The sequence below is a fragment of the Piliocolobus tephrosceles genome, chromosome 15, assembly GCF_002776525.5.
Source record: "Piliocolobus tephrosceles isolate RC106 chromosome 15, ASM277652v3, whole genome shotgun sequence".
NCBI classification, from domain to species: domain Eukaryota; kingdom Metazoa; phylum Chordata; class Mammalia; order Primates; family Cercopithecidae; genus Piliocolobus; species Piliocolobus tephrosceles.
The window spans coordinates 45606671-45895028 of NC_045448.1; the positions used below are offsets into that span (position 1 = coordinate 45606671).

General features: G+C 38.4%; 2 protein-coding genes across 5 annotated transcripts in view; one reads left to right on the forward strand and one right to left on the reverse strand.

Moving 5' to 3' along the window:
• Nucleotides 1–774: 774 nt before the first annotated feature.
• Nucleotides 775–227840, reverse strand: SRBD1 (S1 RNA binding domain 1). Of its 3 annotated transcripts, none has more exons than XM_023223849.2 (21): nucleotides 227770–227840; nucleotides 220729–220805; nucleotides 217281–217458; nucleotides 214626–215012; nucleotides 200946–201112; nucleotides 196386–196503; nucleotides 194598–194736; nucleotides 188709–188805; nucleotides 187252–187387; nucleotides 175964–176067; nucleotides 166933–167040; nucleotides 164372–164529; nucleotides 160791–160881; nucleotides 159994–160101; nucleotides 102679–102770; nucleotides 91995–92077; nucleotides 34220–34326; nucleotides 32800–32976; nucleotides 27679–27858; nucleotides 7092–7276; nucleotides 775–3760 (listed from the first exon to the last, which is right to left on the reverse strand). In XM_023223849.2, exons 2-21 carry the CDS (start codon nucleotides 220803–220805, stop codon nucleotides 3471–3473), a joined length of 2982 nt encoding a protein of 993 aa, XP_023079617.1. In that variant the 5' UTR covers nucleotides 227770–227840; the 3' UTR covers nucleotides 775–3470. The 3 variants fall into 3 exon arrangements, with proteins under 3 accessions (XP_023079617.1, XP_023079618.1, XP_023079619.1); XM_023223850.1 differs by lacking the exon at nucleotides 227770–227840 and adding an exon at nucleotides 227175–227329 and having other exon boundaries at nucleotides 2856–3760; XM_023223851.1 differs by lacking the exon at nucleotides 7092–7276 and having other exon boundaries at nucleotides 3635–3760.
• Nucleotides 227841–270751: 42911 nt separating this feature from the next.
• PRKCE (protein kinase C epsilon) overlaps nucleotides 270752–288358 on the forward strand; it is a 526340-nt gene continuing 508733 nt past the window's right edge. The window contains exons 1-2 of one of the 2 annotated variants that reach the window (XM_026456102.2): nucleotides 270752–271107; nucleotides 271308–271852. In XM_026456102.2, the coding sequence (XP_026311887.1) occupies nucleotides 271505–271852 (348 nt within the window). In that variant the 5' untranslated portion in view covers nucleotides 270752–271107; nucleotides 271308–271504. Of the gene's footprint in view, nucleotides 271853–288358 lie in introns of both variants that reach the window. The other variant, XM_023223844.2, reaches the window with a different exon arrangement.

Consider the following 288358-nt stretch of genomic DNA (forward strand, 5'->3'; position numbering starts at 1 on the left):
CCCAGGCTGGAGTGCAGCTCACTGCAGTCTTAACATCCTGCATAGTTGGGACACAGGTGTGTCACACCATGCCTGGATAATCTAATTTTTATAGAGATGGGGTCTCCCTATATTGCCTAGGCTGGTCTTGAACCTCTGGGTTCAAAAGTTCCTCCTACCTTGGCCTCCCAAAGTCCTAGGATTATAGGCATGACCCAGCACACCTGCTCAAATTCTGTTCTTGACAGACCAGAATTTCTTTTCTTTAATTGATCTTACCTTATCCTTTACTTCTGCTACTTACCCCACTTTCATTCCCTATGCTGTCAGTGCCAAAAACTGCAACTCCTCTGTAATCTCAAGGTTATGCACTCCACTTTTAACAAGCATTCTTACCTAAACCCATTATTTCCTCTATTATTCCCACTCCAACTTCATCAGGGCCTACAATCCTTTAATCCCATACTTTCCCACTGCTCCTCACTGTCCCCTTATACTCTCATTTTTCTACTTAAGCTTAAATTCCATGGTCAATAGTTTGTCTACATGCCCTCAACTTCTTTGTCCTCTTCATCGTACTTGTTTGGCAAACCCCCAAATCTGATTAAATCACCTCTCCACCTAATCTGGGCCCGCACCCACACAGCTGATGGGCTAGAGAAAAAAACAAGCTGATCTTAGATTCAATTAATGATCAATAACCTTAAGTGAAACATTTAACACTGCCTAGAAGTCATGCTGTTTCCCTAGGCTTTTCACTCTCATTCTCATCCGTTCCTCACACTTTCGTTTCTCTTCAAACCTCCAATTCCCTTTCTCTTCAATGTTTGGTCTCAGATGATGGTATTCCTTCATAATTCAATGAGAAAACTAGAAGAAATTCAGAAACTTTCCATGAGCTCCTATATTTACCTACCTACATTTGTGTTCATATACTTAGTCCCTTCTCCCGCTAATATGAATAAACTCTTTGTATTCCTATCTTAGACCAACCCCTTGTGCACTAGATTCCATCTGATCTCATTTAGTCAAGGATATCTTTCCAGTAATTCTCCCCTCTGTTTCCTGTGTAATATTTTCCTGTTTTTACTGGATCATTTCCATTTGTATACATTTCTTTTGTCTTAAATTTTGACTCCATTTCCCCCTTCCAACCACTGTGCTATTTCTCTTCCTCCTTTACAGCTAAACTCCCTAAAAGAACTATCTATATTCATTGTCTGCAATCTAATTCCTCCTACTCTCTTAAGTCCACTCCAATACAGCTCATTCTCACTATTTATTGGGAAGAGTTACTATTAAAGGTCAGTAAAATTTGTCCTAGTTCTGGTCATCTTTCACATCTCAAATCCCACTGAACTACTTTGACTTTTCTAAGTCAACCAATTTATTACACATTGTCACCATTATATCACTTATCTGATTGTAGTTTTACATTTTTATATGATTAATTATGCTTTCTCAATAGACTCTAAGCTCCACAAGGACAAGGATAATGACTATTTTTTTCTTTTTATTTTCTTTTCGTGCTCCCTATCCCTACCTATTTTTCTATCACAATTTCTGGTCAGTGACTAGCACAATGCCTGGCACCCCAGGAGGCCACCAGTAAATGTATATGGGAATAAACGCTTTCTCATATGCCATTTTAAATTTGGGAAAAGGAGGTCTGTAGAAGTAAAGATACCAGCTCAAAGGCACACTGGATTACTAGTAGAACAGAGACTAGGAATAGAATATAATGGATCACCATGCACACTTTGCAGTTATAAATGAGATGTGGCCCCTCATTTTATAGCTTAGGCCTTACACCAGCTTCTACCATGTCTGGGCTGGATGGGACAAACTACACAATCCAGTGCAATGTCAAGTCCTTGTTGTGTCCATGAAAGCTTAGCTGCCAGGTCAACAGAGCAGCTTTACACTGTCACTGTTCTTGTTCCTATATCTGAAGTGCCCAGGGAGAAGGCCTCTTCCTCTAAAACACTCGTGTGAACTTATATCTCAGGCTTCAGAGTAAGACTCCTCAGGTACACATCATTCATCACTGAGCTATAGATTATGAACCTGGAAGAATATTAGGAGGAGTGAGTAGGAAGATCGACTTAAAGTTATATAACATTAAGATAGATCCATTATCAGTTAAAGACCAGTAAGAAACAGAGGAAAAGCATTTCAGAAATGAAATTGCTAGGCAAATAAGTTTTATATATCAAAAAAGTTGATATATGCAACTTTTAAGGAACCAACTGCATTGTAGAACTATCATGAAACATAGTCACAGTCACTACTTAGTGACTACTATAGTTGATCATATGATTTATCATTCAAAATGGGGCACTCTGAGAACAAAGAGAGGCAATATTAAAAATTATGCCAGGACAATGGGTGTTTCCTAGGCAAATAAACAAGACTGGTCATCTTTAGTAACCATCCCCTACTTATGCATGGAGAAAACCAAACACTCATTCAGTCATACAAATATCTTCATCAGGCAAATCAACAGCAGCAGCAGTAGTCAGAATGAACAGGATACCAGTCCACTGTGGGCTTTATTTTGACCCTGAATGGTCATGCTAATCCTTACAATCTCCACTGAATAAAAACAGAGTAAGAGTCACTTCCTTTATATACTTGTTTTTCTTGTCCCTTCACACCTGATCTATATTTGATCTTTAAAATTTGTGGCCATTTCTATCCCCATTTGAAGTTTAATTCTGATTTAAGAAAGGACACACTCTTCTATGGTAAGTCAAACAAAACCATTCTTCAAATTTCCAAAGGCTTCCCTCTTCTCCAAAGGTTACATAAACCATATCTTCTTTCATCAAGACTGACTTCTGAGTCATTCACTGAATCAACATAGCAAAAACAAGTCACTAGCCACAAACCTTTATTGTTGGGGTCAATATATATATCCTTTTGAGAAATGTTTCGAACCATTCATTTGATGGTTACAAACACATCAAAATCTGTTTTGGTTTGCATGACAAAGGAAAAGAGATTATTGCAAAATGATGAAGTCCAAAAGGCCTGATTAAAAAAAGAATCTATAAAATGGAAGGATTAAACACTGCCCAGCCCTACTGTGTCAACAAAGACTGTACAAGTCAAATCAAGAAGACAATCCCATACAAGTCCAGCAAGGCAGATGTTGGCAAGTAGAAGTTAAGCAATCTGTTATACAAAATGCAAAAGGAGTTAAAGATAAATTACAAAAAAATAAAAACCAAAATTTTAGCCAGAAAACTATTACTACATAAAGCCATATAAGAATGCGTATTAGTTGTTTCCTTTAAGGGGAAAGGAAACCAAACTGTTGATTTTCTATTAATTCAGAAGAAAAAATACAGGAAAGTGTTTGGAAAATATTTCTGATGTTAAGTGAATTATTTCTCATCTGCTACCTAAATTTTACAAGCAACTGACTTATTCTTGTCAATGTGTAGAAATGAGAAAATAATATCAGTGTTTGGCCTTCAGTGGGACACTCATAACACCCGAATGAGGTCCAGAGTAATCCTAGATCGGGGGATGTCAATGTTGAGCACTTGGACTTCCACTCTTTCTCCGGGGCCCAGTCCAAGGCTCCTTCTCTTCTTTGTTTTTGAAAGTTTTGCTTCTGTTACATTTCGTATGGGAATCAGCCCAGATTTCCCTACTCCTATATCCACGAAAATTCCAAAGAGAGTGGCATTCTCCACTTTGCCTGTAAGAACTGTCCCAACCTGCAGATCTTCCAGGCATACTATGCTTCTCTTGAAATCAGGTTTATCAAAATCTGTAAGGAAAGAGAAAAAAAGTAAGTGTAAAAGGCATTGTATTTCCTAGATACAATATAACTTTGTGAATAAGCACTTAATACATACTGATTATGTGCCCAGACCAATATTACAGATTAAGGGGGCACATACAAGGAGCTGAAGACCGAGGTTTGCCTTCAGAGAACATGCATATCGGTTGGAGATAGCATTCATGCAGTAGAAACAATTCAAGAAAATTTATTTTCTTCTACAATGCTACACACTAGCATTATACATGAGGATTGAGAAGAGAGTTGTATTTTCCTCTCTGTGAAGAGGTGATGAGAATATATATATTTGCTTAATAAATATACAAAGCTAAACCACAAACACTGAGAAAGTAAGATGTTTGGAAACAAGAGACTGGAAGCTTTTTTTGTTTTTCCCCCAGTGCCTGGATTATTAAATTGTTTAAAGGTGGTAGAAAGTACATCAACTTTTGGTCAAATGTAGATGAAATTCAAATGTTCTTTCTTCCTCACTTCTTCCCACAAATTTGGAACTCAGAAAATCCATTCCCACCCATTTCAAATATAGTTACCCAATCAACATTTATGGATTCGTGATTATCTATGACTCAGAATCCCAGACCAGGTAGTACCTAATATTCTTTCTCTTTCAATTAAATTCATCAAACATTTATTAACTCTATTATCTCCTGGCCAGGCACTCTGCTGGGTGCTAGAGAAACAATGATGAAGATACAGATTTCTGTTTCCAAGTTCTTTATAACCCTTTTTTCTTGCTTACCCCAGCATACATTTCTTTGTTCATTATTGTCCAAAAGATAGGCATAAAGTATGCCAAGGAATCATTACGGTTCTAGTTAAAAACAATGGTTTTTATGAGGAAGACAGTTAGAACTAACAGTTTAAACGGGGCTGTGGATTATCTGTGGATTCCATTTATCCATGCTCCTCTTGAAGGCCCCCTTTCCTAGGATTACTGAGTGTTGACTCTAATAACAAAGAACACATTCTATGCTTGGATCTCCTTTTACTAAGGCCTCATTTTCCCCTCCACCCATTCCATTTCCTTTTCCTCCACAGCTGTTGGCTTTATCCTGATGACTTGTTAAAGCTATCCTTTACAGTTGTATTAACAACTGGCCACCCCTTTCTTCCCTTCCCCCAGTCCAACCATACTGATACCAAGATGTTTTAAAAATTAAGCTTTTTCCTATAAAACAAGATAAAAATCTTCTTTAAACTCCAAATCTCACCGTTGCCATGAAAAAGAGTAGGCTAAAATTGGGATTGATTCTGTGGAATTTGACCTGATGCTAAAGCAGTGAATTCCAAAAGCAAGAAACCTCCTGTAATGTAATATTACACTAGGCTAAAGGCTGTGTCACAGCAAAGTGGAACTAAGTCACTGATCGGGGGGCACAGAGGTAGGATGGTCTCCGAGACCCCATAGGCATTGTTTTTATGCTTGGAAATCCTTTCTCTCTCTTTTCTTGCAGGGGTCCAGCTGCTGCGGATTCCCTAAGGGTTCCTGATCAGCTGCTTAGTTTAATCTTGCATGGAAAATCAGAGTCAGGAACTACTTAACATATTCCTGAAGACAGTCTGGGACACTGAGAAATCAGAAAATCCTCCGTGTACCATGCAAACTTTTAACACTTTCATAGCCAAGCATTTTCAGCCCCTGTGACTGGACAGCTTCTGATGAACCCAATTAGGGAAATTAACTAGTCACCATAGTGTTAATACACATGAAATTAATTACACCATTGATAAAACAAAAGACAGAATTATTATGAGGAAAGAATGAGGCATTAAGAAATACTTTTGAGAAAATGGAGGAAAGAGATGTAACAAAATATCATCCATGGAAATGACCAAAATGCCCCCTCAAAAGTATGGTTTCTATGCCTTCCTCACCTTGGGGACGTGTTTAGTAGTAAGATGAAAGTTCTCAGACATTTTGAAAATTACATTAGACAAAATTACATTTGACTTACATTAGAGCAAATGTCAATTCCAAAGTTTGCTTAAAGAGACCTATTTAAAACTTCACTTGCCACACTGATAAACACTGCAGTAACTGGAAAGCTCAGCCCAGAGCCCAGATGCATCTGTCTTTCTGTTCAACAACTTGGTAGTTTAATTGGACCATATAATCTGAGCGCTGATCTTTGCTCTGAGTCTACAGTGCAACTGGGATAATGGAACAATCGACACTAAGACAGAAAAATGAAGATGGATGTGAAAAATCCAATACAGGATACCTGCAGTTACAGCATTTTTTGCCAACCCACTAATGCAAAGGATGTAGCCATACCACCTCCAAATCCAGTATTTTTGAGAACCATTGCTCTACCCAGCACTCCAGCTAAAAACCAGCCAAGAAATTCCCATAAAAGGATACCGGGCCTCCAAATGGAGATGGATTTGTCTGCTGAAACATCCACATTGTGTGGAGGACCACTAGGAGGCTTCTACTCCCACATTTTTGGCATAGTTCTTACTGGGTGTTATTTTATTTTTCTTTAACTTAAAAAAAAACCTACAGAAGAAGGAGGAATAGTACAATGAACTTGCTGGATATATTTCAAAATTCCTTTAAACCCTTTCAAAGAAGTATGTCTAACCATCTCAACACAGCCTAAACCAGAATAAAAAGACAATAGTCTAAGCATGGTATCATCAAAACTGGTTATAAGATCAATGAGCAGATTCATTTAAATCTCAGGGGTTCCTATTCAAACTTCCTCGGGAAGTAGGTCATTTGATATTGTAATTCCTTTTTACTGGGTCACTGCTCTCAACAACTACGGTTGTTATACGTCCCTCACCATCTACCTGTGCTGAAAGCTGAGAGCACTTTTAATTAGAAGGAAAATCAACAGATAGATATTATCTTATTTGTTCAATGTGTTCACTGACACAGAATCCAAGAACTTGGAAAGCTATAATTAAGGAAGAAGATTCACCTTTTAGTTTGTGAAGGGACTGCTTTATCTTGCACTTCTGGCTCCCAGGAGATAAAAACAGCTTACAAAAGGAACATAAAAATATGTGTGCCTCCATGCATACAGCGGTACACACATGATGCATTTACTTTAGTAAATGGGAAATACACAGTGAACAAAGAGTCCAGGGAGACCACCTGGCTTCTAGCTTTGGCTCTGGATATTAACTATAATGACTCTCAAGGAAGATCCCTATGCTTTAATTTTCTCATGTATAAAATGGGAGAATAATATCCATTCTGCTTATGGCATAGGATTGCTGTGAGGATCAAAGGAGATAACGGGAGCTATGCATATGCAAGGTGCTATATAATTCAAGTTCAATTGTTTACCTGTTCGAAAATCAAAGCTTTCAGGCTGGCTGAGACCATCTATGATGACCTGTAAGGTGTGTACTGTTGTTTGCAATCTTTCTGCAATTTTCTCCATTCCTTCCCTTTCAAGGAATGAATTTATTTTTTGTTGCATTTCAGGCTTTCCAATCTCATACAGTGTCCCTCCAATGGATGACAAAAACCTGCAGTGGAAAAAATAAAAAGCCCAAAACTTAACAATATTACTTCTTTTGCAGTCTCCTTATACAGATCACCCTAAAATTAATTCATCTTAGACCCATAGGTCAATCAATCAGTCTTTATTGAGAATCTATTATGTGTCCTATGCTGTAAACTGTCTTGAAAAGGAAAAGACCAAGGGAGAAACTGGATTAAAGGTTTTTGTGCTATTTATCAAATGAAGCACCTGCTCAGAGTCAGCACCAAAAACCTTTTTTTTTTTTTGAGATGGAGTCTTGCACTGTCACCTAAACTGGAGTGCAGGGGCGCGACCTCAGCTCACTGCAAGCTCCGCCTCCCGGGTTCACGCCATTCTCCTGCCTCAGCCTCCTGAGTAGCTGGGACTACAGGTGCCCACCACCACGCCCAACTAATTTTTTGTATTTTTAGTAGAGATGGGGTTTCATCGTGTTAGCCAGGGTGGTCTCAATCTCCTGACCTCATGATCTGCCTGCCTTGGACTCCCAAAGTGCTGGGATTACAGGTGTAAGCCACTGCGTCCAGCCAAAAATATTTTACAGTATAATTAGTTCATTATAAGTTTAGTGTCACGTATGTTTTTAAAATGAGGCTATCTATATTTATCTCTTCCCTATAATTTCAGTTAGGAAAACATTTTAATTTAAATTAGCTAATAGGCAAACAATGAAATGATACCAAACTCTAACAAAATATGCATCAAATATTGCCAATTTTGAAAAATGAATTACTCTTATTCATGTGTCATATCACTGCTTTTTACTTCTGTATACCCTTAATGGCAGCATTACCTGTGCAGCATACCATCAGCTGCCTTTTATAATTTTCTTTTGCTATGTTTACCATTACCTTTGATTGCAAAGCTACCTCTCAATTACTTTCCTTTATAATTCAGTAAGAAGAAAAAAATAATTAAAGGGCTAAGATGCATTTCCCTTTAATTTCATGTGAATACTGGGCTGTAGCTTACTTTCTTGACATTCCCTGGCTGGGTATTTTTCTACACCATTAAGTTCCATTTCCTATGATTAATGGCACTTTAAAAATGTCAACACAGTAATCAGGCAGATAGTGATACTAATGCCCACAAATCCTTTCCTCTAGAGATACTTCTGGAATACAAAAAGAGAAAAAGGGAATTGTTGGAGGTTTGTCTATAATCAGAATTGGGATATATCCCATTTGGCAGGTTGCTGCACTATCAAAAAAAGAATGCTTGTGATTTTAAGTCTTTTTTGCATTGTTGTGTTCAACCAGAAAGGTCTCTTCACAGTGATACTCTGACAGTAATGATCTGGCATCTAGTGGAGAAAGTTCTCCCATCTCTCATTTAAGTAGGGTATCTCTTTGGATTCAAATGTGCAACACTCCTACGTTATTACAGCCATACATATAGCCAAAAATAGACACACTTTATGGCATCCGACTAATTCTCTTGAGAATATATTTTGGTTAATGGTCTAATAAAAGATCAAAATGTTGGTGTTTGGTCTCCCTCTTTGAAAATGAGCTTTCATCCAAACTGGTGGCCAGTGAGATAACACCGTAAGTCTGTGTGTCCGTGGCTTCCCCAGCACGGTGGAAAGGCAGCCGGTATCTCTTAGTGCTGATGGATGGACAGTAGCATACAATGGTCCTGGTGACTGGGAACAGCTGCTGGAACTCTGACTGATGGGACAGATGACAGATGACAACCTCTGCTCAAAGCAAACTTCCTTACACAACTTTCTAAATGATGCGTGCCCTGCTGAGCAGGCTTCCCTGGTATTCACCTTCTTGGCTTTATTGGTCTGCAACTGGCTACTTAGTGGAGAATCTTTCAAACCATCAAGATTTTGGCTTCTAACCATCTGTTAAACATGACAAAAAGTATATTCACGTACCGTTAAGTCTAGAACCTTGAATAGCATTTTATAATAAAAGTAACTAAATGGCAGAAACGTCCCAAAGCACTGTATGAGTCTATCTTACGGTTGCCTGCACGTGTGTGTGTGTGTGTGTGTGTGTGTGTGTGTGTGTGTGTGACAGAGAGAGGGAGACAGGAACTAACTGCTACCAAAGTCACTTCCAAATAAAGAATTCTGCCAAAGCGGTTGCAGATGTAACAAGAACATTGGTCTGTTGAATCTGGGTGCATATTTCATATATCATTTTCATTCTCACACACATAAGTCTGAGGGCATTGGTAACTGAAATCAATAAAAAAGCACCAACTTGTGCTTGTAGCTAATGCTTCATATTGATCAACCCTATTTTTAAATGACTACAAAGTCAAGTGCTCCTTTATTTTGAAAACTTTCTTAAAGTTAACAAGGTCATGCACACACACACAAAGAGCCAACGAGAGAGAGAGAGAACTATAAAACGAACTGGGAATAGCATTTAGACTGGCCTCTACCTTAATTAATTGTAAATATAGTCAACGGTATATGATAGGAAGCAATGTTTTATGCTTAGTAGCCACTCAATAAACATGCTCCTTAAATATCCTAAGAAAAATTTATTCTACGTATTCTAAATTTCACTTCAGAATTAAGTGTGATAAGTAATATCCAATACAAAGTTTCACTTTAGAATTGAGTGTGGTAAGTAATACTCAATACAAAGTACTTTCTAGCTCAGAAGTACCAAATAAAAACACTGCTTTATGAAGCCTGGCATATACAAGTGAACATGCAGTGATAAATATCTGTCAGACATTATTCTAAATAGATTTTTCTCATTTAATCATGACAATGATTCTAAAAAGTAGGTATTATATCATACAGAAAAAAAAATGAGGTTCAAGGAGTTTAAATAACTTGCTCAAGGCCATGAAGTTATTCTAACTGGAGTTTTATGCCACATACAATATATATGTCTGTGTATAACAAGATACATAAAATTTAAAGTGCTACATTTGGTTAAGATAGAAAATAATCCTTTTGGTAATATTTTACAATTTACTGGCAGATTACTTTTAACATTAAAAACACTGAGTAAACCTGCAAAGAAATTATATACATGCTTTTAAACAGAATTCTCTCAAAAGTCAATGAATTATTAAAGTTATATTCTCATTTTCTCCACTAGTTTTTGGAAGGCTTTTTCAGGTTGGTAAGGACTGCTGTTTTTATTTAATACGTAATTTTCATCCATCTTACTTAAAGTAAGAAAGTAGCATAAATGCAACAAATAAGCACATCATGTTCTTTAAGCACACATCTGCACAAAGTTAAAATACAGAACTTGCAGCAGAGTAAATGCTTATTTTTCAAACAGAATGCTATATAACCTAAAATGGCTAATATTTTCAACAGAAACTTGTTATAAGTACAGGGCTTTTCCCCTCAAAGAATAAGAAAAGTCTTGTAAGGCTTTTCCAAAGAATAAGAAATTCTCAAGATTCATGACTTCAGACATGGCCATTCAGTTTTATGTAATCATTTCCAGCACGGAGATTTAGGAGCTGAGGACTTGGTTCATTACATTAAAGCAATATGATACCCCACAGAGCATAGAAGAACCATGGTGATGCAACACAATCACTTTAAAAACAACTTAATATTAGCATGTGCTTTGTGGGCAAAACACATATGATTTACAACTCCACCAAGAACCATGCTATAATGGCAAAGCACATCTAGTAGTCCACGCACTCTCAACACTTTCAAGAGACTTTCCTACTTGCTTATTTTTACCCATTAGCTTTACTCAGTTTTAATGTAGTAACGCAACAAGCAAAAAATTAAATGCAAGAACACATTTTAGAAATGAAAAGGTACAGGTAGACAGAACAGGTCCTAATTTGTAATACAGGTTAAACATTCAATAATTTAAAAAGAAAGCTTATACTTTAAGAAAATCTGGCCTTCTAAAAAACTATGTAAACTGTGGGGCATAAAGTTTAGTAGTAATTTGTTACTCTAAAAATCTGTTACTGTTTCCATATTTTCTCTCTATATAACATATATGTGTTACTCTATGTATACATTTCTTTAAAATTTATTACTCTCTATATTCAAATTTACTGCTCTTAATATTAAAAATGGAATATAAATTGAAGTGTGGCAAATGAGGAAAACCTGCTGCTCCTTTATGCTCTCTACAGAGGAGCCGAATTGACACAGCTGAGTGTATCACACTACCTATTTAGCTTAGCTTACAGAAGGAGCGCTGGCTCCACCACAGCTGCTGTTCTAGCAGTCAAATCAAAGGGACAGCAATGTGAATTACATTTTAATCATCATCGAGGAATCTTTTCAAACTTTTTTTAAAGACAGGGTGTTGCTCTTTCACCCAGGGGCTGTAGCAGTGGTGCAATCACAGCTCACTGCAGCCTTGGCCTTCCAGGCTCAAGCGATCCTCCTCCCTTGGCCTCCCAAGTAGCTGGAACCACAAGCCCAGCTAATTTTTAGTTTTTAAAAATGTTTTGTAGAGGTGAGGTCTCAATATGTTGCCCAGGCTGGTTTCAAACTTCTGGGCTCAAGAGATCCACCCACCTGGGGCTCCCAAAGTGCTAGGATAACAGGTGTAAGCCACTGTACCTGGCATTTTCAAATGTCTAACCTCCTTGTTAAACCAAGATACTGAAATAGGCCAGAATCCTTAAAAATCTATGCTGGTGCAAAATATACATTATAAATTCAAGTATCATTCATTTATAGAGAGGCCCACAGAACTACCTATTATACTACAGAAGCTAACAGATATCTAGTGAAAATAATATTTAAATGGCATTTCTTAGCATAATAATCAACCACAGAAAGGGCAAATAATTATCCAGTAGAACTTAAGCTGAGACCAGTCTTTTTTTTTTTTTAAACAGTAAATTAACATACTAAGATAAACATTTTAAAAATGTAACCCCTTCAGAAAGAGTCATCAAGTTGTCCTGAAAGCTCTTCCAGACTCTGATAAGAGAATATAGTTTTAAAATGCATGCAGCTATCTGGGCAGGGGTGGGGGCGTTTTAAATGTTATTGCTTGGTACCATTTGGGGCACCTCCTGCATATATGAGTAGCAGGAAAAAAAAAAAAGGAAATGAAAAGAGAAAGATTTCCTGTCACAGATGAAGGAATGCAGTTTGTCTTCCAAAGGACTCCGTTTATAAGCATCAGACTGTTACCTGCTTCTAACTTCTGAAGAATTTACTAAATGTTTCCTGCTTTTTCAAAGATCTGTTATACATGTACAGAAATTGGATACTCATTGCATGTTGCATTCATTGTATGTAGGAGAACATATTCTTAGAAAGCTGTTTTATTTTAAAATTTCTATTACTTAGCAATTTAGCATTACTGAACTAGAGTAAAAATTTTTTTAAAGTGCCATTTAAAAAGTCCTGAGATAGAAATCTTCTAAAAGATTTAGGATGATCATCTTTTTAGAAATAGTTGAACAGTGCTCATATAGTTACCTCAAAAGTATCTAAGATCAGTGAAATAATAACCAACGCCATACATAACCACAGTGATTATGTAGCTTTTCCTGTCTCAGAACCACTCACTTTATACTGTGTAATTATATAATTTAAACAAATGTACATATACATCTAAATAAGTATGAGTTGATAAAAATAGGAAAGGTGTCATGTACTGAAATATTGCTATTACTGCTTCAAAGACATCTAAACTGTTGATTTGTCCTAGAAATAAATGTACAAGTGACACTAAAAACATCAGTCTTCTCACATTTTGAAAAATAACAAACCATTACCCTCCCAAAAGAGAACCAGGAAAAAAAAAAAAAAAAAAATCAACAACCCCGTACTATGCAGCCTGATCACCCTCTTTCCTGTGAGTCTGGTTGTTTTCACACGCCCTGCCATTCCCCTGCCCAAATGACAAAGATATGCTAAAATCAAGGCTCTTCAAAGGAATGTGACAAAATGCTGAAACCAACTAAAAATAATTTAGAAAATCATACTCAGCTTTATTCAATAAACATTTATTTACTGTGGAGGAAGGCTCTATGAAAGATAACAGAGCCTTTGCTTTGAATGAGCTTACAATCTAATTTCAAGTAATGACAGTATAAAATAGTCTTCTGCTTCTATCTGCTCTTTTAGAGGCAGGACTTTCTGTGCAGATAAACAGATACTTTGAAAGTGTCCAGTACAGATTATTTCATTTATTTCTCTCAAATATTTATTGTGAATGTAGATTTGCTGACAAGAAAACAAAATCTCAGAGAGATGAAGAGACTTGCCACATATGATACCATAAGGTAGTAGCAGTGAAGGTAAAAGTTATAACAGATTACATCTCCACTAGCATGCCTACCCTTTTACTTTGGAAGATTTTCACGCAGGCAGAAGATTTAGATCTCTGATAAACCCTGGCACCCAGGACCACTGCCTGGGAGCAATTTCTTACTATTTTTTAAACCAAATTCAAAAGGAAAAAGCTTTGGCTCTTTTTGAATTTCTGAATAAGAGTTGGACAAAATTAAGTTAGTGGTTTCAAAGGCTACAGACTCTCTACAGCTCAAAAACACTGTGTTTAGAATTAATATAATTTAATTTACTGCCTGTAAAGCCATAATGTGGATTAGTGCCTGTGAATGTTTGAAAGAAGAGGGCAAATTAAAAAAGCAGTATTTAAAAACATACAGGCTCATGGTGGAAAAGCTGAAATTAAACAGACCTTGTACCACTAGGGAATAAAGCCTATGTATCAGAGGTAGAGGACTCTTCCTTAGGAAATAGTTTTTTTTTTACTATAAATGCCATCCTGCCAAGGAATCCTCCTATCAAAAAATTTGAAAACACTTAACATCTGCCATTTCAATAAATCCCTAGTTGTCCTCTGAACGGGCAAAAACATTGTTATTCCATTTAAAGAGTACAAACTAAGGTCAAAGAAACTCGCTTATGGTGACACTGAGAATCAGAAGACAGGCTAAGATTAAAATCCCTAGCTAGGCTGGGGGCAGGAAGGGCAGGAGGGAGACAATGAGAAACTAAATCAATAACCTACTGAGTTTCAGGCTCCAGACTGAGTGGTCTAAACTTGATGAAAAGAAAAAAAGGAGGACAGACAAATACTTTGAAGATGGAAGAGGCTGAAGCAAGCACAACTTTATGACTGGCCGGCAACTCCCTCACACTCCTTCACTGGGTACTAATAGGTTGCTCCATAAACATAGGAGAGAAACCAGCATGTTCTCCAGTCTCAAAACCCAATATTAATATTATTAACAATGTTAAATGCCTCAAATTACATCCAGATAACACGATAAAACAACTTTTTTCCTTGGGGACCAACCATTGTAACTCTCCTCCACTCCCCCCACCTACTGCCATTTCTTTTACTGCTTAGCTTAGCCCCTTCTCAATCACAACAAAAATAACAGCAATAATCATCATATCAACACTAGCTTACTCTGTCCAGGTGCTAAGTATTCTACGTATATTAATTAATATAACCCCATGAGATATGGTACTATTATTATGCACATTTAACAAACAAGAAAACTGAGGTATAGAGAGGTTAAGTAACATTCCCAGTTCAAACAGCCATGATTTGAATCCAGGCAGTCTGACATTTCACTGCCTCCAGACTGAGCTAGCGGAAAATGTAAAGTCTCAGGTTCTTGATCTTCCTAGTTTCCTCTACCACCTTTGCCAGAAACCTCATGTGTGCTGTGTTTTGGAACAGTGTGTAAGACATTGGATATGACAATCAATCCATAGCCTGATCATCTAATTCTCAAGTGGGTGAAGTTTTTTCATCATTTCTCTCATTTGGAAGGGCACTTTTGAAAATATGATTGTTAGTTCCTGGGAACTACAATAAGATGTTTAGGTTTTAACTACTAACAACAACAACAACACACAAAGCCGGGCTCAGTGGCATACACATGTAGTCCCAGCCACTAGGGAGGATGAGGAGTAGGATCATTAAGCCCAGGAGTTTGAGTACAGCCTGGGCAACATAGAGAGACCGTTGTATCTTTAAAAACAAAATTCACTTTTAGTAATCTGTCCACTTAGCATTTTTATATTTTAGGTTTGGCCTCTCTTTTATGATGCTATGTCTTTTTTATAAGGCAATCTAATATTGTCTAGGCATAGCTCTATTAGAAATTAATGTAGGATAACTAATTGATACACATCTTATGTTATCATTTATCAAAAGCCAGGAATGAGTCTTTCTGCCTTGCTGCCAATTCTTATAAGGCAAGTCCAAGTCCAGAAAAATTTGGGCTCTTTCAAATTTGCAAATAATCTCTTAGGTCTGTTTACCTAATCATCATTTATTGTACAGCATTGGCAGTTGGATTTCTTTTCAGGCAAGTTTCCCACAAAGGAACATGTTTTTATCATTGCAGGAGTTAGCTGGCATGCCAATGCAGAACGAAGCTGTGGTGAATTTTAGATGTGGGGAGGTGTGTTAGACATATTCAGTAGGCTAATGACTCACCCGTCAGAAAAATTGCAAATTACAAGTCATGGGTCTTCTGGTTGCTCATAGTCAAAACTCTGAATATCAAATCTGTGAAGAGTCAACTGTTGCTGTTTTTTAAATAAAAACAATGTAAACTTTTTGCATTACAATCACTTATTAGTTAGAAGACTTCTTTGCTGGGCAGTAAGCTCAGGTTGGAGAGAAGATAATGAAGTCTCTGAAGGCAATTCTCACGGAACAGTTCAGAGATGCTAAATTCTTAAACAGGAATGGGAAAGAGACAGAGACTGCAAATATGCCCACTCATTAAGGGTCTTCAGTAGTGGAAAATCTTCACTATCTGGCTTGACTTATTTTAGCTCCATGGCAGGGAGCTAGGCAGAACATTTAAAGGACCTCCCTCAATCTCAACTACTTTTTAGCTCAGGGTACCAGTTAGGATCCTTTATATTCATTTATCTCATGACAGAATCCTTGTGTATCTATTGGGTTAATCTACTTTTGGTTCTAAAAACCTGACACGAGTTTTTAGTAAATTAAAGAAAAACACTGCTTGGCTTTTGTATAGAAGTTTCTTCCCTCCCCAAATAAATATTTCGCTAGGTTATATGATTATTCCTGTCCCGGACCTGAATTTTACATTCACGTCTGTCTACTCTCTGATATTTTTCAACATTGATTTTAAGGGTCACAAATAAGCACATCAGCAGAAACAAAGGAAATCCTATAGTACAAATATTACGTACAGGTACTGATACAAATCATTCCTTGATATACATTTACCTGGTCCATTCCAATGCGACTGCATGTGATATTCCTGCTACACAGGCTGTTAACTACTTATAGAAACTAGTATTAGAATCCCTCCCTAATGGGAAAAATTGAAATAACAAATACTAGCTAATGCTTTATCAAAATGACTGCCAAGTGACAGTCTTGACATTAAATTTCCTGATATTTTTCAAGCTAAACCAAGAGCACAACCACTTTCAAGCTTAACTATCTGGAGTGAATCAAATTCTTAATGCAGCAGATTCTCTGGGAGAGTGCCAGGTCTCACTGTGACACATACAAATCAGCATCATCTGCAGCACCAAGCACTACTCCTGGCACCTTATTCAAGAAAAAGAGGAAATCAGTTACCTGCCTTGGCTCTCTGGATCAACCCAAATGGTATGACAAAAACAGAGGGGGTAGTAGTGGGGGAAGTAACCCCTAAATAGGCTGTTTCTGGGTCTCATTCTACTAATATAACAGCAATTTTACTTATCGTTTATGGTACACAACACAATGAACTCACACACACAGACATGAGAGTTTCTGGATGACGATAGAAAATGGTAAGAAATCCTCTTTCATGGTCTCTAGTCTTGTAGTCTGCAAATCTAGGAGGGCCTTGGCCCTTCACAATGCTCTGTGAAGGCAAACGGGATTCAGTTTGGGGAGGTCATGAAATTTTTTCAATCCACAAGAGATTCTAGAAGAAGTACTTACACAACATGTAGGACAGGCAATGTTAGGAAAGGATGGTCTATTTGTTCTACAACAGTTTTGTTTATACAACTGCATTGACCACAGCCAGTTTAGATTATAGGGAAAAAAAATACATGAATTAAAGTAAAGCTAAACATTTCATTTTGTTCTACTGAAGTTATCAGTTCCTGAGTCGTTCCCTTCCTCAGTGTTCTTTTATGTAGTCATCTTTCATTATTAATTCCTATCATTTATTTTCTCATTAAACAAACATTGCCATATCAGCATTTGTCAGGTGCTAGGGATAGAGAGGTAAAACAGGCTCTTATGATCCATGCCCTATTGGAGCTTATAGCCTATAATTATAAACTAACCTGAAATTTAATTGTCACTAGCCTAGCAAATCTGGTGCCACATTTTCAGATGCATTATTTATTTTGCAGAGACAAGGACAATTGAAGGAGCTCATGGCTTTACTATGATATTCTACTATGTTATACTCCTTTTTGACCATCTGAGCATATTATGAGTAAGTGGGGTATGGTGGAGTAACCAAGGGGTACATCAAAAGCAGCTTTTTAATTAAAAAAATTAACATTATTTTTCTTGCTTTTATGCAAGATATGTCTCAAGATTCCTGATCTCTAAGATCAGTTCAGTGTTCCCCATATTCTTTATATTCTTATTTTAATATTTACTCTGAATTTTGTTGATGATTTTATGCATCATTTAGAACATGCGGAGCACTGTGGTAGGGGCTGAAGGATATAAAAATGAATAGAGGTGATTTATGCCCTCAAGGAGCCTCCCAAAGTAGGAAGGATATAACTTATACTCACAGATACCATAATAGGGGTAAGAAATTAGTAAATGCCCTTAGTGAAGCATAAAGGTTGTTAAGAAGAAGGATCTCATTTTCAGCTAAGGATATCTTGTCAGACCAAAGACGATTTCAAGGCTCTGAACTGAGAAACTGAAAGGATGAACTGAAATAATCTGAGATGAAAAAGATCGTAGTTGAAGATTCTGGGGAGAGATGGGTTCAGATTTAGGTATATTAGGTTTGAGATCTTAAGTAGGCAGATACACTTTGGAAGAGTGGTTTGGGCTAAGAATATAAATTTTGGAGTCATGTGCTTACGATAGTCCTTAGAGCCATGAGACCAGATGAGATCACTATGGGAATGATCACTGTTTAGTTCTTTAACTTTTCCCTTTTCCACTTCCCTCCAATACAGTGAGTTTCCACTTCATCCTCCACAGTGTCTCTAGCATTCATATTATTTTTGCCATTTGTAACCAGTTACTAATTTTCATATCCTTCATCCAATGTTTCAGTAAATCCTATTGACTCTGCTTTTAAAGTATATCCAGAATCTGAACACTTCTCACCATGTCTTTTGCTGTATCATCTGGGTCTCAGTCATCAATCTTTCTCTTGGATTACAGCAATTAGTTTAACTGGTCTCCCTGCTTCTACCACTGCCCCTTACAGTGGACTTAAAACAGCAGACAGGCCGGGCGCGGTGGCTCAAGCTTGTAATCCCAGCACTTTGGGAGGCCGAGACGGGCGGATCACGAGGTCAGGAGATCGAGACCATCCTGGCTAACCCGGTGAAACCCCGTCTCTACTAAAAAATACAAAAAACTAGCCGGGCGAGGTGGCGGGCGCCTGTAGTCCCAACTTGGGAGGCTGAGGCAGGAGAATGGCGTAAACCCGGGAGGCGGAGCTTGCAGTGAGCTGAGATGGTGCCACTGCACTCCAGCCTGGGCGACAGAGCGAGACTCCGTCTCAAAAAAAAAAAAACAGCAGACAAGGAGATCCTTTTAACATGTAAATCAGATCATATCACTCTTTCAGAACTATAGCCAAGCCCCTATAATAGCTTCCCAATGCCCTTTTGACTCAAATCTCCTATTTTTCTCTCCCTTGCTCACTCTGCTCTGGCCACACTGGCTGCCTTGTTATTCCTTGAACATGTCATGCCTGCTCCCACATTTGAACCTTCAAATGTGGCTCCTCTTCCTGGAACTCTTTCTAGATATCTGCACAGCTCTTTCCTCCATCAAGACTCTTCTCAAATGTCACCAAGTCAATGAGGCCTATGATGACTACCCTACTTAAATTTTCAAACCCTTACCCACAATCCTGGCAATCCCTATCCCATTACTCTGCTCTTTCCCTGTTTCCCACAACATTTTATCACACTGTATAATTTATTTATTATGCTGGTTGTATACTGTGTCTCTTTGAGAGCAGGGACCTTTGAATGTATTCCAAGATTGCATAACAGTACTTGGAATATAGCAATCACTCAAAAGACTTTTTTAAATGAATGATTCTGTCAGTTCTAGCCTAAGTTAATGGAAAGAGATTCATGCCATTAACCACTCACTACTGAGCCTTTTTGTTTGTCTTGTCTTTGTGTGGGGCTAGTGAGGAATGATGATAAGAGAAGATGGAGTTGTAAAAGGAGGGACAAAGGGGGGTGGTACAAATTTCAATTTTAGATATATAGAGTTTCCATTGCTAAGATACTCATGAGAAAATCTCTCACAGACAAATGGAAAGGCTGGGCTACAGCTTAGAAAGGCCTAGACTAGGGATGTTAAGACATAGGATTTGAATTATATAGTCAGGTAAGAGATACAGATGGTCATGTGTGTGGGTAGAATCATCCAAGGGAGCAAGTAGAACAAGTAGAAAAGAAGATGAAGATCAAAAGCTTGAAGAATATATACATCTAAAGGGCCACAGGAGAAAGAAAAACCACAGACAGTATAAAAGTCATGGTAGAAGGTCGGTAAGTTGATAGTGTCAAATGTGGCAGAATGGGTAAAAGAGTTAAGAATGGAAAGGAGATGACTGATGATTAGTTGAGAGAATAATTTCGGAAGAGGGGTAAGGATAGAAGTCAATCTGTAAGGGACTGGGAGAAAGCAGGCAGAAAGAATTAGAGGCAGATAGTTCTGAGAGGGTCAGCAATGACAAAAAGGAGCAATGGGTTAGAAGGTCTAAGGGAAAGTAAGATAAAAGGTGGCCACAGCTTCTAGGTTTTCGTGAGTGAGGAATAGGCAGACCCCAGCAATAATACATCTCTGGCCAAAAATGATGAGAAGAAGTGAAGATATTAAAGATACAAGAGACAGTCATAAAGCTTTATAAAGCTATTATAAAAAACTTTATATATTTGGCTGCCACCCCCCACCACCCCTCAAATTTAGAGGTGAGGCAGTTAAGACACAGAGATCAATACAATGGGCAAGGTCAGGAGTCCTCAGCAACAACCTGGAAGAAGTCAGGGTGGGGAAGGAAAGAAAATCAAGACATGGAGGAGCAGTGTAGGGAAGGATGGGGCAGAATGAGTAAAAATACAGGGACAATCTGAAGACAGGATTGTAAGGTAGTTTTGAGTTTTTTCAGTGAGGTAAGAAGTGAAGTCACCAGGTGAACGTTACAAGACCTTGAAACAAGTAAAAGGAATTTAGAATAGAATGGCTTCAAAGAACTATTGAGGGAAAATCTATCTGTAGCAACAGTGTAGAGCAATACTCTAAATCCCATGTTTCCCTTATATCTTCTATAATATGGGTTCTCTTGCCATATTTAATTGACATTCTACCTCCATTCTCTTGCTGAAAACCCTGCTCTGGCACTAGGATGAACATGCTACTCCTGCTCTGTACCATACTCCTCTCCTAAAATAAGAATATAGCAAACACATGCCTCATATAAAAAACATGATGGAAGGGAATTATTTTTAATGGAATATTCTTCAGGAAATAGCATATCTGCAGCAGAACAGCATAAAATTCTACATATTCTAGAGAAGAATCCATTTCTTACATATCCCTTAATAAAATAAATCAGCAAAGTTTCATTTATTCGAGGGGGTAATGTTTTCTTGAGAGAAAAGGCAGTGTCCAATTTCAGCCATGTGATGATAGAGAATAACACTCAAAGACAGCATATTCCAGATACTTTTTTTTTCCTTAAGAAGCACATGTAACACAAGCCCTGTTACTTTTCTGTGCAGAATAACACATAGAGTCTTTAGGGTACAATACCTTTAACTGGAAAGACCATTATGATTTCATTAAAATCTGGCTGCAAGCTAGCTTTTTCATTGTAGCCTAGTTAAGAGCTCAAGCTTTAAACTGACATAGACCTAGTTCCAATCTTGGTTCTACTAGCTAAGTTAGCTTAGACAATTTACTTACCCTATCTGAGACTCTGTATACTTGAAGAAGTGGGAATAATAATAGTACCATAGTACCAACCTCATAGGGTTGCTGTGTGAGGTTTAAACATGATGATGCTTCTAACATGCTTGGTAATGAGGAAGTAGTCAATGAAAGTTGTTTGTACTGGACCATTAACTATTCCAAAGCTGGCCTGAGCTATATTTTTCCGTCTCCAATCTTTTAAGTGCCTCTTCCTACAGAATGAAATCCCTAAAAACCTAGCCTAAATGTAACCTTCTGCATAAAACTTTACAAGATTCCCCTATCTGGAAATGAGTTCTTTTTCCTGGGAACAACCTTTATGCTTCACAAAGGGTACTTTCTAATTGTTCAGCACTACTGTGATACCTGTGAATGTAAGTTTTATCGCTCCCCAAGGAGTTATTAGGCTCCTTGAGAGCATAGTCACCTCTATTCATTTTTATATACTTCAGCCCCTACCACAGTGCTCTGTACATTCTAAGTGATGAATAAAGTCATCACCAACAAAAATCAGAGTAATTATTAAAATAAAGAATACAAAGAATATGGGGAACACTGAACTGATCTTAGAGATGAGGGATCTTAAGACACAACTTGCATAAAAACCAAAAAAAGGTTTTACTTCATAACAATTAAACATTCATATTTCAAAAACGTAACATTATAAGCAGATACAAAAGGTGAACAAGTAGAAAAACAATGCCAGTCCATAAAACAAAGGGCTTTAATATACAAAGAACTCATACATAAATAGGGCTTTTTAAAAATTATATAAATAATAAACACAAACAAAAAAGTTGACTTTCTTTAAACCACTAAATAACTCAGGCTATATACCATAATCTCAATTTTCCTAAAAACATATGAGACAGACTACCATAAACACGAAAGGAAAGACGTAATCATGTTACATTTTGATGTATTTGTGTGGGTGATATTATGGAAGGGTGAAATTAAAGGCATTTAATTTCCAATAGTTTTCTGATACAACTAAAACACGAAATGTACTGCAACAAAAATTCTTTTAATAGAACTGAAATCAAACCAATGATGACCTAACCACATCTTAAATGGGCTTTTTTTCTTCCCTGGGAAGACACTTGTATGAGAATATATAGAGTATGAACGACCTATGATGGGTGATGTTTAAACTAAGCGTACTTGATAGCCAGAAATTGCTATCACAGTTCCAAACTGGATGATGGGGACGGCAAGATAAATTGCTAATTTCATCTCTAGGTTTCACACTTGATCTTAGCCAAAAGGCTGAGAAGCGATAATCTCTAGATTTTAAAGGTCAGGGGTTAGACTGCAACAGAAGAAACTTCCCATTAACTAGTTCACAAATACCTTCCTTCTGAGAGACAAGCACAGTCCCAAAGGAAACAGACAGAAGGGTGAAGTCACTAGCAGGGCATTTATATTTCACATGCAGAAACTGGACCACATAAAAGTTGGCAAAAAAAAGTCCTGTTTAACAGGAGAAATTCAAGATTTTTCAGGTTTGAACACTGCTGATGGCATTATAAATCAGTGTGTTACTTGGTGACGTATTTCAAGAGCCACAGAAACTTTTAAGCCCTTTAATAGAGTAATTCTACTTCTAGGAATGCATCATAATGAACCACTATTAGCACTACTATAGCTAAAATAAGTTACAGTTCAATCACTTGATGAAACATTAAGCTTTTAATGAGAGGGATATGTAGAAACAAAAAAAAGTGCTTACAATAGAAAGCAAATTGACAAAAATTGAAAAACTTCTAAACCATATTATAATTAGATTATGGAAACAAACAAAAACATACGTTATAAAAGATACTGGCTGGATGCGGTGGCTCATGCCTGTAATCCCAGCACTTTGGGAGGCCGAGTAGGAGGACTGCCTAAGCGCAGGAGTTCAACACTAGCCTGGGCAACATGGTGAAGCCCCGTTTCTACTAAAAATACAAAAATTAGCTGGGCATGGTGGCACAGCGCATGCCTGTAGTCCCAGCTACTTGGGGCTGAGGTGGGAGGATTGCTTGAGCTCAGGAGGTTGAGGCTGCAATGAGCCAAGATCACACCACTGCACTCCTGCCTGTGTGACAAAGTGAGACCCTGTCCACATTCCCTCCCATCCCCACCCGCCACCAAAAAAGACAGTGATTTGCACGGAACAAAATAATGTAGTCCCCATGTACACCTCAGAATTACTGCAAGAAGTCTATGAAACCCTGTGCACATATGCACCTTCTCATCAAACACTAAAAAGACAATTACTATGGAACCACATTTTTTTTTACATTAAAAAAAATCAGAACCATGTCCCAAAGTTGAGAACAAGACAAGGATATCTACTCTCACCATTCCTATTCAACACTGTACTGAAGGTCCCGGCCATTGCAATAGGCAAAAAGAAAAAAAGAAAAAAGAATAAAGTAAAGAAAAATAAGAAGCATGAAGATTAAAATGGAGGAAGTAAGGTTTAATATATTAACTGATGAAGTAACTGCTTATATAGGAGAACTTAAGGAATCTACAAATACCTAGTAGAACTAGTAAGTGAATTTAATAAGTCTGCGGGATATAAGGTTATTACACAAAACTCATATTTTTATATATTAGCAACAAACAAGTAGCAGCAAAAATTTTAAAAACTCCATTTACAATAGTGTTGAAAAACATATAATACATTTAATAAAACACATGCAAAACCTGTACACTGAAAACTAAAAGACACTGCTTAGAGAAATAAGACCCAAATAAATGCTAAGATATCATAAGCTCATGGACCAAAAGAATTGATAAATATTATTAAGACAGCAATAAGACATTTTTTTGGTCTCTAAAAAAAAGAGGTAAACCACAAACTGGGAAAAAATATTCATGAATCATATATTTGACAAAGTACATTTTTATATATGCAAGATATATTAAAAACCCCCAAAACTCAATAAATAAAAGGGCAAACAATTCAATTAGAAAATGGCCAAAGAGGCCGGGCACGGTGGCTCAAGCCTGTAATCCCAGCACTTTGGGAGGCCAAGACGGGCAGATCACAAGGTCATGAGATCGAGACCATCCTGGCTAACACGTTGAAACCCCATCTCTACTAAAAGAAAATACAAAAAACTAGCTGGGCAACGTGGCAGGCGCCTGTAGTCCCAGCTACTCGGGAGACTGAGGCAGGAGAATGGCATAAACCCAGGAGGCGGAGCTTGCAGTGAGCTGAGATGCAGCCACTGCACTCTAGCCTGGGTGACAGAGACAGACTCCATCTCAAAAAAAAAAAAGAAAAGAAAATGGCCAAATAATACAAACAAATATTTCACAAAGAAGATATACAAATGACTAGTAAGCACATTAGAAAGTGTTCAATGTTGCCAGGGAAATGCAAATTAAAACCACGTAGATCTTTCTACACACATTAGAATGGCTAACAACAACTACCTAACATCATATGACAAAAATGCGAGGCAACCAGAATTCTCATGGTGAAAGTGTAAATACGTGAAATGGTACAACCAGAGGGGTTCTAAGAAAATTAAACTTTCATCAGACTTCATGACTTATCAATTCCTCTCCTAGGTATTTTTCTAAGATAAATGAAAACAAAGGTCAAAGGCAACAAAAAAACTGTGCAAGAATATTCACAGCAGTTTTACTCAGAATGGCCAAAGACTGGAAATAAGCAAGGTTCATGTGATATTGGGAAATACATATCTGGCTTTCCTCCCGTTTCCCTGCAAAAAGCTCCTAAAAACTTTGGAATCTCCAGAGTGATAGAGTGTATTTTGTATGACATGACTGGTAGCTGGGGTCCCCTAGATAGCTTCACAATAGGGGACGGTCACCAGAAAAACCAAACAAGTGAGCAGAGGGGTTGTCACTTTCAGCTCCAGACCCCCAACCTCCAGGGAGAGGAGAAGGGATGAAAGTTGAGTTGATCACTAACAGCCAATGATCCAATCATGCCTATGTAATGAAAACCTACTAAAAACCCAAAAGCCTGGGTTCCAATGAGCTTCTAGATAGCTCAACACCTGGAGGTTCCTAGAGGGTAATATGCCTACGCAGAAGTTCCACATCCTTCCTCCCATATACCTTCCCCCTCTACCTTTCCCTACACATCTTCTCCATCTGGCTGTTCATCTGTATCCTTTGTAATATCCTTTAGAATAAATGGATGAACATTAAGTAGATGTTTCCCTGAGTTCTGTAAACTGGCAAATCAATTGAACTCCAGGGTCGTAGGAATCCTGAAGTTATACGTCACAACCAGGCCCCTGAAGTCGGGAGTAATCTTATAGTACTGAACCCTCAACCTGTGGGATCTGACACTATCTCCAGGTAGACAGTGTCAGAAATTAACTGAATTAGAGGACACCCAGGTGATGTCTGCTGGATAATCTGCCGCAGAATTCACTGGTTGGAGGGGAGAAATCCCTACATATTTTGGTGACCAGAGGCCACAGAAGTGTTCTACGTTGTACTGAATGTAGAGAGTATAAAAAAAAGTTTGGTATTTCCTGTACCTCTTAGATTTCATTAACAGGGAAATAGATAAGCTGTGGTATAGTCACACAATGGAATATTACTAAGCAATAAAAAATAAGCTACTGGTACTTGTTACAACACGGATAAATCGCTAAATATGATGCTGAAAGAAGCCTTACACAGATGAGTACAATTGTATGGTAGAGGGAGAAAACTAATATTTGGTAGAAAAAAATCAAAACAAGTAGTTACCTCTGGGAGGCTGCGGCAGTAACTGATTGGAAGAGGTATAATGGAATGTTTTCAGATAATAGAAATGTTCCTGATCTCAACAGCAGTTTGGTTACACAGATGTAGGTATTTGTCAAAATTCAGCTAATACAAACTTAAAATTTAATTGTATGTAAATGTGACCTCAAAAGAAAAAAATTGTAAAGAATTATCAAATTGTAGTTAATTATTTGAATGCTGACGTATTTAGTGCAAAGTGTACCAAGGTCTGCAACCTTCTTCGGAATGCATCAAAAACATAAGATGGGCCAGGTGCAGTGGCGCATGCCTGTAATCCCAGCTCTTTGGGAGGCAAAGGTGGGCGGATCACTCCAGTCCAGGAGTTCGAAACCAGCCAGGACAACATAGCGAAACTCCGTCTCTACTAAAAATACAAAAAATTAGCCAGACCGTGGTGCTATACACCTGTAACTCCAGCTACTTAGGAGGCTGAGGCACGAGAATCACTTGAACCCAGGAGGCAGAGGTTGCTGTGAGCCAAGATCACACCACTGCACTGGGTGACAGAGAGACCTTGTCTCAAAAACAAAACAAAACAAAAAAGATGGATGGACAAATAGATGGATATGTGGAAAAACAAATACAGTAAAATGTTCATGATAAAATCTAGGTGTGGCTATATAGGAATTCACTGTAAAATTTTTGTTTCCAATTTTTCTGTATGGTTAAATTTTTTCATCATAAAACTTTTGGGGGAAACCACAAACTAGCTGGATGTTGACAGAATATTATTTTTTACTTCTTTTTTCTAAGTTTTCTATAATATACTATAGTCTTTTAAAATATTTTTAAAAGAAAGCAAATTAATGACATAATGACATTTACTAAAATAATCAAATATAAGTGATTTTAAAACAAAAATCTCATTTTAGATTCAATAAAAGTTAAAATATTCACTATATTTCTTATACTGTCATATAATTCAGTAAGACTCTTTTAAAAATGTCATTATGTAGCAAGTCACTGTTTTTGAACTAATTTAAAAAATTTAAAACTAATTAAATATGCTATTAAAAAGTTTTTTCTTTTTATGCCTTAAACTTCCCTTATACTCAAAAGCTTCCCCCATGTCATTCTGTTAATGTATACTCACTAAAAGTATATCATTTCTTAGATTTTAATAACCAATAACCAATAAAAATATTACTTAAGAAAGCTGAGTTGGCTGTATACTTTTAAAAGGGTTTTATCTTTAGAAAAGCCCAACTTTTATGCCAGGTTCTAGTCAATTGTGTCTTGTTAATTTTCAAAACAAACAGAGGGGAGTGCCATGCAATTTCCATTACACACACTTCACCATTAGTATCAGGGTTTATTAGCTTGACAATGCTCCAGGAGTAATGGCTTCATTCCTCACTGAAATAAAATAATGTGCCACATAATTCAGCAATGCAGAACTTCTGAAAAATGTTGTCACATTAAACATGGTCATATTTTTCAGTTTCCATTATGCCAAAACAAAGGCCATTTGCTGTAAAGAACTCACTCTGGATATGGAGAATTTCCACATGGGCCTCAGACTTACCTCATTGCTATGTCATATGATTCTGGATGAATACAAGTTTGGTCCAAAGGATTTGGCTTCAGTAAAACATTCACTGCAGTTTTGCTCTTCTTTTTGCCCTGCTTCTCATTTGTGACCTCAATGTCTGCTGAAGATGTAACAGCAACTCCTCGAATTTGGCCTGAAGATTCAGTTTGCTGACTATGTAAAACCAGAAAAAAACACATTTATAAAAAGGGGAAGGTTGGGCAGAAAAGTCTTCAAATTAAAATGTGCTTATTTCTCTGTCATACAAATATGCAAAAACAGCAACCAGATTCTGACCTTTCACTTCATAGAAACTACCACTTATTTGTTTAAATCACTGGGAAAAGGGCTTTCTGTTACTTAAAGCCAAAAACATTCTTAACTGATTGTCTGTATAATTGGCATTCTAGGAGAGAAAAGAGGAAAATGTAGGGAAACAAAATAATATTTCTCAAAGCTAAGAAAAACAAGCTCTCAAAAGAATCTATTGAGTGTAGAACAGGATGAACAAAAAAAGACTCATACTTGGCTAAGCACAGTGGCTCACGCTTGTAATCCCAACACTTTGGGAGGCCAAGGCGGGCAGATCACCTAAGGTCAGGAGTTCAAGACCAGCCTGGCCAACATGATGAAACCCTGTCTCTACTAAAAATTAAAAGATGAGCTGGTTGTGGTGGTGCACGCCTGTAGTCCCAGCTACTTGGGAGGCTGAGGCAGGAGAATCGCTTAAACCTGGGAGGCAGAGGTTGCAGTGAGCTGAGATCCTGCCACCGCACTCCAGTTTGGGCCACAGAGGGACAGACTGTCTCAAAAAAAAGAAAAGAAAAAGACTCATACTTGACGTATCATGGGTAAACTTTACAATATAAATAATTTTTTAAAAATTCTAAAAGGCTTTCTTTCTTTCTTTTTTTTTTTTTTTTAGATGGAGTCTTGCTCTGCCACCCAGGCTGGAGTGCAATGGCCGGATCTCAGCTCACTACAAGCTCCGCCTCCCGGGTTTACGCCATTCTCCTGCCTCAGCCTCCCGAGTAGCTGGGACTACAGGTGCCCGCCTCGTCGCCCGGCTAGTTTTTTGTATTTTTAAGTAGAGACAGGGTTTCACCGTATTAGCCAGGATGGTCTTGATCTCCTGACCTTGTGATCCGCCCGTCTCGGCCTCCCAAAGTGCTGGGATTACAGGCTTGAGCCACCGCGCCCGGCCAAATTCTAAAAGGCTTTCAAGAAAGAAAATTAAAACATTACTTAAAAAGGATCTGGAATCAGACTAGCATCAGATTTCTCACTGGCAAACATCAGATGTCAGAACATAGTGGAACAATATCTTAAAAGTTCTGAGAGAAAATGATTTTGAATTTAGAATCACATACCTAGTCAAATTAGCACTTGAGTAAGAGGGCAAATTGAAATCGTTTGCAGGTATGTAAGGACTTAAGTATAACCCATACGACCTCTCTAAAAAGAATTTCTTAAGGATTAATTCTAGCAAAAACCAATAAATCGAAGAAAAATGATCATATGAATTACAAGAAACAGTGTAGAAACAACAAAAACTGATTAAATTAAGTAAATGCTCACGAATGATGTAAATATATATACATTATGTGTATATACACACATAGTATGTGTATATATGTTAAAATATACATCTATAAAAACATATTTTTATAGAGTGTATATATATATAGTGTATGTGTATATTATATACACATATACACATGCATATGGTGTATATATGTATATGTACACACGCATAGTGTGTATATGTACAGACACATATAGTGTGTGTATATGTAAAGACGCATATAGTGTGTGTATGTGTACAGACACATGCATATAGTGTGTGTATATGTACAGATGCACAGTGTGTGTATATGTAAAGACGCATAGTGTGTATATGTACAAACGCATATTGTGTCTGTATATGTAAAGATGCATATAGTGTGTGTACAGTGTGTATATGTACAGACGCATATAGTGTGTGTATATGTACAGACAGATGCATATAGTGTATGTATTTACAGATAAACGCATATAACGTATATGTATAGACACATGCATAGCGTGTATATGTATAGACACACGCATATAGTGTGTATATGCATATATACAGGTTAAAAAATAAAAATATACATTAAAAAAAATTTTTTTTAATACGGAGTCTTGCACTGTTGCCCAGGCTGGAGTGCAGTGGCACGGTCTCGGCTCACTGCAAGCTCTGCCTCCCAGGTTCATGCCATTCTCCTGCCTCAGCCTCCAGAGTAGTTGGGACTACAGGCGCCCACCACCACGCCCGGCTAATTTTTTTGTATTTTTAGTAGAGACAGGGTTTTGCCATGTTCGCCAGGATGGTCTCCATCTCCTGACCTCGTGATCTGCCCACCTCAGCCTCCCAAAGTGCTGGAATTACAGGCGTGAGCCACTGCGCCTGGCAAAAATATTTTTATATATGTATAAAATATATATAGAGAGAGAGAAGGGGGAGGGGAGGGTGATGAGAGACGGGGGAGGAGGGGAGGGGAGGGGAGGGGAGGGGAAGGGTGGGGCGGGGCGAGGCGAGGACTGGATTGAAACTAAAATCCCAGGTCGTCTTATCATGGGAGGTAGACAGATTTGAAGAAAGAAAGATTGGGAAGGATACTGTTTCTAGTTGTCTCTAAGAGGACAGAGACACCTATTAACTCCAGAGGTCAGTAACAAATTTAAGGATGATCATCAGAAGAACAGAAGATGTGCAACTTTGAAATCACTAAGGAGAGATAAAGATGAGATGAGATAACAAGGAAACAGAAACCGTATTAACTGATAAATCTAATAAACAGCCTAAAAGGAAAAGAAGAATCAGAAAGCATGATGGAGGCAAAATACATAGAAGAATAAGCCCAAACATATAAATAAATACAACAAATATGAATGTATTAATATCAGATTGAGTAAAACCATGAAATCTAGCTATATGTTTCTAAGAGCCACATCAAAAATGTCATAGAAAGTATAAAAATTAGGAAAAAAAAAAAAACCAGGCATATTTTGAAAAGGCAAATATAGTAACATTGCTAGCAAATAAATTTCAAAGCAAAATACATTAAATGTGGTAGCAATATTCCATTCTGAATAAACCTATGAACTATTCAGGAGATGTAACAGTCACAAATCTTCAAGCACCTAATTATCAGCCGGAAAAATACAAGGCTTTAAAACAAGTTCAATATTCATCAATAAGACACTGATTAGACTAAATTATAGCCCATCCATACAATTAAATATTATGCAGACAATATAAAGAATAAAAAGTTAGAAATCTATATGTAATAATTTAGAAAGAGATCCAGAAGACTGAAACAAATAAAGTTTCAAATAGTTGCAGAGCCTGATCCTTTGTGTATACATTTTTAAAATAATAAACATATACAAACAAGGTGACATAACTGTAAATTTACTTTCTGGAAGCAACATATAAGAAACTTTTTCAAATGAGACTTGAGAGGCATCTTTTACTTTTTGTTCTTTTTTTATACTGTGAGTTTTTTTGGTGTTTTTTGGGTTTGTCTGTTTTTGAGATAGATAGGATCTTGCTCTGTCGCCCAGGCTGGAGTGCAGTGGCATGATCTCGGCTCACTGCAACCTCCACCTCCTGGGTTCAAGCAGTTCTCCTGTCTCAGCCTCCTGAGTAGCTGGGATTACAGGTGAGCACCACTACATGCAGCTAATTTTTGTATTTTTAGTAGAGACAGGGTTTCGCCACGTTGGCCAGGCTGGTCACAAACTCCTGACCTCAGGTGATCAACCGCTCCTGGCCTATGCTGTGTTTTCTAACCAAGTGTTCAAAGAACATATAAACTAACAAAAACAGAATCATTTTATCTTCAATTTTTTTCAGTGCTGGCTTCTAGGTCTCATGATCTATTTAGAAAGAATTTCCATCACTCTAATGCTCTGCAAGATTTCCCCATGTTTTCTTCCGGTGCTTTTAACAGTTTTACTTTTTTTTACATTTAAGTCTATGATAAATCTGTAATGTATTTGGGCATAGGAGTGAGAAGTGGGACTATAGCTTCCTTCACACATAATGAATTACCGGCACTTGTCATAATATCACTTGTTAGATAAGTAATCAATTTTACCCTACCATTTGAAATGTCACCTTTACTATAAACTAAATTCTAACTATGTTTTGGTGGATTTCAGACCTTATTCTGTGCTATTCCTACATCAAAAGCAAACTGTTTAATTACCACAGCTTTATAATATATTCTAGTGAGGCTTAATCAGTCTTTTCCAGAATAAAGGTTATCTTCCATATGACCTCTATTATAATTCTGTCAAAAGAAAAAAGTACACTTGAATTAACCAGGTAGTCCCAAAGTAGTAGACACGTAAATGTTCTTTCATGATTATACCATGCTAAGAAGTTTATCTAACAAGCTTTCATGCTTTCAGGATTAGAAAGTAAAGAAGTTTAGCTCTTGATACACACAACTGATAATCAATGCTTTGGTCTATTTTCAGTGAGGAGGGAGTGGGGAAACATATTTATGCTTAGGGAACAGCTATGTCAATATAAAGTGGTCACTTTGAAGTCACCATTGTCACCTCATCTTGTACCACTCCTTCCCATTTGCTATGCTCTAACTGTGTGGGCCTTTCCCTCATTTCCTGAATACATCAAAGTTGGTCCTGCCTTAGGACTATGCACACTTAGTGTTCACTTTGCCTGGAATGCTTTCTTTCTGATACCTGGGTGGCATTTCATTCAAAACTCTGCTCAAATAAGTTTTCAAAAAATAAGGAATCTAAAGTAGTTGTATTACTCCCCTAAGACAGTGTCACATATCCCTGCTTCAATTTTTATAGCACTTCTTGCCTTCTGAAACTACTAATTTTACTGGTTTGCTTATTGTCTGTATTACACGTTAAAATATAACTCCATGAGAATGCAGAATTTGCTGACTTGCTCATTGCTGTATTCCCAATGCCTACCAAAGGACGCTCAACACATATTGAATGAAGGCATGAACAATGGACACTTAGAATTTACACTAATCAGGAGTAGGATAGGTAACAATAACAAGAGAGGAGGTTGACAATAGAATTAAAGTGTATACTTATAATCACCTGCAAAATGTTCGGATATAATCCTGGTTGATTCTGATGAAGCCAGCACACTGTTGGAAGGATTTTGGACCCAGTCCTCTCACTTTCTTCAGCTGTTCTCGGTTGATAAAGGGTCCATTTTTCTCGCGCCATTCAATAATATTTTTGGCTCTGTTGGCATTGAGTCCTGCAATATGCCTAAGGGGGAAAAAAAAAGGCAAACTGAAAAGAAGATATCATCTGAAAAGACAATGATATAAAACATTTGGATCATAAAACAACTGCAATGACATATCCTCATATGTCTAAGTTAAGTTAATCCAAAGGGGAGTCAAAAAAAAAAAAAAAAAAAAAAAAACAGAGGGGAAAAAAAGAGTTGTGCAAGAGGAAAGAAAAAAAAAAGACAAAACCAATAGCTGTCATAAAGATGCTGATAAGCTGGCTAACACTGATGCAAGAAAAAAATGTTCCTCACAGTTTTTCTATATATTCATATTCCTTATGTTTCTGGATAAAGTAATAATTTTGCCTATTTTTTTCAGCATACATACAAAGTGAGTTAGAAGAAGTTATAATAGCTACAACTGTGTTGTACTAGCTTTTTTGTGTGTTAGCCTGTTCTCAGTAATACAGAGCTGAACTATAGAAAGGTCCTTATCTGTAATTGTCATGGTTAGTATATATTATATATAAAGACTATATTAGGTAGTTTCCTTGGTGTTAAAAGATTATTTCAGAGAATTTCAACTCTATTATGAAATTCCATATATGAAATTATGAAATGTTTGTAGCTGTGTTAGAAAATCAACAACTTAAAATGTAAGGGATAGTTTCTGCTATACCTGTTTCAGCGAAAAAGGTCCAGATCAGAGAATTTCATGCTGCATTAGCAGATTTGTGTAATAAATGCAAAACTGTGAACAAAAAAGCAGCTCTTCTAAAACCACGGGGGGAAAAAAGATGATATAACATGTGATTATAGCATGATAAAAATTTTGACAGGTTTCTTGTAGAATCAGGGTAAAAATACAGTAACCACACTTTGAACCCTCAGAATTTATCTTTTGGTTACTGCCAGGTTTGACAGATGCATGCAAGAGACTTAATTATTAGTGAAAAATCTCTACTCTCATGTGGTGGGAAACAACCCTTTTCCATGTTAACCTTACTTAAATTCTATTAGCAACACTAATGCACTCAATGGTTACCATATGCTCTATGCTCTTCACTTTAGACCTGCAATATTAAAAATGATAATGTGAATTGTTATAATTCTTTTCTTACATGATATCTTCCCCTCTGATTACTTAAAGCAATGTATAAACCCATAGATGTTCTATACCTGACAACTTTATGCACGTGTTCCCTTCCTCTAGCCGAGTTTGGACTGGATAGCCAGTTAAACTCAATTCTGTGATCTTCAGCCACAGATTTGTCTCACCTTAACAAAACTTCTGAACAGATGTTAATGTCCACCCCCACAAAGCTGACACATTCTTCTACAACACTGTCCAGTGTTGCCTTGAGTAAAGTCTGGGATACGTCATGCTGAAAAGACAAAGATCAAATATCAAAAGTGAAGGAGACGTAGTTCTTGGACTATTCCATTACTCTGCCTATATTACTGGTAGTTAGCTAACACACACCACGGTAAATTTCTTCATTCCTCTTAAACACACTGTTTGCAGATGTAATTAAGCTGAAGTCAAGCCATCTATGGTTTCTTACTCTTTAAGCTATGCATATATACCTAATTTGAATATAATAGTACCAGTATTTTTCCCTTGCCTAAAATTCTGCCCAGAGCAGTGGTTCTCAAACTTTAGCTTGCATTAAAATCACCTGTATGGCTTGGTAACACACCTACATCCAGATTTCTGATTCAGTAGGTCTAGGGTGGGGTCTAAGAATTTGCATTCTAACAAGTTCCCGGATAATACTGTGGCTGCTAGATCAAAATGAGACATAGTCTCTATGATTCATGCATGGCCTTATAGTGTTATGGAGAAGAAAACATAAGTTACAATAGGAAGCAGTACAATAATAGTAAGATAGTAAATCAAACTTTTGTTTCATCAAATTCAAGATAGTACTGTTTATATGAAGCACCATTATTTTATACACCACTAAGGAAGAAAATAGTCAAACTATGACACATGGTTTCTTATTGCTTAAATTATTTATTTATTTTTTAAATACTGAAAGAGCTCTTTAGACTTATTTAGAAACTGTAAGAACCATATATTATGTACAAATAAGAAAAACATAAGCAATCTAAACTGGCTAAACTATTCCTAAAATTTCTTCACATTCAGTGTTCAATTCTTCTGATCACTTTTATACTCAAAATCATAGGTGTCAAGGTTTTCCATGCAGTATTGTTTTTATGCTATCAAAATCCTTGATAATGTAGCATTTCTTAAAACAGCGATCCTCTGTTGTCTCTGGGACTTTCTTTCAAGCTTCAGATGCTCATTCTTACAAGCTTTGATGATAGTAGCACTATCTTAATCTTAACAGAGGGTATTAACAGAAGAGATTTTGGACAGTAACAAAACTCCTATTCTTTTCTCTAAGATCCTTAAATGGTTTATTATTCAATGGTTTGTTAATTAAAACAACGAAAGGTGTGCAGTTCAGTCATGTCTCTAGGATTAGCAACCAAATTCATGTGGAAACTACACCATGATTTACCACAGGGACAACAGCAACTATAAGACACTATTAAATGTAAGCTGCATTAAAATGTCAGAAAATGCGCATCTTACAATTGGTGAAATGCAATATTTTAAAGTATTTGTTGACTAATTGAAGCTAGGTTACAACAATTAATACACTTGATGTTACTCATAATTCTAAAATTAATGATCTGTGGGACAGCAGACTTCTTTTTACCAACGTCAAGGAAAACAAGGAATATAATCTACTAGAGTCCCCAAGTATTGTGATTACATTATTACCATTTAATAACAGCAGAAGCTTTTGTTCTGGAAGACTGAAGGGTACAGGAATACTTCCGTATTTCAGAGATAACTTATTGGTAACTAGCCAGGCCGCAGCTAAAAATTTTGGAGGTCATTAAAAAAATCTAATAAGCAAGTATCACCATGAAAAAGATCATGAGGTAAAACCTAAGATCTTACCGAGAACTTGGTTACTCGGTTACTCTTGAGTTACAGCTTTTAAGAAGCTAGTCTTTTGTCTAAGCAGATGAAAAGCAGCAAAATGAAAAGGGAACTTTTTAAAATGAGAGGGTAGGAGATAGGATGACAACATAAAGGCAAGCACAAGGATAGCAACAGGAAAAAATATCTGAGGAACACAAAACTACAAACAAACCGGAAAAAGGAAGACTAATTGCTGAGAGCCATTGTAACAAGGGAAACAAGTTGATACAGTACTTCCAAGCACACCAGATGCTTAGGACAGTTAAATGAGTAAGCTACGGTCTCTGCAGCAGATTATTTTGGTTGCCTATCCTAACCTCTAGTTGTCAAACTCCTTCTCTTCCTTTCAAACAGAAGCCTAACCGTGTGTCTAGCATTTATCCCATTTCTGTAAGGCCATATGCTTTGGAAAAGCTGGTCCCACCTCCGATAGACAATGGTGACTGGTTAAAATCCATGTTTTTCAAACTGAGGGTTATGATCAATTAGTAGATCATAAAATTAAATCAGTGACTTGCCACTGGCATAAAAAATGAATAGAATAAACCACATAGAGCATATTGCATACACGCTTAACATCGAATGAATAGGATGAACAATGCAGCCAATTGAGACTACCATGTGTGAGGAATACAACATAAATTGGTCAGGAATAGGTATTTGGTTCACTGATACCTCATTTGATCTTCTGACATAGATTTAATGAAGAGGTTAAAGAGTAACTCTGCAGAGTTATAAGCAAAGTATGTGAGAAGTTTATCTATTGGCAAAGTGCTGATTCCTTCACCAAGTTTAGTTACAAACTTTCAGTGCATTTTTCAGAAAGAATGTTATTGAGTATGAAATTTTTCAGTTCTCAGCAACTGTAGTATTTTAACTGATTTAGTACAAGTGGTCCTTAAAATGAATCACTACATTTAGAAGAAAAAAAGATAGTGAAGTAAAACCTACAGAGGCAAGCTTAACTACCAGATTTGGAAGTGTTGATAGTGACAAAATTGAGAGAAAATGTTGACTTCAATCAGTAACCTTTGACTTGACTTGAGCCACGTTTTATATAGAAAATAATAAACATAAGACTTTAAAATAAGCTTGATTGAAAACATGGTTTTATAAATGTGCAAAACAATAAAAATGACTGACCCCAGATGTATTGTTGGTAATGATATTCTTGTAGATGACAGTGTTAAAATAAAATTTAAAACTTAAAAAACAAAATCACGTGGAACACCCCTACCACAGGGCTAAAATGAAAACAATGGAAAATACCAAATATTGATGTGAATGTGGAGCAACTGGAATGCTCAAACGATAAGTGCATTTTAGGTTATATATGCAAGGCAACGCAGTTTAATGGAGGATTTATTTTATACGGTTTAAATGTAACTTCACATAAAATTAAATCAGATATGTTTACACAATGCAAAAATGCATACTTGTTCCATATACATTTAAACCAGATACATGGTAAGAGAAAAAATGGACAAATTACTAAGAACACCAAAATTGCCAAAACTGACTCAAGAAGAAATAAAAAATCTGAACAAACCTATTAAGTACAGTCAATAAATAATCAAAAATCTCCCAACAAAAAAAAGTTCAGAACCATATAGTTTCATTGGTGAATTCTACCAAACATTTCAAGAACACCAACCCTTCTCAAACTCTTTCAAAAAACAGAAGAGGAGCCAATAGTTCTTACCTATTCTATGAGGCCAGCATCACCCTGATACCAAAGCCAAAGATACCTCAAGAAGAAAGAAACCTACAAACTATTATTTCCTATGAATATCAGTTCAAAAATCCTCAACAAAATACTAATAAACTAAATCCAACAGCCTATTAAAAGGATTGACATACATGACATACATATAATGTATTCAGTATGTATGAACTTAAGAGCCAGACTCACATTGTTTTGATATTAAAACAATCTCTCTTGACATTTTTAAATTTTAACTGTGAAATAATTTCAAATTTAGAAAAGGCATGCAAGAATAGTACAAAAACTTTATTAACCTTCCGTCACATAAATACTTCAGTGTACAGTTCCAAATAACAAAAACATTGACATACCCATAATACAATTATTAAAATCAGAAAACATACTGATGTAATAATATTACCTAACATTCAACCCATGCTCAAATCATCAATTTGCTGAATTCTTCTTTACAGCATTTTCTTCCCAATCCATAATTCAACCCAGGATGACATACTGCATTTAGTTGCCTCATACTTTGTGCTAGGCAGCTTCCAAGATGGTTCCCAATGATCTTCAAATCCTGGTATTGATACACTTGTGGAATTTCCTCCCACTAAGTATAGACTAAGTACAGAATTCACTGATGAATCTCATCTGAATAAATTGTTAAAATTATTTTACTACTCACAATGCCCTGTTTGTGTAAAAAGGTATTTTTAATCTTGACTCAAAATTTGAAAAACACAGCTCAACCATGTACTATATGTGCTCACAGCATTATACTCATGTATTCTAGACTGAAAAAAATTCATGAACAGCCCATATCTATATATTAACTTACATCTGCTCTAAATTTTTGTATTTAGGTATTAAAAACCTATTTAAATATAAGTAAAATATCATTTAACTTACAATGAGTAGTAAAGGTAAGCATTATTTTGAGAAACTTATTTTGAATTACATTTAATTGTATAAGAGAGACATACATATGCCCAAACAGAAGTGATGTGTGGTAAGTGTCCTTGTCATGACGAAGTAAAATGTATTTCCTAGTGTGTCAAAATCAAAAGGTAGGAAAAACAATGGTCTAAGCTAATCATGGTGGTCCCATTCTATTTATTCAATAATGGCAAATGAAATGTGAGGGTAAATCTGCCAGGTACTTCAGAAAAAGACTTCACTGCCCTAAAATAGAGTGAAAAAGAATTAGCCTTTTCTTCTTTTGATTCAAGTATGACTCCCAGTAATCACTGTATCATGTGATAGGACAAGCTTGAAGAAAAGCTAACTTAGCGAGAATGGCAGGTAACATACGTTGAAAGACTGGTTCTTCATTGATATTCTTGAGGTTCTGAATTAACTAGTTCTGTACTCAGCCCCCTGAGCATCTTGTAATAAAATTTTTTTATCATTTAATCAAGAATCAGAAATTTCCTTATTGTTCAGGCCACTTTGAGTAAGGATCTCTGATGTTTTTCTAATTGAAGCAGTCACTTTATTTAGGAGCTCAAAGTCAAGCGGCAAGACTGTGACAATGAAAACAATGACCATACTATCAAAACCCCTTGAGATTTTACTGTCAGGCATTGTTGTAAGGCTTTATAATAGCATGTAACTGAATCCTCACAATTCTAGAAAATGTACATATGACTTTATGCAGCATCTTCATATATAAGATTTTTTTCTAAGGAAATAGCAAGACACTTGCACAAAGGGGTGTGTATGCATGTACAATCTAAATATCCATAGAGATGACTCATACAAATAAAGTGTGCAACAGCCCCATAATGAACTATTCTGATGCCATAAAAAAACACACAGTAGGGGGTGGCTGGCAAGATGGCCGAATAGGAATAACTCCAGTCTGCAGCTCCCAGCGAGATCAATGCAGAAGGCAGGTGATTCTGCATTTCCAACTGAGGTACCTGGCTCATCTCACTGGGACTGGTTAGGTAGTGGGTACAGCCCATGGAGGGCAAGCAGAAGCAGGGTGGAAAGTGCGAGGAGTCAGGGAATTCAACTGGAAAGTGCAAGGAGTCAGGGAACTCCCTCCCCCCCAGCCAAGGGAAGCTGTGAGGAACTGTGCTGTGAGGGACTGTGCCGTGAGGAACGGTACACTCTGGCCCAGATACTAAGCTTTTCCCATGGTCTTTGCAACCTGCAGACCAGATTACCTTGGGTGCCTACACCACCAGGGCCCTGCGTTTCAAGCACAAAACTGGGCAGCCATTTGGGCAACACTGAGCTAGTGGCAGGAGTTTTTTTTTCATACCTCAGTGGTGTCTGGAATGCCAGCGAGCAGAAACAATCACTCCCCTGGAAAGGGGGCTGAAGTCAGGGAGCCAAGTGGTCTAGCTCAGTGGATCCCACCCCCATGGAGCTCAGCAAGCTAAGATCCACTGGATTGAAATTCTCGCTGCCAGCACAGCAGTCTGAAGTCAACCTGGGAGGTTTCCATGTAGTTGTGTGGTTTTGAGTGAGTTTCTTAATCCTGAGTTCTATATTTGATTGCACTGTAGTCTGAGAGACTGTTTGTTATGATTTCTGTTCTTTAGTATTTGCTGAGGAGTGTTGTACTTTCAATTATGTGGTCAATTTTAGAATAAGTGCAATGTGGTGCTGAAAAGAATGCATATTCTGTTGATTTGGGGTGGAGAGTTCTGTTGATGTTTATTAGGCAAACAGGGTCTGGAGTGGACCTCCAGCAAACTCTAGAAGACCTGCAGCAGAGGGGCCTGTTAGAAGGAAAACTAACAAACAGAAAGGAATAGCATCAACATCAACAAAAAGGACGTCCACACAAAATCCCCATCCAAAGGTCACCAACATCAAAGACCAAAGGTAGATAAATCCACAAAGATGAGGAAAAAAAAGGCTGAAAATTCCAAAAACCAGAATGCCCCTTCTCCTCTAAAGGATCACAACCCCTCGCCAGCAAGGGAACAAAACTGGATGGAGAATTAATTTGATGAACTGAAAGAAGTAGGCTTCAGAAGGTGAGTAATAACAAACTACTCTGAGCTAAAGGAGCATGTTCTAACCCAATACAAGGGAACAAAGAACCCTGAAAAAAGGTTAGAGGAATTGCTAACTAAAGGAAAAATAAGCAGAGGTTGCAATCCTAGTCTCTAACCAGTTTAGAGAAGAACATAAATGACCTGATGAAGTTGAAAAACATAGCACGAGAACTTCATGAAGTGTACACAGTATCAATAGCTGAATCGATCAAGTGGAAGAAAGGATATTAACCTTAAATGTAAATGTGCTAAATGCCCCAATTAAAAGACATAGACTGGCAAACTGGATAAAAAGTCAAGACCCATCGGTGGGTGTGCTGTATTCAGGAGACCCATATCATGTGCAAAGACACACAAAGGCTCAAAATAAAGGGATGGAGGAATAGTTATCAAGGAAATGGAAAGGAAAAATAAGCAGGGGATGCAATTCTAGTCTCTAATAAAACAGATTTTAAACCAACAAAGATCAAAAAAGACAAAGAAGGGAATTACATAATGGTAAAGGGATCAATGCAACAAGAGCTAACTATCCTAAATACATATGTGCCCAATACTGGAGCACCCAGATTCACAAAGCAAGTTCCTAGAGACGTACAAAGAAATTTAGTCTCCCACACAATAATAGTGGAAGACTTTAAAACCCCACTGTCAATATCAGACAGATTAATGAGCCAGAAAATTAAAAAGGATATTCAGGACTTGAACTCAGCTCTGGACCAAGCAGACCTAATAGACATCTACAGAACTCTCCACCCCAAATCAACAGAATATACATTCTTTTCAGCACCACATTGCACTTATTCTAAAATTGACCACATAATTGAAAGTACAACACTCCTCAGCAAATACTAAAGAACAGAAATCATAACAAACAGTCTCTCAGACTACAGTGCAATCAAATATAGAACTCAGGATTAAGAAACTCACTCAAAACCACACAACTACATGGAAACCAAACAACCTGCTCCTGAATGACTACTGGATAAATAACGAAATTAAGGCAGAAATAAATAAGTTCTTTGAAACCAATGAGAACAAAGACACAACACACCAGAATCTCTGGGGCACAGCGAAAGCAGTGTTTAAAGGGAAATTTATAGCACTAAATGACCACAGAAGAAAGCACGAAAGATCTAAAATTGACACCCTAACATCACAATTAAAAGAACTAGAGAAGCAACAGCAAACAAATTCAAAAGCTAGCAGAAGACAAGAAATAACTTAAGATCAGATCAGAACTGAAGGAGATACAGACATAAAAAAAACTCTATTTAAAAAAAAAAAAAAAAGAATCCAGGAGCTGGATTTTTGAAGATTAACAAAACAGACCACTAGCCAGACTAATAAAGACGAACAAAGAATCAAATAGACATAATAAAAAAAAATGATAAAGGGCATATCACCACTGATCCCACAGAAGCACAAACTACCATCAGCGAATACTATAAACACCTGTACGCAAATAAACTAGAAAATCCAGAAGAAATGGATAAATTCCTAGACACATACACCCACCCAAGACTGTACCAGGAAAAAGTCGAATCCCTAAATAGACCAATAACAAGTTCTGAAATTGAGGCAGTAATTAATAGCCTGCCAAACAAAAAAAGCCCAGGACCAGATGGATTCACAGCTGAATTCTACTAGAGGTACAAGGAGGAGCTGGTACCATTCCTTCTGAAACCATTCCAAACAACAGAAAAAGAGTGACTCCTCCCTAACTCATTTAATGAGGCCAGCATCATCCTGATACCAAAATCTGGCAGAAACACAACAAAAAAAGAAAATTTCAGGCCAATATCCCTGATGAACATCAATGTGAAAATCCTGAATAAAATACTGGCAAACCGATTCCAGCAGCACATCAAAAAGCTTATCCACTAAGATCAAGTTGGCTTCATCTCTGGGATGTAAGGCTGGTTCAACAAATACAAATCAATAAACGTAATCCATCACATAAACAGAACCAATAACAAAAACTACATGGTTATCTCAGTAGATGCAGAAAAGGCCTTTGATAAAATTCAACACCCCTTCATGCTAAAAATTCTCAATAAACTAGGTATTGATGGGACGTATCTCAAAATAATAAGAGCTATTTATGACAAACACACAGCCAATATCATACTGAATGGGCAAAAGCCGAAAACACTCCCTTTGAAAGCCAGTACAAGACAAGTATGCCCTCTCTCACTACTCCTATTCAACATAGTATTGGAAGTTTTGGCAGGGCAATCAGGCAAGAGAAAGAAATAAAGGGTATTCAAATAGGAAGAGAGGAAGTCAAATTGTCTGTCTGCAGATGACATGATTGTATATTTAGAATATCCCATCATCTCAGCCCAAAATCTCCTTGAGCTGATAAGCAACTTCAGCAAAGTCTCATGATACAAAATCAATGTGCAAAAATCACAAGCATCCCTATACACCAATAATAGACAAACAGAGAGCCAAATCAAATGAACTCCCACTTACAATTGCTACAAAGAGATTAAAATACCTAGGAATACAACTTACAAGGGATGTGAAGGACCTCTTCAAGGAGAACTACAAACCACTGCTCAAGGAAGTAAGAGAGGGCACAAACAAATGGAAAAAACATTCCATGCTCATGGACAGGAGGAATCAATATTGTGAAAATGGCCATACTGTCCAAAGTAATTTATAGATTCTATGCTATCCCCATCAAGCTACCACTGACTTTCTTCAAAAAATTAGGAAAAAACTAGTTTAAATTTCATATGGAACCAAAAAAGAACCCGTATAGCAAAGACAATCCTAAGCAAAAAGAACAAAGCTGGAGGCATCATGCTACCTGACTTCAAACTATACTACAAGACTACAGTAACCAAAACAGCATGGTACTGGTAGCAAAACAAATATATAGACCAATGGAACAGAAAAGAGGTCTCAGCTATAACATCACACATCTACAACCATCTGATCTTTGACAAACTGGACAAAAACAAGCAATGGGGAAAGGATTCCCTATTTAATAAATGGTGTTGGGAAAACTGGCTAGCCATATGCAGAAAACTGAAATGGGACCCCTTCCTTACATCTTATACAAAAATTAACTCAAGATGAATTAAAGACTTAAATGTAAGACCTAAAACCATAAGAACCCTAGAAGAAAACCTAGGCAATACCATACAGGACATAGGCATGAGCAAAGACTTCATGACTAAAACACCAAAAGCAATGACAACAAAAGCAAAAATTGGCAAATGGGATCTAACTAAACCAAAGAGCTCCTGCACAGGAAAAGAAGCTATCATCAGAGTGAACAGGCAACCTACAGAATGGGAGAAAAATTCTGCAATCTATCCATCTGACAAAGGGCTAATATCCAGAATCTACAGGGAACTTAAACAAATTTATAAGAAAAAAACCACCCCATCAAAAAGTAGGTGAAGGATATGAACAGACACTTCTCAAAAGAAGACATTTATGCGGCCAACAAACATGAAAAAAAGCTCATCATCACTGGTCATTAGAGAAACACATATCAAAACCACAATGAGATACAATCTCACGCCAGTTAGAATGGCGATCATTAAGTTAGGAAACAACAGATGCTGGAGAGGATGTGGAGAAATTGGAACACTTTAACACTGTTGGTGGGAGTGTAAATTAGTTCAACCATTGTGGAAGACAGTGTGGTGATTCCTCAAGGATATAGAACCAGAAATACCATTTGACCCAGCAATCCCATACTGGGTATATACTCAAAGACCACTATAAAGACACATGCACATGTATGTTTATTGCAGCACTATTCACAATAGCAAAGACTTGGAACCAACCCAAATGCCCATCAATGATAGACTGGATAAAGAAAATGTGGCACATATACACCATGGAATACTATGCTGCCATAAAAAAGAACGAATTCATGTCCTTTGCAGGGACATGAAGCTGGAAGCCATCATTCTCAGCAAACTAACACAGGAACAGAAAACCACACACTGCATGTTCTCACTCATAAATGGGACTTGAACAATGAGAACACATGGACACAGGGAGGGGAATGTCACACACTGGGGCCTGTCAGGGGGTGGAAGGTTAGGGAAGGGATAGCATTAGGAGAAATACCTAATGTAGATGATGGGCTGATGGGTGCAGCAAACCACTATGGCACATGTATACCTATGTATCAAACCTGCATGTTCTGTACATGTATTCCAGAACTTAAAGTATAACACAAAACAAAAACAAAACAGTAGACCAGTTACTTCACCAAAACATCCCACAAGAAAAAAGGTCCAAGTTAACACACTAAATTTAGAAGTTTTAAAAACTCCTGTAGCAGCTATGTATGTAATAGAAACTTCTGGAAACACTGCCATCAGGTCAGCTGTAAATATAAATTTTGCCTATAAAGTTAACCGTATTTCTTTTCTTTTCTTTTCTTTTTGAGATGAAGTCTCACCCTGTCGCCCAAGCTGGAGTGCAAAGGCGCAATCTTGGCTCACCACAACCTCCGCCTCCCGGGTTCAAGCGATTCTCCTGCCTCAGCCTCCTGGTAGCTGGGATTACATGCATATGCCACCATGCTCAGATAATGTTGTCTTTTTAGTAGTGACAGGGTTTTTCCATGTTGGTCAGGCTGGTCTTGAACTCCCGACCTCAGGTGATCTGCCCACCTCAGGCTCCCAAAGTACTGGGATTACAGGTGTGAGCCACCGCGCCCGGCCAACACTATTTTCTAAAACTAAAATCGTATCTATTTGGTGGAAGGAATACTGAACAAAATTCCATATTGTTTCCATAATAATGTCTTTGACATTAAAGCAGAGGCAGTCATTTGCCATTCTAAAAACATTTCTAAGCAACTATTTTGTATCAGACACTGTGCAAGTTGGGCTATGTGTTCAAAGTATAGAAAAAATCATATGTATTCCATGGTCTTCAAAAAGCTCCATTTAGATCTGCTGAAAGCTGAGTTGTAACACATCACTCTACTGGCAGTAACTGGTACAAGAAGCAAGAGGGTCCCAGGACTAACAGTGCCAATAATCCCTAAGGACTTCATGCCAGGAAAAATGGACTGTTCCATTTTTAAATAGAAGTTACCCAACTCTGAATTTTTGGGCAAGTTATTTGAATTGTATAAACAGTCTCTCTTTCGAATTCAAGGAAATCTGGGACATTATATTTTTATTAAAATTTATGAGATTTTTACAAAGGAATATAAGTGATCACTTATGCTAGTCAGCTTTTGTTCTAAGGTCAGAATTCTCAAAAAATAAAACTTTATTATTCTACCACAAACTTCTGAAAAACCTGCTCAAACTGCTGTGTTTTATTTTGTCCTGAAGGACTAAAACTATCTAACAACTATTATTTTTTTAAAGTCCTTCCAGATGAAACACTGTGGACTACAGTTTCTAGAGCAACAAAATTTCATTTTACATTCCCCATACTAAACTTGAAGTTTTTCCCATAGTGGTTTTCTAGTGCAATATTCTTGAGTCTTTATTTTACTCAGCAATCATCATCTACTCATGTCTCTTCCTGCCCCTTAGTACTGCCAAATTACAAAATGCAGCTAGAAAACCAAAGATGCAAAAAAACTTTACAGGTGCAGGGTCACTAGGGTAAATGAAAATATACTGAATTCTTAAAAAATACAAAGAGAGTGGATGCTGAGTGCGCCCATCACAAAAATAACTGTGAGGTAATGCATGTTAATTAGCAAGAGTTAACTATTTTGCAATGTATATGCACCTCAAAACGTCATGCTGTATGTGACAAATATATACAATGTTATTTTGTCAAATAAAAAAAATAAATTTAAGCTTAAACCATGAAAAAAGAGCTTTACAGGCACAGTCTATTCAATTTCAAATAAAGCAAGTTTACGTCTTCATTTTGAATCTCTTTTTCTTTGATTGACATGTGGCAGTTTTTAAGAGTCATCCAGACAAGTGTGTGCTGAATGACCCATGATAGACAGAACTGACAGGAGGCTGGGAAACATCTGAGAAAACAGTGTGTGCTTAAGAAAGCTCCTCCTCCAATTAATCAAATCCAGTAAACAGGAAGTCTTTATATAGTCCCTTTAAAGACAATGTTCAGCACCAAAGAAATGCTTTAGTTAACTATGTAAAAACCCATGTGTTCTAGCTCTACTGATCACAGACAAGCACACAGAACAAATAATATTGGAAGAAGACCTTGAAAAAGGTATCTTCATAAGCACATTCTTTTAAAAATACATACTTCAAACACCAGAAGATTTTTATTTTATAAATGCATAAACATGTAAAATAAACAATTCATTGTGCCTATAAGGCTCTGGTATTAAGATGGCAAAGGGCATCAGCACTGAAAGGATGTTTTCCAGATCCTGAAACATAGATCGAAGCATGGCCAGTGGTCATAAGAGGGAAAAAAATAAACAGAAAGACATTCTCTTTGCAAATCCTCCTCCTCTGATAAAACATATGGAAGGTATGCTGAAGACTCCTTTACTGCTAACTCAGTATCAGGTTTGCATGAACCTATTATCAATTACTCATGCCAACTTGACAGAAGGATCCTTGGAACAATGATCGTCTTACTTGTTCTGCACAAGACAAATGGAAACTAATTTTTCTCAAGGCATGGACCTTCTCACGTATCAAATGAGTGCCCGTGTTGTTCAGTGAGATCTCCCCATTCTGGATGGCTTCAATTCTTATGTTCCCAGGACAGTGTGTAACCCCTGGAATCTCCATTCAGCTCACAAATCTTTAGCAGCTTTTCTATCCCAGCCCTCACTGCATCTTGGCTTACATATGTGTACCTTAATATTTGGCAACCAATTTTATTTTTCAGAGAAATAAAGTCAGTTTATTCTGTCAAGGATCTCCTACCTCTAAAAACAGATAATAATTTCATAAATTTTTAAAGGGTCAATGTTCTCAGATTCCCTATACAATCGATTATGTGTTAGAATCAATTTAATCACCTCCTTTGCAGGGCTCTCAATTAGAATGTCAAGGGTCTCCAGTTGACTTAAACTTTTGGCCCAGAGTTGTTTGTGTCAGCAATATCTGAAATCTGATATGTTCCAGAATCAAGCCTTTCTTGCCTATTTGCATTTTTTTTATTTATTATTATACTTTAAGTTCTTGGGCACATGTGCACAACATGCAGGTTTGTTACATATGTATACATGGGCCATGTTGGTTTGCTGCATCCATTCACTCGTCATTTACATTAGGTATTTCTCCTAATGCTATCCCTCCCCACTCCCCTCACCCCACAACAGGCCCTGGTATGTGATGTTCCCCACCCTGTGTCCAAGCCTTCTCACTGTTCAATTCCCACCTTTGAGTGAGAACATGCAGTGTTTGATTTTCTGTCCTTGCAACAGTTTGCTCAGAATGATGGTTTCCAGCTTCATCCATGTCCCTACAAAGGACATGAACCCATCCTTTTTTATGGCTGCATAGTATTCCATATATGTGCCACATTTTCTTTATCCAGTCTATCACTGATGGACATTTGGGTTAGTTCCAAGTCTTTGCTTTATTGAATAGTGAGTATTTGGCAACCAATTTCAGACAGTTGTAGGACTATGATCCCAGGGAGAGGGAAACTACATAGAATGAGCCTCACAACTGCCCTAGCTTTCTGTCTGAGAACACTTTCTAGACTGTGGCACCAGGAGGTAACCCAAGCAGGACATAGTAATCTTACTGAGCTGGAGAAACAGACTGGAGGTCAGGATTCCTGAAGATTTTAAGAGTATGACATAGAGAGAATGAAGCTCCGAAGAGCAGTACTCCAGTTACTCATATAAGTGACATCTTAAGTATTTAGCTAAATACTAAGCTGCACATACCCAGAACACCAAGACAAGATAACACAAGGCCAGGGGGGGAAAAAAAACAAAACACAGCTGCTTGGGAGATGGCAGCTACCCCGAGATTCCAGAGATTACACAGAGCTGGGAGACATAGGATGTCCTACCAATCACAGTGAAGAGATTTCACTGAACACCCCAGATATTCTGCTGATACCCAGAAATGGGTAGAAGTGGGCTATTCTGGTCCTAGAGAAAGGATTACTCTACACCCACCCTAACAAAATTTTAAAAAATAATCCTTACCTAGATGGGTTCACTGATGAATTCTATCAAACATTTAAGGAAGAAATTATTCCAATTCTCTATAATCTCTTCCAGAAAACAGAAGCAGAGGGAGTACTTCCTAAATCATTTTATGAAACCAGCATAATCTTCATACCAAAACCAGATGAAGATATTACAAGAAAATGACAGACCAATATTTCTCATAAACACAGATGCAAAAATTCTCAAAAAAACTAGGAAATTAAGTCTAACAACCAGTAAGAAGAATTATACACCATAGCCAAATATAATGTTTCTCAGGTATGCAAGTCTGGTTCAACATTCAAAAAATCAATTAATGCAATCTATCACATCAACAAGCTAAAAAAGAAAAAAAAAATCATATAGTCCAGCTGCAGAAAAAGCACTTGACAAAATCTAACACCCATTCATGATGACAATTCTCAATAAACTAAGAATAGATGGGAAACATCCTCAAGTTGATTAAGAACATCTACAAAAACCCTAGAGCTAACAAAAAATTTAATGGTAAGAAGCCAGAATACTTTCCACTAAGATCAGAAACAAGACAAGGATGTCCCTTCTTACCACCACTCAATATCATACTGGAAGTATCACCTAATGCAGTAAGAAAAGAAAAGAAAAGTTATATAGGATTGTGAGGTGTATTAGTCCATTTTCACGCTGCTATGAAGAACTTCCTGTGACTGGGTAATTTACAAAGGAAAGAGGTTTAATTGACTCACAGTTCCACATGGCTGGGGAGGCCTCAGGAAACTTACAATCATGGTAGAAAGGGAAGCAGGCATGACTTACATGGCAGCAGGTGAGAGAGAGTGTGTGTGTGAGTGCAGTAAAAACTACCATTTATAAACCATCAGATATTGTTAGAATTCACTCACTATCATGAGAACAGCATAGGGAAACCACCCCCATGATCCAATCACCTCCCACCAGGTCTTTCCCTCAACACCTGATTACAATTCATGATGAGATTTGGGTGGGGACACAAGCCCTAACCTTACCATGAGGAAAGAAAGAAAATTGTCTTTGTTCACAGATAATATGATCATCTATGTAGAAAATTCAAAAGAATTGATTAAAAAACTCCTAGAACTAAAACACTATTACAGCAAGGTTGTAAGATACAAGGTTAATATACAAAAGTAAACTGTTTTCCTAGATGCCAGCAATAAATAAGTGGTATTTAAAATTAAAAACACAGTACATTTGCATTAGCACTCTCCAAAAGCTTAAAATATAGATCTAATGAAATATGTGTAAGAGCTATATGAAAAAAGCTACAATACTCTATTGATAGAAATCAAAGAACTAAGGGGAGAGATATTTCATGTATGTGGATAGGATGACTCAATATTGTCAAGATGTCAGTTCTTCCCATCTATAGATTCAACATAATTCCAATCAAAAATTTAAAGTTTATATAGAGAGCTAATAGACCCTGAACAGCCAACACAGTATTATATAAAGGAGAATGAAGTTGAAGAACTGACACTATCTAACTTTTAAGACATAATACACAAAGCACAGTAATGAAGACAGTGCAGTACTGGTAAAGAAAAAAAAACAAAAAAAAAAAAGACAAATAGATCAATGGAATAGAAAGCCCCAAAAGACTCATATACATATAGTCAACTGATCTTTGACAAAAGAGTAAAGGCAATACCATGGAGAAAAGACATCTTTGCAACAGATGGTGCTGGAACAACTGGACATCAACATGCAAAATAATGAATCTAGACACAGATCTTATACCCGTCACAAAAGTAAATCAAAATGAATCATAAGCCAGACATGGTGGTGCATGTCAATAGTCCCAGCTACTCAGGAGGTTGAGATGGGAAGATCACCAGAGCCCAGGAGGGGGAGGTTGCAGTGAGCCAAGATGGTGCCACTGCACTACAATCTGGGCGATAGAGTAAGACCCTGTCTCAAAAACAAAAAAACAAAACAAAGTCACATCAAAATGAATCATAGATCTAAATGTAAAACATTAAACCATAAAACTAGGCAATAACATAGAAAATCTAACTAAACTTGGATATGGCAATGACTTTTTTAGATACAACAATAAAGGCACAATTCATAATAGAAATAATTGATATGGACTTTGTTAAAATTATAGTGTCTTTATGACACTATAAATAGTGAATATAGGTTATTATCTGTTTGTCCAAACCCATAATGGATAACATTACACCATAATGTAAACTATGAACTTTCGCTGATAATGATATGCATTCATCAACTATAACAAATGTGCCATTCTGGTGCAGCATGTTGAGAGTGGAGGGGGCTGTGCATATGTGGCGGGAAGATTTATATGGTAACTCTCTGTAGTTTTTGCTCTATTGTGAACCTAAAACTGCTTTAAAAATAAGTCTTGAAAAAAATTCCTGTATGATTCATTCTGATCTGATAGTCTGATCTGAGAGTTAATTATCTGATTACCAGAAGAAAATTCAATACTCTTTAAAGGAAGACAACAAAATTTGTATTCTCAATAACACATAGCATCCACAATATCTACCATGTAATAAAACTAGCTAGACATACAAAAATGCAGGCACATGTGACCAATAACAGAATAATGGGAGTCAACACCACTTATCCAGTAGAAACCAAACTAGGATGACTCAGATGTTGGAAATAGCAGACAAGAACCTTAAAGTAGCTTCAGGACTTAAAGGAAAATATGGTACCAAATCAATGAATAGATGGTAAATAGCAGTAAAGGAATTAAAGCTTTAATAAACAAAGAATCCAGAAATACAGCATCTGAAATAAAAGTATTAAATAGGCTTAACAGCAGACTGGAGTAGAAAAATAAATAAATCCGTGAACGCAGAGAGATATGCAGAAATTATCCTATTTGAAGACTAGAAATAAAAAAGAGAAGGAGAGGTGAGGATGAGGGGTATAAAAGAACCTTAGTGAACTGTGGGACAAGATCACAATGCACAAATATATGTTACTGGAGTCCTGAGAGGGAAAGAGAGAATAGGGCAGACAAATAATTGAAGTAGTAACAAAACTTCCCCCATTTTTTTCAAAAACATAACGTATAGATCCAAGAAGCTCAGTGAACCCTAAGATGGATAAAAACAAAGAAAACTATACCCAGAAACTTTATAGTCAATGGTTAACTTTTTATCAGAAACAACAGAGGCCAGGAGACAACGAAATGGTATCTTTAAAGTGCTGAACACACACACACACACACACAAACACACTTGTCAACCTCAAATTCTGTATCTTTAAAGATAATGGAAAAGGGATTTTTAGATAAACGAGATCTCATTGCCAGCAGACCTATACTACAAAAAAATTTTAAAGGGAATTTTACAGACTAAAGGAAATTGACACCAGCTGGAAAATACATGGGTAAATACAAAATTGTGTGTGTTTATTCTAATTTTACTTAAAAGACATATAACCAGAAAGCAAAAAGTAAAACATGGTATTACAGGATATATATAGCACAAAGAAGGAGGTGAGGTGGTAAAATATTAACCACTGTTGACTGTGAGAAGATATGAATGTGTATTATAATCCCTAGAGTAACCACTTTAAAAAAATGCAAAGAAGTATAGCTGAAAAGTCAATGAATTAAAATGGGAAACTAAAAATGATTTGATTTTCAGCCAAAATAAGGCAGAAAAGGAACAAGGATCAAAAAGCAGATGGGACAAACAGAAAGCAAACAGCAAAACTGCAGACCTTAATTCAATTATATTAATACTTATATTAAATGTTAGTTAAAAATTTTGCCAATTACAAGGCAAAAATTGTCAATAAAGACTGTATCACTTAAAATCTTTGCATTTTTTTCTGTAGGTAGATCATACCCCCCCCCCACCCCACCAAAAAAAAAAAAGAACCCTAAGTAAAAATACAAGCTAAGTTTCTAAGTTTCTAACCTGGTAGGCCAGATAATCAGTTTAGAAGACAACAGTGGTGCCCTTAACATCTGTCTCTAGGGTTTCATAGCTCTAGAGAAGGTGGCCGGGGTGCAAAATACAGAACACTTCTTCTGGTTTTTGTCCACTGGAATCTGACAGCAGATGTCCTCTCCAGATGTCTCACCTCCTGACTCTAAAAGGTAATTCTTTTCTACATAAAGTATTTTGTAAAGCCACAATCATTCTCAGTATAGCTTCTGTAGATCACATGGGCACTCAGTTAATGACACAAGCTTGCTAGTTAGCTGCTTGTTTGGTTCTCATTCCATAAATAGATGTTAAGACACTGTTTCTGCCTTTAAAAGTTTCTGGTGATGATTAAAATTTAAACAAAATGTATAACTTCTTTATGAATCATGAAACTAAAAAAAATGAGTCTTTTTGTATGTTATCTAAGAGTCCTGCGTTTAAATTTTAATGTAGACAGACTTTCATTCTTTCCTCCAATAGGTGCTCTTATGTCCCCTAGTGGATATAGGTCGATATGGTGGAGGAATGATAGGGCAATACCGGCTAAGTAAAGGTTCATAAATCCTAAATGTCTGCCTTGCCCACATATTTTTCCAAACCAGTACCTTGTACTATTCTAATTTACCATAAACAAAGAAAACATGAGCATATCTGAACTGGACCACACCTATCTGCCCCATGTGTGGTCACTGGGCTAAAACACAGTTCTGGCTCATGACATATGCATGAACAAATGCACACCAATTAGCTACACATTTTGACCTGACATAACACAAAAGAGTTGACATTTCCACTGTAAATCTCTATTTTTAGAGATTTATAGCTTAGTCATAAAAGTGGACTTTAGAAAAATCAAGAGTGCAAACATTTAGCCATAAGAAAGAATTTTCCCTTCTAATAAATTAAAACAGTGTGTAGAAAATCTGATCTGAAACTATGGTTGTGTGTGAGAGAGACAGAAAGAGAGAGACAGAAATAGAGGGAAGGAGGGAGGGAAGGCAGGGAGACATCCTCTTGGTGCTCAGAAATTTTGACAGCCGTGTTTAAATTATTTGTCTGTTTGAGGAGGCACAGGTTGGAGAAAAAAAGAGTATTAATGCATAATAATAAAAAAGGCTTGTTTCTCCAAATGTAGAAAAAAGTCTCCTTACTAATGTTTCCAGTAGTAAGTTATAAAGATACATTTTCTCTTCCCAAATACACATACATGTATGTGGCCACACATGTAGTCAGATATTAATTGGCTTCGACAGTAAACTTTTCCCAATTAGATCTGAGGCTGACACTGCCAGGACAGGATCCACATTAATGAAGAGTCAGAAAATTAATATGGAAAGGAAAGGTTTCCTTTTGCTTGCATGTCCCATCTCTACATAACCATGGCAACAGAGCCCAGGCACTCCATGTGATCTGCAATGATCCTGTACACCTAGCCTCCGGCACTGGTGGCAGTGAAGACCAGGCTGCAAAACTCTGCCTCCCATACTATTCCTATCCCCATTTCCTATTTTATCCATAGTATTTATTATCACCTGATGCACACAGGTGTGTATGTGTGCAAGTAAATAAATATGATTTGTTTGTTGTTGTATCCTGGTACATAGTAGGTACTCACTCTTACTCCTGCTTTAATTTGTATTTCCTTAAGTACTGGTTTAGTTGAAGACCTCTTTGTGCATTTGCTGGCCATTTAGACTCTTCTTTGTATTCCCACTTCTTAACACCATGCTTCTTAGTACATAGTAGCTACTCAATAAATTGGGCAAAGGAAGGAAAAACCAGGGACAAATTTCTAACAGTTCAGCTTTTGGATTCTTCTTGCTGAAGCTGGGAATTTGGTTTAAGAAAAAGAATTGCCCTAAAATAGAAGGAGATACTGGTGACATGGCATTGCTTGAGGGCATTACAGCAGCACAATCTAAATTCCTATTATAGAAAAGCTTTCTTAGCAGGCATCAATCAACAGCAAACTCCGAAATTTTAAAGTGAAATTTAAGATGTCCTAACACAACATGTTAAGACTGACCATAGCCACAGGCCCTCCCACTGCAAGCTGCCAAATTCTCATGCAAATAGTTTCTGGGTAGGTTTTTAGGTCAATAAAGAGTTCCTGTTAACTTACACCCTAGTCAGACTAATCTCTGATGCTTTAATTAGAAATGCTTAAGTCTTTCTTTTCCTGGGAACTCAAAACTTAAGCTTCTGTCGCGTCAAACATGAACTAAAGTATGGCATCTTGTCATACAATAAAAAGATACCAAAGAAGCTGGGAGATTTGGAACCGGTATGCAAAGACACACTAGGAAGTCCTGACATGCCAGCGCCCAGGTCAAGCCTATGAAACTCATTTATGGGATGCCATTTACCACAGACAGATTCTCTACCTTATAATTGACATGGTCAGAAACCAGTTAAGCACCTCTAACAGAAAGGTCCAACAGCATACATTGGTACAGACACATACCTTAATGCAACTAATAGATTTGGGAAAAAAATTATATGAAAATGTTGCCTTTAGACATAATATTTTCTTTAATATTCAATGAAGTAGGACTCATTTTCCTACAATATCTCAGGTTCTGGGATAATTAGGTGAAACCACACCCATTTGACCCATAGACTAACTGGGCCATGGACAAGGGCTAGGTCACAGAGTTAAAGAAAATACAAATTGAAGAATTTTAGAATTTAGAAAAGAGATATGGATACTACTAACTCCTCTTTACCAGGGAGAGAATCCTATGTATAGGAGCCAAATGTTGGTCCTTACAGAAAGAAACAGCTTATTTCCATTTTAGTTTGAAAGTTTTCTGACACTGAGAAGAAATGGAAATAAGGCAGTTTAGCTACCTTTACATGCCACCCTTTTATACCATTCTAACAAAATTTCTTTTCTTCTCTTGAGGCAGTAGTGTCTAGTTCCTAAAAGTAAGTTTGTAATAAATATCTACTGTTTTGAATGGCCAGAGGTAGGAACAAGCTACAGTGCTGAAACTGAAAGGAGGGCAATGTGGCTGAGACATAACCAAAAACAGGAGAAAGTACTAAAAAAATAAGGCTGGAGAGTAGACAAGCTCTCATAAGTCTCCATGACAAGGAGTTTGAATTCTATTCCAATGACAAGGGGAACAGAGATGGGATCTGATATATTTTTTTTAAATTATGCTGTAGAAAATGGATTTTAAAAAGACAAAAGTGAAAACAGGAAGTCCTGGTAAGAGACTTTCTCAGTATATCAAGAGGGAGATGATGGCTGCCTAGAGTCAGGTGGCTGGAGGAAAAAGAGGGAAAGAAGCAGATGGAGTTAATAGAAGAGAATGAGAAGCAAAAGGAAGAATGAAGAATTTTAATAACAAGAAGTTTTTAATGACAATAGGTTTGTAGTTTTACTAATTGGGCAGATGATGATGCCATTAATAGAAATGGGAAAGGATAAGACTGTGTGGTGGTTTTAATTTTAAATTTTCGATGGGGGTGATTAGTGGAGGGAGGTCAACATTTTTTTTTAGACATGTTAAGTTTGAGAAGCCTGTTAGATTTCCAAATTGAAAGGTCAAGATGGCAGGTGGATACATGGAGTTTAGAGTTCAGGGAAAAGATCTATGGTGAAGTATTTAAGGTAGAAACTGTCTAGCACGCAGATGTGAAGAACACTGCAAACATCTAAAACTCTGGCAGAGAGGCAGGGTGTGGTAGGGAGAAGAACCAGTAACATCAAGGAATAAAGTAGAAACGTGTATATTGTAAGCAGCTAAGTAAACAAAGAAAAACAAAACAACTCTTTTGCAGTTGTTATATGCAAATAATTCTGAAATTCTTTAGGGAAAAAAAAAAAAAAAAGAGGAGGTGATAACTACCTACTAGTTTTACAAAGAGTGTTGCTTCCAGAATCTTTCTTACACATATCTAGTAATTTTCTTTTTTTTTTTTTTTTTTTTTTGATACGGAGTCTCGCTCTGTCACCCAGGCTGGAGTGCAGTGGCCGGATCTCAGCTCACTGCAAGCTCCGCCTCCCGGGTTCACGCCATTCTCCTGCCTCAGCCTCCCGTGTAGCTGGGACCACAGGCGCCCGCCACCTCGCCCGGCTAGTTTTTTGTATTTTTTAGTAGAGACGGGGTTTCACCGTGTTAGCCAGGATGGTCTTGATCTCCTGACCTTGTGATCCGCCTGTTTCGGCCTCCCAAAGTGCTGGGATTACAGGCTTGAGCCACCGCGCCCGGCCATATCTAGTAATTTTCATCAGACCAGGTGCTTAATCTTTAATGACAAGTACTCCATAAATGTCTATTACAGGGCTGAATTTCCAGGGAAATATTCATAATCTGGTGCAGCTGTTTTTTATTCTAAGGGGCAAAATACAAAATGTCACAGAGAATCTATAGGAAGTTTTAAAGTTCTTCAATAGCTCTATATAAGAAAATCCATTTTACAGTACTAACATCAGAACATATTAATATTTACACTGGCCAGAAGCAGTGGCTCACACCTATAAAACCAGCATTTTGGAAGGCCAAGGTATGAGGATCTCTTGAGGTCAGGAGCTTGAGACCAGCCTGGGCAACATAGTGAGACCTTAACTTTACCCAAAAAATTTAAAAATTAGCTGCGTGTGGTGGTACACCTGTAGTCCCAGCTACTCAGGAGGCTGAGGTGGGAGAGTCACTTGAGCCTAGAAGTTAGAGATAACAATTACAAGCTTATCATTTCTTTACCAAGATATCCATATAACTTCAGTAAAGAAATAAGCTTAATATCTAAAATCATGGAAACCTCTGGTATACACTTGGGTGAAGATGGGACAGTGGTAATTTTTTAAAAATCTTTTTTCCTTCTTTTCCCAAAGAACCACTTTAAACTTTTCAGGGAAAGTTTAAAATAGCTTTGTTTTGAATGAATCCTTTTTGTTAATTATTTAAAAATTAAAATATGCAAATAAATAGACAAAGGACCACATATAGTGGTTCAAAGTTCTTTATCCTTTTTCTTTAGTTAAAAATAATCACATACATATGTTAGTTGTCATCATAATTGGGATAATTTCAATAACCTTTTTCTCTAAATTTCCTCTGAATGTACTTTTCAATTGCCCAAATACTAATGCTCTTCTGCACTGGCATCAGAAGCCACTCAAGTTGGGGAACTCCCTTGGTATCAGTAAGAGACAAAGCCTCTGGCCCTGTGACCGCTCACTGTTCAGCAACGGCAACCTTCTGGCATGAAAGTAAGGCTTCAGAAGTCAGAAAGAATGATGCAAAATTTCTTGAAAACATTGCCAGATGATGAACATAAAAAGTAGAGGGCAAAATAACATTGTCAAATGTGCTCTCCATTTTAGGAACTCAAGGCAAGACAAAAGTCATCCTGAGAACAGCAAACAATGTTTCCATTGCTTTTCACTAATCCAGTAGAAAAAGCATCTAAAGTTTCAGACATTTAAGAGTGACAATTGTCTTTCAGACAGTTGGAAAGGATGTGAAGAAACACTTGTTGGAATAAACGGAATGCGCCTTGGCTTCTGTGGTCAAAATTTCTGGGACTCAGCTGAAACAAGATTCTGGCTTAAGACTTACATGGTTTTCATCACCCCATAAACATTAACATTATTGATGCAGATCTGTCACTTGAAATATTTTACCCATATCCTCCACTGCAAGGAATTTTCTTTTTACCCATTCATCTCTAGTGACAAATTTGTGGCATTTACAAATTTAAAAGGCTGTCAAAATCTAATAATGAAATCTTGGGGGGAGTCACATGGGGCACAGATCAGAAGGAACCAAAATTAATTCTAGAGGATTTACTACACAGGTTAGGGGTCACAGTGAGGCAAGTTTCTCTCTACAGTGTGAAATGCACAGAAGCAATATCTTCTCAGAGGTAAAGAAAAAGTAGAAAAGGAATTAGTGTTAGTCAAGCCACGGAAAAAAGTTAGAAACATATTAAAGAAACCAATGTTTGGACAGCATAGAAAAACCACGTTGTCAGTGACTTAAACCATGCCAGTGTCCATCACTGTTTTAATAATAGCTATTACTAAGAGTCATACACACTTTTCAGCTACTGATAACTCACCTATGAAACTTTTTCATCTCAACAGAGATTAAATTTAAAGGCTCGAGTTCTACAATTTTTCCCCGGTAAAGTTCAACAAAAATGGAAACATGGTTTAAAAAGTAAAGACCAGGGTGTTTTCCCTTGCTAAATCCCCTATGATGTACCTGCTACTAGAGAAAGTTCAATGGCTAGGAACAGACATTTGCCTCAAAACCTCAGTATTATGTGTCATGAGTAAGAAAAGTCAGAAGGAAGAAGTTGTAGGCTGACACATACATGATGGGGACACAGTTAAGAAGTGGTTCCTTTCAGGCAGACCCTCTAGAGAGGTCTGGCTTGGGATATGTCAGATACAATATTGGATAGGATGTAGGGCATTAATTCAAAGTCAGAATATAAAACAGTTGTCTCCTAAGAACAAGCTGACATGCCAAAGACTGATTCCCAGCAGGTTGGCTTCACACAGACGTTGGCCTTCTGCACAGTATGCCATGGGAACGACAGCATAAGCTAATCAATCCTGATAGAAAGCTGAGGTGCTGAATCAGATCCCTGCTTCATAATGTCTTTAATGCTGGAACTGCAAGTCTTGAGATCCTAAGTCCCCATTATCATGCCTGGGGAAGAGCAGGGAGTCCCCTAACCACGTATACTGAGGTATGAGAATAGGAGAAGAGGCAAAAATTCTGCCATACCCTACCACAACTGAATCCTCCCAAATCATTAATTCTCACATTTTAAGGACTGGGGATCCTTTTCCCAAGTCTGAGTTTTCAAGTGTGAAGTCTGGTCCTTTGAACTTCTCGTGTACAGGCCCGAATGCAAAGAACTACAAGAGCAAGAGGTGATATTCAAAAGGTCTGGTAAGTATGCTAGTCAGGCCATTAAGTCTTATTTGCTGCACACCCCTCTCAGTTTCCTAGGGCTGCTATAACAAATTACCACTAACTGGGAGCCTTCAAACAACAGAAATTTATTATCTCATAGTTGTGGAGCCTAGAAGTCCAGAATCATGACATGGGCAGTGGATTCCTTCTGGAGGCTCCAAGATAATCTGTTCCACACCTCTCTTCTAGCTTCTGGTGTTGCTGGTAATCCCTGGCTTGAAACTGTATCACTCCAATCTCTCTTTCCATCTTCACTCAGTGTTCTCTGTGTGTTGGTGTTCTCTCTTCTTACAAGGATTCCAGTCACTGGATTAGGGCCTACCCCAATCCATTATGGCCTTATCTTAACTATATCGGCAGAAACTCTGTTTCCAAATCAGGTCACATTCTGAGATTCTGGGCAGATATGAATTTGGTGGTGGTAGGAGGTGTGTCATTATTTAACCAGTATGTCCCCCAAATTCATCACAAGCAGCATCCAAAATATTTATTCCACCTATAGAGCCAAATATTTCTTCTACTTCCCTTACCAAAGAAGAAAAAAAATTATAGGGTTCTTCCCTAAGGAGACTGAAAAGAACCCAGGGAAAAAGTATTCTGAAATCTGCCATGTAGACATTTCCCTTTTTTTTTTTTTTTTTGAGACGGAGTCTCGCTCTGTCACCCAGGCTGGAGTGCAGTGGCCGGATCTCAGCTCACTGCAAGCTCCGCCTTCCGGGTTTAGGCCATTCTCCTGCCTCAGCCTCCCGTGTAGCTGGGACTACAAGCGCCCGCCACCTCGCCCGGCTAGTTTTTTGTATTTTTTAGTAGAGACGGGGTTTCACCGTGTTAGCCAGAATGGTCTCGATCTCCTGACCTCGTGATCCACCTGTCTCGGCCTCCCAAAGTGCTGGGATTACAGGCTTGAGCCACCGCGCCCGGCCGGACATTTCCCATTTTAAGAATAGCCACCTCCCTTCAAGAGATCCTGACAAAGTAAAGCCTGCTAATGAAACAAACCCTACCTTACATGTAGCAAAGCTCCATTCGACTTTGCATGACCATATTCTTAAAAGGAAGAGACCATCAAAGGCCTTTCAAGAAGCTGAAAAGTCCCGATCCTAAGAGATAGCAAGACAACAAATAGAAAAATGAAAACAAACAAACAAACAAACAAAAAAACAGAAAAGAAAGAGAAGAGAAATCCAGCTGATTTGTTTCTTAGAAAAATTAAAGAAAATATTGTAGCTAAGAAAATGAACAATAAAAAGAATATAACACCACAAAAAGGATTTGAGATCAAGAGTATTTTTTAGAAATTAAAAAATGATTATCAAAATGATTCTGATCATTCAAAATAAAATGATCGGAAGATAAAGTGGAGGAGCTCCCCCAGTACAGCAATAACACAAATCAAGAGCTGAAAAATTTAGAAAAATTGTAGAGACAAAGATGCTTCACCTAACAGTCCAATATTGAAGAAGAAATCAAATATACAGCAAAAGATAATTTCCCAGAAGTGAAGGACATCTTTAGATTGCAAAAAGTACAAGAAGTGTCCAACCCAATTAATAAAGATATGAGCATCTAAGCATATAAAGATGAAAAAAAATCCACAGAACACCCACAAAAAAACAAAAAGCAACAAAAACACCCCAAACTTCCAGAAATCAAAAACATAGGTCACCCTCAAAGAAATGAGCATCAGACTGCCACCAATACCACCGGGTGGTAGAAGGCAAGAGAATGGATGCAAAAAAAATCACTAAGGAAAAAATATTTGCAACCTAAAATTCTACATCCACTGAAACTATTATTCAAGCATGAGGGCAAAATATCTTTTTCGATATGCATGAACTTAGAACACTTACTTCCTATACACCTCCAAACAGTCACCCATCAGTGGCAGGGTTTTACGTGCTTATTCTTTTCTAATTTTCTATGTACTACTGGCGTAATAAATGTTTTGTCTCTGCATAATGAATACTTTCTCCTTAAAGAGTTTAAAGCAGAAATTACTTCTGTGACTTTCTTCCTTTTCCCATCACTTGTAAAACATTACTTTTAAAATGGCATGTCAAGGCCGGGTGCTGTGGCTCACGCCTCTAATCCCTGCACTTTCGGAGGCCGAGGCAGGTAGATCACGAGGTCAAGAGATCAAGACCATCCTAGCCAACATGGTGAAACCCTGTCTCTACTAAGAATACAAAAATTCTGGGTGTGGTGGCATGCGCCTAGTCCCAGCTACTTGGGAGGCTGAGGCAGGATAATTGCTTGAACCAGGGAGGTGGAGGTTGCAGTGAGCCGAGATTGAACCACTGCACCCCAGCCTGGCGACAGAGCGAGATTCCATCTCAAAAAAAAAGCATGTCACATTTTCTAAATGGGTCAGACACAAAGAGTTAAGTGATTTAACCCTCATGAGAGTATTAAAAATTTTGGAACACATATTTTCTGTTCCATATAGAAACCAATTTTCTCCCTCTAATCAGAATCTCCCAAATTGGTTTCTTTTGCCAAAATAGAACCAAAAGGCAAACCAAAACATATATTCGAAAAACAGGCATTAGGCATATAAAACCATGAAAGCTGAATATCAAATTATTTAACAGAGAGCTTTCTTTTAATACACTTAGATAGTTATTATAGGGTATTGTATATTGTATATAATATTGTAGAATATTATTCCTGAATGTTATGTAACAAAAGCTGAATATATCAGAATTACACATTTTAAACTAATATACTTTTGTATAAGAAGTGAGTGTACTATTCCTTGGGGCAGAGAATATTTATATCAAGTTTCCATAGTAAACAATATTTTCTCTCCATATCTTAACATACAACATACAACTACGATACATTTAAAATAACATGGTTTATTGTTTAGTAAGAGTATTAAAGGATGCATTTTTAATAATTTGTTGTTTAATGAGAGTATTAAATAATACCATGTCGTTTATGACATGCAAAAACAAGAAAAGCAACCATCCTGAGTTCTCTCTTCAACCAGATAAGATTATTACCGGTTAAAGACTTCCAGAGATGCTAAAATAGAATCATTCCGCATATAACTTAGTTATCAATATTAAGAGCACAGATTTTGAATCCAAGTAGACTTAGTTTCAAATCTTGGCTCTACTATTAACAGATTTTTAACCTCTTTGTGCTTCAAGTTGTTTTATCTATGAAATGGGGAAAATAACAGCACCTAGGCATATAGAATTATTAGAACTAGATAGAATAATATTTTATTATAAACTGGGTACTACAGAAGGGCTCAACAAAAAAATGTTATGATCAACACTATCGCCACGACCATTACCATATGCTGAGTGAGGAAAAAACCCCCAAAACCCAAACTTGGAGTGGACCACAACTATTACGACAAAGGTATTCGGCGTTAGGCACAGAGCTGGAAAAATACAACATTTGTATCTCACAGGCCTGGGAGGTTACACAAATGTCTAAATCACACAGGCACAAGAGAAAAATGTTGAGACTTAGGGTAAACTGGAAAGGCTTGTGCCCTAACGACCTTCAAATTTACATTATTTTAAAATTTCAGTGTTAGACAAGCAAAAATAGTCTGCTAGTGGAATAGACTTGCAGATAACTATTTCTCACCTCTTGAACTAGGGCCATTATTTAAGGACTGAAGTTACCCTGAAAGAAATTAGAAAACAGAATTTCTACATTCCAGTGTGTCACTATTTTTTTCTGGATTTCGCATTTAATAAATCATTTTTTCTCCTTAGGGGAAAAAAAGTTACATATTTTAATTATAGCAAATTAGAGCAGTGCACAAATGCATACACAGAAGAATAAAATAATACACACAATCTTATCACCTGGGGCAACTCATCTTAACTTTTAGGGATTTTTCCTTCAGGTTTTCCTAGGCATATTTTTCTTCTGTAATACAAATGTGAACCCAGCTTTTAGCCATTTGAACATTTTATTTTCACATTTTATTAAAAATTGTTTGGGAGCCTAATTTTAAATGATTGCAGATTATTCAATTATATGAACAAATTTTAATGTCTTTTTTGAACATTTTCTTTGCTTTTCCAGTTTTCAATGATTATAGGTAACACTATAAGAACATGTTTATGCATAACAATTAACTTGCTTAAGACATAATGCTCAAAAGAGAACTGGTCAAAACAAAGCAGGACATTTTACGGACCTTGATACACACTGTCAGTCTGCACACTCAAACAGTTAAATCAGTTTACAGTCCCTCAGGACAGAGGAACGCCCTTTTGGCTACCTGTTTACCGACTGTGGGTCCATGGATATTCCTAACAAATGTCAAATTAAGATTCTAAAATTGCTCCATAAAATAAGAGAGGTGATTTTAAATTCTTATTTAAAAGTAATTTTGATTCTAAAATCGCCATATGACTTAAAAGTAGTATTACTTTTACTAACAGTGCATTGTAAAGTTTTACCAATCCTCTGAAATCCTGGATATGTATGGTTTTATTTCAAGTATCTAAGCTGTATGATAACAAGGGTGTGATATTAAAATCCAGGAATAATATTAGGACTATAATTTTGGCCAATATTTCAACCACTTCAATCCTGAAGTTTTTTCAGAGCTGTAAAAATTAAAACACGGTATTTTTACACCAACATTCTCAGAGGGCATACTACGTAGCACTAGCTTGTGCTCTTATGGATATGCTGTGGAAATAAGCTACCTAAGAGTAAAGCCGCAGCAATAAGCGAGCTACAGTTAACATGAACTAGAGTCATCTTGAGTCAACTACTTCAATTCAGCTTCAGGTGTGTGAGCTGAGAACTCAAAAATCAGTGCTGCATAAGGGTGATCTGGGTCTACAGTGATTATACGTCACAGCCCTCTCTCTTAAGACAGGTGAAACCAGGTATCACATACAGCTATTCAGGGTTAATGGCTCCATATAACACCAATAATGCCCAAACACTTGGAAGTGAAACCAGGTTTTTACCTTTCTTAACAGATGACACAAGACCACAAAAATAAGCACAAGAGGCCTACGATACTAAATTTTCCCATTCGTCTCATGAGAGTGTTGTATGGAAATCAAATACAAGAACAGCTGGCCATTTGAAAAATTAAAGATCATTATCATTAAATAATTTTATAAATCAGCACATTTGGAAGCATTAATTCTCTGTTAAGTATAACGAGAAGATATCGAATTCAAAGTTCCTTAAGGGCAGGGATCATGTACTTTGTGATTTGTGGGGTTTATAGCACATTGCCCTTGAAATTGTAGGTATTACTGAGTAAATGAATGAAAAATGGTAATAAACTGTATAGTACCAAATGCAAACTATTTTTCCACATAATGAATCTACAGCTTTAGTAGCAACATGTTTCCAAAAATTATAGATCTTCTATACTGGAAGAGTTACAATATTCTTAAATTTTCTGTGCTCGGTAACATTAGTTATAAATTAAGAAGTTCTTCTCAATTAGCATTATATCTTAAAGCACTGTCCTAGTCCATTAGATGTTCAAGGGAGGGAACAAGAGAATGACTATATATGTCAATTGAAGCAATTACAGAACAGAAAGATGTTGGGATGAATATCCATCAAGTTAGTTTTAGAACATGTAAGAAGCATCAGAGTTTTGAAGGGAAAAAAGGCAAAAGTACCCTATCTTGGCTGAGTAGCACTATTAAATTCAGATGCAGGGTTCTATTTAGTTTGGACAGGTCCCAGCCACAGAACAAAGTCAGTCTGTCTTAGTACCATAACTGAATTCTACAAGTTAACAGCTTTTCATGAAAAGCTGCCATTTCAAAATGTCAATCAAATCTGAGCATAAGTGGGAACTCCTGCAGAAATAACCAGCTGCAGGTTTGAAAAACATTTTTCACTGAAAGTGGAAACACAAAAGATGTTTGAACGGGATCTCTTTTCATTCCTGTAACAGTAGACGGCCACTTTCACAACATCAAGGACAGAAAACAAAGGACAAAATTGCAAATAATGTCTTGAAAGGGCTATTTGCAGGGTGATGACTGATTCAGGTTACAAATGACAGAATTATTGGCAAATGGGAACTCATTAATATGAAATTGTTTGTTTCTCATTAAGTGATCATAGTCTCAGACTAATTTTTTTAAATTGCACTTGAATGATTATGCCATACAGAATGAAATGTAGCCTCAAATTTTGGCATTTATTCTTACCGTCTTTACAGACACTGATGATGGTATCCCCTAACTTTATGGGGGGGAATTACTGAACACATGAAAAACATTATTTTGCTTTTCAGAATACCAAAGATAATAAAAATACTGTGCATCAATATTGCACCTTTCATCCAAGAAAAAGTCCCTTGTTGGCAATTATACAATAAAGTGACATTAAACGACAGAGTACTAGGTATGACATACTATAAGAGATTTTGTGGAAGAGAGATAGCATTCATTGAGATACAACATCACTTTTCTTTCAGAAAATACTCTGCAGACAATCTGCTGGCATGCAATATCTTCAGAGACATACAGCAGGAAAAAAGATTAATCAGAAAATAGAATTTTAAAATTGTTCCACAACTTAGAAAGTGGTAAAGCACAAATATCTTTCAAACTTTTTTTTTTTTTAACATCACATACTTTGTCTTTTTTTTTTTTTTTTTTTTTTTTTTTTCCATTTGCTGGTAGCAACGAAGAGACTTTAAGTTCATATAAATAATGGCTCCTCTCAACAACAATGCAATTGTCTGTCTGGGCAGCAGAGATATCAATTTTGATTTTCTTTTATATAAATGAGAGGTAAAAATAAAAATTGTGGTTAAAAATGTACTATCCATACGATAATGTTTCATTACAATTTTGGGGGATCCTGCAGTTAACCAATTTTTATTTGCTTGAAGACTAAGTTTTGTTTACATATTTATTATACCCCATATTGTTACTTGAATACAAAAACAAAAAGGTATTTAGAAATTACACTCCCACCCCCAATATGTGCTACAAACTGTTCAAACCAAAAACTGCTTTCATATGTTAAGGAGTAATTCAGGGACATTATAATCTGTCTTTAACATTTTTATTTTACAGTTCAATTTCTCATTTTCAGAAATTTGGGCTTTCACTGTTTTGATAAAAATTTGCCACATCTAACTTAACTGCAGATTTATTTAATTGCAGCAGGATAGTTTAATTAACATCTTATTTCTAAGCCAAATTGTGATTCTCTGGTTTCACACACCTACCTTTATCTGAGAATTTCTCTCAGGCTTATAATCAACAGCAGCAGTGCCCCCAAGTAAGCATGTAATAATATCTGTAACATTTGTATATAAAATTAATTATGCAGAGATATAATCAATCTCAGTACACCTTTTTAACCTTTCCCAAAGAGCTACGACTCATGTTTAGCTAAATACCAACCACATTCTCCATTACAAACTCTTCATCCTAATTTGAATAAATGAATTTGGTTTTAAGACATTTATATGTGTTTCCAAATATAAGATAGTTAAGTCTTGGCATAATGATGTCTTTTGCTTTAAGAACTTTTCACCTAGTACTACAGCATTCATAGATCTTCCTATGAGAATATCCAATATTTGGTTCTGAATGTTTTTAATTCTTGTGTTCAAACAGCTGGGGTTGTAGAGCTTGTTAAAAAAAATTGGTTGTGGTGGGGGGGCCTAAGTTGGTTACCAGTTGTCACCCAAAACTAACAGTTTCTTTTATTAGGGTATTACAAATGCAAATGGTTAATGTGGTATAAACTGTATAGTGGGTTTTAGTTAGAATGTCTAAAGCTATCACACAAAGCATTCATCTGCATTCCCTGTTTATGGGGATGAAATATGTAGTCATTTGAAGTCCACAATATGTATACTGTGTTTGTAATAACTGCAGATTTTACAAGCACATTATTCTTTCCATTAGGATTAAAACCTCACCGAATAGCAATTTGTGAAAGAATTCTAGCAGGGCCCAGAGCCCAGAACTCTGACCTCTGATGAGATGCTTGGCAGCAACAAACTCTAGGTCTAGGCAAAACATCTGGTTTGAGTTAGACTTCCTGAAAAAATAGCCCCTGTACTGGGGAAACTGGTATTCACTGAGCTTTGTATATATACTTTGACTGACTTCAACACTGCTATAAGGGGGGGAAAAAAAAAGAAAAGAAAAAGGAAAGAAAGACTCCACTAGAATGCTTGTCAATCATGGCAGACTCCTTGGTGGCCCCTCCAGAGTTAAGCACTCTTATTAGCTACAACAGTCTATTTCTCTCCATTCCTTAAGTATTTTTTTCCACATTATAGTACATAGAATATACAATAATGTCAAAATAAATTTAAGTTTGTTATTAACAAACAAATTACATTACTTTTCATCACTCCAGGGAAGAAATCGCTAAATTTAACTTCATTCTGTTTACATACATGTAGAGAAAAAAGGTAAAACATGTTGAGAGTTCCTATAAATTTGGCAAATATTAAAACTCAAAAAAATTAAATAGTTTCTAACTAGTGTTCCTTTCTCCTAAAAATTACAAACTTAAATGTGGTAGTGATGTTTATTGCAGAGGTTCTTTCTGTTTTTGTTTTTAATCTTCACTGCAAATCTGATGAAAAACAAAACTCAGAAATTACTCCTCTAATATATATATAGAGAGAGACTAGAGAAAAAATGTTTTGGGTTAACATGCAAATATAAAATAATTTGGAGACAAAACATTCTTTTTAAAGATTCTTCTGCTCATTTTCCTCTTCTGATAAGCAACTTTAGTAGGACAAATGTGGCAATTCGTCCACTGCAATTAAAATAAATCTCCAGTTCATTTTAAACCTATCAAAATATATTAAATTATTCCAACATTCTTATATACACAGTCTTTTGAAGGAGAGTTCTTACATGTCAGATTGAAGACGGCCTCAAACTATGAATGGTGCTACAAAAGGAAAAAGCATTATCTAGCAGGATCTATTAGCCAAAGACTAATGTACAGCCCTAACAGAAGCATAAAAGCAGGATATTACAATGTGGTATTCCCTATCTTACCTATGATTTGATTTGAATTTCTAGCAAAAGCAAAAATATAATCCAATTTACCCCATTGTCAATGTGTAAGATCGTGGTACTACGGAATAATGACTGGGAGCATGATTCACTTTGAAAGACCTGGGAGAGTTTTCTCAATCTCAGGTGGTGGTAAATTGCCATTTTATCTTTCGACGTATCACCTTAATTTAATTACTACCTTAGTGAGTAGAAGTGTAAACTTATTTAAATTTAGTGTTTTGAAAGAACAGTGTGGAATATAACACAAATTAATAGCTGTACATTTCTTTAGGTACAAATTTACTTTTCCACCCAATGTTATTGCGAAGGACTCCATTGAATAGTAACGTGTTATAAAACATCAATCTAATTCCCCAACAAATATCAGCAGTCTGAAAACTCCACTTTTACCATACTTTAGGGAGCAATTTAGGAATAATTAGGATTACTTACACTCTGCTCGCAAGTTAAAAATAAAATCTTATTGACCGAACTCAAGCGATAGTCTGCTCAAAGTTCCTCAGAGTTCTTACAATGCATGAACATTTGTCTATTTCTCACAAACAGCACGGTTTTTCATGTGTCACAATCATTCAGAAAATTATGAACTTTGTTATATCTTAACATCATACAATTTTTTAAAAGCACATTCATATTTCTACCACAAAATCTTGTTTCTGTTCTAATTTGAATCAACAGAATAATCATGGAAAGTAAAAAGTAGAAAATTTTACTTCTCCAAGCTTTGTTTCTTGAATCCATAATTTTTATATATTTTAACAAAGTTTTCCTTTGCCAGTTTTGGGTAAATATTATGTAGCTCAAATTTAGCATCCCTTTTCTCCACACTCTTACAATCTCCTTGTGTACACCCACCACACACACAATTCCTCTACACTTCTTAGTTCACTATAAAACGTTTTCCTAAGATATTCATTTTGACACAAAAGTTAATGAAGGACATGACAAACTCTTTTCATTTAAATTTAATTTTTAAGAGAATATATTCTGAAATTAAAAGCAGATTAATATTAGTAAATTTCTATAAGGGTGAATTTACTTTTCCACTTCAAAACCAGAATAAAGTAAACCAGTTCATTTCAGAAAGAAGGCAGAAGCATTTTTTAAAAACTGTGTAAGAATGTATGCAGTATTATCATACATATTTACATGTAATCGTATTGCAGGTATATGATAGTAGATTTAGGAATAAAGTTTTTAGAATAATCACTGCCTGAGCTGCCTAAATTATTTTTTAAAGACTGCTTTCCCTTAAACCTGACTGTACAACAATCTGTATTTAGGTCTGAGCATAAACACAAATGTGCATAACTTCACAAGCGTAATCTTTTCATTTTGTCTGACAATGATAACGAGGAAAGCCATTATCCTAACTCTGAAGGCCACTCAGAGGGAAACCTTCTGAAGCATAGGGAAGGGGACTTCCCTGTCACCCCCCTTCTGATAGGGATAACAAGTAAACATTTTCTCCCTGACACAACTTTGCAACGTATGTAGTTAGTTAAATCCTGCAAGTGCAGATTTTTTTTAAGTTGACTTTAACAATATATAGCAACCAAAAAAAAAAAAAAAAACAAAAAACAGTGGTGATTTTGTATTCTAGTAGTACTTTTACTCTGGAATTAAACAGCAAACATTCTTTCCAAAAGAGCATGTCACTGCTAACCCTGTGCATTTTTGAAAGCTATTGCCACAAAGGCACATTTATAAAATAAGCCCCACTTGTTAAAACTGTAACATTGCCACCATCACTAGAGTTTCACCTTAGTGAGTTAAATAAATATACATAAAGTAATAAACACTATATGTTTTATAGAGTTCTATGAACCAGAAAAAAAAAAAAAAAAAATCACCTTACTAAATAACCTCCTGGCAAATGCAAAAGAAAAGCTAAATTTGGTTTGCTCATATTTTCTGAGTCCCCAGAATATAAAAAGCAGTGGGGGAAACCTTATTCAACTGGAAGACTTTTGCTTATTTCATTTTCCACACTGGCCTTTCTGGAAAGTAAGGGGAAAAAAAGTATTAAACAGGAAAGAAAGAAAGAATTAGAAAACGGCAATCAATATATTTTATGTTTTAAGATGACCTTGACAGAAATTTTTCTACTGACCGAGGTGAGAGACTGAAAATAAGCTCTGTAAGAATCAGACAGGATGGCCTGCTATCCCAGGTGGTCAAATGTCCAGCAAGTAAGTTAACACTTTTGTTTTCTTGATGGTTAAGTGATGTTAAAAAAAAACTTTCCATGCTGCTGCTGTTAGATGGTTGTAATGTCAAATGTTTTTCAGAATTGAGGGATAGAAAATATTAAAATACATTGTTTCAGACTTGCTAATATATAATGGGCATTTTGTAAAGTTTGAATATAATTTTCGAGTCATCACCTGGATGCCATCAATAACAACAACACTTATTTTAAATAGCCCCAAATTATATACAGTTGAGTAAATTTTAATTTGTTTTCATTTAAGGTCTTCTAAAGTTTAGGCCAGCATGCTGAAGAAAAATATTAAACTATCTATAACCCTGTGTCAACATATGATGCTACTGGGAATGGTAAGTGAATTAATTTTCCAAGGAAAATTAATTACTTATGACTTACAGTTGTAAAAGCAAACAACGTAACTCTGGATTAGGGCACGTTTAATTTCTGTTTGTAGTAGCGATTAAATTAATTTCATTTAATTCATGGCATGTAATGGAAAGCAGAACAAAAATGAAATTCCAGAGAATGGCTGACATAAAAAATATATATATTTATGAAGCTGATTCAAAAATAAAGGTCATGGATATTAATCACTGGATAATAGACCTGTATTTTTAATGGCTCTATAATAATGGGTTTTTATAGCATCATTTTTGAAAAAGTATTATCAAATAGAAAAGTCTAACACAGAGAAACAAAATAGAGAACTGTAACATCACCTAATACTCTTCCCTGTCACCCCAAAGAAGGCCACTGGAATAAGGATTTACATATCTTTTATTTATAACTGAATAATTTTTGTCCACACAGATTTGGGCAGCTAAAATTAAATATACCATTAAATGATTTGTGGATGAAGTTCTTAGAATTACAACTAAATACTCTTCCCTTGACACCCAACCACTAAAGTGCTTTTAAAATGGATCATCTGTGATTCATTTGACTGAATTATGCACCTGAGCACTACTAGGACAACAGATTTTGGCCTACAGAGCTCTAAGAATACATGCACAGCTGTGCATATGAAAATATTCACCTTTTATGTGCCATCACTTCCTACCTGCTCCAATTAAGCTAGAAGTAATCTTTTAATTTCAAATCCCAACTTCATGGTATAGTTGGTATAGCTAATATTTTATGGTATAGCTAATATTTTAAGATAAAGAAATAAATCTTGCCTTGATACTAACTGCAGTTAAATAGTTTAAAGTAATATAAAAAATGTCATTCTCATGGTGTCTATGTTAAAAAAAAAAAAAAAAACCCTACAAACACATCATGTTCTGGTAACAACCTAAATATTAACTGTCACTAGCCACCTGGTGAAATCATTGATAGTCTAATTCAGCTAACATTTGGGAGCTTTTGACTTCAAGGGAGCAAGAAATTTGACACATGCATTTAAACTATTTTCAATGACTTATGCTTTTAGAAAAAAAAGTAGATGTAAACTTCAGATGAAAAACAGTATGAACACAATGCAAATGAGAATAGAAACTATACTTGTACAAAATATGCTTTTCAAAATTGGACTTTTTACAAATTTTAAACTAAATTATTCCCTTTCCTAGTCACAGCTCATCTCAAAAAGCACTTACTATTCGCATATTCTCTTATAAAAGAAAAATTAATTTATGTAATTTATGTAATGTCTTTGAGATCAAAGAGAAAATAAGCAAATATATTCTAAAATCCATTATAATTTCAAACCTATCAAACCAAGGAGAACTTGTGATGTTACTTTGGAGTTTATGAAAATAAAAAATTTTGGCACCGTAGTTTTTAAGATTTTTCTGAACTATCTCTGCAATGTCAAAAGATTAATTGGAGAAACTTTTCCATTCCGAGAGAAGCTGTGACCTGAGCATGATTAGAAAACATTTGTTTTATTCTGAAGGGTAAAACAAAATAAAACCACAGAAGCCTCACCTTTCTGGCTTGTTTTCCTAAAACACAGGATTACCTTGATTTCAAAATGGGATTTACTCAGCATAAGCCAGATTACAAAATGGCCTAAATTAAGTCTCTTTAGAGTAGGAGGTACATTCAGCTATTTTTCTGCTACTAAAGCTACCCAGAAGACTGAAACATCATCTTGGACTCTCCGACAACTGTATTTCCTTTCACGCTTGGCTTCAATATTAGAACAGTGTTTTAAGAAAAAAGACAAAGACAGAAACAAGCAACCATGTCCTTCTTCATCAGAACAAAATCTATCCTGTTATCCACATCAGTGCTGCCTTACTACATTTTTGAAAACAGAATGCTTTTCAGATTGGCAGTGGAGTCTACAAGAGAGGGAAGAGTAACACCAACACTTCCTTTTTAGAACACACACAAAACACCCTCTACATTCCCTTATGTCTGAAATGAATTTCAGAAGTCTCTTCAGGTATTTTATTACAACTCACATTTCTATTTCAGTAGAATGACTAGACGGGAATCACTAATTTTTTATGTAAACTATGACGTTTTGGCAAATATTATATGACCAACTATAAATCCACAAGTCTTAAATACTAAAGAGTTGGTAATTACATGATGAGAAACAGCTTGATTAGGGGAGAGGAAAGGCAGGCTGTCAACAAACAAACAGCTGTTTCTTATTGCCAACCCATAACTAGATCGTGCATCCCAACAAACTAAAGAGTTTGTTTCTTTGTTGCTGCTGTGTTTGTTTTTAAGCATTCTACCCTCTTCCACTCCCACCTCCAAAATACTGAGTCAATTTAGATGGGAACCACAACAGAAGAATCAGACACACAAGGATAACAAGTAAAACACTATAGACTTACAAAACAATTATGTAGGTAATAACTAACAGAAGTTTAAAGTGTACTTTCCAATTCAACTTCAAATGCCTATCTTTCCTTCTGCAACACATCCTGTCATTACTATTTATAAGAGGCAGGCAATGGGCCTTCACTTCTCACTTCCTCATTCCTGGATTATGACCGCAGCAATGCTGCCACTCTCTCTGATCCTTTGTTACGGAAGCTTTCCCCATTGGCTGCTTCTGTCCTCCCTTTCAGCAGAAGGGAATGAACATGCTTATGCCTGCCAGGTGTGAACTAAATGACCTTGAGGGTCTCTTGTAACCTGAAATTAAATGATTCAGTGAATATCTGATAAGGTTAGCATATGAATAAACAATAGGAATAAATAGGACCTTAACATCAAAGATTTAAACAAAAAACTACTAAAGTGAATGAAATTTGTTTGATTTCATGAAGTGAAATCACTTCCACATATGCACCTTCAGGCACTTCCATGTCTAATTTTTTTCCCTTTAACATTCCTTCAGAAAACATACAGGTATCCTTATCTTATTTTCCAAGAAGGTAAAATTACTTTCCCAAGCTGACATGACACATGAGTAGCTAAACCAAGGTCCATAGCTCACTTTGGTGTCCAGGGCTCTGTGGTCTTTCCACTAAACCACACCGAACAAGGATGGTGCCAGTGAAAATGTTTCTGAAATTTTAGTTTAAAGCAGGCTCCTATCTATGTGGGATCTTTATCTCTCAGGGAAATTTTCACTAAACACACCCTGAATAACCCAACTGCAAGGATGGGCATAGGTCAATGAGCATAGTTACGTGCGCAAGGTGTGACTAACCAAGTATTCTAATCTAGAATCCAAATTTCCTTTTACAAACTTAATGATAAACACGGGATTTATCCACAAGAAAACATGTCCTGGCTCACTGCCAACTTCCATGTTCCATTTTATTCACAATCATGCCCTGACCATCTAGCTGACTGGGTTAGATGTCTTCTATATTCTGCTGCCATCACTGGGTCAGTGTTCCGTTAATGTTAATTCTGGTAGTATGCCCGTAAATTTGTATTCTGAAAAACGAAAAAAAGTTGCTTAAATTTGTCAACACATATCTGAGTAGGTTTCAAATCGTAAACGAGGTTTGGCTCACTTTTTTAAAAGCCTGGTTGTATTTCACACCATATGAGGAGGGCTCTGAATGAGGAACTAGGGAACAAAGCACCTCTTCAAAAGGCAGCTCACAGGAGGTCGGGAGTTGAGGAAACAGGCACATAGCAAGCAGGCACAGAAGGAAATGCTGAGGAAGGCCGGGAAGAGCAGAGATACACTTGAAATTACGGCTTCGCTATTATCTATGTTTTAAAAATAACTTATGTTCTGCATTGGTTTGTGGTGGGCATTTAGAAGGGAGAAAGGAAGAGTAACAGACTTTTCAAAACCAACTCACAACAATAACTTCTTAAATCTCAACCTTATAAAAAGTAGCAAAACCATTATGAACACAAATCTTCTTTTAAAAATTTAAATGCTAGCTTATGTAATATCAAACATAACCTTCCCTGAAATGTCCAGGACATTGTTTACTTCTACTAGTGAAGATACCTAAAAGTTTGAGAGGCCCAACCAATGCCATTAAAACGAAGTTTTGCCTACAATCCAACTTTAAAATGAAATTTCTACCTCAATCTGGGGCTGTCCATGATCATTACTAATCACCATGACGTAAGCAGTTTCAAAGTAGATACAAAGTCACCAGGAATGACTGGTCAAGATGACCGAATAACAACCTAACCAGGCGTGCCAGTGCTCCCTCCCAGTCTACCCCATTTACAGAAACCACGGGCGTGGACCTCTCTCCTCTATGGCCTGTCTTTAAACTACACAAATAACGTTTCTCCTGGACTTTGTCAACTCTCCTGGGGAAGGGTTATGAAGAAATGACATAATTTTTACAGTAAATGTAGGGATCTGAAGAGAAATGTGGTGTGCCACTCCAAGGAAGCAGAGATAAAATATAAAACTGATTGTTATACTTCCTTTCATGGAGACTTGTAATGTTCCAGATATAAAATACCTTAATTGCTGGCAGTTAAAACGCTTACTGATTTCCAAGGCTTCCTGTCTGTTAATGGTTGGTACTTGGTACATCTGGAAAATGATGGGGTCTTTCAGAAATATTTCTGGGAAGATGACCTATTTTCACTCTCTCTCTAGGCAGGTTCACATCACCAGATGATGCTGGATATGGCTCCACTCCAAGGAAAACAACCTTTTCTTGGTCTTTCAATGGCTGTTTATGAGTATACAACAAGTGCTTTCAATACACTGCAAACTCGTTAGACAAGTCCCTCTGTCAATCTCACTCTACACTGTGTGTGCTTCTGTGTGCTACACATCCTCACCTTCTCCCATAACTGACGCCCCCCTACTTTTAAACCTCAGAGATTTAACCGCCTCCCCACCCCAACTTTTAAATCTCAGAGATTCTCTTGGAAGAGATTAATTTTCTTTTCCACTATCTGCTTTAAAATGCGTCCTACAAAAGGGAAGAATAGGTGCCTCATTTTCCCGGACTCTTATTTGACTTCAGATAGCTATCGTCATTCATTGAGAGCTTAGAATATTGACTTATTCTGTGGAGTCCTCTTCTGAGGTAGATGTGGGAGATACTTGGAAGCTATAAAGATGCTACTTACTTTCGTAATGCCCTAATGTGTCGATCCTCTTCCCTTTTTTCTCTTTAGTTTGCTGACGAGAGCTGTTTAGTTCATTTACTAAGTTCTTATTTTCCCACAATAAAATGAAAAGAAAGAGGGATTAAAAAGTATACAAAAACACTATAGAAAAAAAGGGAATCATTTTGTAGATAAACTTCATGTTGTGGTGTTGAAAGTTAAAGTCCACAAATCAAAATGCAGTCATTTCTACAGAGTTAGGCTTTTTCACTGCACTCCCAGTGAATCACGCTGTGGTTAGTTGAAAGTGCTGTTCACATAATAAATTAACCACCTCATTTCCTTCATCACCAAAATATACATAGTGCCCTCATACAGATTTGTTTTAATAAAAGTAATAAAGCAAGCCCAGAGGTTATGGCTGTTATGACATAATCACACCTCTGAGATTTAAAAACACTCACTTGCACATCATGCCTCAAACAGTCTTTGCAAGTCCCCTTCCAACAAAACCTAACTGCATTTATACCCTTTGGCCCCAAGTATTCCAAATAAATAATGAAACAAAAGCCTTGTATATGTCAGAAAATTCTCCCTTTCAATTATGCATTTGAAAAGAATATACACTTTTTAATAATCCAGTACAATAAACAGTTTGGGTGCCCTGATCTAGATTATTAAAGACAATATATCAGCAGAGTTAAAAGTACACTAAAAGGAGATCGACACCATCCTGGCGAACATGGTGAAATCCCAACTGTACTAAAAAAAATACAAAAAAAAAGTTAGCAGGGCGTGGTGGCAGGCGCCTGTAGTCCCAGCTACTTGGGAGACTGAGGCAGGAGAATGGCATGAACCCGGGAGGTGGAGCTTGCAGTTAGCCGAGATCGCACCACTGCACTCCAGCCTGGGCAACAGAGCGAGACTCTGTCTCAAAAAAAAAAAAAGTACACTAAGAAGGCAGCCAGCTTGCCTCCTGTCCCACCCAAAAATAGATTTTTTAAGGTTAGTTGTTCAAAATGACAACACACATATTTCTGTGGACTGATAAACAATTTTCATTCTACACAAATCCAGGATAAGTAACTTTCCTTACTTGGTAATGATATGTAATTATTGAGAATAACCCGGGGGGGGGGGGGGCGGATATCTCTTGTCAATATAATTTTCCCTCACTACAGACTTTTACCATTAGAATTCCTTTCCATGATCACCAGAAAGAAAGACGCTGTAACACAACTGTCTATAGCATAAGATAGATTGGGTGGAGAACTTTGCCATGAGTGAACCCATACCATAATTCAGTAAGGCCACCCTTCCTATCTCTGTACCATATTATAATCACTTTGCAGGCAGGGTTTATTTCCCACCTCAACTCTTACACCTTAGGCCCTCCTACAGGATTATGCATTTAATGCCTACTGTCCCTATAATAATGATGATGTCTTCCCCCTTAAATTCAAAATGTAAGATAATCTTACAGGCAATTACATTAGCCTGTGCTATTCTTAAAGATCATGATCAACACACACTCCAACACACACATATAAACGAATGAGTTAATCAACATACCTGAAAAATAACATGTATCAGATATTCAGGATACAGTTTTGAAATTCTCAAAAGTAGCCCCCTTAGTACTTACACATTTTATTTCTCTTCTCAATTGCTATAATCACCTAGCACAATCTTGTATTTGGGTTCTCAACATTTTTTCTAATGTGAACATGATTATATTACATGGTATTTTCCCTGAGTAAAGGTAAACATTACATCCAAGATTCTTAGTGTGCCAAACATTATATCTATACATTATATCCCAAAATTCAGCAAAGCAGTAATACCTTTATGAAGGATTAAACATTTTTGGAGTAATCTTATTGCACTATTTTTAGTCTACAAATTGTGCATCCACACACAACCAATATACGCATCCACACATAACCAGTATACTAAAAACTCCCTTAGGGCTCTGTATCAAAGATAAAATTACCAAGAATGTCCATAACTTACATTTTGATGAATAAGTTCACTTTAAAGGAAAAATTCTATTCCGATGAATCCCATGGCAACACAGATTTTTCTTGGATAAAGACATTACACTTTACATTATAAGTCCTAATTATTGATTTAGCCATAATCAAAGAACATTCCTCTGATGTGTCCTGGTAAGGATTACTTCCACCGAAAACAGAACATGCATTGCGGAGGGGGTAAAGAAATGAAGAGATACATGCTAAATTAAAGAACTCTAGTTCCTTCATCCATAGCACTCCTTCTCCACTTTCCTTAGGCATTCTCACTTCAACTACATGGCTGTTCTAATGCTCTCTGGCCCTAAATTATCAAACACCTTTCAAGCAGGTGCTCACATACAGAACTCCCACAGAAAGATTCAAGTCAAAAGAGAACAGAAAGGAGATGAGGTGTGCAAGATAGCTCCCTCCTATCCCATTAGGTTTCAAGAACCTTTTGCTTACCAATTCACAGAAAAACGATGTTCTAAGGCACCTTTTGAAAAGACATTTCATGTCCTCAGATCATTGGTTAAATGGCAAACACAATAAAGAAGTAACAGTCCTTGTAAAGGGTCAAGTAGTAAAGAGCTGTAAGTGTCACCTCCATACACTGAATTACACAAAGCATTCTATCACAAAGAAGGGAAAGAATGTGGCATTGGTTATTCTGGTCACTACCTCAGCTTTGAGACAGATTACATTTTGAATATGTTAACAAGGCCTTCACAAGGCCAGCCATTCACTATAAACTAAATCCAAGGGCTTGAAATTCACACAGAGAAAAACACTGAGACACAAAATTGGAGACTGGATCAGTGTTCCAGATCACAGAATGTGTAAATGAGACAGAATATTTTCAGGAAACTGAAGTCTGAACATTAAAGCTCTACAAAAGTATAAAAAGTAAGTTGTATGCCAAATACAACCTAATAAAATAAGAAAAAAAGACTATTTATGAAATAATAAAGTGGTTTTACCAACATCTTTACACATTTGTCATAACTATTCTCAGTCGAGTACCAATACTCTGTTAAAAAGAAACTGTCATGGTTGAAATTGTGCGCGCGCGCGCACACACACACACACACACACACACAGAGTCATCCCTTGGTATCCATGGGGGATTTTTTGTAGGACTCCCTGCAGATATCCAAATCCATAGGTACTCAAGGCCCCGATACAAAACGGTGTAGTATTTGCATTTAACCTATGCTGCACAACCTCCTATATACTTTAAATCATCTCTAGATTACTTACAATACCTAATACAGTGTAAAGGCTATTTAAATAGTTGTTATACTGTATGGTTTAGGCAACAATGACAAGGAAAAAAGTCTGTACATGTTCAGTACAGATGCAACTATCCTTTTTTTCCCCTCAATATTTTCAATCCGTAATTAGTTGAATTTGGAAGCCCTAGATATGAAGGGCTGACTATATACACACGCATACATTTGTGTGTGTATATATCTATACACACACACACACACACACACGAATGTGACTGTCAAAATTCTGATGGGAAATGATCCAGACTGCAAGAACACACCATGGTCCCTGTCTGGACAAAAAACTGAACAAATTCTTACCTTGAACATAAAGGACTTAACACTTTTAAGGATCAAAATATAAGACTGGAAGAAAACTAGAAAGGAAAACGATGATTTTCAACATATTTTCTTCAAAGGAGTTTCATTTTAAAAATACTAGTTAACAGTTCAGGTTTAAAATTGTAAGTGAAAGGCTACACTTTTTAATGTAACCTTGATTTTTACAAGATTTCCAGGTGTTCTGAATGCACACTACAGTGCATTACATTACAGTGCATTCAAAACACCTGGATCTAAGAACATTTGTGACCAGGTTACCTTTTTTTTTATTTTAAATGAACAAGAATTGTTTTAAAATTAAACACAATAGACACATTTTCAGTTCTGATCCCACTTCAACAATAATTTGGAGAGGCTACAAAATTTTATAGTGTGTTTATAATAAAGTTTAAAAAATACAATAAATGGTCAACTGTACCAATAATCTACCATGTATTCATTTAGAAATACTTACTGAGTATCTACCATGTGCCAGGTCCTCGGAGCTGTAAATACAAGAGGAGGAAACACCCTGCCCTCATATAAGGGCTTTTATTGCATTAGAAGAGAAACACAGTAAGCAAATAAATACTGTGATTTCAGACACTTAACACTAGCTGTTCTTTTGTGTGTGTTGAGGGGGCAGTTAGTGGGGAGCAGGTTCCTGCTTCACAAAGAAGATAAGAAATGTAGGGAAACAACTCCTCACAGTCCTGCTATCTTCCATCTCTTCCCAGGCACCTACTACCCCACAGGAGTCTCTCTGGAGTTCCTCTCCATTTTCTTCCTTAGGCTATTCCTGGAGGCATCCTGTGGATGCCATCTCCTCAGGCAACCAGCTGCCTCGCTCTTCAGCATATTCACCTTCTCACTCTCTACTCCTACCTCCTCCCAGTGACATTCAACACCTTCAAATCCTGACCTCCTTAAATAACTCTCTTCCCTAAACATTTGCATACACTTGTCTCTCAAATGCTTACCCTTCATTCAGTCCTGGATTTACTTCTTTCTGACTTCTGCCTCCACTGCTCCAGTGAAATTATTTTTATGGTCATCATCAACATTTTAAATGGGTAAGTTCACTTAAAAGGAAAATTTCTTTAAAAGAAACATTTAAAATTAAACACAAAAGACACATTTTTCAGTTCTGTTCCTATTTCATCTTGGCAGTGTTTTACAATACGGATTTTTGCTTCTTCAGACTCTCACCCTTAGATACTGACTGGCATGTCCTAATTTTCCTCCTACATTACATACACTGCAATGCGCATTCAAAACACCTAGAAATCTTGTTAAAATCAGATTCTGATTCAACAGGCCTGAGGGCCCAGGAGACCTTCAGCAGGGTCTCCTGTTAATCACAACAGACCAGCGGCACAGTTATCACCTGAGTGCTTACTAAGAAACACAGACTCTCATTGCTCACTCCAGGTTAACTGAATGAGAATTTGCATCTTTAACAAAGGCATTTTAGAAGCATAGCCAAGTTTGAGGAGCATTAGAGATCAGTGGTTCTCAAACCTACGCCAATAAAACACAGATTACAGGGTCCAATCCCCCAAAATTTCTGATCCTACAGGTCTGGGAGGGAAGTGAAAGAATTTGCATTTCTAGCAAATTGGAGATGATATTGATGCTGCTAGTCTAGTGACTGTATTTTGAGAACTAGTGATTCTCTGCCCTGGTTGTACATATGAATCACAAGTGAATTTTAAGAAGCTTGTTGGCATGTGGGGCCCACCCCCAGACCAATTAAACTACAATCTCTGGGGATGTAGCCTAGGTATTTTTAAAAACTCCCCTGCATAATCTTAAGGTTTCTCATTTAAATAACTTAAGAGTGAGGGAAGCAGGTAGTGGCGAAAAGAAAATAGTATATGATAAATGCTAGTTAAACGACAGTACTATTGTTGTAACATACACCATAATTCCTTAAACATCTGCTCTACCCAACTCTGGCCTGTATATGAGCACTAGAAATTTGGCAGTCTACAGGTTTGTCGTAGGCCACATCTGTCTAAAATGACTATGGGGGAAAAATAATTATTCTTAAAATTCACAGAAGGAAAACCTACTATTTATGAGATAAGATATTTTTTAAGATAGTGTCAAAACTGTGCCTTACAAAGCATTTGACTTTGTGCAACATTAGGGGCTTGACAAAGATTTCTAAGAATATTATGAAGGGAAAGGTAACCTATAATATTAAATGTAAATTTAAATTTTCACTAACAATGAAAATAGCTTTTTTCTGATTATAAGTAAATTCTCATTGTAACATACACATGTACACACACATACATCAATGTATAGGGAAGACGCTAAAACCAACTGAAAGCCAAAGTTCCCAAGTTAAAGCATCTTTAGTATTTGATCAAGCTTTCCTGCATCTTTTTAAAAAATTATGAAATATTTAACAAAAGTTACAGAGTATAAGAGACACCAACCAGTTTAAGAAATAAGATATTATAAATATGATTGAAACTCCTGGCGTACTTCTCCTAGTTCCCATTTTTCTCTCATTCAATGCCCCATCCAAACTATCATCTTAAATTCTGTGCTTATTTTTATAATCTTACTATATATAGGTATTAATAAACACTATATATTTTATATTTTTAAATTTTTTATCAGTCCCATAATACTGTACATATTCTGCAACTTACGTTCTCTCTTAACATTACATCTTACGAGGTTTCTCTGTATTAATCTAGCAGCTCTAACTGGGTCATTTTCACTGCTCTATCTATCTATCTATCTATCTATCTATCTATCTATCTATCTATCTGCTCTTTCACAGTCTTGACTTTACTAGTATATCTTTCCAGTGTCCACATGATGAGCACAGTATTTCCAAATTTTCACTACTATAAATATTGCTTCAATGAACTTTTTTCTTTTTTTTTGACACGGGGTCTCACTCTGTTGCCCCAGCTGGAGTGCAGTGGCATAATCACAGCTCACCGCAGCCTTGATCTTCCAGGCCCAAGTGATCCTTCCACCTCAGCCACCCCAGTAGTTGGGACTACAGGTGTGCACCACCATGCTCAGCTAATTGTTTTGTTTTTTTGTAGAGATGAGGTCTCACTATGTTACTCAGGCTGGTCTCAAACTCCTGGGCTCCCAAAGTGGTGGGATTACAAGTGTCAGCCACCATGCCCGGTCTCAATGAATTTATTGTGCATGTCTTCTTATGTTCATTTTAGAGAATTTTTCTAGGCTATATACATTTTGCAACAGAATTGTCGAGTTGAAGAGAATTCTCATCTCCAACTTTGTTAACTTCCAGTGCTCTCCAAAGTGGTGGTACCAATTTATACGGCTACAAATAATGTACAAGATTCCAAGTGTTCTACATGCTTGCTAACATCTGAATTATCAGACTAATTATTAACAGCCTGAAGGGTTTATGGCTTTAGCGTGCATTTCCTCCATTCATGGTGAGAAAGAGAATTTTTTTCCTATTTTTATTATTCTTTTGTATCTCCTCTTCTGTGAATTGCCTATTCATAGCCTTTGCCTGTTTTTCTCTGGAACTGTCTTTTCATGTCTTGATTTGCAAGAAACCTTTATACGTTCCGTATCATTTACAGTTTATGTGTTGTAAATATAATACCTTCTCCCTGTCTATGGATGGTCAATATATTGTTTTCTGACTGAGAGATGTTTTATATTCTAACGCAGTAGAATTTACTAATCTTTTCCTTTATGATAGTATTTTTAATGTCATATAATTTTTTAAATGATCATATAATTATTAAACACTGAAAGTACCTTAAAGTTTTAGAAATTGTAACAGTGATTTTTGTGCTGACGTATGAAACTAGAAAACTAGAAGGTGAACTTGAAACTGAAATGGATCTAGTTTCACCGCCAAGGTCAATGACATACAAAGAGTAAGCAAACAAAAGATAAAGGAAATTAGATATGTTATTTTAATAATTTAAGGCATTATTGGTAAAAGGTTCTTCAAATCATGCTATCATTTCACATTTCTTTTAAAGATAAGTAATGGTGTTACACTAGGTTATGTGTGTGTATATATGGCTTATTACATTGTTGGTGATTTCTAGGAACTTGAGAAAACTAAAGCTAATATTTCAACATAGGAAGCATAATTCATCCTGAAGTGAAAAACACCCAGAAAAGAAATTTTAAAACTTGAAATTTAAGGAATAAATGGCAAATTCTAACACATGAGTTGGGTTCATACACCTAGTCAAGGTCAATTACTTGTTTTCCTTCAGTTAGGGCTCTGCTTTGTACATAAGTGAATGCAATATCGGAATTGCAAGGCTAAGTCTGAATTTCACTCATAATACCCTGTAAAGCAAAGATTCAGTACAGCCCATATCCTGGGCCTTAGAGTCAAGGGACAAGATTGCAAAACCATTTTGGCAGAGAATTCAGCTATGTAAATAATGCCTCAGTTTTAGAACAATTTCCTCTGTTTCACCTTTGTGTTTTCTCTATTTCAAAATACTGCTTTTGTGTATGGGGCAAAAATCCAGACAAAAGTCACCTAGGTGACTGGGCATGGGACAGACTCTTTTCTGTATCCCACTATACAATGATAATTAAGGAATTAATATGTTTTAAAAGATTTGAGCAAACACTGTAGAACAGACGAGAAACCTTATTTTATTCAGACCTAAACTAAAACTCCATTTAATAATCTCTACATGTTGACTATAAAACAGTTTAAGTTGTTTTTTATTTTTTTGATTTGTTTTTACATAGAACTGATCCCACAGAGCAGGAATGAAAGAAAATGCAAATTCCCACCTTTGAGGTTTTACCGTGAAAAATTTCCGCTGGGAAGATGATTTTCCTTTTACAGTAACTATTCATTATCCACAATAATGAAGAATAAAGATGGCTGGATATAGAATCCAGTAAGAGTTCCAAAAACTTATTTTGGCCAACCATTTCATTCTCTATCATCATCAAATGATCTAACAGAGAGGCACAAAAGGAGGAAAGAGCACTGTTCTGGGTCTTTCCCACTTTACTGTGTGTGTTCATTACCAAATGGAGGTGTTAATGAGCATGAAAACATCTAAAACACAGTCCAAAGAAGAAAAAAAATCAAGTAAATCCAATGTACTTAAGTTGTGCTTTCAGGATATGACAAGGCCAAGCTAAACCACCATTCCCCACGTCCCAGAGAACTCAACAGAGCCAACCCTGCATCATCCTGCTCTCACTCTGGAGTGTTTTCTTGGGAGTAACACCAAGCCACTTTCCAGCAAAGTCTTTAGGGGTCAGTTAGGGATATGTTGTCATTTGACCACACTGGCTGCCTCTCTCTCCAGAAATAATGACAGGCATGTGTTTTTAAAATCACCTCTCCCCATTTTCTAAGACAAGGATTGGAACGCTGCCTTTAGCATTTTAGCTGTTATTAAACCAAAAGTATTTTAGTTTCCATTGAAATAATATTATAGCTTCTATTATTTCATCTATTTAACATTCTCTCTTTGAACAGCTTTCGTTTTTTAAATCAGCAGTGTTTGTCCATCTACTCGTATCTTAAATCAAAATGAAAATAAGTATTAAGTTTATACTGAAAGTACTTAGAAGTCCAGATTAAAAATAAATTCAGTCCCACTCTGGTTGTAAGGGAAATCTATGGTAATAGCTACACATTTCACAACAAATTTTTCCTAATACATATTCACTATAGGAAGTCTGAAAAACAGAAAGTGAAAAAAAAAAAAAATCACATCAACCGAAGAATAAGTATCAGTCACCTGCTGAGTCTTTTTTCTTCAATATAAACGCATGCCTACATTTTTAAAACACAAATTGGTTTTCTTTTTTTATTTATTTATTTTTCCTTTTTTTTTTTTTTGAGACGGAGTCTCGCTCTCTCGCCCAGGCTGGAGTGCAGTGGCCGGATCTCAGCTCACTGCAAGCTCCGCCTCCCGGGTTTACGCCATTCTCCTGCCTCAGCCTCCAGACTAGGTGGGACTACAAGCCCCGCCATCACGCCCGGCTAAATTTTTTGTTTTGTATTTTTTAGTAGAGATGGGGTTTCACTGTGTTAGCCAGGATGGTCTCGATCTCCTGACCTCATGATCCACCTACCTCAGACTCCCAAAGTGCTGGGATTACAGGCGTGAGCCACCGCACCCGGCAAATTGTTTTTATTCTCCATCAACCACTTTGTTGAAATTTAAAAATATTATGTCAAGAGCAATTTCTCACGTTATTAAATCTTCCTTGAAAGCCTGTTTTAAATAGTTGTATATTTCAACTCATATCATAATTTTAAAAACTATTTTGCTATTATAGTTGCTTCTAATATTTTGCTATTACAGCAAACTTATGTATGAATCTTAACAGCAGTTCTTATTGTCTTAGAACTAGCTAAAGGGAGAACTAAAAGAAATGAATTTTTACAAGTGCATTTTAATAGGTATTAACTATTTGCTAGAAACAGTAATTTAGACTTCTACCAGCAGTGTATATAAATGTTCACCTCACTGTATCCTTCTGACTTGCACAGATTTTTTCATCTTATTACAACTTTACTTAATTGTTAGGTTGAAATAATAACAGCTTTTAAAATTTGGGTTTCTTTGATAGAGAGAAATTTGTATATCTTCCACAGTAAATGGTATGCAGAGGCTCTTTACATATTTTATGTAAATGTTTTATATAAACCAACTACAAATGTATATAAATAAATGTATAAAACAAATGTATATAAACAAATGTATAAAACCTCTGAAAACATGATGATGAAAGAAGTCAATCATAAAAACCCACATATTGTATGATTTCATGTATATGAAGTATCTAGAGGAAAACAGATTAGTGTTGTCTAGGGCTGGCAAAGAAAGGACAATGGAGAATGACTGCTAATGAATGAGTTTCTTTTTTGGGGTGATGAAAATGTTCTATTTTCACAACTCTATGACTATACTAAAAAATCATTGACTTGTACATTTTAAATGAATGAATTGTATATGTGCAATTATGCATGTATCAATAAAGCTGGGTTTCTTTGTCTTTTTAAGAGATGAGTGTCTCACTATGTCATCCAGGCCGGAGTGCAGTGGTTATGCACAGGCATGATCATTGCTCACTATAGCCTTAAACTCCTGGGCTCAAATGATCGCCTGCCTCAGCGTCCTAAGTAGCTGAGGCCAGGTGTGTGTCACCATGCCTAGCTTCAAGCTGTTTTTAAAATGTATATAATAATATGGTATGGTCTAGTAAGACTCCTGCAAAAACAGTGAATTTGTCTCATTTAATTTTTAGAAAAGTTGGTAATACGCATATTTCTTGAAGCTATGCTGTTAGGTAACAGATTGCTCAGGGCACTTATATTTTCTTGGAAGACTATTATTAATAGGAAATATCTTTCTTTTTCCTATTTAATGATTTTGCCTTAAGTTCTATTTTGTCTAATGTCAATACTGCTATGGCTGTCTTTTTCATTTAAGTGGAACATTTTAATCCAAACCTTTAATATCAAGGCTGTTTTTTTCTTTAGGAGTGTCTCTTGCACATATGTAACTTAAAGCTGTGCTTTATTTTGTAAAGTCTGAAATTCTATTAATAGGAGAAGTTAGCCCATTCACTTTTAAATACCTATTACTTATTCCTATCTCCTTATATTTTGTTGTTTATTTCCTATACTTTCTTATTTTCTCTTCTCTACCTTTGGATGAAATTATAAACTTTTACATTTTACTCTCATGATTTATATTAACTATCTTATTTGTGGTTGTTCTTCATATGTTTCAGGTTATATTTTTAATCAAATTCTAGAGTTAATTTATATCTGAATCTTTTTCCTGAAAAAGAATCTTAATACTTTTTATCATTTATTTTTCTTCCACTCTCTCATGTTGAACTGATCTGATCCAGACTTAAATATTTAAAGATTAACATTATAGATTTTTAAAACTATCAGGCTCAACTATACATTTTACTGTGTGTACATGTTTCCCATGTCATGTCTTTCCCTTCTTTGGACACTCCCCTGCTTTTGGGAAGGGAATATTTCTTTTTCTTCTTTTTTTTTTTTTTTTGAGAGGGAGTCTCGCTCTGTCGCCCAGGCTGGAGTGCAGTGGCCGGATCTCAGCTCACTACAAGCTCCGCCTCCCGGGTTTACGCCATTCTCCTGCCTCAGCCTCCCGAGTAGCTGGGACTACAGGCGCCTGCCACCTCGCCCGGCTAGTTTTTTGTATTTTTTAGTAGAGACGGGGTTTCACCATGTTAGCCAGGATGGTCTCGATCTCCTGACCTCGTGATCCGCCCGTCTCGGCCTCCCAAAGTGCTGGGATTACAGGCTTGAGCCACCGCGCCCGGCCGGGAAGGGAATATTTCTATAAATTCTTTCAAAGAAGGTGTGAAACAATCAGAGAAGGTTCAAAATTGTTTTCATTTTCCACTCACACTGAATTGAATTATAAGTTCAAAATGTTTTTTTCCCACAACTTCACAATTACTGCATTCTATCTTCTATCATTTATTTTTTATCAATAATAGGCCTGATGTCAATCTCATTCTTTCCTTTGCAGATAAAGTATGTTTGCTCTCTGAATACTTTGTCAGTTCCTCTTTATCACATATTCTGAAATTTCATAAGCAGGCATTTAGTGTAGGCCTTTTGTTATTCTTTACTTCTGCACTCATAAGGTGTTTTCAGAAGACTTGTCTGTCTTCAGTTTGGGAAAATTTCCTTCTATTACTTCTGTGATTATAACTCCACACTATTTCAATTTTACATCAGATGAACACTGAAGGTTTAGAATGTCTTCTATATCATGTGACTTTTGTTCATGCTTTCCACCATTTTCAGTTCAAAACTGCATTCTGAAGGAACTCAATCTTCCAATTCATTAATTTGCTTTTAATTGTGTCCACTCTATTTAGTCCAATTATGCATTTTAATCCTGATAATTACATTCTTAAATTCTAAGATATTTGATAGGTTTGAATTCATTTTAATACATATGTTCTTTATAAATGCAATAATCTCTCTTTTCTCTCTGTGAATCTTACTTTCACTTATTTCAAAGTCTCTGTTACCTATTCATTGTCTCACTGGGTATTGCCTTTTGTTTATTAAGTTTGGTGCCTCATTTGTCTACCATAGGTTTTCCTCAAATGTTTAATCATTCTTGGTAGTGAGATCGTTTCAGAGTCCCTGTCTGTCTGTGTATGCTGTTTCTGTTTACTATTCCTCACCTCCAGTGATAATGTGGGAAATGCGGGACATCATGCCAGGTGTCATGTACATGGCAGGAATTTGTCTTCTCAGGATGAGGCTCCTTGAGCTTCCTGACAATCGAAGGTCTCTTGAGGTATCTCCCAGCCTCTCTGGCCTATGTTAAGGTCATTGCTTTAGCTTGGATTCAGAGTATATTGGGGAGGAGGTTACTACGGGCCTAGCTTCTCTATATGTATCTCGTTATTTAATACTTCAGACCCTCTCCCTACTATTTGAATCTGACTAGTTTGGCTCTACCTGGAACTGCACCTACCTCAAGAACACATTGATACACAATGATCTGTATATGTTTTGAACTGTGACTCCACCAGGTTTTATTTCTCCGTGGGTGTGATTCCTCATGCTTAGTATCTGTAAGGAATTCCTGAGATTTCCATCCACTAATGGAGGGACCCTTTCTTGTTTTCCCATGCTGTTATCAATTTATTCACATAAATATATATTTATATAGGTACACATGTACACCTTTTCTGTCAACGCATGGAATTAGGAGTTGTGAATATGCAGCTGATGAGGGTAGTGTAATTAAAGAAAAGCATTAATTCAGCCTACCATCTTGATCACGTTCTTAGTTTCATTATTTGCTGAACAGTGAGTAGTCCAATGTTAATATGGCTATTTTTTAAAATCTCAGACTCGTATATCCAACTTCTATTTGACATCTTTCCTTGAATTTCTTACAGGCATCTCAAGCTTAACATGTCTAAAACTGAATTACTGATCTTAATCTACCAAACCTGCTCTACTCAAGCATCATCCACGTATCAGAACCCTTGGAGCAAATTCTTCATAATTCCTTTTCCCTCACTTATCACCACATAGACCCGACAAAATAGACTTGACTTGTTTCCATCTTTACTGCTATTAACTTTGTCCAAGCACTATTATTTGTCACCTGGGCCAGTACAAGAACCTCCTAGTTGTTCCTATTGCTTCTCTTCTTCCTAAGTCACTCTTTCCAGATCAGCCAGAGCCAATGTTTAAAAATATAAATCAGATTATGTCACCTCCCATTGCTTAAAACTCTTCTATTACTTCTCACTGCTGTTAAAATGAATTCCAAAGTCTTTCACATTAAATGTTATCTCTGAATCCCAATCTGGAGGTTAAGTCTCCACTATTTATTTAAAGATCTCTTTGAAGTCAGTAGCTTATTAGCCTGCCCAGGTTTCATAAATTTGGAATCTTCTCTTTATTCCACTGCCTTGCCAAGATGCTCCATAACTTTATCTTGAATGAATATAATTCCTCTTCATTATAATGCCTATATCACAAAACTGTTATAGTTGTACTTTTTCTTTTTCGAGATGGAGTCTCGCTCTGTCACCCAGGCTAGAGTCCTGTGGCGCAATCTTGGCTCGCTGCAACCTCTGCATCCTGGGTTCAAGTGATTCTCCTGCCTCAGCCTTCCACGTAGCTGGGACTACAGACACACACCAACATACCTGGCTAATTTTTGTATTTTTAGTAGAGATGGAGTTTCGTCATGTTGGCCAGGCTGGTTTCAAACTCTTGACCTCCAGTGATCCACCTGCCTTGGCCTCCCAAAGTGCTGGGATTACAGGCATGAGCCACTGCATGTAGCCAGTTGTACTCTTTAGATAACGTCATTTCTATCTTACTTGTAGCTAGATCAGTCCCTTTACCAACTATCTTTCTGAAATGAGTAAGTCCAGTTAAAAGTCTGAATGCCTTAGTCCAACTTGCTATAAAATGGAAATATTCCCAGTTGAATCTCAATATGACAGGTTAATCCAAGTTTTGCTACCATGTGATCTTGGGTAAATGTCTTAAGTACTCCAGGACACAGACTCTTTTTCTATCAAAGGAGGAGGGTAGGGTTACACGAATTCTAAGGTGTCTTCCATATCTAGTAGTCACAAAATCCATGATATGATATATTTCTTTAGAAAAAGTGTAGTATAGTACCTATCATTCAAATCCCATAAAAATTATACTGAAGGAAATACTCTATTTCACAATTAACAGCTTTTGACAAAGAGGAAAACAATTTGACCCAAATCTTCTGGAGACAACTTAAGCCCCACGTACCATTTTGCTATCACCATAAATTCACTCTGCCAACGTTTAGTGCTGTCTTGAATTGTCCAATGAACACATACAACCTCAAGAATTAAAAATACAGTAACAACAAAAATGAGTACTACTATTACCTACCACTTCTCTAATCACACATAAGATCTACTTACTACTGTGAACATCAAGATCAATGCACGATATCACTATTGTAATTATTTTAGAATGCCACAAACTGTACCCCATGTAAGGTAAGAAACTTAATCAACTGAATGGTTTTAGACTATTTTGGGTAACGACCAAAAACGAACTATAATAATCAAGTAGGAATGGGAAATACAGGAAAAAAAACAAGACAGAGAAGGTACCAAAAACATTTCCTTGAAAGGTCAGTAAAGATCAATAGTTCATACCAGTTTACACAAAGAGCCAACAGGTCCCCGTAGTACCTCCACTTTTATAATAATGTTAAAAGAAGAGGCTCTCTCTCCAAATTAGTTATTAGTTTCATCCAGTGTTTTCATAGTCTTTAAATCTGACCACAGTCAATTCTAAGTCTTAATCAAAATCATTAACACCAGAACAACGATGACAAAAATAATTCCCTCTTTCCCTGATGACTTAAAACTCCTACTTCCCACAAACTGTATAACCTTGAAAATGGGAATCTACTCCCATAGACACTTAATTACTATGCCAGGTTTGAGTACTGCTCCTTGTATTGATGGATTTCATAAATTAAATGATCCACATTGCTTTACCTGATACATTCCAACTCCAATGTGCTTCGGCTCAATTTTCACTAGCTCAGCTAATGGATCTTGTACACGCCTCGCTATGGAAACTGAAAAAACAGAATCAGAAAACAAGTATGACTTAATGTGAAAAGCAGTACCTAATAATTACTTACATTAGTTCCTCATAATGTAAGTACTTAATCCTGTCCCTCCTCATCATCCCTCTAAAAAGGCCAACAATTTAGCTAAGTTTCAAAGTTCTCTTTTCCCTCCACACAAAAAGTAAATATAAACTTTCATGGTGAATTATGTCATCAGAATTTCTAAGCATTCTTGAACACAAGTAGTTTGACAGGATTATAGATTTAGAAAAACAAAACGTTTATTCCCTATACTTACATGATTACCTATTCATTCTTTATGTAAAGTATAATAGGATACCTCATACTTTACAGAGCAAGCAAAAATCTTGTTTTAAATAATTCTGCATTATTACAAATATGATATTTTTATATGTCAAATATGCTTATTAGAACTAGGTCCCCCAAATAATGAACAAATGATATAATTACCTCCTTTTTTAAATTTCTTTTTTTTTAGAGATAGGGTCTCACTCTGTTGCCCTGGATAGACTGCAGTGGTGCCATCACAGTTCACTGCAGCTTTGAATTCCTGGGCTCAAGCAATCCTCTTCCCTCACCCTTCCAAAGTATTGGGATTACAGGCATGAGCTACTGCACCCAGCAGAATCGTATCTTAATGCAACTAGAGATCAAGTTACTTGGCTAATGAATATACTCATGTGGCCTTGAATATGACTGCAAGATTGCCCTGGCACGTGATCTCCTTCTGTCCCAACTGCTTGTCTCTTAACACACCATAGTACTAATTACATCCCTTTCTTGACCATTACAATCTATGCTCAAGAAACTTTAGAGTTAATTTCAAACATTCCTTTAACTGTGTCACGATTTTACTTGATCGTCATTTATTGTCATTTTTTAACCAAGTATCAATAAAAATTCACATCTTTAATTTATAAGATAGAGTTAGCTAGAAAAAACGATATTTACAACTCTTACGAATAGTTCTAAAGGCAACCTCCCTCTCCAGTAGCATATTTACGTTGAGTCTTTCTACATGAACTGCTTCCATTTTCAAAACACATGGAAGCTGATCAGTGTCACCTTCTCATACAGGTTGGATGAAATATAAATTCATTAAGTGAAAATATTAAGACCATCAAGGAAAATCCTGTGCCTGTTTCCATGTTAAGCTGTTCAAGATCTGGAAACAAAAGTCATCTCTTGCAAGAGACTCTCAGATTCTCCAGTCACTGATTTGTACCACTTCTCTAATCAGACATAAGATCTACTTATCTACTGTGAACATCAAGTTCAACGCATGATCATTCAAGTCTTTTTCATATCCTTTATTACTACATCTAACATATAGTGACACACAGCTCCTTGCAAAGCAAGTTAGAGAACATTGAGCTGGTGTTATACAATCTATTTCTCTCCCAGAAGAGATGGGGATTACAAAGCCTTCACATACATTTTTATTATTTAAATAAATCAATTACAAAAGGTTAGTTAGTACAAGCATTGAAGGTGACAGGAGAAATGCTTTCCTCTAATAACCACATTCATAATTACAGATTTAAAGCAGAGATATGCTTGAATTTCTCTAAAGCAAGTATTATTTCTTTAGCTTAACATTTAAATGTGTAATGCAGTAAGAATGATTTTCAACACGTATACACTGCCTATATACTTTTGAGTAAAAACAACAAGAAAAGCCCCCACAACAGTAAACCAAGTCAAGAATTTAAGAATATATGGATACCTCATTGTATTGCATTTCATTTTATCGTGCTTCTCAGACACTGCATTTCTTACAAATTGAAAATTTGTGGCAACCTTGAATTGGGCAAGTCTATTGGTGCCATTTTTCCAACAGCATGGGCACACATCTGGTCACTGTGTTACACTCTGGTAACTCTCAGCAATATTTCAAAATTAAATTATATTTGTTATGGTAATCTGTGACCAATGATCTTTGATATCACTATTGTAATTGTTTTAGAACATCACGAACCACACCTATAAGGTAACAAACTTAATCAATAAATGATGTGTGTGTTCTAACTGCTCCACCAACTGGCTATTCCCCCTCTCCCTCTCCTGGGGCCTCCCTATTCCCTGAGATACAATGCTACTGAAATTAGGCCAATAAATAACCCTACAATGGCCTCTAAGTGTTCAAGTAAAAGGAAGAATCACATATCTCTTACTTTAAATCAAAAGCTAGAAATAATTAAGCTTATTGAAAAGACATGTTGAAAGCCGAGAAAGGCTGAAAGGTGGCCCTCTTGGGCCAGTTAGCCAAGTTGTGAATGCAAAGGAAGAGTTCTTGAAGGAAATTAAAAGTGTAACTCCAGTGAACACAAAAATGATAAGAAAGCAAAACAACTTTTTGCTGATATGGAGAAAATTTGAGTGATTAAACCAGCCACAACATTCCCTTAAGCCAAAGTGTGATCCTGAGCAAGGTCCTAACTCTCTTCAATTCCATGAAAGCTGAGAGAGGTGAGGAAGCTGCAAAAGAAAAGTTTGAAGACAGCAAAGGCTGGTTTGTGAGGGTTAAGGAAAGAAGCCATCTTCCTAACATAAAAGTACAAGGTGAAACAGCAATTGCTGATATAGAAGCGGCAGCAAGTTATCCAGAAGATCTAGTTAAGATCATAATGAAGGTGGCTACAATAAACAGCAGATTGTCAATGTAAACAAAATAGCCTTCTCGTGGAAGAAGATGTCATTTCATTTAGGACTTTCATATCTAGAGAGGAGAAGTCAATGCCTGGCTTCAAAGATTCAAAAGACAGACTGACTCATTTTATTAGAGGGGAATGCAGCTGGTGACTTTAAGTTGAAGTCAGGGCTCATTTGCCATTTTGAAAATCCCTGGGTTCTTAAGAATTATGCTAGATCTACTCTGCCTGTGCTCTATCAATGAAACGACAAAGCTTGCATGATGGCACATATGTTTACAGCATGGCTTACTGAATATTTTAAGCTCACCGTGGAGACCTACTGCTCAGAGTAAAAGATTCCTTACAAAATATTAGTGCTCACTGACAATGCACCTGTCATCCAAGAGCTCTGATGGAGGTGTACAAGATTAATACTGTTTTCATGCCTACTAACACAACATCCATTCTGTATACCATGGGTCATGGAGTAATTTTGACTTTCAAGTCTTATTTTTTAAGAAATACATTTTGTAAGGCTATAGCTACCACAGATGGTGATTTCTCTGAGGATCTGGGCAAAGTACGTTGAAAATTTTTGGAAAAGGATTTACCATTCTAGATGCTATTAATAACATTCATAATTCATAGGAGGAGGGCAAAATGTCAACATTAACCAGAGTTTGGAGGAGGCTGATTTCAACTCTCATGGATGACTTTGAAGGATTCAATACTTTGGTGGAGAAAGTCACTTCACATGTGGTGGAAATAGCAAGAAAACTAGAATTAGAAGTGGACCCTGAAGATGTGACTGAATTGCTGCAATCTCACAATCAAATTTGACATAATGAGGAGCTGCTTTCTTAGGGATAAGCAAAGAAAGTGGCTTCTTGAGGTGGAATCTACTCCTGGTGAAGATGCTATGAACACTGTGGAAATGACAAAAGATATCTAGTATTACATAAACTTTGTTGATAAAGCAGCAGCAGCAGGAATGGATAACATGGACTTCAATTTTACATAAAGTTCTACTGAATGTAAAATGCTACCAAACAGCATCACATGCTACAGAGAAACCTTTTGGGAGAGGAGAGTCCACTGATGCAACAGACTTCATTGTTGTCTTATATTAAGAAACTGCCACCACATCTCAGCCTTCAGTAACCACCACACCGGTCAGCAACCATCAACATCAAGGCGAGACCCTCCACCAGCAAAAAGATTGTGAACTGCTGAAGGCTCAGATGATCATTAGCATTTTTAACAATATTTTCTAATTAAGGTGTGTACATATTTTTTTGAGATATAATGCCATTAGATTCTTAACACACTACAGTGGAAACATAACTTTTGTATGCACTGAGAAAACAAAAATGTCATACAACACTTTTATAACTCCTATATCCAAGCTTTAGAGAGAGATGGTGCTACTTTCCTGCCGGCAAGATAATCAAGGATGAGTTGTTTAGTAGACAGTAATAATGCAGAGCTCTAGGTTGAGAATGATCAAGTCGACAATAGATTCTTGAAAGTAAGAGGGAGGCAGCTCAGGAAAAGGGAGTCTAATGAATTGCTGATAAAGATAATTAAGAGGGAGGAAGAGTTATGGCCCAAAACTTAGGGAACGTCTACATTTTGAGACAAAGAAGAAAAGGAGGAAGTAATAAAAGAGGCAGAGAATAAATGATGAGGACGGCAAAGTAAGAGAAGTCAAAAAGATTTCTGGAAAATGTTAAACATAGTTACATGCACCCCAATTTTTATTCTCAGGTATACGCTCAAGAGAAATGGAAACATTATGTTCATATAAAATGTTATTCATGAATTTTCACAGCAGCCTTATTCACAACAGCTAAAAATGTTAAAAAAAAAAAAAAATCCATCAACTGATGACTAAACAAAATGTTGTATACCCATACAATAGAATGTTATTTGGCAATAAAAAGAAATGAAGGGCTGATACATGCTACAGCATGTTGAATCTTGAAAACATTATGCTTAAGTGAAAGAAGCCAGTCACAAAGACCACATATTGTATGATTTCTTTTATGTGAACTGTCCAGAACAGGAAAATCCATACAGAGAGAAAATACATTCATGTTTGCCAGAAGTTTGGGTGGTGAGTGAAGACAGTAATGGAAGTGATTGCTAATGGGTATGGGCTTCTTTTTGGGATGAAGATATAAAACTAGATGGTGGGGATAGTTGTACAGCTCTGACTATACTAGAAAACACTGACTTACACACTTTAAAAGGGTAAATTTTATGTTATGTAAATTATATCTCAACAAAGCTATTGTTTTTTAAAATGTAGTATGTCCAAATGTATGCCAAATACTATTTTGCCCACATATAATGACAATAGTTTGCTGTTTCACTACTATTCACCATTGTTCAGAAAACTCTAGTTGATGCAACTTGACAAAAAGGGAAGATATAAATATTGAAATGACATTATTTACATATGATTATCTACCTAGAAAACCTAAGCAAGTCAAATGAAGAAATATCAGAACTAACAAGATTCCAATTAGCTGGGTAGTTTCAAGACACACAAACAAAAACTGATGCTTCTAACATATGCTATCAAACCAATAACACAGGAGTTGGGGAGTGGAGAGAATGAGGAGATGCTGGTGAAAGAGTATGTACTTGTAGTTATACGTTAATAAATTACAGAGATCTTATGTATAGTATGATGAAATTAAAATGTAATAAAAACAATAAAACAATAGAATCATGGATAAAAATCTATTCACAATGTTAAACATACACACACACACAGACACACACACACACACATATGTATATAAACAACCCATGAATAATAAAAATAAAACATGCAGAACAGGGATGAAAGTGGAAATTTTACAGAATTTCACTCTATATACTATAGACTTTTACAAGTACAGTCATCCTGTATCCTTGGGTGACTGGTTCCAGGACCACTGCAGACACCAAAATCTGTGGATGCTCAAGTACTTTATATAAAATGGAGTACCATTTGCAGAGAACCTACACACACCCTGCCATATACTTTAAATCACCTATAGGTTACTTATAATACCTAATACAATGTAAATGCTATGTTAATAATTGTTATACTATATTTTCAAATCTATATTATTTTTATTGCTGTATTTTTTTTTTAATACTTTCAATCCACGGTTGAATCTGTGGGCATGTGCAGAGGGTCAACTGTATTTATAAAATGGCTTTAAAGTTCATTTGCAAAAAAAAAAAAAAGAAATACTATGAAAATGCAATTTTAAAAAATTAAAGCAAGTCATATTATAAGCCACAGAAATTGAGAGTTGCATTGTGGTAGGCTACATAGACCAATGAAATGAGAACATAACGTACATATAGGGATTTTAGTTTTTTTATAAATGCTAATTTATAAAATGGTAACACAGCTCAATGTATACAGGAAAACAATTAATATGGGATAATAATACAAACAGTTAAGCATTAGAGAAAGAAATTACATTTGATATGCCAAAAGTTGGGGAAGGGATCCCAGACTGAGTAAAGATTATCATCCTAAAAGATACGCAACCAGAGCTACTTCCTATGGATAAGTGGTTGAGTATATAACTTGCATGCCCACATACAGTAACCTTGAAAGCAACATTTCTCTTCACTTCATAATATGTCTTATATCCAAAGAAAAAGAATGTCATGGGTTTTGGCCTTTCAATTCTATGAAATATCTAGAATCCTAAAGCTTCTGGAGCAAATCAATTTATTTGCTTAAAAGACTATAGTGAACTGTACTATCTTTAAAATTTGTCTCATCCTGTTATCTAGCAATATTAGACATCTGTATTTTTAAAGTCCAATATTCATCTCATTTTATCCTTCCCCTTGACGTCAAGACAGGAACAGAGGAAAATAAGTAAAATTCTCCCATGTTGTCTTTTTTAGCCAACAACTCCAAATCAGAATTTTTTCGCTATAATGTTTATTAAAATGTAGTTTTAGCAGTCTTGATGCAAATCTATTGTAATCTTGACCCTCTAAGTAATAATTACATTTTTGAACAAGAAGCTGAGAAATATGTTGAACTGAAAAAAATTTTCTGTATCCTCGCTGTAATGGAGGTAGACTGAAGGTTACCCAACTAGTATAAACTTTTCAAAATTCATAGATGATGTACCTAAAAAGGGTGACTTTTACTTTATGTAAATATATCTCTAAATAAATAAAATATTTTTTATTTCTCTGAGAATGTTAAACTTTTTCTTCTGTCTTCATCATCTCTATTTCCTCCAAGTAGTTTTTTTTCTTCCCTACTGTATTTTGGCATCTGTTTTTAATATTAATAGTGTAAGTTTTCATTACATGTTAGGTGACCTTTGACTGTCCAACAGGGGCAGGATGCTAAAACAATGACATTAAGTGCTTTGCCCAGTGGTAAGGCTTATTAACTATGGCTTTACTTTGGGTGCTCTGGCCATTTCTTTGTGGTACCTCTAATCTCAAGTTTCTTCAATGTTGTCTCTTGTATTGGCAGAGTCCTCTTATCTGCATAGATTTATTCCTCTCTAAGATCTCTACAACTGCATGTAAATATTTCCTCAACTCCCCTTTACTTCAGTAGCATCCCCACTCTCATTTGTAAGCTGTGTCCTCCTTTGTAGAATCCTTCTGTTTAACCCTCTCCAGAGAACAAATCCCCAGTCTTCTGCAAAGGTAGTGAAAAGACAGTTCCTCAACTGTTGTGGAAGGGGATGTTAATTGCTGTTGTTGTTTTATTGAGGTGAAATTCTTGTAACATATAATTAACTATTTTAAAGTACAGAAATCAGTGGTACTTAGGATACTTGCAATATTGTGCCTCACCACCTCTATCAAGTTCCAAAACATTTTCATTGTGCCAAAAGAAAACCCTGTACCCATTAAGCAGTCACTCTCCATTCCTGTCTCTCCCCAGTCCCTGACAACCTCCAGTCAGTTTTCAATCTCTACAGATTTGTCTATTCTGCACATTTCATATAACCATACAATATGTGGTCTTTTGGCATGACATTTTTGAGGTTCACACGGTATTGTAGCATGTACCAGTACTTCATTCTTTTTATGGCTGAATGATATTCCACTGTATGGCTGTACCACATTTTGTTTATTCTTTCATCATGTGAGTTGTTTCCAACTTTTAGCTATTGTAAATAATGCTGCTATAAGCACTTGCATACAAGTATTTTGGCTGAATACCTGTTTTCAATTTTTCTGGGGACATGTGTAGGAGTGAAATTGCTGGGCCTATGTTTAATTTGGTCTCGTTGCTTTTTAAACAGACTTTCAACCAATACTTTCAGTTTCAACCCAGCCTCAACCCTCTCAGCATACTTCCAAAGTACCTGGCATCATTTCCTGAACCTATAGGGGTTGCGTGATCCATCCTAGGTTAGTTCCGTATTTTCTACAATGCTGTCTCAGAATTCAACATTCTCAAGTTGACTAGGTGACTTATTGCTCATCTATCCACTTTAAGCTTCAAATCTTGTTGTTGTTGCTATTTGTTCTCCCATTCCTTTTATCTTAGTAGGTTTTATCTTAGTAGGTTTATGCTTTCATTCTATCACGTCATTTTAATCAATTTCAGAAGGAGAGAAGGAATGAAACATACACTCAATCTTCCACTTTAAATCCATAATAAACAGTTTAACATTATCCATCTACTATATCCATCCAATTTAAAGGCCATGTACAATGCATCATGGGGAATATAAGCATATATATAGAAGACAACTTCTGTTTTCAGTAAGCTGATAAACTGGTCAATGAGATGTAATAATGAGGGTCATTTTCTTACACATGCTTAACACACAAATGAATGCTGAAGTTCTGTTATATTCTTATACAGTAAACATTTAGAGGACTTAAAGGTAAAATCCACACCTGTAGGTAGCTCAGATCTCACATAAAGTAAAAAGTCACCCCTGGCATTAATCACCAGGAAAAAGAAAGACTCTCAATGAGAAATAGGAATTGAAAAGAAAGTGGACTCTAGAAAACCAAGAGTAGAGACTCCAACCTCTTTGAATATTTGACTCCAGGACCAGACTCAAAAGTGTCTAGGTATATATTAAACATGGTCATTGCCACATAGAAGTGAGCTAAGACACAGAAGGAAGACACAGATAGTTAAACTGAATCACACACTGAAGACACAGCAGACTTTGAAATTAGAGTAATTAGAACCATATAATGATTTTCCATTTTATTATCCTCTCTTTTCATAGAATCTTGTTGGAATGTTTTAATTCTGTTTCACCTATAATACTGTGACAATTATTTACACACTTGGGCCAGTGGTTAAGAAGAAACAGCAGTCTCTTCAGCAGTGGGAGGCCTGAGGGATTGTTATCTCTCAGAAAATATGGTCTAAATATTTTTTCCAACACACTATTGGGAGATACCTTCTCAGTGCCAACTTGAGAAATTCTGGATTTTATTTTGTTATAAATGAAAGTGCCCTTTTATCATAGAAATTAGGTACACAAATATTATGTGCACATTTACTGGTTAAGTGGCCTCTTTAAGCCTTAGTTTCCTATTTTAAAAGTGGGGATAATAATAAATATCTCACAGGGCAATAGAGAGGATAAAATAATCTTAGTAACATACTACAATGTTTCACATATACTAAGTGCTTAAAAAATTACTATTAGCAGATCCCAGTATGACTACTTTTCTATTCCTTCTGCCATTATTATTAAAAGGCAACCACAAAAAGAGTACATGGTGAGGAGATAGAAATCACGCTGAGCTGCTGTGCTAACAAGCAGCTTCCCAGGAGAAGCAAGATTTTTAGCTGGGATTTAAGAAGATGATCATTTTAGAGAGGGAATTATGTCATGAAACAACTGGCGGGAAACTACAAGTTCTTTTGGATGTAAGAACACTTTTAGATTTAGATTAATGTAAAAATTTCATATATATCTCTCCAGGTATAAATTTCAAGAACAGCCAATGAAATCTGACGATAATATTTAAGGAAAAAATTAAATAACAGGTCCATTACTAACCAAGTGGTCTAAATATTCACCTATTATACAGAAAAATGCACTGACCTGATCTAACATATTGCTTATGATACCAACTGCTTTCATGAAATGCATCAAAGTATCTTAATTTCTTCACACACAAGATTTTGACTATTCCACATTACAGAAATCAAAGCAATCAAATACAACTAAAATTGAAGCAGGCTGTTTTAAGTAAAATATGATCAAATGACAACTCTATTAGCAAGACGAGAGACTAGTCATTTGACAAATATTTGGCACTAAACTGAAAGTCTGTGTACATTCATAAATTTGTATTACAAATATTTTGTTACTATATTACTTTTTGCCAACAAAAAGCTTTAATAATATTTTGTAACAATAATAAAAGGTCTTATTGAGACAGAGTCTCACTCTGTCGCCCAGGCTGGAGTGCAGTGGCATGATCTCGACTCACTGCAACCTCTGCATCCTGAGTTCAAGCAATTCCCTGCCTCAGTCTCCTGAGTAGCTTGGATTACAGGAACCTGCCACCATGCCCCACTAATTCTTGTATTTTTAGTAGAGACGGAGTTTCACCATCTTGGCCAGGCTAGTCTTGAACTCCTGACCTCGTGATTCACTCGCCTCGGCCTCCCAAAGTGCTGGGATTACAGGCTTCAGCCACCGCACCCAGTCTATTATTTTTATTACTGAACTCTCTGGCATATAATGTTGCTAAAGACTTTGTGGGTTAACTTTCCACTACAGAATAGTAGTGTTCTTTAAAATAGTACAATATTCTTCCTCTTCTTTTCCGTAATCACTTTCTTTCTAATATGCCAATTCTTATGCATGTAGTGTAACTTTAAATTTTCTTTGATATTTAGAATATTTAGCATGCCACACATGCTGTCCAAAATATCAAAATCACATGTTTTTGTGATGGTTCATAGTTTCTTACCTGCACTTCTCAAATTAGGGTCCAGTCCTGGCATCTCTTTGTTAGCTTCAGGGCTGACACTGTAGATTGATGCTCCTGCTTCACTGACGATACTGAGAAGACAGAAAAAGGGGAATATCATTTTCCAAACTTCCTGCCTGGTCAAAGAAAATAAAGGAATGAAACCAGGAATTACAAGAAAAAAAAAAAAAACAGGGCAAAGTGTTCTCTTCATATCTCAATGATACTGATAGCATCTAATATTTCATTAATATAAAATGATGATGCAGTGTTTGTTTTTTTCACATATGAAATACACAGACTTAAATCCATAATGAATTCAATCATTTGCTTTCTGTCACTGGTAACAATAGACGGTTTACAGATTAATACAATGAATACCCTCCCATGATGCCAACTTCAAAATTTTCAGAATGCACTTAGCCTCTCCTGTGTTTATAATCCATATTGACTGACATTTATGATTCTTATCTGGATTAATCATTCTAAGGCATCTTGGAGAGCATATGGACATATGTGTACATATGTGCACATGCAGACATACAAAGAACCACCATCATAAGCACTGTTATTGTTATTACCTGGTTATAATTTACAACCACAACATGGAAAAAAGGGGGGGATCAGACAGGATGTCATCCGACTTTTCAGGAGGGTCTGAAAATCATCATCCTTTCAGTGAACTTAAAGCCTTCCACTCAAGCAGGTGTTAATTCATTTCATCATTTATTTAATCAAATAGTCACACAAATCATTCTCTTTCATTCTCTTCCTTTCTTCTTTGGCTACAAATACCATACAAACTGCAATGAGAATACTGTCTTACAGCTGACATTTGTATTGGGATTGCCATTTGTACAGCTTATCAGAAATTTTTACGTTAGAGTTCTCCTTTACGATATGACATGCAAAGAAACATCATCTACTCTAAGTACACACAATACATGTGGCTCTATACCACGTGACCATGTAGGTGTCAATATTCAAAACCAGAAACATATTAGGACTCACTTTTTAATCCACTCTTAGCAACCTCTCTCTTTCTCTGCTCCTCAGTATTTACTTCAATTGTATGAGGCAAATTTAACGGATGACATTTAACATACTGCCCCACTGTAACAACTGAATATTGAGAAGTATAATGTGGAAAAGTTAGTTTGTTATCCCCATCTTTGGAGAATTCTTGAATAAATTTTTATGACAAATGTAAGCCACCATAACTTGAAAAGATTATTCTGGGGAATGTGAGGACTTCTCTTTCTGCAACCAAGATCTACTATCTTAAATTTAAATAGAAAAAAATAAACACTACAACTGAAAAGCAAGCTGCTCATCTGTTTTTCATCATCACCATCATCGTGATACAATAAGAGCTAACTGAGTGCATATTATACACAAAGCAAAAAAACACTTTACAGACATTATCTCATTTAACAGAGTAGGTTCCATTTTGGGGATAAGTAATAAGCCCAAGATCATATAGCTGGAAAGGAACTGAGTTAGATTTGGAACCTAACCTGCTTGCTTTCCAAGTCTGAGCCTTAACTAGCACAACCAGGTAACCCTTAAATAGTTTCTCAAACTCTCAATAAAATGAGAATTCACACTTTTGTGCCAAACAACAAATGCAACATATTTTCTAAGGAAGAGCTATTTTCCTAAACAAAAGATCCAGAAGAACTCACATCTCTCTTCTTTTACCTTTATCTTTGATCAAAAGGTAAAGCGGATTGTTTACTTATCTAAAGCAGAACTTAAGGACATACAGGAGTCAAATATGTTCCATAACTTCAGAGACCAGCTTTAAAATTAAAAGGTAATATTGCTTTTTCTCCAAAATGAGATTTAGATTATGCTTATCTTCTAATAATATAATGATCAAGGAGAAAATGTAATGTTAAATAAAGCTTGTGGTGAAGAAAATGTAGTGTGACATAATAATGTGATGTTAAAACTAACTTAAGAAGTGATTTTTTCAGTTCCATTATGGTGGCATTTCCTAACCGGGGGCCCTTGGACTACTGGGCAGGGAGAGGCAGGATTAATCAGAACTGTACGTAAAATGTTTGTGTTTATATACATTTCTCCCCTAGGAAAACAAGCTCTAGCATTCATTGACTACTTAAAAGAAATTCATGACCCCCCAAAAGGTTAAGAAATGCTGCTTAACCCAGGATAAGAATATTTAGCAACCAGCTATGGAAAATTCAGTTTTAAATACAAATCAACAATCAATCTAAGAAAGTCTTTTCTAAAAAGACAGAGTATCCACAAAAGTACAGGCTAGACCTATTATTAAGAGAAAAGAATATTTTTTCAAATATCACCACAGATTTATTTTCTATCATTTCCAGAAGCCTCCAAAGTTACAACAATTTAAATAAAAGGAACTTAAATGGTAAATAAAAATTCCAATTAACTGTGGTTTTTAGCAATCGGGTACCTGAGAATTTGCCGGGCTCTTGGAGGTTATAATTTTCAATAGACTGAGGGAAACTATTGCAAAGGAAAACACTCAGATAATAAATATTCCTCCAAATACCATACTGCCATTTCTTTTAAACAGAGGAATACAAAACAGATGTGACACATTGCACCCAAAGATTTTGGATTAACATTAATATTAAATCAATACAAAATGTAGTAAATTTCATATGCTTTAGCTACTGAATAGTAAGCGTCTGTAAATAGTTCAGTGCTCAGCATAGATCAGAAATCTTAAAAACCTAAATGAACAGAAAAACCTCAACATTGAGTACTTCAATATAAAACCTGTAAGGACCAAAGAAGTATATGTGACAAGAATTCATGAAACAAATCAAACTGGGAGAGGTGATGATTTTTTTCCAGACGTTGTTAAGAACAAAAGCTATAATACCGTCCCTTTTTCATTCCTATTTAAGAGTTCAAGAACAGACACTTGCCAAAAGTATACTAGATTTACAAAAACACTTTCTGTTTGATGGGAAATTTTCCAATAAATTATTGGGAAATTATTCCAATTATCTCTAATATATTTTGAAGAAAGCAAAAAAGAACTTTATATAAAATTCATATATCTAACGATTTAATATTACATTTCACGAAACAAATTTCTCACCAGTACAAACAAATTAGGCTCAAAATTCTAGCAATTTGATTATTTTATGTATTTTGCCATGAAGCAGATAAGACTGAGCAGAATTTATTATTTCGGGGGATTTTAACTGCCACAGTTGTAATTCAACTCGTTATTTACAGATTATTACAGTACTCAGAAGGTCCTTCAAATTGCTATAGTTGAGACCTTCACCTAAACCAATACATTAGCGTTTCAAGTTTTAGATATAAGAAAGTACACTTCAGAAGCTACCACTGAATTTACATTTTACCAGATCTATAATATGACAATTCTCTATAATTGATAATTAAAAAGAGATTTTATTTAATTAAGCACTATTTTTAGGATTTTTATTTTAAGGAAACAAACCACACACTTATAAACCAAAAAGCAAATAAAGTACTCACAATATCAATGCATTCACTTTCATATTTTTTGACAAAAACCTTATGAGTTAAAAATGCTAAGTTTTATTTAATTAATTTATTTTTTTGAGACAGAGTCTCGCTCTGTTGTCCAGACTGGAGTGCAATGGTACGATCTTAGTTCACTATGACCTCCACCTCCCAGGTTCAAGTGATTCTCCTGCCTCAGCCTTCCAAGTAACTGGAATTATAGGCGCCCACCACCATGCCTGGCTAATTTTTGTATTTTTGGTAGAGACGGGATTTCGCCATGTTGGTCAGGCTGATCAGAATCCCTGACCTCAGGTGATCCACCCGCCTCAGCCTCCCAAAGTGCTGGGATCACAGGCATGAGTCACCATGCCTGGCACAAAAATGCTAAGTTTTATCTTAGGTAAAATTCAATGGTGTTACTTACATAAAGCGAATCATTAATCAATATAATTTGTTTTCTTTATAAAAGATATATGTTTAAACAATAGAATTGATATCGCTACAGTTTACAAGTCTTTTCTACTATGACAGATTGCATATTGATGGACCTTTTAAAACTAGGTTTCCTAAAACATTTCTTACAGTGACTATTCATTCTGACAGTAAGGAATGTTATTATTATCATTATATTTTGCCAAATTGAGACAGGAAAGTGAGATTATTTTCATGAGAAAGAAAAACTAGTTTTTTTTTTAAGTTATTGGGCTAACAGTTTTCACATTCATTTATAAGATTTCATGAAGACTCTGCATGAATTTCTTTTCTTCCCATTTCTCAAGTATGTAAATAACTTGGTTTTTCTGATTTTAAAAAAAAATTACATGCTTTCTTATGTTAACAGAAGAATTTAATTTAAAGGTAATTTGCTTAAATAAAAATGCAGTTATTTAGTAAGATACCAAAAATCAACTGGGATATAATTTCTCAGTACTGACTGATATGTTTTTAATTCTTTGCAAAAGTATATTAGAATTCTTCAAACTCTACAAATATCTAGCATCTTCCTCTTTTCCTTCCTTCTGCCTATCAAAAACAAATATATTAAAAAGCTACTATGCCAAATGCCTAGCTCATCTCAAAGTTTTAAAAATAATTTATCTAAAAAACATTCTTCCAACTTGTCAGACTGAGAAACGTATCATGAGAGGTTAAATGACTTGCACTAGGTTTCTCAACAAGTAATAGCACTAAAAACATAATCCAACATAAATCTTAATTATTTGCATATGAGATAACCTGTTCTGAAGTATCAAAAGAATAGCTGTTTGTATTTTAGGGATAGGAGACAAGGCCAAAAACTAAACTACCACAAATAATAAGGGCTCTAAGATATAATGCTTAAAGGGTACAGCTTACTTCTAAGAAAATATCAAAGCAATTTTAAATTCTTTTATTTAATGATGAATTATCATTTCAGGGATTCTCAAATGAGCAATATCTAGTCACCTTAAAAACTCAGGTAGGGCCGGCACGGTGGCGCACGCCTGTAATCTCAGCACTTTGGGAGGCCGAGGTGGGTGGATCACCTGAGGTCAGGAGTTCAAGACCAGCCTGACTAACATGGTGAATCTCGCTCTCTACTAAATACAAAATAAAAATAAAAATTAAAAAAAATAAGCTGAGCGTGGTGGTGCATGCCTGTATTCCCAGCTACTCAGGAGGCTGAGGAAGGAGAATTGTTTGAATCTGGGAGGTGAAGGTTGCAGTGAGACAAGATTGTGTGTGCCATTGCAATCCATCCTGGGCAACAAGAATGAAACTCCATCTCAAAAAAAAAAAAAAAAAAAAAACTTAGGTAATCTAGTGAAGAGGACATAGGGAAACAAGCATAATCATGCCCTGTCAAAGACTTTCAAACTGTAGAACTCTTGGATGGTAAATTGAAAATCAGATCAAAAATCACAAAAATGTACATCCTCTCTGAACAAGCTATTATATTTTTAACAATGTATGTGAATGAAATGTAAAAATTCAAAAAAATTAAACCACACTATTTTTGATAGCACAACTGTGACAGAAACAAAGTGAAAAAAATGCCTATCATTAAAGGGTTCATTTAATTATACTGTCATTAGAAATTATTGTTATTAAACATTTTTATCCTATGTAAAATATTTATGATAAATTATTAAGTTAAAACTGGGTAAAAGAAAAAAACAGAAGGCTTATGTAATATGTTAATAGTATTTAAACATGTATTATTACTTTAATTGTATTCTTGTTTCTTTTTTTCTAGCAATAACCATGTAATACTCATATGTAATCAGAAAAGGTTTAAAATGTAAGAACAATTATTAATTGGACAGGGAATCATATCAGATAATGGCCAACTTTTTTTTTAATCTACCAAACTTTCTTTTAAAGTTATTAAAGTTATTGTGAACTTAAATCTGGGTAAACATTATCATTTGTTTGTAGAAGATCTCAAGCAATGACATTTTAGGATATCATTATGATAATACAAAAGAAAGATAGCTAAGCAGAAAAGTTCTGCAAGAATAAGTTCTCAACTTTTACACATAGGCCATATAAGAAGCAAATGAATGATTAAAAAAAAATTTTATAAGAAAATACATATTATACATCCTAAAATTTCACTTGGTCCTTGCCCTCTTGAATTTTACTTGGCCTCCCAAGTTATCATTCATGATCACTAAGGCATAAATCAGCTCACTATCTACGATATAAAAGATGTGAGGTGACACAGCAGTATGCCAGGAAAGTAGTATGTATGAAAAAATACTAAGGGCAAAATATGGTGAGGCAGAAAAAGAGAAAGAAAACACACAACCTCCTTATTTCAATACCAAAGGAGTTTACCTTTGGATACGTAACACTAGCACCATCTGGTGGAGGACAAGTTAGAAGCAATTCTTCAATTACCAGTGTTTTGTTTTTGTTTTTCTAAGTTTGTTATGTTTCAAAAAAGATGATCATTTTCCACAGAGAACAACTCTAGCAGTGGTACAGTTATCACACAAAGGATCCATACCAAGCCTGGGAGAATACAAAAAGTCTAACAACCAGAGGATCTAAGCATACTCCCAGATGGACATCCTATCATATCTTAGCTACAGAGCAATCTTTCAAAAGAACAGAAATCTCTTGGCTACTTCTCTTTTGGTGCCCCATACCACAGTGATGAAAAGAACACTTTACAACCACAAAAGAAACCTAAAATGGACAGATCCGGATTACCAACTAAAAAGCAGAGCTTTAATTTGGACTTTGGGGTTCCAAACTTCACAGAGATGACAAACTCAATGGTACCTTCAAATGTCATCATGGGGAAAAGCAAATCAACAAACTGAAGGAAAAAGAAGATGGAAAGTTTGTCTCCTATTTGTAGATTAAGTCCCTCTACTAAGGCAGAAGAAATTTCGACAAAGAATGGCATGAGCAGAAATTGTCGTTTCCCATTACCTTCCACAGTAAGCATCTCACTCTCTCTCTCTTCCCTCCCTCCCCGCATTCTGCTTTTCTTGTTCAAAATCCCTCTTTTATCTTTTTTCTCCACCTGTATCTGATACCAACACAAAGCTGTTATAAGTACTGCATGGCACCACTAAGGGAACTGAAGAAAAAAACTGCCACACGACCAACTACAAGACCTGCTGCATAAGTGGCATTAGACTACGCAAGAGGCAAGGGCCTGGTTGACTCTGGGACAGGAAAAGCAGGCTCACAGAGAGGAAGGAACAATAACTGTGGAAGAAACCGTTATTTGCAACAGTACTATAAACATTCCAGGTTCACCGCTAACAAGATACAAAACCTAAGGGGGCAGGGAATAAATACTGTTCTAATTTTATAATTAAAATGTTCTTTGGTCAACATTTTGAAATATATTGGCTTAAAAAACATAGTATGTCAACCCACCTGCCATCTCCCCAAAACACCGAAAAGTTGCTTCTACTGATTCTTGCAGTTAACTCCAAAATTATCAATTTCTTATGTACTCAAATTTGCATTTACTCATATAATACCAGATTATTTGCATTTGTTTATACTTTTCAAGTGCAACTTCATTAAGATACAAGTTGCACAGAGAATTCTGAAGTTTTCTTAACAAAAAGTTTGCTTTATTTACTCTTCTACTGCTCCTATGTCTTGTTTTTTTATTTTTAGCTTAAATGCACCTGTGGGAGTTTGTCCAGTAATAAATATGAGAAGTTCAGACTGCTATGAAATAGATTTTTTAGAATAAAATATATTGCAAATTATTCTACTCTATCATGACCTAATAACATAAGAGAGAATTAGCCAACTTTGAGAATATTCTAGTATTTTGCTATATTTTCCCAATAATACTATTAAAAGCATTAAAAAAGAATAACAGAAAAGAAAATCCCAAATAAACAAACAGAAAAAAAAGCAAAAGGAAAGAACAGTAAGAAGTAAATAATAATTAAAAAGAGAAAGACAGAAGCAGAGATATACTTTGCCAGCAACAAACAGCCCAGTTCTTCTCTACCTATAGTTGAATATAGTTTTGGAAATAACAATGGTTTCTGCTATATTCACTAATGTTTCTATACTGTACTGTTAACATCTCAGTGAACTCCGCTAACAAATGACATACATTCATGACGCCATTCCTCACTCCTCCCTTTCTCCCTTCTCTTACATTTGTTTATCCCTCCCCCCATGAACTCTACTTCCCTCTGTACTTATATCTCAGCAGGAGTCACCACTATCCAGTCAAAGGAGACCCTATCTACAAACTTCATCTAACATACTCACCACCCAGTCACTGCCAGTTTGGATCTTGAAGCTCTATTCTGGAGTAGCCTCAACTTTTAAAATTTCTGTTGGCCACCGAGCTAATGCTGAAAAAAAAAAATCCTGAAAACACATGCTATGTACAGATCAGCCTCTTTCCTAATCATGGTTTTTAAAGTACACTGAACAGATGGAGGGAAAGAATGAGTTGCTCAGTTCAGCCGGCTGCTCCATTTACTTCTTTATCTATAGTCAGATCTTTACTTTTTTGGGATCACTGCACATTTCTGACTCTGCTATATTACACTGTGTAAATATTTAGGAGACATAATTCCTTTCAGGGATCTAAACTTCTACTGTCGTTATGGCAAATGAACCTGTTTATGCTACGTTCATTAACTAACAGCAAGCCTAAAAGAACACAGGAATTTACCAACATATGGTACACAAACATCACAATCATAAAGCTTCTCACAGGGACATATCAAGAACATGAAAGGCCAGTTTATTTTTACTCTCATTGCCCTATAATTTCCTTTAACTCTACTAGAACAGTCCTTAATTCAAACCTTTCCTGCAGTTACAGGAACAGGGTAGACTGAATGTACATAAATGGTACCAAAAACAACCCATACTTCCATTTAACTTTCCTTGAATCTAGAGCAGTAATTCTCAAACTGCAGCCTACATCAGAATTAGCTGGAGGGTTTGATACAGACTGCTGGGCCGCACCCCCCCCCCCCCCCCCCCCCCCCCCCCACCAGTTTCTACTTCACTGTGGCTGAGAATTTGCATTTCTAAGAAGTTCACTGGTGAATTAGATACTTCTGGTCCTGGGACTACTCTTTTTAAGGTTTGTTGAGGTATAATTTACATTGCATAAAATTCACCCATGTTAAGTGTATATAATTCAATGACTTTTAATAATGTTGTACAACCATCACCAAAATTCAATTTCATATTAATTTTTTTAAGAAACTGCCAGCCGGGAGTGGTAGCTCACTCCTGTAATCCCAGCACTTTGGGAGGCTGAGGTGGGCAGATCACAAGGTCAGGAGTTCAAGACCAGCCTGACCAACATGGTGAAACCCCATCTCCACTAAAAATACAAAAATCAGCCAGGCATGGTGACACGCACCTGTAATCCCAGCTACTTAGGAGGCTGAGGTGGGAGAATCGCTTGAGATCGCACCACTGCACTCCAGCCTGGGTGACAGAGTGAGATTCCGTCTCAAAAAAGAGAACTGCCTAGGTGCAATGAATGAAGGCTCCAGTTTGTTCATATCCTTGACAATACTTGTTATTTGTCTGTCTTTTTAGTATAGCCATTTTAGTGGTTATACAGTGGCATCTACTTATAATTTTACTTATATTTCTTTAATCATTAATGATGCAAATCATTTACTCAATGTGCTTATTGGCCTTTTCTAATCTTCTTTAGTAAAATATCTATTCTGCCCATTTTTAATCGGTTTGTCTCCTTACTAGTGAGTCATAAGTGTTCTTTTTGTATTCTAACTACAAGTCTTTTATCAGATACAATATTTGCAATTATTTTCTCCCAATTTTGGTTTATCTTGTCATTCTCTTAATGGTTTTCTGAAACACAAAGTTGTGTGTGCTCATTTTGATTTTTGAAAATTACTTGATACATAACTGTTCATATCCTTGGGGTATTTTTGGGGTACATGTGGTAATTAGATACCTGTATATAATGTGTAATGATCAAATCAGGGTATAAGTGGGATATCTGTCACATCAAACATCTATTTTTCTTCGTGTTGAGAACATTACAATTCTCTTCTATTTAAAAATATATAATAAATTACTGTTAATTATAATTTCCCCACTGTACTACTGAATACTAGAACTGATTCCTTCTATATAACTTCTTCATGCCCCCAACTCTAGTGACTACCATTCTAATCTCTATCTCCATGAGGTCAACTTTTTTGTCTCCCACATATGAGCGAGAACATGCAATACCTGTCTTTCCGTGTCTGGCTTATTTCAGTTAGCATAATGGCCTCCAGTTCCATCCATGTTGCTGCAAATGACAGGGTTTCATTCTTTTTTATGGTTGAATAATATCCCATTGTGTATACATAACACATTTTCTTTATCTATTCATCAGTTGACAGATACTTAGATTGATTCCATATCTTGGCTAATGTGAATAGTGTTGCAATAAACATGGGAGTACGGTATCTCTTCAATATACTGAGTTCCTTTCTTTTGGATATATACTCAGTAGTGGGATTGCTGACTTATATGGCAGTTCTATTTTTAGTTTTTTTTTTTTTTAGAGAACCTGCATAGAGTTTTCCACAATGGCTACACTACTTTACCTTCCCACCAACAGTGTATGAGTGTTCCCATTTCTCCACATCCTCTCCAGCATTTATTTTTTACCTTTTTGATAACAGTTATTCTAACTGTGGTGAAATGACAGCTCATTGTGGTTTTGATTTTCATTTCCTTGATGATTAGTGATGCTTAGCATTTCTTTAATATATCTAGTGGTTATTTGTATGTCTTCCTTTGAGAAATGTTTGTACAGGTCTTTTAACTATTTCTTAATCACAGTATTTGTGGGTTTTCTTTTGCTATTGAGTTGTTTCACTTCCTTATATGTTCTAGTTATTAATCCCTTTGTGATAGTTTGCAAATAATTTCTCCCACTCAGTAGGCTGTTTCTTCACTTTCTTGATTGTCTCCTTTGTTGTGCAGAAGCTCTTTAGCCTGATGTAATCCCATTTGTCTATTTTTGCTTTGTCTGTGCTTTTGAGGTCTTACCCCAAAAATCTTTGCCCAGACCACTGTTCTGCAACATTTCCCCCCATTGTTTTCTTTTAGCAGTTTTATAGTTTCAGGTCTTTCATTTAAGTCTTTAATCCATTTTTAGTTAATTTTTATATATGGTAAAAAAATTGGGATCTAGTTCCATTCTTCTGCACATGGATATCCAGTTTTCCCAGCATCATTTATTAAAGAGGCTGTTCTTTCCCCAATGTGTATTCTTGGCACCACTGTCAAAATGAGTTGGCTCCACGTGTACAGATCTATTTCTGGGTTCTCTCTTCTGTTCCATTGGTCTATGTGTCTGTTTTTATGCTAGTATCATGCTGTTTTGGTTATAATAGCTTTGTAGTATACTTTGAAATCAGGTAGTGTGATGCCTCCAGCTTTGTTTCGCTCAGGGTTGCATTAGCTATTTGGGGTCTTTTGTTGTTTCATTTGAATTTTTAGAATTTTTTTTCTACTTCTATGAAGAATGTCACTGGTATTTTGATAGCTATTGCATTGAATCTGTAGATCACCTTGGGTAGTAAAGATATTTTAACAATATTAATCCTCCCAACCTATGAGCACGGAATATTATTCCAACTTTCTGTCCTCTTTAATTTCTTTCACCAGTATTTTATATTTTTCCTTGGAGAAATCTTTCACTTCTTTGGTTAATTTTATTCTGTGTGTGTCTGTGTGTGTGTGTGTGTGTTTGGTTATTCTGTGTGTGGTGTGTGTGTGTGTAGCTATTATAAATGAGACTGCTTTCTTGATTTATTTTCCAGATTGCTGCTAGTTTATATAAACAATATTGATTTATTTTTATTTTTAATTTTTTTTTGAAGACAAGGTCTGGCTCTGTTGCCCAGGCTGGAGTGCAGTGGCACAACCACGGCTCACTACAACTTCCACCTCCCACACTCAAGCCATCCTGCCACCTCGGCCTCCCAAGTAGCTGGGACTATAAGCACATGCCATCATGCCCAGCTAATTTTTTTGTAGAGACTGGGTTTCACCATGTTGCCTAGGCTGGTCTCGAAATCATGAGCTCAAGCAATCCACCTGCTTTGACCTCCCAAAGTGCTGGGATTACACAGGTGTAAGCCACCACAGCTGGCCAACAATACTGATTTTCATATGTTGATTTTGTATTCTGCAACTTTACTGAATTCATTTATCACTTCTAAGAGTTTTTTGGTGGAGTCTTTAGGTTTTTAAAATAAAAGATCATGTTGTCTGCAAACAAGGATAATATGACTTCTTCCTTTCTAATCTGGATGCTCTTTATATCTTTCTCTTGCCTAATGCTCTGGCTAGGTCTATGTTGAATAGATGTGGGAAAGTGGGCATACTTATCTTGTTCTGGATCTTAGTAGAAAGGCTTTCAGTTTTTCCCCATTCAGTGTATTAGCTGTGGGTTTGTCATACATGGACTTTATCATGTTGAGGTATGTTCCTTCTCTACCCCAATTTGTTGAGAGTTTTCATCATGAAGGTACACTGGATTTTACCGAATGCTTTTTCAGCATCTACTGAAATGATCATATGGGTTTTTGTCCTTGATTCTGTTGATATGATGTATCACATTCACTGACTTGCACACATTGAACCATCCTTGCATACTTGGGATGAATCTCACTTGAAACACAAAACTTTTTAATTTAAAAAAAAAAATTTAATTTTTAATTTAATGTATTTTTAGACAAGATATCACTCTGTCACCCATGATGGAGTACAGTGGCATGATCACAGCTCACTGCAGCCCCAAACTCCTGGGTTCAAAAAATATTCTTGCCTTGGCCTCCCAAAGTGCTGGGATTATAGGCATAAGCCACTGTACCCAGCAAAAGTTTTTAATTTTGATGAAGTCTAGGACCACACTCTGAGAATCACTAGAATCACTGTTCTAAAGCCTCAAAAACTCAAAAGAAATACAAAGCCCTTGAAAAATGTGAAAGCTTAAGAGTTTTCTATCTGTACAATATATAAATATTTCTCATAGCTTCAACTTTTCTGTTTTGTTTTAGCAAAGCCTATCATAACTGGCATCCTAAATGTATTAGCCCTTTTTATAAAGAAAAGAAAACTTGCAACTGACTTTAATATATTATGGAATAAATAAATCTATTTTAATTTATTTCAGCTTCAGATGGGCCTGAGCTACCCCCTAGGAAGACTGGATGGAGTGCTGATACTAAAGAATATGGATTGCTGTGCCAGTGTTTTCAGAATCACTGGTCAGTCCTATGGCTTTTGACATCCTACTTATGAAAAATATAAGAAATATGTCTACTTTACAAATTAATAAGAAAGATAAATGGTGCACTGTGGTAAAGATTACAGAGAACAAGCATATCATCTTAAAAATATATTTGATATATCTTGGCATTTTTGCCTAATTTGATTAGTCATTTTCACTTTAGAGCCATTTAAAATAATTCACATGCCAATGCAGCCCTTTCTTTGTTGAAAATCTATTGTACTTCAAATTAAGAGGAACCAAACATGGCAGCTAAAGTTCAAATCTTGTCTTATACCATAATTAGCAACGGTATGAAACATACTTCAACAAATGTAAAACATGTTTGTTTCAGGTCAAAGTATTATTAAGGTTGTTCATTTCCAAGGTGAAACCCAAAATAATGCATGGTTTTTCCTTAGTGATTATCCACTTCCAAAAAGTAAATCCAAAGAGGAGGAGGCTTATATGAATGCTATTTCTCTAACCTAAGACATATATTCTGTGATTCTTTGGAAAAACTGTTCTAATAAGAAGAATCCAGTTAAAAGATAAAGACAGTTTAAATTTGCAACAAGAATCCTTCTTTATATAATTCAAGTCAGTCTAGCTAGCCTAAGCAAGAAGCTTTCTTTACTGAAGAACTACTAAGCTTCTACTACAAAATATTTCCAAATATTTATGTTCCAATTCATGGATCTTATTGATAACATAAAAGTCATTAGTCCTCATTGCCTTCTAATTGCTCAAGATGGATTTTACATATCTACTAGTCTTCACAAATTATCTACTAGTCTTCACAAATTACACTATAAGGAACAAGCCTGTTGGCCAATCTTCATTCTCCCTTTTCCATGTGATGCCAGAGGATGTAGCTTCACATCCAGCCCACAATCTTTCAACATGGTCTGGTTCCCAAAAAATGACTTTTAGGGCATTTTTTCATCCAATCTTTTTATGTTTTTTTTGCAATTCAAAAAGATTAGAGTCACTGGAGTTTCTTTTCCAAATTACACCAAATTAGACTATCACCATCTCTGTGATGTAATCAGACTTGAGATTCAAGACAAAGATTAACATATTAGAAATAGAGGAAATAGTTTACTCAATAGCATACAGCCGATTATAATTTAACCATAATATTAAAAGGTAATAATATGCAAAATAATAATACTTTTTTACGTCTTCCTTTTTTACCAGAGTTCAATTTCCTTCCTTAAACAGGCAGCTATCAATTACTAGAAGGAAAAAACTTATCACTTATCAAGTAACACTTCTCCTATCTTTCATTACTAATCAATCATCTAGACTTAGAACATTTAGATGGCTCAAGAGGGAAAAGGGAAAAGGAAGCAGCAAGGACCTTCAACAGGAAGTCTTATGCCTGGCAGTTTTAGATTTGATGGTCATCAGTGTGCACATGTGTATGACATATGATCGTAACAGAAGCTCATCGTCAAAAATCTGCAATTTCCTAGTGAAGTTTTTAATAAAAATGAGGAGTAAGGATGGGAACACCCCGCCAACCCTCATTATTATCTAGTGAAGTCCAGAAAATAATCACTAAAACCTTTACTTCTACAAAGATCAAGTTAGTATCACACCAAATAGGTGCAAAGGAGAATAAGGACATATAAACACAACCGAACCTTCTACACAAAACCTGTGGTGCACTCCCAAAAATAATTGAACTGTACCACTTCAGCAATTCATCCATCTATGAACAAATGCCCTCAGCCTATTCCTGAGAAAGGAAAAAAATCAGTTATATCTGTCTTCATCTTGTCTGAAAATCTTGACATTTTTCAGCAAGTAAAGGTTCCAAATGGCAGGTGTCAGAATGTCTTAACTTCACATGTGGTGCTAGAAGGCAGAAAAAGCAGCAGCAGCATGTGGTCATGTCAGGGCCACAAAAAAGCTGCCTAGAAGAGCACATTCCGAAAAGAGCAAACCTCAGACTCAGTTAAATCAATCTAGTGCTAGATGCCACTATCAGAACAAAGCTGTGGTGCCAAGGATTAGCTGCCCAGAGAAACATTCAACTCAAGGCTCTCACGTAAGGGAAAATAGCTGAGCACAATGACACCTGTCCATATCCTGTGTGTATAATTGGGTCAAACGGCAGAGAAGAAAATGGCCACCAAATTCTTTGTTTAGTCTACAAATTAGTATAATTTTCTCAAGGTCCTTTTCAGTTATTCTAAAGTAAGTAAGATGAATCTCCTGCATTTGCACAATACTTAAGAGCTTCCTGAAGTGTTTTAGGATCTACTAACTCAAACCCATTTTAATATTTACAGCTTTATCAGGAAGTCAGGAGCATAAGTAAGCTCCTCATATTTGGAGTAAGAGTTAAATAATCAGAATAATCAGACCAAAATAATCTAAAACCAAGACTTACATCCTCTGCCTAATCCTCTCCTTTCAGTCATCTTTTCACTGGTTTTCCCAATAATAAGAAAGCTCTGGAGGCTTTTAAAAGTTGTGAATGTCAGTCAATTATCATTTTTGTTCCCAGAGGTTAACATAATTAGCATGATAGTATACTTTGTTGCTCTTCAGACCTGAGTCTAAGAAAGGAAAATAATGTTTAAGGAATACTCAAAGCAGGAGATGCTGGAGAAACATACAAATCAGTGATTTGTATAGGGAGGATCATTTACTGTCAAGCCAACTGGTTAGATACATCAGAAATCAAACAAACTAGGATTCATTCAGATGAGCAGTATATGATTAATAATACAATCCATCCATGGAAAAAGCAAATTTGTTCTCATTTAGGTTTTCATTCTGTTTTTTTTTTTTTTTTTTTTTTTTTTGAGACGGAGTCTCCCTCTGTCGCCCAGGCTGGAGTGCAGTGGCCGGATCTCAGCTCACTGCAAGCTCCACCTCCCGGGTTTACGCCATTCTCCTGCCTCAGCCTCCCGAGTAGCTGGGACTACAGGCGCCCGCCACCACGCCTGGCTAGTTTTTTGTATTTTTTTTAGTAGAGATGGGGTTTCACCGTGTTAGCCAGGATGGTCTCGATCTCCTCACCTCGTGATCCGCCCGTCTCGGCCTCTCAAAGTACTGGGATTACAGGCTTGAGCCACCGCGTCCAGCTAGGTTTTCATTCTCTAATGGAATACACAAAGGGATCACTGGACCAAAGATTCATACTTCAAAACCACCTCAGTTCCTCCCTTATGGCACAAGATAAAGCACAAGGAGCCAGGACTTTACTTGTATTTAACTTAGTAATACTTTAACATAAAACAGTGCCAAAAGAAAGGCCTTTGGAAGTATCCAGAACAGGTATGATCTTCTAATTCTCTCACAGAGAAGTTGAGGTTTCCTCTATAATATTTTTTACTCCCTAATGAAATTTTTTATTCCCCACTGACATTTATTTATTTGCCATGCACTTATGCCTATTTCACACTAAAACAGCCCAGGGGAGCCTATATTAACTTGCCTTGTCATCAGGTAGCAAGTACTATTCTTAAATTCTATGCTCAATTAATTTCTCATCTTCATATTTTCAGATCTTCTTCTAAGGCCAATTAAAATATACAGCATAAAAAGGATAAAAACACCTATTAATACAGTCCCATAGTCATATGAAGACTAAGAGTATTCTCACATATATGTTCTACAGTCTAAAAATCAAATGTAAATTTTAAAAAGTGCATATTAAATAAAAAGTGTTTTCTAAATTAATTTCTTATTCACCATTTAGTCTGCAGGTTTCCAGTTCTTTAAAACAAGTCATTTTGATATGATTTCTATGTCTGCTGTCTTTTTTCCTAAACACTTGGCTGACTTAATTGATTCCAGACTTTCTAGCATCTCATGTATCTGTTTTATAGACTGAAATAGAGGGTTTTGTTTTTCATTAACATGGATAAAAACCGATTTGTGCTCATGTTTGGCATATAGTAAAGAATTAGTGTTGGTAAAAACGAGGTCTGATGCTGTTGTCGAGAAATGTTTATTGCTTAAGATCATGAAAATGGTAAACAGACACATGAAATGGAAAAGCTCTGCATTATCAGACTTGGTATGTATCTCAACTGCAATACAAGCAGGACTAACCAGACACATATCTCATAATTTCCAGTGTCACTGTACAATCATATTAACAGTGCTCAGTTTTTTTCAATCCACAGAAAAGCAAACCAAGGCACTTAAATGTCACTTGGCTAATGACACTCGTTTCAACCTCTTTTATTAAGCCAAATCACAAAAGACTATGCTTATTAAAATCACAGACCATTCTCTGAAACTTAAAAATAATCCATATTAGGCTAGGTGCGGTGGCTCACACCTGTAATCCCTGCACTTTGGGAAGCTAAGGAGGGTGTGGATCACCTGAGGTCAGGAGTTCGAGACCAGCCTGGCCAACATGATGAAACCTCATTTCTACTAAAAATACAAAATATTAGCCCGGCGTGGTGGCAAGCCCCTATAATCCCAGCCACTCAAGAGGCTGAGGCAGGAGAATTGCTTGAACCCGAGAGGTGGAGGTTACAGTGAGCTGAGATTGTGCCACTTCACTCCAACCTGGATAACAAGAGCAAAACTCCATCTCAAATAATAATAATAATCCATATTCAGTCAATTCTCCCTGAAGCCATGGAAATCATCTAAAATCTCTTTTGATATCCCTGGCAATTTTAAAACTTAATTGTTGGGTCTAATTTGTGGCAAATACATTTTATGTTAACAATTCTCAATGTTCAGATGAAATCATAAGTAGTAGAAAAAAAGAACCAAGACAAATAAATAAATAAATAAACAAACAAACAAACAAACAAACATAATCTGGTCTAATCTTACCTAAAAGGAATGACATTTCTCCATCCCTTCTTACTGTTCCCTGCCCCAAGTTCTTAAAGCTTGACCAATAGATATTTACATGATTTTTAAAACACAATATGCTAAACAAATTTAGAAGGTTGTTCAGCTATTCAGTCACACTATAAATGCATATAGTCTTGAAAACTGATTTTAAATATAAAAATAACACAAATTAGAAGAAAGCTAAAGCTGTGTTCCTCAAATTCCCAAAGGTAAAAGAGGAAAGGAAAAGTTATAGCTGTCACTTAATACATACTGAACACCATGTGTAAAGAAAATTGGCAATATAATCTCATCCTGAAGAATTTAAACTACAGACTTCCTGATTTTCCAGTGCTGGAAATTACCTCTAACAGAAACTATACACAATGGCTGAAGAAACTTTTAAAATTATTTTATTTCCTCTAAGTTTATTTTAAGTATAAAGTCTCCATTCCAAAATAAATTTTAAAGGACGTGATGTTGTCCTAAAAATACAGTCTTTTATATGACAGGACTCTAGTGAATTTTTCCTGTTAAGTTTTCTAACTCAAAATTAGGACAACTACAAGTGAAATTAGTATAGCTAATATTATTGTAGTATATCACATACATGGAGTCATATTCCAACATTATTTTCAGGTAAAAGTTAAAAAAACAAAATCAAAAGTATGTTAGAATACAAACCCAATGTGTGATATGCTATGTTGACTTAACTTTGACTTTTTTATTCTTAGAACTTTTTTTTCCTTAGAGGAAAACAGAATAGTGATATTTCTTCTTTATGAGCAATTTTACCCAGTGAATTGCTAAAGGTAATAAATGATTTTTACTAAAATAAATGTAAAAATGATTAAAGTCATAAGTCTTCATGAAACGAATTATTTATAGTAACAGGCATTCTTAGACAACGGCATGAAAAATGCCATTTTCCCTATGTTTAAATGAGAGAAAAGAAAAAAGGAAGAGAAAGAAGAAAAGTAGACAGAAAAATGTTTGCAGGGCACGGTGAGCGGGGAGGTGGGGGCAGGGAGGTGCAGAGAAAGAGAACACATGCTAGCACACAAACTTACATGACCACCAAATCCATTAAAATTTTTTCTTTCACTAAAATACTTAGGATACCAACTAATAATGGTTTGTTCTGAAGCAACAGAATGTAACCAATTGATACCAAGCAACCTACTTCTCCAAATCATCTACCCACCCTAATCTCCAGGGGATATATTGGTAATAAAATCAATGCATTTTCCTCACCTGGAGTAAGTCACTATTATCAGCAAATTTGAGAGTATCAATTTCTAACCTTATCTAGTAAAGAACAAAATTGTACGTATTAGAAACACACATACATGGCCAGGCACTGTGGCTCACGCCTGTAATCCCAGCACTTTGGGAGGCTGAGGTGGGCGGATCACGAGGTCAGGAGATCAAGACCATCCTGGCTAACACAGTGAAACCCCGTCTCTACTAAAAATACTAAAAATTAGCCAGGCATGGTGGTGGGCGCCTGTAGTCCCAGCTATGCGGGAGGCTGAGGCAGGACAATGGCATGAACCCGGGAGGCGGAGCTTGCAGTGAGCTGATATCGCGCCACTGCACTCCAGCCTGGGCAACACAGCAAAACTCCGTCTCAATTAAAACACACACACACACACGCAAAGAAGAAACTAAAGGAAGTCACATTTTCCGTTTCTTCCAATCTACTCCACAGGCTTAGAAACCAGGTTTGTCTCCAAATATTTTTCTTTTTCCTTTTTCTTTTTTAAGACAGGGTCTCACTCTGTTGCCCAGGCTGGAGTGCAGTGGCGCAATCTCAGCTCACTACAGCCTTGTATTCTTAGGCTCAAGTGATCCTCCCATCTCAGCCTCCTGAGTAGCTGGGATTACAGGCATGTGCCACCATGTCCATCTAATTTTTAAATTTTCAGTAGAGACAAGGTCTCACTATGTTGCCCAGGCTGGTCTCAAACTCCCTAGCTCAAGCGATCTTCTCAGCTCAGCCTCCCAAAATGTTGGGATTACAGATGTGAGCCACCATGCCCAGCTAGATATTTTTTCAAACACCTATTTCATTTATAGTTTGGCTATTTAAATATTCCCCCAAATACTTAGAGAAACACAGATTTCTAAGATAATTTTTCAGAAATAAATTAGCATGCATGCTTATATGTATATATACTCTACTTGTTTAAAGCTTTAACTTCATTATTTAAAAATGTAAGTTTTCCATTATATAGAGATATACACACAAACACACAAAGAACCTGTAATTAAAATTAGTCTTATTCTACTATTTTCAAGTGTGGGAAGGGATATTTTTAAAACAAAGTACTTTTTGAGTTAGAAAGATGTAGAGTATAATACAATTAAAGGATAAAGGAGCATAAAATTCACACATTTTATACCTAAATTTATTGTCCTTCTGGAAAGTTATCCTTTTGTCACAAAGATTAGAATTTATTGCATTACCCTCTAAAATATAGAAAAGTCTTTCCACTGTGTTAGACTATTTTAGGTGAGGCTCCTATGAAAAAACCAGCCAAGCAGCTTGAACTATCACATTAAATGGATCACAGGGTTTATAAAGCACTGCTTCAAAGGCATTCCCTGCACTAAGTATCACAAACAGCAAGGGAAGATGCCACTTCAGGCCCAAGACTAAAATCGTTTTCCTGAATTGTTTCTTGTCAAATTAAAATGTCAAAAATTATTCTATCAAATTCTGTCCCTAAGGATTCTAGCTCAATCCAAAGAGTAGCTACTAATTAGTAAAGTCGGGCCTTTTAACAGTACAAGAAATTTTTTTCTATTGATATCTGAAATTAGCAGGTTCCAAAAAGAAAAGTTTCATCTAAGCAGTTAGTTTAAGTGCTACTGATAGCTATAATCACATGCAGGCTGCAATTCCTTTTTGAAAGACTTTTCAAATGAACAAATACAAAGAAAAAAGAGAAACACAAGTGTATTCATAGTGAATGACTGCCTAGGATTATAGTTATAAAAAGCCAAGGTTAGAGATCCAGATATCCATGAGTATTGTGAACTAAGAAACCAAAGTCAAACGAAATCTCTGCTAACTCTTTTGACAAGGTCAGTGCACCCATCCCTTAGCACAAAAACCGATTGAATTGCAGGCTGTACAAGGTGCTCCAGGAAAATAAAACCTACCACCAATCATTTAACATTTTTCTATTGCTTTGGATGAGCAAATAAAATTCTCTAAGAAAAGCATTTCCTGTTCACTTTGTTGTTTCCCCAAAGCTGCATATCTTTCAGTAACTGACTTGTTAGAAGTATCCATTCATTAGTAGCATAAATATACAGATATAATAAGACATTCTTGGCAGCCAATCATACTGTATTTTTTCACTTGCCACTCCAGATGAATTTTTATAGTACATTTATAATTTATTCACAGAAGTAAGAGTAATGTTCATCTACCAGAAAGAACTATGAGTGTTCATGAACTTCCCCCAAAAAGTTCTAAAACTTTATGTCAAGGAATAAAAATACAAGTAACAGGAAAAACATGCTCACATATAAGACTGTTTACATGAGGCATGTACTTAAGTTGCCTAAGTTTACGGTTTGGCAAAAATCATTAAATGACCTGTGGCTACTAGAGTGATCAAAGTTTCAATTTAACTGTAGTGAGAAACAATGTTATCGGCAAAAATTTAATGGTATATATTCCCATGCATATATTCCTTCTGCACTTTTCATAAAGAGCCTCTTAGACTTGAATTATCAAATACTTCCCAGTGTTGATGCTTTTTAAAGTCTCCATTCCCAGACACCAAGCATCTTGGCATTATGGCTAAGCAATGACAAACAGATCATTTCCTATTGATTCTACTTACCTCATCAAGACTGCCAAAATCCAGTTATGTAAAGAATTATTTTCAACAGCCACCTTCAATTACAAATGTTTGACATGATCACAGACTTCCAATGCTAATCTTCTTTCAAGTTGAAATACTCACACAAGAGCCCTTTGAGACACACAGCATGGCTATTTGCTTTGCTTTGCTTTATCCTGCAAAGAGGCTGAAATACACTGGAATCTTCTCTTCTCCACAGTTAATGCAATACACATCTTTTATGCAAAGTGGTATGCAGACCAACATGCTTTTATCAAGATAAGAGTCTTGCCAAAGGGATTTTCTTGGTTAAAACACTATTTCTCTAACATGAGCTTCTAAACCTGTAGGCTGCTTAAAGAAAAGGAAAGAAAATTTACATGTAATTGACTACCATTTCTCCAAGTGTTCTACCTATAGACCATACTTCCTTAGTTTACATATATTTGCATGACTTGAATACTACATCTGTAACTTCACAGTCCTATTGCTAACCACAATTCGGAACTTAGAAACTTTCAGCCTAGTTTAGTGAGAATATGTATCACTTACCCAATGAAAAGAAAAACTAAATCTATAAAGGATAATCCTATCAACATACTAAATTGTACTTATCTGTTGAAGACATACTTTTAAATTCCAAAAAATAACAATTTTCTGGCACACCAAATTCAGGCATTTACACCAAGGGCAAATATCGAACTCTACTATTTCCATGTGACAACCAACTAGGGCTTTGAACACAAAGACAATGATTATGCTTTACGTGTAGGAAGATTCATGAAAATCTGCTCTTAAACTGAATTTTTATAAGTCAAAATCCATTTTAAATGCAACAAAGAGCTCACCAGCTAAAGGAACTACAAAGTGAAATTTTTACATTGCCAAGGATTCACTGGTAAAGTGCTGATTATCCCTTATGTTATGAACTTTTAACTTATGATTATATGTTTGGAATTTGTATAAGTGAATATTTTTCTTTATGCCTGTATTATTCCTAGGCTAGTCATGGAAATATGGACCTCCAAATTCTGTTAGAGAAAAGAAAGGTCTGTTCCCCTTAACCTACTAAGGGAAGTAGAAAGAGACACAAACCTCATGCTGAGAAGGACCAAGCAAGCATACAATAAACACACAAATTACCCCCAGAACACATGCCCCTCTGGCAACAGAAAGCAAAATCAAAAAGCAAGAAATCAAGCTCTACTTTGCTGTCAAATGCTCTACTCCTGAGCTATATACCCCCATGGCCTCAAACTCTACTTTGAAACTCTTTCCTTCCTGGCCCTAACACTATTCTTCTATAACTTTTACCCCATGGCTCCAGCAAGAACATATCTGTAAGATAGCACGCCAGACAGCTAGACAGATCTTCTTTCCCCACATGCTTCATCATACGAAACTGTGTTAGCCCAAATGTAATCCCTAACTACTTCTTGCCATCTGCTGAGATTTCAGGCTCAAAAAAAAATGTCCAGGTATAATGAGAATATATGGTATCTAGTCTAGTTATGTAACAAGGGCTAGATTACAACCTGAAAGTTCCTCTTCTCCAGAATGCTCCCTTAAGGAAACAAAACAAAACAAAACAAAAAACTGACCAGTTAATAAAATACTTAGTTTCAGCCTAGCACTGAGACAAATTCTGTTCATGCTGAATTTGAATTCTAAAGTGTATAAAAGTTGAAGAAGATGAAAAATTCAAAAGGTGTTATATTTCACAACCTTAATAAAAACGATTTGGCAGAGTTAGGACCTATAAAGAACAAACTCTGGCTGGCTTGATCATTGAGCCCTCAGGTCCCTTCAAGACAATGAGGAGGTTAGAATAGATCTTTGAGGGTATTCTGACTCAAATACTGATCATGTATAATTTATGGAAATTCCTTAATGCTGAAAAAAAAGATGACAAATCATTAATCTGAATATAAATTCGGTCTTGGTTCAAAAGTGGTTTTTTTTTTTTTTTTTGCTACTGTCTCCTCAACCAAAGATAAAAGGTAAAATTAAAGGGTGCTAAAGACAAGTTTATTCTCTCAATTCAAACTTCCTGGTATTAGCTACCATATTAAAACAATGGAGAGGTAGAAAGGCAGCATGGTGTGCTACGACTGTGAGATTTAGAATCAGATGACTTGGACTTAAGTCCAAACTCTTTAATCCATATTAGTTTACCAGTTTTCAGTTCAGTTTCCTCACCTATCAACTGTGAACAACACTTACAACCAGGGAGTTAAAGTAAGAAATAAATCAGAATAGGTATAAAAATACTTGATAAGTAGCAGTAAACCCATGGGATATGATTACAAAAAGTCTGAATTAAAGAATTTACTAAAATCTAGTTTTATTCATCTCTTAAAAAAAGTACATTTGAAATTCTTACTAATTAAGAGTATTATTTCCTACAACCTGATTTTTCACACATTTCCAGTTCAGGAAATCACATTCTACGAAGTGGTGAAATAGTAACAAAGCAAATAAGTAGGGACCATTTGTTGTGAAGAAGTAGCATCCAGGATAACCACCAGTTCTAAATAATGCAAATATAGTTTCACAAGTACATGAGTATGAATCCCAAAAAAAAACAAATATGAGAAATAAAATTTGTGACAACTTACCTATGAAAAGGGAAGAAAATGACTGCTTTATCACTATATTTAACTCCTAAAGTGCTACTGAGCGCATTCCAACACAAGTCATTTAGCTAACATTTAAACTAAAATTTGGCGGAAAAATAATTTTCTTACATGCCTACATAATACATGGCTAGAATGAAACAAACGTATGTCACACTTCTGGATCCTTCTCAGCCAGAATCAAATGGGATGAGGGGGGTGGGGAGGGTACTGAAACTTTGAGTTCTTCTGGCTCCATCATTACAGAACTCAATGAATAGGCTCAGTCAGGATTTCCAGAGGAAACACTTATTTTCATCCCAGTCTCGCTGGAATAAATACTTTTGAAAGTGTTTCAATTTTCACTTAAACCACTTTTGAAATTACTAACAACTTCCTTACACCTTACAAATTTAATAGCACTAACAATTTTCAAAGCATTTTCAAACAAAAACTCCAAGTCTATCTTAGACTATGAACAGCTATGACAGACCATATTCTTGATCAAATATTCTTATGCAGTCTTTTAATCACTGGATGTCACTTTTTAATTTTAAAAGGAATTTCTGTATTTCATAAGAAAATATACCAATGAGCAATATGACTAAGACAGTTGGAAATTAACAGTATTTCAAGCTCAAGAACAGCACATTCCATGAGAATAGGGGAACGAGAGAGTAGAAATCATATCCTACATACATGTGGAACCATTTCAGAATTAAAGGAGATTTATTATTAGCTACTGAGTGTTAACATTTACAGTTTCTATGGTCAGACACTGTTATCCTACATGTGTATTTACTTCTTTAACTGTCACAGCAAACCTATTATTATCCCATATAGTAGCTGAGGAAACTAAGATAGAGAGGTTGGGTAATTGTTAAAGGTTATACAACTAGTAGGTGGCAGAGCTGGGATCTAAGCACAGACAGTCTGACTCTAGAACCCATATTCTTAACACATATTGTGAGCTATATACTATATTCAGTACAGTGTAGATAGCTTATTTAATTTACATATTCCTGAGATGTGGGTATTTTAGAAAACTGAAGCTCAGAAAGATTTGAAAACTTGCCCAAAGTCAGCCAGCTAGCAAGAAGCAGAGCTGAGGTTCAAACCCAAGACTGTCTAACTCTGGAGTCTATGGCGTGATATTACCTCCTAAGGAGGCAGTGACTCTACCACCATGACAAACCCTAACCGATCACTATGCTATTTATTTCTCCTCCTCTGTCTCACCTGATTATTGTCTTAATAGAGAAGGTATGAAAACAAAAATAGATTATATGAAGAAAGAAAATCAGCAGTCAAGAAAGACCTGAAAGACGATTTAAGTACAGTGTTGTAGTATTTCTAAGTCATCTCTATACAGAAAGACCACTGTCAACAATTTCTATCATCAGTAGGTAAGTCATAAATTCACCTTTTCATAATCACTGGGCATGGTGGCTGATTCACTCCATGACAAGTCCCACAGACACAATCTAAAGGGAATCTCTAGATACAGCTTCAGCAGCCCCTGCCTTGCCCTCTGTGTTACCTATGTTTTTCTTTCACTCCCAAAACACTCCTAGTCAAGTATTCAGCCTTGACTTTAAACACAGAGGAAAGGAAAGGATAGACCTAATAAGCTCATTTCAAAGTGCCAAGAACTGCGTTTAATTAAAAAACAAAATTCTACGTATAGCACTAAATGTATGAATTGCACCAAAGGCTAAAATGAGAATCTTTTCCTCTTAAAAAGGGGAAAAAATAGACATTCCAAACATGTAAACAAAAATATATGACAGTACACTATTATTTTAAAAATAAATATTAGGGATAAGCAACAGTTGGAGCTGTTTTGAAAGATGGGATCTGTGTGCTTAATAGTACCCCTGGCCCCACAAAAATCCATATTCTGAAAAAGTACCATAAAATATGCATATGCGATAAGATACTATTCAGCCATCCTTAAAAATGATGAGAGGCCTTTAAAATGGTATTTATCTGTAACACATTAATGAGTGAAGGAAACAACAGGTATCACTGTTAAATTATGTAACACACACACACATATAACAGAGATATATCTGGAATACTGTTCACCAATATAATAATGATTGTTACCCTTTGATGGAAGTAGAGATAATTCTCTACATTGCTCTTTAGATTATTCTGTACTGTTAAAAGTGCTTACAGGAGTAGATATTTCCACAAAAACAATAAAAATATTCTTAATTTGTAAGTGTAGAGGTATAAAAAGATACATTCTGATTTCATTTAAAAAGTATTGCTTTTTTAAAAAATCTAAGTACCCTCACCATATATAATGCTGTAAGGAATTTTAACGTGATTCTGTAGGAAAGGCATTTTGTTAATATAAATAAAAGATACATTAGAATTCATACGTTCTGGTTAACACAGAATATATTAATTGAGTCACTCAATGTATGAGTACCATACGCTAGGACTGCTCTTATGTCTGGGGATACATCAGTAAATAAATACCCAAACATGTCCTGCACCCATGGAGCTTACATGTTAGCCAATATTTACTAATCCTTAAATTTTAAAAAGTGTGCAGCCCAATAGCTAAAAACATATATAGCAATGTTATAGCAAAAAAATTAAAAGACACCAAAAAATTAGCAGCTCTTCAGAAGGGTTCTACTAATTCATACACAGTAATGAGGGTATCTAACATACCATACAATCTTCATAATTAAATATCATTTAAACAGTTTAAAATTCAGTTCAAACGCTATTAGGCCACGTTTTCTTACTACTGTTTTGCTATGTGTATTTTATCTTTTAAATGGTTAGGTCTGCTTTGGCATTTTCTATTGTTTTTATTGCTCTCTATTCCTATTTTTATGACTATCACATTGTTTTGTAATATGTTTAATTTCAATTAGAACTCAACTTTTATATAAGTGAGTTCATTATAACACGTTGTGGTAACAAAGAAGCCTAAAAAACAAGTAGGTTACAGCAGAGCAACTAAAAGCAGAAAAAACTGTGAAATCCTTTGGATTAGGTGAAAGCAATTTCACAGCAATGAAAGGCTGATGTGACAAGTTTTGACCAAGTCTGTATACAGCTACGTCATCAAGCATTAATGAGAAATTTCCTGTTGACCTTAAGTAAAAGTTAACTCTCAGCTCAGTCTCTGAATATGAGTTTCAGAAATAACTTGGTCAATTTTATTCAGTTTATAGTTTATTTTTTTATTTTTATTTTTTACTTTTTAAAAAAATTATTATACTTTAAGTTCTAGGGTACACATGCACAATGTGCAGGTTTGTCACATATGTATACATGTGCCATGTTGGTGTGCTGTACCCATTAACTCGTCATTTACATTAGGTATATCTCCTAATGCTATCCCCTCCCTCTTCCCCCTCCCCACAATAAGCCCCGATGTGTGATGTTCCCCTTCCTGTGTCCAAGTGATCTCACTGTTCAATTCCCACCTATGAGTGAGAACATGTGGTGTTTGGTTTTCTGTTCTTGCGATAGTTTGCTAAGAATGATGGTTTCCAGCTGCATCCATGTCCCTACAAAGGACGCAAACTCATCCTTTCTTATGGCTGCATAGTATTCCATGGTGTATATTTGCCACATTTTCTTAACGCAATCTGTCACTGATATATTTTATTTTTTTGTACGTACAAGAGTAACTTATGATAATAATTTATGTCTAGATAATTCAAGCCTGGGTGTGGTGGCTCACAACTGTAATCCCAACACTTTGGAAAGCCAAGAAAAGGGGACAGTTTGAGCCCAGAGGTGTCAGACGAGCCTGGGTAACATAGCAAGATCTTGTCTGTACCAAAAACATTTTTTTTTTTTTTTAATTAGCCAGGTCTGGCAGCACGTGCTACTCTGGGGGCTGAGGCTGGAGGATCCCTTGAGCCTGGGAGGTTGAGACTGCGATGAGCCATGATTGCGCCACTGCACTACAGCCTGGGTGACAGACAGCCTAACTCAAAAAATAAAGATGATGATGATGATGATAATTCAAAAGCTCTCTTTATTTGATAAGAAAGTGTAATCTCATAATAGGCAGGCTTTTTTTTTTTTTTTCTTAAAGTTACCATTAAAAAGGTGTGTCTTAAAATGGGTAATATCCTAGATTAATTGAAATACAATAATATATTTAGCCTCCACAATAATCCTGTATTACATCATCATTTTTACAGGGAAAAAAACTGAAAGGTAAATAATTCACCCAAGAGCATAAAACTAGCAAAATATCCAAATTTACGTGGAAACCAGAAATCTGGCTCTGCTGTACGATGCTGTCCCTTCAAAAAGTCTATTGAATATTTAAGTAATTATTCACTATACCTATCTTCTAATTTACTTGAGCACTGCTATATGAGATTATTTTGAGCAGATTAAATGACAGAATAGTATTATAATTTCCAAACTAGGCTGGCAGCACTTGTCAATTCAGTTGTTTGCTGAGTGGAGTGGAGAGAGAAAAAGAATATAGAGGCTGGTAGAGGTCTCAAGGCTCCATGTCATGCCTCTCATTACCTTAATCTACAGCACCTTGTTACATGGAAACCACGGCTAAAGACAAGTAGGTAATAATCTTCCAATTTACATTTATACAACATGTTTGGGGCTTTTGTAAGAATCAACCAAGGAAACATCTTTTTTATGTTTTGGACAGACTATAAAGGGATAGTCTGAAAAAGCACAGATCATAAAATAACCTATAAATTTTCTATATAAAGGATACAGCTGTATTGGAGCAAATAAATCTCTTCAAACACAAATATCTAATTTGACTTGTTTTGTTTACATTAATGAGGCAACAATTTACAAACTGCCAAAACATGTACTGTTTTGGTTTGTACAAGTAAAACAAAAACATTTAAATCTCATTTTGCCCAGAGAGAAATGACAGATTTGAGCTCTCTCAGGGTGAGCTCCTAAAAATGAATACGGCTAAAAAGAAAAGATAGAAATCTCACCATTTTTCTCCAGTAGAATTTCTAGCAAAGTAGATTGAGAAAGCCTAGAAAATTGGCAGGTAAGACAAAAAGCTGTAACAAAAACTTATCGTTATTCTAGAAGTGAGTATAAGCTATAATTTTTTAATCAAATCATATTTATAGCTCTAAAAAGGTTAAACAAAATGGCTCCTGAAGGAGGGCACAGAAAAAGAAAACAAAATATTTAGTTTTTATAGATAAGTAAAAATTTCAGTTATTCCCAGAAAAGACAAAGGGTACAACTTTATAACCCTCATCATACTCCTATACTCAGGGGTCCTAAACTATACAACATGGGGACCCCACTGGCCTCACTACCACCTCACTTCACACCCATACATTTCAGACTAAACCTTGGCCGCCATTGGTCCAGGGAAAGGAAAGCCTTAACTCAAGTAAAGCAACAAAAGTTCATCTGGCCTGTTAACGCTTACAAGGACCCAGGTGCTGACCACTTAAGTAGTTTACAAGAGTATCTTTGATTAAGCATGATTTTCATTGTGTCTCCTGTGTCCTCCAAAGGTGATTAATCCATTCAGACTCTTTCATTTCCTTAAATATATTCAACATTCTTACATTATATTTCTTTACTCAATAATTCCAACAACTGCAGTGTTTGGTGGTTCAAAAGAAAATTTTGTTCCTTCTTCTGACTCAGGCACACACATTATGTGATTTTTGAAATTTTTGTTCATTTATTTTTCCTGGAATTTTAGTTTCAAGAAATCTTTGATGCCTGTTAAATGTGTTGACTTTCAAAGAAGGTGGCATGTGTCTCTGCTATACAGTAACGGAGCCTTCTTCTAAGTACTTGCATATGTTAACTCATTTAATCCTTGCAATAACCTTATAAGGTTACTATTTATTATCATTCTCATTTTACATATGAAGAAAACAAGGCACAGAAGGGTTAAGTAACCAAACCAAGACCAAAAAGCTAATAAGTATTGGAATTAGGATTCAAACTCAGGCAGATCAGACAGAAAAGTAATGATCTTAACCACTCCCCTGTACAAATTCTTTATGCTTAGAAAAAACGTATCTAAAACAGGAGACGCCAACAGGACAAAAGTAAAAAGAAAATAGAAAATTACATCCCAGGCAATTACAATACTACTTAAAAAGACAGATGTTCCAAATGTCAGCCAAATAGAGTACAACAAGCTGTCAGCATGAGCAGCACAGAAACAGTAGCAGGGTACCTGGCCTCAATGGTACTTCTGTGCTGTTACTGGGTCAAGTCAGGCCCAGTCTGCAGGAGCACATATGGCAAAGCTAGGAATGAATCTGGTTCTACTGAAGATGATCCAGAAGAGATCCTCCTCCAAAGCCCCATGGCCAGTCCAGGCAGCAGTGTGAGAACATGGATTAGCACCTGTTGACACTGCCACAGGCTGTTTGCGTTAGGCAATTCTGTGACAGTTACAGGATCCCTGAATTTGCTACAGACAGGAGACAGGGAAATACTGGGGAGAAGAGGGCAGTTCCCCGGCAAAGGCCCCACCCTCAAACCTGGGTATCCGTGGCCATAGTGAGATACAGGCATTCTTGTTTTCGCGCCCAAAAAGTTGCCTTTTGGCCCACCATGCCCTCCTATCCTAAAAACCCCGAATCCCAGGCTCCAGGAGCAGATGAAGAGACAAGCAAATGGCAGAATGGCACAGCAGAGAAAGAGGAGAGAAGGAGCATCTGAACACCCAGATGAGTTTGGCTGGGTGTGGTCAGAGAGAAGAATCCGCCACTGTACAGCCAAACTCCAGGGGAAGATCATCTTTCCACTATATCCCCTGTCCAGCTCCCATTCATCCAGATGAAAGCCACCTCCACCACTCAATAAGACCCACACATTCACACTCTTCAAGTCCATGTGTAACCCAACTCTTGCAGGATGCTGGACAAGAGCTTGGGATACAGAAAGCTATCGCAATGGCCCTCTGCCCTTGCAAAAAGGCAGAGGGTCCTCTGAGCTGGTTACCACTTAAGCCGCCCATGGATGGCAAGGCTAAAAGAGCACACTGTAACCTATGTCCACTTGGGCTCCTGCACCTGTCTGTCAGCATGCTCCTCCTCCCATAAGAGGTTTGAACAGCAGCAGCAACTAAACAGACAAGCCACACCCCTGTTGCACATCCTGCGAGGGGAGTTAGGGAAGTCTCCCATTCCAAATCCACTACCTAGATGCCGCCCAATGAGTGCAGGGAGCTAGAAACACAGAGGGGAAAAGTGCCAGTTCCACAATATATAAGAACTCCTACAACTCAACAAAAAGGAAAACACACACACACACAATGAACCCAACTCAAAAATAGGCAGAGGAGTTGAATAGGCATTTCTCCAATTAAGAGATACAAATAGCCAATAAGCACATGAAAAGATGTTCAACATCTTAGCCATTAGGGAAATACAAGTCAAAACCAAAATGAGGCATCACTGCACCCCTACTAGATGGCTATAATTTTAAAAAGAGAAAATAATAAGTGTTGACAAACATGTCAAGAAACTGGAACCCTCATGCATTGCTGGTAGGAATATAAAATAGTACAGCCATTATAACTCAAGATTTGATAGTTTTCAAAAATCAAAATATACAATTTGATTGTATATTTACACTCCTACGTATATATCACCAGCAATTACACTCCTAGGTATATATCCAAAAGGACTGAAAGCAGGAATTCAAATCCCAGCACTTTAGGTGGCCAAGGTGGGAGGATCACTTGAGCCCAGGAGTTCTACACCAGCCTGGGCAACATGGTGAAACCCTGTCTCTACAAAAAAATTTAAAAATTAGCCAGGCATGGTGGCACAAGTCTGTAGTCCCAGCTACTCGGGAGGCTCAGGTGGGAGGATCTCCTGAGCCTGGGAGATTGAGGCTGTAGTGAGCCATAATCACGCCACTGCACTCAAAAAAAAAAAAAGAAAGAAAGAAAGAAAGAAAAAAAAAGGAGGAGAAAGCAGGGATTCAAACACATAATGTACACCAATGTTCACAGCAGCACTATACACAATAGCCAGAAGGTGAAAATCACCCAAGTGTACATCAACATTCAAATGGATAAACAAAATATAGTATAGATTGAGCATCCCAAATCCAAATATCTAAAATTGTAAAATGCTCCAAAATCTACTTTTTTTTTTTTCTGACAGAGGGTCTCATTCTGTTGCCCAGGCTAGAGCAGTGGCATGCACTGCAACCTCGATCTCCCAAGCTCAAGTGATCCTCCCAGCTCAGCCTCCCAAGTAGCTGTAGCTGGGACTACAGGTATGCAACACCACACCACGCTATTTTTTTTTAATTTTTTTGTAGAGACAGAGTTTACCATATTGCCAGAGCTAGTCTAGAGCTCCTGGGCTCAAGCGATCCTCCTGTCTCAGCCTTCCAAAGTGTTGGGATTATGGGCACGAGCATGTATGGTGCCTGGTCCAAAATCTGAGCACAAACATGAGACTCAAAGGAATGCTCACTGGAGCATTTTGGATTAGGGATGCTCACTGTTAAGTATATAATGCAAATACAGTTGACCCTTGAACAACATGGGGTGTGAATCATACTCAAATTTTCCTCCAGTTCTGCCATCCCTGAGAAACCAAGACCAACTCCTCCTCTTCCTTTTTCTCTTCTGCCTACTCAAATAAAGATGATAAGGATGAAGACCTTTATGATGATCCACTTCCACTCAATCAATAATATTTTCTCTTTCTTAAAATTTTCTTAATAACATTTTCTTTTCTCTGGCTTACTTTATTGTAACAATACTGAATACAAGACATATAACATACAGAACATGCGTTAATCAACAGTTTATGTTATCAATAATGCTTCCAGTCAACAGTAAGCTATTACTAGTTTTAGGGAGTCAAAAGTTATACACAAATTTCTGACTACACAGAGGGGGTCAACATCCCAACCTCCACATTGTTCAAGGGTCAGATGTATTTTAAAATCTGAAATCCTAAAAAAAACTTCTGGTCCCAAGCATGTGATATAAGGGATACCCAACATGTAGATAAAACAGAATAATTAATGAGTCAAAAAAGAAATGAAAAAGGACATTAGAAAATATACTTTGAGACGAATAAAAATGAAAACACAACATACCAAAATTTATGAAATAAAACTAAAGGATATAGCTAAAAATTATAGTTATAAATGCCCATATTAAAAAAAGAAGAAACATCTTAAATCATAACCCAACCTTCCACCCAAAACGCTGGGGGGGGGGGGGGGGGGGGGGGGAGGGGGGGGGGAAGCAAACTAAACCTAAAGTAGGCAGAAGGAAGGAAATAATAAAGATTACAGCAGAAATTAATAAAATAAAGAAGAGAAAAAAATAGAGAAACGAACTCCAAAGTTGAACTCAAAAGTTGGTTCTTAGAACATACTAACAAAATTGACAAACCATTAGCTAGACTGACCAAGAAAAAGAAAGAAAGAAGACTTAAATTACTAATACCAGAAATGAAAATTATAAGAACAACTGTATACCAATATATTAGGTAACACAGATGAAACTGACAAATGCCTGGAGAGACACAAACTACCAAAAATGACGCAAAAAGGAATAGACAATCTGAATAGACCAATGACAAATAAGGATACTGAATTTGTAATTAAAAAAAAAAAAACAACTACCCACAAAGAACAGTCCTGATCCAGGTGGTTTTAAAACTGAATTCTACCAAACATTTAGAAAAAGAATTAATATCAATTCACAAACTCTTCCAAAAAATAGGAGGGGAGAACACTTCCCAACTCATTCTGAAAAGCCAGTATTACCCTAATATCAAAATCAAAAAAAGACACCACAGGAAAAATACCAAATAATATCTCTTATGAATATGAATGCAAAAATTCTTAACAAAATACTAGCAAACCAAATTCATCAACACCATCACCAAGTGGGATTTATCCCAAAAATGCAAGACTGATTCAACATCCAAAAATCAACTAATACAGTACATAAAATCATATCAACAGAAACAAAAAAAGGCATATGACAAAAGGCAGTATCTTTTCATGATAAAAATACTCAACAAACTATAAGTAGAAGGGAAACCCTCGATCAGGTAAAAAGCACGTAGGAAAAACCCACAGCCAACACCACAATTAATGATGAAAGACTGGATGTTTCGCCTAAAACAGGAACAAGACGAGAATGTCTGCTCTTGCCACTTCTATTCAACACTGCATTGAAGGTTCTAGCCATGGTAATTAGGCAAGAAAAAGAAATAAAAGACAAACATCCATAGTAGAAAGGAATAAGTAAGATGATCTCTATTCACAGATAACATTATTTTACATATAGAAAATCCTAAGAAATCCACTAAAAACTGTTAGCACTAACAAACACGTTCAGCAAGTTTGCAAGATAAAATATCAATTATAAAAACCAATTGGATTTCTATATCCTTGCAAGAATCAATTAAATAAATGAAAAAAGAAAATTCCATTTACAATAGCATCAAGAACAAAATACTTATGAATAAAGTTACCAAAGGAAGTATCAAACTTATACTCTGAAAGCTATAAAACATTGTTGAAAGAAATTAAGGAAGATCTATATAAATGGGAGGACATCAAATGCTTATGGAAAGACTTAACATTGTAAAAAGGACAGTAATCCCCAAACTGATCTACTCATTCAATGCAATCGCCATCAGATTTCCAGTTGATTTCTTTGCAGAAACTGACAAGCTGATTCTAAAATTCAAAAGGAATTGCAGGGGACGCCGAACAACCAAAACAATCTGGGAAAAAACAAAGTAGAAGACTCGTATTTTCCAATTTCAAAACTGACTATGGAGTTCACTTGGACTCGGGAAGGGGAATATCACACACTGGGGCCTATCATGGGGAGGGGGGAGGCGGGAGGGATTGCACTGGGGAGTTATACCTGATATAAATGATGAATTGATGGGTGCTGACGAGTTGATGGGTGCAGCACACCAACATGGCACAGGTATACATATGTAACAAACCTGCACGTTATGCACATGTACCCTAGAACTTAAAGTATTAAAAAAAAAAAAAAAACTGACTATGAAACAATAACAATCAAGATGGTGCGGTTATGGCACAAGGATAGACTTACAGATCAATGAAACAGGACTGAGAGTTTACAAATAAACACACATGTCTATGGTCAACTGATTAGGACAGGGTGCTAAGATCATTCAACGGATAAAGAACAGTCTTTTCAACAAATGTTGGTAAGACTACTGGATAGCCACATGCAAAAAAAATGAATTTGAACCCTTACTTTATACCATGTACAAAAATTAACTCAAAATCTGTCAAATACATGGACGTAGGCACTAAAACTATTGAACTCTTAGAAGAAAACATAGGAGTTCACCTTCATGACCTTGGATTTGGCAAAGTGTTCTTATATACAGCACCAAAAATCTGAACAACAAAGGGAAAAATAGAAAAGTTGGACTTCAAAATTTAAAACTTTTGTGCTTCAAATGTAATCAACAAAAATGTAAAAAGCCCAAAGAATGGGAGAAAATATTTGCAAATCATACACTTGGATAAGGGACTTGTATCCAGAACTATAAAGAACTCTCAAACTCAATAATGAAAAGACAAATTATCTAAGTAAAAAACAGTAACAGTTTCAGTTACAGAAGAATAAGTTTAAGCCATCTACTATACAATATGGTGACTACAGTTAATAACAATATATTGTATTCTTAAAAAATGTTGAGAGTAGATACAAAGTGTTCTTACTACAAAAATAACTATGTGGGGTAACGCAGATAGATGTTAAATAGCTCGATTTAGTCATTACACAATGTATATGTACTTCAGAACTTCATGTTGTACATGATAAATACATACAATTTTTACTATTAATTTAAAGAAAATATTAACATTTTTTAAAGAATTAAAACCACCAATTAAACATACTATCATGTGTCTTACTAGGTTCTAAAAATAAATGAGCAAAGAATCTGAATAGACATTGATCCAAGAAATACATACAAATTGCCAATAAGCATACGAAGAAGTGCTCAATATCATTAGTCATCAGGAAAATCCAAATCAAAAACCATGATGATATACTACCTCATACCCATTAAGATGGTTAAACCCAAAAAGTTAGGTAACCATGGCAGGTTGTAAATAAATCAGAACCCTCATACATTGCTGGTGGGAATGTAAAAGAGTGCCACCACTTTGGAAAACAGTCTGCAGTTCCTCAAACAATCATAGGGTTACCACAGTACTTCTACTTTTAGGTGTATACCCAAGAGAAATGAGCACATATGTCCACACCAAAACTTGTACGCGAATGTTTATAGCAGCATTATTCATAACCACCAAAGAGTGGAAATAACTCAATGTCAATCAACTAACAAATGGATACACAAAATGTTGTATATCCATACAATGGAATATTATTCGGCCATAAAAAGGAATGAAGTTCTGATACATGCTATGACATGAATGAATCTTGAAAACATTATGCTAACTGAAAGAAGTGAATTACAAAACACCACATAATATGACTCCACTCATATGAAATATTCAGGACAGGGAAATCTATCTACAGAGACAAAGTAGATTAGTGGTTGCTTAGGGCTGGAGTAGGGAAGGTGAAAACCGGGTGACAGGAGAGAAGGGAGTGAGACCTAAAGTGTACAGTTTTTGAGATGAAAAGGTTTTAAAATTAGTAGTGATAGCTGCACATCTGTGAATATACTAAAAATCACTGAATTATGTACTTCAAATAGGTAAATTATGTGGTGTGTGAATATCTCACTAAAACTGTTAAACAAAATAAATGAATCAAGACTTCCAAAAACTATAAACAACACCAGAAACAACCCAAATGTTAATCAACTCAAAAATAGAAAAATATTGTACAATTATGTAATGCACCACTCAAAATGAATCACAGTTAAACATATCAAAATGAAAGAATATAAAATAATCTTAAGGAAGAAAAATCAAGTTGCAGAAGAGTAGGATTCATGTAAAGGAAATGTGCAAAATAGCAACAGAATTATTAACACAAAACTCAAGAGCATGAATAGCTATGGAGGGGAAGTCAAGAGATGTGAAAAAGAAGGGACAGCCGGGGACTTCAAAAGTACTGATAATGTTATATGTCTTAAGCTGAGTGGGAACTGGGAACACAGATCATTTAATCATTTTAAGTTGTTTCTATAGCTTTTAGAAACGTTTTATAAAATGTAGCTTTAATCTGAAAAGCATACCTTTTTTTTTTTTTTTGTATCTTCCATAGTCCTTATGGGAGTGCCTTATTCACAGGTTCTTACATATAAATATGAATATATATACATCCTCTCCACACACATTATGTGCAGGGGGAGAGGGGCCAGTAAGTTTTAAATCAATTCAAATTTCTGAGTGCCAACATGGGCAAATCAGTGAACTAAGTACTCTTCCAAAGGGATGAACAATAATGATTCTTCCCACCCCAGTCATAAATGAATTTCCAAAAAAAAAGTTACATAAATCGGTACAGTACAAAGGTAGCTATTAAGTATTATGGAAGTACATAGAAAATTTTAGGAGAGCACAGACAAGGGTGAGATTAATTCTAACCTGAGATAACTTAGACAACTTCGTGGAGAATGTATCTGAGTCAGGCCCTGAAGGATAGGTAAGATTTTGATAGGCAGAGGATGAGGAAAGGGTATACCAAGGGAAGAAAACAGGATGAACAAAAATAATAACAATTATACATTTCAAAGTTATAATAAAAATAACGGCTAATATTTGCTGATTGTATACTATGTGCCAAGCACTATTCTAAGTATTTGTTAATGTACTACTCAATTTAATCTTCAAGAAAACCCTATGAAGTAGATACTATTATTATCCCCACTTCAGAGACGAAGAGACACAGAGAGATTAAGTAACTTAGGCACAGTCACCATGGTAGTAAAGGATGAAGCTGTAATTTGAACCTGATTCCATAGCCTATGCTCTTAACTACAAAAGGGTAGAAAACTTCCACCTAACATGTTCAAAGAACTAAATTCCAACTCACCTTGTATACAGGAATCACTGGTATCTCAGAATACATGGTATGAAAGGAAAGGGCACTTAAATGGAAGCCATGGAAAACAGGAGCCAAAATTTCATTGTAAATAATACGAGCAGATCAGGAGAGATTTAGCCAAGGCAATTTTTAATAATAAAACAATGTTGAAAATGGATTTATCTTAGCTTATATATTTAATAAAATATAGGATGTAATTGTAACTCTGGGCTGATTCTCATAATGAATAAACTGTTAATTATATAATTCTTTAAACTGTATGATTCCTTAATGAACGGCATCACAAAGGCATAATGTAAAAATAAATATGGAGACCCAGATTATGAATCCTTGAATGATGAACACCATGTCTTGGGTTAAGAAGTGAGTATCAAGAGACTATACATGAAAAGGGGGTTGGGTCCAGCTCATGAAAACCTTAACATCTCAAAGGAAGAATGGTAAACAAGAGGCATTGGAAGGAAGAAATAGGAGATACATTTCAGAGACAGAATCAACAGGACTTCACGGTAGTTTGAACAGGGTGTATGACAGAATAAGAAATCAAAGAATGCAAATGTTGTGCCCAAGAGAATTAACATCAATAAAGGAGGGACTTATAAAAGAATAAAAAAACACATAAAAAAATAGGTTTGGGAGCCCAAGTAAAAAGCTAAATTTGTTTGAAACTGAGGTACCAGAGGGGTACTCTAGAGACTAGTATAAGCCATTGAATCTGAGTCCGTGTCTCTGGTGAGAACTTGAAACAATGTAGACTTTGAACCCACAAGATGCAAAAGATAAAGCTCCAGAAGTGGATGAAGAGATCATCAAGGAAAAGAAGATACACAGAGAAGACAAAGGGGGTGAGGAAAATATCTGGGGTGTTGTCTAAGTTTAAGAGTGAGGAAGAGGTACCAGGATGCCTAGAAAAAATGATTAACAAGCTTAGAAGTACCAAAAGCAGGTGGGAAAACCGGCAGTGTATGAAACTGAAAAGGAATCCAGATAAGCTAGAGCTTAGAAGACGCTGCTGGGTTAAACACAAAATGGTCAGTGGATATGGTTTTATAAATCTTTGACTCTACCATGCTAAGCACTGTACAGATAAAAGTATTCAAAAAATGTGTTGAAAGAGTAAAAAAATTTTGATAGTCAAAGGGAAAGAATTATCCAATATAACCAAAACATCCCTGAATATGTTAGTGAAAATGTCAATAATTAACAGTACTATATAGTAAGATCTCAGGCTCAACTGCAGAGAGGAATTTAAAAGAAGAATTTCCCTTCTATATAATGACAAAAAAGGATTCTGTGCATGCACTAGATTTTGGAGACAAATATCCCCCAAGATATTAAATTCAACAAGACGGATACACTTTACATTTTCCCACTAAGCAGAAACCTGTCACTTCTCACTAAGGAAATGTAGTCAGAAGGAAGATGGGGAAAAAGCAGTAAAAAAATGAAGAGTAGAAACAAATCAAACCTGAAATAACTAAGATATTTCAAAGGCCCAATATGTTCCTGACATATTCTTAGCTCTGCTTTCTTTATCCACTTCTTATAAAAACCTTGAATGAGAAAAATGTCAAGTCCCAAATCCGAAAATTTGAACAGGGGTCCCTAACACCCTTCCAGTCTTTCTGCACCCAATAAAAATTTAATTAAAATAGAAAAAAAAACTCATTTCATGGTAGAAATTTTAATTATTACTTTTCTCACCAAAGTCTAAACCAACTAAAAGCAGTATTTCCTATTCAGAACCAGATAGAGTCTCCCAAATGGGTTGAGTTAGGGATCCCCCAAATAGGAGAGAAGAAAGAAAATAGGTATCTGGGTTCCTCTTGTATAATCAGTGAATTTTAACTCAAACTAAGCCTAGAACCTTGAAGACAAGGAAATCATTGAATGCTAGAAATTACAGCATACAAGAATAGAAAGACTTCTTCGAAGCATTTCTCGTTATGAAAGACAGTACAGAGGCTTCTTTGCCCCCATATCCCTTAAACTTAAAATAGGAAGTAGAATATGACAATGGCAATGATGGCAGCAGATGGTTTAAACAATGGAACTATCTAAATTCAAACCAGGAATTAGAAGCGTGGCCTATCAAACTTCTTATGTAGTCCTAGATTGAGGAAAACCATTATGTTGAAATGAAAAAGAAAAATGCTTCAAAAGGGAGTGGGAATTTTAGGTGAATGGACTAATTGAGTAAACACAAGAATCAGTCAAAAATACACCCACAAACTGCTAACCTGATGATTCATTTGCAAGCTCAAGTTGCTTATTACTAAGTAATATCTTACGATCCTTGACTAGGTGAACTCTTATTAATCAAGCTTTAGACTAGCCTGTAGTTAATATATTTGAATGATAACACACACAACACTAGGGTCCCTTCATGTGCTATAACAATGCTGATCCTAAATTACATAGGATACACAAAACTTCAGAATATTTAAAAAAAGAAAAAAGCAGCAGCAACAGCAGCATGAATCAAAAGTCAATCAAAGGACTCCACAACTGTCCACCTCAGGAAAGTTAAAGTGCTTACAAAATAAGATCTTAACTTTCTAAGCAATATCATGCTTCACTGTCTTCTGTCTATGACTATGATGGGTCATATCAAATTATTACAGACACACATCCTATATATGAAAGAAGATGCTATTAATTGTGAAGGGGACGGGGGCAGAGGTTGAAGGGAAATGTGGCATAAATAGAAAGGTATAGCACTTTCAACCTTTTTTCTACTACCCAGTTTCTAGTATCAGTCTCTAAAGCCCAGAGGTCACTCTTCCAAATACCGGGGCTGAACCATACATGGTATATGGCAAGGACAGCAAGATGTTCTACTTTGCCTATGTCAACAAAGGGGCAAGCTGGACATGGTGGAGCACATCTATAATCCCAGATACTCACGAAAGGCTGAGCCTAGGAGTTCAAGATCAGCCTCAGCAACACAGTGAGACCCTGTCTCAAAAACAAAAACAAAACAAAGACAAATGGGCAAAATGTACCTCTCCACCCACTTTCTTCATCACAGAATCAAATGTCAAATAATTTGCATATACTGCTCCCTACACACACATACTAGGCTATCTCCCTTCACAAAACCCCAAGAAACCTCGGCAGCTCATTCTATACTGATGGTTACAGTCTGTCTCAAATATCTGCTTTCCTTGAAAAGAAAAGGTCACTACCAAACTCCTCTGTGTCAGTTGTTGTGTTGGTTTCTTATCCTTCACAGGCCAAAGTCTTTAATTCAACTAACTGCCAAGTCCAGGTCTGGATTGAAATTTATTTTCATACTCACCATATATAAATAAAAAGATAAGCAGGTAAATGAAAACAATATTACAGAACATCAAGAGAATATATGACTTTAAAGCATTTCAATACATTAAAATGCACATTAAAAATACAATTTACAATAAAGTTTTTATTACAATAGATTTTTAAAGATCTCTACAAGTCAAAGTTACATTAGTAAATTGAAAATAAAGTATATATTTGAAGGCAAGTAAATATTATCTAAAACACTCCATAATTTCTATTTTTCACTATTCAGATTAATAAAGTTCTATGGTAAAGATGATAGGAATAGATCCAAAGACAATCATGGTGACAATCCAAAAAATAAAATGCTTTTAAATATTTTTTTCTTAAGTAGGAAGAAACAGTCAACTAATATTTGTGAAACAAAGAAGTAACCAGGGTTTCAAAACTTAGCTGTAAGAAGTTCTACCCCCATATATTCAGCCTAGAACAGAGACAACAGCCTCTAAAACATGTTTACAGGAAAATAAACATTCCATAATACATATGGCAAGCCTTCTCTGAGTCCTGTTTCCTTTGTTCTTTCTTCAGACTCAGTTTCCCACTTTACAGCTTCTTCTCATATGACTCAATAAAGAATAAACAGGCTGGAAGTTAAACTGATTGAACAATCTCTGAATAAGATACTGACACTGCCTTTAATTCTTTCTTTTACAAAAGTTTGATGACTTTTCTTTGGCCACCCTCTTCAATCTTCTGATAACCAAGATGAGTGCCTCCTCCTCCTAATCATAAGCACTATATTAAAGACTCCCTAACCCAAAGAAAAACACAAAACAATCTTGGGAGGGGCACAGCTGAAAAAGAACATTTACTCTCATTTACCCTCTTCTCTGGCTAACTTTTGCCATGTCGCTGCCATCACCACCATCACCACCACCCTCCCCGCCACAACCCCAAGACTCAAAGCAACTCCTTGAAATTTCTTTTAGTGCAGCAAGCAATAGCTTGTAAAAGGATGCAAACCAGCTGAAACATTTGACAGACAGTGTTAAATACCAGGGAATTCCTATCAACCAATTTACTTTAAAAGGTGCTTTGATGTTGGCTATCTTTCATGTACCTCTTTCATGGCACATTAATAAAGAAAACGGAGCTGAAGTAAATCAAGACCCAAGGTCACGTCTAGAATTACAGCACTGTAGGTACCTGATGAAATAGGGATTAATGCTGCATGAGTAGAGAATAAATAAAAGCACCTCTACCCACCAATCAGGCAAGTTTTAAAAGTGCTTCTGAACTTTATTCTGCAACTAGACCTGAGATATCTTTAATCCCCCATGCCCTTGAAACCTAATTATCATAATGTGAATCCAAATGTTAGGGTTCCTTCAAAATGCAAGTGCTATGAAGCAGAAAAGCAATGGGAATTAAACTGGGCGTAATCTTAGAAATGTACGGATGTGGGGAATTTAAAAGAGGTATTTCATTAAGTTAGGAGAGCATAATACAAAGATTTAGCCACATAAAACACACTAGAATCAAAAGGTATACCGACCCCCCACCCCAGTCAAAAAATATACAAAACACAAATAAGGTGAATTTAAGAACTACTATTTTCTTTTTTTTTTTTTGAGACGGAATCTGGCTCTGTCGCCTAGGCTGGACTGCAGTGGCCAGATCTCAGCTCACTGCAAGCTCCGCCTCCCGGGTTCACGCCATTCTCCTGCCTCAGCCTCCCAAGTAGCTGGGACTACAGGCGCCTGCCACCACGCCCGGCTAATTTTTTTTGTATTTTTAGTAGAGACAGGGTTTCACCGTGTTGGCCAGGATGGTCTCGATCTCCTGACCTCGTGATCCGCCCGTCTCGGCCTCCCAAAGTGCTGGGATTACAGGCGTGAGCCACCGCGCCCGGCTAAGAACTACTATTTTCAACTATCAATTTCTGGCCCCCGAATCTCCAAGTCCTACACAATCAAAAGAAAAGGATCTCAACAAAGGATTTCAGTAATTTTGAATTCAACTAATGCAACTAAAATGAGAGAGAGAACCATAATAATTCTTCATAATCCAGTTTAAGAAAAAACCTAGATATTCCCTCAATAAGAAATTGAATACTTTTTAAAAAACACGTTGGCTAAAGGTGAGGCAAAACAGTAAGCTGTTTAATCCCAAAGAAAAGAGGAAAATATGGATAAGAATAGGCCAAAGAGTCAACAATCTTAAAATAAAAATGGTTCCAGTGGTAACCACTGATAATACAGTCTTATTCTTCACACATCTAATTTACCCTAGAAACTATGATAGAAATAAAAGAGCTAACACTGCTTAACAGAAATACATTCATCTTGAATTCACTACATACCTGTTGTTCACCAAAACACAGAATTCAGCAGAAATTAAGACTGCACTGGACCCTATCCACAGAGATGGTTACTGAAAGTCTTAAAGGATGGGCACTACAACCCTAATATGGTTCCTAACTTCACCAAGAACACCATTAATAAGAGGGTCTATGCATAATTATTTCATCTACCTATTCACAAGCATTAAAGTGTTAGAAACTATCCTTTTCTACTCAACTGAAGTCTCTAACAGAAAATACTGTTCATCTGATGTATGCTCTTTAAGAACAAAATTATATACAGGAAATCGGTGAATTCCACTCTATTTTCAAAATGGCAGTAAAATGTCAGTTTGGAGGAGTACCTAGGAGTGTAAAACTGTACATATGCAAATTGAGATTAGACAGAGAAAATATGTAAAACAATTGCTCAAAGTAAGGCATTGTTTCCTCCAGTTCTAAAGGTTATCAAAAACACTGATAAAATCCCGAAGTTCATCAATTGTTACATTAATGCTGAACATGTTTAATTTACATTTTAGGTTCTGTTAGAGCCTAAATATACTTGTCTAAACAGGACATCTGTTTTGGTTATAATACATTGTATCTTTGGCAAGAACTTATAATAAAACTAACAAAAACAATCAAGAATCTTTATTGGATCTGGCAACAAAAGCAGATTTGTAACCAAAAACCTTAACACAAGAAATGACCATCACTGGGCTTTAGGCCAATTCTAATTTAAGTCAATAAACAAAAATCTACAAGAGGGGCTACAGTGAGGGGGTGGGGTAACTCCTGCAGATATTTAAATTGGATTTAGGAACACAAAAACACATGGGTTACAAACTGGTAAACCGTTTTATTTTGATCAAAAATGGTCAAACTGAATTCAAATCCAAATAGTATTTTAAAACCATACACACATGTACATATACACACACCCAAACTATTCATTCCTTATGTCTCCTTTCCCAACATACTTCACTGAAATGGTCTATTTAAATTCATACTTTTAAAAACATTCTGCCTTTCAACAAAATGAACATAAATTGTATTGATTGTAAAACACAGTTTTACTTTTTAATTTACCTTATATCACAAACATCCTAGAAAGGAAACCCTATAAACAAGAGCTCAGTGTTTATAAAAGTCACAGAAATGGAGATGAGTAGCAAGAGAGAAAAGGCAACAAAGTTCTAGAATGTCATAGTATATCATCTCAAGCCATCACTGTAGAAAGAAATGAGAAATTTAAATAACACAGCACCTTAACTTGTCATTAGGCATGATAATCTGGATATTAGTTTTAATATCCAGAAAACAATTTAGGCTATCCCAAGTTCCAAGGATGATTTACGGTTTTTATCATTCCTAGAAAACTGCATATGGAGGAGACAGGATATTTAAATACAAAAATCCTGATTTCAGATTCCACATGTGAAACAGAAAATACGGCACTAGTGAGAAATTAGTAACACCAACCACATCTTTTCCTCCATATAAAGCAGTAGTAACTTCATAACATTATGAACTTTACATAACTAGATAGATTTTAAGTTATATAGCTAAGCTTAGTGATTTTTTCAAAGTAAGTTTCTTTACACCAAAGCAAAAGAAAAAGGTCCAGGTGGTTCAGGACAGGGGAGATCTGCTGCCCATTATTCTGACAGAGTCACCCACAGAGTAAAAAGAAACCCTAGAAATCATCTAAAAATCTCTACCAAAAATTTCCCCTAGCATCACAAAATTAATTTATCCTTATTAAAATTCATATTGTTAGATTAGGTCCAAACACTCAAGTCTTTCAAAAACTTTTTTGGTCCTGATTCTAACACACCTCAATGTCCACAAATTTGAAAAGCATGTCTCCAAACCTTGACTGAATTATTGACTAAAATGTTAGCTAATACAATGTTTGTGGCACAACACTAGAGACCTCAAACCAGACATCAAAACATTAGCTAATCAACGTCTTTTTGGGAGCCACATAACCAAATCTCCAGTTTGTCCATAAGGGTACTAAGAGACTATCAATAGCTATGCTGAGGTCCAGATGTTTCTACCAGTCTAATTTTCCTAACAGAAAATGAAATGTTAAGACCAAAATGTTGTATTTGTAAGAAACGCATGGTGATGTCCAATGATTATTGTTCTATTGTCCCTTCCTAAATGCTCATAAACCACTCTTTCATAATTTAATAATAATCTTGCCTGTTCAAGGTTACACTCAGTCATCTATACAACCTATTTTATTTTTCCCTCTGGAACATCAAAATAACATTGGTTCATCTCCAAGCTTCCACAATTTCTCAACAATTACCAACAGTGGTATCCAACAGTGGTATCAAAATTTTATGTACAAGTCCACCCAGAACTCCAGAAAATGTTTCATCTAGGCCACAAAATAAAATAAGAAACAGAAGATCTCTTAATATCTTCTTATTTTAATTATATTTTAGTTTTCTTTTATTGATACTTATTCATCGTTTCATTCCCCCAAATCATCCTATCTCACAAATCAAAAGAGAAGTTGAACAAGTCTACTCTTTTATCTACTGATTAGGATTATGATATTATCTACAAGCAATGAGATTTCTTTTCTAACTCTCTTTACCCAAAGATAATTATACACGGGGGGAAGCAGGTAAAGGAGGAATTCAGTTCTTAAGTTTTGGTCTTCCAGAACTATTTTTAACAGATCAGTAACTTCCCTCTTACATACATTCTTGGTTACTTACACTTCTTTCAGCTTTGTATATGTCCTTGTAAAATCCACACCTGGCAGGGAGTATGCTATGCAGTCAATACATACAAATTAATTTACTTTTAGTTCCTAATCTTTTTCTGGTGGCAAAGCCCCTGGAAGTCAATGTGTTCTACTGAGAACACAATAGAATATTTGCATATTATATAATACAATTAAATACTTAAGAGCTAAATCAGATACTAGTTACTGGTAGACATCAAAAAATTAAGAAAAATACATAAATGTAAAATAAATTGTTCCAAACTTGATTTGGCAAAGAACCTTTCTTGTATGGATGACATAATTCATACAAGAAAGCTTCCTTTCTTTTTTTTCTTCTAGGGGAAAAAAACACACTTGAAAGAATACTTAAGCAATTTTCTGACATACTCTAGTAAGTAGAAGACTTGATCTAGCAAACCAATCACCCAAACATTTTTATTTGTGTTTTTCTCTAGTGGAATTATGTTCTCTTTTCCATAAAATTTTGTTACAAAGAGTGCATCTCTGAATTGGCCTACTAGAAGCCTTTTCCCTTGAAATAAGAGTATAATAAAGTTTTAACGTGTTAATAACTAAAGTATTTGGAAAGTTTTCTTTGATATGAGGAATTTTAATTGAGATTGGGAAAATTCTATTCATTAATTTAACTTTTTTCCAAGGAATATGGTAAGGATCATGGCTCATTATTTTACTGGAAGAGCACATTTGTCCAGCTTACATATCCCAATGTGTTCTGAGAACCATCCCTCTATTTACTTTCCTTCAGAGGATCTTTTGCAATTATATAAGGTAGTCTGAATTTTATTTCTAAAAGCTTTCTAACTTCTCATTAAAGACTCTTGCAGGCCAATCTTCTCTCTTAACTTTGCATTTTTAAAGGCTGAAAACTGTAATTTCATAGAACAATGTTCCTCAAACTTTTATGATCAACCATAAGAAATACATCACAACCCAGTACACAATACATATATGTACCGAAAACAAATATTCATGAGGCAATACTTAGCTTACTACACGAAATGCCTTTTATTTCCTATTCTTTTCTATTTAACTTTTTTTAAATGCTGGTTGAGACGCATTAAATGGACTTCACATTTCATCAATGGGTTACAAGTTACAATCTGAAAAACACAGGCTTATACGACACAGAAAAATGAGGATAAAGAGAACATGAATCTGGATAGTATGGATAAAGGAGGACACAAATTCATCACACTGTACTTCAGCACTGGAGGCTTCTTAAAATGTGTCTCATATACCAAGAATATCGGTTATAACTATACTTATCTAAAAATTGCACTTCTTGTCACTATCGCCTTACCTTGCTTTTAATTCTCGATATAGAATTTTTCACCAACTGACATATATAAAAATACACACACACTTATCTTTTTGTCTATTTTCTCCATTGGAATGCAAACTTCAAGAGGGGTAGGGACTTCACCTGTACTGCTCTTGTTCCCAGCACACAATACTGTGCCTGTCACATAGTCTTGGTTCTGAGGGATACTCTGCTGACTGGATGATGGAAACAGGAGTAATGGGATGTTTTTGTTCTAGCTAAAGCATTGAAGGCCTGTTTTGTCAACAACAGCAATCATCCATCTGTGTCCTATAAAATGGGTGTGTTTTGGAGGGAGGGACAAGAGTTAGGTTTGAGAGAAAAAAATTCTTTGGGAAGATGATTGGGATGCTATGCTATTTTTCCTGCTCTCTCAACATTTCACATAGAAGAATATCTTATCCATCACATGCCAAGTGGAAGGTGCTTTACTGGGAACACTTCGTGAGCTTCACATATGCTCCCAGAGTATGGAGTGCTAAACATGCCTTAGAAAAATGAAAAGGAAGAGCTACCTCTGAGGGCACAGAAAAGTATGAGAGGAAAGCAAGGATGGATAAGAAAGAGAATACGTACCAAGCACAAGGTATGAGAGAGAGAGAAAATTAAAAAGGGAGACAGCTGTGCTAAGGATAAGTCGCCACTGGAGAGCAGGCAAGCAGGTATGAGCCAAACGGGCCTGCAAGAGGAAGTGTATGGTAGGCTTTCAACAGATTCTGTCCAAGAGGACTGAGCAGCAAAGTAACTCAGATGAGAATGGCTGGTCTGAAGCCCAGGGCTAAGGAAGGAAAGCAGGAACCAGTCAACCAAAGAAGATATCAGCTACATCACAGCTTCCTTGCAGGGGAAGTATCAGAAAACAAAAATAGAAAAATTCTTCATAACACCCCATGAAAGGAAGCATCAGCAATTGTATTTGGGCCACCCAGAGGGCCTTAACCTAGAATGCCACTGGTCCTACTTCCTAAGACCATGCTCTTTTTCCCCATGCTACTCAACTCTGAGGACTAAACTTAGAGGGATCAAAAATTCAGCTAGTGAGTTAGGGAAAATAAGAATAACAAAGAGGAAAAGAGAGAGGACACTAACTACAAATCCCAATAAACTACCTGCAAATCCCGATAGTGAAGTAGCATCTCGCAGAGTGAAACAGGCCTGACATTTAATTGAACTTATCTCAAGTTTGGAGCTCTGATTATTGCACTAGAGAAGATATTTCAACTGCTGAAATGAGACTATGCTAATAACTAAGAGAGACTGAAAAGGCTATGAGACCTGTCCATTATTTCAGCCAGGAATGAACATGAGTTCATCCAAACATGAGTTGAACAAAGAGAGGAGGTAGTAAAGAAAAAGTTGTTCTCTTCTTGTACCTTACTGAGTCTATCTCATTCAATCTGACATTTACAGGTGATAAATATTTGTTGAATAAATGCATGCATAGGTAAAATAACTACAAGAAAATATATAATAACATTAATATGATTCTCTGAGTAGTGACAGTACCAATTATTTTTATTTTCCTCTTGGCATTTTTCTGGACTTTTCAAGATCTCCCTCTTAAGCATCCTTTTTAAAAAAAGAATATTAAATTGCCAGAGGATGAAGGCTGTATCATGTACATGTTTCCACAGGCATAGATACCCTGAGGAAAGAACTAAAAGAAACAAGTAATTCTTAACTCAAAAGTGTAAATTTAGATGATTTAAAAGATCTTTATCTACTTTTCTTTATGGTCTGTCTTTGGTGTCTGAAAATAGCAGATTTTACATTTTAAGAAAATTTAAAATACAAAACCAATATGAGAAATTAGTTACCTGGATTCACCTTTTACTTAAAACAACTAAAATACTAGACCTATCTTCTTAAAGAGATCTGTGAGTTGGCAAGAAAGAAATTTTTTTGCTAAAAAAAAAAAAAAAATGAAGTATATGTAGGAACCTTGATTTCTGAAGCTGACTTTCAGCTGAGGCCATCTGCTGAACCAAGTGTGTTTTATTTTCAAGTTTCATGGCCTCACAGAGCTTCACAGAACCAAAAGAACAAAATACAAAACCCAGGATCCACCTAAGATATAGATGTTAACAAAAGATCCCCTACCTACTCTCACACATGTAAAGCTAGGACTCCAGAGTTAGGTTAAGCTCTCAATGTAAGAATAAAACAAAAATATAACTCACTATACTCTACCCCTAGGAGATCACAATGAAAATGGACTATCCCAAAATCAGTCACAGGCTGATGAAAGCGGGAATTGCTGATGAGAATATGGAACCATAAGCCATCTGTCTGGTCTGTAGCCTAAATTCACACTACCTGGGTGGTGAGAAAAAAACTCAGGTCGAGAATTCAATGTAAGTGATCCCAACTTGGGAGTATCTAAGGGAGTGTAGCAGAAACAAATACAAACCCTCTTTGAAGCAACTTACCATCAATGCAGGCCTAAATGAATTCCCACAAAGTTCCATCAAAATAAAAAGTTTACCATAAAAACTGAACAAAAAAGGAAAGCAAGCATCACAAAGCAGAACCAGCAATTACAGCATATAGCAGAAATAAACTTGCAAGAATTCTAGAATTATCACACAGATTATAAAATCAAAGATTTAACACGGTTTAAAAAGACAGGCTTGAAAATTATAGCCAGGAAAAAACTGTAGGAATCATCAAGCAGATATGAAAAACACAGAACTTCTAGATGAAAAATAAAACTAAAATTAAATGGGCCAGGTGTGGTAGCTCACACCTGTAATCCCAGCACTTTGGGAGGCCATGGCGGATCATGAGGTCAGGAGTTTGAGACCAGCCTGACCAACATAGTGAAACCCTGTCTCTACTAAAAATACAAAAAATAGTTGGGCATGGTGGCAGGCGCCTGTAATCCCAGCTACTTAGGAGACTGAGGCAGGAGAATCACTTGAACCCAGGAGGCGGAAGCTGCAGTGAGCTGAGATTGCGCTCCTGCACTCCAGCCTGGGGCGACAGAGTGAGATTCCATCTTAAAAAAAAAAAAAAAAAAAAATTTGAATGGATGTCAGTTCTCCAAAAATTACAGACTTAATGACTTAAAACTATAAAACCTTGATTTTGCCAAAATTTCTTAAATAGAAAACAAAAAGCAAAAACTATACCAAAAAATTGATAAATTGGACTTTCTCAAAACTAAAATTTTTGCTATCCAAAAGATCCTGTTTAAAAAAAAGTGAAAAGCCACAGACTGGGAAAAAATGTTTACAAAACATACACCTGACAAAGGGCTTAATTCAGAATAAACAAAAAATGCTTATGCAATAATCACAAGGAAAACAATCCATTTTTTTAAATGGGAAGATTTGAACAGACACCTCACCAAAGAAGATACATGGATGGCAAATAAGCAAATGAAGATGCTCATGATCATTAATCACTAGGAAAACGCAGATTAAAACCACAATGAGATATCACTACATATCCACTAGGGCATCTAAATTTAAAAGGCTGACCATACTAAGCACTGACCATAATTTCATAATTCCATTGAGGATATGGAGAAACTAGTGTTACGGAATCCTTAGGGTGTCACTTTTCCAGCCAGACACCTCTGTGGCCAGTGGCGCCTTTGTCTGAGTTTTGCTCAAGCCCCCTGGGCTCATTCCACTCACTCAAGCTGGCAGGCTGTGCTTGGCTGGTGCTACTGGCCCAGATCTCACCCTGCCAAGGGCGAGCCAGGCGTAGTGTGGTGAGCAGTGTGTGAGTGAACACAGGGTCCGGCCACTGTGCACAGGTAGGCGTGCCAGCTGTGGCAGGGCAGGTAGTGCCATGCAAGGCTGTGGCTGGACGAGATGTATCACACACAACAACCACTGCAGACACCCACATCTGGACAAGGGGAACGCAGTGGTGCTTGGAAGGTGGGAGATGCCAGGAACCACAGGGTCCCAAAGAGGGTATCATAGCCCTGGCTTAGGAAGCACATAGGTCTGGGCTCCCCAAAGGGTTGCAGCTAGCTCTTTTCTCCTTTTCAAGGTCTGCAATGTGGCAGGCAGGAGGGCATGTTTCAGCCCTGTTTGTGTTACAGTTCTTTCAGATCCACCATTTGGTGGGACCAGAGTTCTTGTCCCATGTCCAAGAAGAATAAGTTATGTGTCCAACTGGAGGGTGAGCAAGGCGGAGAGGAACTTCATTGAGTGACAGAACAGCTCTCAGAAGACCCAAAGTGGATAGACCCTTTCCGCAGGCAGGTTGTCCCAGTGAGTATCTAGCTCTCAGCAGAGAGGAGACTCATAGTGGGTAGCCCCTTTCTGCAGGCAGGTTATCCCAATGAGCGTCCAGCTCTCAGTGGAGAGAAGATGGGCAGTGGGTAACCCCACTCTGCAGGCAGGTCTCCTGACAAGTGTCCAGCTCTCAGCAAAGAGCAGACCCAAAGCGGGTAGCTCCTTCTCACAGCTGGTAGTCCCAACATCTGTGTCAGTCTGGCTGAGTCCAGGGTTTTTTGGGCTCAGAAGGGAGGAAATGCATGCTGATTAGTCCATGGGTGGCCACGGGCACTGGAAAAAGTACCATAAGTTCTCACTCCAGGCCACAGACTCCACCCAGAAATGGTAGCCCGGCCTCCAGGCTTCACGTAGGCCCTGGCTTGGAGGTGGGGGTTTCACTGAGACCTGCCCCTTGCCGCCCAGGAATGTCTGCCTCCCACCATCAACATGTATCCATGGTGCCTGGGCTGTTTGTGCCAGGGGACACCTGTAGGCCTGTGCCAAGTGCCCTTAGCCATCACCCCACCCCAGCCTCACTCCTGTGTTTGTTGGTGCCCAAAGTCCTGAACAGGCTGAGGCAGGAGGGGCTGGTGTCAGCACTGCCCCAAGTGCATGCACACCTGTCCAGGTCGCAACAGTCCCCAGGCTCAGCCACAACTTTGCTCTGTACTGGAGCAGGTGCTGGGAGCAGGGAGAGACCAGGGAGCTGGAGCAGGCACTTCCAAGCCTTCAGGGGCAACGCAGGCCTCTGAGAGCACAAGGATGCTCAGGTCCAGAGCTGGAGCTGGGCAGCTGCAACTGCACCCAGGAGCATGGGGCTTCTGCCCCACTAACCTGGTAGGAGGTGGGGCTCCCATCACCTACGGAGCATGCAATCCCAGCCACAACTCCCCGCTGCAGCCGGTGTCTTCCCAGCAGCTGCTCCAGATGGGCCGCCACTGCCACTACTAGAATTCTGATACATTGCTGGTGGGAAAGTAAGACAGTACAACCATCTTGGAAAAAGATCTTGGGAAAAAGCTTGGGAAACCATCTTGGGAAAAAGCTTGACAGTTTCTTAAGTTAAACATATACCATATACCACACAACACAGACTTTCCACACCTAGTTATTTACCTAAGAGAAATGACAGCATATATCCATACAGACTTGTAAACGAATGTTCATACTGCTTTACTGGTAGTAGCAAAAAACTAGCAACAACTTTAATATCCATCAACAGGTGATTGAATAATCGTGATACAGCCAAACAATGAATACTGTTCGGTAATAAAAAGAACCACTGGTTTCTGCAACAACGAGGATGAAATCTCAAAATAATCATGCTCCATGAAAGAAGCTAGCAAAAGATTATATACTGTATGATTCCACTATGTATAAATCTAAAAAACACAAACTAATGTATAACTACAAAAGCAAAATAAGTGCCTACTATATGTCAAAAGATTGAAAATTGCAAACCATTCTAGCATATACTTTTAACAAATGACCCATAAAACTGTAGAATTTTTCATGAACATTTTCAACTTGCATTTTTTCATGAACATTTCAACTTCAACTATCACAACTCAGTATGTGATAACTGAGACTTAGCATGGTTATATTCTGCAACTTAACTCCAGTTTAACTTTTTGCTCGTTTGGTAATTAGAATTGGTAGCTTTGGATGGCTTGCCCCATAATATGTGTAAGTATCATGATTCGTAAGGTATTTTAAGGGTAGGGAAAGAAATGAATGTGAGAAAAGATAGATGAATGGGTCAGGTTTCATGGGGTTTATGAATTAGGATACATAGCATGGCATTTGTTAACCTATGGTAGTAGAATGTCGAGGCAAAGAATGTTGGAAGGAACAGATAAGAGGAAATGTGCTGGTAGATATGGCTGGAAAAGGTTTTTCAGGATGAGTGGCTGACAAGATTATAGAAATACCTATCAGATTATCTGTTCAGAAGGTATTAAAAATGACTGCCAGAGAAAGCCTGGAGATTTCAATTTCAATGTAACTTCAGAGTGTAAGATGAGAAAACATACTTTTCTCAAATAGCCACTTTGAATTGGCAAAATGATAACAAAATGAAATTAACCAGCTGATTTCTCTAAAGCACTTGCTATAAATTCCAATTAGATATTTGCATCATTTAAAAACTTCAAAAGCACATAATATTAGCAAAGAAATGCAAAAAGTACTTTAAAAGACTTAATACACTATAAGTAGAGTTAAACAGAACTGCAAAATTGGTTCAACTGTAGAAAATAGCTACTATAATTTACCACACGGGTAGATTTTAAAACCCCACATAATTATAGCAGAAAGGAGAAAACAGATAATAGGAGAAAGACTACCATCCAAAGCAAGTCTTAAATTGCAACAAAACGGTGCTCTTCTGAAAGAAAATGCCTAATGGAGACTATATTCATAAAAGTGCAAAGAAGGGACCAAAGATTCTGGCTAACATGGTGAAAACCCATCTCTACTAAAAACTATAAAAAATTAGCCAGGCGTGGTGGCGGGCGCCTGTAGTCCCAGCTACTTGGGAGGCTGAGGCAGGAGAATGGCGTGAACCTGGGAGGCGGAGCTTGCAGTGAGCTGAGATCGTGCCACTGCACTCCCGCCTGGGTGACACAGCGAGACTCTGTCTCAAAAAAAAAGAAATTTTTTTAATATACTAATGGGGTCTCCCTAATGTCAAAGATTAGCCCACACTTAACATATTTACTAAAAACAGCCTTAAAAATAGGAGATACATAACACATTCCATTTTAAATCTTCACAATGGTCAACGGTGCTAACAGGTAAGTAACATTGCCACAGAAGAAGATGCTAAAGCTAACAGAGGATTAAAAATACATGGCTAATCAGAGGCAGTAGGTGGCAGGCCTGAACCTAGGTCTGTCTCTATAGTCCACATACTTCACATCATACCACAGCACCTATTGTGAGGCTCAACTAAAATGGCATCTAATTCATATCCATTAATAAGACTGAACATCTCATGATACCATGATACATAGATTTATTATTTTACAAAAGTGTTATAGACATTATTACTATCCAGTGATAGATTTTACTATCATCCTTATTGCATCAAGGTGAAAATGAACTTTATGTAGGTTTATTAATTTGCATAAGAAAACACTGCCTCTAATTTCACAGCACTTTTACATACATATAATTTATATTTGTAATAAAAGTACACATATAAATAAACACTCATAAAAAAACATATTGTTTATTAAAGCCTTAGTGTTTTGTTGTAATTTATGTTATCTCACTTTTAATACTGTTAAAAAACCTGTAAGGTAGATATTCTTTTCCCCATTTTAAAAATGAAGGAAAGTGAAGCTAAGAAAGGCTAAGTAACTCTTCAAAACCTGCGTAACTAGTAAATGATTAAAACAAAAGATGAATCCAGATTTGTCTGACCCCACAATTCATCCTTTCCTTTCTAATACTACATACTGCCTAAAGTTCAATAAAGTGATATTCTATAAGCAAATGCAGAAAAAACTGAAGATATCTTCACTACTTAATATTTTTTATGATTTGAAAGTAGTACTTATAACCACTACAAATGTATGCAAGATATTTACATGAAATTAATGTGAACGGGTTAAAAACAATCAGAGAAGGTACCTGAAATAAACTGAACCAGCTACATCAGTGCTTGTATTAGTTTCTCAAAAGGACTGGGTGCACATTTGCAGTTCCCAGAATAGGGAAGATCCACAGTATTTCCCAGGCCAACTTAAATTACAACAAGAGAAAGAGGGAAAAATTCTGCAGTGGATGTTTCAATCTGTTTCCTTCTTGAATCGTGATCCCATGGCACCTATCGTTTGTTCCTGACCTTCTCTTACTCCCCTTGTTACCCTGAGTTTGTTTTTCTGACTGACTCTGACTACACTCTTGGCACTCTCGACTATACTAACTGCCTAGCCCTTCTCTTTTGGCCTATTTACACAAATCCTAGAATTCTTCCTGTGTTAGGTTTTACTTTCTGTTAGTTGTTGATCCTATCAGCCATCTACTCATCAGTCGACTATTCTTTTAGTTATTAGTTTTCTCACTAGCAGTGGGAGATAGCTCTTGAACACTTTCTGTTAAATATCAGCCATTACAACCACCCTCTCTCCTGGAATTAAATCCTTTAGGACTTAATATTCTACTATAGTTTGGAAAAGGTAGACACGACTATTGAGATCCAAAGAGCAAGTAGGGAAACAATGGTGAAAGAAAGCAGAACTACTACAGATGCAGGGACAAGACTAGAGAAATTGGGTCTCTAATCCAAAGCTATTCACAAGTTATCTGTATGGCTATATGAAACAAAAGTTTGTGCCCAAGGGATAAATGACGAAAGAACACTGGAAATACTTTTTAATTCATAATACTTACCTTGGCTCTCAGTTCTGATGGGTAATGATTCATAGGCTTCAAAGCTTTGGGAGAAGAAGGCTAAGTTATCCACAGTCTACTAGCTGCTAGCCTGGTACATCATTCTACTTATTATTCAATAGTTAACTAGAATCCTCACACAATGTATAGCCTAGAAAATCCGATGAAACTGAGCCCTAACGTGCTGCTTCTGTAAGAGGTTTCTGGACTCTGTCCTGCTCTAATCATTCCTATCTCAAATGTCTCCAAGACTCAGACACTTTACATTATCCTGCAAACTTCTCATGAACACCAAGAGGTGATCTGGAGGGCAAAGAAGTACATCTTAAAAAGAGAAGGGAAGATTCATCACAAAAGGAACTTTAAAGTTCCTATGCTTCTCCAAGAAAAGAGACATACGTAACAGCCTTACCAGTAAACAACATCCAGTGGTGCAAAATAATTCTTCATTATCAGGTCAGCAAAGTAAGCTTCTGTTTCTCGGCAGGCAGTTCCATTTCCAATCACCACTGTGCTGCAGCTTCAAGTCAGAAACAGAATGACAAACTGAATTTCCAGGCATGCTTTGAAATCAACCAGAGAAAATGTACAGAATGCACAAATACTATTATATGATGCTCTTATTCTCTCATATATACAAGCAACCTGTGCACTGTTGCACAAGACAAACACAGACTTCTATAGAATAAAAGACACTGCCCTGCATTTGGTATAGGAGGCAGCAAAGAAGTATTTTACTGTTACACTATCTCAAAAAAGTCAGCTTTCTTCGCATCCAGAAGGAACCAAAATTAGACATGAGTAAGTCAACTCTGCAGCAATCTAAGCCACAATAAAATACTATGATTAAATTATATAATACATTGTCAATTTCTGAAACTTCTAACTGCAACCACATCTATTCCTCAGATGGAAAGAAGGGAGGGAGGAAGGGAGGGAGGCAGAAAACTGGAACAGAAGAATGAACTGCTCACATCTGCCCATATTACCTCCTTTATTTGTGAAGGTGGCAAAGGAAGGGTGCAGTGTTTCTCAAGTTTCCACATGCAGAGTTCTCCAGCAATTTGCCCCAGCACTGTTTTACATGGTTCCTTCTCTCTCACAAAGGCACCTCCCTTAATCCCTCCCTCCAAATTAGGGGCTTCAAAGGTATCTCTGGTTGGCTGAGCCAAAATCAAAGATCAATCAAAAGATTACTTATTTTCATACTTGAAATTCAGCAAAAGCCTCTTTATTTTCTCTGCCTCTCGGAAGCCTTGTCCACAATGCAAGTAAACCACATCAGTGTGAAGTATCTGACCTTTAAAAAATGAAAAGAATAAGCCATTTTACAAGAAATTACAAAGTGAAACACATCAATGATTTTATTAAGCAGTAACAGAAAAGAAGACTGGCTTGTTTTTTAAAATGAAGTCTGAATTATTCATATTCACTAAATCAGATTCTTCCTAATCACTCTGAAGTATTGCTCCTTCCAATGTCACAGGCTTCTGTTTGCTACACAAAACTACTATTAATTGGAGAATATGCTAGGATATCTAAAAGAAAAATGGCTTTCACTAACATCTAACATTAATAGTAGTAAAAGCAAACATTAACTGAACTGTTAGTATATGTCAGACACTGTTATGATACTATCCTACTTCTTTTTTTTTGGTTGTAGATATATGACTTTATTTACCTTGTGCATATTTAAGACTTATGAGGTTTTCTATATTGCATTACACAGAAAAATATTTTATTTTTAATTTAAAATATTTATTTTTAACAATTAAATTTAAAATAATTAAAATTATTTTGATTAAACATATTTTTAAAAATTTGAGGATAACTACCTAATGAATAAAAATGAACTAAGAGACTAACTTAGAAGTTAGGAAAAGAACAGCAAAATAATCCCAAAGAAAGCAGAAGAGAGAAAATGTTGCAGTTTAAAGCAAAAATTAACAGAAAAAATACAATAGAAAAGATCAACAAAGTTTAGTTACAAATCACTTAAGACAAAAACATACTTTTAGCAATACCAATCAAGTAAAAGAAAGGATAGAAGATACAAATACAGTAATTATATTAGGAATAAAAAGAAGATATAACTACAGATTGAGCACAGGTTAAAAAGATATCTACTATTATAAACAACTTTATATTAAATTGTGAAAACAGATAATTAGAAATATCTTACCAAAACAGCTTACGAATATAGATGTGTTTGTGACGTTTTTAAAAAAATTATCCTATAAGCAATACAATAACTGAAAACTGATCTAACAACATACCCAAAAGAAAGAATCATAACCAAGTTCCGTTAATCTAAGGAAAGTGTGACTTGACATTTTTTAAAAATCCAGTAATATAATTCATCACAGCAACATAGTAACAGACAAAATATGTTCACATGATATTTTAACAGATGCAAAAAAAAAAAAAAAACACTGATAAAATATATTTCCCACTGGCTGTAAGATGAACAGCATAAAAAGACAACTAAGGATAACAAAAACAAAAAGTCATGACTATATCTAGAACATAGATAAAATATCCCCACAAACCCCCCCCCAAAAAAAAAGCAGGTGGGAACAACGTACTGACAAGACACCTATGCATCAGCATCTGCATGGAAGGAAGCAGAAAGAAACAATGGAATATCTGATGGAACTGAGAACAGGAGAATCCCAAAAATGTCAAAGGCTACTTCCCTGGAAATCACAGCAGTCAGTTTGAGAATGGGAGCTGAAACTGAGGTTCAGTACAAAGGGCGCCCAGTAGTTCTGAAAGGATTAGAAAACACTGATCCCTATGAACTCTTGAAACTAACTAGTAGAAGATACCTTTCAAGACAAAAAAATTCCACACTGAGGAAAAACAATTGGTAATCACATCCAAACTGAGCAAAGTAAAGATAGTAAGAGCAAAGGAAAAAGAAAACCCAGATAAAGGAAAGCAACAGAGAAGCAGATTCCAGAAAGTATAAACTGTCTCTCAATCCACACAAAATTTTTTCTTTTAATGATTTGGAAAAAACAGAAGAGAAAATTTTAGAGCCATACAGTGAGAACAGTTTGCCTGACCCAGCCTCTACTAAAAGTTCAGGCAAACTAATGTATAAGACTAAGCAAAAGAAATGCATGATAGTCAAATTCTACATAGAATGATTTTTTTAAAACAAAAAAATTTTTAAAGGAGTAATACAATGTCCTTACAGAAAGATGTGCCTAATGTATGAGAACAAGCCTCTTAAAAAAAAACATTACAGAAAATAAGAGTAACGTAAATCTGGCTCATGCCTGTAATTCCAGCACTTTGGAAGGCCAAGGCAGGTGATAGCTTGAGCTCAGGATTTCAAGACCAGCCTGGGCAACATGACGAAACTTCGTCTCTACTAAAAACACACACACACACAAAAAAAGCCAGGCATGGTGGTGCGTGCCAGCTACTCATGAGGCTGAGGTGGGAGGATAGCTTGAGCACAGGAAGCAGAGGCTGCAGTGAGCTGAGATCACGCCACTGCGCTCCAGCCTGGGTAACAGAGCAAGACCCTGACTCAGTAAAAATTAAATATATAAAAGAATAACATAAGTCAAACTTAGAAAATCTCAGAAATTAGATGAGATAAACTGGGAATTAATTAGAGATGAAAGAAAAAAAATTTCAGAAATGAAAATCTAAACTAAAAAAATAAAAATAGTAAATGCTAAGAGAAAATAAAACAAGAAGTTAAAAGATCAAAAAATTAGAAATAAAGAAGTTCATAGGGAGCTATAACCTATTTTTTAAAGTATCAAATGGAAATTCTAAAACTGAAAAACCAATCACTTGAACTCAGTAGATGGTTTTAGTAACAAATCAGACAATAGCTGAATAGAGGATTAATTAACTTAGATGATCAACAGAAAATAAACAAAAAGGAGAGAAGAAACTGGAAGGTATAATACGTATGTAATTGGAGTTCCAGAAAGAGATGCTAGGAGCTCCACAAATCCTAAGTGGAATTCATGCAAAAAAGAAAAGACAAGAAAACCCACACATACACACACACTGAAGCACATCATAAGAAAACTGAAAAACACAAAGAGAAAATCTTAGCAGCCAGAGGAAAAAGGCATATGACCTTCAAAGGAACAATAATAAGTTTGGCTGACTTCTCAACAAAAATTACAGTAGTCAAAAACAAAAAAATGACATATTTAAAATACTGAAAGTACTGCCAATCTTGAATTCTACACCAAGCAAAAAATATTCTTCAAAAATGAAGGCAAAACAGAGATGTTTTCAGACAAACTAAAACTAAGACAATGTGTCTCATTAAAAGTAATAGCATAGAGTTCTTTAGGCAGAAAGAAAATAATCTCAAATGGAAGCACAGAAACGCAAAAGAAATGAATATCAGTGAAAATGTAAGTAAATAGGAAAAAAATACTGACTGGGCTAAACAATAAAAATGTCTTTTGGTATTCAAAATATATACAGAATTAAAATGCATCATATACAAATGCATCACAATAATAGAATCTGATGGAAATTAATAGAGTTCAAGTTTGAGCCTAATTAATCCTCAATATCTCTACTGAGGCATAGGAAGCATATAAATGATAGTTGTATATTGACGGGTTTGATGAACAAATGAGAGAAAAATGAAGTTTGATTATCTGGTTCCCAACACCCCCATATGTGAGAAAACCACTTTCTAAGTCTTAAAGATTAACATTATTTCCAAATCCTCATGAAATGTATGAAGTGAAACTTATAACCAACCAAACAACTTTTATATGGAAAACTGCAAGACAACTTACTGGTAGGAGAAATTATAGCCAATTTGCAACCATGTTTATAACCAGGATCCACTCCCATTAAGGTGCGCCCTGGAACAGGGCTTGTTAAAAGGAGCTGACGAAGGTTCCGTCCAAACATCATTACTGATTCCTTCTCTGCATCTGATGTTAGTTTGGCTCTTTAGAAATAGAAGAAAAGGTTTTTCATTCACCCAAATTTTCTTTCAGAAAAGGAGCATTCATTTTGTACAATTATTTCTCAAAGGATAAATTATTATAACAATATAACTTAAGAGAAAAATGTACAAAAATTACATTGACTCTATTTTCACTAATCACAGTAATATATGATAGCACAAGCAATTCTGAAGCAAGTCTTGTAAGTTTATCATACCTACATTACCTCTCTATCTGCTCTCTACTGTATATAAAACCCATGATTATAAATATGTGTATATGTGAGAAAGAGAGTGTACACACATTTGAATGTCACATGGGATGGAAACAAAAGTAGGGACAGTGGGCAGGGAGAAAATACCCCAGACAACGGAAACAGCGTATGTAAAGGCTCACGGCTTATTATAGAAACAGCAAGTAATTTCGTATGCTAAAGTAAAAAGAAACAGCGAGACAGAAGTAGAGGCAAGAAAAAAACAGATCACAAAGGGTCATGCATGTTCTTCTCAAGAGCTTGGATTCTATCCTGGAGACAAACAAGATCAGCTGAAAGAAGTATACAAGCATGAAATCATGAGATGAGAATTTTGAAAGGGCGATTTGTAATATGCACCGGAAAAGACAAGACAGAAGACCAAGATCATCTATGACGCTTGTTCAGTAATCCAGACAAAAAATGATGTCCTCAATTAAAAGTCACCATGGAGATAAAGGGGAGGAAAAATTCAAGTTACAATAAAAGATGGCAAAAGAGATAGCACTTTGTAACTGACAATGTAGAACTGATGACAGAGGTAGATGTGAAAAATGGCACATGGATGAATGATCATGACAGTCATGGGAATAAGATATGCAGAAGTAGGCTATGCATAGTATACAGTCAACCAAATTAAGTGACTGCAAAATAAAATAGTCTAAAAAACAAACCAAGTGGGAGTTTCCTCCTCTTTAATTGTTATTCAGGTAAGTATTCCTATCAGGAGGCATATCTGTAGATAATACCTGCAAACTAACTTATAAACTGAAATAAGTTATATTACTTTACGGGCATTTTAGAAAAAGAAAAAGAAAGTACTCTTGCTTATCTACTGCTAATAGAATTCAGAAAAGGTTTATACATTAAATTATCCCACATCAAACTGTTTACATTAAACCTTAATGAAATTATTCCACATGCAGTGAAGTTACTCAAATCAAAAATATATGCGAAAAATGTCAAAAGTGCCACTAGACATAAGCAACATGAGAAACCAATAAAAAGAAAAACATACAAAAAGAAATTGATATTCTAAATAACAAATTTTCCTTCAGGAAGAACCAAATTCCTAATTTTTAAAGTGTATGCCCTAGCTCTCAAAAGCATGAGATGTTAGACAGCTTGAAATGAAATACAATTCTAAAAGGAACAATATTTTTAGGCTACATCTAGGCTAACATGGATGTAACAAGAGATTAAATGACTTTGGTAAAAATAAATTGGACAACAGGACTATGTGTCTTTTTTAATAGTACCTGCTCATTCCTTGCTCTGAACCAATCTTAACTCAATGGTCAAGTCCAGCAAGAGAGAAACAAGCCCTACATAGGCTGCTAAAAATTCTAGAGAGGTTGGAGGGATGGCTACAAAACTACAGTTCTCAAGTCGCCCTTGCTGAAACTTACAAATAAATGAGAATGAAGACAATCTATAATACTTTGGAAGGAATGTATTAGGGAATGTCTAGTTTCTAAAGATTGGGTACAAAAACAAGGGTTACAGAGAAGCAAGAAAGAGGAGTTTTGCCTCCCTACATTTCTTTTCTTTCCATCTTCTGTCCTCTAAACAATTCTAAACCCCACCTCTTTTGCAGTTTTCATCTTTATTACTTAGTCCTTCTATTAGTCCATTCACATTGCCATTTTAATAATCTCCTAATATTTATCATTGATGATAATTTTTCATCCAAATAACTCCCATTTGGAGTTAAAAACAAAGTAATTGACTCATCATGTACCCTACTGATATTTCCTTATGCTTTCTTTGGCTCTCTTACCTCTAAAAACTGCCTCCAACTAACTTCTCCATTAACTTCTCAGTTTGCCTCTTCCAAGCCAAATTTCTAATCAATAAAACCACTTGTTTAGCTTGGTTGTCAAATTGCAAGACTAGTATCGCAGGATTTCAAGGGGTGCACATTATGTGGTCAAGATTTGAAAAATGTATCATAATTAAGAACTATTTTTATGATCTATGCATGTGAAAGCATCTACAGATTGAAATCAAGCCTTAACTTTAACACTTTGTGATGCAGACTAAATTTTTTCAATTGGTTAATCAATCAACATATATTTGCTACACACTGTAGTGGGACTAGTACCATATAATAATAAGCAGTACACAAAATTAAACAAGACAAGATATATACCTGAATTCTCTACAGAGAAGAGGATAAATAAGGCGTTTAAAGGAATCATTCAGTGAATCACGTAAGATCTTCATTAACTCTGGCCTTGCAAAGCCACGTGGTCTCCACCTGCAAAACAGAAAAGCCCACACTAAAATTGATGCAACAATAAATAAGGCCATAAAAGGGCTCCCAAAAAGAAGGGAGGTGGAATACAGAAGGGGGTAAAACCCTTATTGAAGTCAAAGTAACATAATCCGTGAGGAAAGGCTGTGGTATCTGGAAATTATTACTATGACATCTGGAGTTTTTATTTTAAAAATCCTAGTAACTATCTATGGTCAGATATAAAACAAGGAAAAAACTTCCTCTTCAGTAAAGGGTCTCCAAAGCATTATTAATAATGGCCAAAATCTTAAGATACAAGAAAGGTACCAAAAAATTACTACAACACTGCTACAGACTGAATTGTGTCCCTCCCCAGATCCATACCTTGAAGATGGGGCCTTTGGGGGATAATCAGGTTTAGATGAAATCATAAGGTTGGGGATCTCATGATGGAATTAGTGCCCTGATAAGAAGAGGTAACAGAGAGCTTGCTCTCTCTCTTTCTCAACCATGTGAGGACACAGGAAGAACGCAGCTGTCTACAAACCAGGAGGGAAGCCCTCACCAGAAAATGAATCAGCTGGCATTTTGATCTTGGACTTCTCAGCCTCCAGAAGTATGAGAAAACACATTTCTCTTGTTGAAGCCACATAGTCTATGGTATTTTGTTATGGTAGTCCAAGCTAAGACAGCTACTGTATCCTTTTTTTCCCCTTTCTTTGTCTTTTTCTGAGAGTTAAAATAGACTGAGCAAAGCAGAAATTCTGTTTTAACCCTTGCCTCTTGCCATTTTTGAGTAGCACTTACTCTATTGCTCAGGCCACAGTGCTCTACCAGGCAGCATCTGCATATGTAATGAGGAATATAAATGCCACAGAACCAACTGTTAATGGACACTGGAGAAAGAATAGAAGAGAAAAAGCACAAGCTAAAAGGACAAATGTAGCCTCACTGAAATTGTCCCTATAAACCTTATAAAATTAATCAGGAAAGAAGGGAGGGCTAGAAATGAAAAGAAACCAAGCTGGTAGCACATTCAACATTAATCATGAGGTCAGCTCACTCTCTGACCTGCTTCCTCATAGTTGTTTGGTGCCTACTGTCCTAGAATTACACAGACCCTGTTACTAGATTATAGCTTCCCTTAACTGCTCTATAGGTAACAACTTGAACATTATGAAATGTTAAGTTTTCCATTTGAATACTCTTTCAGGTCCTGTGTACCAAAGAAACCACTGACATCAGCTAGTATGAAAGACCCACCACCAAGAAGCTGACTCACCAAAGAGTACAGTTTCCATATCCTGATGATTTTATCCCCCTCACCCCAACCAATCAACGACCACAATTTTCCGGTTCCTTGCCCTCCATGATCCCCTTTAAAATCCTAGCCCAGGCTGGGCACAGTAACTCACATCTGTAATCCCAGAATATGGCCTCCCAGAGGCCAAAGTGGGAGGATCACCTGGAGTTCAAGACCAGTCTGGGCAACATAGCCAGACCCTGTCTCTACAAAAAATAAAAATTTAGCTGGATGTGGTGGTGTATGCCTGTAGTCCCAGCTACTTAGAAAGCTGAAGCAGGAGGATCGCTTGAGCCCAGGAGGTTCAGGCTGTAGCAAGCCATGATTGCACCACTACACTCCAGCTGAGCAACAGAGACCCTTTCTTAAAAACAAAAACAAAACAAAACAAAAAAAACCCAGCCCAGAACTTTTTGAGGAAATGGATTTCAAGACCTCCTCCCATCTCCTCACTCAGTGCCCTGCAATCATTAAACCCATTTTTTTTTTTTTTTTTTTTTTTTGAGATGGAGTCCCACTCTGTCACCCAGGCTGGAATGCAGTCATGTGATCCTGGCTCACTGCAACCTCCACCTCCCAGGTTCATGCCATTCTCCTGCCTCAGCCTCCTGAGTAGCTGGGACTATAGGTGCCCGCCACCATACCCGGCTAATTTTTTGTTATTGTATTTTTAATAAAGATGGGGTTTCACCATGTTAGCCAGGATGGTCTCAATCTCCTGACCTCGTGATCCACCCACCTCAGCCTCTCAAAGTGCTGGGATTACAAGCGTGAGCTACCTCACCTGGCCCATTAATCTCTTTTCTCTGCTACGAATCCTGCTGTCTTGGTGTATTAGTCTGTTACTGCACAGTGGGCATACAAATCTGTTGGTCCTATGATACTATCTACTCTGTTTCATCCATCTATAGCATCTCTGCCCTTGCCCTCTTGAATGAAAACCATTAACAAAATATTAATTAAAATTACCTTAAGGGTACTCTCATCCCCTTTACTTATCTTAGGCTAGGAAATGAACTAAATTTCACTGAACAAACATTTAAGCACTTACAATATTTTATTCCAAAGATTGCATAATAGCAACTAATTGAATCTCTTCCATAGAAAGTGTCATATAATTTTTAAATTTTAGTGAAAGTGCTTTTAGGCAGGATACATCCTTCCTTCCACCTAAATCCCTGCTGCTCCCTACTGTAACATTTGCCTGAAGGAATTAGGGATACAGAGGAGTAGGATTTCTCTACTCCATTGAAAAAAGGCATGAATTCAACAAACACACCTTTTTTCAATGAAACAAATATTTTAAAAATGTATGGCACAATAAATGTAAAAGTAGAAATAAATGTTAAAGATATGAAGAGCTCAAAAGCAGAAGTGACAGCAAACAGCAGTATAATACACTAGTTAAAAGTATGATCTGTTCTGCTCTATGACTTTTTTTTTTTTTTTTTTTTTTTGAGACAGTTGAGACAGAGTCTCACCTCACTCTGTCACCCAGGCTGGAGTGCAGTGGCACCATCTCGGCTCACTGCAACCTCCACCGCCCAGGTTCAAGCCATTCTGCCTCAGCCTCCAGAGTAGCTGGGACTACAGATGCGCACCACCCCGCCCAGCTAATTTTTGTATTTTTAGTAGAGACAAGGTTTCACCATTTTGTCCAGGCCAGTCTGGAACTGCTGACCTCAAGTGATTTACCTGCTTTGGCCTCCCAAAGTGCTGGGATTATAGGTGTGAGCCACCATGTCTGGCCTTGCTCTACTTTCATGGTGGATTTACTTAAGTATATCTGTGCTACTATTTCTTCATCAGTAACACGGGAGTAATAATAGTTTACTTCATTGAATTGTTGTGAGTTAATATATGCAAGGGACTTATAATGGTGCCAGATACATTCTATGCAAGTCTTGCTGCCGCTGCTATTATTATTAATTTGGGGAATCCAATGTCAAGAAAGACTTCCCAAAAGAAACTTTTTAATGAAAAAGTTTTTTTTCATTTTTTTAATGAATTGTAGTTTACTAAGCAAGAAAAAAGAGTAAGAGCATTCTGGGAAGAAATCATAGCATATGTAAAAGCTCAGAGGCATGAAAAAGCATGGTAAATTGAAGTAACTATAAGGTTAGTGCTTCTAGGAAATAAAGTGGCAAGATCAACAGAAGGGAAGATGAGGGTAGAAAATGTGGCAGTGACTAGATCATAAAGGGTCTTATACACAAAGCTATAGAGTTTGACCAGGTAGGAGAGAGAACACAGTCCTGAATCATGGAACAATATGCTAGACAGTCCTTAGAGGCAGGAAGACTCTAGTGGAGCAATTTTTTTTAACGTATGTATCTGATTTGTCTCCTAGGGGCATTCCCTTTAAGCCACTGCTTGCAGGAAAAAGCCAGAAATCTTAAATATCACCTACCCATACCCTCTCAAACCCCCAGTAGTCTTCTTCAAGTCTCAAGATCCTCCCTTGGCTTGGACTGCTCTCCTCCCCTTCCTGAACAGAGAGCTGTGGGTCTATTTAATACTTGAGGATGCCTTGATTATACCCACTCAGTTGAACTTTAGACCGCCAGACCCAGCCCTGAAAGAGAACAGCTTTTTCATTTCTTACATTATAGCAACTCCTTTTTGCTCCTTACACCAAAACAATTCCTGCCCTTCACCGGCTTCCTGGCATTTATTGAAAGCACTTAGCATAATAAGGGACCTGAAATAGTATAGTGAATTCACAAACCCTGTTACTTAAATCTTTAAACTTAAAGAAAATATGATGGGTTTGCCTTACAGGATGTCATCTCAAAACTTGATTCTTCCTCTAATTCAATAGTTAAATACATCTGAATAAAACTAAGGAAGACTCACTTAAACCAAATTGTACACTGCAAAACACATGCTATGTATGTTGCATACAATGAAACACAAAAATTGAGGTGAGGGATCACAAACTCCTCCAAAGAAATATTCTCTACTTTGGCAAAGAAATATGCTCTCCCCACTTCAGATATGTCAGATAAAGATAGGCTCTCTCCACTGTGCTTTTTTCCACATTTGAAAGAGAGACAGTTTCCCTTAAATCTAGACGAAAAACAGCAGCACAATTTTAGAGAACAAAAATTAACTTATCAAGTCAAAGACACAAAAATATGCAAACTCAAAAAGACAAGTTCTGAAGCCAGGTGTGGTTGTGTGTGCCTGTTGTCCCAGCTAATGTGAGGGCTGAGGCAGAAGGACTGTTTAAGCCCAGGAGTTTGAGACCAGCCTGAGTAACATAGTGAGATAATGTCTCTATAAAGAAGTTTTCTTAATTTTTTAAAAAAGTTTTCCTTAGATATGTTTTCATTTAAAGAGCAAATGCAGAAACTTAAATTTCTGAGGTTCTCACAAACACAGCAACTATTTCAGCATCTAAAAAGCTTAGAAATCCTCTTCATACTTACCTTGTACTAGTAACATACAATTCCAAATGAGGAATTGTTCAGTTGCTGAATTTGGACCTAAATATTAGTTTCAATACTAATACATGAGCATTAAATTCTTCCTTGTTATGCTAATTAACTTATGTAATAACAAGATTGCCATTAAAATCATTATTTGCCCTATTACATAGTTCTTAATATATTTATAGTTTGATAGTAACTATATCATCTACCTTATTGTTCAAGCCACACAAATTTTTTTTTTTTTTTTTTTTTTTTTGAGATAGAGTTCCACTCTTGTTGCCCAGGCTGGAGTGCAACAGAACAATCTCGGCTCACTGAACATCCACCTCCCGGGTTCAAGCAATTCTCCTGCCTCAGCCTCCGAGTAGCTGGGGTTACACGCATGCACCATCATGCCTGGTTAATTTTTGTATTTTGTGTAGATACAGGGTTTCACCATGTTGGTCAGACTGGTCTCGAAGTCTTGAACTCCTGATCTCAGGTGATCCTCCCACTTTGGCCTCCCAAAGTGCTGGGATTATAGGCGTGAGCCACCACGCCAAGCCGCTACACAAATTTTATGCTTCACTTCACCTCTCCCTAACCAATCCACCCACCATTTAATCAGATACCTTGTCCTGCCCCCGTCTACCTCCTAAATATTGCCCAGATCTGTCTACTTATTCCCTATTGCTACCACCCTAGTCTAAGCTACGATAATCTCTTGTCCCATATCTACTCTTGATTCCTTCCAAATAATTATCTACACTGTGGCCTGATTGATCTTAAAATGCAATCTGATCATCACACACTCCTGTATTTAAAATCTGTATTGGCTTCCCACCATCCTTAAAAGAAAAAAGTCTTTAGCATACCTGAAAGCTATGTATTAGGATCTAACCTGTGTCAACATCTCAATCTTCATTCCATGTCACTTCTCTTCCTTCTCCTTCTATCTCCGACCTAGGCTAGATGTCAAGTCCACACTATTCAGGGTTCTATTACAAGCACTTTTCTTCTTCTTCTTACTGCACTTTTCCTTCATAACCTCAACATACTCTTAATGATTTTCTCAGTGTTGTTCTCATGAAACTACGTTGTCATCATGGACAAGCAGTTTATCTGTCTAATTTACAGGTGAATCTCCAAAATCTAGCACATAACCTGAATGGATGAGTACATACAGAAGAGGGTGGAAGAAATAGGGAAAAAGAGAGTAATAAAAGGAACAGGAAGATTCATCAAGTAAGCACTTCGGTAGTCATTCACACATGTTTAATGGGAAAAAAAAAAAAAGTTCTTTGAGTATAATTCTTTAGGTCCTAGAAAAGTATTTCAGCTCTTGGAATTATCTAAATTAAGAAAAAGTTTCAGGCCAGGCACGGTGGCTTATGCCTATACTCCCAGTACTTTGGGAGGCAGAGGGGGGTGGATCACTTGAGCTCAGGAGTTTGAGACCAGCCTGGGAAATATGGCAAAACCCCTGTCTCTACAACAAAGAAAAATTTAGCTGGGTGTGGTGGTACGCACTTGTAGTCCCAGCTACTTGGGAGGCTCAGGTGAGAGGACAGCTTGAGCCTGGGAAGTCGAGGCTGCAGTGACCCAAGATCATGCCACTGCACTCCGGCATGAGCGACAGAGTGAGACCCTGTCTCAAAAAAGAAAAGAAAAAAAGAAAAAGAAAAACTTCCAAACCTGACTGAAAATTATATTACTATGCCATAATGATGTAACATGTTACATTGTAGGCTACATAATATTACAAATTTTTCAATTGGAGAACTAAATAAAAGTAAGTCATAGAAAAATAAATCACTGTAAAAAAAATTCCTTGACATTTACTTAGTCTAAAGATAATAAATAGCTTAAAAGCATATTTTTCTTTAACTATTGAGGACTGACTCTGATACTGAGTATTATGAATATTTACAGAAAAATAAGCCAGAAGTTGTCTTCAACTTACTGTGATTTACTAAAACATTTCTAAAAAGAATTAGCACAATAATCCACTACTTTGTAATAACAAATACCAACAAAGGCCTGTTCTTCACCAGGCATTGTGCTACACAGTTACATAGATTATCACTTAATTCTCTCAAATCTATAAGGAAAGTATTACCATTTTAAGGACAGACAAAACTGAGAAAGATATTAAGTAACAAGCCCATAGGTGCAGAGGTAGAAAGTAATACAACTGGAATTCAAACTCAAATATATCTACTTCTTAGGAGTTTCCTCTATGAAACTATCTTACAGTTTTATCATATCTTATCTAATTTTCTGATTTTTTAAATCTAGGATTTCTTTTAGGCATACATTTTCTCTTTCCTTTCATTGGAATTTATTTGCTTATTTATAAAGAAAATAAGCATTCATAAAAAATGACAACTAGCCAGGCATGGTGGGTCATGCCTATCATGCCAGCATTTTGGGAGGCTCAGGTAGAAGGGCCGCTTGAGCCCAGGAGTTCAAGACCAGCCTGGGCAACACAGCAGCATGGCAAGACCTCATCTCTTTAGAAAAAAATATCAGTTTAGCCAGTGGTGCGCACCTATGGTCCCAGCTACACAGGAGACTAAAGTGGGAGAAACACTGGAGTCTGGGAGACTGAGGCTGTAGTGAGCTATGATAGCACCTGTGTGCTCCAGCCTACACAACACAGTGAAACTCTGTCTCTCAAAAAGAGAAAAAGAAAAAAGACAAGACAACTATATAGGAAAACATATACAAGTAATACAAAGACATTTATTTGCCTCTAATGAAATCATACTATAAATAAATGCTAATTGTAAATTGTCTTTTTAACTTAATAAGACATGTTCATACTTCAACTTCAGCTCTATTTCCACTTTTTCAAAATGGCTGCACAGAATTCCACCATATGGACATAACATAATTGGCTTAAGCAATTTACCTGTTGATTAACATTTAGATTGTTGTTTTACTTAATGGTTGCTTAGTTAGTAGTATTTGGTTGTTAAGCAAGTTGATCCTTCATGGCTTTTAATGAATTAACAAAACAGTTTTGTTGAATGAGATAACTGATTTCTAAAATCCATGATACTTACTCTCAAAGAACAATTCATCTAACTTTTTAAGTATCATTCCTAGCAATTTCTCTATTCTAAAGTTACACAGAGCCAGCTGGTGATGAACTTTATCAAAATTTACATCTCCTAGCTGCTAGGAAGCCACTTTACTTACCTCTTTGTATCAGTTTTCTCACTGGCTAAATGATGGCTATAAAATCTGCTCTACCAACTAAATAGATTGTCGTGAGGATCAATTACACTCTGAAAAATTGAAACTAAAAGTAAAAAGTATTATACAAACATGATGCTATTTTAAAAGGCTCCTTAACAAATAAAAAGGGTAATAAAAAATTACATAAGCTTAGACATTTCCTTAAAATATCTAAAAAATTTAATGTTTCTTTCAATCATCCTTAATGTGCAACATCTATTCCCACATACAGAATGCTTAGAGATTTATATTGTAATATCCAATAAGTTATTTTTTTGTTTCCACCATCCTTAAAGAGCTAAACACTTCAGATATGATACATACAGTATATCTTTGTTTATTTTTGCAAGGGAAAAGATGATCTTACAAAAGTTTCAAATAGTACAGAAAAGTAATGAAGTAAAAAAGTTCTTCTCCACAGAGACAATCAGTATCAAAAATTCCTCATACACCTTCCTGGATATTCTCTATTTAAACATGCCTGACACACATACTTATTATCATTATTATTATTATTATTTTACTGCAAAAGGGACACTATTTACCTTGTCTGTCATTGGCATTTTTTTTTTTTTTCTGTGACAGAATCTTGCTCTGTCGCCCAGGCTGGAGTGCAGTGGCGCAACCTCAGCTCACTGCAACCTCAGCCTCCCGGGTTCAAGCAATTCTCTGCCTCAGCCTCCTGAGTAGCTGGGATTACAGGCACGCGCCACCACACCTGGCTAATTTTTTGTTTTTGCATTTTTAGTAGAGACGGGGTTTCATCATCTTGGCCAGGCTGATCTTGAACTCCTGACCTCATGATCCACCCCCCTCGGTCTCCCAAAGTGCTGGGATTACAGGCGTGAGTCACCACACCTAGCCTGTCACTGGCTTTTTAATAATTTTTACATAATGGACATCTTTACATATCAGTACATATAGATATCAGTATCATATTTCAGAAAAGAAAGAAAGAAAATTCTGTAAATATCTGTAAACAGACCTGTTTTGGATGCACCACCTACAGAATTCATCCTTCACTCCATCAGAAATATTGACCTTAACCGTCAGTACCTTCAAATTTTCTCCACGGTTAATTGCCAGAATCTGAGTGCAAACATAAGGCAAAGACTAATAATCCACAAAATATATGAAACAAATCAGGCAGCTATGTAGCTGACAGCTATATGAATTTTTTACTCATTTATTTACCAAGAATACATTTTAAAATAATCATTTACTTTACACTTTTTTCAAGTAACATACCTCCCTCATAAGGAAAATCCTAACATGCTCTTAGAAAACAAAATGCAGATACAAAGCCTGCTTATCACATGTACAAGAAGAAACTTTGATGATCTAAAAATCTCATTGCAGATTCTACTAGTTAAAAACTTTTGATCATCTGGAGTTGGAAGGGTATACTTTTTATAATTTGAAAAGATAACCCGTGCTAAGATAAATACAAACATGTAAAATCCTAGGTGCAATATTTAGTAGCTACAAATTGTTACCATCCATTGAGCATTACTAATTGTAGAGCCCATCTAAGCACTTTAAATATACTATCTCAAGTAATCCTTAGAGTCACCAGTGATGTGTGTATTATCTTCATTTAATATAATAATTTTTCTGAAACTTGTTCCAAATCACAAAGCTAGCAAGTAGCAAAAAAAGAATTTAAACTCAGACCTGTCCATGCTCTTAATTAAAACATTAAAAGTATGACTGTCTTAAAACACATTTAAAACACTCCATAAAGAAGTACAAACAAAACCAAAGCAAGCAAAAGAAAATAATACATAATAGGGTAAAAATAAAATAGAGAATAGAAAAGCAATAAATATCAACAAAACCATAAATTGGTTCTTTAAAGATATCAACAAAATTGACAGATCTTTCGCTAGACTAATCAAGAAAAACAACAGGAAACACTCAAATACCAAAATCAGGAACAAAAGAGAGGCCACTACTAAGGACCTTATAGAAATAAAAAAGATTATAAGAGATACCATGAGCAACTGTGTAACAAATTAGACAACTAAGATAAAATGGACAAATTCCTAAAAAGACACAAACTACCAAAAACAAACCAAAAAGAAACAGAAAATCTGAACAGACCTATAAAAAGTAAGGACACTGAATTAGTAATTTGAAAATTTCCCACAAATAAATGTCCAGGCCCAGATGGCACCACCACTGAATTCTACCAAACATTTTTAAAAGAATCAATATCCATTCTTCACAAACATTCCAAAAGATATTAGAGAAGGAAAAGCTTCCCAAATATTTCTATGAGGCCAGTATTACTCTGATACAAAAACCAGACAAGACTTCACAAGAAAACTACAAACCAGTATCTCTTATGAATACAGATGTAAAAATCCTCAGTAAAGCACTAGCAAATCACATCCAGAAACATATAAGGATTATACACCAAGATCAACTAGAATCTATTCCAGGAATGCCCTGTTGATTTAACATTGAAAAAAATCAATTAACCTAACACATTATATCAATAGAATAAATAACAAAAATCCTAAGATCATCTCAATAGATGTGGAAAAATATCTGACAGAATCAGGTAGCCCTTCATGATAAAAAACACTCAACAAACTTGGAAATATAAGGAAAGTTCTTCAATGTGAGAAAGGGCATGTGCACAGAAATCTCACAGCTAACATCATATTTACTGATCAAAGACCAGAAACAAGACAAGTGTGTCCACTCTCACAACATTGTACTGAAGGTTCTAGCCAGGAAAAAGGAAGGGAGGCCATCTATATTGGAAAAGAAGGTATAAAACTTTCTCTATTTGCAGCTAACATGATCTTATATATAGAAAATTCTAAGCAATTCACTACAAAACTATTAGAACTAATAAAGAGTTCAGCAAAGTTGCAAAACACAAGCTCAACATATAAAATTAATTTCTACATACAAGCAATAAACATTCTGAAAATATTTTTTTTAATTCCATTTATGATACCAACAAAAGGAATAAAATACTTAGGAATAAATTTAACAAAAAAAGTTCAAAACTTAAATGGTTGACCTTTGAACAATACAGGTTTGAATTGCATGTGCTGACTTATATATATGCAGAATTTTTTCAACCAAACAGGGATTGAAAATACAGTAATTGCAGAATCTGAAACCCATGTATAAGGAGAGCTGATTTTTCATATACATGGGTTCTGCAGGGCCAACTCTGGGACTTGCATATACATAGATTTGGGCATATGCAGGGATCCTGGAATCAATCTCCTCTATATACCAAGGAACAACTGTACTCTGCAAACTACAAAACATTGTTGAAAGAAATTAAAGAAGATCTAAATAAATAGACATCCCATGTTCATGGATCAGAAGGCCTAATATTGCTAAGATGGCAATACTCCCCAAGCTGATTTACAAATTCAGTGAAATCTCTATCAAATCCCAATTGGCATCTTTTGTGGAAATTGGCGAACTAATTTTAAAACACATATAGTAATTCAAAGGACTGAGTATAGTCAAGTCAATTTTTAAAAATAAAAATAAACTTGGAAGATTCCCACTTCCCAATTTCAAAAGTTACTACAAAGACACAGTAATCAAGACAGTGGGGACTGGCATAAGGATAGACATAGAATGGAATAGAACTGGAGTCCAGAAATAACTCTATACATATAGAGTCAACTGATTTTCAACAAGGGTACCAAGAAAATTCAATGAAGAAAAGCCAGTCTTTTCAATAAATCTGGGATAACTAGAGTTAACCACATGCAAAAGAACAAAAGTGGACAGACCCCTACTTCATGCTATACATACAAATTAACTCAAAAGTGATCTTAGACCTTAATATAGGAACTAAAACTATAAAATTTCCATTAAAAAAGAAGAAAACATTTATGACATCAAGTCATAAAGCCTTCTTAGATATAAAACCAAAAGTGTAATCAATAACAAAAAAATAGATTGAACTTCAACAAATTTTAGTTTTCGTGCCTCAAAGAATAGTCTCAAAAAAGTGAAAAGAAAATGAATAATATGGGATAAAAATTTTTGCAAATCATATGTCACATAAGGGTATCTAGAATATATTTAAAACTCTTACAGTTCAACAATAAGAAGACAAAACCCAATTTATTTACTTCCTTAAGAGAAAGGGGTTTCACCATGTTGGCCAGGCTGGTCTCGAACTCCTGACCTCAGGCAATCCGCGTGCCTCAATTTCCCAAAGTGTTAGGATTACAGGCGTGACCCATCACACCTGGCCACAACCCAATTTAAAATGTACAAAAGATCTGAAGAGGTATTTGTTCAAAAATTAAACACCAATGACTGATAAGTACATGAACAGATGCTCAACATCATTAGAGAAATGCAAATCAAAACACAAAAAGATGGACAATAAATGTTGTGGGGATGTAGAGAAATTGGAACCTTCACAAACTGCTGGTGAGAATGTAAAAACGGCATAGCCACTTTGGAAAATAATATGGCAGATCCTCAAAAGGTTAAACGTAAAGCTACCATATAACCCAGCAATTACGTTCCTAGGTACATATCCAAGAGAAATAAAAACATATGTCCACACAAAAACTTAGACACGAATGTTCATAGCATTATTCATAATATCCAAAAAGTAGAAACAACCGAAGTATTCGTTTACTGATGAATGGATAAGTAAAATGTGGAGAATCCATATAATGTAATATTATGTAGCAATAAAAAGGAAAGGCATACTAATACGTACCATAACAGACAAACTCAGAAATCATTATGCTAAGTGAAAGAAACCTGCATGTTGTATGATTCCTTTATATGAAAGACCAGAACAGACAAATCTGTAGAGATAGAAAGTTGGGTGCCTTGAGCTTGACGCAAGGAAATATTTGGGAGAAAAATGTCCTAAAATTGCTTGTGGTAACGGTTACACAACTGAGTGAATTTACGAAAAACTACTGAACTTATAAAGTTCTAATGGTTGCATTATATGCGATACGAATTTTACTTCAATAAAGCTATTAGAAAATTAAAACACTCTTTTCTTAAAGCACTCTTTAATACCAATTATTAAGATGGCAAATCATAACACAAATTAACCAAGTAATTAATCAAGTTAACAGCCTCCCTTAAATAATATTTGCTAGTCTACACATATTTATTTATTTATTTATTTATTTATTTATTTATTTATTTATTTATTTATTTTTCTTTCTTTCTTTTTTTTTTTTTGAGACGGAGTCTCACTCTGTCACCCAGGCTGGAGTGCTGTGGCCGGATCTCAGCTCACTGCAAGCTCCGCCTCCCAGGTTCAAGCCATTCTCCTGCCTCAGCCTCCGGAGTAGCTGGGACTACAGGCGCCGCCACCTTGCCCGGCTAGTTTTTTGTATTTTTTAGTAGAGACGGGGTTTCACCGTGTTAGCCAGGATGGTCTTGATCTCCTGACCTCATGATCCGCCCGTCTCGGCCTCCCAAAGTGCTGGGATTACAGGCTTGAGCCACCGTGCCCGGCCTACTTATGTATATCATATATTAAAAATTAAAGAAACAACATCACTTCAATATGTATTCAGATTTTTCACTAATTCTTAATGGCTTTCTTCCAATTACTCTTAATGAATGGAGTTTTAATAAACTAAGTTCTCCCTTTACAGGACACAAACTGGTATTTTAACAATTTTAGCACATTTCCATGAGGATGTCTAACAAAAACTTAGACTTCCTATCTGTGGCGAAACAAGCTTAAAATAATTCAACTTAATGTTACCAGAAAATAATTCTGCTATGAAAATTTCTCAATTTGTGCTTCATGTTGAAAAGAATGTCAAAAGATAAAAAGCATATTTTTTTCTAACTTTAAATTTTAAAAATACTGAGTAAAATTTTAAATATCAAACAAATTGTCAGAGTTTTAGAAAATATATAGAGGACTTTTTTCTTATGGCCAGGCGCGGTGGCTCGAGCCTGTAATCCCAGCACTTTTTTGGGAGGCCGAGATGGGCGGATCACAACGTCAGGAGATCGAGACCATCCTGGCTAACACAGTGAAACCCCGTCTCTACTTAAAAAAATACAAAAAAACTAGCCGGGCGAGGTGGCGGGTGCCTGTAGTCCCAGCTACTCGGGAGGCTGAAGCAGGAGAATGGCATAAACCCGGGAGGCAGAGCTTGCAGTGAGCTGAGATCCGGCCACTGCACTCCAGCCCAGGTGACAGAGCAAGACTCCATCTCAAAAAAAAAAAAAAAAAAGAGGACCTTTTTCTTATATACTTGAGAAATTTCTAAAGTAAATGTCAGCAGAAATAAAACAATCACTCAGAAATAAATGTTTAGACTGGGTATGGTGGCTCATGCTTGTAATCCCAGCACTTTGACAGGCTGAGGCAGGTGGACTGGTCGAGCTCAGATGTTCAAGATGAGCCTGGGCAACATAGTGAAACCCCAACTCTACAAAAACTACAAAAATCATCCAGGTGTGTTTGTGCACGCCCATAGTCCTAGCTCCTCAGGAGGCTGAAGTGGGAGAATGCCTTCAACCCTCAAAGTGGAAGTTGCAATGAGGTGGGATTCTGCCACTGCACTCCAGCCTGGGTGAAAGAGCAAGATATTGTCTAAGGAAAAAAAAAAACATTAAGCTTACACAAAACATATATTCAATAATACTGCATAGAACTATCTACAAAGAAATAAATTGTGAATACAAAATAAACTTGTTTGAGCTCAGCAGAGACTTCCGTATTTGCCATGGGTTGTGCCAGCTTAGTAAACAGAAGTTCTTCATACAAGAAATTATCTCTAATAAATTAATTCAAGTAGAGTACAACAATATAGAGGAGAGTTATTTAATTCCGATTTATATAACTATGCCATAATATCACAATACATTATTGGAGGATTTTTGCTCTTTTTCACCATATCTAGTAATATAATATGTCAAACTTACAAAAAATCCTGACACACAGGAAGACCCATGGTGGAGACGGGAGTAAGGTAACAGAAATAATAAAGCTTGGGACAGAAACTGGAATTGAAAGTGAGTAGTGGGTTAAAGCAAAATTATTGCAGATGGTGGCACTGAACAGGAAATAGGTAGTATAAGACACAGGAAATTGCATGTCAGTGAAAATACACACCAATAAAGATAAGGAACAGAAACTCCCATGAGAGAATGTGAAGACTGAGTTACAAATTCATGTGGTAGAAAAGATCACACTAAGGACCAATTTGAAAAAGAAAGAAAAAAAGACGCAGCTGGAAGAATTTACTAAGCAGCTATTAATGGTTATTCCCACAGTACTTGGAGAGAGTTTCACAGTAATTTTCCTTCACCACACTGTCTTTCATCATTTGCATTCATTTCTGTATTCTCTGATACTATGTGCTGGGGTACTTACATAAAGGCTGAAAAGTAAGGTTCAGAGTTGGGATATGAGGTCTCAGCACTACAGGAATTGGGAAGCTGTTTTTGTAACCTAGCATACCATCACTCCAGCCTGTGCATGATAAACTAAAAAGTTCGTAAAAGGGCAGTGCTGTTTTTCAAAACTGACATTTCCAAAATGCTCTGCTTTCCCAGGCCTGAATACTGCCACACCCAGAAGCCTGTGTCAATCATAATCTTAAATTCAGTCACTAACTCAGAATGCCACATGTGCTAAACACAGCAGTTAAAATGCAGAGCCCAATAAAATATTTTCAAGCAGAAATTAGAAGGCTAGGTTTTAACAGAATAAAAGCATTCATGTTTTTCCAAAGTTGCAATAAAATTAAATAAACATAAAAGGTGGACAAAATAAGACAAAAAAACTACTTCTGCAAAAGGAATGTTAGTATACTTAGTCACTGATACTGTTAAAAGTTATTTTTCATTATGTTATACCTGTGTCAGTAGACTATAACAACTAGGTATGTAAAATTTCACCATACTTTCTTTCAAATTATTGAGAGAATGTACTTCACTACTTCACCTGCTGTGGTAAATATAGTATGCACAAAAATAAAGTTGACAACTTTAGATATAATAGTGAAACATTTAAAATATTCAAAAGGGCAAGGGCCGTGTCACCTCTATACCCTAAATAGGACCCAACATAAAATAACCTTTCAGGAAATACTTGTGGGATAATCCAACACTCTTCATGTCTTGTTACAACATAACAAAATTTTTTCACATCTGTGTCATCTTAAAGGAAAAACAATTGCTTTTTTATTTTTTTAAGAGGCAAGGTCTCACTGTTGCCTAGGCTGGAAGGTAGTGGCTATTCACAGGAGCAATCCCACTACTGATCAGCACAGGAGTTTTGACCTGCTCCTTTTCTGACCTGGGCCAGTTCACCCCTCCTTAGGCAACCTGGTGGTCTCCCATTCCTGTGGGGTCACCATACTGATACTGAACTTAATGTGAACACCCAATCGGCAATGGCACACTTCAGTCCAGAAATTCTAGACGTCTTCAAGCAATCCTCCCGCCTCAGGCTCCTAAGTAGTTGGGACTAGAGGTATGCGCCACCATGCCAAACAAGTACATTCTTAATGATGAAAATTAAGTATTACATGAAAGGTAAGGAATACTAGTTTTTTCTATTATTCTCTCTTTATAGCAGTAAAATGCAGATAGGAAGAAAAATAAATTTTAAAATTATTTATTGAGAAATTCCAGGTTTGAAAAACAATGGCAGTTTCCTAACTTCAAATCTCCCTCTCCCTTTCTCAAAAAACTATAAAACCAATAAAGAGAATAAATAAAACACAACATAGAACCCATCTCTTTGCATTTCTAGGAGACAGAGAATTATACTGGCATCAGATTTCTCAAACATAACATACAAAGGAAGCCAACAGCAGAGCAAAATGTTCAAGAAACTTAAGGAAAGAAAGTGCAAACAAAAACGATTATACCACGCCAAGCTATCCTTCAAGTTTTAAGGCCACAGAAAACAATTCTGAATGTGTAAGAACTCACAGAATATTGCACACATATACCCTTCTTCAGATCCTTCACTAGAGTAGAAGTTAGCAAACTATGGCCTATGGGCCAAATCCAGCCTGCCATCTGTTTTTTGTGAATAAAATTGTATTGAAACACAACCGTGCTCATTCATTATGTATTGTCTATGACTGCTTTTGTGTTACACAGCAGTTGTGTAGTTGCAACAAAAGCCATCTGGCTCACAAAACCTTAAATATTTGTTCACTGGACCTTTACAGAAAAAGTTTACCGACTGTACACTAGTCTGCAGAATAAGTTTCATTCACTCTAAAGACTTTGGAAAGCTCTGGCAAAAGGACCAAGGGCAAGCATTTAATATAATTCTAGGGCTGAGATTAAAACAAGAGTGGGGTCAGTTTCCTTTAAGAAAGCACGGGTTGCAAGGCAATCCTCATACCAAAGCAGACTTCAGAATAAAAAGCATTAAACAAGGTAATAAAGAAAACTTTATATAACGTTAAAAGCCACACTCCAGCTCTGGAATAGAACAAGGAGCGTGCGATCTCCAGCTCTGGAATAGAACAAGGAGCGTCCACACTCCAGCTCTGGAATAGAACAAGGAGCGTACTTTAAAGATGTTGTTAGGAGTGGTATCACTGAAAATTGTGGAGTAGGGAACTCTAAATGTCATCCCTCCACAAAGGTAAGGTAGCAAAAACCATCAGAATTAACTTTTTCACAACTATGGAATCTAATAAAAATTTTATAACAACGAAAGAAACACTTACAGAAGGAAGTTGCAGAATTTCTATAAGAGAGCACTTTTAACTTATCCCAGTCTCCAGCTCAGCAGTGGCCTCTGAAGATGACAGCCCACGTTCCTAGGGCAGGTTGCTCTTATCAGAAGGAGCAATATGGACCTTATTCTCAAATAACTACGGCTGTGTGTTTTGATGTCTGGTGGGTCCCTGAGGAACTGACTCAAGGGCTTGCCTTTATTTCGCATGCCTTGGAGCTTACTCAGGACAGAAGAAGCCTCCCAGGTGGCCTTTGTCAAAAGTACTTAAAGGCAAACATATTAGCACCAGCCATGAGGGGTAAGGGATAACAAGGGGACAACTAACACACAGACCAAAAAACCTGTGAAAAATAAGCTTGGAAATGAGATATTTGAGGGAAAGGGGGCTTTTTAAAATTCCTGGGCATGCTGAGGGCTAGGGTGCATGCTCTGAAAAGATCTGAGGGAACCTTAAGCTTTCACCTCTAAAAGAACTTTGGGCTCTATGCAAACAGGAAGAAAAGACTAAGGCAGAGCTGTTAATGACCTCACTAAGTGTTGAAGGAGTGCCCCAACAAAGAACCAATCTGCAAGGTCTGAGAGAGTTTGGGGTTTTTTCTGTTTTTGTTTTTGGCTCCAGGCATTCAGGGGAATCTCTGTTAAATAACTAGATGGTTACTAAGCTAACAAGGGAGACCTCAGTGGACACACGTAACAAAGAATAAAAATTTACAAAACTAGTTTAGTAAAGTCACTAGAACAAACCACCCCACAAACCAAGCAGCAACAACAAACACGAGGGAGGGGAGAGAATCTGATTTCCAGAGTTACCAAGTTATAATATACAACATATCCAGACTTTACCAAAAAAAAAAAAACTGTCCATGAGGAAGCTTAGACATTGACCTTACAAAACAAAGATTTTAAATTAACTCTCTTAAATATGCTGAATTCAAGAAAATCATGAACAGAGACCTAAAGAAAGCCAGGAGAATGATCTTTCAACCATATAGAAAAATAAGAGTTAGAAATTATAAAAAAGAACCAAATAGAAATTACAGAGCTGAAAAGTACAATGACTGACATAAAAAATGTACCAGGGGTTCAACAGCAAATTTGAATAAGAAGAACAAATCAACAAGCCTTGAAGACAAGTCAAACGGGAATATACAGTCAGAGAAAAAAGAAAAAAATAAAGAAAACAAAGGAACAGAGGCCAAGACCTGTGAGACACTATCAATCATACTCTCTACGTATAATGGGAGACCCAGGAGAGGAGAGAAAGGCGCAGAAAGGATTTTTTTTTTTTAATTATTATGAAGAATTTCTCAAGTTTGATGAAAAACATTAATCTACACGTCTAAGAATCACAATAAACTCCAAGTAGGATAAACTCAGAAAGACCCACAACAAGACACATTATAATCAAACTGTCAAAAGATAAAGACACAGAATCCTGAATGCAGCAAGAGAGAAGAGACTTGTCATGAATAAGGCATCGTAATTTTAACACCTGATTCCTCATAAAAAATCATGGAGGCCATACCATAAGAGTGGATGGTATATTTAGTATTAAAAGGGAAAAATTTAAAACCATCAACCAAGAATTTTATATTTTAAAAAACTCTCTGTAAAAAAAAAATGAAGGAAATGTTTAATGGACATAGAGTTTCAGTTTTGCAAGATAAAAAATTTCTGGAGATTGGTGGCACAACAATATAACCATGCTTCCCATTACTGAACTATATGCTTAAAATGGGTTATGATGGTACATTTTATGTTACGGTTATTTTACCACAATTAAACATAAATTTTTTTTAAAAAGGGTTATTTTACCACAATTAAACAATTTTTTTTAAAAAGGAGAAATTAAGATTTTCCAGAAAAAACAAAAACTAGGAAGTTTGTCACTAGCAGACCTGCCTTACATGAAATAGTACAGGAAGTGCTTAAGACTGGAATGAAAGGGCACTAGATAGTAACTTGAAGCCATACAAAGAAATAAGGAGCACTGATAAAGGTCGCTATATATGTAAATATAAATGCCAGTATTACTGTATTTTTGGTTTTTATCTCCTCTTTTTTCCCTATATAATTTAAAAGCTACATTCCACAACATAGATATAGCCTATGACTACACTTAGGAAAAAAAAAATTAGTAAACTGAAAAATGAAACTAAAAGACTGAAGTACAATGACTATGATTTATATAACTCAATGAGACCTCTCACACTTTATTCTAAATCAGATATCTCAGATTTGTATTTCACATGAAAGAGATCCAGAATTGAGCACAAATATAAGGATACTAGGAAGCAGAGTCTAACAAAAAGATCACCAGCCAAAAAGTCAAGATACCTAAAATGTTATATTGTCAGCTCTGCTATAATTCTCAATGTCACTTATTAACTGCTCTGGGTCGTTAGTTCCCAATTTGTGAAGTGGCAAGGATATGACAATATTATAAGAATTTATATAAAGAAAAAAGAAAACAGTTGACATAAAATTCTTTAAATTCTTAGTAAAGTAGCAGGCAAATCCAAAATATTATCATTATTACTATATCAGCATGCACATGCAGTTTCTTTCTTTACCTGATGATGGTGAATGCTTCTTATGTTGCACGAAAAATGCTGGTAGAGCAGAAACTTATCAACATCTTTCTCATTTACCTTTTTTGAGGACACTTTTGCCAGAGATGACTGGATACAAACATGTCTGTTCTGGCACCTGTTCAGATACCCAAGTGTTCAAAAAACAAGCAGTTATTAATTTGTGCTTTAGTAAAGAATATATAGAAATAAGGATACCAAAAAGTTAAGCCATTACCAAGTGAGTTTTTTTAATGATGCCTTGCTATGAAATCAATATTACTGCCCCATCAAAAGAGGACTCTTTGCCTATTGATACTAGCATAGTCCTCCAGATCTATTTATATATCTACTCAATCTCCCCATAAAATGCCTAAATGAATTCAGAAACCGTCTGCAATTATGCAAAAGATCAAAACTCTCTGTAGAAATCAAACCAACAGCTCTGATCTAAATATCAGACTTTTCTAATCACTAAGTTGGGCAGTCACAGTCAATTAAAAACTAAAAAAAAAAGAGAAACAAAAGGATGTGTGAGGACAGCTTCCAATAACAATTTATAATACTGAACCAAATTTAAGGAGCATAATTACTTACAAAAACACATTTTAAAACCTGAGCAAGAATTTTGCTTCAACTCATTCCTGCTGGGGCCACTGAGAAAATAGAAAAGTTATCTGTCTTGTACTAACAAAAAACCCTGACAAGCAACAGTAGTCAACTAGGTCATCTCCTTTCCTCTCCTCTGCACAGCTCAAACAGCTAGATATGTGGAGGGAGAGAGAGGGAGAACAGACCTCTGGCAGAAACGTGTCTTCTCTACTGATACACAGCAGAAAAAGAACAAAATATATAAAAATAGGGTTTTAAATTAATGTGTTTTTGTAATGAGGCATAAAACCCATAAGCCCAAGAAGGCTCTAGGTCAAAGATCTTTAATATCTGATAAACTGGGACTGTGATCTCACAAATAAGCTGCTCCCCTCAACAGCTAAAAATCATTTGGAGGTCAGTACTTTTACCCACATCTGATATTACACATTCTCAAATTAAGCCAATCACTGGTAAACACCAGAAACGAGATACAGTAAAATTAAGCATACATCACAATCAACATGTTTAAAAAGCAATGCCACTCTAAAGGACACGAATCTCTCTTCATATATATTGTGTAAGGCAATGGTTTTTAAACTCATCAGGCCCCTCCAATGAGACGCCTCAGTGTAAGGAGGGTGAGTAGGCAGAGTTCCAGGCTCCCTGCCCAGAATTCAATTAAAACAACTTTACTTTTATCTGTTTTATATATTTCGGTTATGCTGTTTGAACAAAGAGTTCTGCTCCTTAAAAAAAAAAAAGGTCTGAAAACAAAGTTTTTAATGAACATTGGTATTAGCACTAACTGTGTGACCCTTAACAGCACGAGTCCATAAAGCAGAAAACTCCATAAAAGAGTTACTCACAAGTTCCGAATGAAGTCAAGCGTGTCTTTGTCTTTAGCAATCATGTCTGCTAAAATATGCTGCACTCCTATTTCAATATCCTGAAGCGTTGAAAGCCCTTTAGGAGAGGGGTAAAAAGGAAAACAAAAACAAAAAGTATAAGATTGGTTTTAAATTCTATAATTAAATCACAGTAAATTAATTCCAGTCAAAATAAAACCTTAAGTTGACAGCCTTAAGACAGAAAGATACTGTAGCGGTATACTAGCTTCCCTTTGTAACAAAAACAAGTCTCCAAAAGCAATAATACAGACATAATACCTAATATATTGCCCAGCAGTAAAAATGCATCTCTGGAGCCAGCTGCCTTGTCTAATCCTGGTTCTACCATTTGCCAGTTGTGAGACTCTGGGCAAGCTACTTGACTTCTCTGTACCTCAGTTTCCTATAAAAATGGAATCATAACCGTACCTTCTTTATAAAGTGATTACAAATATCAAAGATGTTATAGGAAATATATATTAATAGAGTCAAAACCAAAGGGACAGTACTCTATTTGTTTAAAAAATTATCCTTTAGAAGCAATTTCTATTTTGGATTATGGGGCATTTATTCACATTTTCAACGACCCATTTGAATTTCACAAATCTCAAAAGCACAAAACTAGAGCTTTCATGCAGTTGTTCCTCTTCACAGTTAAATTGTGTACAGATGGGCATTAAGTTCTCTTTAAGCATTTCTGATTTGCTAATTTATAGCAATGAATCTTGTAAATCAAGGTTTCTCTGATATTGACTTACGGAGAGAGATCATTTGCACTGCTTTGTTTCATTTCTTTTGCCTTTATCATTCTATTTGCATGAAACGCTTTTTGCACTAAACTTGAATTACACAAGCACTGCCTATCATATGTATGTTTTCCTGTAAGTAAAGTTTTAATGAGTAATAAGGTACAAAAGCCAAAGAGGATAGGAGGACATTTATTACGGCATAATTAATAAATAGAAAAGATCTAGTTTGGTTGTGTTAGGATAAGTAATTATGTTTACAGCTGACCTTTAAACAACATGGTTACAGGTCTACTTTTTTTTTTTTTGAGATAGAGTCTCACTGTCTTCCAGGCTGAAATGCAGTGGTGCGATCTTGGCTCACCGCAACCTCTGCCTCCTGGGTTCAAGCAATTCTCCTGCCTCAGCCTCCCAAGTAACAGGGATTACAGGTGCGCACCACCACACCGGGCTAATTTTTGTATTTTTAGTAGAGATGGGGTTTCAGTGTGTTGGCCAGGCTGGTCTCGAACTCACGACCTCAAGAGATCTGCCCACCTTGGCCTCCCAAAGTGTTGGGATTACAGGCTTGAGCCACTGCACCCGGTCTGCACAGGTCCACTTCTACATGGATTAATTACAATAAAAGTTGGAACAAGGGTGCCTGCCTCTCGTCACCCCTTCCACCTCCTCCACCTCTTCTGCTTTTGCTATTCCTGAGACAGAAAGAACTCCTCCTCCTCCTCCTCCTTTTTCTCATCAGCCTATTCAATGTGATAATGAGGATGAAGACCTTTATGATAATTCACTTCCACTTAATAAACAGTAAATATATATTTTCTTCCTTAAAATTTTCTTATTAACATTTTCTTTTTTCTAGTTTACCTTATTGTAAGAATATAGTATATAACACATATAACACACAAAATGTGTCATCTTTATGTCATCAGTAAGGCTTCAGGTCAACAGTGGGCTATTAATAGTTAAGCTTTTAGGAAGTTAAAAGTTATACCTAAATTTTCAACTTTGAAGAGGGAGTGGGGGCTGGGGGTTGTTCCCCTAATCTCTGTATTAGGCAAGGGTCAACTACATTTTAAAGAAATTTAAAGAAAGAAATGTAGCTAATGAAACTAATAGGAATTCTATTTACATTTTAAGAAAACTTTCCTATGAGGGAATTTTCATTAACAAATTACCTTTACAAGATGGAAGACTGTGTATCTAACGGACTTAAAACAGCTGTAACACGTAGAGCTCTCAATAAACATTTGCTCTTGTGTTAGCTCTCTCAGTCTTCATCTAGGAAAACCATTCACAAGAACTAATTCCTGGAGTTCCAAGTATCTCAGAGCATCATTACATGAAGTTTAATGACAACACCAGGGTGATAAGTCAGTAGTAAAGATGGAACCTACAGGGAGAACCATTAATGGAATCAGAGAACAGAAGAAATTATAGACCTTGCAATAAGAAAGGGCCTCTGAAAATCCTCCATCATAAGAGGGGAATATAATTTGAAACCTTATGTAATTAATGAATCTAATTAAAATTGTGCTAGAGCTCTAGAGAAATGTTGTAAAGTGTAGTCTAAGGACCCAAAAATAAAATCATACCAGGTACTTGTTAAAACTATGAATTCCTAGACTGTGGAACTGAAGTGTTTTTACGGAGTGTCCCAGATAATTCTGATACCCATTCAACTTTAAAAAACTGCCGCGGCCGGGCGCGGTGGCTCAAGCCTGTAATCCCAGCACTTTGGGAGGCCGAGACGGGCGGATCACGAGGTCAGGAGATCAAGACCATCCTGGCTAACACGGTGAAACCCCGTCTCTACTAAAAAAATACAAAAATACTAGCCGGGCGAGGTGGCGGGCACCTATAGTCCCAGCTACTCGGGAGGCTGAGGCAGGAGAATGGCGTGAACCCGGGAGGCGGAGCTTGCAGTGAGCTGAGATCCGGCCACTGCACTCCAGCATGGGCAACAAAGTGAGACTCCGTCTCAAAAAAAAAAAAAAAACAAACAAAAAAAACTGCCGCTAGGGAAATGCCTTGAGCTACTTCTACAGCAGTGGTTCTCAATGGGAGATAGAAAGTACCAGAGTCATTTGGGACATTCTTCAAATTACATTTCCATTCTCAGTCCAACCAGGGAGAAAAATAATTTTAAAAGAAAGTCTTCTGTGTTTTGAAAAAGCTCCTTTCCCAATCAAAAAGAATAGACTTGTGGGTTTAAAACAGTCAAAGATAACAGATGTTCCAAAAGTTTAGCACCTCAGTTAAATAAGGAGGAAATATGGTCCACAGAACCAGAAAATCATACCCTTTGCCTTAAAATGAAATCTTTCCAGCTAGAGAATCATCAAACCTCCACACCTGTAAACAAAAACTGAAAGGCCAACATTTCTTTTCACTTTCTCTGCACTGAAGCTACCTCTTCTTATATATGACAGAACAATCAGTTACTTCCTCTTGGACACGAAAGTAGTATTTTGGCTATCCCAGGACATAGCACATTTGTGGCACAGTATAGCTTTATGATTCAGACCAAATGCTTACTGGTCTGTGGCAAGCAAGCAAGAAGTGTCTTCTATTGGGGAAAAAAGAAACTGAACTATCTGGTTTCTTAAATATTTCTTTCAGGAATGATAGGATTATGAAAGTTCTTTAGAAAAACAAACAAAATTAAGGGTGATCATGATTGTGTGTAACATAAAGGAGGAGGAGACAAAAGGAGAAAACATTTCTATCAAACTTTAAAAAAAAAAGCAGTACCTAGCTTATACAGACTTACTTATAATAATTCTACATTTTTGATCGGGGTAAAAGAAAGAGGGAGTAAAGCAAACAGAAGTCCTGATATGTCTGCCAGTACAGTACTACTGTAACTGTGCTAGACCCTGAACTATCCACCTTATAAGAAGTATCACCAAATGTCCGTTGTCATATATTCCAGCAGCATCACCATGTATGACAATCCAAAGAGATACGGTTATCAAAAACCTACCCAGTAGGAACTCAGTGTATGAGAGAACTCAAGAGACCTTGGTACCAAAGGTAGTGAGAAGTAGAAGGAAAGAAAATCAACCACAAGGAGAAAAATAAAAATAAAAACAGTCGATAAGCCTTTGTGCGTCTAACATTCTGAAAGTTTCAACATTCCATTTTAATAAAACATACGATGACTGGGCACAGATAGTTTCCTACTGTGGTTAACTTAATCCTTAGCTATAGTCTATAGCTATTATTAAAAAGCTATAGCTATTATTAAAATATTAAATGTTGCAACCATTTGGAAATCTAACTATAAATACACATTAAAAATTAAACAAACTTGAATTTTACTCATTTAAACCCATCTCTAAATTCACAATTTCCTATTTTACTTTTTCATTATTGCCCTTCTCCAAACATTAAGGTAAGTGTGTTTAGGTATGAAGAGATACCTAGATTTTACAGACACACCTACTCAGTTTTTTAAATCAAAAATTCACATTTGCTGGGTTATTTAAAATAAAAACAGGCTATGGTATGCTGTAATTTTCTACAGGTTAGTACATACTGTGGATTTTGTTATCAGAGACTGCCCCCTACAGACATTTACATGTCCCAGTCTATGGGATCCACAGAGGACAAAAGAAACGGGAGGGGGGGGGGGGGTGGAAAGATGTAGGTCAAAAGGTACAAAGTTGTAGCTACACAGGCTGAAAAAGACCACAGTTCTAACATACAGCACGGGGGCTATGGTTAATAACATCGTAATGTGTACTGTAAATTTGCTAAGACAGATTTTAAGTGCTCTTAACACAAAATAAGGTAACTATGTGAGATGAATATGTTAATTTGCTTATCATGTATAGAATACTTTGACTATAGTACTCACTTCACTATGTATTAATACATGTATATCAAAACATGTTGCACATGTTAATTATGTAATTTCTTAATATTAAAAAAATAATTTTTTGAGAGTAGAGACCACCAGAACATGAATCTCCCCACTCAATCTTAACAGCGAATTCCTGAGAAAAAGCCACTCTTAACCAAAGTTTTTACTCTAAGGCTCATTTTTACAATAAAACCAACGCATCTTGACATTTATCAACTGTCATTTTCCTTGAGTTTTTCTTAGAAATATCTCTCCCTTACTTCTTCCCTCTCTTATTCTCTGTGCATGCACACACACAAAATAGGAAGATACACTTGGAGGGAAATTTCAGAAAAAGACACTTTACTTCTAGAGTAGAAGTGGGAGAATGGAGCTTTGCTTTACACTTCCTGGATGTCAAAACTGTTGACATTTTTAAAGAATATTGGCCGGGCGCAGTGGCTCAAGCCTGTAATCCCAGCACTTTGGGAGGCCGAGACGGGCGGATCACGAGGTCAGGAGATCAAGACCATCCTGGCTAACACGGTGAAACCCCATCTCTACTAAAAAATACAAAAAAAAACTAGCCAGGCGAGGTGGCGGGCGCCTGTAGTCCCAGCTAATGTAGTCCCAGCTACTCGGGAGGCTGAGGCAGGAGAATGGCATAAACCCGGGAGGCGGAGCTTGCAGTGAGCTGAGATAGGGCCACTGCCCTCCAGCCTGGGCCATACAGCGAGACTCCGTCTCAAAAAAAAAAAAAAAAAAAAAAAGAATATTTATGACTTTTACAAGTAAACAAATTTTTAGAAATAAAAGCTTTAATAGACAATATAGGAGAATCTTTATAAATCTGGGATATGAAGGAATTTCTTTAAAAAGAAAACACAGCTATTATCTTAAAAGATGGTTAGCTATAATAAAACTCCACTAATACCTATTTATCAAGAGATACCATAAAGAAAGTGAAAAGACAAGTCACAAACTGGGAAAAAAAGATTTGCAACACATATCAATGACAAAAAATATTTTAAAATAATCATTTTAAAAACAATACAATAGAAAAACGGGCAAGACTAGAATAGGCACTTCATCAACAGAGAAAAGTTGAATGGCTACTCAATAGGTATGTCAGGATTTGTTTTATTTCAATTATTCTACATACACTGTAATATTCTTTTGTATAATCATTACTTGACAGAACTTTTTTTAACACACGTTTTTAAATTAAAAAAAAAAAAAAAAAGAAACAAAGTTGATCTCTGTAAATAAAGCCAGTACCTTTAACATCAGGCCTAATGTATGATAGCAGACTGAGTTCCCCTGGTTTCTCAAGCAGTGCCCTGGCTGCTCCTTCTAAGCCCAACTGTCTTGCTCTCTGGGCTTTAGTCCCTTTGCTCCCAGTTTTATATGGAGCAGACTAGAAAAGGCAGAAAACATATGATTCAGTTTTAAAAAAACAAAAGTTAAAACTAGGATACAAAATTAGAAGACATACTGAGAATGCTGAAGAAATCCTTTTCTCAATCCTTTCTTCTTCCTTCAGAGATGAATTAAAACTAATTTGAAAACGCTTACTGTAAGAAGATGGTAAGTGCCTTCTCTTATTCTTCATATTTTTCTATATGCTAAATTAGTTGCTTGGTTTCACTCATCTTAAAAACTCATTGCTTGGACTGCAAAGTCCTCAACTCCAGCAAGTTCCTTTAAAAGTGTTCTACACACAATTCTTCTACTTCTTTGTTTTGTTTTCTTTTTTTAAGAAGTCTTGCTCTGTCACCAGGCTGGAGTGCAGTGGCATGATCTCTGCTCACTGCAACGTCTGCCTCCTAGGTTCAAGCGATTCTCCTGCCTATGTCTCCCAAGTAGCTGGGCCTACAGGTGCGCACCACTATGTCCAGCTAATCTTTTTTTTTTTTTTTTTTTAAGTAGAGATGGGGTTTTATCATGTTGGCCAGGATGATCTCAATCTCTTGACCTTGTGATCTGCCCGCCTCGGCCTCCCAAAGTGTTAGGATTACAGGCATGAGCCACCACGCCCAGCTGGTCAATACTTCTACTTCTTTTTTTTTCTGAGATGGAGTCTCGCCCTGTAGCCCAGGCTGGAGTGCGGTGGCGCCATCTCAGCTCACCGCAACCTCCAACTCCCAGGCTCAAGCAATTCTCTGCCTCAGCCTCCTGAGTAACTGGGATTACAGGCGCCCGCCACCATGCCCAGCTAATTTTTGTATTTTTAGTAGCGACGGGGTTTCACCATCTTGGCCAGGCTGGTCTTGAACTCCTGACATCGTGATCAGCCCACCTCGGCCTCCCAAAGTACTGGGATTATAGGCATGAGCCACGAGCCACTGCATCCAGCCAATTCTTCTACTTCTTAATCCACTCACTCTAACACCCACCAGCATCTGGCTTCTCTTCTCACACACCTTGCTAGAAATGGCATCACAAAAATCCATGATGATCTCCTAATTACCAAATACATATTTTTTTCCAGTTCTTATTTTGCCAAACTTCTCTGCTACACATAACCACTGATCATAACCTCCATCTAAAACTCTCTTCCCTGCTGTTCCAGAGCACCATCATCTCCTGATTCTCCTCATACTTCTCTATTTTTTCCTACCTCCTTATGCTCTCCCATCCTCCATCCACACTTCAAAAGGTGGTATCCTCCAGTGGTCAGTCCTGACCTGCTGACAAACCCTTCTTGAGTGAGTTTTTCCATTCTCATGGTTTCATGTAACAACTACAGGCTGAAGACATCCACATCTGGATCTCTAGTTCAGCCCTCTCTGATAAGCTTCACATTTGTATAATCTACTGTCCTTCCCTACTTGACTGGAAATTCCTTGAGACAAAGACTATGTATTTATTCATCTTTGTAAACCCAAGTGCCTAGCATACAAAAAAACACTCTATAAATATTTATTGAATAAAGAATATTTTGTTGCATTAAATAATGGTGGCTAATGACGTTAGCTTTTTATTTCTTGGTGTTCTTTAATCATAAGAAGACCCAAATTGCAATATATTCAGGTATTACGTTAAAAGATAAAAAGGGTTCCTTACCACGTGTTCTAGTTCTTCAAAAGTTTTACAATTCAGCATGGCTTTTAACAAGCACTCAGACATCTTCCCCTCCTTCTTAATTTTCTGGATTGTACTATGAACTTTCTTTGCAACAGCCCTGAAAATAGAAACTTTTGTAATCTACAAAAACTGTATGTCAAAATTTTCTTTTCAAAGCTACCTCAAACTTACAGAAAAGTTGCAGGTAAAGTAAAAGGAACTTTATTCTCTCTGAACTGTTTGAGAATAAGTTAACATCCCTGCACTCCAACACTTTAGTGTGATTTCCTACAAATACAAATTTTCTCCTACATAACCACAAAATAACCATCATTATCAGGTAATTAACACTGATATATTACTACCATCTAATCTGCAGACCTCATTCAGGTTTTACCAATTGTACCAATAATATCCTTTATAGTGGATTCAGTTAAGAATTATGGGTTACATGTAGTTGGCATGCATCTACAGTCTCCTTCAAGCTAAAACAGTATTTCAGTCTCTCCTTGATTTTCTTCTCCTTGATAAGGCCTTGATGTTTTGAATGCTACTGGACAGTTATTTTGTAGAATGCCCTGCAGCTTGGGTTTCTCTGATGTTTCCTCACAATTATATACAGATGGAGCATCTTTGGCAGAAATATCATAGAAGTCATACTGTGTTCTTCTTATTACACGTTATTAGGTGGTACATGATTTTGATTTGTCCCATTACTGATTACCTTGATCATTTGATTAAGGTTGTATCTGTGGGTTTCTCCATGATACAGGTACTCTTTATTCCTCTTGTAATTATAAGTATTTTGTGGAGAGGTACTTTGAGACTATATAATTACCCCATTCCTCATTAAACTTTGAATTTATTCACTGATTTATTTACATCACTATAGATTTAATGGTTTCTTATTTTACTTAGTGCTTACAATCCATTGCTATCATTTATCTTAATGTTCAAATTGTTCCAGGTTTGACCAGAAGTAACCCCTTCAAGCTAGCTTCTGTGTCCTTTTGACATGTCCCTGTCATCCTGTGAGCACTTCCTTATTCTCTGGCATACGATATTTCAGGCTTATCTTCTAGTTTCCCTGCCCCAGTCCTGGAATCAGGAGAACGATACTTGAAAACCAAGGTATAGGTACTAGGTATGCTCATTGCAACCGGAGTATCACTGCTCAGGATGGGCACACCCAGCACCCACAGTTGGTTTCCCAATCCATTCCCCACTAAAAAGAACCAGGATTCCATGTAGAAAAGCTGATTTCAAGAATCAATTTACAGGGATCACTAAACAAGTAACGACAAAAGGAAGAGCGGGCACAGTAGTTCCCCCACTTTACAACAGGTTTTCACTGTGAATATACAATCCTGTTGTTGTAGTTAATGCTTCTCATCCTATTGTATTACCTTCTATTTATAGAATCTGCCTAATAATGGTACTGCTAAAATGATGGGCAAAAGTTACAGATGATAATATGATTTATTCAAAATGACTGGTGGAAAAGAAAATTTAAAATACTGGTAATTTAAAAAAAAAGAAAAACCAAAGGCAGAAGACTGTAAATTATAGAGAAGAATATGCAGTACTTAGATTACAACCTGTATGTCTTCTATAGTCACAGTAGCCCAAGACTGTTTTCAAGGGCTAAAGCCTATCAGGTCATTTTAACAAAAAGCCAATTCCTTTTGTCCTATTAGCCTGCATATAAGGAAGAAGAGAATTATCTTTAGAGAAAAATACAGAAAACGTTTCTTCCTATGCAGAATCATACTCTGTAATTCACTTTTCAAAGTGAATTTAAAAATGTTTTACCTAGGCCGGGCGCGGTGGCTCAAGCCTGTAATCCCAGCACTTTGGGAGGCCGAGATGGGCGGATCACGAGGTCAGGAGATCGAGACCATCCTGGCTAACACGGTGAAACCCCGTCTCTACTAAAAAATACAAAAAACTAGCCGGGCAAGGTGGCGGGCGCCTGTAGTCCCAGCTACTCCGGAGGCTGAGGCAGGAGAATGGCGTAAACCCGGGAGGCGGAGCTTGCAGTGAGCTGAGATCCGGCCATTGCACTCCAGCCTGGGCGACAGAGCCAGACTCCGTCTCCAAAAAAAAAAAAAAATGTTTTACCTTGCAACCCAGTATACATACACATATATATGCTGCATAATTGAAACATTTCATGAAACAATATTTGCCTTTACCACATAAATGTACTCTTGTATTTTCTATTCACTATTTCATTTTTTAAGTGGTACGACTTATTAAATTGGTTTTACTTCCAATGTAGGGGTAGCAATTAACAAATTGAAAACCAATGCTCTAGTTATAGAAAATGTTGAGCTTAAGAAAAAATAAAGATCATATCTCATTACCAAAAAGAAATCTCTGTGTTATAGAAAAAGATCTCTTAAGTTCCAGTCAATGCCCCCACTTACTTCAAGGAGAATTCATTCCTCTACTAATATTCAATGTATTCTGGGTTCATAGAAACCCAGAGAATGGAATTCTTTTGCAGTAGAAGTGTTTTTTAAAGAAAAAGAAAATAGCCGGGCGCGGTGGCTCAAGCCTGTAATCCCAGCACTTTGGGAGGCCGAGACGGGCGGATCACGAAGTCAGGAGATCGAGACCATCCTGGCTAACACGGTGAAACCCCGTCTCTACTAAAAAATACAAAAAAACTAGCCGGGCGAGGTGGCGGGTGCCTGTAGTCCCAGCTACTCGGGAGGCTGAGGCAGGAGAATGGCGTAAACCCGGGAGGCGGAGCTTGCAGTGAGCAGAGATCCAGCCACTGCACTCCAGCCTGGGTGACAGAGCAAGACTCCATCTCAAAAAATAAAAAAAAAAAAAAGAAAGAAAGAAAGAAAAAGAAAATAATATTCTTGATATACAGCTCCTATTTGTCTTCCACACAACCAAATATTGTTAGACTACCCTTTAATTTTTAAGCAAGCTTTTCTTGCTTGTCTATGACGCTTTCTCCTGTTTCAGATCCAAACCCTCAGACTTTCTTAATTACCTTGACTTCAACCAAATAGAAAGCTTATTTCAGAATTTGCAAACTGCTGGCCTTCTAGGTGTGGTCGAGGGTGGTTTTGTTTGGCCCAGAAATTTCTGACGTACAAACCCAAATTACCAGCTTCTTTTCAGAAATAGGAAGAACCAGCAAACTGGGCAGACAATCCTGCATGACAGTCATCTACTGGAGATGAGCAGGGGTTGCCCCACTTGGACAGGATTTGTAATCTCCAATTCTTATCCCCCATGCTTGATTATCCTAGCCTGGCTCTGGAAGATTTGCATCTGAGACTATTTGATTTAGTCATTTATACTTTTACGTTGGCTAACTGATTCTGACTCTCAATGAAGTATAACTTTCCACATATTAGCATTTTAATTCTCCTGACACTAAGAAAACGTCAACAAAAGAGGTAGAAAAGTTAGTGAGATGCAAGTTTCCCCAAAATAACAGAAAGCCTGTCAAGCTTGTTATAAAAATTACCCTTAATACTTTTAAAATGGCTTCATAGTAGAATGATAATCCAATTTTAATCAGATCTTTTTTGTACACTTGAAGAATGTATGCGTTAACACAGTGCCCATAGGAGACATGCAATAAACGCATAAGCAGTGAAGTGTTTTAATAAACCCTATCAAATAATATGGTCAGTCTTACAGTCTTTGTACATATATTTCTGAGTTATTAACAGCGAGTCCAGAGGCATAATTTTTTTAAAAAGGTACTTTCCATTCTGTAACCATATAAAACTTACAATCCATTATTGTTAAATTATCATAACCATTAAAAGTATGGGGAAAAGGCTGGGCATGGTGGCTCAAGCCTATAATCCCAGCACTTTGGGAGGCCAAGGCAGGTGGATCACTTAAGGCCAAGAGTTCAAAACCAGCCTGGCCAACATGGCAAAACCCTGTCTCTACTAAAAATACAAAATTAGCAGGGCATGGTGGCGCATTCCTGTAATCTCAGCTACTTGGGAGGCTGAGGCAGGAGTGAGCTGAGTAGTGAGCTGAGATTGCACCACTGCACTTCAGCCCAGGCGACAGTGTGAGACTCTGTCAAAAAAAAAAAAAAAAAAAGTATGGGAAAAGGAAATATACATATTTCCTACCAAACTCTATACTGCCAAAGAACTCTCCACTTAGGAACTTTATGAAATTAAAAGGACAGTTTTATGTGAGTGGTTAAAAGATTTAGAATAAAATGTACTTCGAGTTTCTTGCTGGCAGTCCTAATTTTGCCATTATGCCCAACCTTTTCTATGAAAGAAGATGACAGCCAAACTCTGAGGCACACACTTTTACTGCAAACGACCTTTTTGCTCATACATGCTCAAGCTATGCATAAATACACCAGCAGAGGGACTCCATACACCCCCTAAATAAGTAAACAGAGCTGACTTCTTCTGTCAGAAGAAGACTATATCCAGATTACAATAATTCAAGGAAACAAAATATTGAAATTGTCAAATATACCATCATTCACTTTCTCACTGTTCCTCACTGGCCTTTTTCCCTTACACTAGGCTCATTCTTTCTTAGGTTTCTTACCGTAGCTCTTCTAGGGTTTGTTGAACTTCTCTCAAGGAATCAGCATCAAGGTTATTAATGAGCTCTTTTCGATAACGTATAATGAAGGGAATTGTGTTATCATCATTAAATAGACGAATGGTGTTGGCACAAACCCAAGGTTCGATATTAGTTCTTTCAGATAAAACCTGCAAATTAAAGATACTTAGTGATTTAAAAAGCTGAAAATTAAACATCTATATCATGTATAATTTAAAACATAGTATCAAATAATGTTCTCCAGTGACTTAGAAATTATTTGCTATAGTTTTTTTTAAAAAGAAAGCCATATAAAATACATGTATCCATTGACAATCATAATGGTAAAATAGTCATTTCACAAATTCAATAAAATCTAATCCAAACCACTGTATCATTCAAATTCCAGTGTTCAACAAGGGCACTTTTTAATGATGCAATGATACACTTTTCATCTCTCATACTGGAAGCAAAGCAAGGAGTTGGTAACTCACTTTGTCAGCATGAGAACAAAGGAAAGCCGTTTTTAGTTATTGTTAGTAAGCAATTAGGCAATATCTATGAAAATTTACAATGCATAAACTCTTTGGTCCAGCAGCAATTCTACTACTGGGAATTTATCACAACATATACATGCTCTGGAAAATAATATTATTTATAATAATTTTTTTTTGAAGAATTGTTCCTAGCAGAGTAAAAGTAAGCAAAAACCTAAGTTTACAATGGGAGAACTGGAAAATATGTTATGCCCATACTAAACACCATGCAACCATTTAAGAACCTGAGGCAGCTCTGTATGAACTAATATGAAATGATTCACAAGATCTGGAAATAGAAAGGTAATTGGTTGGGTGAGGGTTAGAGTTGGAAGACTGTTTTGCATTTTGTATCATGCACAAAATACAACATCTTTAAACTAATTATTACTTTTTAAAATTTTTTTTAATTTTTTTGCAACAGTGTCTCGCTCTTTCGCCCAGGCTGGAGTGCAGTGGCACAATTGTGATTCAACACAACCTTGAACTCGCAGGCTCAAGTGATCCTCCAGCCTCAGCCTCCAAATAGCTGGGACTACAAGCCACGCCATCACACCTGGCTAATTTTTTTTTTTTTTTTTTAGTAGAGATGAGGTCTTATGATATTGCCCAAGCTGGTCTCCAATACCTGGGCTCAAGCAATCCTCCCATCTTAGCCTCCCAAAATGTTGGGATTACTGACATGAACCACCACATCAGGCAATTAATTATTTTTTTAAATATTTGTTTTAAAATATTATTTATTTAAAATCATTGGCATTTTAAATATTTATTTTAAAATATTATATATATTTAAAATTATTTTAAACATATTAAAATTGATGTTAATTATAATATTGAAATACTATTTACAATAATATTAAAAGATGATTTATTAATTATTTAAATATTTAATTATTTTTAAGTCTATAGGTTTTAGCAAAATGTACAGTTAAGCAGAAAAGTTTACAAAAGTCAGCCTGGAAAAGAGAAAGAACAAAATCCAATGTTAGTAGCTTCCAAAAACCTAAGCAGCTCTTTCAAAGTAAAGAACAAAAGGAGTATGTTGTATTATTATTTCAACCCTGAATGCCCAAGATCTGACAGAAACTGTGGTAAAAAACAGGGAAAATTTATTAAAGAATTATCATAATCAACTGATTACCAAAATCAAGTCCAGATACCTAACAGACTGAATTTCAAGACTACATATGAAATAAATGGCTAAACTCCAGAGACTATATATAGAGAATATCTCATTCATGGAGCATCTTAAATCCTAGGGTCTACATCTTGTCACCCATTATGATGGGTTAATGCTAATTCCGATAAGAATGCCAATTTCACATTTCTATCCCTGACTCTCTTCCACATGAGCTCCAGACTCATTTAGCTACCTATTTTGACATATTCTCTCGGAAATCTAATGGGCATCTCAAACCTTGCATTTCCAAAGTTATCTTCTTCTCAAACTTATTTCTCCTCTGGTTTTACCCATATTATGCTATTCAAATGGCAATTCAACCCAGAAAACTAAGAGTCTAACTCTTCTAACTCCTTCAACTCTTAAATCCAATCCATCTTAAGAACCAGTCAACTTGAACTGCAAAATATTTCCTTACCCTATCACTGTTCTTCATTTCTTCTGCCCCACACCCCAGTCTAGTTCTAGCCTGAACTAATGAAATAGCTTTTACCTGTTCTCCCTGCATCCAATTCTAAGTCTCATCTATTCCAGTACACACAAAGCAACAAGAATGTTATTTTCAAAATGTATACTGGATGTTGATCTGTCACTGATTTCCCATTGCATTTGGAATCCAAATTCCCTACCATGACCCAAAATACATCAGCCTGTCTCCAACCTCATCTTATCCAGTCTTTCCCCAGATCATTAGATGCCAGCCCAATAGCCTTCTCTCAGTTCCTAGAACAAGCCCAGTTACTTTGCTCTTAAGAGGCCTTCATGAGGCTCCTCCCTCTTTAGAAATGCTCCCGTTACTTGTTATCTTGCCTGACCCTCACAAAATCAACTCATTTATATTTTCTCCCTCAAACCTGTACCTTTTCCTGTTTCCTATTCCAGTCCACATCATGTCATCTACCACAGAAACCTTAGGGGATACTGTGATTATCTCCCACAATATTGTGGCCACCTCTCTCCATTATATAGCAGCTACGTGGCTTGACAGGACTTGACCCTAACTCCAGCTCCACAGCATGCGGCTCAAGTAACCAGCTGTTTTCAGAATTAAGAGCCTGAATGCTGCATTGCCCTGGCCAGGGAGATTAGCCCAATCAGCATGAAGTTTAAGATTTGGGCTGGAACTCTGGACCCAGGTACAATTTCTTCCTCTGAAGAAATAGTTTGTAGAGGTAGAAATTCAAAGTTGTAGCCATTTTATTGTTATGAGGATGGTGGTGCTAAGAGAATAGTAGATTGTTTCAGTGAACTGACCGAAATTTTCCTGTTACATAGATCAATAAATCTCCTTTACTGCTTAAACTAGTTTGAGATAGTTTTCTCTTATTGTAATCAAAAGCATTCTAATCAATAGCCTAAGCATCCCTGTATATTCTCTATCACATCCCTCTACTCTGTCACTAAGGAGGCAAACAGAACTTCTAAAATGTCTGTTCCCTCCCCCATCAAGCTCTGTTTCCACTAATAGCATCTTTTAACTAAACTCATAGTAGGTTTTTATTGTTGTCTATGCCTCCCACCCATCCCATCTACATTACTACAGATTATATTTCTAAAATACAAATGCAATCAAGTCCCTTATTTTTTTTCTTTTGTTTGAACTTAAGCTCCAATGACTCTTAGCTACCTACAGATAAAGGTCTAACCATTTCCCTCTTGAGAGGCCTTCATGAGGCTGTTCATGAAGAAGTTAGCAATCTAGAAGGGAAGATAAAATATTAATGCAAATAAGTAAAAATAAAACAGCATGTGCCAGGCAATAAGTGGTACCATGTTTTTAAAGAAGAGAAAAGATCTCCCTGAGGTAATCAAGGGAGGCCTGCTGCAGGAATAGCATTTTGGTTGACCCTTGAAAGATAGGCAAGATTCTGAAAGACAGAGATGACAGGTGGAAACGACAGGAATGCTCATCATTTTGGAACTGTGTGATTGTTAGGGCAATCCATGGGCTCCCACTACCCATAAGCTCATCTATTGTTGAATAAAACAAACCTAAGACAGCTAAGACTCCAGACCCTGGATGGTAATAGGTCCTAACAAATCCATATGGCATCATGTATGTTATGGGAGTGTACAGTGCTGCTTATGCAAATTCGATCCTTGAAATTAAGGCTAACAAAACCACATACAAGCAGTCTTCATTTTGGGGACTCCAAATCACCAAATGTTTTCTATATTGATTCAGTTGAACATTTATTTTAGCTCATATTATATGCCAATAACCATACTAAGCCAATGATAATCAAGATGTAAAAAAATCAGTGCAGCACACCAACATGGCACATGTATACATATGTAACAAACCTGCACGTTATGCACATGTACCCTAGAACTTAAAGTATAATTAAAAAATAAAAATAAAAAAATAAAAATAAAAAAAAACAAAAATCAAGTCCCTCTTCTCAAGGAGCTAACAAGCTAACAAAAGCAGATAGACATGTAAATTGTTGACATACTATATGGTCCATACTCTGACAGAAGTGTTTATACATTGTTTTAAGACCACAGGAAACGTGGAAACATCGAACTCTGCAGCAATGGAAAAGCAACAAGAGAATGAAGGTATTTCCAGGCAGCTAAATGGGGAGGCAGGAATTCCAGGAACACAGAATAACACCAAAAGCCTCTGACGAGAAACCACTGCACATTTTTTAAATTGCTAAAAGTTCAGTAATGCTGAAATGTATAAAACTGCCTTTGCAAAAATCATAACTGAGAAAATTAATACAGTGAAAGAGATCCGACCTAACCAACTCCATCTTGTTCCTAACCTCCAAGCTGTCCTTGTCCATTCCTAGGTGTAGGCTGAACTAACTTTGGGAGGAACTTAGTTTATAGTTTAGCTTTGAAACAAAGACAATAAAAGCATTTTTGCAAAACAAACCCCCTTCCTGCCTGGGGACTAGATTACCTTTGCAGGACTAACAAATTAGCCACAAGAGTAGAAATAATGGTTCAGGAGTTGATATGGTTTGGATCTGTGTCACCACCCAAATCTCAGCTTGAATTGTAATCCCCATAATCCCCATGTGTCAAGGGCAGAACCAGGTGGAGGTAACTGAACCATGGGGGTGGTTTCCCCCATGCTGTTCTCGTGATAATGAGTGAGTCTTACAAGATACAATGGTTTTCTAAGTGTCTGGTACTTCCTCTATTTGCACTTCTTTTCCCTGCCACCATGTGAAGAAGGATGTTTGCTTCCCCTTCCGCCATGATTGTAAGTCTCCTGAGGTCTCCCTAGCCATGCTGAACTGTAAGTCAATTAAACCTCTTCCCTGGCCAGGTGCAGTGGCTCACGCCTGTAATCCCAGCACTTTGGGAGGTCAACGCAGGCAGATCACATGAGGTCAGGAGTTCGAGACCGGCCTGACCAATATGATGAAACCCCGTCTCTACTAAAAATACAAAAATTAGCTGGGCATGGTGGCACATGCCTGTAATCCCAGCTACTCGGGAGGCTGAGACAGAAGAATCACTTGAACCAGGGAGGCAGAGGTTGCAGTGAACTGAGATCGCGCCACTGCACTCCAGCCTGGGCAACAAGAGTGAAACTCTCAAAAAAAAAAAAAAAAAAAAACCCTCTTTCCTTTATAAATTACCCAGTCTCAGGTATGTCTTCATAGCTGTGTGAAAATATACAAATTCAGGAGTCATGCAGCTGGAAGCTTCAGGATTTTAAAAATCCCCAAATTGCTCCTGGTGATAACATTCCTATTGTAAAACCTAGTATCAGTGCTTGAGATATTTTGCAGCCCCTGCACTAGATGGATCAGTTGGCAACACCCAGATTGATAACCTAGTTCATATGGTCCTGTGGCCCCCACCCAGGAACTGACTCAGCAGAAGAAGACAGCTTTGAACTCCCTATGATTTCATCTCTGACCTGACCAATCAGCACTCCTGACTCAATGGCCCCCTACTCACCAAGTTTTCTTTAAAAACTCCAATTCCCCAGTTTTCAGGGAGACTGATTTGAGTAATACTAAAACTCCGGTCTTCCATGTAGCTGGGTCTGTGTGAATTACTCTTTCTCTATTGCAATTCCCTTGTCTTGATAAATAGGCTCTGTGTAGGCAGGGGGTAAAGTGAACCCACTGGACAGTTACATGTACAAGGCGTGTGAAGATCAGGTGAGAAATACAAACGTAGATGAGGCTACATGGTGAATTCTACAGAGTTTGAAATTGATATCCTATACTCAATATGAAGCTGTTATAGGTAGTTAGACAGACATGGGCATGGCAGAAGAGCCCCCCTCCCCAACTAGGAATGTTGAGGTGATGGTTCGGCAATCATCACATTGCCTCTCTAAAAGTGATAAATTGGCAGCCAGCCCCAGGAAGAGGCCATTACCTGATGGTCCATACCTATTACACTAAAGTGTTAACTGAACGCAGACACTAGGGAGAAGCAACTTCCTGGGCATGCACATTGAGAAACAAAATGGTGGATATGGGTGTGATATGGGTTGGCTGTGATATGGGTTGGCTGTGTCCCCACCCAAATCTCAACTTGAATTGTATCTCCCAGAATTCCCACATGTTGTCGGAGGGACCCAGGGGGAGGTAATTGAATCATGGGGGCCAGCCTCTCCTGTGCTATTCTTGTGATAGTGAATAAGTCTCACCAGATCTGATGGGTTTATCAGGTGTTTCCACTTTTGCTTCTTTGTTTTCTTTTGCTGTTGCCACGTAAGAAGTGCCTTTTGCCTCCCACCATGATTCTGAGGCCTCCCCAGCCATGTGGAACTGTAAGTCCATTAAACCACTTTTTCTTCCCAGTCTTGGGTATGTCTTTGTCAGCAGCATGAAAACAGACTAATACACAGGGACACATCACCAGAGAAGCAAATAAAGCCTCAGATGGTCTATGTACAACTTCCTAAACACACAGCACGTGCTCACCTCCCAAGCGTAAGGAAGGCACTGCACATGTGGGCAGCCCACTTTAAGGGAAGAATCACGGGAAAGGGGCCAGCCTATAGAGCCCTAGGATCAAAGTTAAACACCACACTTGACCTCAGTGCCTGCTTGGGTCTCTTCCAAGCATACTTTCTTTGCCTTTCTTTCTTGTTCTAAAGCCTTTTAAACAAACTTTCACTCCTACTCTGAAGTTTGCCTTGGTCTCTCTTGCCTTATGCCCCTCAGTCGAATTCTTTCTTCGGAGGAGGCAAAAACTTAGGTTGCTGCAGACCCTTACAGATTTGACATCAGTAACTGGGATACCTTCCACTGGTAACAAAGCCATTCAACAACGGATCCACTCCTGGTTTGGTTTCAGCTATTGAGTCAACCCCCTTTTCAAGAGTTGATGAGATCTATGAACTACAGCAGTGGTTTACAATGTGTGGTCCCCAAACCAGCAGCATAAGCATCATCTGAGAACTTGCTAAAAATGCAAATTCTTGGGTCCCAGCCAAAAGCCACTCAATCAGAAACTCTGGGGTGAGGGTTTAATAATGTGTGTTTTAGAAAAATTAGGCAAACAACAAAGAAACAACTAAAAGAGCTAAAAATAGAGAGCAAGTCTTAGAGTTGGGAAGGGGTAGGGCAAAGAACTACTACAGTTTTCACCTATAAGCGATTCACATTTACTACTTTAATATTTTTAAAAAATTAACTGGCAGATAGGAATGAGAGTAGGGGGAAAAATGCATTCTCAAGAATTTTTTTTACCTCTCAGACAGAGAGGCACTTATTTTGACTGTTGTCTTAGGCTAATTCCTCTACAGAGTCTATTATGTTCCAAACACTTTTACACAGTCAATATAAACTCATTTAAACTATATGAGAAAGGTACTTTATTGTTCCCATTTTACAAATGCAAAAACTGAAGGCCAAAAAGGTAAACTGCCCAAAATCGCACAAACTATAAAACCTCTTCAGCCGGGCGCGGTGGCTCAAGCCTGTAATCCCAGCACTTTGGGAGGCCGAGTAACACGCTGAAACCCCGTCTCTACTAAAAAATACAAAAAACTAGCTGGGCAAGGTGGCGGGCGCCTGTAGTCCCAGCTACTCGGGAGGCTGAGGCAGGAGAATGGCGTAAACCTGGGAGGCAGAGCTTGCAGTGAGCTGGGATCCGGCCACTGTACTCCATCCAGCCTGGGAGACAGAGCGAGACTCTGTCTCCAAAAAAAAAAAAAAAGCCTCTTCAAAAATTCAATTTACATGCCAAGCAAGATGATTCCTCAGGCATAATCCGCATGTGTCAAGGACAGGACCAGGTGGAGATAACTGAATTACGGGGGACGGTTTCCTCTATGCTGTTCTTGGAACAATGAGTCTCATGAGATCTGATGGCTTACTTCCCTCTCTCTAAAACCTCCAAGAAAATGCTTTTTCCCAAAGTGTCCTGAGATTTACTCCTCCAAAAGGAAATTCCTATTTCCTCAGTTAAAAAGAAAACATCTTGGTATCAAGCAAATAAACTATAGCCTTAATCATCCAGGCAGCATCTGCATTTTAAAAGAACATCTAAGTTAAATGACTCTCTAATGAGTGGAATTGAGAGAATTTTCTATTCTAAATCACTCCCAAACCAGCAACTGGCCACCTCCCCTCTGAAAAGCTGTTGATTTCTGCTGTTCTCCTTACCCTTACCTAGTTATTTCACTGTATCACTTATTCTATTACACACACAAGTTTCCTTACAGATTGCAAAAGGAAAAACCAATCTATGCTGTTAGAAATCAGAAGAGTAGTTGTATGAGAGGGAAGGAGGAAATGGAAAAGGGTATAAAGGGGGATTTTAAGATGTTGGTAATGTTTTGGAAGCCTGTTGCATGGTTACACTTCTGAACATCCCTGAGCTGCACATTTATGTACAATTTTCTGTATGTTATACTTCAAAAAGAAGTTGTTTTTTTTAAAGCCCATAATAAATACTAGCAACTAAATTATATTAACAAAAAGTACCAATATAATTTCTCTTATTTAATTTCTCCTGGACAAATAGGTTAAACCTAATAAGTGGTTCCGCACTTATACACAGAATTGCACTGAGATACACAACTGAGAAATGCTGACCACTTTTTTGTCTCACTTCTTTCCCCAATTCTGTCATCCCACGGTTTTCTTCACCCACATAACCCCACACAATCTCTTGCAACAAAGGGAAAGTAGCTAATAAAAAAGGTTTTGTTTGCCTTTTCTCCCTGTTTAGCAAACTTTACTAAGATATTACACACGGCTGCTCAACTCCCCTACACTCACCACTCCCGAAAGAAACTGGACAACCACCACCTTTGGAGCAGTTTAATTTTCCCAAAAACTGTCTGTAGCTAGTCACTTCTTCCAATTCTTACAGTTCATGGTGTCCATAACATATTTGCAAAATACCTTTAACAAAAACTTGTTTCTGGTCGCAATCACACAATTGCAGTTTGGGAAAAAGGGCTGAAAAGGAGTAGGTTGCTTCTGTCAAAAGACCTGGTGATCCCCAACCCCTGATCAGGAAATAAGAAACAAAATACATTCATGTATAATGTCTGTTAAAACATTATAGGAGGCCATTGTTTTGGATGAAGCTCCTGCAGTAGACCCCAATAGATCCTATGGTCTATAGACTAAAAATCAAAATGGACTCACCCTGGCTAAAGTTTTAGTCACCAAACTAAAACAAAGTTGTTACCTGACTTTCCAAGAAATCTAAAGAATAATAGCCAAGTTCCCAAACAGGCCAATTTCAATCTTCAATGAGCATGATAATAAAGTTCTCTCTACTTTAATCCTTATACAAAAAGACTGAAGTAACTTCATTTTAGCTGTTATTTTTCTATTTTTCCGTCTCCCTCTCTCCACCTTACAAGGAAAGTAATCCGCATTCTGTTGTTTCTGCTTTCATTAGTCCTATGTATAAAACCAACTCCCCTGCTCAATTCATTAGAACACTCATCTTATTTTATGAAACAAAGTGTTGCTTGATTCTAGAATCACACACCCAAATTAGATCTTTAAACTAAACTTGTAATTTTGTCCTTTTGACAAGCCTAAAACTAAATCAAGTGTTGACTATATATAGTTCTGCCTCTCCAAACAAGACAGTGATGTTCCTGAAAAAAATCTGTAGTTTTCAGAGTTGAGAAATACACCTCAAAAGGAAAAAACAGAGGACCAAGTTTTATTGTGGCCAAGACCATGGGGAATAGTACACAAAAATGAAGGAAATATAAATGACATTTCCACATGTTCAACTAGTAATACATAATAATTTCTACATAATTAAGTTTCATTAACCATTCCTTGCTAACTAGATACTATTCAGGATTTCCCCAAAGAATTTGGACAAACATTTTGTGGCAGATAATATGCATGTTACAGGTATTTCATTGAGTCTGGTCCATATCCAAATGTTCAAGACTTTTTCTGATTTTCTGGCTTGGTATTACTTGACTCTCATTCTTGTCAGTTCCCTCTTTTTCCAACATCTACCCCTGTTCTCAACCATGTTTACAAGCAGGACTACAGTTTTAAGACAAAATTACTTTCTCTCCCACAAAGTTTCTCCTGTTTACGGAGAAATTTTAAAAGTATAGGAAAGGAAATCCACATATATCACAAGAATTGTCTGTAAAATTCAAGTTAAAATTAAGGAAGGATAATTGCAACTGGTTAAATAAAAAGAACCCAAACATGTAAATTCACACGTAATAGTTTCCCAGGCAATTTCCCTAAACCCACCAGGAAAATGCTGAGCTTAATAGTTGCCATTGGCTTGCTCAGCAAAGGTGGCAGCATCCCAAAAACCACTTCCCAACTCACAGGCAAGGAGTGCCCAGATTCTCAGAGAACAGGCTTTCAGCTGTCAAAACTCACTTCAAAAAAGGAAGAAGAGGAAAAAAAAAATTGCTTGGAATTAAAAGGAAAATCTAGTATGACTATAATTTTCAAAATATTTTCTAAGAGGGCAAAAGGCCATAAAATAGTTCTTGTGCCTTTAAATGAGACAACTTGCTTCCAAGTCACTATTCCCACAACACAACAAAGGACATTACTACTACTGGCTTACAAATAAAACTTTTGTTTCTTTGCTTTTCCTTTGTCACTCACCTTCTGGCAGCTGGGCACCTACTGCTTATCATACACTTGTCCCTCCTCATTCTACTCAGCAAGTCATCTTGCCTTTCTCTTGGAATGTATTTTCCAAAAGGCTTTGTTTAGCTGCTATTTTAGTGACATTACAGAACTCATTAGGGAACCCAGGTATTCATCCCTAACAAAACATTAAAAGTCTAGGTTAACGAATTGCAGAACAAATTTTCTTCTCTCAAAGCTCTGAAATCAACTTTAGTTATACCTATTAAAGAAGTGATGCAAACTAGAAACTAAATTCTACAACTACCTTGAGTCAATTCTCAGTAATTTCTCAGTAATTATTAACTTTAAGATGGTTTTTCTGAACAAACGAAACTGTTTTCTGTCTATTCTACTCCTATCTGTAAAGGATTTTTTGATAACCCATTGTATCTACTAATCCATCATGATAACGTATTAAATGAATATAAAGTGCCTAGTACAGAGCCGAGCTCATAACAAGTTATCTACAAATAAATGGTAAGTATTATTATCCCTTGTCAATTAAAGATCTGTAAACCAACACCTTAAGGTATTATGGTAAAAGAAACCTATGTAAATCTTTGCCAACAGTGGCTAATCATCACCTAGATTTATAAATTTACATTATAAAGCTGAACCCTGAAGCAGACACCTTCAGGTGGCCCAGAAATGCCCTCCTTTTCTCAGAGAACACCCCCGCCCACCCAACACACACAAACACACACACACACACACACACACACACACACACAGAGGTGGAGCTCTGGCAGCCGTATTTCTAAAATACGATGAGGCCTCAGCACCCCAGGCACTGGACCAGAGGTAGATACCTGACCCAAATTCAGCCAATCAGACTTTCTTCTTAAAATTTGGAACTGGAGGCCAGGTGTGGTGGCTCTTGCCTGTAATCCCTGCACTTTGGGAGAACGAGGCGGGCGGATCACAAGGTCAAAAGATGGAGACCATTCTGACTAACATGGTAAAACCCTGTCTCTACTAAAAATACAAAAAATTAGCCTGGCGTGGTGGCACATGCCTGTGGTTCCAGCTACTCAGAAGGCTGAGGCAGGAGAATCGCTTGAACCCGGGAGGCGGAGGTTGCAGTGAGCCAAAATTGTGCCACTGTACTCCAGCCTGGGCAACAGAGTGAGACTCCGTCTCACCAAAAAAAAAAAAAAAAATTGGAACTGGAATACAGAAGTAACTGGTCAGTCTATATAACTAATAAAACTAATGGCAAATAAACTAGGGAGCTGTCATTTTCTATCCTCTGTAAAGAAGCAAGGAAATCTTATCTGCTGAGAAAATAATAACTCAAGCAGAGAAGCAGCAGAAATTGGTGATGATAAGACACCAGATAGAGAGAAAACTAAGAGCATCTTCTCTGAGTCCTCACAGTTTCCCAATTTCTGGTTCAAGTCCTTTGGGAGACTTGACCGCATTCTGTCCCTTTTGTTCTTTGAAAGGTCCCTATGTCCTTGGTGAAAAACTCTTTTCTACTTAGGCTCATTATAAAGAAGTTTCTATTACTTGTAACCTAGAGACAAAAGGTTAAGGCAGGGCCACTTTCTATATCTCTTTCCCTGTAACACAGGGTGGGAAGCAGAGTCATAGAATAAGTAGCTCTTTACTGTGAATAACTTATTATCAAGTCTCAAAGACCAGAGACTTCACAGTCTAAAATTTCTTAACTTCCTCCTGCACACTGTCAACTACCAGAGGTGGATCTATGTCAACAATGGAAATAAGCTTAAAAAGTGTTAGAAAAAGAAAAGAGAAGGGACTTGGTACATGTCCACCTGCCTCTGTAGGCCTGGTCTGGAACTAAGAACTTTAAGAAAGGCTTCAGGGTGAATCTGATGCAGGAAGTCCATGGACCACAGTTTAAAAACGCTGCCCTCTGGGTCTAAATGAACAAAGAAAAAGAAAGCATAGAACAGAGCCTAATTATACTCTGTTTTTCTAAGATACCTTGGACTATTCATTCAGGAACAAGGGTAAGAGGAAAAGTTGTAAAGCAACATTCTATTCCTTAGTGCACCAGAGAGAAGAAAAATCATGATTAAAAATTACCAGTGACATTTTACTAATAGATAATAGAAAACGCAGTATGGGTACAAAGACATTCCTATGAAGAACAAAGTGACACACAGGCGTCCCAGATTGAGAAGTGGAATCAGGATCCAGCAGAGGCCCTTGGCTCTACAGCCACAATCACAGCAAGGGAAAGAGTACACATCAGAACCACATGGGACAGATAACAGGGAGGGAAGTCACCCCCATCTACTCTGAGAGACACTACCACAATTTAGTCAAAAATGGTCCCAGAGTGTGCTCGGACAGACAAAAGCTCACGAGTCACTCTTCAGGTCTCTAATACTGTCCCCAAAGCCAACCAAAAAAACTGGGAGAAATCTGATTTCCCCTGTAGTAAGACATATAATTCTGGCATCTCAAGTTGGAATTCTTATAGAATTTCCTTTCAAAAATTGCTAGGTCTTGTAGTACATTACAACATCATACTAAGGGTTAACTAGATGTATGAACAGCCAGTGACCTAACCACCTACACTGCTTTTATAGGAAAATACAGTCCAAGTTCAAAGCAAAAACTTAACAAAGAACCTGTGGGGGCCCGACCAGTTGGTAGAGCCTGTCTATATAGTGTATGTTCACTAAAACACCATGGCAAAGGCCAAGTGAGGCCACATATCTTAGCTGAAGAACTGATGATTAGCTACAACACGAAACAGTGTCCCCAAGAAAGTATCAAGTGGGAAAGCCTCCAGAAATCATTGGCAAAACTGAAGAGAGAAGTGAAAACCCCCAGCCCTTCCCTTAGACAGTACAACCCCTCTGCTAGTCAAAAAGAAAGCACTCAAACAAAAGTGACAGAAAAAGGCTGCACATACCTGTACTATGTCCCAATTCATTTCCACCTCCTCTTTAATATTATTGGCATTTGCTGGAAACTTGACAGGCTGCCCCTGAGGACATGTTTCAGTCTTCATTTTCTTTAAAGGGGACTGACCAAATGTAAAGTCATCTTCATTCTCTTCCATCTTGCATGTACCTCCCCACATAGTGCTTGTGGATGGTGTCTCTGAACTATTACTCTCACCCTCTAAGTTGCTGGCTTTGCTGGTTTCTTCATCAACTTTCAGTTTTTTGGTCCTTTGAGCTGCATGTGGCTGCGCTGAACATTTCCGTTTTGTCTTGGCTGTTTTCAGAGTCTCTACGGTATCCAATTCATTTTTTTTGTCTTCCAAAGCAGTGTCAGCAATAGCCACAGAGCTATTCTATCAAACCACAAAGAGAACATATGAGAATTAGAAGATAAAAGCAATTTCCAGGGACTATTACTCACAAATAAAAGTGAACAAATTATTGATACACACAATAACTTGGAAGAATCTCAAGGAAATTATGTTGAATGGGGAAAAAAGACAATCTCAAAGTTATATACTATATGAATACATTTATATAACATTCCTGAACAGATTAGAGGTTGGCAAGGGTCAGGGATGATGCAGGGAGGTAGGTGTGGCTATAAAAGGGCAACACTAGGCATCCTTGTGGTAATGGAACTGTTCTGTCACGGTAGATACACAAACCTACATGTGTGATAAAATCGCATAGAACCAAGTACATACATATACATACACATGAATGAATACAAGTAAAACTAGAGCAACCTAAATAAGATCAGTGGATTTTATCAATGTCAGTATCTTGGTTGTGATATCTTACCATAGATTTGCAAGATGCTACCATTCGGGAAAAAATGGATAAAGAGTATATGGAATTCTTCTATTATTTCTTGCCATTGCATGTCTATTTAGAAATAAGCAGTTTAATTTTTTAAAATGAGTAAAGGATAGGTCTACACATGCCAGAAAACTAAGATGAAAACTTGCTATCAAAGTCAACCACTTAGCAGGGAGAAAAGTAACACTCATTTGCTCATACAACTCAACTCATACAACTCAACAGGCAACACATGCCACCAATTTCTGCTGAAGAGTAGAGGATAGAACACAGAATGACAGCAGGCTAATGTCAGGTACTTTTCCTTAAGAAGACTTAACAAGAGTCCTCACAGCAGCCCACACAGGTGTCTAGAGGTGTAGGTGTAGGTGTCTAGAGACTACACTCTGCAACGCCACTGCCCCCCAATCCAAGTGACAGCTCAAGTGTGAAGAAATGAGACTTGGCACCCATCTTGGCACTGCGGATTGTGTAAATAAGACAAAGACCCTACCCCCAAGCTGGTCTGTTCTTCATTACCTAAGTGATGCAGATGGCACAAACATGAACAGTTCCCAAACCAAATATCAGTCAAAATTCTGTCTTCTCTTCTATCAAGTATTTTTTCCAGAATCACTATTAAGAATATTTAGGACTACAATAAAGAGCACTTCCACCCCAATGCCAACTTACTACCACCACCAACTGAACTTGAAAATAATGAACATTACAGAGCCCTCTGAGTATTAAATTTTTTGCCCAAAATAGAATGGATCAGAGCAGAGATACAAAGATAAAGTAACTCCCAGGCCTAAAAGAGTTGATAACCTAATCAAATGAATTGACATATCCAAAGAAAGTGGCAATCATAAAGGGTGTTGTCAACCACAGAGGAACAGAAAAAGAACTGCAGAAAGCAAGTATGATCAGCACTTTTTAAATAACACAAGAAAGAGAGGAAAGCTTCACAAACAAATTTTGAGTATTTTCACCCCAACAGTAAGAGAGCCCTGCTCTAAGGTGGATACTTCATACTGTCTCAGCTTCAAGCTATTAAAACATTCAATTGCCATTGTGACAAGCACAGTGCTTAAACCACAGTAGACATTCAATAAACTCAAATGAATGAATTTATCTCATCATCCTATTCTGAGTCCATGCTCATCAAGTACATTTCTGATTACTATTTTTAATTCCCTATTTAGATTAGCCTCCAAGGGGAGCAAAATGCCGGCCATAAGAATTTCACGTCTTTAAGATTATTATTTTAAACTATTAATTATTAAACCAGCACTCTGGCTGTATTTATCTTTCTTGTGAACACAGCTGATGTAAAAACACCCAAGAGAGATATATCTGTTCCCAAAATGCTGACAAAATCATGTTCCTAACTTAGAAACCCAGTTCTATCACTTACTATCTGTACACCATGAGCAAGTCACTTAACATCTCTTTCTTCAGCTTTCTCATCTATAAAATCAGCATAAAAGCACTTACCTCAATGGTTGTTATAAAGATTAAGTAAGATCATTTAAATGAAACGCTGAGCACATTTGCCTGGCTAATGGTAAGCACTCAACTATTTGCTAATGCCACCATCATTACCAGCACTAACACACCCAGACCAACTCCTAGGAGAGGGAAAAGGGAATAGACACAGAAACACAGTAAAGACCCAAAAATTAAGACCCATGGTAGGGAATGCCATTGCTGGCAGTTTTTGTCATTTACATGCCTTGTCCTACTCTGTAGAATAAGAAAGTAACATCACCAATCAGGAAGACACCACAGAGTTCCCTCCATCCAGTTATAGTACCTACCAGCTCCTCCTTGACAATGACTTCTGAGCCATCACTGATCTGTGGGGTATTCTTCTTCACCCGAGGCATCCTCTTTGGTTTGGATTCCTTGGGAGGGGGCTGCTTACGGCTTCTGGGAACTTTCTTTTGGGGCTCCCAGGCACTATCTTCCTTGTCATCTTCTTCAGAGGCAGATGATCTAGAAGTAAATCAACAGAATAATCTCCAGGAAAATAAAAGCAAATGTCAAAGGTAAAAAAGAGATGCATGATTCTTGAAAAAATGATAAAGTAGGAGGTGTTTAATATAAAATGGAGTGATTGAGTACAGGCTGTGAACAGTTATTGCTAAGAATTGAACCAACAGAGTTGATGACAGATCAGTGTAAAAATACCGCAGTGTGCTGTAAATCACAGCTCTGTCTCTCCATTCTCTTCTCACCTAACTGACAAACACATACACACATTCATTCAAGACATAAAAAATCATTTATTACCTTAAGTAATTTACTGGGTCATGTCAAACCATAGTCAACGTGAGCTTTTCAATTTTAACAGTGAAAAGCACTTAAATAAGTTCCCAACTACTAATCAGATTCATTTAAATTGTATTAAGTTATTCAAATCAATGAAAGGATTGAGAAATGGTTCTAGGAAACACCCTAAATTACATTAAAAGCCAGCACCAAGACCATTCCAACTGCTTTAATTAACCCTTTTTTCCTTTCACAGAATGGATTTCTTTCCTGATTAGATTGGATCAGGGGCAACTATGGTACTTTTCTAACAACCAAGAATCAAACTCACAGTAAGAGCAGAGAAAAAGCAGTCATGGGAACTCTGTTAAAGGACCATCATGCTCCTGCCAACCCAGTTAATTCCATTCATTTCTACTCTAATGTAAAAGGTCAATATTAGTGAGACTTCCTCTACTGAGATGAGTGAATAGGGAGGTCTGGGTTTTTTAATGTTAAGTTCTTCCTGGGGACAAAAACCTGACTGGAATTATGCTCTAGAAGAGAATAATCATGATAGGTTAAACTACTGGTGTTCTCTGCAGAGGTAACACTAAGCCTGGTAAGCAAAAACAAACAATCAAACAAAAAACAGGAATCATCAGAATAACATAATAGCAATGGAACTGAAAGAAACTATAATTAGAAAACCAATGAACTAGAAAACTAGGATTCCATTCCTCATACTATCATCAAACTGAGCAGGATGACTTCTTCCCTCCTTAGTCTCATCACTTATCAACCAGTATTACTGACTAACCCTATTTCACAGAGGAGTATCACCAAGAATCAAGCCCTGTAGTTATTATGAAGAAAACACAAGCACAGATACATGAAGCAGTTCTAAGGCAGCTAGTCAACTCTCCTTCCCTATCACATGAGCTCTCAGGAGCATCTGGCACTCACCTCTTAGAGCACATCCCTTATATACAGGAACCCCACCCCTTGGTTTTCATACTACTTCTTGGCAGCTTCTCTTTAGTCCTTTTGACTCCTCTTCTCCCTAATCTCTAAATGTTGGAATCCCTCAAGGCTTAGTCCTCAGCCCTCTCCTCCCTCTATGCTCTCTTGCCAGCTAATCTTTTATTTTCTCAATGCAGGAATCTCTATTTTATTTTTATTTATTTATTTAGAGACAGAGTCTCCCTCTGTCACCCAGGCTGGAGTGCAGTAACGTGACCTCGGCTCACTACAATCTCCACCTCCTGGGTTCAAGTGATTCTCATGCCTAGTCTCCCAAGTAGCTAGGATTATAGGCATGTGCTACCACGCCTGGCTAATTTTTGTATTTTCAGTAGAGACGGGTTTCACTATGATAGCCAGGCTAGTCTCAAACTCCTGGCCTCAAGTGATCAGCTCGACTTGGCCTCCCAAAGCACTGCGATTAAAGGTGTGAGCCACTGCACCCAGCTGGGAATCTCATTTTTACATAGTATCTCCAACTTCACCTTCCCGGGATCCTTGAGCTTAAGACTTGTATATCCACTTTCACCTCAATGTCCAGCAATCACATCAAACTTGCCAAGTCCAAAACAGAATTCCTGATTCCACCACTCTCACACCTGTTCCTCTTCCAGTCTTTCCAAAATGTCTGTCATTCTTTCATAACCCAAATCCAATCCAGCACCATGTCCTGTCCACTCTACCTTCAAAATATATCCCAAATTAGACCATTTCTCATCACTTTCACATCTAGAACCCTAAGCTTCTACAATAATCTCCTTAACTCATTTCCCCTACTTCCAGTTTTGCCCCCTATAGTCTATTCTCCACCAAGAAACCAGAATATTTTACAAACATAAACCAGGTCACATAACATCCCTACCCAAAATCCTCCAGTGTCCTCCCAACCCACTTCAAATAAAAATCTAATACCAGGGAAGATCAAGTTGGAGATACTGTATAAAACTGACATTTTTATATTGAGTCATAAGATAAGATCAGCTACCAATGGGGAGGGGAGAGAGGGGAGGGGAGAGGATGTGGGTGGGGGGGCTTAGAATTAAGCCTTGAGGGATTCCAAAATTTAGAGGTTGGTAAGAAGAGAAGTCAAAGGGACTAAGGAGAAGTATCTAAGCCTATTAGAGCCAGATCCTACTCATTATAATCTCATGTCTTACCACTCTCTGCCTCATGTCTCTAGACTGGCCACACTGGTCTTCTTGCTGTTCCCTCAACACACCAAACATACTCCTGCCTCATGGTCTTTGCACTTGCTGCTTTCTCTATTTGGAACACCCATCCCCAAGATCTTTGCAAGTTGCACCCCCCAAATGTCACCTAGATCTCTTGCCATATCTTCCAAAATAACTTTCTGACTACTCTATCCAAAATGCGCCCCCGATTGCAACCACTCACTATGCTCTCTATCCCCTGCCCTGTTTTATTTTTCATTATAGTACTTATTACCATAAATATTGTCAGTCATTTACTTAACAAATATCTTCAGAGCACCTAATATGACATTCTAAAGCAGAGATTCTCAACTGGGGATATCTAGCAATGTCTGGAGACATTTTTAATTGTTACAACTGGGCAGGAAGCTACTGGCATCCAGTGGGTAGAGGCCAAGGATGCTGCTAAAAATCCTACAAGCCAAAATATAGCCCCTACAACAAAGAATTATCTTGCACACAATGTCAGTAGTGCAGAGGCTGAAAAATCCTGCTCTAAAGCAATAGATAAAACTCTGTGCGCTCATGGAGCTTACATTCTAGTGTAAATATTATGTTATATATTTAGTTGGTTACTTTCTCTCTCCTTTCAATACTTTATTAGCAGCACTAGACAGAACCTGGAACACAGCATGAGTTCAACAAATATTTGTTGTATGAATGAATAAAAAACAGTTTTTTCTACCCACATCACTTAAGGAGTTAGAAAGTGACAGAATGCATTACTCCTTACTAAAATATTCATCATTCCCCTACCCACATATTAAACCAGAATGCTTACAACTCAGAGAATGAAGAAAATTCATCTTTCGGTACCACACCCTGGTCCTGTACTTTTGCTCTTCTTGGCAATGACATCTAGAAGAAACAGAACATAAAATCAGCAACACTTGAATATTCTGATTACTGGCTACAAATAATGGGTCATTCAAAACTAACACTTATAGAAAAAAAACAAAAACAATGATGTTTATTCACAAGCCCAAACACCAGTTTCCCCTGCTATGTAGCTGTCAGTTAAAAGAGTAGCCGGCTGGGCACGATGGCTCATGCCTGTAATCCCAGAACTTTGGGAGTACAAGGAGGGTGGATTACCTGAAGTCAGGAGTTCGAGACCAGCCTGGCCAACATGGTGAAACTCAGTCTCTACTAAAAATAAAAAATTAGCCAGGCATGGTGGTGGGTGCCTGAAATCCCAGCTACTTGGGAGGCTGAGGCAGGAGAATCACTTGAACCTGGGAGGTGGAGGTTGCAGTGAGCTGAGATTGTACCACTGCACTACAGCCTGGGCGACAGAGTGAGACTCGGTCTCAAAAAAAAAAAAAAGAGAGAGAGAGAGAGGAGCTAACAGTCTTCCAAAGTCTTCCAATGATTTAAAAGCCTTAAGAGCGTGGGCCATCTTTTGAAAAATATAAACTCCTACAGGCTGACACCCTGTAGGAGAGTTGTGCGCTTCATTTGTTAAGAATTGTGTGCTAGGCCGGGCGCGGTGGCTCAAGCCTGTAATCCCAGCACTTTGGGAGGCCGAGGCAGGCGGATCACGAGGTCAGGAGATCGAGACCATCCTGGCTAACACGGTGAAACCCGGTCTCTACTAAAAAATACAAAAAACTAGCTGGGCAAGGTGGCGGCGCCTGTAGTCCCAGCTACCCGGGAGGCTGAGGCAGGAGAATGGCGTGAACCCGGGAGGCGGAGCTTGCAGTGAGCTGAGATCTGGCCACAGCACTCCAACCTGGGTGACAGAGCGAGACTCCGTCTCAAAAAACAAAAAAAAAAAGAATTGTGTGCTTAAGTATTCTGTGTTATTTTATGATAATACTATCAGGCAGCCACCTATAAAGTCCTTTATTAAACTATATCTCAAAGACAGAAACTTTTTTTCCTTTTTTTTTTTGAGACAGAGTCTCGCTCTGTCCCCCAAGGCTGGAGTGCAGTGGCACGATCTCGGCTCACTGCAAGCTCCGCCTCCCGGGATCACGCCATTCTCCTGCCTCAGCCTCCTGAGTAGTTGGGACTACAGGCGCCGCCGGCTAATTTTTTTTGTATTTTTAGTAGAGAGGAGGTTTCACTGTGGTCTTGATCTCCTGACCTTGTGATCCGCCCGCCTCGGTCTCCCAAAGCGCTGGGATTACAGGCGTGAGCCAACGCGCCTGACCCTTTTTTTCCTATTCTACGTGTTCTTTTTTTTTTTTTTTTTTGAGACAGAGTTTCGCTCTTGCTGCCCAGGCTGGAGTGCAATAGCACAATCTCGGCTCACCGCAAGGTCCACCTCCAGGGTTCAAGTGATTCTCCTGCCTCAGCCTCCCTAGTAGCTGGGATTACAGGCATGCACCACCACACCTGGCTAATTTTGTATTTTTAGTAGAGACAGGGTTTCTCCATGTTGGTCAGGCTGGTCTCAAACTCCCGACCTCAGGTGATCCGCCCACCTTGGCCTCCCAAAGTTCTGGGATTACAGGCGTGAGTCACCGTGCCCGGCCTATTCTATATATTCTTAATGCATAAAGTAGAGGTCTCTCTACAAAGTCAGCAATGAAATAAATGATGCTGATTGAGTAAGTAGCCAGGTTATTCTTAAAACAAGATAACCATTCCCTTATAATAAAAGCTCATTAAACTTAAATAAAATGATTAATCACTAAGTGACTAAAAACTATTTACCAAATTCGAAAGCCAAGCTGTAAAAAAAAGTTAAATAACCAGAGACATCATATAATACAGGAAAGTAAATAAAATTACTTTAGCTGTTAAGATTAATTACCTAAAGAATGTATGCCAAACCATAAGGACTGCACTAGACTCTGACATGTTTGGAACCCTTCAAACAAGTTTCTGACCCAGTCGTATGTTATAATGCCTCTGGTTCTAACATCCACTTAGAAGAGGAAGTAATCTCTCATGGAAATACTAAAGGGTTGTCACAAAAGGGAGTATGTTCTCCCAGCAGCTATAGCTCAACTCAGTCCAGTAAGTGCACAATGATTGGGCAAAATAGTGCTAAGAGGGAACCAACAGAACAACAGGAAAGCAGTCTGCAGGAAGTAGACAGGATAATCTTCCATCTTTCCCTTCACTCTCTTTTTGGCATATTAGGTTATAAAGGTCATCTTTTCACAAATTAGCACTTTTTAGACATTGATCATGAAACAACAGATAACTGATTTTTATAGTATGTGTATCTTACCACAACAAAATTAAGAACGCAGGAAGTTAGTGTATGACAAGGGTGGTATTTCAAATCAGGGCAGGGCAAAAATTGATTATTCAATAAATGGTATTGAGACACCTAGCTATTCCTCTAGAAGAAAAAAAGGAGTTTAATTACTACCTCCACGCCATTAACAAAAATTTATTCCCTAATAACTAATAGTTTAAAATGTACAAAATAAAACTACAAAAGAACCCAGAAACAAAGGTGATTTTTTTTTTTTTTTTTTTTTTTTTTGGGGACGGTGTCTCGCTCTATCGCCCAGGCTGGAGTGCAGTGGCCGGATCTCAGCTCACTGCAAGCTCCGCCTCCCGGGTTTACACCATTCTCCTGCCTCAGCCTCCCGACTAGCTGGGGCTATAGCTGCCCACCACCTCGCCCGGCTAGTTTTTTTTTTGTATTTTTTAGTAGAGACGGGGTTTCACCGTGTTAGCCAGGATGGTGTCGATCTCCTGACCTCGTGATCCCGCCTCCCAAAGTGCTGGGATTACAGGTTTGAGCCACTGCGCCCGGCCAAGGTGATTCTTTTCATACTCTTGAGTGGAGATGGGGAAATGGAGGTTTTCCTAAATATTACCCCTCAAATTCCAAAACCAAAAAGACTAACAGATTGCAACACATAAAAATTAAAATCCCAAGCCAGTAGTGGGGGCATTTGAGAAACCAAGCCAATTTACCCTGCAGTATTCTCAAAAAATAAAACAAAAAAATTCACATGAAGCAGTAGCTGATACCTTTGGAACTAAAAGGTGAAAGGGGTTAGGGCTGTGTGTAAACTGACAAAGGAATATCTCTAGGTGTCCTACCTCACTTCATTCTATTAGGCAACTGCCCCAGGAAAAAGTCTACAACTTTATTCTCTGGAGAAGGTATTAATGAAACAGTCTCTAGACTGTGGGCATGGGGACCATACAGACTGAATGCTAAAGGCAGAGAACCCTAGTCTTCTGCCACTAAGATCCCAAAATAGGGCCCTCTAAGGAGAAGAATGGGAAGGCTTTTCTCTGAGAATCTAACCAATCCAAGAGTAAAAACTTGAAGGTGCTAAGCTTCCCATCAAACCCACCCACCCAGATCACCTTACAATCACTCTTACCACCGCATTCTACAATATGGCTGAATTCAGAACATTCCCACACAGGCTACCATACACCAATTCTATCTCCACACTTCAGCCTTAACAGAAATGTGTTTAAAATAGGGACAGGCAAACCCTTGGCAGGCTTATGCTTTTGCTTAACCATTATCCTTAAAGAAGGCTCCCCTGAATCAAATATTTCCAACTGCCTCTTTATTAGGCACCCTGAAAGCAATATACCATGGAAAGATGAGTAAGTTGTAATATTTCTTTTCACAAATGGAAAAAATATGAATGTAAAAGGAAAGATGGGAAAGCAGAATCTGCATGAACACACAAGCCAATTTCAAGCATATCAGATTTAGAAAGAATACATACCAAAGCTGAAGACTTGGAGATGATGTCTTTAAAACTACCTATGACAGGTACACCCCCAGGAGTATGTATTCTCCAGTTTAAACACCAATATTCTTGAGGCCTGTTTCTCCATCTCCACTATTCCCATGTCCTCTTACTTTGTATCATAAAACCTGTTAGATTAACCAAAACCTCATCCATCTCCATAGTTTTACACACCGATGTCACCTACTTATTAACAATCCTAATCCCTCCATCCCAAACCTTGCGTTTAACATTCAGATTTCCATAATAACCGCCTGTCTCTGAAACTATTTAGATGTCTCACAGTTAACTAAACTTAACACATCCACAATAGAACTCCTGATGACCATTTCTTGCTCTAAAACCCTGTTCCTATTGCAGTCTTTGCCATCCCAATAAGTGGCATCCACCTATCTGCGAAGCCAGAACCTTAAAAAAAAAAATTTTTTTTTGAGACGGTCTCATTCTGTCACCCAGCCTGGAGTGATCTCAGCTCACTGCAACCCCCGCCTTCTGGGTTCAAGCAATTCTCCTGCCTTAGCCTCCTGAGTAACCAGGATTAGAGACATGCACCACCACACCCAGCTAATTTTTGCATTTTTACTAGAGACGGGGTTCGTCACATTGGCCAGGCTGGTCTCAAATTTCTGACCTCAGGTGATCTGCCTGCCTCGGCCTCCTGAAGTGCTGGCATTACAACTGTGAGCCACGGCGCCTGGCCAGAAGATTTTTTAACAGCTTCATTGACATATAACTGACATGCAATACACTGCATATGTTTAAAGTGTACAAATTTGGTAAGTTTTGACATATGTAAACACAACATTATAATCAAGAAAATGAACATATTATCATCCTATGAAGTTCCATTTGCTAAGTCAAAATGTTGCAAATCTTTTTTTCTTTCATCTCCCATATCCAGACTATTAGTAAGTCACATAAGATCTTCCTCCAAAATATGTCTTGAATCTTCACAATCTTCAGTGAGTCTTCAGTCCTCAACCTCCCTCACTTGAACTACTACACTAGCCTCTTAACTACCCTCCCTGCTTCCACTCTTGCCCTTGCAACTCATTCTCCACTTATCAACTCAAGATCATTTAGAAAATGCTTTAGAAACACCGAATTACTTCCCACCCCATCCTTCACTTAGAATCAAGCCACATTTTTTATGACTGCCTTCAAAAAGGCCCTGTCGGACTGAGCCTGCCCACCTTTCTCACCACCTTTACTACTTGCTGGAGCTCCTCAGCTCTTGTCACAACATTCCTTCCCACCTCAGGTTCTCTCTGCCTGGAGTATTCCTCCCCCTGCTTGTCAATTGGCTGGCTCCTTGCGTCCCTTAGATCTTAACGTTTTACGCCTAAAATAGGTTTCTCAGTTATATTTTAAAAGGAGCCTATTTACTTCTTGTATACAGTAGTAGGTTATAACATAATCTATAATTATTCTTTTATTTTACTTGTTTATTGCCCGCATTGCTGTCAAGAGAGTAAATACCATGAAAGAAGGAAATGCATGTGACTTATTCACTTTCATATCGCAGAGCCCAGCACTTAACAGATGCCCTACAACTATTAAATGAACATAATATGTACAAATATGGTCTCTACAGAGGAATATACATTTATTTTCCACCACTCTTAGGCAATGCCAAACATTGCACCCATCTCTTTCCGAAGAAATGATAGCACATAAGAACATTCCTATTCTTCAGTGACTTGGGATTTTTCCCTCCTTTCAAACTATCTTAATCACTGTGGGCACATGAGCATATTCCAAATCAATAATTTGGAGGTTGCTATGATGTTACTAAGGGAAGAGCCACTAAACTAGGACGACTGAAAATCAGGAGTAAGGGGCAAAAGGACGTGCACACGAACGAATACTAAATTAAAATTGGGAAAAAAAAATTTTAATTCAAGAAGGCGAACAAGCCGGGCGCGGTGGCTCAAGCCTGTAATCCCAGCACTTTGGGAGGCTGAGACGGGCGGATCACGAAGTCAGGAGATCGAGACCATCCTGGCGAACACTGTGAAACCCCGTCTCTACTAAAAAATACAAAAAACTAGCCGGGCGAGGTGGCGGGCGCCTGTAGTCCCAGCCACTCGGGAGGCTGAGGCAGGAGAATGGCGTGAACCTGGGAGGCGGAGCTTGCAGTGAGCTGAGATCCGGCCACTGCACTCCAGCCTGGGTGACAGAGCGAGACTCCGTCTCAAAAAAATAAAAAAATAAAAAAAAAAAAAGAAGGCGAACAAAAGAGGACAATTTCTTAAGGGGCACCTAAACCTCTCCCTGAAGATCAGAGTGCTTGAATATTAGCAGATTCCCAAGTCACAAAAACAAAATACTAGAGCTGAAAGAACCTTTGACATCAGATAGTCCTGCTATATTCAGAAACCTGAGACCCAATGAGGTGAAACAGTTTACTCAAAGGGGAAAGATATGTGGCAAAGGACTATAGCCCTGTGCCTGGAATACCGAGACTAGTCTGGTTTTCCATTCCACACACATTATGTTAACGACATGTCACGTGAGGGATTCGAGGAAAGTTACCTACAGAGTTGCCAATTCATTCCTTTCCTCCGGTTACTGAGCGCCTCCTAGATGCCAGGCGCTCTACAGAAGGTGCAGTTGATTGAGACAGGGCCACCATGACCGTGAAAACGGTGCTTCCTCTCCCACCTCCGATAATTTTAGGTACACGTAAATTAGCCGGGCGTGGTGGCGGGCGCCTGTAGTCCCAGCTATTCGGGAGGCTGAGGCAGGAGAACGGCGTGAACCCGGGAGGCGGAGTTTGCAGTGAGCCGAGATCGCGCCACTGCACTCCAGCCTGGGCGAGAGCGACACTCCGTCTCAAAAAAAAAAAAAAAAAATTCAGGTTTGCCCAGGCTTTTCCATGTCTGTTAGGCGCTAAGAGCTGCAGCAATTTGGCTGAAAGGAGGTGTCACGAGGTAGCTAGCAGGGGTTTTCGGGTGGTAGGTTGTAAGAGACCGCTGACACTAAGATGCAATGAACTTCTCACTTTTAAAAAAGGGGTGTTATTGCCCAAATGAGCGCTCAGAACTTTTTTAATGGTCCCAAAGATACCGGAGCCCGGGCGCTGGGCTCTTGAGAACCCGCAAGACGACCGCCAAGGTGCACGCACAGCTCACCTTCCCGCCCGGCACGTCAGAAGACCCGGGATTCCGTGTGTGCCACCGCACCTTCCGGTTCCCGCCGGAAGTTTTTCAAACGCCGGAAGGTCCGCCTCGCTTCTTCCGGACCAAGTTAGCCGCAGGCTGCCAAGGCGCGGCCCTAATGGGGTGGGGCGGAGCCAGGCTGGACGGAGGCGGGGCTGGAGTGAGGATCCCGAGAAGCGCCGGGGTGGGGCTGGTTCGTAGAAATGAAAAATAACTTTTTTTTAATGTATTTTTTAACCGAGCACACTAAACTCTTAAGCCCACAGATACAGCGAAGTAAATTAGGTTATGAAAGTAGGGAAGGCCGGGCGCGGTGGCTTACGCCTGTAATCCCAGCACTTTGGGAGGCCGAGGCGGACGGATCACGAGGTCAGGATATCGAGACCATCCTGGCTAACACGGTTAAGCCCTGTGTCTACTAAAAACTTCAAAAAAATTAGCTGGGCGTGTTGGCTGGCGCCTGTAGTCCCAGCTACTCTGGAGGCTGAGGCAGGAGAATGGCGTGAACCCGGGAGGCGGAGCTTGCAGTGAGCTGAGATCGCGCCACTGCACTCCAACCTGGGCGACAGAGTGAGACTCCGTCTCAAAAAAAAATTAAAAATAAAAATAAAAATAAATAAAAGTAGGGAAATAAGGCTGCTGTTGTCTACATTCGAGTTTAGCAGATCAAAACCCCATGGATTTGTTTTAGAAAATTCTAAAAAGCAGTTTTCCACTGCTAATGACTTATTTCCAGGGACTCTGAGTACTCAACAGCCTAGCAAGTTATTGAAATAACCTGTGAACGTGCCTTGTTGCAAATCTACCCAAAGTAAGCATAGATTTTACTGGATAATTTTTGTGATTGGGGGGGAAAAAAAAAACAAAACCAGAACTCTTTCTAAATTTAGTAAATCTAATCTTCTATATCTGAGATCTTTGACCACGAAAGATCAGTTTCTGAGATTGTTTAGGGGTTTTTTTTTTTTCCTTTTTGATTAGCACAGTCGTATGTTGCCTTTCGTGATGGTTCCAGAAGGCCTAGAATTGTCTACTACAATCACAGTCTCCTTCACAATTTATGGCTATTTACTATTCACCTACTTTTGATGGTGCATTTGCTACACGGGTTTATGGTATGGGTTGTCATGGTCAATTTTCTGCTGCTATAACCAAATACCACAGACTGGTAGATTTATAAAGAAAAAGAGATTTGTTTGGCTCGTAGTTCTGAAGGCTGGGAAGTCCAAGACAGAGGGCATTGTTGTTGTGTCAAAACATGATGGAGGGCCTCACACTGGGGTGGGTATGTGAGCCCAATTGACTCCTGAAATAACTAACCCTCCTATGATAATGGAATTAACTCATTCATGACCTAATCATTTCCTAAAGGTCCCACCTCTTCATACTATTACAATGACAAATTTCAACTTGAATTTTGAAGGGGACATTCAAATCATTGCAGAGGTAATGAGGGTAAAGGTGAACCAATATACTGCAAAGTCTTTTGACATAATTCCTGCCCTGGAGGAATTTACGACCAAGAGTAGGAACCAGATACAGCCACAAGAAGCAGACACACAAGCAAAACAGTCTAGATTCAAGGGTTGGGGTATGCAGGTAGCAGCTTCACTACAGTGAGGAGGAGAGTAAGAGTGGGCCAGCAAAGCATTGAACCTTGACTTTCCTCTCCCCACAAGGGATTTTTGCCTTACAGCTGGGGAATAAAAAAAAAATCACTAAAATAAATAGCCTGTTAAGATTTTAGACATCAGACATCTGGGAAAATAAAACCTGAAGCAACTTTCTCTAAAATTAAACTATGTAGGTAGTGGCCTACTCTAAAGGCAAATAAGGACTGTCCAGAGAATATTTCCCTTGGAATTCTGCAGGAGAGCCACTCCCGCTACAGGCTGTCAAGGAGAATTTGTAATCACTTAAGTATAAACCAGGCCCTGCCACAAAAACTGCCTTTTCTGTCTAGGACCTTGCTCAATCTATTGTTTACTTTTGGATCTCAAGTGTTGAATTCCAAGAAATTTATGGGTTTAGACTGAGAGCCCGGAATAATCTGTACACCCACTTGAGACTATGCAATAGGGTTTGGGAGTAATGGAAACATGTTTTGGATTTGATTGGAGGTTGTTTTATCACTCCAAAGTATATAGCTCTTCCTGTGATATTCACTGGTATATTATCATTTGTATGTTATTTTCTGTTTTCAAGTTGTTCCCCTATGGGTCTAGCTCCCTAGGGCAAATGTAATAATAATAGTAATAACTTACCTTTATTGATTACTTACCTGTACCAGGCACTAAGTTAATGCTTTTAGATGTATTTATGTATATAATTCACAAATTACCCCAATGCAATATTGCTATTAAACCATTTTTATAAATGAGAATTCTAGGTATAGAGAAATTAAATAATTCATCCAAGGTCACATCAGCTGATAAATTGTAGACCTGAGATTCAAATCCAATAATCTGCTTTACTCCAAAGCAAGTACTCGTAAGGGCGTCCACATACAATTTGCTGTCTATCCACAAGGGATTGGTCTGAGGACCTCCCACAGATACCAAAATTTACAGATACTCAACCAATCACTGATAGAAAAAGTAGGCCCACTATATCTGCAGGTTCCATATCCACGAATACAGATACAGATGGCCAGCTGTACCACAAACTCAAAGCAAAGACCATTTCTCACTCCACTTATGGTGGCCAGTGAGACTCTCAATGTTTAAGGTGCTCCGGAACTGTTGAATCTCTAAATACTGTAAGTAAAGTACTGTCTAATCACCTAAAGCATAACAAAACTATTCTCTCTAGTGGCCTCAAGCTAAGTTTCACAAGAACAAAAATTCTTAATATATTAATAGATGCAACTGTTTCACCTACTAATAGATATTTGGATCTGGGAACTAAGTATTGGTAATTTTTTATCTCCCCCTCTCCAACTTCTCCCTCCACCCACACAGTGCCTAATAATGCTTAATATATAATAGGCACTCAATAAGATAGTAGACTAACTCCTGGACCCAAAAACATGTCTAAAGTAAAGACAAATTTTCCTCCCCTGTCCACCTTCTCCCTCCACCCACACAGTGCCTAATAATGCTTGACATATAATAGGCACTCAATAAAATAGTAGACTAACTCCTGGACGCAATAATTTGTCTAGAGTATAAACAAATTTCTCTTATGAGAAAAGTAAGTTAAAGCTCTTGACACAGAACGTGGGTTGCCATTTTAAAAATCAAGTGTACTTATGAAAATTCAAACATTTTATCTCTGAGAGTCAATCAGTGTGATGGTTAATTTTGGGTGTCATCTTGACTGGATTAAGGGATGCCCAGACAGCTGATAACACATTACTTCTGTGTTGTGTCTGTGAGAGTATTTCCAGAAGAGACTGAGATTTGAATCAGTAGACTAAGTAAGGAAGATCTGCCCTTACCCAATTTCAGTGGACACTATCCAATTGGCTGAGGCCCAGATAGAACAAAGAGAAAAGGAATATTTTCTTTCTGTCTCTTTTGGAGCAGGGACACCCTTTTTCTCCTGACTTTAAGCATTAGAACTCCACGTTCCTTTGGACTCCAGAACTTAAATCAGTGTACCCTCTCAGCCCCATGTTCTCAGGCTTTTGGCCATGCAGTGAGAGTTACATCATTGGTTTCTCTGGTTCTGAGACCTTCAGACTTGGACTGAGCCCTACTACCAGCTTCCCTGGCCCTCCAGCTTGCAGGTGGCCAATCATTGGCCTTCTCAGCCTCTATAATTTTGTGAGCTATTTCCCTAAAAAATCTTTTCTCATATGTCTTTATGCTGTATTTATTATACACACATAAACACACACACACCCTACTGGTTCTGTTTCTCTGGAGAACTCTAATACAACTAGCAAAGGCAAAAAATAATGGCTGTTTTAGATTAAAGAATGCACAAACTGAGCCCTAGTTCAAAAATTTGCATATTTAATTAGCCAGGCACGGTGGTGGGCGCCTGTAGTCCCAGCTACTCTAGAGGTTGAAGCAGGAGAATCACTTGAGCCCAGGAGGTGGATGTTGCAGTGAGCCAAGATTGAGCCACTGCACTCTGCGCTCCAGCCTGGGCGACAGAATGAAACTCCATCTCAAAAAAAAAAAAGTACGTATTAGCTCCTATCTCCCCTCTTTTCTCACTGTCAGACGTTCTTATTCCTAAACACTAAAACTCTTTGGCTTCAATGAGCTTCTCTGACTAATTCAGCCAGAAATCTAGAGATTTACTGCAAAATCTAAGAGACTAGTAAACAGAGAGAAGTCTACTTCTGTTTCCCAAATGAAAAAGGAGTTTCTTATTAGTGAGTCCGACCAGGCTGGTAGGTGGGTTCTCAATCTTGGCCTGTTCTGTTACCTCTTTCAGTCTGGCTGGGAACAGCAGCATGATTCCAAAGTGCTAGACGAGTGCTGATGCCATTGTTCTAGCCAGAGTAACTTTGTCAGAAAGAATAAAGATTCAAGAGATTAAAACCTGAGTTTTTATTAAATATTAAATGGATCTGGAGGAGGCATCAGTTAAGGCTGAGGAAATTAATTGTACATATTTGTCAAGGAATTGTAATCAAAGGAAAGGGATTACATACATTTAATTTTATCTCACACAAAGTAAAATTATGGAAACTGCATATTGAAATACAATATAATTTATATCTTCAGGTGAAAATTAAAATGTTCAGTGCTTTATCCTACTTATTTTGTACAAATTCCCAAGGTATTTTGTAATGAATGCAGTTATAAATAGGATTAAGACACATAAAAAACATAAATATTAGATGAAATACCATATCTATTGCATGGTCACTCTTCCACTCATCACTTACCTTGCAAAGTCACTGGCTAAGAGCCATTCAATTGGTTGCAATCATGAGTAAACATGTTGAAATTTTTTCTCCTGGTGACTTTCTCATCAGTAGTGTTCAGGGACCATCTCAAAGGCCTAAAATATCTATTAAACAGTCTAAGATTCAAGTATGGAAACCCCAGAGGGCTTATTAAGATCCTAATGATGCCATGGCTGGCTGGGTTTTGAGGAAGGAATAAATGGCACCATAATGGGGCCAGATTTATTTTAGTCAAATCTAGACCAACCACAGGTAGCCATGTCTGGATACTGTAATTCAGAACTAAATGTTACATCTAGTACCACTGGTCCGTCTTCCACCTTAATAAATTGAAATTATCCTGCAAAGTGCTTGCTTGAAACATTCATCTAGGAATGCGTATTGTCAGAATTTTAGTACTAGAGCCTTCGCATACTGCAATTCAAATTCAGAAAAGCATGGTGTGTCAGATCAGTCTATGTTCAAATTTATGTGTACTTTTTTTTAGTCGGGTTTATTGAAGTATAATTTACGTAGAGTAAAAGTCAGCTTTTTTATTCTTGCAAACACATAGAGTTATGTAACCATCACCACAATCAAGATATAGAACACTTTAATCGTTCAAAAAAATGCCCTTTTATAGTCAATCTTCTCCCCCTCCACCAGCCCCTGGCAAACCACTGATCTGTTTTCTGTTCCAATAATCTTTTTTTTTTTTTTTTTTTTTTTTGAGACGGAGTCTTGCTCTGTTACCCAGGCTGGAGTGCAGTGGCCGGATCTCAGCTCACCACAAGCTCCGCCTCCCGGGTTCCTGCCGTTCTCCTGCCTCAGCCTCCAGAGTAGCTGGGACTACAGGCGCCCACCACCTCGCCCAGCTAGTTTTTTTGTATTTTTTAGTAGAGACCGGGTTTCACTGTGTAGGCAGGATGGTCTTGATCTCCTGACCTTGTGATCCGCCTGTCTCGGCCTCCCAAAGTGCTGGGATTACAGGCTTGAGCCACCGCGCCCGGCCTGTTCCAATAATTTTACCTTTTCCAGAATGTCTTTATTAGTCCATTCTCACATTGCTATGAAGAAATACTCGAGACTGGATAATTTACAAAGGAAAGAGGTTTAATTGCCTCACAGTTCCCCATTGCTGGGGAGGCCTCAGGAAGCTTAAAATCATGGCAGAAGGCAAAGGAGAAGCAGGCACCTTCTTCACAGGGTGGCAGGACAGAGTAAGTGCCAGCAGGGGAAATGCTAGACACTTATAAAACCATCAGATCTCCTGAGACTCATTCACTATCATGAGGACAGCATGGAGGGGGAACCACCCCCATGATCCAATTACCTCCACCTGGTCCCACCCTGGAAACGGGATTATGGAGATTTGGGGGATTACATTTCAAGATGAGATTTTGGGTGGGGACACAGCCAAACCATATCAATATTATGTAAATGGAATCACATGGCATATAACCATTTGAGTCTCATTTCTTTAACTTATTATAATACATTTGAGATTAATCCACATCATTGCATGCATCAGTAGTTTGTTTATTTTTATTGCCAGTTAGCATTCCATTGTGTGGGTATACCACAGTTTGTTTATCCATTCATCAGTTGATAGACTTTAGTGGTTTCCACTTTTTGGCTGTTATGAATAATGCTGCTATGAGCATCCATGTACAAATTTTTGTATGGACATATGTTTTCATTCTCTTGGGTAAATAAACACCTAGGAACAGAATTGCTGAGTCATAAGTGTGTCTTTAGTTTTATAACAAACTACTAAATTGTTTTTCAAAGTAGCTGTATCATTCTGCATTCCCACCAGCAATGCGTGAGAGTTCCAGTTGTACCACATTTTTGCCAGAACTTGATGCTGTCAGGTTTTTAAATTTTTTGGCATCCTAATATGCGTATTGCATTTCCCTTATGACTAATAATTTTTATTAGTAATGCATTTATTTGCCCTCCACATATCTTCTTTGGTGAAGTGTCTGTTAAAATCTTTTGTCAATTTTTAATTGGACTTTTTGTTTGTTGAATTACGAGAGTATTTATATATTGTCGATACCAGTCCTTTATCAAATATGACACCTGGCTTCAAGAGTTGTATGTTAGGCCGGGCGCGGTGGCTCAAGCCTGTAATCCCAGCACTTTGGGAGGCCGAGACGGGCGGATCACGAGGTCAGGAGATCGAGACTATCCTGGCTAACACGGCAAAACCCCGTCTCTACTAAAAATACAAAAACTAGCCGGGCGAGGTGGCGGGCGCCTGTAGTCCCAGCTACTCCGGAGGCTGAGGCAGGAGAATGGCGTAAACCCCGGAGGCGGAGCTTGCAGTGAGCTGAGATCCAGCCACTGCACTCCAGTCAGGGCGACAGAGCGAGACTCCGCCTCAAAAAAAAAAAAAAAAAAGAGTTATATGTTATCACAGGCAACTGTCAACATGTCAACATAGTAGCACACAGAAAAATGATTCCTTCGTTGACCACGAAGAAAACTTTACTATGGCCAAGCATTCTTCAAGAAGCTGATAGGTGAAATCAAAACCACCAACATTTTTAGCATATGGAAACTTTCCTAACCCCAACATCAATGCAGATAGAACACATTCTTTGCAGAAAAATGACCTAATTTCACAGTGAAAGATGATAAAATTATGAGCTTAAAGCACATGAATTATACTAAAAGAATGTTTTAAAATTGGGAAAGTGGCACTTATAAGCTTTAGCAAATAACGTGGAAAGTTAGCTGAGTCGTAATGTTCATATAATATAACTGGCTATTTTGTTTAGATCATGATCTGAATATAAGAATATTCGGATTGTTTACCAAGAAACTCCTGTAGCATCCTGGAATATAGAGTTTAGCAGAAGTAGGTATTGCACATACAAGGGCCTCTCATGACTTCCTACTATAAGCATTTGTCATTCAGAACATCCCAGGTCTGTAATTCCTGTAACTTTCAGGACTGTTACTAGAAATCATGTAGCTAGTGTCATGCACATCCATGTGAAGAGACCACCAAACAGGCTTTGTGTGAGCAATAAAGCTTTTTAATCACCTGGGTGCAGACGGGCTGAGTCCGAAAAGAGAGTCAGCAAAGGGAGATAAGGGTGGGGCCATTTTATAGGATTTGGGTAGGTAAAGAAAAATTACAGTCAAAGGGGGGTTGTTCTCTGGTGGGCAGGAGTGGGGGTCACAAGGTGCTCAGTGGGGGAGCTTTTTGAGCCAGGATGAGCCAGGAAAAGGAATTTCACAAGATAATATCATCGCTTAAGGCAAGGATGGGCCATTTTCACTTCTTTTGTTGTGGAATGTCATCAGTTAAGGCGAGGCTGGGCATTTGCACTTCTTTTGTGATTCTTCAGTTACTTCAGGCCATCTGGGCGTATATACGTGCAAGTCACAGGGGATGCGATGGCTTGGCTTCGGCTCAGAGGCCTGACAGCTAGTACGTATCAAATTTTAATTCACCTAAGAACCACCAGGAGAGCTTTTTAAAAATCCCAATGTCCAACTTTAATTTGGGATCTTAACCCCAAGATCCTAAATTAATGAGTCTAAGGTAGTATCTACGTGTCTATGATGACACCAGGTGATTCTGATGGGGTGTTCTATGCACTACAGAAAGATTACCCTAATTCTTAGTGTGTACTTTGCTTAGAAAGCTAGAGAACTGAGCTACAGCAGTATGGTTTTGAAATATTGTATAACATTTTATGGGGCTTACCCTTAAACATGCCATTCCAAAAGGCAGACCAGATATTCACAGTTCCTGCTAGCCACATTGACTACTATTGTATAGTTTATTAATCAAAAATAATAAAAATAGCTAACCCTTATAGATTGCCTTAATATCTTCAAGATATTGTAATAAACACTTTATATACTTATTTTAGGGCTTTCACATTTTTGTTTCATTTCGTTTTTTAGTTTTTAAAATAGTCGTTTGAGACAGATAGGTGATATACTTATCTCCATTTTAAGAGGATGAAATTGAAGCCTATGGAATTTAAGTATTTTAGCCAAAGATACAGAGCAAAATTTATTTATCAAAACCTCAAGAACTAAAAAATAATTATTATTATATGCAGTACTTGCTTCAACTAAATCTGCATTTGTTAGTGATCTATTGCTGCAAATACATTATCCCAAAATGTTTTTTAATGTTGTAAATATTTTCAATAATCCACTGGCTCTCCTGGCAAACAACCTGCATGAGTTGAAGTCCAGAGAGCCAGAGTCAGAATAAGGAAGAGTGCCTATTCAAAGATATATTAAAATAATCAATATGCCAGATTATTTCAAAATATAAGAAACAGAATTTTGTTTTTTTTTTATTTAAAAGCAGTAGACTTCATTTAGTAGACAAATAATGGTGTTAAAGTCTTTACTGGTAATATACAAGAAAGTCATACTATATTGATGGTGTCAACTCAATTTTTTTTTTAAAACAGGGTCTCCCTCTGTCACCCAGGCTGGAGTGAAGTGATATGATCATGGCTCACTGCAAACTCAACTTCCTAGGCTCAGGTGATCCTCCCACCTCACCCTCCCAAGTAGCTGGGACTAAAAGCATGTGCCACCACACCTGGCTAATTTTTTGTATTTTTAGTAGAGATGGGGTTTCACCATGTTGCCCAAACTGGCCTCAAACTCCTGGGCTCAAGCAATCTGCCTGCCTCGGCCTCCCAAAGTGCTGGAATTATAGGCATGAGCCACCGTGCCTGGTCAGTGTCAACTCAATTGAAGGGCAAAAAGAATGCTATGCCTGAATAGTGCACAGTTCAAATGAACACCAGAATAAGTCTGATTTAATAGAAGAAGAAGAGAAAGAGAAAAAAAAAAAGGAAGGAGGAGAAGGAATAGAAGACGAGAAGAGGAGAAACCTCATTCAAATGTATTCCTCTTTGAATGTTTTAAGAAGTTACCCAGAATTTGGACCTGAGCAAAGCCTACTTGTTCTCTGTGACCGTATGTCATATTTATTTCCTACAGAAACAGAAATCTTCATGAAGTTCACATCAAAAGTCTATGGGTTTGGTGAGTGATGAAATGGTTCTGGCCATAAGCTGTCATTCTAATTCTATCAAACCTTCCTTAGTCTACATGACCATGGAGAATCATTTCAGAGAGTTTCTAGGGTTGAGTTAGCAGGTGTCAATGCAGGTGGGGCCATGGAGTAAATGTCTGAAAAGCAGAAAAACTTTGACATAATTTAGGTCATCAAAGAAATATCCTGTGACTTTTTCAGAGGATGTTTGAAATAGCATGGCCTATGTTAATAGAAATATGTATTTTAGGCCAGGTATGGTGGCTCATGCCTGTAATCCCAACACTTTGGGAGGCTGAGGCGGGCAGATCATGAGGTCAGGAATTTGAGACCAGCCTGACCAACATGGTAAAACCCCGCCTCTACTAAAAATACAAAAATTAGCCAGGCATGGTGGTGCGCACCTATAATCCCAGCTACTCAAGAGGCTAAGGCAGGAGAATCGCTTGAACCCGGGAGGCAGAGGTTGCAGTGAGCTGAGATCATGCCATTGCACTCCAGCCTACGTGACAGAGCAAGACTCCACCTCAAAAAAAAAGAAAGAAAGAAATATATGTTTTTGAATATAACTATCCCTGAAGTGCTGAGAAACTGATTTACCCATTTGCTCTTCATTTTGAACTCGAACTACTTCTGCCACCTACTCTGTCACCCCTTCCAATTTTTGAGTCATAGGAAACTATTTCATTGCTTTTATTTTCACCAGGGATGGGCAGGGTAAGGAAACTCAAGCATATTAAATATGCTACTTGTTAGGTGCTTTGTGGGAAGATAATTGAGATTTTGTTTGCTTGACTGTTTTTTAAGATTGAAATGGGACTTCCAGGCTTGGTAGGGTGAAGAGGTCAGTAAATCCTCTCTCCCCTCCCCATCCAAGAAACTGGAAAACTGGAGAATATTGTCCAAAAATGCCACTTCAGGGCTCTGTGATATGTATTGCAAATATTTTTTCTCAGTTTATCATTTGCCTCTTAATTTTACTTATAATGATTTTCCCATCAGAAAATGTTCAATTTATATGGTTGACCTCTGAGATTTATGCCATACTTGTAAAGAATTTTCTCACCTGAGAAAGCTCTCATAGTCACTGGGAAATCAATTACACTAGTCATTATCTTGCATTAATTTTCTTGGTTTTATTTTTGGCTTCTTGATGAGATTTGGAAAGCCATCTAGAGTCCTAGTGGGAGATTGAGATAATGCTCTAGTTTCCTGATAAGATTTGAAAAAACCTTAGCTTCATTAGCAGCATATTTTTAAAACATCATCTGTTCTGTGACAAGTTCTCCCATTTCGCTATGTCTGGATATCACCTAGAAAACTTGCTTAAAATACTGATTCCCCAGTCTGACTTCCAGAGAGAGAGTTGAGTGGGGCCTGGGAAATCTGCCTTTTTAATCAAGTTCCAAATTACAGTGATGTGGATCATCTACCAGCTGCACTCTGTAAGCCCCTGGTTCAGAGGCATTTTATTCCATTTGATCAAATTTAGGCTAGGTATCCCATAGGGGAGTACATCAGTCAGGGTCCCAGTAGGAGACAAATGTTGCATTCAAATCAAGATACACTGTTTGCAAGGTTGTGGGCAAGGAAGAGGGGACCACAGGGGGAAATAAAAGAATGCTGCTATAACCTCTGGACCTGAAGGCATGATGACAGGGAATGGTTACTGTAGCTGGAGAGAGTCCTGTATGGTTGGCCCCTTTGAGAGGACCAGTAAATATAGTTGATCTCTTTGGTCAAGGGACACAGCCAAACTGAGTTGGCAAAAGTGGAAAATACATACCCTGACTTCATCTCCTGTGCCCCTCCACCCCCAACCCCGATTTCCTGCTAGAGTTCCCCATAAGCCAAACTCAGCTGAAAGCTGGTGGGTGTGAGCCCTTGAGGTTGCCCAAAGAGGTCAGCCTCCTGGGGCAGAAAGTAGGGTGGAGAAAAGTGGCAAGTAGATCTGAGGAACAAAGAAAGGATATCTGGCCCAGGACCTATGGAAGAATTACATCACAGAGTACAAAATGTGTGACAGAGAAAGAAAAGCCACAGGGAAACAGGCAAGCCAGTGATTTTTTTTTTTTTTTTTTTTTTTTTTTTTGAGACGGTGTCTCGCTGTCACCCAGGCTGGAGTACTGGAGTACAGTGGCCCGATCTCAGCTCACTGCAAGCTCCGCCTCCCGGGTTCACGCCATTCTCCTGCCTCAGCCTCCCTAGTAGCTGGGACGACAGGCGCCGGCCACCACGCCCGGCTAGTTTTTGTATTTTTTTTTTTTTTCTTTTTCTTTTTTTTTTTTTTTTTTGAGACGGAGTCTGGCTCTGTCACCCAGGCTAGAGTGCAGTGGCCGGATCTCAGCTCACTGCAAGCTCCTCCTCTTGGGTTTATGCCATTCTCCTGCCTCAGCCTCCAGAGTAGCTGGGACTACAGGCGCCCGCCACCTTGCCCGGCTAGGTTTTTTTTTTTTTGTATTTTTTAGTAGAGACGGGGTTTCACCGTGTTAGCCAGGATGGTCTCGATCTCCTGACCTCGTGATCCGCCCGTCTCGGCCTCCCAAAGTGCTGGGATTACAGGCTTGAGCCACCGCGCCTGGCAGCCAGTGATTCTTAAAGGGAAATCACAGGAAAGAAGATTTGGGAGTAAAACCTATCATCTGTTATTTAAGTAAGAAAACTGTATTTTCTGTACCATAGATTGGAACAAATAGTCTATGCTTTGCTTTGTAAAGTTAGTACAGGTAATGTTTTATGTTAGTTGCACATTGAATCATCAGTCTTACTGAAAAGTAAATTTATATTAAATTATTAAATTGCCGGGCGCGGTGCCTCACGCCTGTAATCCCAGCACTTTGGGAGGCCGAGGCGAGCAGATCACGAGGTCAGGAGATTGAGACCATCCTGGCTAACACGGTGAAACTCTGTCTCTACTAACAATACAAAAAATTAGCCGGGTGTGGTGGTGCATGCCTGTAGTCCCAGCTACTCTAGGCTGAGGCAGGAGAATGGCGTGAACCCAGGAGGCGGAGCTTGTAGTGAGCCGAGATCCGGCCACTGCACTCCAGCCTGGGCGACAAAGCGAGACTCCGTCTCAAAAAAAAAAAAAAATTATTAAATTAAGTCTGGCCTAATTCTAGAAAATGTCGTTATTGCATCCATACCCCAAACAAACAAGCCACAAAAAAAAATGTTCATTTTACTGCTGGGTTTTAAGTTGACTTCACCCTGTAACAACTTGCTGATATGAGTGAACCACAAATGCCAACAAAGATTGATAGTAATAACCCTGGAGCCTGCCCTTTCCACATCAACCAGCACTGGCTTGGATTCTATGTCAAACTTGAAAGCTCTGGCCCTGAAAACTGTATCTCTATTCTGCATTAACCTTTTTGACTTATTTTTGAATAGACCTAGTATCATAAATCTTCCCTGGTTATCAGTTATTCTTTGCCATGCAGGATTGCTAGGATTGATTTTGCTTACTTCAGATTTAGTGTGGCTTTTTTGTGCATATAATATTCAGCATGGTCTAGGAAGTGGCTATTTGCATTTCTAAATATCCTCATCAACAGGAAGGAATCAACAGTGATCCCTTTAGTGCCATGCACAACTGCCAACCTCTTACAGTTATTTCCTGAATCTCCTGGTTCATTTAGCAAATACCACATATGAGCCATCATAGTAACTCAATTGTCAAGTGCGTTGGTGCCAATTAAACTGTTTTTCTTTTCTTCTCAAGATGTTTCTCTCATTTCCCTACAGGCTGTTCTATGGTTCTGTTGGAAGTCAAAATCTAGTAAGAGCAGAGCATCTGATATATTTGTGTCTTTCCTTATAGAACAGTTGCATCAACAGGAAGGTAAAGAAAACAACGAGGAAAACAGTTATGTTGAACTTAATTTTAACCAATAAAGATCTGGTTAATGATTTAAACATGACCAAAACCTTGGGAGAAAGGAATGATATCATTTAAAGTTAGTCCCTGACCAGGCACCATGTTGGACCCTGCATTAAGAGAGAAGCATACAGTGGCAAAGCCCTACCTTCACAGTGCTCATTGGCCATCTCTAGGAACAAACACAGAACTGCATGCAAATCTCTGTGAAGTCATAGTTTTGCAAGGTCTCATGTCCAGTTGTACTTTTTAAATTGGAATCTATTGTCCTAATGTTTTGTTTGTTGAGATTTGTGGTGTGATTCAAAATGTGAAAGATACAAAAGAAATGCAATAGAAATTCTGTCACTCTGTTTCTTAGCTACCTAGTTCTCCTCCCTATGAGCACTTCATTTTACCAGTTTCTTGAGAATCCTTTCAAACAAAATACTGTGCATACGTAAAAAAATGCAAATAATATATTTTATCAAACATAAGATGCCATGGATTGCAAGACGTTCCATTGTTACGTATACTACTACAAAAGAAACATTTTTTAAAGCCCTGACAATTAAACTATGATATGGTATCTATTATACAATGCATTCTAATTTCAGAGACAACAAATGTGAAAATGTATGCATCTTAGAATGAATGAGACTAAGTGTGGTGGCTCACTCCTGTAATCCCAGCACTTTGGAAGGCCAAGGGAGGATCACTTGAGCCCAGGAGTTTGATACCAGCCTGGGCAACATAGCAGGACCCCTGTCTCTACAAAAAAAAAAAAAAAAAAAAGTAGCTGGGAATGGTGATGTATGCCTGTAGCCCCAGCTACTCATGAGGCTGAGGCAGGAGGATCACTTGAGTCCAGGATTTCGATGGGCAACGTAGTAAGACTCCAACTCTTTTTAAAAAATTGTTTTAAGGCCAGGCGCGGTGGCTCAAGCCTGTAATCCCAGCACTTTGGGAGGCTGAGACGTGCGGATCACGAGGTCAGGAGATCGAGACCATCCTGGCTAACACGGTGAAACCCCGTCTCTACTAAAAAAAAATACAAAAAACTAGCCGGGCGAAGTGGCGGGCGCCTGTAGTCCCAGCTACCCGGGAGGCTGAGGCAGGAGAATGGCGTAAACCCGGGAGGCGGAGCTTGCAGTGAGCTGAGATCCAGCCACTGTACTCCAGCCTGGGCGACAGAGCCAGACTCCATCTCAAAAAAAAAAAAAAATTGTTTTAAAAGAGGAACTTATGTCTGACACAAAATAAAACAAAAAGTATGATGAAATCTAGATCTTTTACAGAAGTTACAACCTCTGAGCCTGAACAAATACAAACCACAGCACTAAAACAAACACACAGGTGTGACAGTGTTGTGGACTTTTGTGAAATAATGAAGAAAAGAAGAGGGGACTTTAGAAGAGGTAAAAGATTATACTGGCCAGACGTGATGGCTCACGCCTGTAATCCCAGCACTTTGGGAGGCTGAGGCGGGCAGATCACGAGGTCGGGAGTTCTAGACCGGCTTGGCCAATATGGTGAAACCCTGTCTCTACTAAAAAATACAAAAATTAGCCAGGAGCGGTGGCGCACGCCTGTAGTCCCAGCTGCTTAGGAGGCTGAGGCAGGAGAATCGCTTGAATCTGGGAGGCGGAGGTTGCAGTGAGCGGTGGCGCATGCCTGTAGTCCCAGCTGCTCAGGAGGCTGAGGCAGGAGAATCACTTGAACCTGGGAGGCGGAGGTTGCAGTGAGCCAAGATCGTGCCACTGCACTCCAGCCTGGGTGACAGAGTAAGGCTCCGTCTCAAAAAAAAAAAAAAAAAGATTATTACAAATGTGGAAACTGTAGATTAGAAAAAACACGGAGTAGTAAAATTTTCCATCCACAACAAGGTTGAGAATACATTATTAAACAGATGGTTTGTTAGATTTAAAGAGTAAAAATGGCATACATTTTTAATTTTTAAAAAAGGAGATGATTAGAAAGAACCAGGAATATACACAGGAATATTATGCCACAGCTGGGTTGTGGCTGTGATATGGGGAAAGAACCAAGGAGACACTTGCTTTGCCGGGCCCTTAAATGAGTATACCCTATATAGAATTTCCTGCCTCTGATGCTGTGAGTAACACACTACAGAGAACAACAGGTATAACAGGGTGAAGAATGGAACTGGTTCAAGTCCTGTTTCAGACAATAATTAGTTAGAATGGGCAAGCCCATTTATTTTGTTTTTCCTTCTCTAAAATAAGGAGATTGCATCTGTTAATTCCTAAATTCCTTTCCACTAATTACATTGCATTGATAATCTGATAGGTCAGGAAAATCTGGAAGAGCTAGAGTTATTTGATGTAAGCAAAATGTCTGATGTTATCTGTGCTATATTGGTGGAAGTGATGAAGAAATCTGGATTAGGTTCCCATCGAATTCCAAGCAGTCTGACATCTGGGACCTCATGAGAGGCCTGGAGCAGAGCCACTCAGCTAAGCCATTGCTGGATTCCTGACTCTGAGTTGGTGTAAGACAATATATGCTTATAGCTTTAAGCCACCAGGTTTTAGGGTAATTTGCTTCACAGCAATATAGGACTAGGACTAATATGCACACTTGAAGAGACACTGACAAGCCTAAGTATGTCCCAAGAGGGACAGCCAGGAGGGCACTAGGTTTGAAGTCCTGTCACATGTGGAATACACTTGAGGTGGTAAGTAGGGCAGGTCTAATGAGGACCTGATGGCTGTGTACAAGTATCTTCCAGCCTATGAAGAAGTGGGCAAACTTTCTCTATGTGATTCCAGGAGGCAAAATAATAGTGAAAGTAGCTTTGAGTTTTTATTTAGAAATCACTTTCTAACAGTTGTAACTGACCCATGTGAGAAAGGGACCCAGAAGGAGACTTAGCAGAAGGGTCTCAGCTGAGGCTTGATGGTGCTGTCTGAAATGCTGTTGCAGACTATTCACAATAGCAGAGACTTGGAACCAACCCACATGTCCATCAATGACAGACTGGATTAAGAAAATGAGGCACATATACAACATGGAATACTACACAGCCATAAAAAAGGATGAGTTCATGTCCTTTGTAGGGACGTGGATGCAGCTGGAAACCATCATTCTCAGCAAACTATCACTAGGACAGAAAACCAAACACCACATGTTCTCACTCATAGGTGGGAACTGAACAATGAGATCACTTGGACACAGGAAGGGGAACATCACACACCGGGGCCTGTCATGGGGTGGGGGGAGGGGGAAGGGATAGCATTAGGAGATATACCTAATGTAAATGACAAGTTAATGGGTGCAGCGCACCAACATGGTACATGTATACATATGTAACAAATCTGCACGTTGTGCACATGTACCCTAGAACATAAAGTATAATAATAATAATAAAAAAAGAAGTGTTGCTGCAGAGGTCCCTACATGGGAAGAAAAGATGTCTCCTTAGGAATCTCATGGTTTGGGATTCTATTTTAGGATACTCTGTCTGCAATTCAGAGTGGATCACAGCTAAGTTCTTAGCTTAAATGAATATAAAGAGATGTTCCTTCTGCATGAAACTACAAGGTATTGGAGTTCAGGATCGCTGCACCAGTGCTGAAGGCTGAACAATAGGGTGACAGCTTACCCACCCACCTTGTGGGGCGAGAATTTTCACAATTATGTTATTTTACATCTTCACCAACCTCTAACATTTTCTATGTGTTTTCACATACCTTCTCTGATTTGAGACCAGCACTGTGAGTAGGTGGCAGGGATGACTTGCCTCTTTTGTACCGAAGAGGACACTGAGACTCAGAGCCATTAAGTGATTCACTTGGAATCACACAGCTGGTAACTAACTAGTTAGGCAGGGACTTGGTGCCTGGATCCTGTTCATGTTCTAAGAGAAATGTCAGAGGAAAGCTGAACTTCAGGTGAATAGATCTTGCTTGGAAAATGACCAGAAGGGCCGGGCGCGGTGGCTCAAGCCTGTAATCCCAGCACTTTGGGAGGCCGAGATGGGCGGATCACGAGGTCAGGAGATCGAGACCATCCTGGCTAACACGGTGAAACCCCGTCTCTACTAAAAAATACAAAAAAAAAACTAGCCGGGCGAGGTGGCGGGCGCCTGTAGTCCCAGCTACTCAGGAGGCTGAGGCAGGAGAATGGCGTAAACCCGGGAGGCGGAGCTTGTAGTGAGCTGAGATCCGGCCACTGCACTCCAGCCCGGGTGACAGAGCGAGACTCCGTCTCAAAAAAAAAAAAAAAAAAAAAAAAAAAAAAAAAAAAAAAAAGAAAATGACCAGAAGAGTCTTTGGGAAACTTTAAGGCTAATTAGAGCAAACGAACCAGTGAAGGAGACACTAGTCTCAATCTGTATTTCTAGAATGCCTTTCCAGAGACAGCCTTCCACCTGCCTTTTCTGAACCAAACTTGTTAATTGAAGGAATAAGTGTGTGGTTGCTTGATTTGAAAATCAGACACTTAGACAGTTTCCTTTACTGGAAAAAAAACCAACCAGTTATCTTCTAAGGAAGATAAGGGGCAGTGAGAAGGAAGCATGATTTTCTGAAACTGTGTGGGTGCAACAGAAAAATTGTTGATAATAACCAGGAAAGTGGGTGTTTAATGCTTTATATTCCTTGTGGTAAGCTGAACCTTTTTCTCTTAAAAGCTTAGCTTCTGCTCACTGGGTAATTTCTTATAAATATTTGGAGGAAAAGGGAGACTCTGGCTTTGTTCCTAGTTATGCCACCCCTGAAAGCTAATGGCCCAGTTCAAACAGGGTGAGTATACCTTTTCCAGGATAATGTGTCCTACAGGCTGAGGGAGGGTGGATTGGGGGAACGGGGAACTAGAATAGGAAAAGTAAATAGTGCAGCCTCCTTTTTCAAATAAAACTTTTAGCTCACACCAGCACTGGTCACCAGGCCTGAGTAGAAACAAGTCCGAAAACCTGAGATAGGCAAATACTGTTGTTATCTTTTCATCTCTGAGTGATCAGTGGTCCCAACGTAACCTAGGACCCCAGGTCTCCAGCGAGCCATGTGAAAGCCCTGTGTCATTTCATACACAGAGTGGTATTTCTTTCTTAAACAATCAGTCCAGACTTATTTCATCAGAGTTGGTTCCTCCTTTCCACGGACTCTGAAGATATTTTTCTGCTGTCTAGGGGGAAAGAACAATGGAGAAGCGTGAACCCAAAGTTTCCCTCATTCATCCTTTGCCTTCAACCTTAAACCTTTTCTAATGAGGCAGAAATTCCTAATGTGAAAAACATGGGCTTTGGAACTAAATAGAGCACCTGGAATCCTATTTCCATCACTTACAAGAAGTGTGAATATAGGCACATTATATCCTTCTGGGGCCAGTTTTCACATGTATAAGACAGAACACTGCGACTACTTACTTCATGAGATTCTTATGAGGACTGGATGAGATTGTGTTTGTAAAACATCTAACATGGGTCCAGGGTCATGATACTTGCACAACACATGTTATTTCCTTTGCTTCCACCTTCTACTACTAGCTCTGCCAGAATCTTCAATTATGTCAGTTACCTGAGCAGATTCACCTACAGGAGTGAATCTACCAAATGTCCCGTTCTTATGGAAGCCTAAAAGCTCATAGACATTCCTGAGTTTTACTCCCAGGAAGGAGAAATGTTTGTACTGAACAATCCACTGTACTGTTTATCTGGCTTTCGTGTGTCCAAGGGCATGCATTTGAAACACTATTGACCAAGGTGTGGAGCACCATCTCTAGCTAGGATCAGGATAAAATGTGTGGTGAGGAGAACTTATGAATTAGTCTTTAGCTATGGAGCAAGGCGCAGGCTAACTGGCCCACTTAGAGTCAAAGTTGGGATGCTAAAGAAAGGCTGGCCATTAGCAAACTTGGAGAGTCCACGAGCTCCTCTTTCTGACTCCCAGACTCCCCTTTTAGGAACTTTATTTCTTTTTTTTTTTTTTGAGAAGGAGTCTCGCTCTGTCGCCCAGGCTGGAGTGCAGTGGCCGGATCTCAGCTCACTGCAAGCTCCGCCTCCCGGGTTCACGCCATTCTCCTGCCTCAGCCTCCCAAGTGGCTGGGATTACAGGCGCCCACCACCTCGCCCGGCTAGTTTTTTTGTATTTTTTAGTAGAGACAGGGTTTCACGGTGTTAGCCAGGATGGTCTCAATCTCCTGACCTCGTGATCCGCCCGTCTCGGCCTCCCAAAGTGCTGTGGGATTACAGGCTTGAGCCACCGCGCCCGGCCAGATCTTTATTTCTTTTAAGCCCTCAGCAAGCCCATGCCCTCTGAATTAGCTTCCCAAGGCTGCTGCAACAAATTAACACACAATGGGAGGTTTCAAGAAACAGAAATTTGTTCTCTCACAATTCTAGAGCCCAGAAGTCCAAAGTCAAGGTGTCAGCTGGGCCTTCCTCCTTCCAGAGGCTGCAGGGGAGAATCCTTCCTTGCCTCTTCCAGCTTGTGGTGGCTGTCTGCATTCTCTAGCTTCTGTGGCTTGTGGCCTCATCACTCCACTCTCTGCCTCTGTCTTCAAGTCACTTTCTCTTCTGTTTCTGCGTCAATCTCTATTTCACTCTTATAAGAATACTTGCCATTCAATTTAGGGCCTACCTGGATAATCCGGGATGATTTCTTCATCTCAAGATCTTTAACTTAATGGTATTTGTAAAGATTCTTTTTCCAAATAATAGTCACAGTTCCAAGGATTAGGTTCCAGAGATTAAGACGTGGACATATCTTTTTGGAGGCACTACTCAAGCCACTATACCACCTAAACCTTTTTATCCTTTCTTTCTTTATTTTTTTGAGACAGGATCTTGCTTTGTTGCCCAGGCTGGAGTGCAGTGGTACAATCACAGCTCACTACAGCCTCAACCTTCTGGGCTCAAACTATCCTCCCACCCCAGCCTCCCGAGTAGCTGGGACTACAGGTACACACAACCATGCCTGACTAATCTTTTTATTTTTTTGTAGAGGCAAGGTCTCACTATGTTGCCCAGGCTGATCTCAAACTCCCGGCCTCAAGCGAGCCTCCTGCCTCAGCCTTCCAAAGTTCTGGGATTATAGGTGTCAGCCACCACAATTGGCCTAACCCCTGTTAGGGAGCTGACCAACTAATTCAGGCAATGTGAGTCCATGTATTACTCTTCCCAGGGATATTTGTACTACAAATATCACATTCACCTAAAAGAAAAGGGCAATTATTAATTCAAAAGGAAAAATAATCACCAATAGTGCCATTTTAGGTACTAACAAGGAACTGTTTCTTTTTATCATTTTCTTCTCATCAGTGAGAAAACTTTTCCTGGAAAGCTCTCTCCAGAAAACTCTCCAAGTTTCACTTCTCACTGTATAGTTTTGTATCATATACTCATTCCTAAACTACTCTTAGGCAAGGGGGATGCATTATACTTCCTGTGACTGGCTTAGAGTCTTAGACTGACCAGGAATTCACTCCAGCAGCTGAGGAAGGAGGGAGGACCCAGACTCTGAGAAACATATAACTTCCCATCAATAATAGAACAAAACAAGGAAGTAGAGATTGGTGAGGGGTTTTTGGAAGGTAATCACCAGTGTCTGCACTCCATGTAAGTTATTTCCTTTCCCACCGGCCATTGGGTTAATCCTGCTATGTAGGCTGCTCCACCACATAGAACATACCTTGTTGGGAGCACCTGGCTGAAAGGCATAAAAAAATTGGACATTTGATGTGCAATCCTGATACTTCTGAAATGCAAGAATCTGTGGGAGAAGGCATTTTTCAACATTCTTTCAAAAGACACCTACCTAATCATCAGAGAAATAGCCAAGGATGTCCACCCAGTATTTTTAAACTCCTGAGGTTTTAGGCCAGGCATAGTGGCTCATGCCTGTAATCCCAGCACTTTGGAAGGCCAAGGTGGAAGGATGGCTTGAGCTCAGGAGTTTGAGGCGACAGTAAGCTATGATCGTGCCACTGCACTCCAGTCTGGGCAACAGAGTGAGACCCCAATCTCTAACAAACAAACATAAAACCGAGATTTTAACTTTAAGAAAGTTCTTTTCAAAACTCAGAATGTCTCCTTAGAAAAATGTTTGCCTATTCAAAAATCCCTGACGATGGGTTTGCAAAAATTTAGAAGAAAAATGGTCAACATATCGGATTTAAATCAGCCTGGGGACTATATAGGGAGATTAGCCATATCTAGCTCAGCCTGATTCTGAACCTGTGACCTGCAAGTAAAGGCTGAACCTTTTCTCTCCAGAGGAAATGTCAAAGCAGCAGTTTTCTTGGGGCAGCCCCTGCCTTTGAGTTAGCCAGGAACCCACCTCCCACTGGCATAACACTCATGGGGCTTATATGTGTGTCTGATACTCTATCAGTTTTATCCTATGAGATATTGCCTTAGATTATTCTTATCTTGTTATTACTCTTGTCTTTCAAGCCTACCTCAGGTTTCATCAAAGCACAAAGTAAGGCTCTGGGCATCTTGCCCACTGAAAAGCACTGATAAGAGTATAGGCTTGGGCACTGGAGCATTGGGAGAAAAACTATTGCTTCATTATGCAGTTGTACCACCATGAGATGTATCTTATCTTACTCATACCATTATACCAGAGACCTGCAACTGGCTGGCAACCTACCAGCCATGTCTGGCCTGCAGTAATTTTTAACTTTTAGATTAGTTGCATTCAATAGATACTGGGAACCACTAGAGCAGAGCAAGGATTGAAAAACTGACTATTGGGTGCTATGCTCACTACCTAGGTGATGGGATCATCATGCCCCAAACCTTAACATAATGCAACATATCCACACAACAGACCTGCACATGTATTCCCTGAATCTAAAATAAAAGTTGAAATTATGTTTTTAAAAAATAAAAACAATTAATTGCATATTAAACATTTAAACATTTTTTGTTTTTTAAACAAAAAGAGGAAGGTTTGGATTTGAATATTTGTCTGATCCTTCCCACTCTCTCCTCTCCTTCCAGGACTCCAATTACTTGTATGTTAGGATGCTTAAGTTGTTCCACAGCTCACTGATAACCTTTTTATTGAAATCTTTTTTTCTCTCTGTGTTTCATTTTGGATCATTTCTATTGCCGTATTCAAATTCACTGAATCTTTTCTTCTGTAATGTCTATGCCATTAATCTCATCCAATGTGTTTTTCTTCTCAGATATTGTAGTGAATATCTCTAGATTTTTTACTTACGTCTTTTAAATATGTTTTGTCTCTATTTAGCCTTTTGAACACTTATAATTCAGTTTTAATAACTTTTAATGCCCTTGTCTGCTAATTCTAACATCTGCCCTTTCTAGGTCAGTTTCAATTGATTGATCTTTCTCCTCATTATGGGACATATTTTCTTGCTTCTTTGCATACTGGTAATTTTTGGTTGGGTGCTGACATTGTGAATTTTAACTTGCAATGCAAATGGACATTTTTGTATTCCCTTGAATACTCATGAGCCTTATTCTGGGTCACGGTTAAGTTACTTGGAAATAGTTTGGTCCTTTTAGGTCTAGTTTTTTAAATTGTTAGGTAGAGCTAGATCAGTGCTCAGTCTAGAGCTGATTATTCCCCACCATGAATGCAAAACCTTTCTAAATATTCTAATCAATGTCCCGTGAATCCTGAAATTTCCTATTCTGGCTGGTGGAAAGAGACACTATTCTTGGCCCTGTGGGAGCAGCAGACACTATTCTCTCTAATCCTATTCTGCAGTTCTTTCCCAGGCTTCAGGTAGTCCCCCCAACAACCCCCCATGCCATGCACTAATCAGTACACAGATGAGTACTTGAGGGAACCCTCTTCACATATGCACTTCTCACCTCTCTAGCGCTATCATGAAGGCGCTGGCATTGTGGTTTCCCCAGACTGTCAGCTCCATCTCCTCAGCTCAGCAATCTCCCAGGCTCTGCCTGGAGTCCTCCTGACTGCATGATAACCTAGAAACCCTCTCAATGCATTAAGCTGAGTCACATGACTCACCTTGTTTTCCATCTCTTCACTGTTGCCTGACATTAGCATCTAGAAAAATCATCGTTTCACATATTTTGCCTTTTTTATGTTTGTTTCAGATGAGAGAGTAAACCCTGTCTCTGTTAGTCTATTTTATTTGGAAGTGAAAGTTTTTCTCATTCTTTTAAAATGTCATTTTAATTTTTATTTTGCATGTAAAATAAATAGTACATATACAATAGTACATGTAAAAAAGTTTTTAAAAATTAAATCTACATAGGCTGAGGGCATCCAGTTCTGGAAGATGGAGTAAGAAGCTAAGAACCTAAACATAATGCTTAGAGAAGCCATCCAAAGGCTCTGAAAAGTAAATGATAACAGACATACAAGGGAAAGAAACCAAAACTTGAAGTACTAATGAGTTGGTGGCGATTTTTATTTTTTTCTCTTCCATGTCTCCCAGCCTGGACTCAAACAAAGACCAAGAACTGTGGGTCCTGAGGAAAGTTTTTCTTTCTGGCCTAAAGAGCAGGAAGAGGGCTCCTGTGGGATACAGAGATTTGGGGGGAATCTTCTCCCTCATTTTAACTTTCTTTCCTATCTCAGCCCCAAGTGATCCCCAGACACAAAATTACAATCATGTGATGGCAGTGGCTGCCAACAGACACACACCTAAAACCCACAGAGAGAGGAATGCTGCTCTCTAATCATTGGAACTGTGATCCTAAAAATATAGAGTGAATCCCAGGTGCTTTTTTGTCTATGTATCCTCCTGCTGCTTTTCCCCAGAGGTAGACTCAGTTGTAGGGAACAGAAGGGAGAGCAAAGAGACTAAAGCCCTAGATTTCCATCAGAAGACCAGGAAGGGAGATGTGTTTAATATATATTTAAGATAACTGAAATAATACCAGGTTTCCCAAATAATACCAAACGGAATTAAAGTAGAGCTCAACAACAGAAAGACATCTGAAAAATCCCACAAAACTTAAACATCTAAATAATGCTTATTAAAAATCTATAGATCAAAGAGGAAATATCAAGGGAAATTATAAAGTATTTTGAACTCAATGAAAATTATGTAGTTAAAGCAATGCTTAGAGGGAAAGTTTTAGCACTAAATGCTTAAATGAGAAAATAGGAATAGAGAGAAAACTATAGACTGATAATCTGTCATGAGTATAGATGCAAAAAATTCTTTTAACAATATAGCAAATCTGGCCAGGCACAGTGGCTCATACCTGAAATCCCAGCACTTTGGGAGGCCAAGGTGGGTGGATCACTTGAGCTCAGGAGTTAGAGAGCTGGGGAACACGGTGAAACACCGTCTCTACAAAAAATTAGCTGGGCCTGGTGGTGCGCACCTGTAGTCCTAGCTACCCAGGAGGCTGAGGTAGGAGGATCACCTAAGCCTGGGAGTTCAAGGCTGCAATGAGCCATGATCAGGCCACTGAACTCTAGCCTAGATGAACAGAGTAAGACCCTGTCTCAAAAAAAAAAAAAAAAGTGCCGGGCGCGGTGGCTCAAGCCTGTAATCCCAGCACTTTAGAAGGCCGAGACGGGCGGATCACGAGGTCAGGAGATCGAGACCATCCTGGCTAACACGGTGAAACCCTGTCTCTACTAAAAAATACAAAAAAAAACTAGCCAGGCGAGGTGGCGGGCGCCTGTAGTCCCAGCTACTTGGGAGGCTGAGGCAGGAGAATGGCGTGAACCCGGGAGGCGGAGCTTGCAGTGAGCTGAGATCCGGCCATTGCACTCCAGCCTGGGTGACAGAGCAAGACTCTGTCTCAAAAAAAAAAAAAGAAAGAAAGAAAGAAAGAAAAATTAGCAAGTCAAATACAGCAATATATAAAAACAATAATATGTCACAATCAAGTGGAATTTATTCTTGGAAGGCAAGGCTGGTTCAACATTTTAAAATCAGTCAGTGTAATCCACCATATTAATGTCTCAAGAAAAAAATGTTTGTACCAAAAGATACAGAAAAAGCATTTGACAAATTTCAACATACATTCATGACAAATAGTTTTTTTGGTATAATTATGTCTCATGAAATGTTTTGGACATAATTATGCTAAAAAATATTCGTTGTTTATCTGAAAATGAAATTTAGCTGGATAGCATGTATATTGTCTGGGAACCACATAAGATCCAAAATGATTTTATAGACTTGATGAATAACAATCAAAATATTAGCAGGATTTTTTAAAACATAAGCAAGCTGATTCCAAAATATATATGAAAAGGCAAAGGACATAGAATAAGCAAAACAATTTGAAAAAGAAGAATGGAGTCAGCTCACCCTAACCAATTTTAAAACTTAGTCTAAAGCGAAGTATAATAATTTTAAGACAATGTGGTATTGATGAAACTATACATACACTGATCAATGGAACAAAATAGGCAATCCAGGAATAGTTCCACAAAAATATGATCAATTGATTTTTGAAGATAGATTTTTTTATTGAGATAAAATTGACATAAAATACATCATTTTAACCATTTTAAAGTACAAAATTGACAATTTTTGAAAAAAGTATTAAGGCAATCCAATGGATAAAGGATAATCTTTTCAACAAATGGAACAACTGAACATCCGTATGCAAAAAAATGAACCTTAAGTTATATATTAGAGTATAAATTAACCTCAAATGGATCATAGATCTAAATGCAAAACCAGAAACTATAACATGTTTATTTTAAAACCTATGTTTTTGATAATGCTTAGATATGACATCAAAATCCAATTCATAAAAGCAAAAGAAAATAGACTTAATCAAAATTAAATTTTTTCTGCTAAAAACATTGTTAAATATTTAAGAATTAAAAGAACAAGCTATAAACTGGGATCAAATATTAGCAAATTGTATATCCAACACAGGATTTGTATCCAGAATATGTAAATAACTTTCAAAACTCAATAGTAAGAAAACAACAATACAATTTTAAAAATAGGCAAAATATGTGAATGAACATTTCAACAAAGAAGTTATGCAGATGGCAGATAAAGATATGAAAAGTTGCTCAAAATCATTAGCCATTAGGGAAATGAAAATTCAGGCCACAATAAGGTGCTATTCTACACCTATTAGACTGACTGTAATTAAAACACCACCCTCACCACCAACACCAAATGGGAGTACCGAGTACTAGTGAGGAAGCAGAGCAGCTGGAAGAAACTCTCCCACATTGCTGATGGAAATGCAAAATGGCAGACACTCTGAAATCTGTTTGGCAGATTCTTATAAAGTTTAACATGTACTTACAATATAACCCTGCCATCCCACTCCTAGATATTTGACCTAGAGAAATGAAAACCTGATGCTCACAGAAAAACTTGTACATAAATGTCTATAGCAGCTTTATTCATAATCACCCAAAACTGGAAATGCATTAAATGCCCCTCAATGAGAGAATGGCGAAGTAAATTGTAATGCATTCTTTCAATGAATCATACTCAGCAATAAAAAGGAACAAAGTATTGATATGATCAATGACATGGACGAAGCTCAAAGACATTTTGCTAAGTTTACAGTTTCAAAGGTTTCTGAAAGAAACAAGTCTCAAAGGTTACCTATGGTACAATTCCATTTACAAGATATTCTGGAAAAGGTAATACTACAGAGATAATGAACTAATCAGTGGTTGCCAGAGGTTAGGTGTTGGAGACAGAGTTTCACTACAAACTGGTAACATGAGAGAATTTGGGGAGGAGGTGATGAAATTGTTCTGGTATTGATTGGTGCTTGCACAGATCTATATATATTAAAGTTCAGAGAACTGTACACACACAAAAATTAATTTTACTCTTTGTAAATAAAAGAAAAAGATGATGTAAAAACTGTTCATCTTTGGATGCCTTTGGTAACAAAAAGAACAAAGAGAAAAACAAAGTTTGAAACTGGGACAGGCTCCTTATTTTACAGTTGGAGAAACTTCAGCCAAAGAGTGAAAGTAACTTAATCAAGGTCAAAAGAGGTAACAAGCAACTACAGGAGTAGATTTTCTTTCTGGAAATATTTCTCATCCGTGCCCCTGACCCAGGCCCATTCTGGCAAGTCTATTAGTGTCTATTTTTCTTTTTTTTTTGAGACGGAGTCTCGCTCTGTCGCCCAGGCTGGAGTGCAGTGGCCGGATCTCAGCTCACTGCAAGCTCCGCCTCCCGGGTTCATGCCATTCTCCTGCCTCAGCCTCCCAAGTAGCTGGGACTACAGGCGCCCGCCACCTCGCCTGGCTAGTTTTTTGTATTTTTTAGTAGAGACGGGGTTTCACCGTGTTGGCCAGGATAGTCTCGATCTCCTGACCTCGTGATCCGCCCGTCTCGGCCTCCCAAAGTGCTGGGATTACAGGCTTGAGCCACCAAGCCCGGCCGACGTGTCTATTTTTCTTTAGGGAATATCTAAGTTCAGAGTTTCCGTGGAAGACAAAACAGAATCATGTGCAAATTAAAACAAAAGAAATATAAATGCTATATGTATAAATAAGTTCATATGCATATAAAAGTGATATGGTTTGGCTGTGTCCCCACTGAATCTCATTTTGGATTCCCATGTGTTGTGGGATGGACCCAGTGGGAGGCAATTGAATCATGGGGGCAGGTCTTTCCCATGCTGTTCTCATTATAGTGAATAAGTCTTACAAGATCTGATGGTTACAAAAAGGGGAGTTTCAGCCAGGAGCGGTGGCTCATGCCTGTAATCCCAGCACTTTGCGAGGCCGAGGCGGGAGGATCACTTGAGGTCAGGAGTTCGAGACCAGCTTGACCAACATGGAGAAACCCCGTGTCTACTAAAAAATACAAAAGTAGCCAGGCATGGTGGCGCATGGAATCCCAGCTACTCTGGAGGCTGGGGCAGGGGAATCGATTGAACCCGGGAGGCCAGGTACAGTGGCTTGTACCTGTGATCCCGGCATCTTGAGAGGCCAAGGTGGGATGATAGCTTGAGCCCAGGAGTTCAAGATCAGCCTGGAAAACATAGTGAGAGCCTGTCTCTACCAAAAAAAAAAAAAAAAAAAAAAAAAAAAAAAAAAAAAAAAAATTTTTTTTTTTAATTAACCAGGCATGGTGGTGTTGGTTCCAGCTACTCAAGAGGCTGAAATGGAAGGATCACTTAAACATGGGAGGTCAAGACTGCAGTGAGCTGTGATTGCACCACTGCCCTCCAGTCTGGGTGACAGAATGAGACTCTGTTTCAAAACAAAAAAAAAATTGTTAAGGCCGGGTGTGGTGGCTCACGCCTGTAATCCCAGCACTTTGGGAGGCCAAGGCAGATGGATCACCTGAGGTCAGGAGTTTGAGACCAGCTTGGCCAACATGGTGAAACCCTGTCTCTACTAAAAATACAAAAATTCACTGGGTGTAGTGGAGTGCACCTGTAATCCCAGCTACTCAGGAGGCTAAGACAGGAGAATCACTTGAACCCAGGAGGCAGAGGTTGCAGTGAGCTGAGACCTCGCCACTGCACTCCAGCCAGGGCAAAAACAGTGAAACTCTGTCTCAAAAAAAAAAAAAAAAAAAGTTAAATATTAATTTCTGGCACATAATTCTCAACCAATAGTTGTTAGCTTTTATCATTGTGGTTACTACTACTACTATTTTAAGAAATGAATAGCAAAACTTGTAATAAATGCTCCTCACACTCTGCCCTCCTACTGCATATCTTTCCCACTTTGCTGTTGAATTTTCAAGCCCTGGCACCTGCAAACATGAATGTATGGATGTTACCAGAAAAAAAACAAGAGAAACACTGACCACTTCTCAGTTCTTGTTAGAGGAAAACCACAATGACATGCTGAATGTTGTGGCAGCAGGGTCAGATCTGGCATGCACATGCTGGTTCTCACGGGATGAGTGAATCGGGGCAGGAACTGAGCAATGTTTGCATCAATCCTTCACTGAAGGACAGGGGACGAGGGCCATGTCCAGGGTGATAAGAACATGGACCTAGCCTGCGGCTCTGGATCTGCCACTTGCCAACCCTGGCACTTCAGGCATGTGGCTCAAGGTCATTTTGGTCTCACTTTCTTCTCTGTGGAAACAGAGAAAAATAACTACTCATTTACCGCACTGAGAGATACATACCTTAGGGTTCCAGGATCAAATGGCTGGAAAAGCATGGCTGCAAAGGGAAAGGCACTTAACCACATTGTTTCCCTATATTTCATTTATATTATCATTCAAGTTATTTGACTCTTTCCATGCAGTTCTATATCTCACTGTAGGAAGGAGCAGTGTATAGGGGGATACCCAGATCTGGTCCTGGAGCCAAACTTAGTGGGACGCTTGGCACAGAGCAAATCCCTTTGTGTGCCCTGACTCTTCACACCAAAACCCCACTATCCAGGAACCACCTTGGAGGAAAGGGGAAGCTGTAGGTCCTAGAGCTAAAAGAATTAAGGATGAAATGTACCATAGGGACAGTGTTTATGACGTAAACTATTATTTCCTGAGAAGCAGTTGTGCCAGGTACTGTACTGTATTTACTGGTAATTAGTGGTTACAACCCCCTATTGCATTTGGATAAATGGAGACCCCCATTGAGAGGCAGGTGATTTTCCTAAGATCCTAGAGCTTCCGAGATGGACTCCTTCTGCACACTACACTGTGCTGCAGGGAAGGGAACCCCATGCGAGCCATCCAGATTGCCCAGGTGACAGTGCTGGGGAGTCTTCATGAGAACCACCAGGCAACTAAGCACTAGCTAAGAATTCTTTCTTCCTTTCTCTTTTATTTAACAAATGTTTACTGGAGCCTAGCAAGACCTCTAGACCCTAAAAATACTCCATGGAACCTGACGCACAGTCCCTGATTCAGGAAGTTTGCACAGTAGTGGGAAAGACCACACGTGAACCTGGGTTTCATGGGACCTGAAGCTTAAGCAATTTGGAGAGCCCTCTTTAGGAAAAAGAACACCAAATTAGAAACTGGGGCTTGGAGGGAGCACAACAAATGAAGGGCCCTAAAGCTTAAGCCTTACAAGCACCACTGCAATTCTGCTTTTTGGGAAAAAAGCAAGTAGAACAGTGATGACAATAAAATGTAGTGTGGGCTGATGAGAGATCAGGAGAGTCACTTAGAAGAAATGCCTTCTAAGGTGAGGGCCACAGGATGGGCCAGAGAGTCCTGGGAGAGGGAATAATAGGGACAGGATGCAGGCAAGGAAGAGGAGCTGGTGTGGTTTTCAGGGGGTGAGGACAGCATCCTTTTTTCCTTCCTTTCCTAGATCATGAGGCACCTGGGATGGTCCCAAAGTGCAGAGCCTTGAGCTGCCACACCCTAGAGGTTAACAGGAGCCTTTCCTCGGCAGGGCTATCACCTTTTCTTCAAGCTCCCTGGGACATCTCAGGCCCTAGGAGAAGGCTTCCATACTTGGTTCTCACGCTCCAGGAAGAACATCAACCTGCTTTGAGGTCCCTGGCCTTCATTCCTGGTTAGCTTATATTTGCATTTGCGAGAACAAAATAAGCCAGAAAAGCTTCCTTTGTCAGAAGTTAACCCTGAGGTCTAACAGGCTCAGAGAAAGAGAAGACGGGGAGAGGCAGAGGGAGACAGATGCAGGGAAAAGACTAACCATAAATAGGAAATCCTTCAGTGAGGTAAAAGCTTCAGCGACATCTACCCTAACCCAAAGATGGGGTAAAGTTTGTGCCCCTCAGAAAGCATTCAGCAAGGTGTCCGAGGGGCTGTAAGGCCCCTTAGGGAGCAGTGAGGGCTTTGTTGCCCCATGTGCAGCACAGTGCCTTGCCTGTTGAATCCTGATGCCAATGCACTCTTCTCTTTACCTCCCCAGCCCCCAGTCCCCAGGCCAAGTCGGCAGCTAAGAGTGGATGGAGGCCCTGATGTCTGAGCCTGTGTCCCTGTGCAGCCGGCCAGCTGGAGCAGAAGCCTTTGCCTGGTGGGGTGTAGGGGCTTCTTTGGAGACTCAGATTCCAGGGAATTATAAAACACACACTCACCAGCTCATTTCACACATAAAGTGGGCAAGATTGGTCATGGGAGGGAAGCCTTGTGTAGGGTTCTGGAGAACTAGGCTCTCCTCTGGGATCTGATGAACTTGAGTCCTTTACTTTCTCTGAGTTCTAGTAGTCCCGTCTGTGAAATGGGAATAATACTTGCCCTGCACTGTCGTTGAGAAGAGGGGAGAAAGAGGGACGAATATAAAAGCTCCCTAAAAAGTTCAAAGTACAGACCATCATTACATCTGAAGCCTGCGCCAGGTGACTTGCTCATCAGCCTTCACTGCAACTCTAAGGTAACCTGCACAGAGGACCTTAACCATGTTTCATTTGTGGGTTGGGAATGGACCTCCTCCCGCCCCCCAGGAAAGAGTTGGGGATGGCTCCCACCATGCCACAACTCACACCAGAGATGAGGGCAACTTGGCACTTTAATGGGCAGAGGGAGAGAATCTGGAAGAGAATGTTCTCTCTAGACACACCTAGCCCAGTGCATGGCCTCCTCTTCATCACACCTCATTGTCCTTATCTTGGCCCACACCTGCACCTGTGTCTCTTTCACTTGCACCACAGAGTCCTCATAGCTTTTTTAATAAGGAATAAATTGGGGAAAGGGAGAGGGAAATGGAGAGGGGTTCAATTCTGCTCTGAGGGTTAACCCAAACAGATCATCCTTATCTCCAGCAAGGGACGAAAGGGCCCAGTGGGAGACGTTGCTCACTGCCCACCAAGAAACCAGGCTCTCCTCTTCTTCCTGGGCAGGCTACAGGGCTGTGCTTCCCAGCCTCCCTGGCAATTATAGGGGACCATGTGACTAAGTTCTAGCCAATGGGATGCGAGTGACCTGGCCCATAACACCCTCCCAGACTTGCTCCCCAGTAATCTATTCTCTTTCTGGATGGCTCCAGGGTGACTCTGGAAGCCTGAGGACAGGGCCACCCCTTGGATTTGTTGACCTACCCAATACTGGTACATGAGCATGAAATAAATGACTACTGTGTTTGAACTTTTATGCATTTGGGGATCTAAGTGTTAGCAGTCAGCTTATGCTAATTCATACAGAACATGATAGCCCATGGGTTTTGCCACTTCCAGGAAGCCCATGTGATCTCTGCCTTCTTTCTACTGTCTTTATCTCTATCAAATGCTACCTTATAGTGCTATTTAATCATTTCATGGGAATAGTAACTAAAATTTAAACAAGGGGCTCACATCTTTCTTTTAAATTTTGTGCCATGTCTAGCAAAGTGCTAGCCCCAAAGAGATGTTTAATTGTCATTGGATTAAATCTTTTGGTTCACCTCTCTGTGTATTTAGTAGGAAGTTCCTCCACCAGGAATGTCCATTCTTTTTCTCTACCTCTGAACTTCTAGCACCTTGTCCATGCCCATTTTCCACCTCTCTTCTTCCACAGGGACTTTCCTTACCACTTTAGGCCTCAGTGATTTATGTTTCCTTCCTTCAAAATCACAGCACCTTATGGTCACTTGCCTGATGATTCATCAAGATAACTTTTACATTATTGTCTTAACAGTGTAACTATAACATAACTAATATATAACATATATGTACATATAACATAACTTACATATAACATAATTTACATATTACATAACACTAGTTGTGTTATATGTAAATATAACATAACTAATTCTGCAGTGTAACTATAACATAATGATGCATTTAAAAGATGGGCAGGGGAAGAGGAGAATAAAAGAAACTGGCAAGGAGACGCCAAGCAAGTAGGAAGAAAACTTGGAGAGTTTAGATGTCCTTGAAACTAGGAGAAGGGCTGGGCAGGTGACTCACGCTTGTAATCCCAGCTCTTTGGGAGGCCGAGTTGGTTGGATCACGAGGTCAGGAGATCGAGACCATCCTGGCCAACATGGTAAAACCCCGTCTCTACTAAAAATACAAAAATTAGCTGGGCATGATGGCACTCGTCTGTAGTCTCAGCTACTTGGGAGGCTGAGGCAGGAGAATCGCTTGAACCCAGGAGGTGGAGGTTGCAGTGAGCTGAGATGGTGCCATTGCACTCCAGCCTGGGCAACAGAGCAAGACTCTGTCTCAAAAAAAAAAAAAAAAAAAAAAAAGAAAAGAAAAGAAAAAGAAAAAAAAACTAGAAGGGAGCATTTCAAGGCAAGAGGGGAGACAGCATCATTTGCTGCAAAGAAAGTGGTCAAATAAGGTACAGACCACAAAAATAAGTTTTAGCAGCATGGAAATGAGAGACGTTCCAATGAGCCCGATGATGTGGGCTGAGGAGGGAGTGGGTAGTAAGAAAATGGAGACTGAAAATAAAAAACACTTAACAAGGGAGAGAGAAAAGAGGGTTAGGTGGTAGTCGGGCAGAAACGTGAGGTGAGGAAAGGTTACAATTTTTTATATTCTAAAGGGCTGAGACTTACTGAAGGAAAATAAGTGGTAGAGGGAACGAGGATGGAGAAGAGAAGTGAGAGGTGATCCACAGAGCAAAGCCCCTGGGAAGCTGGGCTGGGTGGTACCGCCAGGAGACAGGTGGAGGCCTGAGCCCAGCAACCTGCTTCCATGGTACCTGGTGGGATGGAGGAACAACATTCTTTCTTCCTTCCTAAGCTGTTGTCAGGCTTGGGGGCAAACCCAGCTGATGGCTTCTGCATTTTTCAGAAAAGCAAGCCCAGCTATGTGCTGGGAAGAAGAGAAGCAGCCTCTGAGCAGGCCCTGACCTGCTCCCACGCCCAGCACCTCCCATCCTGGAGGCGATGCCTGCAGTGGGGTTATATGGCCACTTTCCACAACCCTCACCTCGGCTTCAGGAGCTGACCTGCATTTGGGAAAATGCAGGGGTGGTCCCTGTGGTCTGTCTGAAGGCCCTTAGAATACCTTTATCTTCGAATTCTAGCTTCTTTCAAAACTAGACCACAAATCCTTTATCTCTATTTTTCCTGAACCCACATTGGATTTAACTGTCAAATAGATGGCCTGTGGCTCTAATGCAGGGATAAGAACAGAATTCTTCACTTTGAGAAGCCAAGTTGCTTAAAAAAGAAGTTGGGGGGCACAGTTTTGGCATACAGCCAGTGACTGCATTTGTCCTCCGCCTGCCAGAGGCATGTGGATAACGGCGGTGGTCCCATGCCGCATCGTCTTCCTCTTGGCTTATCCTCCTAACTCGCTGTTGTCCTAGTGGCCATGTACTATGTGCAGGACACTTTCATAGACTGTGAACGGGTATTAGTCCGTTCATCCACAGAGCAGTCGTGGCCTCTTCTAATATCCACTTAAGAACCAATGAAGCTTCCAGAGCGCAGGTAACCTAAGTCGCACAGCTTGAATTAGACTGGACAGTGAGCCACCTTTCCACCATCGCTGCACTCTGACCCTGGGTCAAACGGCCTCATGACCAACCCCCTCCACGCCTGTCCCCTTCTTCCCCAGGTCTGCTGCCTTTTCTGCTCCAGGGCCTTAGGAATTCTCCTGGGACTGTGGCTCCCCTCGCACTCGCCTCCCTCCCAGTTGCTTTCTGTTCTCCTGTTCTTGTGGGTTTCTGTTCTCCTGGCTCCGGGCCTAACGGCCGCCTCTTCCAACCTTGGCCTAGAAGTCTCTTGGGGCGGAGAAGAGAGGGGCTGCCGCCTGACCCCGACGCTGCGACCCTTCGTCGCCCGCTAAACCGGGATGGCAGGCGGACTCGCCAGACCCCTTTTTAGACCCAAGGCTCTCTTCGCCTCTCCATCCGGCGCCGGCCGGGGTGGGGCGACGTGAGGGACCCAGTAGCCGACGACAGAGAAACAAGACCAGGCAGGACGTAGAAGGGTCGCTTCCCCCAGGCTTGGTCCGGGGCTGAGCCGGACACCGCAGGGAGCGGAGACAGCGGAGGCGGTGAGAACCTCGGGAGCCACTGGGGCGAGCGCGTCAGCGTCCACCAGAGGGCGCTGTCGGCTCGCGGAGCGGGGCGCTGGCGACCCGGGGCCCAGAGGTGCGGCCCAGCGTCAGAGCGCGCAGCGACTTTGTCACTGCAGGGTTGGAGGGTGGGTTGCAGAGGAGAAAAGAGACCCACCTATCCTCAAGGCACTAATTTGGGCAAGGAGGGAAAAGACCCACAAGACTGACACTCTTCTCATTTCAAATGTGTATAGAGCACAAAGTTGCATTTACCATGTCCAAGATACCGAGGAGTACCTAGATGAGTCATTCTGGGTCTCCAAATTTAAAGACCTTTAGGGAAGTGGCAGTATCAAAGACAGGTACCAAAGAACTATACTACAGTATATATGTAGGGAGAGGCAGGAACTCCAACAAGACGTGAGGATGAAGCGGCAGGAGCGCTGAGGGAGGAGTTACAGCTTCAGCTAGGGGATGAGGCCCGGTGCATGGAGAACTTGGGCCTTAAAGTGGCACAGATTCGCCGCTTCCCAGCATATGTGTTGCAACAGAACCCGTGGATTTAGCAGTTCTGGTTATACATTCTGTTACACCTAAATGCTTATCAGTGACAAAAGGCAATATTCCTTGCCCTTCAGCCCCAGCTTGTTGATCCTGAAAGGTAAATTAGAAGTAGAAATGGATTCACCAAATATCCAGAATGTGCTAGAGATGTATAACCTAGTCTGAACAGTTAGATCAGTCATTCTGCTAATTGGTAAAATATCCACAGGAGAGCCTGGGAGACAGCTGTTACAGTTGGTTACAGGTAGCATCAAACTGTTCACCGAAAATACCTCAATACTTCTGTTGGTGTTGGGAGAGGAGATGCAAAAATATAGAAGTTGAAGAACAACAAAATCTTTCAGTCTTTTTGTTTTAAAGACTTTTATTACCAAACAACTTAAGGGAGAACTCTATCAATATCATAGTTCCCTTGAGAATTACATTATTATAGTATAGATTATTATTGAAAGAATTATTATATTGCACTGTGCTAAGGCTAGTTTAATTTGGAGCCAATAAATTAAAACAAATCTAGACCATAGGTTTATAAAAATGTTGTTTCCAAGGAATTAAAATGTAATTGACGTGACTATCATTAAATAGTGCCGCATTGGTTCCGGCAAGGCAATGTAGAAAGAACAGTCAATGTATAAGGTATAAGATTTGGGTCTAGACCTCTAGTTAGTGTTTTGGGTTTTTTTTTTTTTTTTTTCTTTCTTTTTTTTTGGCAAGTCAGTTAACTTCTCCAGGTCTTAGTTTCCTCATTTAACAGAGGAATTTAATAATAAAGAATATAGTCTGGGAGCAGTGTCTCATGCCTGTAATCCCAGCACTTTGGGAGGCTGAGGCAGGTGGATCACTTGAGGTCAGGAGTTTGACACTAGCCTGGCCAATATGGTGAAACCCTGTCTGTACTAAAAACATACAAAAATTAGCTGGGCGTGGTGGTGTGTGCCTATAATCTCAGTTACACAGGAGGCTGAGGCAGGAGAATTGCTTGAATCTGGGAGGCTGAGTTTGCAGCAGTGAGACGAGATTGTGTGCCACTGCACTCCAGCCTGGGTGACAAAGCAAGACTCCATCTCAAAAAATAAAATAAACCAACCAACCAACCAACCAACCAACCAACCAAGTGATCTCTCAAATCCCACAGAGTATAACAAGTAAGTCTTCTCATTTCTGTTGGGCCCAAATGCCTCCTTTGTGCTGCTGTGGTTCTAAAGTGGATTTAAGGACCTGCATGTCCCATGATGTGTTAAGCATATAGAGGGAGGGGAAAGCAGTTTGAATGGCTTCTGGTTCTGATGTTAGGCAGGATTCTCCACATCATCTGGAGTCTTCTGTATGCAGTGGCCCAGAGCAAAAGGGAGGGAGGATGGTCAAACAGTCTGACTCTTACTGTGATTATTGCTACCCTAAGTTCCTACAGTGCTTTCTGAGTGGGCTGATTATTTGTCATTTATTGTGTGCCACCTTGAATTACTTATCTGCACCTGTCATTTGAGAATAGTGTCTATGGCAGTCTTCAGTGCTATTCACCAAATATTCCATATTCCTTGCTGGTACGGATAGTAGAACTTCCCAGACCCTGTGGTTGGGGAAGGCAGGATCATGAGACTGGTTCTAGCTAACAATTAGTGAGCAGAAGTGACGTTTAGCACTTCCAGATGAATTTTGTGAGTGGGGGCAGGTGGAGGACAGGGTTTGGCTCTGTTGCCTAGGCTGAAGTGCAGTGGCACAATCTTGACTCACTGCAGCCTCCTCAAGCAATTCTCCCACCTCAGCCTACCAGGTAGCAGGGATTACAGGCGCCTGCCACCATGCTCAGCTATGGTTTATTTTATTTTGTAGAGATGAGGTTTTGCCAACCAGGCTGCTCTCGAACTCCTGGGCTCAAGTGATCATCCCTCTAGGGCCTCCCAAAATGCCAGGATTACAGGCATAAGCCACCAGGTAGACTATTTAATTGCCTGTGTAAGACCCTTCAGACATCCTTTTTCTCTCTGCCCATGACCAGCCATGTTCCAGATGGTGACTTTTTAGCCAGCCTGGATCCAGGAGTGAGAATGATGCTAATGGGAAGCAGAGCTCCCAGACAATCTGCCATGGACTTAGAGAGCATGCCTGAGAAGAAAGCTTTGTTCTTTTAAGATGTTGGGATTTGGGGAGTGCTTATTACAGCAGCATGACCTAGCCAATCCTGACTAATAAAGGGCCATTGTGTGTTGTCATTTTTTGTTTCCCCAGTGCTCCAAATGACATGACACTTACAACTGACTGTTAAATAAAGGATTGACTGAATTGATCTACCCATCTCCCCAGGTAGAATAGAGATTATCCGTATAGCTATTTATCCTCCCTGGAGCACCTGCCCTAGTGTCCTGCATATATAGCAAGTACTTAGTAAAGACCCTCGGATTGACATACGAACTTAAAAGTCCAAGACAGGGGCCTGGCGCAGTGACTCACACTTGTAATCCCAGAACTTTGGGAGGCTGATGCAGGAGGATCACTGGAGTCCAGGAGTTCAAGACCAGCTTGAGCAACATAGTGAGACCCCCACTTCTACAAAAACAATAAAAAAAAATGTAGCTGGGCATGGTGGCACATGCCTGTAGTCCCAGTCACTCAGAAGGCTGAGGTGGGAGAATTACTCAAGTCTAGGAGGTCAAGGCTGCAGTGAACTGTGATTGTGTCACTGTACTCCAGCCTGGGCCACAGAGTGAGACTCTGTCTCTTAAAAAAAAAAAAAAAAAAAAAAAACCCAAGACACAACCCAACATCCGACCCACAGAAGATGGAGAATGTTATGCTATTCTCCAAATGGCGTCCTAGCGAGCAGGGCTCATAGCCACAGGCCCTGAGGAAGAGAGGCACCAGGCCATCTCCTCCTGCATCCATCAGCAAGCTTGATGGGGCTGCCTCTGATCCCTCCACCTCTTTGCAGGTATTAAGTGAAGCTTTGCCTGAGTCACTGCAACAGAATACAGAGCAGAGATGGGGCCAAAATAAGACACGGCAGGGCAGACAAGAGCCCGCCACAGGAGCATAGGTGCAGGGCAGAGTTTGAAGTGGGGCTCAGGGTCTGGTGGGGAATAGGCTGGGGCAGGGCCAGCAGAGCTCTAGAAGGTTTCTGTGTCATTGTACTGCTGCGCGTTCCATCCTATGGCCCAGGTGGTTGGATTCTGTTCAGCAGAGCATGTGTGGAATGTATGATAGACCCTGACCAGGCAGACCTTTGCAGAAGCCCATTAACATTCTATAAATGGCAACAACCAGCACAGCAACAGGGACATGAATATTAACGCGCTAGTCTAAGGTTCTGGCTCCCCCTTCCCCGCTTCCTCCAGCTGATCTAAACAGTATCCACAGACAGTTTCAATTTTGATTATACAGAGCGTAAATCATCCTCAGACTTGGATCTTCTCTTTCTCTAATACCCTGTTTTGAGGTGAGCCTTCTGGAGGAAAATTACAGAAGACAAAAATATTTATCCATCACGAAATCTCCTTTATAAAACATTAACACTCGTTATGCTAGTTGCCCGCTGGAATGTTCGGTGTCTCTCCAGGAAAAAGTTGAGACCCATCTGCAGGCCCTCTGAGGTCTTAACTATCAGGTTCCTACTTACTTCATCTCCTGTTACTCACTGCCACAAGTGGGGCACACCTGGCCACTTACCTGAAGAGCCATGGCTTTCCTACCTGTATACTTTATACTCTTTGCAGCCAGTAGCCTTCCCTTTCCTCTTTGCTGCTGGAAGAACTCCTGTTGGAAAGCCTAGGCTCGGCTCAAAGGATTCTGCTGGTTGATGCCTTCCCAGGCTCCCCAGGCAAAGGGGTGATCCTTCCTCTGTGCCACTCCCATCCTTAGATCTATTGCAACCCTGATTGCCCTGTCCTGGGAACATTTGTTGTTCTATTCTTTTCTCATAAGCTTTAATTTTGAAAGGAGAAAGGCTCCGTTTTGGTCATCTTTGTTAAATTATTGTATCATTTTCTTCCTTCTCACAAAGATTATGAAATAACTATGCCACAGTTGGAATCCAAAGGACATTTTACTCAATGTATATACTAACCATTGTCTTATCCTTTGGGATTGGAGACAGGGGCCGAAGGTAGGATGAAGCTGGCAATAATTTCTGATTGGAATTTTACCTTCTAAGCCCCCTCCTTGGGCTTTTCTTTTCACATGAAACCTGGAGCAGGGGGTTTAGACCTGCCTCTCCTTCAGGAAAACTTAAGGGTTTTCCCTTAGACAAGCTCACATCTGGCATCTCCATGATGCCCCTGGGGAATACACATTTTCATTTGGCCAAGTTTGAGAGTAGGAAGGCGAGAGATTTATTTAGAAATAAGGAGGTAATAAGGGCAGGAAACTAGCAGTGTTTGCATGCAGACTACTAGCATTCTCCCTTTTTATGTAAACATTAATCCAATACAAAACATGTATTTTGTTTGACAAAGTCTTTTATTACCCCTGCTCCGAAAGAGTTGCTGTAATGGAAAGGAGACAAGCATTGGTTGCCCCTGAGAATTGCAGTCTGGTGATTTACACAGAGTAACAGTCTGCTGAGAGGCAGAGGCTGCCTTCCCATAACCTCACCCAAGATGCTAGGAAATGGTGCTGGAAGTTTGTAGGTTATTTGTTTTAAGATAGTCACTGAGATGGTAACAGACCCTATTTAATATATTTGGGGGCTGAGCATGGTGGCTCCTGCCTGTACAGGACTTACCCAGAGCAAGTAGTGAGAAGGTATGAAGCACCAATTAATCAAGGATCCCTAACTCCATGAAATCCTTGACTTTCCAGACTTCCCAACAGGATCAGGACTAGGGTGAGGTGAGTGACGCACTCAGCTCAGGTACAAAATGTAACGGGTGCCGTTAAACTCAGTAGTATAAATATTTTAGTGCAATATTTAAAATTTAAATTTTAATCACATGCCCTGGAAAGGGGGAAAGAGGCTTCATGAGAATAGCAGGGTGGAAGGAAGAAGCAAAAGGGAAAAAAGTAATAATCAAAGAAATAAAAATTAAACAGCAATGAGATACCCCTGCTTGTGCTTTGTCAAATGGACATATTTTAAGACATCCTACCTCCAGCTAGGGGAGTGGCAGGGTAAGACAACCATTGAAATCCTGGCTCTTTACATCGTAGCTACCTAGATCGTACGGAAGACTGAATCTTAGCACCTTCTCTACCCAGCTGCCCTGTTGAACAGGGCAGGCTGCGAGAAATTACTGTATTAGGAAGCTCCGGAGTGTTTGCAGGCAGACTTTGCCTGTTCTTAGGAGATGGCCGTGGGACTTTTCTGATCATTTTTGGGACCTGTTTGCTGCACTTGATATCCTGTTTTTCCAGGGGACTGCCTCCTTCCTCGCGTTTAAGCCTTTTTAAGCTTTTAAGCCGCAGGCAATGATAACCTTTATCCACTGAGGAAAAAGTGATCGGGAGGCGCGTTTTAAATTTTGGTTTACACTAACCAGACCCGCCAGATGGACACTCAGCTTACCACAATACCTACAAATGCCCAGACTTGACTTGGCAGAAGGGCGAGGGCGGAGGTTTTCTTTCCCCACTTGCATAACCCCCAGCTCCCCGGCTGCGGAGCCGACCTCTTACCCGCCGCCGTCTTCGCGGGTGTCCCAGCCGGGCCGCGCCCCGGGGCCCCGCGCTCCCGGCCCTGCCCTCCCAGGTTCCCAGTCTTGGGCGCGGGGCAGTCCCTCACCGGCCGCCGGCCCCGTCCCGGCTCCCCGCCGAGGAAATTTTTCCCCAGCAGCCCAGGGCTCGCCTCACGTGACCAGCCGCAGCGGCGGCTTCCAGCGAGAGTTTAAAGGTTACGGAGGAAATTAGCATGGACACAGCCACTCACTCCTCAGAGAAGGCGCCCCTTTTTCCCGCAGCCCGGACGGCGGCTGTCAGCGCGCTGATCAGAGCCGAAGTCCCCCAAAGGGGCACCGATAAGGCCCAGAGCATTTAGGAACAGTCACTTTGCAAAAAATAGACCACAAACCAAGCCGGGGCTCTACTGAGTTTTCACTTGTCAACAAGTTCTTGCAGCCTGCGAAGTCCAGGACAGATCCCAAAGGGGAGAATGTCCCCAAAGAAAGGCAAAAGAGAAGAATAGAGTTTAAAACCTCACCCGAGCCATGCTTGTCCCTCCCTCTCCCCCCTCCCCCACCACCGTGGATCACAGCGTCCCGGGACAGAGTGACAGATGGGCCAGAACTCCGCAAGCTGCTCCTGCCAGCCGCCGCCCGAGTCGGGGTGGTCAGGGCGAGGGTCCCGAGGCCTCTGGGGCAACAGGGCTCCCTCCACTCCCTTATCCCCGCTCTAAAAGACAGTGTTGACTGCAGGGTTCCCGAGAGATGCGCGGCCCGGCGGGGCCCATCCGTGGCCATCCACGGCCCCCGGCACGCGCATCCAGCCCAGCGCCGCCGCTCCCCCGGGTCCCGCGCGGGGTCCCCCCCCAGGCTCCTCCGCCCGCCGCCGCGACCCCGGGCAGCCTCGCCCGCTCTCCACGGTTCTCTCTTCGGCTCACTTTTTCCGTATTGCTCCCCCAACCGGCAAAACTTTCTATTTCCCCAAACACTGCCGTGCGCGCGCGCGCGTGCACACACACACTCACACACACACTCACACACACTGACGTCTTTTGCGCATTTCCTGCATTAGAGGGAGGGAGACTCGCTCGCACACCGACCGAGGGAGAGGAGACCGAGGGGGAGCGCGGGCTGGCGGGCGGCGAGCGAGCGGCAGCCGAGAGCGGGGACGCGGGGAGCGCGGCGGGCGGGCGCCGGCGCCCAGGAGGTGGGGCCGCGCTGAGTCGCAGTCCCGGCCCCGCCGCCGCGCTGCGCACCGCCGGGTGCTGGCCTGCGCCCCCGAGCCGGATCGGCGGCCGCCCGGACTCCGAGCCCGCGCGGATGTGAGATTCCGGGCTCCTGGCGCCTCCCGATCGCCGACTCCGGCGCGGCGCTGCTTCGCCCAGGAGGCGGCGGCCCCGGCTGGTCGTGGGGCTTGTGGATTTTTAAAAATTTGGCTCCGAGGAGGACCATTTCCTTTCGACATGCATCCCTCCGGATAGACTGAACATCCCTCCGTCCACCCCCCGCCCCGCGCGGTCAGAGGCAGGCGCTGAGTGTGCGAAGAGGATCCGGGTTGAAATCTGCGCCCCCGGTTCTCGTCCCCGCCCCGTCCCACCGCCCCATCCCCCTCCCGGAGTCGAAATTTCCCGGGATTATGTTTCGGAAAGGTAGGTAAGCGCCGGGCGCGGCGCCCGCTTTCCCGCAGCCCGGAGTCGGAGAGCCAGCGAGGCGGCAAGGCAGCCCCTGCGGCTTGCAGCGGAGCCGACAGCTCGTCTTCTCTTCTGGAGGTGCAGCTGGTGGTCGCGGGGAGAGACTTGCTCCAAACACGGACATCCCCCAGCTCTCCCCCCTCCCTGTTTTCCGTTAGGAACCCGGCGAGGAAATACATGCACTGGCTGAGACTCGCCCGCGCCAGGGCGCAACGCCACAAGGTGTAGGGAGTGTGTGGGGTGGGGCGAAAGGGGACCCAAGAATCCCTGTGGCTCGGAGTGCCGGGCCGTCGGTTCTTCATTCCTGCCCTCGGGGCAGACGGAGTGACCCCGGAGCCCACTCCCCGCCCCGACCATGGTAGTGTTCAATGGCCTTCTTAAGATCAAAATCTGCGAGGCCGTGAGCTTGAAGCCCACAGCCTGGTCGCTGCGCCATGCGGTGGGACCCCGGCCGCAGACTTTCCTTCTCGACCCCTACATTGCTCTCAATGTGGACGACTCGCGCATTGGCCAAACGGCCACCAAGCAGAAGACCAACAGCCCGGCCTGGCACGACGAGTTCGTCACCGATGTGTGCAACGGGCGCAAGATCGAGCTGGCTGTCTTTCACGATGCCCCCATAGGCTACGACGACTTCGTGGCCAACTGCACCATCCAGTTTGAGGAGCTGCTGCAGAACGGGAGCCGCCACTTCGAGGACTGGGTGAGTCCGGCGCCTCCACGTCGGTCCGGGAACCCGGTTGTGGGGTCCCAGGGAAGGACTCGCTGGCCTTGATCGTAGGGGTCCGGGACTTACTGACGACTGGGGGGTGTGTGTGTGTCTGTAAATCTCAGTTTCCTTGGGGAGGTACACTTCACTTCATAGTTGGGGAGAAACCGGCATTGGCGAGGAAGATGAGACTTGGAAAGAGGATGTGGCCCTCTGCCCCCTCTGTGCCCTCCAGATGGTGGGTGCTGCGGGAGGTTTGCAAACTGGGAGAGCCTGGGCCGCTAGTGCTGAAGGTTGGCCGAGGACCCGGCTTTCTTCCGCAGGCGCGTGGTGGGCTGGCTGTGTGTGATTATGTGTGGGTGGGTCCCTCCGTCCTTGGAAAGGCACGTGGAGCCTTTGACTGAAGGCTTCTTGCACGTCCTGGCTTTGTCCTGCTTAGCCGAGCGAGGAGTTGCTTTATTTTTCCCTCCGAGAGGAAGCTGGCTTGTTTCTGTTCTCCTGCATGGTGGTTAGCTCATCTTCTGACATACAAGTAGAAAAAATGTGTTCTCCTCCAGGATGTCTCCTCTAGGGTCCCAGAAACATCAGTCGGGCTTGTTTTGTCCAATTCATTGCCCATCCATGCAGAATGAATGTTGCATTTTAAGAAGGGTTCTGCTTGTGGGTAATTGGAAGTCAGTGCTTTGAATCTTATTTAAAGTTATATTGTTTCTCTGTTTTGATTGTTAAGATACTGTGCAATAAAAGACGATTTCCAAGCCTGAGATTGAGTTGTTAATTGATTTCATTGTGAAACTATTAAGGATTTGGAAATAGGTCTTGTCTCAATCTACTATAAACCAAATGCATCCAACCTTGGCACTTGGACAAGCGAAGAGAAGGAAACCTTCGTTTTGCTTTTTGTATTTGTTTTTTTTGTTTGTTTGTTTGTTTTGTTTTGTTTTGCTCTTCTTGGAAGGAAGGTATTAATTTAGGACATGGATTTTTGTGTTTTCAGGTTTGTTACATGTTTCCACCAAGAGCAAGTGCAAGCGTTCCTCTGGAGGTATATGTTTTCAGGGTTCTTTGGTCTACAGAAAAAGTGAGAGAGCTATCTAAGCCTCAAAAGTGGTGTAGAGCAATTGCTTTCTGTTGAAAACCAGATAACTTCATGAATGTCCTAGAGGTCAGAGGTTGCACATGAATCACCTTGGCATATCACCTTACATCTTTTTTTCAAGGACACGGAGTTTTAGGGAAAAATAGGAGAGAGCCTGTTGTTTTTATGCTCATGGCTGTGATGTAGTCTGCCTGAAACCATGGTTACGGTTTCACAGGGAAGCTCCAACAAGCCACATGCGTAGAACTCTAGATTTGTGGTTTGCACTTTGGAAAGCAGGCAAACCTTTATGGAATCCTGAGAACTCCATGCCATTCTATTCTACTTCACAGATGTCCCTCATCTCTGCTACCCTCAGCCCCCACAACAGAGCTCCCACTCATTCCCCATTTCCTTTCCATGCATGGCCTTTGGGCCCTTTCCTCATGGAGGCAGTGCACAGGAGAGGGGGAGTGGAAGGGCTAACTAATTTCAGAGGCAGACCTTAACACTGAAAACCTGTGATTTTGGAGTTGTTGGTTTTGGACGGGAAGGGGACGGAAAAAACTTGACGCTGGTAGGTAGGAGATGGGGGCCTTTTGCAGTGTATGCAGTTGAGGGGCTTTGACAGTGGGGCAGAGAGCAGGGACAAGGAGCAGCAGGTCTGCATTTATCCATAGAACAGATGTCGGTTGGAGGGAGAGTGTCTTTGTATCTCTGGTGATGTTTCGCTGGGGCACACCACAAACTCTGGGAGCTTCAGGACACTGTCCCCACCTTCATCACTCCTAGTGAAGCATGCAGTGGGAACTTGTTTGGTGATCATCCTCTAAGGTTCTCAAATTCATGTTGGATTTTGCCCTAGACCAGATCATTTAGTGCACAGGCAAGTTTTACAGATGAGGACATTGAGTTCCAGAAAAGCTAATTTGGGGACCGAGGGTCACGTGACAAGCAAAGGTGGGTTGGAAGTAGGGCCCTCACCTCCTATTGCCCATGGCTTGTCTGATGGGGAGCCGAGCCTGTCCATCTGGCCTCCCAGCCTGTTCTCCCTGCAGATCCATGAGCTGTGTCCCTGACATTTTTATTGTGCTGATAACTTCATCTCTTGCCTTATAGCAAATGTGAATTAGGTATGGCAGGTATTGGACAAACTAAAAAACTTGAGATAGAGAAGCCCAAAGTCTCAAGGGTGAATCAAGTGGTGGAGCAGGTACAGAATGCCCATCTGTTTTCACCAGAGGATGCTGTGGCCACTCTGGTTCCTCCAGGCTGAAAGTGGGGACTCATTGGTAGGGGTAAGTGGCCCTTGGAAATGGAGACAAGTTGCAACTGGGCTAAGTTCATCTTTCCCAGTCTTAACATTCAGGGTAAACCCACGGGTTCATAGCTTTGGGTAGAATTCCCTGGGCTCAGGTCTCTGCACTCCTTACCTGGCAAGAATGAAGAGACACACCCTTCTCAGGTGTGGCTAAGAGATCTGGCCTGAAGTAAGGGGATGTGGACAGCATGAAGCAGCCACCTCACTCATTGCTGCGTAACACCGAATTCAAGTGCACTTTGAATTCACTTGTATTCCTGGAGTTCCTGTTTTGTGCTCATGTCTAACCAGGGAAGCTTCGTACTGTGGGCAATCCAGAGGAAAATGAGGCCCGGGGTTACTCTCAGGGGGCGTCCATTTCACTAAGGAATTGACACCAAGTATCCACATATACATCAAGCTTGTCTAACCCATGGCCTGTGGGCCGCATGTGGCCCAGGATGACTTTGAATGCAGCCCAACACAAATTTGTAAACATTCTGAAAACATTATAAGTTTTTTTGCATTTTTTTTTTTTTAGCTTATCAGCTATCATTAGTGTTAGTATATTTTATGTGTGGCCCAAGACAATTCTTCCAGTGTGGCCCAGGGAAGCCAAAAGTTGGACACCCTGATATAGACACTAAACTAGCAATTAGGTTCCACACAGGTGGTACCATTAGTATGTTAAGAATTTCAAAAGGGAGTGTGAGCTAGGCACTGTGGCTCACACCTGCAGTCCCCACTACTCGGGAGACTGAGCTGGGAGGATTGTTTGAGCCCAGGAGTTCAAGATCAGCCTGGGCAACACAGTAAGACTCTACAGCTAAAAAAAAAAACTTTAAAATTAGCCAAGTCTGGACTTACAGTGTGGTCTGTGCCTGTAGTCATAGCTACTCAGGAGGCCACGGTGGGAGGATTACTTGAGCACAGGAGTTCAAGGCTGCCGTGATCTATGATCTGACCATCAGGTTACTGCATTCCAGCCTGGGTGACAGAGTGATACCCTGTCTCAAAAAAAAAAAAAAAAAAAAAAAAAAAAAAAAAAAAGTAGGGAGAACTGGAAGAATCCAGGAGGGCTTTTGGAAGGAGGCATGAGTTGGGTGTGAAACAGTAGGTTATATTTAAAGACGTATCTACAAGAAGGAGCAGTGTTCCTGGCATGGCCACCACAGGAATAAAGGCAGATAATCCTGTGGTCAGGGTTGGAGAACGGATGAGCAGGGCAGAAACTGAGTATACCTGTCAGAAAGGAGTGGGCAGGACAAGGTTTCCCAAATTTAAGACTTTTATCTGAGTACTGCCTGTGCTTTTATTTACTTAATATTTAAAAAATGGATCCTTTTATTTTCCACTTAGGCTTTTCTTAAGCCCCACTGTTCATGAAATCACAGGTTTGGAACATGTAGTTATAACTTTTCTTCATTCACATTAAAATAAAAAGGGCTCTACAATGCAGAATGAAGTTCATTCCAGGTGCCTCTGAACATCATTGGTGATGTGGAGCCCACACTTGTGAAACATTGGAGTAGGAGAAAGTTTAGAAAACTGAGGTGAATTCTAGAATGCGTAAAAGCCAAGCCGAGATGATTATTCTCCAGATAATGAGAGATGTTTCAGTTGTGTTGACAAAGGGGGTTGCTTTAGAAAAAGGTCATTACAGAGAAGGAAAGATCTTGCTGATGCTTTGAAGTAAAATCTATTATAACACTATTGCTATAGCTGGGTTTTCCAAGAACCAGTTAATAACACTACTCAGATTTTCGTGTACGTAAGAATCACTAAGGGGGGGTATATAAAAATATAGATCTATATAGATTTATATAGATCTATGTAGATAAAAATATAGATCCTCTGGCCCAACCTTGAGAGCTTTTGATGCTACAATTTAGAATAAGCTGGGAATCTATATTTTTAACCAGCTCTCCCAGAGATTCTGACCAGACCGGGCTTGCTTTGAGAAACACTGGGCTAGAATAAAAATTGCAGGCCACAGAGGACTCCAGATAATTAATGGATCAAGCATTTGTACATAGATATGTCCTGAAATGTGACTGTATAACTTTATAATTTTTAAAGAAAGATTTAGAAGAATAATTATTTGAACTAGAAGTGTTGGGATTCATGTTAGAAGCAGAGGCGGAATGAATGCTGGATGGATTGGCATTGCATTTAGCACAGGGGTGGGAGGCAGGCGGAGCAAGGATTAGAGCTTGAAGGGCTGCGTGCAGGTGACAGCTGGCTGGCCCATTCACATTTTGGATTTTTCTCTATCATTGCTTCAGTAGTCTACATGCTGAGCTCAGTTTCCTCTTTGTTCTACTGCCCTGCCTCTGAAGACGTCTTTGGTGAGTGTCACTCCCTTGCTGTATTCTGTGGAAGAGGCAGGTACTCAGAATCCAGAGGTATAGAAAGCCATCGTTTGAGAGGTGATTCCCCGGAGCGGCGAAGTCTGGAGTCACACTGCTTGGACTTGAATCCCACCTCTACCATGTACCACTTACTTTCACGACCTTTAGCGAGTGACTTAACCTTCCGTATTTCCATTCCTTCCCCTGTACAAAGCGGGTGATAATGAATATGCATCCCTATAATGAAATGGGGTGATTGTGGGGATTAAAATGAGTTAATACATGTACAATGCCTAGACCAATGCCTGGTCCCTAGTAACTGCTCAATGCATATCTACTACAATTATTATTATTATTATATTATTATTTTTTGAGGCGGAGTCTCACTCTGTCGCCCAGGCTGGAGTGCAGTGGTGCGATCTCGGCTCACTGCAAGCTCCGCCTCCCGGGTTCACGCCATTCTCCTGCCTCAGCCTCCCGAGTAGCTGGGACTACAGGCGCCCACCACCGCGCCCTGCTAATTTTTTGTATTTTTAGTGGAGACGGGGTTTCACTGTGTTGGCCAGGATGATCTCGATCTCCTGACCTCGTGATCTGCCTGCCTCGGCCTCCCAAAGTGCAGGGATTACAGGCGTGAGCCACTGCGCCTGGCCTATAATTATTATTATTATTTTAGCCCCCAAAATGAACATGGGATGGGCCTACAGAGAGTTTTTGACTGAATTGATTATTATATAGGCCACAAGAAAGCCGGGTTTTCATATTCCTCAAAGTAGCTCTCTTCAGTCTGGCCATCTCATTTGGCAAAGAATGGGACACTAGAAGTGTCATTTCTGGTTTTTATTTCCCAAGTAGCCCATCGGCAAAGCTTTTCAAAATGATGGCACCCCTGTTGACTCTGGGAGATAGGCCTATTCACCATTTGGAGAGGTTAGGCTCTGAGGCCGTTCTCCCTTGGCGCACCAGAATCACTTGGAGGAGATTCATGCAACCCAGATGCCAGGGCACAGCCTCTAGCAGTGCTGATTCTGATGCCCAGAATGGAGCCGGAGTAAAGCAGGCCCCCTGCTGAATCTCCTACAATGGTGGCCTGACCGCACTTTGATATATATTACTCTAGAGCCATCTCTATCTTCAGGACATTTGTAGGAAAAATTTTTAAAAGGATTTCTGAAACCTCCATTGTCATTTAAACACAGCGGGGTGGGAAGGTACTACTAAGGGGGTAAGGAGGTAGGGAAGGGCTGGCAATTGTCCATACCTCCTTCGTGTGCCCCTATACCCTGAATTATTCCCCCAGCAGCTGAGGGTCCCTGGAACTCTCCCTTCCCCTACTCCTATAATACCATGTAATCCAATAGTGCTCTTGTTGGTACGAAGCTGGTTGTTTAACAGCTACCTGAAGGATTCATTCTTGGCCCAGTGCTATCACAGACAACCTCTTGGCACTGGGAGTTGGCCTCCAACTTCATGGATAGTCAAGTGTTGTTTGTCCTGTTTCCTCTTCTTAGTGTCTTTGACTAGCAGCGGATTTAGTGAATATTTGAGACCCTGAATTCCCTGGCTTCTCAATGGACCCCTCTCCCTGGAATCAGTGAGTTCTAACTGGAAGGCGTCTCCACCACTCACTAGTTGTGTGATTTGGGCATGTGACTTAAGCTTTTTAAGCCCGTTTCTTCATCTGTAAAATGGAAATGTCATAGGTCTTGACTTTCAGGATTGCTGTGAGAATTAAATAAGGAACTATAAAGTTTGTAGCAAGTGGTCTGGCTATAATACATTTCAGCAATTTTATTAATATTTGAAGAGTCATCTGTGTGTGTTCATAGTTTTAGAATCTTAAATCAGAACATATGGTCCAGTGAAAGATATTTTTCTCCTTGATTTGTGAATGTATTTATATGAAAAGTCTTACATAGTCTAAAAATAAATTTGATTTAGTTATACTTAACAAATTGCCCTTTTGAAAATAATAGAATTACTTGAAATGAGATTGTTCTGGAAAGTCTAGAACCTGCGGTCATTGTAGACAAAGGTTAATTATTTATTGAAGCATATGGGTAATTGGAAATGAGGATATTTGGGATCTGGTATTTTGGTTTTATTGTGCCAATGTCATCTAGTTTCATGGATTTAAATACATTTTCAGTGCTTTTGACACTCAATTCCTAATTCCAGCTCATACCTGACCATGAACTCTAGAATTTATATATGGGATTGCCTTCATGTCATCACCTTTCATTGTGTAAAGGGCATCTCAAACTCCATATGCCTAATATTGTATACCTACTTTCCCCTCTCCCCAGTCTAAACCCTTCTTCCTCAGCTTAAGAAATAGCAACTCTATCCTTCCAGTTGCCCAGCCAAAAACCTTGAGGGGCCATCTTTGATACCTCTAATTCTCAGGTGCCCTATATCTTATCTATCAGCAACATCTGCTGTTTCTGCCTTCAAAATATATCCCAAATCACATTTTTTCTGTACCTTTGCTGACCTCACTTGGGCCCAAGTCACTATTATCTCACACCTGGATTATTGCAACAGCCTATGAATTGGTTCCACCTGTCCTGGCTTCTCAGCTCCTGTCTCTGCTCACAGATCCCTCAGGTAAGATTATCCCTTGCCATAACTTACAAGACCAACAAAGTCAGGCCTTCTGCTGTGACCTCTCTGACCCCATCACCTGCTACTCTTCTCCTTGTTCATTCCTGTCTAGCTATCCTGATCCACTTGACATCCCTTAAACGCACTTACCATAATCCCGCCTCAGTCTTTACGCTTGCCATCCCATCTTTCTAGAATGCCCCTTTCCCAGATATCCACATGGCTCAAGTCTTCACTCAGATGTTATGTTCTCGGTAAGACCTTTTCTGGCAATCCTATCCAAAAGTTCACCCTCTTATTTTATACTTCATATGCTCCTTTCCTGCTTTTTTTTTGCTCTTTAGGTCTTATCTCTATCTTATACACTATTTAGTTTTCTTATTTATCTTTGTTATTTATCTCTAATACCAGAACACCAGACGCTCTATAAATGTAGAGCTTTTTGTTCACCACTTTGTCTTGGCACCTGAAACAGTGCCTGGTACTTTGTTGAATGAATGAATAAATTGTTAAATGAATGAATGAATTTCTTGGCATATTGTTGAATGAATGAATGAATGAATATACACAAAACAAGTGTGTATTTCTATAGTACCTACTATGGTCTAGCACTATTGGTAGATATGGGGTTTGGTAACACAAAAGTTGTGTATGCATAATTCCTGCCTCTGAGGAGCATGGCATCTCAATAGAAACCAGTTGAATGAATTTCTTAAGCAATCCTCCTGTACAGTTGAAAGAAGTGAGGAGGAGGAGGAGGAAGGAGAAAAGAATATTTATTTTATAAAAATCTGTGAGATCCCTGAAGATGTTCTTATGAGAGAATGCTATATTATTTCCATGTAGTGATTTGCATCAAGCTGAAGAATCTCTGTCAAGTCTGAAGTTCCTAAAAGTAGGAATTTTCTACCCTCTGTGTGCCCACGGCTCATTCCAGGTGCCATGGTGAGGGAAGAAGAAAAAGGCCCACTTGTCCTCCATTTGCAGAGTTTAAATGAAGTTTAAATTCTCATCAGGGCTTTAGATACAAAACCCTTTGTAGTTGGCAGCAACAAGAAATGAAATTTCAAATTCCGGCGCCTGAACTCATACAGCTGTTGAAGCATGTTCAGACAAATCTTCCAGGGGTTTCACTTAGGCTAAAAGAACTCCAGAGCAGGCCTGCAGTATTTTACATCAATAAAAGCTACACTTGGCAAAACATTATATTTCTCTCCAACTTCCTCCAGGTATATATGAGCTCGTTAAGTAATTACAATCTATTATAATGCTAATCAGCAGGCTTGCACCTGTTTGAAATTTAGTTTTCTGGCAGAAACCATGTGAAGTGGCCAGAAGTCTGTACTGTGCTGGGAGAACCGGGAGGACAGGAACATACAGTTCATTGTAACTTACTGACATCTAAACAAAATTGAAACTCCAGAGGAAATATAACTGAAATCTATAATACTGTGCTGGGGAAGAAGAGGAAAAACAGAAGCCTATCATGAAACCCAGATGCTGAAATGAGAGGATCTCCTCTCTCCCCACCATCCCCTCTATCTCACCTTGAAGTCTTAAAGAGGTAGTTTTAGCTAGTGAAAAGTCACCTGTATTTGCCAGCAAGGAGTAGACTCACTGAGCTCCTGACCCCAAGAGGTAGATAAGACTAAAAATGTAATCAAGCTCAAGAAGAGTTTTTAAAATTTGAGATGGAGTCTTGCTATATTGCCCAGGCTGGAGTGCAGTGGCATGATCTCAGATCACTGCAACCTCCGCCTCCCGGGTTCAAGCAATTCTCCTGCCTCAGCCTCCCGAGTAGCTGGGATTAAAGCATGAGCCACCACACCCGACTAATTTCTATATTTTTAGTAGAAATGGGGTTTCACCATGTTGGCCAGGGTGGTCTTAAACTCCTGACCTTAAGTGATCCACCTGCCTTAGCCTCCCAAAGTGCTGGGATTATAGAAAAGTGAGCCATTGCACCTGGCTTCAAGAAGAGTTTTTAAATTTTTATTTATTTATTTATTTATTTATTTGAGAAGGAGTCTTGCTCTTTCGTCCAGGCTGGAGTGCAGTGGCACGATCTCAACTCACTGCAAGCTCCTGCCTCCCGGGTTCACGCCATTCTCCTGCCTCAGCCTCCCGAGTAGCTGGGACTACAGGTGCCCGCCACCTCGCCCAGCTAATTTTTTTGTATTTTTAGTAGAGACGGGGTTTCACCGTGTAGACCAGGATGATCTCAATCTCCTGACCTCGTAATCTGCCCGCCCCTGCCTCCCAAAGTGCTGGGATTACAGGTGTGAGCCACCGCGCCTGGCCAAAAAGAGTTTTAAAAAATCATCATGAGTGAATATAGAATTAATTATTGAGGAGAAAAGTAGTCTTTGATTTTGCTTATGTCCTTCTTGAATAGGTTTGTTTTTTAAGACTATGGCATCTTTTTTTGCCAGTCTTCTTTCCCCAGGCAGATATAAGCATCTCGTGAGCAGGCAGTGTCCCCCTCTACCCTCCTTTAGCTCTCTGGGGTCTGTCTTGTAGAAGCTCAAATAGGCAGTATTCTTTCATCAGACTGACTGAGTTTGTGCTCTTAGAAGTTCATTTGGTACAGTGCTGAAAAAGAAAGAATTCACAAAAGATTCAAAGCAGTGGATAGAGTAGTGTATTCATTCATCGTTCTGGCCATCCTTTCATTCATTGAGCAAATATTTATTGAATATGCCAGGTACTATGTCCACTATGTCAAGAGCTGGTCATTGCTCTCAGAGAGCATATACTCTGCTAGGAGATGCGATATTAATCAAAGAATAACATATATATATGATTTGTAAAATTACAACTGAGAAGGACAGCTTACCACAATCCTTTCAGCACCTGGGAAAGCCTAGATCTCACTTCTTCAGGACTGGATTGGCTAATAGTTTTTTCTCGCTCTAGGAAATGTATTGAACGGGGGGGTCAGGTGACTCCTATTAATCCCCCAGCTGTGAAATCAGGAGTTAGGATAGTCTAGACGCTCTGTAAAGGAACCTGTTAACAATGATCCTGACTCAGCCTCTAGACCCTACATTCTGGGCCTTGGCTGCGGTTAACCTTTGCACTTGATAATATTTTGTCTTTATTTTTTTCCATGAAGTTTAGCCTTGTCTCCCCTGAAAAAGGGTCAGCTCCTGCTTTTTTTTTTTGTTTGTTTGTTTTGAGATGGAGTCTTGCTCTGTTGCCCAGGCTGGAGTGCAGTGGCTGGATCTCAGCTCACTGCAAGCTCCGCCTCCTGGGTTCACGCCATTCTCCTGCCTCAGCCTCCGGAGTAGCTGGGACTACAGGCGCCCGCCACCGCGCCCGGCTAGTTTTTTGTATTTTTTAGTAGAGACGGGGTTTCACCATGTTAGCCAGGATGGTCTCGATCTCCTGACCTCGTGATCCGCCCGTCTCGGCCTCCCAAAGTGCTGGGATTACAGGCTTGAGCTACCGCGCCCGGCCAGCTCCTGCTTTTTTTTCCCTCCTTGCCTTTCTTCTTTTTGTGATCAAAATCACAAAGCTATTTTTGATAGCTTGCTTCTTTACCTACCTTTGTTCAAGGCCCACAAAAAATAAATTTAATTCTTAAATGGAACCCTCTCTCTGTATCATTAAGCCACTCAGAGTACTCTGAAAACAAGCAAGCAAGCAAGCAAGGAGAATTCCTAGAATGTGAGGTGTCTGAACCTACCTCCCTGCCTTTTGTACTGATGATTATCTCAACCAGTTTAGGTAGCTGAGAGAATCATCAATCAGCCATTAAAGATGGAGCATATAATTCACCAGTGTTTGCCAGACTGACTTTCAAGGAGTGGGAGCCTTATGGTATTTTCAGGTCTCTGTGATCAAAGAGGTTGGGAAATGTTACAGAGTCAGATATACATTAGTGTATTAAAGACTCAAGATCGTCTATTGCAAAGCGAGTTGTACACCTCTGTTTAACCAGATATGTCCCCAAAATATTTTGTCATAGAATGCTCCATTAAGAACTCATGTTTTGTGGACATATTTTGAAAAACATTATAATTAGAAAAAAGAAATGGATGTTCTCAAGTGGGCCATTTGAAAAATCAAGATTAACACCCTTTTATAAAACAGTGAATTTGAAGAACTGTGGAAATTCAAGGGAGAGGGGAGTTAATGTGGATTCTGCTAGTTGGCAGAGGCTTCTTGGTAATATTTTGAGCCAAGCCTTGAGGAAAATGGGATCTAAATAGACAGGGAAGGGAGACCCTTTAAATTGGAAGAAGAACATAGAAAATGTTGGACAGCTCACGCCTGTAATCTCAGCACTTTGGGAGGCCGAGGTGGGCGGATCACAAGGTCAGGAGATCAAGATCATCCTGGCTAACACAGTGAAACCACATCTCTACTTAAAATACAAAAAATTAGCTGGGTGTGGTGCTGGGCACCTGTAGTCCCAGCTACTCCGGAGGCTGAGGCAGGAGAATGGTGTGAACCCAGGAGGCAGAGGTTGCAGTGAGCTGAGATCGTGCCACTGCACTCCAGCCTGGGTGACAGAGCGAGACTCCATCTCAAAAAAAAAAAAAAAAAAGAAAATGTTGGACAGGCAGTTTTAAGCATTTTGGGTTATGAGGGTAGTCAGAAGACCAGTTAAGATTAAAGTAGGAATGCAATCCAAAAAAATTGCTTGATTAAAAAAACAAAAACCGGCTGGTCACGGTGGCTCAAGCCTGTAATCCCAGCACTTTGGGAGGCCGAGACGGGTGGATCACGAGGTCAGGAGGTCGAGACCATCCTGGCTAACACGGTGAAACCCTGTCTCTACTAAAAAATACAAAAAAAAACTAGCCGGGCGAGGTGGCGGGCGCCTGTAGTCCCAGCTACTCGGGAGGCTGAGGCAGGAGAATGGTGTGAACCTGGGAGGCGGACTTTGCAATGAGCTGAGATCCGGCCACTGCGCTCCAGCCTGGGCGACAGAGCCAGACTCCGTCTCAAAAAAAAAATAAAATAAAAAACCAAAAACCAAAACAAACTATCCAAAGAAAGGAAACAGTAGCTAGAATGGATGTTCATTCATTAATCTATCCATTCATCTAGCCAGCCATTCATTCAGCAAATATATGTATTGAGTACTTTCTGTGTTCTAGGAACTTTGCTTGGAGCAAAGTGTTGAACAAAATCACTCATGATATATTGAAGTCTTAATTATCAGGGAAATCTATGCTGACAATTTCACATGCTGCCTTTCCAATTAATTTTCTTTTGTTTGTTTATTGATAGGTCTGATAGGGATGGAGGATAACTTTGTAGCATCCTTCACGTCATTGGATGGTGGTTTGTCCAAGTTCATGGATCTGAAACTAGTAGAATGGGCTTTGGAGTTAGTCCTGGGTTTGAATTCTAGTTTTGTCAGTTTTGGCTGAATATCATACAAATCATTTGACCTATCTGTACCAGTCTCCTCATCCATAAAATGGGAATAATAGCTACCTTATAGCAAGTTAACCATCAATGGTAACTACTTATTATTGGTAATTATCTGTGATTAATGTTTATTATTAGATGCAGGTAAAATTGTGCTTCTGTTTGGGGATTTTATCAGTAATAACCAACTGAAGGGTTGCCAGTAAAACCTTTTCCAGTCCTTATGTCCCTCCCTCTTGGAAATGAATGAGCAACAGGAGTTGGGTTTGCTGAATTCCAAGTGTGCAGAACTAGAATTCCACACTTGGTCCTTTTTAAGCAGCTCCTAGGGTGGGGAGGTGAAGGGAACATGGATTACCTTCCCTTGGACTGGCATCTGTTTTAGTGAGTGGGCGAGTCTGTCTCATTGCTCCCTCTTGTGTATTTGAAAAGCTGAGACATTGTTGCATTTTGACCTGAACATCTTCTGCATTAGCTTGTGGGCCTAGTGTGGTAACTGAGGCTTGAGGCTTTTTTTTTTACATCCCATTTTCTGTGGTCCAGGTGTATATCCCATTTCTCTGGGCCAAAGCATCTGACTTCATTTTCCTACCATGTCAGTCTTATATATGCCCAACCTCTAATGCAATGCACATTGATTGTTCAGTTGTCCTGGGTCAAATTTGGGCAGTGCGCAAAGGTGCTGCCTTTCGAGAGCAAGGCTTTGCTTTTGACCAGGATGTTGGAATTGCTAAGCAGTAACAAGAGTTGAAACATAGCCAGGCTTCTGAAAAGATTACTGTACTCTCAGTAAGGAATTATGCATTATTGTTTGTTAAGAGCCTTGATCTTTAAGCTCAGATTTCATTTTACATAATTTACATTTAAGTAACAAAAATATATGTAGCACGTCGTTCACCTACTCTTCATTGAGGATCAGTTCTCAGAAATTGCTTTTTCTGCTTCTTTTCAACCATAGAAACCCTTTTCTTCCTTTAAAACGTTCAGAATTCACCCAGGAGCAGGAGATCTTGTTCTTCTGCTTTATAGCTTTGTGATTTTGAGAAAATTCACTTAACCTCCTCAAACTTCTGTTTTCTAATTTAAGAAAAGGGTTAATAACAGTCATCTTTTGCAGCTCATCGAGTTGCTGTGAGGATTAAATAAGATAGATGTAGGTGAAGTGTTTGGGCATTTAAGCATCAACTCTCTGCCCCAGTTAATGAGCAACTGTGAGCTTCTGCAGAGTCACCATGTCTTGAAGTAGAAAACAAAGCTTCTCTTTGGTACCCATGCTCCTTTTTCTTCTTTGCTTCTTCATGACACCATCCTAATTCTCTTGCAGGTACACTGAGCCCAGAGTTGCCAGAGGAAATACAGGATGCTCAGTTAAATTTGAATTGCGGTTAAACAATGAATACTTTTTTTTTTCTATAGATATGTCCTAGGTATTGCATGGGACATTCTTATACTACAAAAGTATTTGTTATTTATCTGCAATTCAAATTTAGCTTGGCTTTCGATTTTTATTTGCTGAAGCTGGCAACCTAGGCTTCTGCTTCCCATTACCCCAATAATGAAACATGCCCAGGAATGGATCTGCTTGTCTTCTTGTCCCTATGAGGGCAGAGGAGGGAAATGTAGCCTCTTGTTAAAATAATTCCAGCCTTAGTGTAAGTAGGTAACATATTTTTGATGAGGGACCCCTTTCTAGAGTTTCTAGAGTCATGGAGAAGGCCTCCTACCTTAACATTTGAAGTTTATTCCTCGCCATTAGCCTGTTACAGGACCGCTTCCCTCTCCTCCTCTGATGGTGAATATCAGGGCTCTGTTCACAGAAGGTACACAATTCCTGGCCATGACTACCTAGCTGGCTTTAAAAAATATTTCCTTCATTTTAGAAAAGAATATCCCATTTAAGCTCCAGGCGCCTGAGTACTAATTCTTGGAGACAGCTATAGGAGGGGTTTTTGTATCTTTATTAGTCTGGTTCCCTGGAATCCAAGGGATTTGTGTATGAGTTGTGTGGGGATCATGGCACTAAATACCCTTCCGGGTGCTCAGAACCCACCATTGTCTCCTGCCACCCCCAGTTGCCTACATAGTGAAGTCTGCTCATCCCTCCAGACATCCAGGGCGGTGTGTGGTTTGCACCTCCCCCACTTCCATTTTCTGCCAGGTGGATCTCTTATCCCTTGGGGCAGGAACCTTCTGCTTGAGGGCTTGTTTCTGACTTTCATACCCAAACTCTTTCTATCCCTTCTTTGTGCTCTGCTCTCCCATATCCCCATCCCTGGAATACTCTAACCAGCCATCCACATCTCCTTCTCTTTGGGCGATCATTCCCAGTATTCTCTAGGCTACAGCTCTTTTGGCTCTGGGAATTGCGGTAACATTTACTGTTTGTGCCCTCCATTTAAAATTATTGATGCCTACTGTTGATGCTTTCTGTCTGTTTTTAGCAGAGACAGAAGAGGTCTGTTCCTGAGGGTAAAACTCCTGCCTTTTTGTGCTAATGCTTGGCATATTGCCCCACACATAACAGATGCTTGATTGGTTAAATTTAAAAACAAATTTATTTAAGTGGGGTCTTCTTCTGTCACTCAGGCTAGAATGCAGTGGTGTGATCATAGCTCACTGCAACCTCGAGCTCATGGGCCAAGGGATCCTCTTGCCTCAGCCTCCCAAGCAGCTGGGATTATAGGCACATACTACCATGCCTGGCTAATTTTTTAAAGTTTTTTTTATAGAGGCTGGGTGCAGTGGCTCACGCCTGTAATCTCAGCACTTTGGGAGGCCGTGGTGGGCGAATCACCTGAGGTCAGGAGTTCAAGACCAGCCTGGCCAACACGGTGAAACCCCGTCTCTACTAAAAATACAAAAATTAGCCAGACGTGGTGGCACACACCTGTAATTCCAGCTACTTAGGAAGCTGAGGCATGAGAATAGCTTGAACCTGGGAGGGGGAAGGTTGCAGTGAGCTGAGAGCACACCACTGCACTCCAGCCTGGGTGACAGGTCGAGACTCTGTCTCAAAAAAAAGTTTTTTTTTTTTTAATTGAGATGGAGTCTCACTGTGTTGCACAGACTGGTCTCAAACTCCCGGCATCAAGTGAACTTCTCACTTCAGCCTCCCAAAGTGCTGGGGTTATAGGCGTGAGCCACCATGCCCAGCCTGGTTAAGTAAAATTTTAACATGAAATTATAATATTGACCTAAATAATAAATATCCTTTGGGTATTTGCACTAGGGTATTCTTTCTTCCGTGACTGAGGGGAGTGTAGTACTGTAAAAAAAAAAAAAAAATTACATGCTCACACACACCTGTATGAACTTTAAAAAAGGAAAAGGCCAACACATGAGGAGGATTTTTATCTTTTACTTCAGCATTATTGTTAAAAATTAGATAACTTTTTTTTATTTTATTTTATTTTTATTTTTATTTATTTATTTATTTTTTTGAGACAGAGTCTCGCTCTGTCGCCCAGGCTGGAGTGCAGTGGCCGGATCTCAGCTCACTGCAAGCTCCACCTCCTGGGTTTACGCCATTCTCCTGCCTCAGCCTCTCGAGTAGCTGGGACTACAGGCGCCCGCCACCTCGCCCGGCTAGTTTTTTGCATTTTTTAGTAGAAACGGGGTTTCACCGTGTTAGCCAGGATGGTCTCGATCTCCTGACCTCGTGATCCGCCCATCTCGGCCTCCCAAAGTGCTGGGATTACAGGCTTGAGCCACCGCGCCCGGCAACTTTATTTTTTAGAGCAGTTTTAGGTTTATGGAAAAATAGGGGCAGAAAGTACCGAGTT

Coding starts and splice junctions, on each gene's coding strand:
- SRBD1 (XM_023223849.2), bottom strand. CDS start 220,805: ATGTCATTGCCAAGAAGAGCAAAAGTACAGGACCAGGGTGTGGTACCG. Junction 176,068..187,251: donor GAAGCATTCACCATCATCAG/GTAAAGAAAGAA, acceptor GTTTGCACTCAG/ATTCTGGCAATTAACCGTGG. Junction 92,078..102,678: donor CCCTAATTTGAGAAGTGCAG/GTAAGAAACTAT, acceptor CTGTTTTTTCAG/TTTCCATAGCGAGGCGTGTA.